Source organism: Phyllobates terribilis, unplaced genomic scaffold, assembly GCF_046119375.1.
Source record: "Phyllobates terribilis strain yellow unplaced genomic scaffold, ASM4611937v1 Scaffold_9__5_contigs__length_417890890, whole genome shotgun sequence".
Lineage (NCBI taxonomy): Eukaryota > Metazoa > Chordata > Amphibia > Anura > Dendrobatidae > Phyllobates > Phyllobates terribilis.
The window spans coordinates 167,628,291-167,916,648 of record NW_027362769.1 but is presented as its reverse complement, the minus strand read 5'-3'; positions in this window follow the sequence as shown (position 1 = coordinate 167,916,648).

Here is a 288,358-nt window from a genome sequence, read left to right as displayed (position 1 = left end):
GAACATTCGTGAATATATTTGGATCCAGTAGGCCGATGATCTTTAATACTACAAGTTCCAGCAGTTGTGGAGCAGCTGGATGGAAGTAGAACGCTAGCGCTCTGTGACCTGAAGAGTTCTTCAGTGTTCAGCAGCCTCCTTGCTGGTCCTGGACTCCATCTTTTATAACCACTTGGATGACTGTACATCCACATGTAGATGTTGAACTGTGTATAGTATGTTCAAATTGTTATGGAGGCTGGAGGACTGACTTCAGTGACATCCCTTGTGAGGTACAATGACCGGATAGAGAAATGGCCATCTTCTGGGAGATGAGGCAGGTGAAGCCCAGAGGGTTGTCTAGGCCAAGGAAGTGTCTGGTGCTGATGGAGATATTTTGTACCACCACGCTTAGATGAGGGAGAGCTCATAAAAAGTAGGATTGCAAGAGGAGGTGTAGGCCAGGACCTGCTCTAATATAAGCAGCCTTCACCCCTCAGGTGGTAGTCAGGAGACTGACGGCAGTGAGGCAGAAGTCAGGAGACCTGATTTGCAGCTCTATGTGGAGCTGCGAAGGAGGTCCCAGCAGAAAGCGGATGAACCCTTACAGGGGAGCAGTAGAGTTGCTCTACTTAGTGAGGGTATCTGATCTGGCAAGTAACCATTATTAGCCTGATATGATCATGTTGTGAATTAGGAAGCCCACTAGTGTCCCATGTGAGCCACCAGAAGTGTATAATCAGCTCTGTGGATTCTACTGGGTTGATAGTAGTCAGCTTGGTATCAGACCAGTGTTGCGTTTGTGCTGAAGCCTTGGGAAAGGCGGTAGTTCGGTCGTGTTTGGGATATAGGAAGATCCTTGTCTTAGTGGACCAGTGAGTTGGCTACAATGAGGGGGAAGTATTGGTGAGCAAGAGGAATGTGGACATTCAAAGCTTTGGTATGGAAGCTGTCCAAGTGAGTACAAGACCTGAACTGTGGCAGATGGTGTTCAAGGCAATCCCTTTAAATATACTTAAAGATGGTGTCACAAGGGGGTATTGGACCATGCATAGCAGCAGGGGAAGTGTATGATAAGTAAAGACACCCTGTGGCAATCACCAGACCTATTATTGCTTCTCAGCCACCCAGGGCCTCCAAGCCATGGCTCCATCTATAAGAGGTCTACTCTGATACCTTGTCCAGTGGCATTCCTGATCTATAATTACCCTTCTGAACTAGCACCATATTTCATACATGCATGGATTAACCATTGAGTTGTGTCTTAAGAGGGATGTCCACTAGTGTACATTTAATTTTTCTTGTGTTTTGGGGGAAAATATTTGGTCACTTGACCATGTACATCCCACCTAGCCATGGAGGTTGGCATCCAGCTTTTGAATGTAATGGCAGCCCCTCTCAATGAAGGCTGACCCTATGCAGTCACAGAAATATGTATAACTGGACATCACACCTAACAGAATATTGTGTCTCTGCAGCTCTTGGTTGTTCCCGGCCTACTATGAGGGGAAACACATTTAGAAAAGTGCCCTGCTACCATGGATAGATGATTGATTTCTGGCCAGTGGGACCACTGATCATTAGAGGGGTTGTCCAGCCATAAGTGATACAGAGTGACTGCAGACACGGTGCGGGGGATTCACCGGTATGAGACCCGGGACCGGAGGCTATGTATGTGGCGCCACAGAGGCACTGCACCTCACCTAGAGGTGTGGCATCTCCTTCTCTCAGGTTAGGATGGAGTACTGCCCAGGACGGCAACACTACTCCAGGCCAGATTGAACCAGAATGAACCGGATTGAACCGGATTGAACCAGATTGAATCAGAATGAACAGGCTTGAACCGGCTTGAACCAGATTGAACAAGATTGAACCGGTTTGAAGCAGATTGTACCGGATTCAACTGGATTGAACCGGTTTCAACCGGTTTGAACCAGATTGAACCGGTTTGAAGCAGATTGAACCGGTTTGAACCAGATTGAACCGGTTTGAACCGGCTTGAACCAGTTTGAACCGGTTTGAACCAGATTGAACCAGCTTGAGCCGGATTGAACCGGCTTGAACCAGATTGAACCGGCTTGAACCGTCTTGAAACAGATTGAACCGGCTTGAACCAGATTGAACCGGATTGAACCGGCTTGAACCGGATTGAACCGGCTTGAACCAGATTGAACCGGATTGAACCGGCTTGAACCAGATTGAACCAGCTTGAACCAGCTTGAACCGGCTTGAACCAGCTTGAACCAGACTGAACAGGCTTGAACCGTCTTGAACCAGATTGATCCAGATTGAACCTGCTTGAACCGGCTTGAACCAGATTGGTAGGTGGTGATGCTGGGGCTTGTAGTGCTGGCGGGATGGCGCAGCAGGAGTAACTGACAGAGACAGGGGATTTGCTTCAATACCTTTACTGGTGCGGATGACAGGTACGGTCCAAGGTACTCATTAGGATGGGTGAACTTCAGGACTTCTCCCCAGTGAGCGGGTATAAAACCTCCTGGTCCGTGTCTGCCTCTCTGTGTGCTCCTGGCCAGCCTGCAACTGGGACTAGCTTATGTGTCGTGCTGTTCCTTCACCTATCGCTCAGTAGTAGGACCTTCTGCTGATAATCACTTTCCCTGGATGCTGGGGCCTTGTGGTTCCTGGTCCTATAGCGGGTCTAGCTTCAGGTTGTCCAGGGACTTGTAGTCTTCCTGGAATGCCGGTGATCCCTACTGGGTATAAAGGGACCCTGTAGGCGCGGACCCGGTGTCCAGTTTATATATTGGGTGAGCCTATGATGCTCTTCTGCCCCATCCACTCCTCTCTCCTTTTTTCTCTTGCCTTCGGCCACACTCGGGGCCCTCAGAACTCAACTCGTGCTGTAGGCCTTGGCTCGCCTAAGCACTGAAGACAGTGTGCTGTGTCTTCACTGGTCTAAGTGCCAGCACACTCATTAACAACTAACTGACTAAACTCAGCTGCCTGGCTCCACCCTCCATATGTATATCCCTAACGGACTCCCTCTGGTGGTGTGAGGTGGAAGGGTGGACGTGTTTGTATGTAATGAGGGCCTTTTGTGGAGAAGTTCGTCCATGCCCCCTGGGTGCTGTGGTACCTGTGAGCAGCAGGGTGCCACACTTCAGTACCTTTACTGGTGTAACAGCAGGTATGGTCCAGGGTACTTGCTAGGAAGGGTGCACTTCAGGACTTCTCCTCAGAGAGCGGGTATAAGGCCTCCTGATCCGTGTCTCCCTCTCTCTAAGCTTCTAGCCAGCCTGAAACTTGGCCTAGCTTCTGTGTTGTGTTGCTCTCTCACCTGACCGCTTGGTAGTAGGACCTTTCTTTGGCAACCACTATCCCTGGACGCCGGGGCCTTCGTGGTTCCTAGTCCTGTTATTGCTGGTAGCTTCAGGATGACCAGGGGTCTGGAAGCCTCCTGGTATGCCGGTAGTCCCTACTGGGTATAGAGGACCCTATAGTTGCGGACCCGGTGTCCACTTTGTGTCTTGGGGTGAGCCTATGATGCTCCTCTGCCCCCTCAATTCCTCTCTCCTCTCCTCTTTGCCTCCGGCCACACTCGGGGCCCTACATACATCAGCTGACGTGCTGCGTCTTCAGTGCTCTCAGTGGCAGCACATTTTCTCACTAAACTGATCTTCCTGGCTCCACCCTCCATATATATATCCCTAAAAAGGCTCCTTCTGGTGGTATGAGGTGGAAGGGTGGATGTGTCTGTTTGTAGTGAGGGCCTCTTGTGGAGAAGTCCATCCATGCACCCTTTTGGGTCCTGTGGTACCTGTTGTAGCAGGGTGCCACAGTATCACCATAAGGCTACATTCTCATGATCAGTGTTTGTTGAGTTTTTGACCTTAGTTTACCTGTATTTTTATTTCATTTTGTTTTTGACGTGTTTTTGATCTCTGTTGGGTGTGTCATGCTTTAAATAAAGCTGCTTTGTTTTTAAACTTTCTGGTATTGACATTCTTAGATGCGAACTACATGCGGTTTTCATGAGTTTACACTACGTAAAAGCACTAAAGACGCATGTGCGTGTTTTTACATTACATCTGGTGTCCAGCCCGTATCACCAACAGACTAATGACCTGTGTGAACGGTTCAATGGCACGTTGAAACAGATGATCTGAATGTTGGTCGAGTGCCAGGGACGCTACTGGGAGCGACACCTCCCACATCTGTTGTTTGCTTACTGGGAAGTGCCTCAAGCCCCTATGGGGTTCTCCCCCTTCGAGCTCCTGTACGGAAGACGGGTACGGGGACCCCTTGCTCTCGTGAGGGAATCCTGGGAGGAAGAAGCAGCCACCCCGGGCATTTCAGTCGTGGAATTTGTCTTGCGATTCCGTGACAGAATGCAGGCTCTGACGCAGCTGGTGCATGACAACATGGTCCAGGCCCAGGCAGAGCAGAAGCGCTGGTATGACCAGAATGCCCGGGAGAGGACATACCAGGAAGGGCAGAAAGTATGGGTCAGAGTCCCTGTGCCCCAGGACAAGCTTCAGGCAAGATGGGAGGGCCCTTATGACGTGCATCAACAGCTCAGCAAGGTCAATTACCTGGTCACAATTGACCCGGTCCGAAACAGGTAGAAGGTCTTCCATGTCAACATGATGAAAGCGCATCATGACAGGGAAGCCTGTGCCTTTCCGGTGTGCAGTCTGCCGGAGGAAGGGGAGTAGGAGGACGTCATGGATCTGCTCGCACATGCCCGTGCGGGAGTGTCCATGGAGGATGCCCCCATGAACATCCTTCTGTCGGAGGACCAACGGTCCCAGCTGAAGGAGGTCATGCGCCCTTTCCCTGGCCTCCTCTCGGGAAAGCCCGGGCAGACAAAGCTGGCAGTCCACCGAGTGGACACGGGGAATCACGCCCCTATCCGGCGAATGGCATATCGCGTCTCCTTGGAGGTACAGGAGCAAATGCGGAAGGAGATTGCCGAGATGCTGGAGCTGGGGGTGATCTGCCCGTCCGCCAGCGCATGGGCCTCACCTGTAGTCCTCGTACCCAAAAAGGACCGGACGACCCGGTTCTGTGTGGATTACAGGGGGCTCAATGCCATTACCGCCGATGACGCGTTCCCCATGCCGCGCATCGACGACCTGCTTGACCGGTTGGGCAAGGCTCAGTACTTGACCATCATGGACTTGAGCCGAGGATACTGGCAGATTCCCCTATCCCCAGAGGCACAGGAGAAATCAGCCTTTATCACTCCTTTTGGACTGTATGAGCCCACTGTCATGCCATTTGGCATGAAGAATGCCCCCGCCACTTTCCAGCGGATGGTCAACACCTTGCTGTCAGGGTGCGAAGGGTTCGCAGCTGCGTACCTGGATGACATTGCCGTCTTCAGCCCCACTTGGGAGGAACACCTTCGGCACCTGTCAGAGGTCCCAGGGCGGATCCACCGGGCAGGCTTGACCATCAGGCCGGGAAAGTGTGAGATGGGCATGACCGAGGTCCAATACCTGGGACACCGGGTAGGTGAGGGGAAACTGAGACCAGAATCCGGCAAGGTGGATGCAATCACGACCTGGCCGACCCTAAGGACCAAGAAACAGGTGATGTCTTTCATGGGTACGGCCGTGTACTATAGGAAGTTCGTACAGGACTATAGTGCCCTGCCCAAACCCCTGACAGACCTCACCAAGAAGAAGCTGCCGCAAGCTGTCAACTGGACAGCGGACTGCGAACGCTCCTTCCAGGCCTTGAAAGCTGCCCGGGCAGGAGCCCCTGTACTCCAGGCGTACGACGACTCCCGGCCGCTTGTAGTACAGACTGACACCAGCACATACGGACTCGGTGCGGTGCTGAGCCAACCTGACTCAGCAGGTCAAGAGCACCCTGTTCAATACCTCAGCCGGAAACTTCTGCCGAGGGAAGTGGCCTACTCTACGTTGGAGAAGGAATGCCTGGCGATCATGTGGGCTCTGCAGCATCTGCAGCCATACGTGTACGGGCGCCATTTCGCCGTGGTGACGGACCACAACCCCCTCACTTGGCTATCTCGAGTAGCCGGTGAGAACGGAAGGTTGTTGCGTTGGAGCCTAGCTCTCCAACACTACAACTTTGATGTTTGGTATAAGTCCGGCCGGGCCCACGGTAACGCAGATGGGTTATCCCGGCAAGGGGAGGCAGCTGAAGTGCTTGCGGATGATGACCGATGAGGTCTTCCTCCGAACGCACTCTAAAAGGGGGAGGTGTGGTGAGGCCAGGGACTGGAAATTCATATTCCCAGTTATGAAAGTCTCAGCAGGAATGCTAGTCTGTCTGACTTCAAAGGACCCCAGGAGCGAATTGAATACAGGTCAGCAAGGATATACACCTTTGTAGTGCAAACACATATTCCTGACAAGAGTATGGGGGAGCTAATTGAATCATGGCAATGAGGAATAACTAAATGAATTACCTCTGAAGTCAGGGGAAAGCTACTGTGTTAGATCAATTACCATGTGCACCTTACAATGAGGATATTGCTGGGAAATGGATTATGAAATGTCTGATAGAAGGGAAGAGGAGATTACATGTAAATCGCCTATTTTCTGCCCTGCCCAAGTTATGTATAAATGTGTCCCTCTGTGAGAGAGGAGGGGTCTTCTGTTGAGGGTCACCTGTCGCTACAGATGGGCAGAAAGACACTAGGAACCGCCCTGGACCCATGACAGCACCCTTCCTGCTGTGTCCAGAGACCTTTGATGAAAGTGTGGTATATTCACTTTTATTCCTTTTAATTTTACTGTATCGTATTACTGCTTCCTTACTGTATTTGTCTGACTACTGTATATATATATATATCTTGTAACCGCTTGTATATATTGTACCTAGCATCGCTCTTTTGAGTAAATAAATATAAGAAATATATAAGCTCGCTTCACATTATCCTAAACCCGGAACTCACGGAAGTTGTGAGGGAGGATCAGGGGCACGTGGCTCCGATCAGTTTGTGACAGGTGCACTTCAGGACTTCTCCCCAGTGAGCGGGTATAAGGCCTCATGATCCGTGTCTTCCTCTCTCTAAGGTTCTAGCCAGTCTGGAACTTGGCCTAGCTTCTGTGTTGTGCTGCTCTCTCACCTGACCGCTTGGTAGTAGGACCTTTCTTTGGCAACCACTATCCCTGGACGCCGGGGCCTACGTGGTTCCTAGTCCTGTTATTGCTGGTAGCTTCAGGATGACCAGGGGTCTGGAAGCCTCCTGGTATGCCGCTAGTCCCTAGTGGGTATAGAGGACTCTATAGGCGTGGACCCGGTGTCTGGTTTGTGTCTCTGGGTGAGACTATGATGCACCTCTGCCCCCTCAATTTCTCTCTCCTTTCCTCTTTGCCTCCGGCCACACTCGGGGCCCTCAATACAGCAGCTGACGTGCTGCGTCTTCACTGCTCTCAGTGGCTGCACATTCTCTCACTAAACTGATCTTCCTGGCTCCACCCTCCATATATATATCCCTAACAGGGCTCCCGCTGGTGGTATGAGGTGGAAGGGTGGAGGTGTCTGTTTGTAGTGAGGGCCTCTTGTGGAGAAGTCCGTCCATGCACCCTTTTGGGTACTGTAGTACCTGTTGTAGCAGGGTGCCACAGTATCACCGTAAGGCTACGTTCTCATGATCAGTGTTTGTTGAGTTTTTGACCTTAGTTTACCTGTATTTTTATTTCATTGTGTTTTTGATGCGTTTTTGGTCTCTGTTTGGTGTGTCAATAAAGCTGCTTTGTTTTTTAAACTTTCTGGTATTGACATTCTTAGATGCGGACTGCATGCGGTTTTGATGAGTTTACACAACGTAAAAGCACTAAAGACGCATGTGCGTGTTTTTACATTAGATGTGGAAATTCCACACAGAAAACTCAGTATACCCACAAGAGAAATTAATATGCTGCAAATTGGAAAAACGCACCTCAGGTCAATTTACACAGAGTAAAAAAGCAGCACAGTGGACATGAGATTTCTGTAAATCCCATACACTTTGCTGGTATTGTAAAACGCTGCTTTTTAGCCGCAGCGACAATACGCGATAAAAGCTCATCATGTGATGTAGTCTAATTGTACTGAACTGAAGAATCATATCGCCAGGTGATGGTTACTGCAAATTGAACGCTGTAAATAAAAAATATATATATATTGTGGAATTGCTCCTTTTTTTTCCATAGTTGGAATTTTTTTTTACCGCTTTCCAGTATATCATGATAAAATAGATGGCGTCATTCAAAAGTACAACTCATCCCACAAAAAAAAACAAGCCCTCACACGGCTATGTCGACCATAAAATAAAAGTTGTGGGTCTTGGAATAAGAGAAAGATAAATTGAAAGCGCACAAAAACAGTTAATAGTCCTCCCTGCTGGTCCTGGACTCCATCTTTTATAACCACTTGGATGTCTGTACACCACATGTAGATGTTGAACTGTGTATAGTATGTTCAAATTGTTATGGAAGCTGGAGGACTGACTTCAGTGCTATCCCTTGTGAGGTACAAAGACCGGATAGAGAAATGGCCGTCTTCTGGGAGATGAGGCAGGTAAAGCCCAGAGGGTTGTCTAGGCCAAGGAAGTGTCTGGTGCTGATGGAGATATTTTGTACCATCACGCTTAGATGAGGGCGAGCTCATAAAAAGGAGGATTGCAAGAGGAGGTGTAGGCCAGGACCTGCTCTAATACAAGCAGCCTTCACCCCTCAGGTGGTAGTCTGGAGACTGATGGCTGTGAGGCAGAAGTCAGGAGACCTGATTTGCAGCTCTATGTGGAGCTGTGAAGGAGGTCCCAGCAGAAAGCGAATGAACCCTTACAGGGGAGCAGTACAGTTGCTCTACTTAGTGAGGGTATCTGATCTGGCAAGGAACCATTATTAGCCTGATATGATCATGTTGTGAATTAGGAAACCCACTAGTGTCCCATGTGAGCCACCAGAAGTGTAAGATCAGCTCTGTGGATTCTACTGCGTTGATAGTCGTCAGCTTGGTATTAGACCAGTGTTGCGTTTGTGCTGAAGCCTTGGGAAAGGCGGTAGTTCGGTCGTGTTTGGGATATAGGAAGATCCTTGTCTTAGTGGACCAGTGAGTTGGCTACAATGAGGGGGAAGTATTGGTGACCAAGAGAAATGTGGACATTCAAAGCTTTGGCATGGAAGCTGTCCAAGTGAGCACAAGACCTGAACTGTGGCAGATGGTGTTCAAGGCAATCCCTTTAAATATACTTAAAGATGGTGTCACAAGGGGGTCTTGGACCATGCATAGCAGCAGGGGAAGTGTATGATAAGTAAAGATACCCTGTGGCAATCACCAGACCTATTATTGTTATGATCTGCTACAGAGACCAAGGAAAGACAGGAGATCTGTCCCTACAATAGAACTAAACTAGATCCCTACGATGTAACGGGGAACCTGATCCTGCGATCAGACCCGCTAAAGTCCTCGGCTAGTCTGTACGAAGACCTATAGATGTGAGGGAGGAATCCCTACAAGAACTAGGGACTGGGAAAAGTTGGACACCTCCTAGCAGAAATCGTAGCAGTCAAAGACAAACACACAACAAAAAGTAAAGAGGTCAGAAGACCTAGCAAAACTAACAGAGAACGGCAACAGAGCACCAAGCTAGCTCAACAGTAGTAAATACAAATGAAGTCCAGCAATGCCAGGAGGGCGGAGCCGGATTAAATAGGCAAAACTGGTCATGTGACCAGCAAACTAAAAAAAACCTAACAGGAGAGTTGTAACAATTATTGCTTCTCAGCCACCCAGGGCCTCCAAGCCATGGCTCAATCTAGAAGTAGTCTACTCTGATACCTTGTCCAGTGGCATTCCTGATCTATAATTACCCTTCTGAACTAGCACCATATTTCATATATGCATGGATTTACCATTGAGTTGTGTCTTAAGAGGGATGTCCACTAGTGTACATTTAATTTTTCTTGTGTTTTGGGGGAAAATATTTGGTCACTTGACCATGTACATTCCACCTAGCCATGGAGGTTGGCATCCAGTTTTTGAATCTAATGGCAGCCCCTCTCAATGAAGGCTGACCCTATGCAGTCACAGAAATATGTATAACTGGACATCACACCTAACAGAATATTGTGTCTCTGCAGCTCTTGGTTGTCCCAGGCCTACTATGAGGGGAAACACATTTAGAAAAGTGCCCTGCTGCTGACTAGCCCAGGGGATGGGGAAGACTCGGTACCCGGGCCTTTGCCTGGCCTTGGGGATGTCACGGTGGTTGGCTCCCGGGCCTGTTCCCTGGGGTCAACTTTTAAAAGGGGATTATTTGTTAACTCTATGAAAGTTCGTGACGCCACCTGTGGTTTCTGGTGAGACTCACCAGTGCTGCGGAAGTCCACTGAGGCCGGTGAAAAGGCAGCTCAATTGTATAGCTCCACACAGGTGGAGCTAGGCCTCAGGGCAGCGTACGGAGAGGGGGATGCAGCACAGGCGAGACCCAGCCGGGTCAGAGCAAGAACGGGGACGGACACGGTAGTCACTTCAGTACCTTTTACTGGTGGTAATTCAGGCACATCCCGGAGCACTGTAGGGTGAAGGGTGCATATCAGGATCCTCCCCAATGAGCGAATGTAGGGCCTCCTGTTTCTTGCCGCTGCGTAGTAAGTTTCTGACCTACCTGAAGCTAGGCCTAACTTTATCTCTGTCCTGCACCGGCTGACGTTGTGGTAGTGCCTTCTCTTGGAGTGCACACTCCCAGCTTACGGGGCCTATGTGTCTCCTGGCTCTGTTACATATCAGCTCTCTGATGAACCTGGGATCTGTAGTTCTCCAGCGATTCCGGTTAAGCCTTACTGGGTCGTAGAGATCCCGGTAAGCTCGGACCCGGTGTCCGGTATATGGTTCGCGGTGAGCTGGGTAAGCTCCTCTGCACCCACTGCTACTCACTTTCTACTCGCCTTCGGCCACAATCGGGCCCTCACTGGGCTACTCACACTAACGGCAGCTTGCCGCTCTTCATCGATCTTTTGGCGCCGGCACACCTTAAGCTCACTATTCTGAGCTACAACTGAGTCTAGACTGGGCTTACCTCTGCAGACAGATTTCTGCAAAAACCGAACTGAGAACTCTGTCCCTCTCTGACTGCGAGCAGGAACTCTGTTCTGGCTAGACTGAACTGCCTAGCTCCACCTTCCCTATTTATATCCCTAACGGGCTCCCTCTGCTGGTCTGAAGTGGAAGGTGGAGATGTGTGAATGTTTATGGGGGACTCTTGTGGAGGATTCCATCAATGCACTCTTTAAGGATCTGTGGCACGAAGCGCAGCTGGGCGCCACATTCCCCCCTAGCAAAGCTCAGCACTCCCGGGCTGAAGTACATTTTAAAACAACAATAGTAAACATTAACAATGCAATAACTCTTCCCTTTATGGGAGGCACATTTCTTAAACGTTGCATAATAACATAAACAGGTACAAAGCGTCCTCAGAATTCAAGTCTCTTGTGGTGAGGTTCCCAGACAGGATGTCCATCTCACAGGGTAGAGTACTTGGTGGTTTGAGGGACCTGTCCCAAACCCTCAACGTAGGCCCTGGGGTGGCTGCAGGGCATGAAGATCCTGCGTTGGACCTCCATTAGAGCCACTCCAGACAGGTTTTACTTCTGAGGTCACCTAAAAGGGGCACTCCAGGGAGTGCAATTATATACAAGAAGCAGTTTTTGGGCTGCACACAGTCTTCAGCCACGAACTTCTTAGATAAAATAAAGGAAGTCATTAAGCAAAGTGTCCATATCACTTGAACTGTTCAATAATAAAGCACAAAATAATGTACATATGCATGAAAACACACAGAAATACAGTACAATAATACACAATTCCCCAGGGGTAACTATCTACACTTTTCAGAGTTTAGCTATCTTACTGATTATATCTGACAGGGGGTTGACATTTAGTACTACACGTGGATCTGCGTGGTACTGGAATGCGTGAGGCACTAATAAGTGCTCTACCTCCCAATGTCTCAGTACTAGGTGTGGAGGGGCTACAAGGCTGTATTGACCTCTCTACTGGACTGACAAGTTCACCATTGGCTGGGCCTTCTTGCTCTTCTCCTACCGGGAATCCTTCGTCCGGGGATTCTTCTTGAGCTGGCTCCTCTTCAGCACTTACAGGCTCTTCTTGCTGTGGGTAGAAGGTGATTACAGGGGATGATTACTGCTCCTCCTAGTTGGGGCCAATCTGCCTGGAAATCTCCTAAATCAGTGTGGATTACTGCTTCTTTAGGCTCCTCCGGGATAACGAGAGGCACTTCCTCTTGGAGTTTTAGCAGATCTGGACACAACTTTAGGTGATCCCTGGATACTGTTGCAGTCGTCCTTCCTCCGTCTCTACTAATTATGCAGGTCTTCTTATTATCAAATCTTGAATTCAACACAGTGTAGGGTTCCCTCTCCCACTGGTCATCAAGTTTGTGGTTCCTTCTTTTCCTTTTTAGTACTACTTCACCAGGTGTGAAGGGTTCTGCTTGGGCACCTCTGTTGTATTGAGCTTCCTGCTTGTCCCTCACCCGAGTGAGACTGTCTTCAACACAGGCTTGTACTCTTCTGTACTGCTCCTGTCTGGCCATGTCCCAGTCCTCAGTGGTCACATCCACTTCTGGTTCTACAACACCAAGCTCCAGGTCCATGGGCAGCTTTACTGGCCTTGCTCGAATGAGATATGCCAGAGTACAGTTGGTGGAACTTACTGGTATGTGATTGTACAGATCTACTAGGTCAGGTAGTAGGTCTGGCCACTGATTTCTCTCCTCAAGTGGTATGGTCTTTAGCAGGTTGATGATGATGTTATTCATCTTCTCACAGAGACCATTGGTTTGTGGGTGGTACGATGTAGTTCTTATCTTCTTACACCCATATAGATGGCAGAACTCCTTGAACAACTCAGCCTCAAAGGCCGAGCCTTGGTCCATCAGCACCTGCTCAGGATAACCATGGGGTCTACAGAAATACGCTTGGAATGTCTTTGCTGCTGTCTCTGCCATCAAGTCTTTGACGGGGGCGACCACAAGGAAACGTGAGTAGTGATCCACCATGGTCAGAGCATAAGAATACCCTGACCTGCTGGGGGACAGCTTGACATGGTCCAGGGCCACGATCTCCAGTTGTCGAGTCATCTTGATGGGTTGCAGGGGTGCCTTCTGGCTGCTGTAGTCTTTTCTTCTGAGACCACATGGTCCACAGTCCCGGCACCACCGCTCAATGGAGCTGCGCATTCCTACCCAGTAGAATCGACACTTCAGCAGGGTCTCTAGCTTTTTCCAGCCAAAGTGCCCCGCCTGATCGTGGTAGGCCTCCAACACCATTTGGATGTCTGTCTTGGGGACCACTATCGGCCATACCATCTCATGGGTTTTTGGATTGACGTACCTCCGGCACAGCTTCTCACGGTAGATAAACAGCCGGCTTCTCTCATTCCACAGCTGCTTTGCTTGCAGAGACGCTTCTTTTTCCAGGGAGGAACCTTCTTGGGTTATCAGCTCCTTAATGCGGCTTACAACCGGGTCACTGTCTTGGGTTTCTTTCCAGCTGTGGTGAAGGAGGGGGTTTAACATCTTTCCACGCTGCCTCCTGGAGGCTCGCTGCTCGTGGATCATCCCATTCGGGTGAAAGGCAGGTAGCTCAATCTCTTCCAGGTCATCCACTTCTTCTTCTGTGTCTGACTGGTGAGGCATCCTAGACAGGGCATGGGCGTTGGCGTTCTTGCGGCCCGCCCGGTATTTAATTGTAAATTGGTAGTTTGACAGCCGAGCCATCCATCGTTGTTCCAGTGCTCCTAGCTTAGCTGTTTCAAGATGGGTCAAGGGGTTGTTATCAGTGAAGGCACTGAACTTACAGGAGGCTAGGTAGTGCTTGAACCTTTCAGTGATGGCCCAGACCAAGGCCAGGAACTCCAACTTAAAGCTGCTATAGTTCTCTGGGTTTCTCTCGGTCGGGCGGAGCTTCCTGCTTGCGTATGCGATCACTTTCTCTTGGCCATTCTGCTTCTGACTTAAGACAGCTCCCAGTCCTTCGTTGCTGGCATCAGTATACAGCAGGAACGGTTGGTTGTAGTCAGGGTAGGCTAGGATCTCATTGCCTGTCAGGATCTCCTTCATCTCCTGAAATGACTCGGCTTGCTCCTTACCCCAGTGGAATGGGGGATTTCTGCCTTTGGGGGCTGCCCTACTAGGAGGTCTTGCAGAGGAGCTGCTTTCTTGGTGTAGTATTTTACAAACCTCCGGTAGTATTCTGCTAGTCCCGAGAACTGACGCACCTCCTTGAGGTTCTTCGGCTCCGGCCACTTCTGGATGGCAGTGACCTTCTCCGGGTCTGGTGCTACCCCTTCCGGACTGACAATGTGTCCCAGGTACTGCACCTTTCTCTTGAGCAGGTGGCACTTTGAGTGCTTCAGTGTCATCCCGTACCGGGACAGTGACTCAAATACCTCTGCCAGGTGCTTCAAGTGGTCCTCATACATTTTGGAGTACACTATCACGTCATCCAGGTATAGTAACACAGTCTCAACGGCATACTGTTGAACTCGCAGAGTCCCATTGAGGTAGTGAAGGCCGTCTTCTCCCGATCCTCCTCAGCCACAGCTACTTGCCAGTACCCACTAGTGAGGTCAAGGGTGGAAAAGTAATTTGCAGACTTTAAGGCAGCCAGGGACTACTCTATGCGTGGTAAAGGGTATGCATCTTTATGTGTAATGCGATTTACTTGTCGGTAATCTACACACATACTCATGCTCCCGTCCTTTTTCCTAACTAGCACTAGGGGAGCTGCCCAGGGACTAATACTATCCCTCACTACCCCCGCCTTTCTCATGTCGTGCAACAGCCGTCTTCTCCCGATCCTCCTCAGCCACAGCTACTTGCCAGTACCCACTAGTGAGGTCAAGGGTGGAAAAGTAATTTGCAGACTTTAAGGCAGCCAGGGACTACTCTATGCGTGGTAAAGGGTATGCATCTTTATGTGTAATGCGATTTACTTGTCGGTAATCTACACACATTCTCATGCTCCCGTCCTTTTTCCTAACTAGCACTAGGGGAACTGCCCAGGGACTAATACTATCCCTTACTACCCCCGCCTTTCTCATGTCGTGCAACATTTCCTTAGCCTCCTGGTAGTGTGCTGGTGGTATAGGCCTGTAACTTTCTTTGATGGGTGGATGGTCACCTGTGGGGATATGGTGTTGAATCCCCTTAATTTTCCCGAAGTCAAGTGGATGTTTACTGAACACCTGCGCGTATTCTTGAACCACCCGGTGTACACCCTGTTTCTGATGGGCAGGAGTGGTGTCTGTCCCAACATGGAGCTGTTGACACCATTCCTCCACCTGGGTTGCAGGGTCATTATCCTCCACTTCGTCTGGTGAAGTTAAGGACTCCACCTTGTGAATGCAGTTGTTATTTACAGCATGTAATTTGGCAACAGTGGCATAACGTGGCAATCTGACCTCATCTTCCCCACAGTTGAGAAGACGGACAGGCACCCTCCCTTAAGAGGGTGGGTCTGTGCTCGGAGCAAGGGGGTTCTACTACCGCCTGGTAGCTCTGTCCTCTAAGACCTATAGCAGCTCTACACCAGATAAGCATTTCACTCACAGGGGGGATCACAATGGGTATGGGGTCCGTCACCCGCACATTACCGATTTCACCATCTGTTAACCTTACTTGCTGTTGGTACAATAGGACTCGGACCTCCTTCTGCAGCGCCCTCCTCTGTCTTGGTCTGGCAGTGTCAGCTATCTGTTGGAGCAAGAACACAACTTCTCCCAAACAGTTACCAACAATGTTAGTGCCTAGTACCATATACGGATTGGTATCATCAGGATTAGTCTCTACTACAATTAGTCCCTGGTCCTTCAGCTCCACTCTCCCCACCTTTACTGTCACATTCTTAACCCCGATTAGGTTAAGGGGGAGTACATTTGAGGCATAAACAGAAAGATTTGGAGCTGGTGGGCTTAGGCCGTCCATGGACCAGAACCTCTTGTAGAGGACGTCAGGCATTATGGTTACCTGAGATCCTGTGTCCAGCAGAGCGTGTGTCGGGATGCTGTCCAGCACAATGGACAGGAAAGGTCTTCCTCCGATGAACCTGTTGTACCAGTCTGAGGGGCCTGGGGAGTTTACACCTGGGTGTCGGCCCTCGGCCCCAGGGTTTTCTCGTTTAAAGGACAATTCTGGGCGGTGTGTCCGGTCTTGCAGCAGCGGTAGCAGGCAGGGTCCTTATGTGGATGGCGCTGGTCACTGATCCTCGTAGAGGGTCGTGTTGTCCTCCTCCTCTTTGCATCCAGGGGACATCCTCAGGGCTATCGGCTAACAGGATTTTCCCTCCTTCCTCGGGCTCCGTCCGCAGCTGCAAAGCACTCAGCACAGTGGTCAGGGTTTTGCTCAACTGGCGCACTTCAGAGAGCAGACTGTCCAGCTCTCTAGGGGATGTTGCTGGAACCTTGGCTTTAGCAGCCACTGGGGAAAAGGTGGGTGTAGCATGCACTGGGGTAGCCCCACCCTGGTAACATTGGATGGCATTTGTTTCCAGGGGCTGCAGTCCTTTTATAGCCATGTCCTTAAGATTGTCAAAGGTGGCATCTGGATGATCCAAGGACCACCAGCGTACAGTCCTGCTCTCCTCTGGAGACCTCAGTCCCCGGACAAACTGTTCCTTCAGCATTTTGTTTTCATTTTCGATGCTGGTTGGACTAACCTGTTTCAGAACCCGCAGGGCCCCTTGTAGACGCCAGGCATTGTCCCGAAAATTGTCCTCCGGCTGTTGGGAACAGTTGTAGAACCTCATCCGGAGGTCCACCTCAGTATGATCCTCAAAAACAGTCTGTAGCTTTTTAAAGATTGCGGACACTGACTCCTGGTCTGCGGCTGACCATGTTTCCACCTCCCGTTCCGCAGCACCAGTCAGTTGTCCTAATACAACAGCGGCCCTCTGCTTGCCTGTCATAGAGTACATGTCCAAGATACCGCACATCTTCCGTTTGAATCCAGACAGGGTATCTGGTTTGCCGTTATACTGGGGGAGCCACTTTGCTCCAGGAATGTACGGTAAAGTTATGGGAATGACAGGGGTTACAGGCGCTGCTGGAGGAGCGGCCGCCTCGGCCTGCTCGGCTTCGGGCGCGGGTTGAACATTAGGGCCGTTAACCGGCGTTGTGCTGTTCCTCGGACATTCTGAAGCCCCCCTAGCGAACCATGGCCTACCTTCTTTTCTTTTCTTCCGGTAGGCCGCAGCTCCGCAGGTGACGGTTGTCTTCAGGACCTTGCGTCACTTGCGTCCTACGTCAGAGCGTTCAGCGACTCTCCTTCCAGGACCTGGTGCTCCCTGGTTTAACGTCGAGGCATGGGGCGTGTCCGGGGCTTCCCGCGCTTTTGCAGGTACGCCCCTCAGTTTCCCGCGGTTACGCCCTTCTTCTCGCTCGGCGGCCTAACAATGGCGGCAATCTTCACCACAGTTTAACATGCACAGTTTTTAATTAAAGGCGCACAGTACCCAGTGGCAACGGGCATAACACTCCGTCGTTGCAGTGGGCACGCGATCCTGTTTGTGATGCCAGGGAAGATGACTAGCCCAGGGGATGGGGATGACTCGGTACCCGGGCCTTTGCCTGGCCTTGGGGATGTCGCGGTGGTCGGCTCCCGGGCCCGTTCCCTGGGGTCAGCTTTTAAAAGGGGATTATTTGTTAACTCTATGAAAGTTCGTGACGCTACCATTGGTTTCTGGTGAGACTCACCAGCGCTGCTGCAGTCCACTGAGGCCGGTGAAAAGGCAGCTCGATGGTATAGCTCCCCACAGGTGGAGCTAGGCCTCAGGGCAGCGTACGGAGAGGGGGATGCAGGACAGGCGAGACCCAGCCGGGTCAGAGCAAGAACGGGGACGGACACGGTAGTCACTTCAGTGCCTTTTACTGGTGGTAATTCAGGCACATCCCGGAGCACTGTAGGGTGAAGGGTGCATATCAGGATCCTCCCCAATGAGTGGATGTAGTGCCTCCTGTTTCTTGCCTCTGCGTAGTAAGTTTCTGACCTGCCTGAAGCTAGGCCTAACTTTATCTCTGTCCTGCACCGGCTGCCGTTGTGGTAGGGCCTTCTCTTGGAGTGCACGCTCCCAGCTTACGGGGTCTATGTGTCTCCTGGCTCTGTAACGTATCAGCTCTCTGGTGAACCTGGGACCTGTAGTTCTCCAGGGATTCCGGTTATGCCTTACTTGGTCGTAGAGATCCCGGTAAGCTCGGACCCGGTGTCCTGTGTATGTTTCGGGATGAGCTGGTTAAGCTCCTCTGCTCCCACTGCTACTCACTTTCCACTCATCTTCGGCCACACTCGGGCCCCCTCACTAGGCTACTCACACTAACGGCAGCTTGCCGCTCTTCACCGATCTTTTGGCGCCGTCACACCTTAAGCTCACTATTCTGAGCTACAACTGAGTCTAGACTGGGCTTACCTCTGCAGACAGACTTCTGCAAAAACCGAACTGAGAACTCTGTCCCTCTCTGACTGTGAGCAGGAACTCTGTTCTGGCTAGACTGAACTGCCTAGCTCCACCTTCCCTATTTATATCCCTAACGGGCTCCCTCTGCTGGTCTGAGGTGGAAGGTGGAGATGTGTGAATGTTTATGGGGGCCTCTTGTGGAGGATTCCATCAATGCACTCTTCAAGGATCTGTGGTACCAAGCGCAGCTGGGCGCCACACTTCCATGGATAGATGATTGATTTCTGGCAAGTGGGACCACTGATCATTAGAGGGGTTGTACAGTCAAAAGTGATACAGAGTAACTGCAGACACGGTGCGGGGGATTCACCGGTATGAGACCCGGGACCGGAGGCTATGTATGTGGCGCCACAGAGGTACTGTACCTCACCTAGAGCTGAGGCATCTCCTTCTCTCAGGTAAGGATGAAGTTCTGCTCAGGACCCCAACACTACTCTAGGCCAGATTGAACCAGATTGAACCAGATAGTACCGGTTTGAGCCAGATTGAACCGGTTTGAACTGGATTGAACCGGCTTGAACCGGCTTGAACCAGATTGAACCAGATTGTACCTGCTTGAACCCGCTTGAACCGGCTTGAACCAGATTGGTAGGTGGTGATGCTGGGGCTTGTAGTGCAGGCGGGATGGCGCAGCAAGAGTAACTGACAGAGACAGGGGATTCGCTTCAATACCTTTACTGGTGCGGATGTCAGGTACGGTCCAGGGTACTCAGTAGGATGGGTGTGACGTGCCCCCTGGGCCGTGTGTGGGGGAATACCCGGAGCCGGGTCTCTGTGTAATGCTGGGGGTTTGTAGTCTCCGTGGCGGCGACCCGGTCCCCTGGCTCAGGGAGATCAAATCAGTGGCAAATCTGTTTATTTGGTTTTTTAATGTTTAAGTGTCCGACTACGCCACCCGTGGATTGCGGTCACTGAGAACCGCCGCTGCGGGGCAGACCGCTGAGGCTGATGTTGTGTGCGCAGCAGAGGGTAGTATAACTCCCCACGGGAGGAGTATAGCCTCAGGGCAGTGAATGCAGATGGTGGGGGTGATGGTGGGCGGGAGCAACAGTAATGACTCAGAGTCCAGTGATGCAGTCCAGGGTCTTTACTCACAGTTTTACACTCCAAGCCACTTCTGCAGGTAATGGCTGCCCACGTCGTGCTGTGCTCACCAGGTGAGGGGCTCGGCCAACTCCCAGGTACCGTTGGAATGCTTTTCAGGACCCCCTTCATGTGTCCTTTCTCTGGCCCGTCGTACCCCACAATTGACCACGTTTCTGTCCAGCAGCCTCGAGCCTTGGCGGGCAAAAGTGTTTCCCTGGGCTCTATATGGTGCCTTCCTAACGGGTGTAGTGAGGGGCCGTAACAGGTGCAATGCCACGGCCTCCGGTTACTAGCTGAGGGTAGTTGCTCTCCTCCACTAGATGAGGGATCCGGTTCGCTTTCTTGGCCTGACCCCCCTACTCTGCTAGCGGCGGGCGTACGGTGGAGCCTGGCCGGTCCGCACCCCTGGGGTCCCTTCACTCCACTCCTGTAGCCTCCTCCGTTCTTCTACTTTCCCTTCTTCTCCTCAGACTTGGGCCTCACTGGCTGAGCCCGCCTCTGGAGCAGAGCTCGTACAGAGCCTCTGCTCCTGTCACTTCTCCTCCTCTGACTAATCTGAACTCTAAGATGGTGCCCACCTTATATACTCCTCCTTACAGTGCACCCTGGATCTACTCTCCCCACCCACACACTACCGGGTTCCCCCTTTCTAGGTGTTCCCTCCCCCCACTCCAGCCAGGGACAGGGGCAGTTGTGCTCACTCCTGGGAGCATTGTCGCCCTGTCCTCCCGGAAATGTGGTGTAGTGCATGTGGGTGTTAGGGTCCTGAGTCACACTCCATCCTTACCTGGAAGTGAGATATCACACCTCTGGGTGAGATGCAATACCTTTGTAGCGACAGAACCCTCGGGGCGCTACAGGTGCACTTCAGGACTTCTCCCCAGTGAGCGGGTATAAGGCCTCCTGGTCCGTGTCTGCCTCTCTGTATGCTCCTGGCAAGCCTGCAACTGGGCCTAGCTTATGTGTCGTGCTGTTCCTTTACCTGTCGCTCGGTAGTAGGACCTTCTGCTGGTAACCACTCTCCCTGGACGCTGGGGCCTTGTGGTTCCTGGTCCTGTAATGGGTCTAGCTTCAGGTCGTCCAGGGTCTTGTAGTCCTCCTGGAATGCCGGTGATCCCTACAGGGTATAAAGGGACCCTGTAGGCGCGGACCCGGTGTCCGGTTTATATATCGGGGTGAGCCTATGATGCTCTTCTGCCCCCTCAACTCCTCTCTCTTCTATCTCCTCTTGCCTTCGGCCATACTCGGGGCCCTAAGAACTCAACTCGTGCTGTAGGCCTTGGCTCGCCTAAGCACTGCAGCCAGCGTGCTGCATCTTCATTGATCTAAGTGCCAGCACACTCACTAGCAACTAACTGACTAAACTCAGCTGCCTGGCTCCACCCTCCATATATATCCCCAACGGGCTCCCTTTGGTGGTGTGAGGTGGAAGGGTGGAGGTGTTTGTGTGGCACCCCAGAGGGTCTGGTTGCCACAGTGGTAGTAATACCATGTCTGGGAGCAAAACGGGAGTTTCCTGGTCAGGAACACACATTACCAGCAACACCTCCTGCTCCAGACCAGAAAGGGGAGGATCCTGCCCTTTATAACTGGGTCTGGAGGCGGGGTTAGTGAGTCTAAGTCGGAGTCTAGTGAGTGTCAGGAGTCTGATAGGACACGAAGGAGCAAGGAGCCAGGGACTGGAGCTGGAGTTAGCTCGTCCTGGCCAGTGTACACAGAGGACCGGACACCGGAATCCGAGGTTGTGGGACCCTTCAGGCCCAGCAGCAGATACTGCAGGTCAGGGGATTGCAGGTCTCCTGGCCCAACAGAAGCCCGGAGGCTCAGCCACACGAAAGGACCAGTAGCGCCACAGAGGAGCGAGGAATACACGGGATCCGAGTCGCCAACCATACGGGTGAGCACAGAACGTCACACTCAGGGACGTGGGCTACAACACGACTATAAGCGGGATAGCCAAAGAGTAGTCAGAACGGCAGGCCTACAACTCCACCTGGCCAGGGGAATTCTAGGACTGCTCCCAGACTGACCAGGCCCTCATCCCTAGCAAGTACTCCCGTTGGGGCCTATATAATTGCCACCAGTAAAGACCCTAGGACTGCACTGCAAAGACTCCGTGTTATCATTACTGATCCAGGCACTATCATCACCTTCATCCATACACGCTGCCCTGAAGCTCCACTCTTCCTGTGGGGAGTCACATCACCTTGCTGCACACACCATCAGCTTCAGTGGACTGCTCCGCAGCGGCAGTTCCCAATAACCGCACCCCACAGGTGGCGTAGTCGGACAATATATAACAAAGACACATAGACTACCCTGGTTTGTCCGCCCTGGGTCACGGACCGGGTCACCGCCACGGTGACTACAACCCCCAGCATCTACAAGGCCCGGCTCCGGGTATCCCCACGGCCCAGGGGGCGCGTCATTTGTATGTAATGAGGGCCTCTTGTGGAGAAGTCCGTCCATGGTCCTGTGGTACCTGTGCGCAGCAGGGTGCCACACATCAGTACCTTTACTGGTGTAACGGCAGGTATGGTCCAGGGTACATTCTAGGAAGGGTGTACTTCAGGACTTCTCCCCAGTGAGCGGCTATAAGGCTTCCTGATCCATGTCTCCCTCTCTCTAAGCTTCTAGCCAGCCTGGAACTTGGCCTAGCTTCTGTATTGTGTTGCTCTCTCACCTGATCACTTGGTAGTAGGACCTTTCTTTGGCAACCACTATCCCTGGACGCCGGGGCCTTCGTGGTTCCTAGTCCTGTTATTGCTGGTAGCTTCAGGATGACCAGGGGTCTGGAAGCCTTCTGGTATGCCGGTAGTCCCTACTGGGTATAGAGGACCGTATAGGCGCGGACCCGGTGTCCGGTTTGTGTCTCGGGGTGAGCCTATGATGCTCCTCTGCCCCCTCAATTCCTCTCTCCTCTCCTCTTTGCCTCCGGCCACACTCGGGGCCCTCAAAACAGCAGCTGACATGCTGCGTCCTCACTGCTCTCAGTGGCAGAACATTCTCTCATTAAACTGATCTTCCTGGCTCCACCCTCCATATATATATCCCTAACAGGGCTCCCTCTAGTGGTATGAGGTGGAAGGGTGGAGGTGTCTGTTTGTAGTGAGGGCCTCTTGTGGAGAAGTCCGTCCATGCACCCTTTTGGGTCCTGTGGTACCTGTTGTAGCAGTGTGCCACAGTATCACCGTAAGGCTATGTTCTCATGACCAGTGTTTGTTGAGTTTTTGACCTTAGTTTACCTGCATTTTTACTTCATTGTGTTTTTGACGCATTTTTGGTCTCTGTTTGGTGTGTTATGCTTTAAATAAAGCTGCTTTGTTTTTTAAACTTTCTGGTATTGACATTCTTAGATGCGGACTGCATGCGGTTTTGATGAGTTTACACTACGTAAAAGCACTAAAGACGCATGTGCGTGTTTTTACATTAGATGTGAAAATTCCGCACAGAAAACTCAGTATACCCACAAGAGAAATTAACATGCTGCAAATTGGAAAATTGCACCTCAGGTCAATTTACACAGAGTAAAAAAGCCGCACAGTGAACATGAGATTTATGTAAATCCTATACACTTTGCTGGTATTGTAAAACGCTGCTTTTTAGCCGCAGTGACAATACGCGATAAAAGCTCATCATGTGATTGTAGCCTAATTGCACTGAACTGAAGAATGATATCACCAGGTGATGGTTACTGCAAATTGAACGCTGTAAATAATAAAAAAAAAAACTATTGTGGAATTGCTCCTTTTTTTTCCACAGTTGGAATTTTTTTTACCGCTTTCTAGTATATCATGATAAAATAGATGGCGTCATTCAAAAGTACAACTCATCCCACAAAAAAAAACAAGCCCTCACACGGCTATGTCGACCGTAAAATAAAAGTTGTGGGTCTTGGAATAAGAGAAAGATAAATTGAAAGCGCACAAAAACAGTAAATAGTCTGTTCAGGAAGGGTTTAGTCACAAATTGGTCTTATTTTTATTCGAGGGATGCGGCTAATTTAGAACATTCGTGAATATATTTGGATCCAGTAGGCCGATGATCTTCAATACTACAAGTCCCAGCAGTTGTGGAGCAGCTGGATGGCAGTAGAACGCTAGCGCTGTGTGACCTGGAGAGTTTTTCAGTGTTCAGCAGCCTCCCTGCTGGTCCTGGACTCCATCTTTTATAACCACTTGGATGTCTGTACATCCACATGTAGATGTTGAACTGTGTATAGTATGTTCAAATTGTTATGGAGGCTGGAGGAGACTTCAGTGCCATCTCTTGTGAGGTACAATGACCGGATAGAGAAATGGCTGTCTTCTGGGAGATGAGGCAGGTGAAGCCCGGAGGGTTGTCTAGGCCAAGTAAGTGTCTGGTGCTGATGAAGATATTTTGAACCACCACGCTTAGATGAGGGCGAGCTCATAAAAAGGAGGATTGCGAGAGGAGGTGTAGGCCAGGACCTGCTCTAATACAAGCAGCCTTCACCCCTCAGGTGGTAGTCTGGAGACTGATGGCTGTGAGGCAGGAGACCTGATTTGCAGCTCTATGTGGAGCTGTGAAGGAGGTCCCAGCAGAAAGCGAATGAACCCTTACAGGGGAGCAGTATGGTTGCTCTACTTAGTGAGGGTATCTGATCTGGCAAGTAACCATTATTAGCCTGATATGATCATGTTGTGAATTAGGAAGCCCACTAGTGTGTCCCATGTGAGTCACCAGAAGTGTAGGATCAGCTCTGTGGATTCTACTGGGTTGATAGTGTAGCACCCTGAGGATTCGGCTGCTACAGGGGTATTGCACCTCACGCCAGAGGTGTGGTATTCCACTCCCGGGTAAGGATGGAGTGTGGAACTGAGCTCAGTAGGCTGCATGCACTACATACATCCTATTTCCGGGGGACAGATCAATGGTACTCCCACTAGGTATATGTGCAGGTACGACAGTGTCTGTCCCTGGCTGGAGTGGGAGGGGGGTGGAACATCCCAGTATTGTAGGGGCAGATAGGGGGAGCAGTCTGGGTAATGCTAGGAGCTCATTGGGTGCTGGTCACCTGAGCTCACACATAGAGGGAGTATATAAGGTGGGAACCATCTTAGATCAGGGTCAGACAGGCAGACAGTTACCAGTCAGTCTGTTGTAGAGGGTCAAGCAGTCCTGAAAGAAGAGAGAGAGGAGAAAAGACGGACCCAGAGAGAAAGAGAGAGGGAACCCCAAGAGCCCAAATACAACCAGAAGGGTGAAGGGTTGGCACAAGGGTACCGGATCCCAAGCTGGTGGAGGGCACTAATCCTCAGCCAGAGACCGGAGGTTGTGGGCAGGATCTGCCACGACCCCCCACTAAATCCACTGCGAAGGCACACCGAGTATAGGGTCAGGGAACCCAGAGACAAGGGTTTTACCAACAAGAGGCCCGAGGGAGCCGGACGTAAGTGGATCCCTGGTGGGGAAGGCCAGAGAAAAGGAACGTCAGAAAGGGAGCTCAGGATCACGCTCCAGAATTACCTGGGGGTTGGCCGAGTCCAGGACCTGGTGGACGCAGCACGGCTCGGGCGGTCACTCAAGGCCGGAGTGACCAGCACAACAGCAGTAAGTAAAAACAGTGAACTGCACAGCCCGACTCTGAGTCTGATTACCATCCTCACTGCACCACCACAACCACCATCCTCTACAACTGACCCCCTGAGGCTATACCCCTCCCGTTGGGGGTTATACTACCAGAAGTTGCACACACACCACCAGCCTCAGCGGACCCTGCTGCAGCGGCGGCCGTATTGACCGCAAATCAACGGGTGGCGTAGTCGACACTAAAGAACATCCAGCAACATCTGTAGGACTGCCACACACTGAGTTTGACACCCTGGGCACGGACCGGGTCACCGCCACTCGGAGACTACAACCCCCATCTGATCCGGCTCCGGGTATCCCCCAAACAACACTGGCCCAGGGGGCGCGTCAATAGTAGTCAGCTTGGTATCAGACCAGTGTTGCGTTTGTGCTGAAGCCTTGGGAAAGGCAGTAGTTAGGTCGTGTTTGGGATATATGAAGATCCTTGTCTTAGTGGACCAGTGAGTTGGCTACAATGAGGGGGAAGTATTGGTGACCAAGAGGAATGTGGACATTCAAAGCTTTGGCATGGAAGCTGTCCAAGTGAGTACAAGACCTGAACTGTGGCAGATGGTGTTCAAGGCAATCCCTTTAAATATACTTAAAGATGGTGTCACAAGGGTGTCTTGGACCATGCATAGCAGCAGGGGAAGTGTATGATAAGTAAAGACACCCTGTGGCAATCACCAGACCTATTATTCCTTCTCAGCCACCCAGGGCCTCCAAGCCATGGCTCAGTCTAGAAGTAGTCTACTCTGATACCTTGTCCAGTGGCATTCCTGATCTATAATTACCCTTCTGAACTAGCACCATATTTCATATATGCATGAATTAACCATTGAGTTGTGTCTTAAGAGGGATGTCCACTAGTGTACATTTAATTTTTCTTGTGTTTTTGGGGAAAATATTTGGTCACTTGACCATGTACATCCCACCTAGCCATGGAGGTTGGCATCCAGTTTTGGAATGTAATGGCAGCCCCTCTCAATGAAGGCTGGCCCTATGCAGTCACAGAAATATGTATAACTGGACATCACACCTAACAGAATATTGTGTCTCTGCAGCTCTTGGTTGTCCGTGGCCTACTATGAGGGGAAAAACATTTAGAAAAGTGCCCTGCTACCATGGATAGATGATTGATTTCTGGCCATTGGACCACTGGTCATTAGAGGGGTTGTCCAGTCAAAAGTGATACAGAGTGACTGCAGACACGTTGTGGGGGATTCACCGGTATGAGACCCGGGACCGGAGGCTATGTATGTGGCGCCACAGAGGTACTGCACCTCACCTAGAGGTGTGGCATCTCCTTCTCTCAGGTAAGGATGGAGTACTGCCCAGGACCCCAACAATACTCCAGGCCAGATTGAACCAGATTGAACTGGCTTGAACCAGATTGAGGATTGAACCGTCTTGAAAAAGATTGAGGATTGTACCGGCTTGAACCAGATTGAACCAGATTGAGGATTCAACCGGCTTGAACCGGCTTGAACCAGATTGAACCAGATTGAACCGGCTTGAACCAGATTGAAGCAGATTGAAGTGGCTTGAACTACCTTGAACCAGATTGAACCAGACTGAACCGGCTTGAACCAGATTGAACCAGATTGAACCACATTGAACCGGCTTGAACTGGCTTGAACCAGGTTGAACCACATTGAACAGACTTGAACCGGATTGAACCAGATTGAACCGGCTTGAACCAGCTTGAACCAGATTGAGGATTGAACCAGATTGAACCGGCTTGAACCAGATTGAACGAGGTTGAGAATTGAACCAGATTGAGGATTGAACCAGATTGAACCGGCATGAACCGGCTTGAACTAGATTGAACCAGATTGAACCAGATTGAACCAGATTGAGGATTGAACCGGCTTGAACCGGCTTGAACCAGATTGAACCGACTTGAATCAGATTGAACCGGGTTGAACCAGATTGAGGATTGAACCGGCTTGAACCAGATTGAACCGGCTTGAACCGGCTTGAACCAGATTGAGGATTGAAGCAGATTGTACCGGATTGAACCGGCTTGAACTGGCTTGAACCAAATTGAACCGGCTTGAACCGGCTTGATCCAGATTGAACCAGATTGAACCACATTGAATCAGATTGAGGATTGAACCGGCTTGAAGCAGATTGAGGATTGAACCAAATTGAACAGGCTTGAACCAGATTGAGGATTGAACCGGCTTGAACCAGCTTGAACCAGCTTGAGGATTGTACCAGATTAAACCAGATTGAGGATTGAACCAGATTGAACTGGCTTGAACCGGCATGAACCGGATTGAACCAGATTGAACCAGATTGAGGATTGTACTAGATTGAACTGGCTTGAATCAGATTGAACCTGATTGAACCAGATTGAGGATTGAACCGGCTTGAACAAGATTGAACCAAATTGGATTGGCTTGAACCAGATTGAGGATTGAACCAGATTGAACCAGCTTGAACCATATTGAACCGGCTAGAACTGACTTGAACCGGCTTGAACCAAATTGAACTGGCTTGAATCAGATTGAACCGGCTTGAACCGACTTGAACCAGATTGAGGATTAAAACGGCTTGAACCAGATTGAACCGGCTTGAACCAGATTGAACCAGATTGAACCAGATCGAGGATTGAACCAGATTGAACCAGACTGAAGATTGAACCACATTGAACCGGCTTGAAACAGATTGAACCAGATTGAGGACTGAACCGGCTTGAACCAGATTAAACCAGATTGAACCGGTTTGAACCAGATTGAATCAGTTTAAACCAGATTGAACCGGCTTGAACCAGATTGAACTGGTTTGAACCAGATTGAAGCGGTTTGAACCAGATTGAACCGGCTTGAACCAGATTGAACAGGCTGGAGCCGTATTGAACCGACTTGAACCAGATTGAACCGGATTGAACCGGTTTGAACCAGATGGAACCGGCTTGAAAAAGAGTGAACCGTCTTGAACTGGCTTGAACCGGCTTGAACCGGTTTGAACCGGATTGAACCGTCTTGAACCAGATTGAACCGGATTGATCCGTCTTCAACCAGATTGAACCGGCTTGAACCGACTTGAACCGGCTTGAACCAGATTGAACCACATTGTAACGGCTTGAACCGGCTTGAACCAGATTGGTAGGTGGTGATGCTGGGGCTTGAAGTGCAGGCGGCATGGCGCAGCAGGAGTAACTGACAGAGACAGGGGATTCGCTTCAATACCTTTACTGGTGGGGATGTCAGGTACGGTCCAGGGTACTCAGTAGGATGGGTGCACTTGAGGACTTCTCCCCAGTGAGCGGGTATAAGGCCTCCTGGTCCATGTCTGCCTCTCTGTATGCTCCAGGCCAGCCTGCAACTGGGCCTAGCTTATGTGTCGTGCTGTTCCTTCACCTGTCACTCGGTAGTAGGACCTTCTGCTGGTAACCACTCTCCCTGAATGCTGGGGCCCTGTGGTTCCTGGTCCTGTAATGGGTCTAGCTACAGGTCATCCAGGGACTTGTAGTCCTCCTGGAATGCCGGTGATCCCTACTGGGTATAAAGGGACCCTGCAGGCACGGACCCGGTGTCAGGTTTATATATCGGGGTGAGCCTATGATGCTCTTCTGCCCCCTTAACTCCTCTCTCCTTTCTCCTCTTGCGTTCAGCCGCACTCGGGGCCCTCAGAACTCAACTCGTGCCGTAGGCCTTGGCTCAGCTTAGCACTGCAGGCAGCGTGCTGCGTCTTCACTGGTCTAAGTGCCAGCACACTCACTAACAACTAACTGACTAAACTCAGCTGTTTTGCTCCACCCTCCATATATATATCCCTAACAGGCTCCCTCTGGTGGTGTGATTTGCAAGGGTGGAGGTGTTTGTATGTAATGAGGGCCTCTTGTGGAGAAGTCCGTCCATGCCCCCTGGGTCCTGTGGTACCTGTGCGCAGCAGGGTGCCACACTTCAGTATCTTTACTGGTGTAATGGCAGGTATGGTCCAGGGTACTTGCTAGGAAGGGTGCACTTCAGGACTTCTCCCCAGTGAGCGGGTATAAGGCCTCCTGATCCGTTCCTCCCTTTCTCTAAGCTTCTAGCCAGCCTGGAACTTGGCCTTGCTTCTGTGTTGTGTTGCTCTCTCACCTGACCGCTTGGTAGTAGGACCTTTCTTTGGCAACCACTATCCCTGGACGCCGGGGCCTTCGTGGTTCCTAGTTCTGTTATTGCTGGAAGCTTCAGGATGACCAGGGGTCTGGAAGCCTCCTAGTATGCCGCTAGTCCCTACTGGGTATAGAGGACATTATAGGCGCGGACCTGGTGTCCGGTTTGTGTCTTGGGGTGAGCCTATGATGCTCCTCTGCCCCCTCAATTTCTCTCTCCTCTCCTCTTTGCCTCCAGCCACACTCGGGGACCTCAATACAGCAGCTGACATGCTGCGTCTTCACTGCTCTCAGCGGCAGCACATTCTCTCACTAAATTGATCTTCCTGGCTCCACCCTCCATATATATATCCCTCTGCTGGTATGAGGTGGAAGTGTCTGTTTGTAGTGAGGGCCTCTTCTGCAGAAGTCCGTCCATGCACCCTTTTGGGTCCTGTGGTACCTGTTGTAGCAGGGTGCCACAGTATCACCGTAAGGCTACGTTCTCATGATCAGTGTTTGTTGAGTTTTTGACCTTAGTTTACCTGCATTTTTATTTCATTGTGTTTTTGACGCTTTTTTAGTCTCTGTTTGGTGTGTCATGCTTTAAATAAAGCTGCTTTGTTTTTTAAACTTTCTGGTATTGACATTCTTAGATGCGGACTGCATGCGGTTTTGATGAGTTTACACTACGTAAAAGCACTAAAGACGCATGTGCGTGTTTTTACATTAGATGTGGAAATTCCGCACAGAAAACTCAGTATACCCACAAGAGAAATTAACATTCTGCAAATTGGAAAAACGCACCTCAGGTCAATTTACACAGAGTAAAAAAGCAGCACAGTGGACATGAGATTTCTGTAAATCCCATACACTTTGCTGGTATTGTAAAACGCTGCTTTTTAGCCGCAACGACAATACGCGATAAAAGCTCATCATGTGAATGTAGCCTAATTGTACTGAACTGAAGAATCATATCGCCAGGTGATGATTACTGCAAATTGAACGCTGTAAATAAAAAAATAAAAAACTATTGTGGAATTGCTCCTTTTTTTTCCACAGTTGGAATTTTTTTTTACCGCTTTCCAGTATATCATGATAAAATAGATGGTGTCATTCAAAAGTACAACTCATCCCACACAAAAAAACAAGCCCTCACACGGCTATGTCGACCTTAAATTAAAAGTTGCGGGTCTTGGAATAAGAGAAAGATAAATTGAAAGCGCACAAAAACAGTAAATAGTCTGTTCAGGAAGGGGTTAAACACAAAATGGTCTTATTTTTATTCGAGGGATGTGACTAATTTAGAACATTCGTGAATATATTTGAATCCAGTAGGCCGATGATCTTCAATACTACAAGTCCCAGCAGTTGTGGAGCAGCTGGATGGCAGTAGAACGCTAGCGCTGTGTGACCTGGAGAGTTCTTCAGTGTTCAGCAGCCTCCCTGCTGGTCCTGGACTCCATCTTTTATAACCACTTGGATGTCTGTACATCCACATGTAGATGTTGAACTGTGTATAGTATGTTCAAATGGTTATGTAGGCTGGAGGACTGACTTCAGTGCCATCCCTTGTGAGGTACAATGACCGGATAGAGAAATGGCCGTCTTCTGGGAGATGAGGCAGGTGAAGCCCAGAGGGTTGTCTAGGCAAAGGAAGTGTCTGGTGCTGATGGAGATATTTTGTACCCCCACGCTTAGATGAGGGCGAGCTCATAAAAAGGAGGATTGCGAGAGGAGGTGTAGGCCAGGACCTTCTCTAATACCAGCAGCCTTCACCCCTCAGGTGGTAGTCTGGAGACTGACGGCTGTGAGGCAGAAGTCAGGAGACCTGATTTGCAGCTCTATGTGGAGCTGTGAAGGAGGTCCCAGCAGAAAGCGAATGAACCCTTACAGGGGAGCAGTACAGTTGCTCTACTTAGTAAGGTTATCTGATCTGGCAAGTAACCATTATTAGCCTGATATGATCATGTTGTGAATTAGGAAGCCCACTAGTGTCCCATGTGAGCCACCAGAAGTGTAGGATCAGCTCTGTGGATTCTACTGGGTTGATAGTAGTCAGCTTGGTATCAGACCAGTGTTGCGTTTGTGCTGAAGCCTTGGGAAAGGCGGTACTTCCGTCGTGTTTGGGATATAGGAAGATCATTGTCTTAGTGGACCAGTGAGTTGGCTACAATGAGGAGGAAGTATTGGTGACCAAGAGGAATGTGGACATTCAAAACTTTGGCATGGAAGCTGTCCAAGTGAGTACAAGACCTGAACTGTGGCAGATGGTGTTCAAGGCAATCCCTTTAAATATACTTAAAGATGGTGTCACAAGGGGGTATTGGACCATGCATAGCAGCAGGGGAAGTGTATGATAATTAAAGACACCCTGGGGCAATCACCAGACCTATTATTCCTTCACAGCCACCCAGGGCCTCCAAGCCATGGCTCCATCTAGAAGTAGTCTAGTCTGATACCTTGTTCAGTGGCATTCCTGATCTATAATTACCCTTCTGAACTAGCACCATATTTCATATATGCATGGATTTACCATTGAGTTGTGCCTTAAGAGGGATGTCCACTAGTGTACATTTAATTTTTCTTGTGTTTTTGGGAAAATTTTTGGTCACTTGACCATGTACATCCCACCTAGCCATGGAGGTTGGCATCCAACTGTTGAATGTAATGGCAGCCCTTCTCAATGAAGGCTGACCCTATGCAGTCACACAAATATGTATAACTGGACATCACACCTAACAGAATATTGTGTCTCTGCAGCTCTTGGTTGTCCCCGGCCTACTATGAGGGGAAACACATTTAGAAAATTGCCCTGCTACCATGGATAGATGATTGATTTCTGGCCAGTGGGACCACTGGTCATTAGAGGGGTTGTCCAGTCATAAGTGATACAGAGTGACTGCAGACACAGTGCGGGGGATTCACCGGTATGAGACCCGGGACCGGAGGCTATGTATGTGGCGCCACAGAGGTACTGCACCTCACCTAGAGGTGTGACATCTCCTTCTCTCAGGTAAGGATGGAGTACTGCTCAGGACCCCAACACTACTCCAGGCCAGATTGAACCAGATTGAACCGGATTGAACCGGTTTGAACCAGATTGAACAAGCTTGAACCGGCTTGAACCGGATTGAACTGGTTTGAGCCGGTTTGAACCATATTGAACTGGTTTGAACCGGCTTGAACCGGATTAAACAAGATTGAAGCGTTTTGAACCAGATTGAACCGGCTTGAACCGGTTTGAACCAGAATGAACCGGTTTGAAACAGATTGAACCGGCTTGAACCGGTTTGAACCGGCTTGAACCAGATTGAACCAGATTGAACTGGTTTGAACCTGTTTGAACCGGCTTGAACTGGTTTGAACCGGCTTGATCCGGCTTGAACCGGCTTGAACCAGATTGAACTGGTTTGAACCAGATTATACCAGATTGAACCAGTTTGAACCAGATTGAACCAGCTTGAACCAGATTGAACCCGCTTGAACCAGATTGATCCAGATTGAACCAGATTGAACTGGATTGAACCGGCTTGAAACGGCTTTAACCAGATTGAACCGGCTTTAACCAGATTGAACAGGTTTGAACCGGCTTGAACCAGATTGAACCTATTTAAACTGGCTTGAACCAGTTTGAACCGGCTTGAACCGGATTGATCCGGCTTGAACCAGATTGAACCGTGTTAAATAATTAATTATGGATATTCATTTTATTCTTAATCCTGAGTTCTATACATTGCACAAGAATTGCATCAGCCATCGTTTCTAGTTGACATGCGTCATTTGTGTGTGTATTTTTAGTTGACTACCATATGTAGAATGACAGGTGCTATAAAAACCCATGTTGGAGGCAGGGGGGTTCTCTTGCCATTCCACAGGACACAGAAGGAGAATCTGCACGCTGAGGAAGCAGCTGATGTAGGCCAACGGACACATGGTGTCATCCTGACACACGTGCTGGACAAAGATGTGATTTACCAGCCAGTATCCAAGGAAAGATGGGTGAATCTCAACAATTAAGCTAATTATGGACAAATGGACAATTACTTTATAACTAATTATTGTATGTACCTGCTGCAATCTGATTCTTTTTAATGGACAATCCAAGAATAAATCAATACTTTTTTTATAAGAATATCGTGATATTGATATTGAGAAGTCCTCAGTAGAGAAAATAATACAGAAAAGAGTATTTATTTTACAATGGCGAGCCTAGCCAGTCCTGATTTTTCGTTTTTTTTAAGTGAATTTCCTTCTTGAACAAAGGTGGGAGAGAAGAGACGAGCTGAACAGCTGTTGTTCACGTGTCAGTAAATTCACTAACTTGTCACAAGAATCAGAAAGAATCTATAGACTGAGGACTAAACTATTCTACAAACTGAGAACTGACAGGAACCAGAGGTACTACAAGGATCAGAATCAGACGAACTGAGGATAGGACATGCTGATAAACAGAAGCTAAGGAAGCTGAAGGTAAGCAAAATATGGATATAATTTCTTCTTTTGCTAAACAAAGTAAGATTAACTTTAGAGTTAATGAAGAAAATTACTTAGACGTTTTGTGGCTTAGGTTATATAGAGAATGTGAATTGCAGAATTTACAGTTAACTAAATTGGTAAATAGAAACAAACACAAATTGCAGAATATTCTACATTTGATAAAAGTATTTCATAATTTTGTGTTAAAGAGGTCTAAGCAGGACAATAGTGTAGAAATAGTGTCAGATGGTGATACTGATTCTGACTGTAAAAATAAAATTGAACAAGATTTGAGACACGTGTCTGTAACTGAAGGTGACCTTGGGTCTGACCAAGAGACGGACATACAAAAACCTGACATGGGAGGAGACATGATTGACATACGAGAAACTGACATATTAGGTGATGTGGGCGGAGACATGAGTGACGTAGGAGGAGCTGACGTACAAGGGCCACTAAAAATAGCAGAAAATTCAGAAGCGGCGCAATTCCAAATTAGAATGAGGAAAAATTTGCTAAAATTATACAAAATCATTCCAAAATATGATGTCAAAATCCATGCCTGTAGAAATTCAGAGACATTTGAGAGCTTCTCTGATAAGTTTGATTTATCCAATGAGGAGAGGAATCAATTATTTAAAATGTGGTTTCCTGTGACATTTTTCAGACGTCTAAATTTAATGCCCTGTGAAAATGAGTCTCCTATTGGATGGGAAAATGATTCGGACAGATTAAAATATTTGATTTATTGTGTCACAAAGGATTTTCCCAACATAGAAGATCTGCAGAAATTAAGAATTGGTAGGAAGGAATGTACATATTGTCGTCACTGCTTTCTGGTTCTTCTATCCTCTAGTATACAGGCCCGGAGAGAATAAGACACAAGACAGGTAGTATGCGTCAAAAGACTCCAACTTTATTACAAAGCATAGGGTTTATATACACCCTGGAGGCAGAAACGGATTTACCATATATGGTCCGATCATACAATTTAGCTGTGCAAACAAAAACTGGTTTCTGTTCTCGTGATGCCTATGCTTGTGTTGAAACATTTAATCAGACACATTCTGATGACTAGCAAGGACACGTTAGTTTCTATTGATAGAAGGAAGGAACATTTAGTTGTTGTTTTTGACCTAAGGTAACCGTCAGACTTATACAGCATAGATGGGGTCTTTGAACGTGAGGGACCTCATCTTCTGCTATAACATTCCGTCCTTTTGTTCCTTAATTTATCAATATGAATATCTATTGTTATTATTTTATTTTTTTTCTTTTCCTTTTAGTACAACGCTGAATACACATTAGAAAAAGCTTAAAAACCAAATAAACCGCAAGACACATTAGCAAAACCTGAAAAATAGAATTATTGGCCAAAGTATCTGAGCAGTTCACCCAAAAGTTTATCTCTTCCCATGAGACTGGGACAGCGAGAAAGGGTATGCTAGTGGATGTCACAGGGGCATGTGTACATATCCAACAATTAGCAATAGTCTGGTTTTGCTCCTTTAGTCCATCGATTAGAGCCAGATGGTGTTTAATGAATCTATTGTCATCTCCATCTGTGGTGCCTAACGTAGTCCATGCAACTGTGGTCGCAAGGATGCAGGTAAGTATACACAATGTATTCATTCTTTGTCCGCTGGGTCTCCTAGTATCTTTTTGCAATGGGACGCGTGGATCCAGGCCTCTTTTCCCTCTAGCTTAACGGCTGTGCTTGTGGTCAGCAGAACTTGAAAGGGTCCGTCAAACCGTGGATCTAGGCTTTTCCTCACGTGTCTTTTTATAACCACCCAGTCTCCTGGTTGCAGCGTATGGCTGCTAGAGTCTTGATCTGGATCTGGAAGAGAACTGAAAACATTATCATGTATTTGCTTAATCTTTTTGTGTAAAGCCCTCACGTAGGAACTTAACACATGGTTGTTCATTTCTAATGCTTGCGGATAGAAACACCCTAGGCTGGGTACATTGCCAAACAATATCTCATATGGAGAGAGTCCAGTCTTTTTATTGGGCGTGCATCTTACTGAAAACAGAGCAAGCGGTAAACAATCCAGCCATGGTTTTCCTGTCTCAGCCATGGCTTTCTGAATTTTTAATTTCAATGTCCCATTCAGTCTTTCCACTTTACCACTACTTTGTGGGTGATATGGGGCATGGAATGCTTGTTGAATTCCTAGAGCTGACATGACTTCATTCATTATTTCACCCGTGAAGTGTGTACCTCTGTCACTCTCAATTACCTCTGGTACCCCATACCTGCAGACCACCTCAGCAAGCAGTTTCTTTGCGGTTGCCGCAGCCATGGCTTTGGCAATCGGGAAAACCTCTGGCCATCCTGAGAACAAATCAATACAGACCAACACATATTCCCATGATCCTGACTTCGGCAGCTGAATGTAATCAATTTGCAGTCTCTGGAATGGATAGAGGGGCCGGGGGGGGGTGTTTGGGTGGTGTTTTAACTACTCTACCCTGATTATGTGTAGCACATATCATGCACCCTTTTATCAGTCGTTCAATACAGGTGGAGAATCCTGGTGCCACCCATTATTTCTGCATCACATTCATCACAGCCGTTTTAGATTGGTGTACTGGTCCATGTAGCATCTGGGCAGCCGCTGGGTACAGTGCCCTTGGAAAGCATCATCGTGTCCCTTTCCCCCATACCCCATTTGCTTCATTCAGGCATGCACCTTCCTTCAACCACTTATCAACCTCCTCCTTCAGAGCCTGAGCCTGCATTTGGGATAAGATGTCCTCCGACACAAAGGGGTTTTTAGGGGCACTTAACTGACGTACTGTTGACCCTTGTAGCAGCTTGCAGGCTGCTGTTTTTGCTACTGCATCTGCCATCGCATTACCTCTGCTTACCTGGTTGGTGCGTCTGGTATGTGCTCTTACCTTTATGACAGCTACTTGTTTGGGTAATTGTAGCGCATCAATTAACTGCTGGACCGCATCAGCATTCTTTATGGGGTGTCCTGCTGCCGTCAGGAAACCTCTTGACTTCCATATTGGACCAAAATCATGCGCTATACCGAATGCGTTCCTAGAATCCGTGTAAATGTTAACAACACTACCTTCTGCTAATTTACAGGCCTTGGTTAGGGTCCTAAGTTCGGCCTCTTGAGCCGATTGGTGTGGGAGCATTGGTTCTGCCTTGATTACTGCATTGAGGGAAACAACTGCATATCCAGTATGGAAAGTACCTGAATCGCCCTGATGACGGGATCCATCTACAAAAAATTCAAAATCTGCATTTTCTAATTCATGTTCAAACACAGTAGGTAAACCTGCCGTTTCTTGTGCCATCATTTGTACACAGTCATGAGAAACATCCTCTCTTGGATCTTCCTTAAAAAGCACAGTACCTGACCCCTCCTTCAGATCCGAGAGATGTAACAAAGTTGTTGGGTTCAAAGTAGTACACCTCTGTAAAGAAACATTGGGAGGCATTAACAGTGCACATTGTAACCTGAGATGACGTGCTGCTGAGAGGTGAGCGGGTTGCACTTGATTCAATATAGTATAGACATCATGAGGTGTTAGCACGGTGAGCGGATGATCTAGAACAATGTCTGCAGATTTGTGGAGTAGCAGTCCAACAGCATGTAGAGCACCTACACAGGATGGTGCACCTCTGGCTACCGCATCCAATCTGCCACTAAAATAGGCAACAGGTCTCTGATTGTCACCATGTGATTGAGTTAAAACTCCTGCTGCATGTCCAGCTTGCTCGTGAAGGTACAGAGTAAATGGGAGCTCATAATTAGGTGTACCCAAAGCTGGAGCGGCCAAAATACGTTTTTTGAGAGAATAAAAACAGTCTATTGCCTCTGGTGTTAGTACAAAAGGTGTTGGGGTAAGACAGTCATAGAGGGGCTGCATTAAAACAGAGACGGCATGAATCCACTGTCTGCAATAGGAAACAAGTCCAAGAAAAGTTCTGAGGACTGCAACATTAATGGGGACGGTGAATGCCAGTACTGCTAGTTTACGTGCATTTGTCAAATGGCGGGCTCCTGGTGTAATGCAATGTCCCAAAAAGGTGACTGAAGATTTACAAAACTGAAGCTTATCCTTCGACGCCTTGCAGCCAGCGCGATAGAGAAACAACATAAGTGATATAGTTGCGTTATGACATTGTTTCCTGGAGGGGGCACAAAAGAACAGGTCATCGACATATTGCAGAACAACAATATGTGGTTAAGACCATCCCTCCAGTATTTCCTGCAGACTTGCAGTGTACATTGTGGGTGAATTCTGGGCACCCTGTGGCAACACTGTCCATGTATATTGACTGCCCTGGAACGTGAAAGCAAACAGGTACTGGCAGTCAGGATGTAATGGTACACTGAAAAATGCATTTGCCAAATCGACCACTGAAAAACAAAGAGAGTTAGAAGGTATCTGTGACAGAAGAGTATGCGGGTTGGGCACAACTGGTGTTAGAAGTTCTGTGGCTTTGTTAACCAACCAGAGGTCATGGACCATTCTATATGCGGCTGGTTGTCCTTGCACGCTCTTTTTCTTTACTAGGAACAGGGGAGTGTTGCAAGGGGACTGGGTTTTGACTAGGACTCCCCTGTGTAGTAATTTTTGGACTTGTTGGGCTATGGCATTCTCCTGAGCCGAGCTAAGGGGATACTGCTTCTGTTGAGGCAAGATGACTCCTGGTTTTAGATTCACCATTACTGGTTGAACTCTTAACCTACCAACATCAGTGTTATCTGAGGCCCAAAAGTCGTAGGGTACAGCCTGCTCCAATATCAGGGGAAAATCGTTTGTCTCTTCTATGCTGGCAATATCTAGTGACATAATTTTGCAAAGGGTGCTTGGTTTTAAACCTGGGGTCATGGTGACAGTGCCATCAGGATGATATTTGATATGTGCTTGTAATTGAGACAATACATCGTTTCCCAAAAGGTTACATTGGCCTCGGGGCGATACCATGAGCTGGCTATGTACAGTAGCTCCTTGAATTTGCAGGGGAATTTTTTTAGTGACAGGGAGCAGGACAGACGGGGAATTGAAAGGGGTGGCAATGACATGATGTGAAAAATCAGTGTCAGTGTATGGCCAATCACCTCGCGTAATTACTGAATTGTCGGCCCCCGTATCTACTTGGAAATCGATTTCATGTCCCCCTGGTAGGTTCACCTGCACTATACAACTGGGAGTTGGGGGTAAGGAGATGAGGGGGTTCATGTTCAAGCTACCCTTATCCTATGGGGGCATTGTTTGGTTGGCTGGAGGACCCGTACTCTGAGCATCTGGATACGGGTTAGTCCTACAGTCCTTTCTAAAATGTCCTGGCTTTCTACATCCATAACATAGTCTCTGTCCCCCTCCTGCAGTCCGTCCTCTGCCTCTGTTGTTTCTGGGGGTCGTCTCTACTATATGTATTCTGGCACCTGTTTTTGCCTGCATTATGTCATGCTGTGCCCCCTGAGCTATCCTGGCCAAGTCCTCTGCCTTCACTGATCTCCACTCTGGTCTACTTGCTTTTACCTTTTCTGCAATCTCTTTCTTTGGTCCGTTCATGAAAGCACTTGCTAATACCCTCTCACTAGTCTTATTTTCAGGAATGAACCCCATTTCCAACCAAGTCTTCCTTAGAGCCCAAAAGTAGACTTTGGGGTCCTCTTCCTTACCCTGAACTCGGTCTTCTAGTGTAACCTGCCTTTCTCCCTGCCTGTCTTTACATGCTTTTACTAATGCTGTTGTGAACAGGACTCCGGCCGCTGCATTATTGGGTTCTGCGTCTTCGGGTCCGGTCCTATTGTTATACTGCTTGTACGTTTCGTCTGTCAACCTATCATAGTGGGCTTCATCTGCCAATTTTCCCTTAATTACCTCTTGTAAATCCAATGTAGTTGCATTATACGTATCCTGTATGGTTCTTATCATCCTGGCAAAACCCATCGGGGACTGGGACGGATCTGGCAACTGGGAAATCAACGCCAATTGTTCTGAGGGACTCCATGGACTATACATTAACATTGTACGGGCTTCTTGACCTGGAACAACTGCGTCCCCTACTGCTGCTGCTGCTGCTGCATCCGGTGCTCCTGGCACAACTACCGTCCTCATTGGGAATAGTCTAGCTGGGTGGGGTCTTGGTCCTCCGCATGCCACACAGATATCTACAGTCAAGGGATTCTGCTGTCCACATCTGGGGAAAACCCAGCAATTGGGTTCCTGGGAATTCTGGTACTGGGGTGGGAGTGACATCGGGGGCAGATAGGGAGGAAAATCTGTCATTCCGGTTTTTGTCAGTCTCTAACATCCGTTTCCTAATTCTTCAATTCTTCCTTCAAAATGAGCGCATGCATTCATCCATACATCCACTGTCTCCAACAGACCCTTATCTTTCAGCCATCCATGATAGGAGTTAAAGAAGGATTTCCATTTCTCTCCGTTTATCTCTCCATTTTCATTAATTCGTGCCTTACACAATATTTTGTCAATTCCAATCAGTGCCTGTTTCCCTTCTCTGCGTACTACTAAGTCTTTGGCTGTAACGCCTTCTTTGCCATTTTGGTTCCCCATTCTTTCAGTTCTCCTCACTCAGAGTAGACTCCTCAATCACTTAGACAATGGGCCACAAAGATTTCTGAACCACGCCACTACTTGCCCTCCAGGACTTATACGCCAACCAGAAAAACAGACCAAAAACACCGATCCCGAGACACACCCACAACACAATCATCGGATCCATGCTGTCATTCTTAAGTTTTTCCAAAGGATAGAAGGCAGGACTGACAATTTATCTGAGGGGATTCTACTGGTTCAAAGGGACCTGAGCCAGACAACAATCTGTGAATTACCTGGGAGCCGACCGCTCGGGGGTGAGGGAGTCTCTTCTATGTAGTGATATAATTTAGGTAGAATATAACAGTTATTCTTACCTCAGCGCTGCATATATCACCAACAGAGAGCTTCGCTCGTCCCACGTCTCGGACCGGTCGAGCACCCCTGGGCAGATTAACTCAGGTCCCTGTTCGGGCACCAGCTTGTCGTCACTGCTTTCTGGTTCTTCTATCCTCTAGTATACAGGCCCAGAGAGAATAAGACACAAGACAGGTAGTATGCGTCAAAAGACTCCAACTTTATTACAAAGCATAGGGTTTATATACACCCTGGAAGCAGAAACGGATTTACCATATATGGTCCGATCATACAATTTAGCTGTGCAAACAAAAACTGGTTTCTGTTCTCGTGATGCCTATGCTTGTGTTGAAACATTTAATCAGACACATTCTGATGACTAGCAAGGACACGTTAGTTTCTATTGATACAAGGAAGGAACATTTAGTTGTTGTTTTTGACCTAAGGTAACCGTCAGACTTATACAGCATAGATGGGGTCTTTGAACGTGAGGGATCTCATCTTCTGCTATAACAATATACATTCATGTCCATATTTGAACGGTTGTACAAAGCTCTCATCAAAAATGGAAAATTACAACAAATGATAAGCACTTTTGTACAAAAATTCAAATTCTTAAATCCAGTATCTCAAGTTATTGCGTCACAAAAAGTTTCTCTATTTAAATGTGCGCAGTTGCTGGATTCTGTTAGAAAACATGAGAATCGTGAAAAGAAAATAAATCAAGCTAAATTTGTAAAACCACAAAAGGTGAAATCTTACCAAAAGCCAATATCAAACTCTCCTAGACTGAGTCATCCCCATAATGAAATCTATCAAATACGCAGAAGATTTCATATATGTTATAAGCCATATAAAATGATTCAAAGGTTCATTTCTTCACAGAAAGAGTTAACACTCAGTCAGAACTGTGACTCTCTAAAAAGGAAAATGGCCGAAATTGACGGACAGAGGCAGGTGAGACGACCAGCTCACAGTGACATCATGGAATGTGGACAGAAGGACAGGCAGTTCTCTGAGGTTTTGAAGGATAGAAAAATAAATTTTCTAAATAGAGCCTTCCTGGAGATATTTGAGAGAGACAGAAGATTTGGTTCAGGGAGTGGCTAAGAAAAAAACTGTAATTATAATGTATCAAAATGTTATACAATGTATCATTATTTATTTATAATCTTATACAGTAAAATTGTAGTTACATAGTTACTAATAGTTCATATATATATATATATATATATATATATATATATATATACACTTGTCTAAGTAGAGATTGTGTATAATTGTATTTATATATATTTATAGTAACAATGAAAAAAATATGAACTAATAAATTAGAACTTCATATATAAATTAAAATAGCAATATTTTGAATTACATTAGAACCAACCAATATATGTATAAGATATTTAAATAATTCTGTTTCTGTATGAATTTGATATTTAATTTTATTTTTTTACATTTCCTTAGAGTTTTCATTCCAAAGCAGGATTTGATCAAACAACTCTAAAATGGATTTATTTCTTTATTCACACAGGAAGTTGAAAAATTGCATGATTTATGTGTATAACATTTTAAAATAATAAAAATATAACTAGTAAACTATATTATGTGTAAAATTAATTAATTAATATTTTTCTGTGCATGAAGTGTTCGTTATAACAAGTAGCTTTACAGCATGATGTGTGACAGCTGCAGCCTTTGAACTTTGAGTAAATAGTAAAGAATCCCATTCATTCTATTTCCAGCTGATGTAACTTAAATCCCTGGCAGCCAGTGAAATAAAAAGAATCTGGGACATTTCTATTTTTGGAAGTCAAGAGTTTTTTTCAAGAGTCTTGAATTTCAGGAAAATCTCATATTATATTATATGTACTCGGGGAATATTCAAAGAAATTTTAAGATATTAAATTTAATTGATATGACAATGCGCATTGATAAATAGGATACAACAATTTTGGGTTAAATAAATATATATATATATATATATATATATATATATATACATATATATATATATATATATATATATAACTTCATATGTGGAATGTTTGAGTTGAATGAATCTGTGACAGTCAGAGTGAAAGATGAATTAATGTGAGCAATTGCTAAGTAACTGAATGTGAGGCCTCATGTGTGCAAGGAAAAAAAGAAAACGTTTCTTTATGTGAAGGTACAAAAATATATTTAATTTTGATAAAATTATGATACATAATTAAGCATTATCTACATATATATATATTTCTAGATTTCTTTAACAATTATTATTTCTTGATTTAAATAATAGTGGATAAGGGCAACCACACATCAAAATGGTTTACAAAGCAAATTTACATTTAGAATAATTTTTCCACATGATAATATCCTTGAATAACTATGATATTATTATTTTTTAATGGTTACCTAGATAGGTACACACCTCTTCAGACAAATCTATGCTACTCATTGATATGAAATTTATGCAAAATATTTATAGAAGAATAATTATTTTTAATTTGGTTCTGATATATACATAAATTATTTTATAAAAAAAAATTTTTTGGTATTAAGGGGGAAAATGTGTTTTTGAACCTGATTACATAATCACTTTTGATCAATACTTATTTTTCACACATTTTAATGAAGAAGGAATATTAATAAGGTGCAATGGTAAAATTAAGAAGGGTATTACATGGAAAGTTGCATCATTTAATCATTTTTGGTAATACAAGGTTATCACAAATATGAAATCATCCAGATAATGGAAATATAAGGGTATTTTTATAAAGAATATAATTACTCTACATTTGTAATCAACATATAAAGGCCTTATTTTTATTTTTATTCTTATTTTTACTCTTAATTTTATTTTTCATATTTTAAATTTTATTCTTACTTATTTTCTTATTTTTTCAATTTTCATTTTTAATTCTCAATTTTTGATTTTAATTCAGTTCAATATCTCAATTGAGGAAACACGTTAATATTTAATGGGGTAATGTCAAGTTTAAGAATATTGCTTCATTAAATATAATGATGATATGAATTAATATAAGAAGAAAGATGTTTCAATTTTCTGAGTAAACACAATTCATTCATTCATTCATTTATATATTTATTCATTTTGGTTCATGAGTATACTTTCTTTGGTATTATTTATTGGTTTAATAAAGTTATAAACACTTGTTGTTTCAAAACACACTGACACCTATGGGTTGGAAAAGGTAATTACACCTATGACATAAAAATATTTTTATCACATGAAGAACTTGATTAATAATGAATTATTATCTATTATTGTTTATTATTCCAAACATAATTTATTTTAATATTTTGATAATAATTAGATGGATATTAGTGATTTCTATGGTACGCTCTGATATTATAGGTTAGGAAAATTGCCAGATTTGGTATCAGATTAGGGAATGAAGACTTCAATCAAGACATCACAATTATGAATTCTATCTTAATAAAGACTTTTTATAAATTAAAGAGATTCTCAAAAGTTACAAGAAGAAGCAACCGTTATCCGGAAGTCTCAGAAGGTAACAGGTGTGAATGCTGAGTGTTATAATAGACTGTGTAAAATACATACAATACAATTCACACCACTGATAACCAGGACTGCAGAGGACGATGATCCTAAATGAACTGTGTTGTGTTCAAGTTTCATCACGTTCCAGTGGTTTCTTATCACCTGCAACGCTTCAATGAAAGCTGGTGAACAGGTAATACCTGACATATGTGTCCTGTACATAAAGGACTGAGTACTGGTTATGGTGCTATATAAAGCAGGGACGTGTCAAGTTAACCCTGTCTTTGCTGACCAAAGATGTCACATCCGTTCCAAAAGTGACACGAGACCAGTGCGGAGACACGAAGGATTCCAGATCTATCCAACGTAAATCCAGGTGACACTGCACAAAGATTAAAGCTACATTTCATCCATGGACTTTGTTTTCTTATCAATTGACACACATGACCTATCTAATAAAGAGTACAGTTTATGGACTGAACAATAATGAATACAATTATGGACTGTACAATATCTACACGCAATAATTTATTTCAAAGGAGTTTTCATCTAAAGACTGTGTTATAAAAGAACCAAGAAGAAGACGAGACGAAGACCCGATGACATCAGATGATGACGATTGGACCCGTGATTACTTTATTTTAGATTTAGGGAAGTATAATGTTAAATGAATATTAGTCACGGCTTACCATAACATGAATTCACATCATTATATAACAATAATCCGATATTGACAAAGACGTGATTTACCAGCCAGGATCCAAGGAAAGATGGGTGAATCTCAACAATTAAGCTAATTATGGACAAATGGACAATTACTTTATAACTAATTATTGTATGTACCTGCTGTATTCTGATTCTTTTTAATGGACAATCCAAGAATAAATCGATACATTTTTTTATAAGAATATCGTGACATTGATACTTTGAAGAGTCCCCAGTAGAGAAAATAATACAGAAAAGAGTGTATATTTTACAATCGGCTGGAACCAGATCAAACCAGTTTGAATCGGCTTGAACTAGATTGAACCGGCTTGAACCGGCTTGAACCAGATTGAACCAGCTTGAACCGGATTGAACCAGATTGAACCAGATTGAACCGGCTTGAACCAGATTGAACCGGTTTGAACCAGATTGAACCCGCTTGAACCGGCTTGAACCAGATTGAACCAGATTGAACCAGTTTGAACCAGATTGAACCGTCTTTAACCGGCTTGAACCAGATTGGTAGGTGGTGATGCTGGGGCTTGTAGTGCAGGCGGGATGGCGCAACAGGAGTAACTGACAGAGACAGGGGATTCACTTCAATACCTTTACTGGTGCGGATGTCAGGTACAGTCCAGGATACTCAGTAGGATGCGTGCACTTCAGGACTTCTCCCCAGTGAGCGGGTATAAGGCCTCTTGGTCCATGTCTGCCTCTCTGTATGCTCCTGGCCAGCCTGCAACTGGGCCTAGCTTATGTGTCGTGCTGTTCCTTCACCTGTCGCTCGGTAGTAGTACCTTCTGCTGGTAACCACTCTCCCTGGACGCTGAGGCCTTGTGGTTACTGGTCCTGTAATGGGTCTAGCTTCAGGTCGTCCAGGGACTTGTAGTCCTCCTGGAATGCCGGTGATCCCTACTGGGTATAAAGGGACCCTGTAGGCGCGGACCCGGTGTCCGGTTTATATATTGGGGTGAGCCTATGATGCTCTTCTGCCCCCTCAACTCCCCTCTCCTTTTTCCTCTTGCCTTCGGCCACACTCGGGGCCCTCAGCACTCAACTCATGCTGTAGGCCTTGGCTCGCCTAAGCACTGCAGCCAGTGTGCTGTGTCTTCACTGGTCTAAGTGCCAGCACACTCACTAACAACTAACTGACTAAACTCAGCTGTCTGGCTCCACCCTCCATATGTATATGCCTAACGGGCTCCCTCTGGTGGTGTGAGGTGGAAGGGTGGAGGTCTTTGTATGTAATGAGGGCCACTTGTGGAGAAGTCCGTCCATGCCCCCTGGGTCCTGTGGTACCTGTGCGCAGCAGGGTGCCACACTTCAGTACCTTTACTGGTATAATGGCAGGTATGGTCCAGGATACTTGCTAGGAAGGGTGCGCTTCAGGACTTCTCCCCAGTGAGCGGGTATAAGGCCTCCTGATCCATGTCTCCCTTCTCTAAGCTTCTAGCCAGCCTGGAACTTGGCCTAGTTTCTGTGTGGTGTTGCTCTCTCACCTGACCGCTTGTTAGTAGGACCTTTCTTTGGCAACCACTATCCCTGGACGCCGGGGCTTTCGTGGTTCCAAGTCCTGTTATTGCTGGTAGCTTCAGGATGACCAGGGGTCTGGAAGCCTCCTGGTATGCCGGTAGTCCCTACTGGGTATAGAGGACAATATAGGCGTGGACTCGGTGTCCGGTTTGTGTCTCGGGGTGAGCCTATGATGCTCCTCTGTCCCCTCAATTCCTCTCTCCTCTTAGCCTCCGGCCACACTCGTGGCCCTCAATACAGCAGCTGACGTGCTGCGTCTTCACTGCTCTCAGTGGCAGCACATTCTCTCACTAAACTGATCTTCCTGGCTCCACCCTCCATATATATATCCCTAACAGGGCTCCCTCTGGTGGTATGAGGTGGAAGGGTGGAGGTGTCTGTTTGTAGTGAGGGCCTCTTGTGGAGAAGTCCGTCCATGCACCCTTTTGGGTCCTGTGGTACCTGTTGTAGCAGGGTGCCACATTATCACCATAAGGCTACATTCTCATGATCAGTGTTTGTTGAGTTTTTGACCTTAGTTTACCTGCATTTTTATTTCATTGTGTTTTTGACGCGTTTTTGGTCTCTGTTTGGTGTGTCATGCTTTAAATAAAGCTGCTTTGTTTTTTTTAAACTTTCTGGTATCGACATTCTTAGATGCGGACTGCATGCGGTTTTGATGAGTTTACACTACGTAAAAGCACTAAAGACGCATGTGCGTGTTTTTACATTAGATGTGGAAATTCCGCACAGAAAACTCAGTATACCCACAAGAGAAATTAACATGCTGCAATTTGGAAAAACGCACCTCAGGTCAATTTACACAGAGTAAAAAAGCAGCACAGTGGACATGAGATTTCTGTAAATCCCATACACTTTGCTGGTATTGTAAAACGCTGCTTTTTAGCCGCAGAGACAATACGCGATAAAAGCTCATCATGTGAATGTAGCCTAATTGTACTGAACTGAAGAATCATATCACCAGGTGATGGTTCATGCAAATCGAACGCTGTAAATAATTTAAAAAAAAACTATTGTGGAATTGCTCCTTTTTTTCCACAATTGGTATTTTTTTTACCGCTTTCCAGTATATCATGATAAAATAGATGGCGTCATTCAAAAGTACAACTTATCCCACAAAAAAAACAAGCCCTCATACGGCTATGTCGACCGTAAAATAAAAGTTGTGGGTCTCGAAATAAGAGAAAGATAAATTGAAAGCGCACAAAAACAGTAAATAGTCTGTTCAGGAAGGGGTTAATCACAAAATGGTCTTATTTTTATTTGAGGGATGTGGCTAATTTAGAACATTGGTGACTATATTTGGATCCAGTAGGCCGATGATCTTCAATACTACAAGTTCCTTCACTTATCGCTCGGTAGTAGTACCTTCTGCTGGTAACCACTCTCCCTGGACGCTGGGGCCTTGTGGTTCCTGGTCCTGTAATGGGTCTAGCTTCAGGTCGTACAGGGACTTGTAGTCCTTCTGGAATGCCGGTGATCCCTACTGGGTATAAAGGGACCCTGTAGGCGCGGACCCGGTGTCCGGTTTATATATTGTGGTGAGCCTATGATGCTCTTCTGCTCTGTCAACTCCTCTCTCTTCTATCTCCTCTTGCCTTCGGCCACACTCGGGGCTCTCAGAACTCAACTCGTGCTGTAGGCCTTGGCTCGCCTAAGCACTGCAGCCAGCGTGCTGCATCTTCATTGGTCTAAGTGCCAGCACACTCACTAACAACTAACAGACTAAACTCAGCTGCCTGGCTCCACCCTCCATATATATATCCCTAACAGGCTGCCTCTGGTGGTGTGAGGTGGAAGGGTGGAGGTGTTTGTGTGGCACCACAGAGGGTCTGGTTGCCACAGTGGTAGTAATACCATGTCTGGGAACAAAACGGGAGTTTCCTGGTCAGGAACACATATTACATGCAACACATCCTGCTCCAGACCAGAAAGGGGAGGATCCTGCCCTTTATTACTGGGTCTGGAGGCGGGCTTAGTGAGTCTAAGTCTGAGTCTAGTAAGTGTCAGGAGTCTGATAGGACATGAAGGAGCAAGTAGCCAGGGACTGGAGCTGGAGTTAGCTTGTCCTGGCCAGTGTACACAGAGGACCGGACACCGGAGTCCGAGGCTGTGGGACCCTTCAGACCGAGCAGCAGATACCGCAGGTCATTGGATTGCAGGTCTCCTGGCCCAAGAGAAGCCCGGAGGCTCAGCCATACGAAAGGACCAGTACCGCCAGAGAGGAGCGAGGAATACACGGGATCCGAGTTGCCAGCCATACGGGTGAGCACAGCACGTCACACTCAGGGACGTGGGCTACAACACGACTATAAGCGGAAAAGCCAAAGAGTACAGTCAGAACGGCAGGCCTACAACTCCACCTGGCCAGGGGAATTCTAGGATTGTTCCCAGACTGACCAGGCCCTCATCCCTAGCAAGTACTCCCGTTGGGGCCTATATAATTGCCACCAGTAAAGACCCTAAGACTGCACTGCAAAGTCTCCGTGTTATCCAGGCACTATCATCACCATCATCCATACACGCTGCCCTGAAGCTCCACTCTTCCTGTGGGGAGTCACATCACCTTGCTGCACACACCATCAGCTTCAGTGGACCGCAGCGGCGGTTCCCAATAACCGCATACCACAGGTGGCGTAGTCGGATTATATCATAGAATCATAGAATCATAGAATGGTAGAGTTGGAAGGGACCTCCTGGGTCATCTGGTCCAACCCCCTGCTCAAAGCAGGATTCACTAGATCATCTCAGACAGATGTCTGTCCAGCCTCTGTTTGAAGACGTCCATTGAAGGGGAACTCACCACCTCTCGTGGCAGCCTGTTCCACTCATTAATCACCCTAACTGTCAAAAAGTTTTTTCTAATATCTAATCTGTGTCTCCTCCCATTTAGTTTCATCCCATTGCTTCTAGTCTTTCCTTGTGCAAACGAGAATAAAGATGATCCTTCTACAATGTCACAGCCCTTGACATATTTGTAGACAGCTATTAAGTCTCCTCTCAGTCTTCTTTTTTGCAAGCTAAACATTCCCAAATCCTGCAACCGTTCTTCATAGGACATGGTTTGCAGACCAGTCACCATTCTGGTCGCTCTTCTCTGAACTTGCTCCAGTTTGTCTATGTCTTTTTTAAAATGTGGTGCCCAAAACTGTACACAGTATTCCAGATGAGGTCTGACCAAAGAGGAGTAAAGACCGATAATGACTTCACGTGATCTAGACTGTATGCTTCTGTTAATACATCCCAGAATTGTATTTGCCTTTTTTGCTGCTGCATCACACTGTTGACTCATGTTCAGTCTATGATCTATTAGTATACCTAAGTCTTTTTCACATGTACTGTTGCTTAGCTCTATTCCTCCCATTCTGTATATGCTTTTTTCATTTTTTATTGCCCAGATGTAGTACTTTGCATTTTTCCCTGTTAAAAACCATTCTGTTGGTTGCTGCCCACTGCTCCAGTTTATTTAGGTCTTTTTGAATCCTCTCTCTCTCTTCTCTAGTATTAGCTATCCCTCCTAGCTTTGTGTCATCAGCAAATTTAATCAGTTTACCCTCAATTCCTTCATCTATATCATTGATAAAGATGTTGAACAATACAGGTCCCAGGACGGAGCCCTGTGGTACCCCACTTGAGACATTCATCCAGCTGGATGTGAAGCCATTTACAACCACCCTTTGAGTCCGATCACTAAGCCAGTTATGAATCCACCTAACAGTTGCCTGGTCCATTGCATACTTGGTCATTTTTTCAATAAGGATGGTGTGAGATACTTTGTCAAATGCTTTGCTGAAGTCAAGATATACTATATCTACAGCATTTCCCTGATCCACCCAGTCAGTGATTCTGTCATAGAAGGAAATTAAGTTAGTCTGACATGACTTGTTAGTTACAAACCCATGCTGACTCTGGTTAATCACTTCATTCTTATCCATGTACTTACATACATGTTGTTTAATAATTTGTTCAAAGATCTTTCCTGGTATAGAAGTCAGACTCACCGGCCTATAGTTCCCTGGGTCCACCTTCTTCCCCTTTTTGAAGATAGGAGCAACATTTGCTCTTCTCCAGTCTTCTGGGACTTCTCCTGTTCTCCAAGAATTTTCAAAGATTATGGAGAGTGGTTCTAAAATTTCTTCTACGATCTCCTTCAGTACTCTGGGGTGTAATTCATCTGGACCTGGAGACTTGAACTCATTTATGTTAGCTAAATATTTCCTCACAATCTTTCTGTTTACAGATAACTAGGATTCCTCTATTCCTTTAAAAGGACAGTGGAGATCAGTTGATGTTACATTTTCTTTCTGAGAGAAAACAGATGCAAAATAAGAATTAAATCGTTCGGCCTTCTCAACATTCTCTCTTACCATTTCTCCATTTTCATCCTGTAAAAATCCTATAGCATCTTTGACTTTTCTTTTACTTTTGACATACCCCCAAAATCCTTTTTTATTGCTTTTGACATCTCTTGCAAGCCTTAATTCATTGTCAGCTTTAGCAAACCTGATACGTGCCCTGCTGGATCTGCAGACTGCATTATAATCTCCTTTAGATATGCCTCCCTCTTTCCATTTAATAAACATTTCTTTCTTTCTTTTTAGCATGTGTATATAACAGAGACACATAGACTACCCTGGTTTGACCGCCCTGGGTCACGGACCGGGTCACCGCCACGGTGACTACAACCCACAGCATCTACAAGGCCCAGCTTCGGGTATCCCCATGGCCCAGGGGGCGCGTCAACTCTGGCGTAGTCGTCAGGATTACTTGCCCGCTACCACCGGGTACTGCGTGCCTTCACAGACTGTGTCGCATACCGTGGTGAAGATTTCCCGCCATCTGCTGCCGTTTTCCCGCCATTGTCCGCCATTTTTCGGGTCGCCGCGCGGGAAGGAAGGTAGGCCACGGTTCACTAGGGGGGAGGAAGACCCCCGATATGGAGGGAACTTCAACCACCGGCGCGGCCGCTGCCGCGGTAATGCCATTCACCATGCCTTATATACCGGGGGCAGCGTGGTTGCCCCAGTACTCAGGAGAGTCGCACACCCTGAGTGACTTCAAGGAGAGACTAAGCAGCTTATTTAAAGTATACCCCCTGTCCGAGGAGCAGCAGGAGGTGCTGAGGGCCATCAAACAGGTAGACCCTGACAGTGTGCGTGATGAAAACAGACTGTTAACTGAGCAATTTATTGAGGGTTTACTGTCCAGCACCCACCAAACCCAGCTGTGCATAATGGCTCTGCAAAACCCTGACTTGGACTTTGCTCAGTTTAAGGACAGGGCCATCCGGGTGCTACGAGAACCAGCACCAGGTGGCGCTAAAGCTCACAGGCGCCCTGCTATCACCTACCATCAGAAGGTGGCACCCTTTCCCCGGAGCCTGTAGGAGCTGATGCACAGACTCTGGACAATGCCGGTCTACAGACCTGCACCATCAGGTCCAAGAGTTAACTAAAAGTGTAGCTGTGCTAACCAAAACTGTGCAGTCCTTGCAGGTGTCTCCCAAAGGAAAGATCCAGCTGGCTTCCAGTCCGGAGGACGTCCTGTGGCGCCGACAGAAGAGGATTCCACCATCCAGAGGGAGGAACAGCGACCGCTACGACCAGGACTGACAACCCATCTGCCACAACTGCAACCAGCCAGGACATTATGCAAGGTACTGTCATTTAAACTAGCAAAATCTGGGGCAGAGGGCCAACCCCCAGGCATAAGACCACCAGGCCCATCAAGCTGGCGAGACAAATATGTGGGAGGACGACTGGTCCTACCTGTCGTGCTGGACGGCTTTCCAATGAGCTTGTTGCTGGACACTGGATCCCAGGTGACCACCATCCCCTACATTCTTTTCAAATGGTACTGGACTGACTCTGACATCACCCGCCGTCCAGATGAACATTTGAGCATTTATGCCAGCAATGGTCAACCCGTACCTCAGGTGGGGTTCAAAGAAGTGACCATAAAGGTTGGCAAAGTCGAACTGCCAGCACAAGGACTGATTATTGTCGACATTGATCGCCGAGAAAGTCATCCCATGATAACCTTAGGCACTAATGTCATTGAAAATTGTCTTGCAGAAATAATTGTCTTGTTACAGCAGGTTGCGGAGACCGCCAGTTCCAGCAAGCAGCGGGTTCTACAAAGAGAGATCAGAGCCATGATGAAAAGACAACAGGTAGTACTGTCTGGTGGTGAGATTGGCAGTGTTAGGATGAGTGACCCATTCCCTATTGCAATGCCCCCAAGAAGTGAAATGCTGATATGGTGCCGGGCAGCCATCGGTCTAAGGGGTATAGATTACCAGGCCCTGGTAGAGCCCGTCTACTCTGACAGTAGGCCCACCATTTTGACAGCCAGGGGGGTGCTTGATGTCCACTATTCACCGTCAATCAAAATTCTATAAAGACAGTGGAACCCTTACCTCCATCCAAACAGGCGGAGGATAATGGCTCCAAGGGACACATGGAGAACTGGTGCCAGAAGCTGCATGTGGGCACTGACTCCACCCCTCCACACCAAAAACAAGGAGTATGCCGGGTGGTCCAGGAGTATGAGAGGGTCTTCAGTAAACACCCACTCGACTTCGAACAGGTAAAGGGGGTTCAACACCATATCCCCACGGGAGACCATCCACCCATTAAAGAAAGGTACTGGCCTGTACCGCCAGCACACTACCAAAATGCCAAAGGGATGTTACGAGAGATGAAGGAGGCTGGGGTAATAAGAGACAGTTGTAGCCCCTGGGCAGCTCCATTAGTTATTTTAAAGAAAAAGGATGGCACAATAAGAATGTGTGTAGACTACAGGCAAATTAACCGCATAACTCATAAAGATGCATACCCGCTACCCAGGATAGAGGAGTCAGTAGCTGCATTAAAATCTGCTAATTATTTCTCTACTTTGGATCTTACTAGTGGGTATTGGCAGGTTCCTGTAGCAGAAGCGGATAAGGAAAAGACCGCATTCACCACCCTGATGGGCCTCAGCGAGTTCAACTGCATGCCATGCGGGCTCTGCAACGCCCCAGGAACCTTCCAGCGGTTGATGGAATGCTGTCTAGGACATAAGAATTTCGAGACAGTCCTCCTGTACCTGGATGACATCATAGTATACTCCAAGACATATGAGGATCATCTGAAGCACCTGGCGGAAGTGTTTGAAGCCCTGGCTGGCTTTGGCCTGAAGGTGAAGCCATCAAAGTGCCACCTGCTGAAGCCCAAAGTACAGTACTTAGGACATGTGGTAAGCGCTGACGGTGTAGCACCAGACCCCGACAAGGTCACCGTAATCAAGGACTGGCCGAGACCTTCCACCATCAAAGAAGTGAGGCAGTTCCTCGGGTTGGTAGGCTACTACCGAAGATTAATACCAGACTTCACCAAGATGGCGGCACCTATGCAGGACCTCCTGATAGGCCAGTCCAGAAAGGCCAAGGACCAGAAACCACCATTCAAATGGGACAAGCTGTAAGATGAGTCCTTCACCCTACATATATATATCCCTAACAGGGCTCCCTCTGGTGGTATGAGGTGGAAGGGTGGAGTTGTCTGTTTGTAGTGAGGGCCTCTTGTGGAGAAGTCCGTCCATGCACCATTTTGGGTCCTGTGGTACCTGTTGTAGCAGGGTGCCACAGTATCACCGTAAGGCTACATTCTCGTGATCAGTGTTTGTTGAGTTTTTGACCTTAGTTTACCTGCATTTTTATTACATTGTGTTTTTGACGCGTTTTTGGTCTCTGGTGTGTCATGCTTTAAATAAAGCTGCTTTGTTTTTTAAACTTTCTGGTATTGACATTCTTAGATGCGGACTGCATGCGGTTTTGATGAGTTTACACTACGTAAAAGCACTAAAGACGCATGTGCGTCTTTTTACATTAGATGTGGAAATTCCACACAGAAAACTCTGTGTACCCACAAGAGAAATTAACATGCTGCAAATTGGAAAACGCACCTCAGGTCAATTTACACAGAGTAAAAAAGCAGCACCGTGGACATGAGATTTCTGTAAATCCCATATACTATGCTGGCATTGTAAAATGCTGCTTTTTAGCCGCAGTGACAATACGCGATAAAAGCTCATCATGTGAATGTAGCCTAATTGTACTGAACTGAAGAATCATATCGCCAGGTGATGGTTACTGCAAACTGAATGCTGTAAATAAAATAAAAAAAACTATTGTGGAATTGCTCCTTTTTTCCCCACAGTTGGATTTTATTTTACCGCTTTCCAGTATATCATGATAAAATAGATGGCGTCATTCAAAAGTACAACTCATCCCACACAAAAAAACAAGCCCTCACACGGCTATGTCGACCGTAAAATAAAAGTTGTGGGTCTTGGAATAAGAGAAAGATAAATTGAAAGCGCACAAAAACAGTAAATAGTCTGTTCAGGAAGGGGTTAATCACAAAATGGTCTTATTTTTATTCGAGGGATGTGGCTAATTTAGAACATTCGTGAATATATTTGGCTCCAGTAGGCCGATGATCTTCAATGCTACAAGTCCCAGCAGCTGTGGAGCAGCTGGATGGCAGTAGAACGCTAGCGCTGTCTGACCTGGAGAGTTCTTCAGTGTTCAGCAGCCTCCCTGCTGGTCCTGGACTCCATCTTTTATAACCACTTGGATGTCTGTACATCCACATGTAGATGTTGAACAGTGCAAAGTAAGTTCAAATTGTTATGGAGGCTGGAGGACTGACTTCAGTGCCATCCCTTGTGAGGTACAATGACCCGATAGAGAAATGGCCGTCTTCTGGGAGATGAAGCAGGTGAAGCCCATAGGGTTGTCTAGGCTAAGGAAGTGTCTGGTGCTGATGGAGATATTTTGTACCACCACGCTTAGATGAGGGCGAACTCATAAAAAGGAGGATTGCGAGAGGAGGTGTAGGCCAGGACCTGCTCTAATACAAGCAGCCTTCACACCTCAGGTGGTAGTCTGGAGACTGACGGCTGTGAGGCAGAAGTCAGGAGACCTGATTTGCAGCTCTATGTGGAGCTGTGAAGGAGGTCCCAGCAGAAAGCGAATGAACCCTTACAGGGGAGCTGTACAGTTGCTCTACTTAGTGAGGGTATCTGATCTGACAAGTAACCTTTATTAGCCTGATATGATCATGTTGTGAATTAGAAAGCCCACTAGTGTCCCATGTGAGCCACCAGAAGTGTAGGATCAGCTCTGTGGATTCTACTGGGTTGATAGTAGTCAGCTTGGTATCAGACCAGTGTTGCGTTTGTGCTGAAGCCTTGGGAAAGGCGGTAGTTCGGTCGTGTTTGGGATATAGGAAGATCCTTGTCTTAGTGGACCAGTGAGTTGGCTACAATGAGGGGGAAGTATTGGTGACCAAGAGGAATGTGGACATTCAAAACTTTGGCATGGAAGCTGTCCAAGTGAGTACAAGACCTGAACTGTGGCAGATGGTGTTCAAGGCAATCCCTTTAAATATACTTAAAGATGGTGTCACAAGGGGGTCTTGGACCATGCATAGCAGCAGGGGGAGTGTATGATAAGTAAAGACACCCTGTGGCAATCACCAGACCTATTATTGCTTCTCAGCCACCCAGGGCCTCCAAGCCATGGCTCCATCTATAAGTGGTCTACTCTGATACCTTGTCCAGTGGCATTCCTGATCTATAATTACCCTTCTGAACTAGCACCATATTTCATATATGCATGGATTTACCATTGAGTTGTGTCTTAAGAGGGATGTCCACTAGTGTACATTTAATTTTTCTTGTGTTTTTAGCAAAATATTTGGTCACTTTACCATGTACATCCCACCTAGCCATGGAGGTTGTCATCCAGTTTTTGAATGCAATGGCAGCCCCTCTCAATAAAGGCTGACCCTATGCAGTCACAGAAATATGTATAACTGGACATCACACCTAACAGAATATTGTGTCTCTGCAGCTCTTGGTTGTCCCCGGCCTACTATGAGGGGAAACACATTTAGAAAAGTGCCCTGCTACCATGGATAGATGATTGATTTCTGGCCAGTGGGACCACTGGTCATTAGAGGGGTTGTCCAGTCATAAGTGATACAGAGTGACTGCAGACACGGTGCGGGGGATTCATCGGTATGATACCCGGGACCGGAGGCTATGTATGTGGCGCCACAGAGGTACTGCACCTCACCTAGAGGTGTGGCATCCCCTTCTCTCAGGTAAGTATGGAGTACTGCCCAGGACCCCAACACTACTCCAGGCCAGACTGAACCAGATTGAAACGGATTGAACCAGATTGAACTGGTTTGAACCAGATTGAACCGGCTTGAACCAGATTGAACCAGTTTCAACCAGATTGAACCGGTTTGTACCGGTTTGAACCATATTGAACCAGATTGAAACGAATTGAACCGACTTGAACAAGATTGAACCGGTTTGAACCGGCTTGAACCAGATTGAACCAGCTTCAACCAGATGGAACCGGATTGAACTGGCTTGAACCGGATTGAACCGGCTTGAACCAGATTGAACCGGCTTGAACCGGATTGAACCGGCTTGAACGGCTTGAACCAGATGGAACCGGCTTGAACCAGTTTGAACCGGTTTGAACCAGATTGAACCGGATTGAACCAGATTGAACCAGCCTGAACCAGATTGAACCGGTTTGAACTAGATTGAACCAGATTGAACCAGATCAAACCAGTTTGAACCAGATTGAACCAGATTGAACCGGTTTGAACCGGCTTGAACCAGATTGAACCGGCTTGAACGAGATTGAACCGGCTTAAACTGGATTGAACCGGCTTGAACCAGATTGAACCGGCTTGAAACGGCTTGAACCGGCTTGAACCAGATTGGTAGGTGGTGATGCTGGGGCTTGTAGTGCAGGCGGGATGGCGCAGCAGGAGCAACTGGCAGAGACAGGGGGATTTGCTTCAATACCTTTACTGGTATGGATGTCAGGTACGGTCCAAGGTACTCAGCAGGATGGGTGCACTTCAGGACTTCTCCCCAGTGAGGGGGTATAAGGCCTCCTGGTCCATGTCTGCCTCTCTGTATTCTCCTGGCCAGCCTGCAACTGGGCCTAGCTTATGTGTCGTGCTGTTCCTTCACCTGTCGCTCGGTATTAGGACCTTCTGCTGGTAACCACTCTCCCTGGACGCTGGGGCCTTGTGGTTCCTGGTCCTGTAATGGGTCTAGCTTCAGGTTTTCCAGGGACTTGTAGCCCTCCTGGAATGCCAGTGATCCCTACTGGGTATAAAGGGACCCTGTAGGCGCGGAACCGGTGTCCGGTTTATAAATCGGGGTGAGCGTATGATGCTCTTCTGCCCCCTCAACTCCTCTCTCCTTTCTCCTCGTGCCTTCAGCCACACTCGGGGCCCTCAGGACTCAACTCGTGCTGTAGGCCTTGGCTCGCCTAAGCACTGCAGGCAGCCTGCTGAGTCTTCACTGGTCTTGAACCAGATTGAACGAGATTGAGGATTGAACCAGATTGAGGATTGAACCAGATTGAAACGGCATGAACCGGCTTGAACCAGATTGAACCAGAGTGCGGGGATGGCACACCGGGCAAAATAGTGTTGGCTGGGGACAGAGTACCGAGGGACGGCCACCGCCATAAGGTTGCGGAAGGATTCCGTCTCCACCAGCCTAAAAGGCAGCATTTCCAACGCAAGCAGTCGTGAAATGTGCGAATTTAGGACTGTGGCCTGTGGGGCGTTAGCTACGAATTTCCGCTTTTGTTCAAAAGTTTGGAATATGGACAATTGAACGCTGCGGTGGGACGTGGACGTGAACGTTGATGCTGTTTCTTGAGAAACTGCCATAACAAGTGAAGACTGAGAGGAGGGGGCATCTTTACATGCAGTATGGACAAGGGATTGCCTTGCACACACAGCAGGGGGTTCTATTGCACGCACAATAGCGGAAGAGGCTATGTATGTAGCGCCACAGAAGTACTGCATCTCACCTAGAGGTGTGGCATCTCCTTCTCTCAGGAAAGGATGGAGTACTGCCCAGGACCCCAACACTACTCCAGGCCAGATTGAACAAGATTTAACTGGATTGAACCAGATTGTACTGGTTTGAACCGGTTTGAACCGGCTTGAACCAGATTGAATCGGTTTGAACCATATTGAACCGGTTTGAACCGGTTTGAAACAGACTGAACCGGTTTAAATCGGATTGAACTGGATTGAAACAGATTGAACCAGATTGAACTGGATTGAAACGGCTTGTACCGGATTGAACCGGTTTGAACCGGTTTGAGCCAGATTGAACAAGATTGAACCGGTTTGTACCAGATTGAACCAGTTTGAAGCGGCTTGAGCCGGCTTGAACCAGATTGAACCAGATTGAGCCAGATTGAACCGGTTTGAACTGGCTTGAACCAGATTGACCCCGCTTGAACCTGCTTGAACTGGATTGAACTGGATTGAACCGGCTTGTACCGGATTGAACCGGCTTGAACCGGCTTGAACCGGCTTGAACCAGATTGAACCAGATTGAACCGGCTTGAACTGGCTTGAACCAGATTGACCCCGCTTGAACCGGTTTGAACCAGATTGAACCAGATTGAACCGGCTTGAACCAGATTGAACTGGCTTGAACCAGATTGAGCCAGATTGAACCGGTTTGAACTGGCTTGAACCAGATTGACCCCGTTTGAACCGGCTTGAACCAGCTTGGACCAGATTGAACCGGATTGAACCAGATTGAACCGGCTTGAATCGGCTTGAAGCAGATTGAACCGGCTTGAACCAGATTGAACCGGTTTGAACCAGACTGAACTGGCTTGAACCAGATTGAACCAGCTTGAACTGGATTGAAGCGGCTTGAACCAGCTTGAACCAGATTGAACCAGATTGAACCGGCTTTAACCAGATTGGTAGGTGGTGATGGTGGGGCTTGTAGGGCAGGCAGGATTGCGCAGCAGGAGTAACTGAAAGAGGCAGGGGATTCACTTCAATACCTTTACTGGTGCGGATGTCAGGTACGGTCCAGGGTACTCAGTAGGATGGGTGCACTTCGGGACTTCTCCCCATTGAGAGGGTATAAGGCCTCCTGGTCCGTGTCTGCCTCTCTGTATGCTCCTGGCAAGCCTGCAACTGGGCCTAGCTTATGTGTCGTGTTGTTCCTTCACCTGTCGCTCGGTAGTAGGACCTTCTGCTGGTAACCACTCTCCCTGGACACTGGGGCCTTGTGGTTCCTGGTCCTGTAATGGGTCTAGCTTCAGGTCATCCAGGGACTTGTAGTCCTCCTGGAATGCCGGTGATCCCTACTGGGTATAAAGGGACCCTGTAGGCGCGGACCCGGTGTCCGGTTTATATATCGGGGTGAGCCTATGATGCTCTTCTGCCCCCTCAACTCCTCTCTCTTCTATCTCCTCTTGCCTTCGGCCACACTCGGGGCTCTCAGAACTCAACTCGTGCTGTAGGCCTTGGCTCGCCTAAGCACTGCAGCCAGCGTGCTGCATCTTCATTGGTCTAAGTGCCAGCACACTCACTAACAACTTACTGACTAAACTCAGCTGCCTGGCTCCACCCTCCATATATATATCCCTAACAGCCTGCCTCTGGTGGTGTGAGGTGGAAGGGTGGAGGTGTTCGTGTGGCACCCCAGAGGGTCCGGTTGCCACAGTGGTAGTAATACTATGTCTGGGAACAAAACGGGAGTTTCCTGGTCAGGAACACATTACATGCAACACATCCTGCTCCAGACCAGAAAGGGGAGTATCCTGCCCTTTATAACTGGGTCTGGAGGCGGGGTTAGTGAGTCTAAGTCGGAGTCTAGTGAGTGTCAGGAGTCTGATAGGACACGAAGGAGCAAGGAGCCAGGGACTGGAGCTGGAGTTAGCTTGTCCTGGCCAGTGTACACAGAGGACCGGACACCGGAGTCCGAGGCTGTGGGACCCTTCAGGCCCAGCAGCAGATACCGCAGGGCAGGGGATTGCAGGACTCCTGGCCCAACAGAAGCACGGAGGCTCAGCCATACGAAAGGACCAGTACCGCCACAGAGGAGCGAGGAATACACGGCATCCGAGTCGCCAGCCATACCGGTGAGCACAGCACGTCACACTCAGGGACGTGGGCTACAACACGACTATAAGCGGAAAAGCCAAAGAGTACAGTCAGAACGGCAGGCCTACAACTCCACCTGGCCAGGGGAATTCTAGGATTGCTCCCAGACTGACCAGGCCCTCATCCCTAGCAAGTACTCCCGTTGGGGCCTGTATAATTGCCACCAGTAAAGACCCTAAGACTGCACTGCAAAGACTCCGTGTTATCATTACTAATCCAGGCACTATCATCACCATCATCCGTACACGCTGCCCTGAAGCTCCACTCTTCCTGTGGGGAGTCACATCACCTTGCTGCACACACCATCAGCTTCAGTGGACTGCTCCGCAGCGGCGGTTCCCAATAACCGCATCCCACAGGTGGCGTAGTCGGACTATATATAACAGAGACACATAGACTACCCTGGTTTGACCGCCCTGGGTCACGGACCGGGTCACCGCCACGGTGACTTCAACCCCCAGCATCTACAAGTCCCAGCTCCGGGTATCCCCATGGCCCAGGGGGCACGTCAACTCTGGCGTAGTCGTCAGGATTACGTGCCCGTTACCACCGGGTGCTGCGCGCCTTCACAAACTGTGTCGCATACCGTGGTGAAGATTTCCCGCCATCTGCTGCCGTTTTCCCGCCATTGTCCGCCATTGTCGGGTCGCCGCGCGTAATGAAAGGTAGGCCACGGTTCACTAGGGGGGAGGAAGACTCCCGATATGGAGGGAACTTCAACCACCGGCGCGGCCGCTTCCGCGGTAATGCCATTTACCATGCCTTATATACCGGGGGCAACGTGGTTGCCCCAGTACACAGGAGAGTCGCACACCCTGAGTGACTTCAAGGAGAGACTAAGCAGCTTATTTAAAGTATACCCCCTGTCCGAGGAGCAGCAGGAGGTGCTGAGGGCCATCAAACAGGTAGACCCTGACAGTGTGCATGATGAAAACAGACTGTTAACTGAGCAATTTATTGAGGGTTTACTGTTCAACACCCACCGAACCCAGCTGTGCATAATGGCTCTGCAAAACCCTGACTTGGACTTTGCTCAGTTTAAGGACAGGGCCATCCGAGTGCTACGAGAACCAGCACCAGGTGGCGCTACAGTTCACAGGCGCCCTGCTATCACCTACCACCAGGAGGTGGCACCCTTTTCCCCGGAGCCTGTAGGAGCTGATGCACAGACTCTGGACAATGCCCCGTCTACAGACCTGCACCATCAGGTCCAAGAGTTAACTAAAAGTGTAGCTGCGCTAACCAAAACTGTGCAGTCCTTGCAGGTGACTCCCAAAGGAAAGATCCAGCTGGCTTCCAGTCCGGAGGACCTCCTGTGGTGCCGACAGAAGAGGATTCCACCATCCAGAGGGAGGAATAGCGACCGCTACGACCAGGACTGACAACCCATCTGCCGCAGCTGCAACCAGCCAGGACATTATGCAAGGTACTGTCATTTAAACTAGCAAAATCTGGGGCAGAGGGCCAACCCCCAGGCATAAGACCACCAGGCCCATCAAGCTGGCGAGACAAATATGTGGGAGGACGACCGGTCCTACCTGTCGTGCTGGACGGCTTTTTAATGAGCGCGTTGCTGGATACTGGATCCCAGGTGACCAACATCCCCTACATTCTTTTCAAATGGTACTGGACTGACTCTGACATCACCCGCCGTCCAGATGAACATTTGAGCATTTATGCCAGCAATGGTCAACCCGTACCTCAGGTGGGGTTCAAAGAAGTGACCATAAAGGTTGGCAAAGTCGAACTGCCAGCACAAGGACTGATTATTGTCGACATTGATCGCCGAGAAAGTCATCCCATGATAACCTTAGGCACTAATGTCATTGAAAATTGTCTTGCAGAAATAATTGTCTTGTTACAGCAGGTTGCGGAGACCGCCAGTTCCAGCAAGCAGCGGGTTCTACAAAGAGAGATCAGAGCCAAGATGAAAAGACAACAGGTAGAACTGTCTGGTGGTGAGATTGGCAGTATTAGGATGAGTGACCCATTCCCTATTGCCATGCCCCCAAGAAGTGAAATGCTGATATGGTGCCGGGCAGCCATCGGTCTAAGGGGTATAGATTACCAGGCCCTGGTAGAGCCCGTCTACTCTGACAGTAGGCCCACCATTTTGACAGACAGGGGGGTGCTTGATGTCCACTATTCACCGTCAATCAAAATTCTATAAAGACAGTGGAACCCTTACCTCCATCCAAACAGGCGGAGGATAATGGCTCCAAGGGACACATGGAGAACTGGTGCCAGAAGCTGCATGTGGGCACTGACTCCACCCCTCCACACCAAAAACAAGGAGTATACCGGGTGGCCCAGGAGTATGAGAGGGTCTTCAGTAAACACCAACTCGACTTCGACCAGGTAAAGGGGGTTCAACACCATATCCCCACGGGAGACCATCCACCCATTAAAGAAAGGTACCGGCCTGTACCGCCAGCACACTACCAAAATGCCAAAGGGATGTTACGAGAGATGAAGGAGGCTGGGGTAATAAGAGACAGTTGTAGCCCCTGGGCAGCTCCATTAGTTATTTTAAAGAAAAAGGATGGCACAATAAGAATGTGTGTAGACTACAGGCAAATTAACCGCATAACTCATAAAGATGCATACCCTCTACCCAGGATAGAGGAGTCACTAGCTGCATTAAAATCTGCTAATTATTTCTCTACTTTGGATCTTACTAGTGGGTATTGGAAGGTTCCTGTAGCAGAGGCGGAAAAGGAAAAGACCGCATTCACCACCCTGATGGGCCTCAGTGAGTTCAACTGCATGCCATTCGGGCTCTGCAACGCCTCAGGAACCTTCCAGCGGTTGATGGAATGCTGTCTAGGACATAAGAATTTCGAGACAGTCCTCCTGTACCTGGATGACGTCATAGTATACTCCAAGACATATGAGGATCATCTGAAGCACCTGGCGGAAGTGTTTGAAGCCCTGGCTGGCTTTGGCCTGAAGGTGAAGCCATCAAAGTGCCACCTGCTGAAGCCCAAAGTACAGTACTTAGGACATGTGGTAAGCGCTGACGGTGTAGCACCAGACCCCGACAACGTCACCATAATCAAGGACTGGCCGAGACTTTCCACCATCAAAGAAGTGCGGCAGTTCCTCGGGTTGGTAGGCTACTACCGAAGATTAATACCAGGCTTCACCAAGATGGCGGCACCTATGCAGGACCTCCTGATAGGCCAGTCCAGAAAGGCCAAGAACCAGAAACCACCATTCAAATGGGACAAGCTGTAAGATGAGTCCTTCACCAGGCTGAAGATGGCTCTCACAGGAGACGAGGTCCTGGCCTACCCTGATTATGGACAGCCCTTCATCCTTCACACGGATACGAGCAACATGGGGCTGGGAGCGGTGCTGTCCCAGATCCAACAAGGCAGAGAAAGGGTAATAGCCTACGCCAGCAGGAAGCTCGGCCCACCGAAAGAAACCCAGAAAACTACAGCTCCTTCAAGTTGGAGTTACTTGCCATCGTCTGGGCCGTGACTGAGCGCTTAAAGCATTATCTTGCCTCCTCCAAATTCACTGTGTACACGGATAATAACCCGCTGACACACATGGACACTGCAAAACTTGGTGCCCTGGAACAACGATGGATGGCCCGACTGTCTAATTACAAATTCACCATCAAGTACGAGCTGGGCACAAGAATGCAGACGCAGATGCGCTGTCCAGAATGCCTAACTTGCCAGACGGGGGAGAAGACCCGGAGGAGCTGGAAGAGATGGAAATCCCTACGTTCCACCGCCATGGGATAAAGCAGTGCTCCCATTGTGTAAAGAACAGGTGCTCTGCCAACAGAGAAGCCACGTTCAATCCATTGCCCCACCATGGATGGGCAGAAACACAAGACAGTGACCCGGCTGTCCGCCTAGTCAAAGAGTTGCTGACACAAGCTGACTCATACCCTGATTCAGATGCTCCAGAAGAGACCAAACAGCTGTGGAAAGAAAATAGCAAGCTGTTCATCTATGAAGGGAAGCTGTGTCGAAGAACTGTCAACTCCCGGACACATGAGCTGGTCTGGCAGGTGGTAGTCCCGAGGCGAGATGCGTCTATGGTCTTGGAAGCGTACCACGATGGAGCAGGACACTTCGGATGGAAGAAGCTGGAAGTCCTGCTACGTGAACGGTTCTATTGGGCTGGCATAAGGAAAGCAATCGAGAGGTGGTGTCGGGAATGCGGACCATGCAACCTGAGAAGAAAAGACCGTGACAGCCAGAGGGCTCCCCTGCAGCCCATCATCACCAAGCAGCCACTCGATCTGGTAGCCCTGGACGATGTGAAGCTATCCCCGAGCAGGTCAGGCTATGTCTACGCTCTCACCATTGTAGACCACTACTCCCGGTTCCTGGTAGTAGTGCCAGTCAAGGACAAAATGGCTCAGACAGCAGCCAGAGCTTTCCAACAGCACTTCTGCCGCCCGCATGGTTACCCAGAATGTGTGCTAACTGACCAAGGTCCGGCCTTCGAAGCAGAAGTATTCCAGGAATTCTGCAACCTGTATGGCTGCAAGAAGATCAGGACAACGCCTTATCACCCCCAAACCAATGGGATGTGTGAAAAGATGAACCAGGTGGTGATAGACCTACTGAAGACATTGCCCCTGGAGGAATGCAGTCTGTGGCCAGAAAAGTTGCCAGACCTGGTGGACCTCTACAATCATATCCCAGTGAATTCCACCAACTGCACACCTGCTTACCTGATGAGAGCAAGACCTGGTAAGCTGCCCATCGACCTGGATATGGGAGTCCTAACACCAGAGACCATCCAACCAGATGCAGATTGGGATACTGAGCGGCAGCAGCAATACCGCAAGGTACAGGAAAGTGTTGAAAGAAGTCTGTCTCAAGCAAGACAAAGGCAGGAGAAGACTTACAATCAACCTGCACCTGCTGTTCCCCTGTCACCTGGAGAGCAAGTCCTAAAGAGGAAGAGGCGAATCCACAAGTTGGATGACTAGTGGGAGGAAGAGCCGTACACCGTTCTACCCTCAAACCATGATAACACCAAGGTGTGCCTCATAAGTAAGGACGGAGGTGAGACAACAGCAACAGTTTCCAGAGACCACCTGAAGAAATGTACCGAGCAGTTGCAACATGCTAAAGAAGACCAAGATATCCCTCAACCCACAGAGGAAGTGGAAGAAATGGTCAGCACGGTACTCGGAGAATTTCCACGGTCGTGGACACAAGTGAATAATGCAATAGTTGTGCCAGTCCTTACATTTCTCCAACCAGCCCCTCAAGAAGCTGTAGAAGTCCCAGTAGAGTTGGAAGAACCATTGGCCCCGGAGACAGAAGATTCCTCATCAGCAGACCAGGAGAGTCTACCCTCTGCTAGTAGCGAACCTATCATGCCCACGGTAAGCCAAAGGATCCGTAGGAAGCTGCCCAACCTACCAGAGACACCTACAAACACCTGTAGTGAGGTGAACATTGAGCCCACAACACCAGGGGTAAATACAGGGGACCAAGGTAGAACACAGACAGACAGTGTGTTACGTAGGTCTACCAGAATCACCAGAGGTCAGATCCCTGCTCGTTGGAGAATTTAAAGTGTAATGTATAACTGTATTATTGCAAATGTTGTATATGTGTGTATTAAATATGTTCTTCCAGTTACCCGACAGGGTCCAAAAAGACTTTCAGATTATGGATAATGGATAACCAAAAACTTTACCTTGTAAATAGTTACACCTGTAAAATGCCCCCCTTTGTGCCAGACCACAGAACAAAAATCCCGTGGAGGTGGCCGAAGACGTGGTCCAACATCCGGATCATCTATGCCCTGTAGCCACCTCAGGGCCCCCGTGGAGGGTTTGGGATGGGTCCCTCAAACTACATCTTCAGTGGAATGGACACCTGGTTACGGATGATACCGTGACCTATAAAGACTGTAATGTTTGTAATATTCTAATGTACCTTGTTTATTGTTACCTTTTATTTTTGCAAAATATGTTCAGTCCCGGAGTACTGAAATTTACTAGGGGGGAATGTGGCACCCCAGAGGGTCAGGTTGCCACAGTGGTAGTAATACCATGTCTGGGAGCAAAACGGGAGTTTCCTGGTCAGGAACACACATTACATGCAACACATCCTGCTCCAGACCAGAAAGGGGAGGATCCTGCCCTTTATAACTGGGTCTGGAGGCGGGGTTAGTGAGTCTAAGTCGGAGTCTAGTGAGTGTCAGGAGTCTGATAGGACACAAAGGAGCAAGGAGCCAGGGACTGGAGCTGGAGTTAGCTCGTCCTGGCCAGTGTAAACAGAGGACCGGACACCGGAGTCCGAGGCTGTGGCACCCTTCAGGCCCAGCAGCAGACACCGCAGGGCAGGGGATTGCAGGTCTCCTGGACAAACAGAAGCCCGGAGGCTCAGCCACACGAAAGGACCAGTACCGCCACAGAGGAGCGAGGAATACACGGGATCCGAGTCGCCAGCCATACGGGTGAGCACAGCACGTCACACTCAGGGACGCGGGCTACAACACAACTATAAGAGGGATAGCCAAAGAGTACAGTCAGAGCGGCAGGCCTACAACTCCACCTGGCCAGGGGAATTCTAAGATTGCTCCCAGACTGACCAGGCCCTCATCCCTACCAAGTACTCCAGTTGGGGCCTATATAATTGCCACCAGTAAAGACCCTAGGACTGCACTGCAAAGACTCCGTGTTATCATTACTGATCCAGGCACTATCATCACCATCATCCATACACGCTGCCCTGAAGCTCCACTCTTCCTGTGGGGAGTTACATCACCTTGCTGCACACACCATCAGCTTCAGTGGACTGTTCCCAATAACCGCATCCCACAGGTGGCGTAGTCGGACTATATATAACAAAGACACATAGACTACCCTGGTTTGACCGCCCTGGGTCACGGACCGGGTCACCGCCACGGTGACTACAACCCCCAGCATCTACAAGGCCCGGCTCCGGGTATCCCCATGGCCCAGGGGGCGCGACATTTGTATGTAATGAGGGCCTCTTGTGGTGAAGTCCGTCCATGGTCCTGTGGTACCTGTGCGCAGCAGGGTGCAACACTTCAGTACCTTTACTGGTGTAACGGCAGGTATGGTCCAGGGTACTTTCTAGGAAGGGTGTACTTCAGGACTTCTCCCCAGTGAGCGGCTATAAGGCCTCCTGATCTGTGTCTCCCTCTCTCTAAGCTTCTAGCCAGCCTGGAGCTTGGCCTAGTTTCTGTATTGTGTTGCTCTCTCACCTGACCGCTTGGTAGTAGGACCTTTCTTTGGCAACCACTATCCCTGGATGCCGGGGCCTTCGTGGTTCCAAGTCCTGTTATTTCTGGTAGTTTCAGGATGACCAGGGGTCTGGAAGCCTCCTGGTATGCCGGTAGTCCCTGCTGGGTTTAGAGGACCCTATAGGCGCGGACCCGGTGTCCGGTTTGTGTCTCGGGGTGAGCCTATGATGCTCCTCTGCCCCCTCAATTCCTCTCTCCTCTCCTCTTTGCCTCCGGCCACACTCTAGGCCCTCAAAACAGCAGCTGACGTGCTGCGTCCTCACTGCTTTCAGTGGCAGCATATTCTCTCACTAAACTGATCTTCCTGGCTCCACCCTCCATGTATATATCCCTAACAGGGCTCCCTCTGGTGGTATGAGGCAGAAGGGTGGAGGTGTCTGTTTGTAGTGAGGGCCTCTTGTGGAGAAGTCCGTCCATGCACCCTTTTGGGTCCTGTGGTACTTGTTATAGCAGGGTGCCACAGTATTACCATAAGGCTACGTTCTCATGATCAGTGTTTGTTGAGTTTTTGACTTTAGTTTACCTGCACTTTTATTTCATTGTGTTTTTGACGCGTTTTTGGTCTGTGTTTGGTGTGTCATGCTTTAAATAAAGCTGCTTTGTTTTTTAAACATTCTGGTATTGACATTCTTAGATGAGGACTGCATGCGGTTTTGATGAGTTTACACTACGTAAAAGCACTAAAGACGCATGTGCGTCTTTTTACATTAGATGTGGAAATTCCGCACAGAAAACTCAGTATACCCACAAGAGAAATTAACATGCTGCAAATTGGAAAAACGCACCACAGGTCAATTTACACAGAGTAAAAAAGCAGCACAGTGGACATGAGATTTCTGTAAATCCCATACACTTTGCTGGTATTGTAAAACGCTGCTTTTTAGCCGCAGCGACAATACGCGATAAAAGCTCATCATGTGAATGTAGGCTAATTGTACTGAACTGAAAAATCATATCACCAGGTGATGGTTACTGCAAATTGAACGCTGTAAATAAAAAAATAAAAAACTATTGTGGAATTGCTCCTTTTTTTTTCACAATTGGAATTTTTTTTTACCGCTTTCCAGTATATCATAATAAAATAGATGGTGTCATTCAAAAGTACAACCCATCCCACAAAAAAAAAAACAAGCCCTCACACGGCTATGTCGACCGTAAAATAAAAGTTGCGGGTCTTGGAATAAGAGAAAGATAAATTGAAAGCGCACAAAAACCGTAATTAGTCTGTTCAGGAAGGGGTTAATCACAAAATGGTCTTATTTTTATTCGAGCGATGTGGCTAATTTAGAACATTCGTGAATATATTTGAATCCAGTAGGCCGATGATCTTCAATACTACAAGTCCCAGCAGTTGTCGAGCAGCTGGATGGCAGTAGAACGCTAGCGCTGTGTGACCTGGAGAGTTCTTCAGTGTTCAGCAGCCTCCCTGCTGGTCCTGGACTCCATATTTTATAACCACTTGGATGTCTGTACATCCACATGTAGATGTTGAACTGTGTATAGTATGTTCAAATGGTTATGGAGGCTGGAGGACTGACTTCAGTGCCATCCCTTGTGAGGTACAATGACCGGATAGAGAAATGGCCGTCTTCTGGGAGATGAGGCAGGTGAAGGAAGCCCAGAGGGTTGTCTAGGCCAAGGAAGTGTCTGGTGCTGATGGAGATATTTTGTACCACCACGCTTAGATGAGGGAGAGCTCATAAAAAGTAGGATTGCAAGAGGAGGTGTAGGCCAGGACCTGCTCTAATACAAGCAGCCTTCACCCCTCAGGTGGTAGTCAGGAGACTGACGGCTGTGAGGCAGAAGTCAGGAGACCTGATTTGCAGCTCTATGTGGAGCTGCGAAGGAGGTCCCAGCAGAAAGCGGATGAACCCTTACAGGGGAGCAGTACAGTTGCTCTACTTAGTGAGGGTATCTGATCTGGCAAGTAACCATTATTAGCCTGATATGATCATGTTGTGAATTAGGAAGCCCACTAGTGCCCCATGTGAGCCAACAGAAGTGTAGGATCAGCTCTGTGGATTCTACTGGGTTGATAGTAGTCAGCTTGGTATCAGACCAGTGTTGCGTTTGTGCTGAAGCTTTGGGAAAGGCGGTAGTTTGGTCGTGTTTGGGATATAGGAAGATCATTGTCTTAGTGGACCAGTGAGTTGGCTACTATGAGGGGGAAGTATTGGTGACCAAGATGAAATGTGGACATTGAAAGCTTTGGCATGGAAGCTGTCCAAGTGAGTACACGACCTGAACTGTGGCAGATGGTGTTCAAGGCAATCCCTTGAAATATATTTAATGATGGTGTCACAAGGGGGTCTTGGACCATGCATAGCAGCAGGGGAAGCGTATGATAAGTAAAGACCCCCTGTGGCAATCACCAGACCTATTATTCCTTCTCAGCCACCCAGGGACTCCAAGCCATGGCTCCATCTAGAAGTAGTCTACTCTGATACCTTGTCCAGTGGCATTCCTGATCTATAATTACCCTTCAGAACTAGCACCATATTTCATATATGCATGGATTTACCATTGAGTTGTGTCTTAAGAGGGATGTCCACTAGTGTACATTTAATTTTTCTTGTGTTTTTGCGGAAAGTATTTGCTCACTAGACCATGTACATCCAACCTAGCCATGGAGGTTGGCATCCAGTTTTTGAATGTAATGGCAGCCCCTCTCAATGAAGGCTGACCCTATGCAGTCACAGAAATATGTATAACTGGACATCACACCTAACAGAATATTGTGTCTCTGCAGCTCTTGGTTGTTCCCGGCCTACTATGAGTGGAAACACATTTAGAAAAGTGCCCTGCTACCATGGATTGATGATTGATTTCTGGCCAGTGGGACCACTGGCCAGTATCCAAGGAAAGATGGGTGAATCTCCACAATTAAGCTAATTATGGACAAATGGACAATTACTTTATAACTAATTATTGTATGTACCTGCTGCAATCTGATTCTTTTTAATGCACAATCCAAGAATAAATCAATACTTTTTTTATAAGAATATTGTGATATTGATACTTTGAGAAGTCCTCAGTAGAGAAAATAATACAGAAAAGAGTATTTATTTTACAATGGCGAGCCTAGCCAGTCCTGATTTTTCTTTTTTTTAAGTGAATTTCCTTCTTGAACAAAGGTGGGAGAGAAGAGATGAGCTGAACAGCTGTTGTTCACGTGTCAGTAAATTCACTAACTTGTCACAAGAATCAGAAAGAATCTATAGACTGAGGACTAATCTATTCTACAAACTGAGAACTGACAGTAACCAGAGGTACTACAAGGATCAGAATCAGACGAACTGAGGATAGGACGTGCTTATAAACAAGCTAAGGAAGCTGAAGGTAAGCAAAATATGGATATAATTTCTTCTTTTGCTAAATAAAGTAAGATTAACTTTAGAGTTAATGAAGAAAATTACTTAGACGTTTTGTGGCTTAGGTTATATAGAGAATGTGAATTTCAGAATTTACAGTTAACTAAATTGTTAAATAGAAATAAACACAAATTGCAGAATATTCTACATTTGATACAAGTATTTCATAATTTTGTGTTAAAGAGGTCTAAACAGGACAATAGTGTAGAAATAGTGTCAGATGGTGATACTGATTCTGACTGTAAAAATAAAATTGAACAAGATTTGAGACTAGAGATGAGCGTTGTTCTACTCGAACTGTTCGCCAATCTCAAATTCGAGCTGTTTTGGGCAGTGTTCGAGCCGTTCGGCGAACACGAACAATTTGAGAAAAATTCGGCTGTTCGAGGTTATGTTCGATAACTGTTCGTGCACCAAAATCATAACTGGATTTTTTCTCAGTAATGATGAAAATTAATGTTAATACGCAGTTTGAGTGTACAGCGGGGTGGGGGGAGGGGCAGGGGATGGATCTCTGCAGGAACAATGAAGATCTCCATTTTTTTTTCTCTTTCCCGCATTTGCAGTGGGAAGGTGCAATCTGTCAGCCTATCAGCAGCGCACACACGGAGCGAAGTGCTTTTTTTCACACAAACAAGGGCATGTGTCATTGGCAGTGTATGTCACATGTCCTTGCCCTATAAGACCAAGCCATTTTCCCCGTCGCCACCATTTTCTCACTGCTGCAGCTGCGTGTTAGACGGCACCGCTGTTGCTGTGTGCGCTATACCTTGTTAATTTCAAGCCAATTTTCGCACAAATATACAGATAGCTTGGGAGTAGGGAATAGTTGTGATTGCAGTCCTTTTACGGACTAGGTTACAGCATTTCCTACGACTTTTATCAGGGAGGTCTGTGCTCTTAAATAGATAGGTTGTGGGAGTAAAGACTAATTGTAATTGGAGTCCTTTTCAGGACTAGGTTACATGAGTTCCTATCAGTTTTTGCCAGGCAGGTCTGTGCCAGTGCTGTGCAAGTTTTTTTCACAGCATTTGGCTGAATCTAGCAAAGCTAATCCTTTTTGGCCTATTGCAGAGTGTGTTAGTCAGTGGAGTAGCCTATCTGTGTTGCAAGATATACCACCTGTGTATAGAATACCAATTTTTTTACTGCACCTAGTGAAGTAAAATCTTTTGGGCATAGCATCATTCTATTAGTCCATCTATACTGACCTCCATCAGGTTGCAAATTAAAACTAATTTTTATCTGCATCTACAGTACCTCTGAAAAAATATTTGGGCTTCTACCTGTGTGTGGGACTTGTTGTATTAGTCCATCTATACTGACCTCCATCAGGTTGCAAACTGAATATATTTTTTTCCTGCATCTACCTCTGAAAAAATATTGGGCTTCTAGCTGTGTGTGGGTCTTGTTCTATTAATCCATCTATACTGACCTCCATCAGGTTGCAAACTGAATATAATTTTTTTCTGCATCTAGCTCTGAAAAAATATTTGGCCTTCTAGTAGTGTGTCGGACTTTCTCTATTAGTCCATCTATACTGACCTCCATCAGGTTGCAAACTGAATATAATTTTTTTCTGCATCTAGCTCTGAAAAAATATTTGGCCTTCTAGTAGTGTGTCGGACTTTCTCTATTAGTCCATCTATACTGACCTCCATCAGGTTGCAAATTAAAACTAATTTTTATCTGCATCTACAGTACCTCTGAAAAAATATTTGGGCTTCTAGCTGTGTGTGGGACTTGTTGTATTAGTCCATCTATACTGACCTCCATCAGGTTGCAAACTGAATATATTTTTTTCTGCATCTACCTCTGAAAAAATATTGGGCTTCTAGCTGTGTGTGGGACTTGTTGTATTAGTCCATCTATACTGACCTCCATCAGGTTGCAAACTGAATATATTTTTTTCTGCATCTACCTCTGAAAAAATATTGGGCTTCTAGCTGTGTGTGGGACTTGTTGTATTAGTCCATCTATACTGACCTCCATCAGGTTGCAAACTGAATATAATTTTTTTCTGCATCTAGCTCTGAAAAAATATTTGGCCTTCTAGTAGTGTGTCGGACTTTCTCTATTAGTCCATCTATACTGACCTCCATCAGGTTGCAAATTAAAACTAATTTTTATCTGCATCTACAGTACCTCTGAAAAAATATTTGGGCTTCTAGCTGTGTGTGGGACTTGTTGTATTAGTCCATCTATACTGACCTCCATCAGGTTGCAAACTGAATATATTTTTTTCTGCATCTACCTCTGAAAAAATATTGGGCTTCTAGCTGTGTGTGGGACTTGTTGTATTAGTCCATCTATACTGACCTCCATCAGGTTGCAAACTGAATATATTTTTTTCTGCATCTACCTCTGAAAAAATATTGGGCTTCTAGCTGTGTGTGGGTCTTGTTCTATTAATCCATCTATACTGACCTCCATCAGGTTGCAAACTGAATATAATTTTTTTCTGCATCTAGCTCTGAAAAAATATTTGGCCTTCTAGTAGTGTGTCGGACTTTCTCTATTAGTCCATCTATACTGACCTCCATCAGGTTGCAAACTGAATATAATTTTTTTCTGCATCTAGCTCTGAAAAAATATTTGGCCTTCTAGTAGTGTGTCGGACTTTCTCTATTAGTCCATCTATACTGACCTCCATCAGGTTGCAAATTAAAACTAATTTTTATCTGCATCTACAGTACCTCTGAAAAAATATTTGGGCTTCTAGCTGTGTGTGGGACTTGTTGTATTAGTCCATCTATACTGACCTCCATCAGGTTGCAAACTGAATATATTTTTTTCTGCATCTACCTCTGAAAAAATATTGGGCTTCTAGCTGTGTGTGGGACTTGTTGTATTAGTCCATCTATACTGACCTCCATCAGGTTGCAAACTGAATATATTTTTTTCTGCATCTACCTCTGAAAAAATATTGGGCTTCTAGCTGTGTGTGGGACTTGTTGTATTAGTCCATCTATACTGACCTCCATCAGGTTGCAAACTGAATATAATTTTTTTCTGCATCTAGCTCTGAAAAAATATTTGGCCTTCTAGTAGTGTGTCGGACTTTCTCTATTAGTCCATCTATACTGACCTCCATCAGGTTGCAAATTAAAACTAATTTTTATCTGCATCTACAGTACCTCTGAAAAAATATTTGGGCTTCTAGCTGTGTGTGGGACTTGTTGTATTAGTCCATCTATACTGACCTCCATCAGGTTGCAAACTGAATATATTTTTTTCTGCATCTACCTCTGAAAAAATATTGGGCTTCTAGCTGTGTGTGGGACTTGTTGTATTAGTCCATCTATACTGACCTCCATCAGGTTGCAAACTGAATATATTTTTTTCTGCATCTACCTCTGAAAAAATATTGGGCTTCTAGCTGTGTGTGGGACTTGTTGTATTAGTCCATCTATACTGACCTCCATCAGGTTGCAAACTGAATATATTTTTTTCTGCATCTACCTCTGAAAAAATATTGGGCTTCTAGCTGTGTGTGGGTCTTGTTCTATTAATCCATCTATACTGACCTCCATCAGGTTGCAAACTGAATATAATTTTTTTCTGCATCTAGCTCTGAAAAAATATTTGGCCTTCTAGTAGTGTGTCGGACTTTCTCTATTAGTCCAACTATACTGACCTCCATCAGGTTGCAAACTGAATATATTTTTTTCTGCATCTACCTCTGAAAAAATATTTGGCCTTCTAGTAGTGTGTCGGACTTTCTCTATTAGTCCATCTATACTGACCTCCATCAGGTTGCAAATTAAAACTAATTTTTATCTGCATCTTCAGTACCTCTGAAAAAATATTTGGGCTTCTAGCTGTGTGTGGGACTTGTTGTATTAGTCCATCTATACTGACCTCCATCAGGTTGCAAACTGAATATATTTTTTTCCTGCATCTAGCTCTGAAAAAATATTGGGCTTCTAGCTGTGTGTGGGTCTTGTTCTATTAATCCATCTATACTGACCTCCATCAGGTTGCAAATTCAAAATAATTTTTTTCTGCATCTAACCTAGCCAATAGTTTTGGCCTAATACCACAGTTTGGCCACTCAGCTCTGCTCGGTTACCATCCATTGTTTTTTTGTGCAAACAACTCCAGAGTTGTGAATTAGTTAACCACCAAAATGAGTGGAAAAAGGCCTGCTGCTGGTGGAAAGGGGAATAGGCGTGTTGGGAAGGGGAAAAAAGGTTGTGTCCGTGGGGTAGGTGTTAAAGCAACAGTAACATCTGCAGAAGAAAGACCATCTTCCAGCCAAACTAAAATGTCTACTTCTTTTAGCGGACAATGTGATAAGATCCCTTTCTTACGGCCACGCCAATCGCTACAAATTCCAGATGAGGCACAAAAACAGCAGGTGCTTCAACGGATATCAAGTGCTCCTTTAAGTGGGCTCTCCTCCACATCAACTTCAACATCACAAATACTCCAGTCCTCAAAGGTGTCACCCAAATCGCACTTGCTTCCTCACAGCTCCCAAATCTCCAGCTGCCCGTCTGAGTATGAGGTAGAACAGATGGTTGAGTCTGCAGAGCTGTTTACTCATACTATAGCCTGGGAATCAGAGGTCGACTCCAGCGCTTCTGTGAATCCAGACGAGGAAATGATCTGCACTGATGCCCAGAATCTTTATGAGTCGGATCCAGGACCAGACGCAGAAGGTTCTGACCATAATGTAGACCCTCATTCCCAAACTGTAACTCCTGTTGGTGGAGACAATGAGGAAGACGATGATAAGACTCAAATACCTGATTGGAGCGACAACTTTAGTTTTTTGTCAGGGCAGGAACAGGTTGGCTCTGAGGACGACGGGTGTGATAACGCACAGGGTGATGATGATGAGGTCGGAGATCCCACTTACTGTCAACCCACAGTCAGCCAAGAGATGAGGTCAGCAGAGGAGGTGGAGGAAGATGCTAGTGACGACGAGGTCAGGTTGCGCCTTCCTGGACAGAGACGTAGTACTGGAAGCACGTCAACAACTGCATCCTCAAACACAACTCTGCCTCTCACCACAAGTCGTGGTGGCTCTTCAGGTCGCATGGGTGCTAAGCCTTGCATAGCCTGGGCATTTTTTCAGATCGATAAAGATGACCCAACTTGTGTTATCTGTAACATTTGTCAGCAAAAGCTAAGTAGAGGCCAAAAAATACATAGTTTGAGTACTTCATGCTTGAACCGGCACATGGACATGAAGCATAAGTTGCAGTGGGAAGCTCAGTGTGCTACAATGCGGCCTAGCCGGCCGGGCCAACCACCGTCTGCCATATCTTGTGCATCCGCGGCCTCTTCATCCTCTGTGACAGGGGGGACAGCAGTCACACCTGTTTTGGGGCGCAGACCTGCCACCTCTTTACCCGCAACAGCCAGCGTGATTGGCAGGTCATCATTTTCTTTGGAGGTGGTAACACCAGCTGGTGTTGAGCGCTGTCCGACATCGATAGCACCACCTTTGGATCAAGGCAACCTAACATGTCCGCCTGCATCTTCCTCACAGACCGGCAGTTTGCCGGGGACACCCTTATCAACCCCGTCTAAGCACAATAGCCAGCCCTCGGTCCCTCAGATGTGGACAAGTAAAAGACCATTTCCTCCTAGCCATGAGAAAGCTAAGAGGTTGAATTTCACCATCTGCAAGCTCTTGGCTACAGAAATGCTGCCTTTCCGCCTGGTGGACACAGAGGATTTTCGAGACCTTATGTCCGTCGCAGTGCCCCAGTACCAGATGCCCAGTCGGCACTACTTCTCAAAGAAAGGTGTGCCTGCGCTCCACCAGCATGTCGCACATAACATCACCGCTTCTTTGAGAAACTCTGTGTGTGACAGGGTGCATTTCACCACAGACACTTGGACGAGTAGGCATGGACAGGGGCGTTACATGTCGCTGACTGGGCACTGGGTAACTATGGTGACAGCAGGACAAGGGGCTGCTGTCCAAGTCTTGCCGTCCCCACGAGTTGTGCGTCAATCCTCTTTATGTCAAAGTTCCTCCACTGCTTCTGCCTCCTCAACCTCCTCTCGGTCTTCCACCTGCACCCAAAGCCTGTCTGGTCATGCCACAAGCTTTCTAACTGCGCAGAAGGGATCCTGCACACCTCCTTACTATGCTGGCAGTAGGGCTCAACGTCATCAGGCGGTTTTTACTTTGAAATGTCTGGGAAATGTGAGTCACACAGCTGAGGAGTTGTGGTCAGCTCTGGAGAACCAATTTCATGAATGGCTGTCTCCACTGGACCTGAAACCAGGGAAGGCCGTGTGCGACAATGCTGCAAACCTGGGTGCAGCCCTTCGCCGGGGCAATGTCACACACGTGCCTTGTATGGCTCACGTGTTGAACCTGGTTGTCCAGCAATTTTTAGCCCACTATCCCAGACTAGATGGCCTTCTGCAGAGGGCACGGTCGCTGTGTGCTCACTTCCGCCGTTCGCATCCCGCAGCTCAGCGACTTACATCTCTACAGAAGTCGTTGGGCCTGCCACTTCACCGGCTAAAATGCGATGTGCCTACCCGGTGGAATTCAACTCTGCACATGTTGCAGCGACTGTGGCAGCACCGACAAGCCCTGGTGCAATACGTTCTGACGTATAGCCTGGGCCAACGAGATTCAGAGGTGGGGCAAATCACGCTGGAGGAGTGGTCTCAGATCAGGGACCTATGCACCCTTCTGCACAGTTTTGAAATGGCGACGAAGATGTTTAGTGCTGACGATGCCATTATCAGCATGACTATTCCGGTGATTTACATGCTGGAGCACATGTTAAACAGAATTCGGAGTCAGGTGGTGGCACAAGAGGAGGTGGAGGAAGTAGAGGAGGAGGAGTTGTATGCGGAAGGGCTAACATCTGCAAGGTCCAGAAGGTCGGCAGCACCAAGGCGGCAGGCATGTGAGGGTGGGGGAGATGGTTTTACCAGGGCGCATGGTAGCAGCCAAACTAGTGAGGAAGGTGCAGGAGCCCAGGAAGAAGTGGAGGACGAACTGATGAAAGACTCATCAGATGAGGGAGACCTTGATCACATTTCTGTTGTGCGAGGTTGGGGGGAGAGGACAGAGGAAGGAAGCATGATTGCTACCTCGCCACCAACACAACAGGGACTTGGTGCTCCTGGATGCGCAACACACATGAGTGCCTACTTGCTGCACTACCTGCAACATGACCCTCGAATTGTGAGAATTAGAAATAATCCTGACTACTGGGTTGCCACACTGTTAGATCCCCGGTACAAAAGTAAATTTGCAGAAATTATTCCTGCCATAGAAAGGGATGCACGCATGCAGGAGTATCAGCAGAGACTGTTGCAGAATCTTACATGTGCTTTTCCACAAAATACCAGTGGTGCACGTAGTGAATCTCACAGTTCCAACTTGCCAACCGTGGGACCGTCAAGTGTTTAGCACTCAAACCGTAACAGAACCACAGTATCTGCTGGTAACATCAATTTTGCGGAATCATTTCACCACTTTTTTAGCCCATCCTTTGCAAGGCCACAGGAGACAAGAAGTCTGACACATAGTCAACGCCTAGAGACGATGGTACAGGAGTATCTCCAAGTAAACATTGAAGCCACGACTGTGTCACTGGACCCTTGCTCTTTTTGGGCTTCCAATCTGGATAAATGGCCGGAGCTAGCCACTTACGCCTTGGAGATCTTGTCATGCCCCGCAGCCAGCGTTCTGTCTGAACGTGTGTTCAGCGCTGCTGGTGGTGTGCTGACAGATAAGCGCACGCGGCTCTCCACTGATAATGTAGACAGACTCACGTTCATAAAGATGAACAAATCATGGATCCGAAACGACTTTTCTACCCCTGTGTCATCCTGGGGAGAGTAAAAGCTTGATGATTGGTTAAAATCACCCTACCAACCGTTTTAAGCTTTCAAATTACTAATCATGTTTATCTGTATCTTGACTGGAAAATAATTTGGGCTTTGTAGCAGTGTGCAGCACTGATCCTATTAGGCCATCTATACTAAAGCTTCACCAGATTTAAAATTAAAAATAATTTTTAGCTGCATCTAGCCCGGAAAATAATTTTGGGGCTCCGAGATGCGCAAGGCACATAAGTGCCTTCTTGCTGCACTACCTGCAGCATGACCCTCATATTGTCAGAATTCGAAGTAATCATGACTACTGGGTTGCCACACTCTTAGATCCCCCAAAGTTTTCGATCAACCTTTTCATTTTAATAAAGACCAAAAAAATGGTCATTTTTGAAATTATAAGCATTAGCAGGTTGTTAGAAACTGAAATCAAACAGTTTTCAACTCAAAACTTTATTCTAGGTGATGTTACATTTTCACATAGGACCCCTTGTTCGAAAGGAGCTTCTGAACTCTCTCGTCCATTGAATTTGTCAGGTTTTGGATGGTTTCTGCTTCAATTGTTTTGCATGAGGACAGAATACCCTCCCAGAGCTGTTGCTTAGATGTGAACTGCCTCCCGCCATCATAGACACTCCTTTTAATGATGCTCCAAAGGTTCTGAATGGGGTAGAGGTCAGGGGAGCATGGGGGTCACACCATAAGTTTGTCCCCTTTTATGCCCATATCAGCCAGAGATGCAGATGTTTTATGTGCAGCATGAGATGGTGCATTATCATGCAGAAAAATGATCTTGCTGTGAAATACACGGTTCTTCTTCTTGAACCATGGCAGGAAGTGCTGTTTGAGAAAATCCACATACATTATGGAGTTCATCTTTAGCACCTTCAGGGATCCTAAAGGGGCCGACAATCTCTCTCCCCATGATTCCAGCCCAAAACATTACTCCACCTCCTCCTTGTTGGCGCTGTAGCCGTGTTTGCGTGGGGTGTCCATCAACCAGCCATCCTCCACTCCATCCATCTGGACCATCGAGCGCTGCACGGCACTCATCTGTGAACAAAACAGTTTTGAAATCAGTCTTCATGTAATGTTTGGCCCACTGGAGCCGTTTCTGCTTGTGTGAAGTGGATAGAGGAGGTCGACAGGATGGCGCATGCACAGCTGCAAACCTCTGAAGGACCCTGCATCTTGTTGTTCGGGGGACGTTGGAGGCACAAGCAGCTTCAAAAACTTGTCTGCTGCTATGACAAGGCTTTTTTGCCGCTGCTCTTTCAACCTAACGTAATTGCCTGTATGAAAGAGTCCTCAATTTGCCCTTATCAGCACGCACACGTGTGTACTGTGAATCAGCTACATACTTCTTGATTGCCAAGACACTTCATCCTGATCATCGCACAATGTTGATTGTAGTCATGCCTTGACCTAAACACTCCACAATTTGTTGCTTCTCAGCAGCCGACACGTCCTTTTTCTTTCCCATTTTGGCAGAAAATGTAGGCTGCTTAATAATGTGAGAGAGCCTTCTTAAATAGTCTTGCCTTTCATTGGACACACCTGCCAAACTAATTAGCACAGGTGTCTGCAATTGCTTACAGTGATATAAAGAGCCCTGACACACATCACCATCAATGAGTTTAACTGACAAACAAACAAATTCTTCCCTTATCACTCCTAAACACTTTTTGCATAATAATTTGGAACGCAGTGTACATGTGCTTTTCCACAAAACACCAGTGGTTCACATAGTGAATCTTACAGTTCTAACTTGCCAACCGTGGTCTGTATGGAGTTGTTCAATAAAGGGCCCAAAATTAAGATAACATAGATGGGAGAGGTCTCTATGAATAGGAATTCCTAGGTATTTGATACCCTGTGAGGGCCAGGCAAAGGGAAAGTTGGACTGGATGGAATCCTATATGGATTTGGGGAGGGAGACATCGAGGGCCTCAGACTTCGCTGCATTGATTTTAAAATTTTACCATGTAACAAAGTGATCTATTTCAGCCATAACAGCATGGATGGATATATGTGATTGAGTGATATATACTAGGACATCATCAGCAAATAGAGAGCACTTGTACTCGGTGCCTCCCACCTCAATCCACCTAATATTGGGGTTATGGCGAATTGATGAGAGCAGGTGCTCCGTCACTAGGATGTATAAGAGAGGGGACAGAGGACATCACTGCCTTGTCCCATTGGTGATTGTGAAAGGTGATGAAAATGTTCTGACGCACCCCCTGGGCCTTGGGACACCCGGAGCCGGACCCTTTTTGGTGGATGCTGGTGGTTGTAGTCTTCGTGGCGGCGACCCGGTTCCGTGGCTCAGGGCGATCAAACCAGTGGCGGAACTATTTATGTGGTTTTGATGTTTAAATGTCCGACTACGCCACCCGTGGATTGCGGTCAGAGTGAACCGACGCTACAGGGCAGACCGCTGAGGCTGGTGTTGTGGGTGCAGCAGAGCGTAGCATAACTCCCCACGGGAGGAGTATAGCCTCAGGGCAGTGTATGCGGAGGATGGGGGTGATGGTGCAGGGCAGCAGCAGTAACGACACGAAGTCAGTGATGCAGTTCAGGGCCTTTACTCACAGTTCTTATTATCCAGACCACGTCTGCAGGTAACGTCTGCCCACGTCGTACTGTGCTCACCAGGTGAGGGGCTCAGACAACTCCCAGATAACTTTGGAGCACTTCACAGGACCCCCTTTGTGTGTCCTTTGTCTGGCCTTTCTTACCAACACTTCTGTCCGGCTGCCTCGGGCCTCCTCTTGGTAAACTTGGCGCCAGTTTCCCTGACCCTATGTGGTGCCTTCCTAGCGGGTGTAGCGAGGGGCTGCGCCACATTAAATGTCAGAGCCTCCGGTTTCTAGCTGAGGGTCGTTTCCTGCCTCCACTAGTTCGGGGACCGGTCTCCCCCTTTGGCCTGACCCCTCCACGCAGGTGGATTCGGGCGTGCGGTGGCGACTCGCCCGTCCGCACCCCTGGGATCCCTTCATTCCTCGTTCCTGGAGCCTTCTCCGCTCCTCTTCCTTCCTTCTCCCTCTTCCAGGCCTGGGCCTCTGTTACTAGGCCCGCCTCCGGAGCAGAGCTCATGCAGAGCCCCTGCTCCCTGCCACTTCTGCTCAGACTTCTCTGCACTGAACTAAGATGGTGCCCACCTTTTATACTCCCTTCTCAATGCACCCAGGAACTGCTTCCTCCCTGCTCCTGCACTACAGGGTTCCCCTTCCTCAGTGTTCCCTCCCCCCACTCCAGCCAGGGACAGGGACTGTCGTGCCCATCTCAGGGGCATATTGGTCGCCCTGCCCCACGGCAATGTGGTGTAATGCATGCAGGTGTCGGGTCCTGATCCACACTCCATCCTTACCTGAGAGTGAGATATCACACCTCTGGGTGAGGTGCAATACGTCTGTAGCAACCGAGCCCTCAGGGTGCTACAGTTCCATTTATCTTCAGCCTAGGTGACGTATTGTGATACAGGGCCGTGATTTTGGCTATAAAAGGGTCCCCTAGACCCCTACCCCAAGCTTTTTAAGAGAATCATATATGGCGTGCCAGGAGACTCTATGGAATGCTTTCTCAGCATCCAACGAGAGTATCTAATTACAAATTTTTAACTGCATCTAGCCCAGGAAATACTTTGTGCCTAGTAGCAGTGTCTGCTAGTCAGCGGATTATCCCGGCTGTTAAGCAAGCTGCACCACCTGTAGTTTAGACACTTAATTTTTTCAAAAGAAATGCTTCGGGACCATGGGATACTTAGTGAAGAGCATCAGGAGGCACCCCAAGGCATAGGGGCTGGGACTGGCAGTAGGATGCCTTGCGGTGGACAGCCGAGCTCGATCCTTATAAAAGCTTTTTAACTGCAGCAGCTTTAGTGGACGCTACTGGAGCTGGAATTACCGCGGCTGCTGGCATGAGACTTGCCCTCCAATAGATCCTTGTAAATGGATTTAAAGTGTATTCATTCAAATTAGAGAGACAATTTAAATTAAAAAGCTTAGAGCTGCCTCCACCACAGGGGGGCTCGCTCGACCCACCAGCGGACAGGCACCAATATTGGGAGAGGGGGGCTGGCCGTCAGGGTTCACCGCGGCTCTGGCACAAACCCGGCGACACGGAGGTGGCACGGGCAGGAGCGGACTGGCCATGTCGGCTTCTCACTTTTTGGATTTTAGAAGGGCATGACATGCCTATATCTGTGTCTGCCCCTCCTTTTACTCCTCCACCTCTTTTATTTTCGCATGACTATATGTACTTGTCACTTTTCCATGTGTTAGTTATGTCTTCTGAGCAGTTTGTCACCTTTTGGACACCTTTGAAGGTGTTTTCTATGTGTTTCTATGTGTTTTTGTTTGCCTGCCATTGGTTTTAACGGTGTTCGAAGGTGTTCGACGAACAGTTCGACGAACAGTTCGACGAACAGTTCGGCGAACACATGGGTGTTCGACGAACCGAACCGAACTCGAACACTACGGGGGTGGCTCAACACTATTTGAGACACGTGTCTGTAACTGAAGGTGACCTTGGGTCTGACCAAGAGACGGACATACAAAAACCTGACATGGGAGGAGACATGATTGACATACGAGAAACTGACATATTAGGTGATGTGGGCGGAGACATGAGTGACGTAGGAGGAGCTAACGTACAAGGGCCACTAAAAATAGCAGAAAATTCAGAAGCGGCGCAACTCCAAATTAGAATGAGGAAAAATTTGCTAAAATTATACAAAATCATTCCAAAATATGATGTCAAAATCCATGCCTGTAGAAATTCAGAGACATTTGAGAGCTTCTCTGATAAGTTTGATTTATCCAATGAGGAGAGGAATCAATTATTTAAAATGTGGTTTCCTGTGACATTTTTCAGACGTCTAAATTAAATGCCCTGTGAAAATGACTCTCCTATTGGATGGGAAAATGATTCGGACACAATAAAATATTTGATATATTGTGTCACAAAGGATTTTCCCAACATAGAAGATCTGCAGAAATTAAGAATTGGTAGGAAGGAATGTACATATTGTCGTCACTGCTTTCTGGTTCTTCTATCCTCTAGTATACAGGCCCGGAGAGAATAAGACACAAGACAGGTAGTATGCGTCAAAAGACTCCAACTTTATTACAAAGCATAGGGTTTATATACACCCTGGAGGCAGAAACGGATTTACCATATATGGTCCGATCATACAATTTAGCTGTGCAAACAAAAACTGGTTTCTGTTCTCGTGATGCCTATGCTTGTGTTGAAACATTTAATCAGACACATTCTGATGACTAGCAAGGACACGTTAGTTTCTATTGATGCAAGGAAGGAACATTTAGCTGTTGTTTTTGACCTAAGGTAACCGTCAGACTTATACAGCATAGATGGGGTCTTTGAACGTGAGGGACCTCATCTTCTGCTATAACATTCCGTCCTTTTGTTCCTTCATTTATCAATATGAATCTCTATTATTATTATTTTATTTTTTTTCTTTTCCTTTTAGTACAACGCTGAATACACATTAGAAAAAGCTTAAAAACCAAATAAACCGCAAGACACATTAGCAAAACCTGAAAAATAGAATTATTGGCCAAAGTATCTGAGCAGTTCACCCAAAAGTTTATCTCTTCCCATGATACTGGGACAGCGAGAAAGGGTATGCTAGTGGACGTCACAGGGGCATGTGTACATATCCAACAATTAGCAATAATCTGGTTTTGCTCCTTTAGTCCATCGATTAGAGCAAGATGGTGTTTAATGAATCTATTGTCATCTCCATCTGTGGTGCCTAACGTAGTCCATGCACCTGTGGTCGCAAGGATGCAGGTAAGTATAAACAATGTATTCATTCTTTGGCCGCTGGGTCTCCTAGTATCTTTTTGCAATGGGACGCGTGGATCCAGGCCTCTTTTCCCTCTAGCTTAACGGCTGTGCTTGTGGTCAGCAGAACTTGACAGGGTCCGTCAAACCGTGTATCTAGGCTTTTCCTCACGTGTCTTTTTATAACCACCCAGTCTCCTGGTTGCAGTGTATGGCTGCTAGAGTCTTGATCTGGATCTGGAAGAGAACTGAAAACATTATCATGTATTTGCTTAATCTTTTTGTGTAAAGCCCTCACGCAGGAACTTAACACATGGTTGTTCATTTCTAATGCTTGCGGCTAGAAACACCCTAGGCTGGGTACATTGCCAAACAATATCTCATATGGAGAGAGTCCAGTCTTTTCATTGGGCGTGTATCTTACTGAAAACAGAGCAAGCGGTAAACAATCCGGCCATGGTTTTCCTGTCTCAGCCATGACTTTCTGAATTTTTAATTTCAATGTCCCATTAAGTCTTTCCACTTTACCACTACTTTGTGGGTGATATGGGGTATGGAATGCTTGTTGAATTCCTAGAGCTGACTTGACTTCATTCATTATTTCACCCGTGAAGTGTGAACATCTGTCACTCTCAATTACCTCTGGTACCCCATACCTACAGACCACCTCCGCAAGCAGTTTCTTTGCGGTTGCCGCAGCCGTGGCTTTGGCAATCGGGAAAGCCTCTGGCCATCCTGAGAACAAATCAATACAGACCAACACATATTCCCATGATCCTGACTTCGGCAGCTGAATATAATCAATTTGCAGTCTCTGGAATGGATAGAGGGGCCGGGGGGTGTGTTTGGGTGGTGTTTTAACTACTCTACCCTGATTATGTGTAGCACATATCATGCACCCTTTTATCAGTCGTTCAATACAGGTGGAGAATCCTGGTGCCACCCAATATTTCTGCATCACATTCATCACAGCCATTTTAGATTGGTGTACTGGTCCATGTAGCATTTGGGCAGCCGCTGGGTATAGTCCCTTTCCCCCATACCCCATTTGCTTCATTCAGGCATGCACCTTCCTTCAACCACTTATCAACCTCCTCCTTCAGAGCCTGAGCCTGCATTTGGGATAAGATGTCCTCTGACACAAAGGGGTTTTTAGGGGCACTTAACTGACGTACTGTTGACCCTTGTAGCAGCTTGCAGGCTGCTGTTTATGCTGCTGCATCTGCCATCGCATTACCTCTGCTTACCTGGTGGGTGCATCTGGTATGTGCTCTTACCTTTATGACAGCTACTTGTTTGGGTAATTGTAGCGTATCAATTAACTGCTGGACTGCATCAGCATTCTTTATTGAGTGTCCTGCTGCCGTCAGGAAACCTCTTGACTTCCATATTGGACCAAAATCATGCGCTATACCGAATGCGTACCTAGATTCCATGTAGATGTTAACAACACTACCTTCTGCTAATTTACAGGCCTCGGTTAGGGCCCTAAGTTCGGCATCTTGAGCCGATTGGTGTGGGAGCATTGGTTCTGCCTTGATTACTGAATTGAGGGAGACAACTGCATATTCAGTATGGAAAGTACCTGAATCGTCCTGATGACGGGATCCATCTACAAAAATCTGCATTTTCTAATTCATGTTCAAACACAGTAGGTAAACCTGCCGTTTCTTGTGCCATCATTTGTACACAGTCATGAGGAACATCCTCTCTTGGATCTTCCTTAAAAAGCACAGTACCTGACTCCTCCTTCAGATCCGAGAGAGGTAACAAAGTTGTTGGGTTCAAAGTAGTACACCTCTGTAAAGAAACATTGGGAGGCATTAACAGTGCACATTGTAACCTGAGATGACGTGCTGCTGAGAGGTGAGCGGGTTGCACTTGATTCAATATAGTATAGACATCATGAGGTGTTAGCACGGTGAGCGGATGATCTAGAACAATGTCTGCAGATTTATGGAGTAGCAGTCCAACAGCATGCAGAGCACGTACGCAGGATGGTGCACCTCTGGCTACCGCATCCAATCTGCCACTAAAATAGGCAACAGGTCTCTGATTGTCACCATGTGATTGAGTTAAAACTCCTGCTGCATGTCCACCTTGCTCGTGAATGTACAGAGTAAATGGGAGCTCATAATTAGGTGTACCCAAAGCTGGAGCGGCCAAAATACGTTTTTTGAGAGAATAAAAACAGTCTATTGCCTCTGGTGTTAGTACAAAAGGTGTTGGGGTAAGACAGTCATAGAGGGGCTGCATTAAAACAGAGACGGCATGAATCCACTGTCTGCAATAGGAAACAAGTCCAAGAAAAGTTCTGAGGGCTGCAACATTAATGGGGACGGTGAATGCTTGTACTGCTAGTTTACGTGCATTTGTCAAATGGCGGGCTCCTGGTGTAATGCAATGTCCCAAAAAGGTGACTGAAGATTTACAAAACTGAAGCTTATCCTTCGACGCCTTGCAGCCAGCGCGATAGAGAAACAACATAAGTGATATAGTTGCGTTATGACATTGTTTCCTGGAGGGGGCACAAATGAGCAGGTCATCGACATATTGCAGAACAACGATATGTGGTTCAGACCATCCCTCCAGTATTTCCTGCAGACTTGCAGTGTACATTGTGGGTGAATTCTGGGCACCCTGTGGCAACACTGTCCATGTATATTGAGTGCCCTGGAACGTAAAAGCAAACAGGTACTGGCAGTCAGGATGTAATGGTACACTGAAAAATGCATTTGCCAAATCGACCACTGAAAAACAAAGAGAGTTAGAAGGTATCTGTGACAGAAGAGTATGCGGGTTGGGCACAACTGGTGTTAGAAGTTCTGTGGCTTTGTTAACCAACCGGAGGTCATGGACCATTCTATATGCGGCTGGTTGTCCTGGCACGCTCTTTTTCTTTACTGGGAACAGGGGAGTGTTGCAAGGGGACTGGGTTTTGACTAGGACTCCCCTGTGTAGTAATTTTTGGACCTGCTGGGCTATGGCATTCTCCTGAGCCGAGCTAAGGGGATACTGCTTCTGCTGAGGCAAGATGGCTCCTGGTTTTAGATTCACCATTACTGGTTGAACTCTTAACCTACCAACATCAGTGTAATCTGAGGCCCAAAAGTAGTAAGGTACAGCCTGCTCAAATATCAGGGGAAAATCGTTTGTCTCTTCTATGCTGGCAATATCTAGTGACATAATTTTGCAAAGGGTGCTTGGTTTTAAACCTGGGGTCATGGTGACAGTGCCATCAGGATGATATTCGATATGTGCTTGTAATTGAGACAATACATCGTTTCCCAAAAGGTTACATTGGCCTCGGGGCGATACCATGAGCTGGCTATGTACAGTAGCTCCTTGAATTTGCAGGGGAATTTTTTTAGTGACAGGGAGCAGGACAGATGGGGAATTGAAAGGGGTGGCAATGACATGATGTGAAAAATCAGTGTCAGTGTATGGCCAATCACCTCGCGTAATTACTGAATTGTCGGCCCCCGTATCTACTTGGAAATCGATTTCATGTCCCCCTGGTAGGTTCACCTGCACTATACAACCTGGAGTTGGGGGTAAGGAGATGAGGGGGTTCATGTGCAAGCTACCCTCATCCTATGGGGGCGTTGTTTGGTTGGCTGGAGGACCCGTACTCTGAGCATCTGGATACGGGTTAGTCCTACAGTCCTTTCTAAAATGTCCTGGCTTTCTACATCCGTAACATAGTCTCTGTCCCCCTCCTGCAGTCCGTCCTCTGCCTCTGTTGTTTCTGGGGGTCGTCTCTACTATATGTATTCTGGCAGCTCTTTTTGCCTGCATTATGTCATGCTGTGCCCCCTGAGCTATCCTGGCCAAGTCCTCTGCCTTCACTGATCTCCACTCTGGTCTACTTGCTTTTACCTTTTCTGCAATCTCTTTCTTTAGCCCGTTCATGAAAGCACTTGCTAATACCCTCTCACTAGTCTTATTTTCAGGAATGAACCCCATTTCCAACCAAGTCTTCCTTAGAGCCCAAAAGTAGTCTTTGGGGTCCTCTTCCTTACCCTGAACTCGGTCTTCTAGTGTAACCTGCCTTTCTCCCTGCCTGTCTTTACATGCTTTTACTAATGCTGTTGTGAACAGGACTCCGGCCGCTGCATTATTGGGTTCTGCGTCTTCGGGTCCGGTCCTATTGCTATACTGCTTGTACTTTTCATCTGTCAACCTATCATAGCGGGCTTCATCTGCCAATTTTCCCTTAATTACCCCTTGTAAATCCAACCTAGTTGCATTATACGTATCTTGTATGGTTCTTATCATTCTGGCAAAACCCATCGGGGACTGGGACGGATCTGGCAACTGGGAAATCAACGCCAATTGTTCTGAGGGACTCCATGGTCTATACATTAACATTGTACGGGCTTCTTGACCTGGAACAACTGCGTCCCCTACTGCTGCTGCTGCTGCTGCACCCGGTGCTCCTGGCACAACTACCGTCCTCATTGGAAATAGTCTAGCTGGGTGGGGTCTTGGTCCTCCGCATGCCACACAGATATCTACAGTCAATGGATTCTGCTGTCCACATCTGGGGAAAACCCAGCAATTGGGTTCCTGGGAATTCTGGTACTGGGGTGGGAGTGACATCGGGGGCAGATAGGGAGGAAAATCTGTCATTCCGGTTTTTGTCAGTCTTTAACATCCGTTTCCTAATTCTTCAATTCTTCCTTCAAAATGAGCGCATGCATTCATCCATACATCCACTGTCTCCAACAGACCCTTATCTTTCAGCCATCCATGATAGGAGTTAAAGAAGGATTTCCATTTCTCTCCGTTTATCTCTCCATTTTCATTCATTCCCGCCTTACACAATATTTTGTCAATTCCAATCAGTGCCTGTTTCCCTTCTCTGCGTACTACTAAGTCTTTGGCTGTAACGCCTTCTTTGCCATTTTGGTTCCCCATTCTTTCGGTTCTCCTCACTCAGAGTAGACTCCTCAATCACTTAGACAATGGGCCACAAAGATTTCTGAACCACGCCACTACTTGCCCTCCAGGACTTATACGCCAACCAGAAAAACAGACCAAAAACACCGATCCCGAGACACACCCACAACACAATCATCGGGTCCATGCTGTCATTCTTAAGTTTTTCCAAAGGATAGAAGGCAGGACTGGCAATTTATCTGAGGGGATTCTACTGGTTCAAAGGGAACTGAGCCAGACAACAATCTGTGAATTACCTGGGAGCCGACCGCTCGGGGGTGAGGGAGTCTCTTCTATGTAGTGATATAATTTAGGTAGAATATAACAGTTATTCTTACCTCAGCGCTGTATATATCACCAACAGAGAGCTTCGCTCGTCCCACGTCTCGGACCGGTCGAGCACCCCTGGGCAGATTAACTCAGGTCCCTGTTCGGGCACCAGCTTGTAGTCACTGCTTTCTGGTTCTTCTATCCTCTAGTATACAGGCCCAGAGAGAATAAGACACAAGACAGGTAGTATGCGTCAAAAGACTCCAACTTTATTGCAAAGCATAGGGTTTATATACACCCTGGAGGCAGAAACGGATTTACCATATATGGTCCGATCATACAATTTAGCTGTGCAAACAAAAACTGGTTTCTGTTCTCGTGATGCCTATGCTTGTGTTGAAACATTTAATCAGACACATTCTGATGACTAGCAAGGACACGTTAGTTTCTATTGATACAAGGAAGGAATATTTAGTTGTTGTTTTTGACCTAAGGTAACCGTCAGACTTATACAGCATAGATGGGGTCTTTGAACGTGAGGGACCTCATCTTCTGCTATAACAATATACATTCATGTCCATATTTGAACGGTTGTACAAAGCTCTCATCAAAAATGGAAAATTACAACAAATGATAAGCACTTTTGTACAAAAATTCAAGTTCTTAAATCCAGTATCTCAAGTTATTGTGTTACAAAAAGTTTCTCTATTTAAATGTGCACAGTTGCTGGATTCTGTTAGAAAACATGAGAATCGTGAAAAGAAAATAAATCAAGCTAAATTTGTAAAACCAGAAAAGGTGAAATCTTACCAAAAGCCAATAACAAACTCTCCTAGACTGAGTCATCCCCATAATGAAATCTATCAAATACGCAGAAGATTTCATATATGTTATAAGCCATATAAAATGATTCAAAGGTTCATTTCTTCACAGAAAGAGTTAACACTCAGTCAGAACTGTGACTCTCTTAAAAGGAAAATGGCCGAAATTGACGGACAGAGGCAGGTGAGACGACCAGTTCACAGTGACATCATGGAATGTGGACAGAAGGACAGGCAGTTCTCTGAGGTTTTGAAGGATAAAAAAATGAATTTTCTGAATAGACCCTTCCTGGAGATATTTGAGAGAGACAGAAGATTTGGTTTAGGGAGTGGCTAAGAAAAAAACTGTAATTATAATGTATCAAAATGTTATACAATGTATCATTATTTATTTATAATCTTATACAGTAAAATTGTAGTTACATAGTTACTAATAGTTCATATATATATATATATATATATATATATATATATATATATATATATACTTGTCTAAGTAGAGATTGTGTATAATTGTATTTATATATATTTATAGTAACAATTAAAAAAATATTAATTAATAAATTATAACTTCATATATAAATTAAAATAGCAATATTTTGAATTACATTAGAACCAACCAATATATGTATAAGATATTTAAATAATTCTGTTTCTGTATGAATTTGATATTTAATTTTATTTTTTTATATTTCCTTAGAGTTTTCATTCCAAAGCAGGATTTGATCAAACAACTCTAAAATGGATTTATTTCTTTATTCACACAGGAAGTTGAAAAATTGCATGATTTATGTGTATAACATTTTAAAATAATAACAATATAACTAGTAAACTATACTATGTGTAACATTAATTAATTAATATTTTTCTGTGCATGAAGTGTTCGTTATAACAAGTAGCTTTACAGCATGACGTGTGACAGCTGCAGCCTTTGAACTTTGAGTAAATAGTATAGAATCCCATTCATTCTATTTCCAGCTGATGTAACTTAAACCCTGGCAGCCAGTGAACAAAAAAGAATCTAGGACATTTCTATTTTTGCAAGTCAAGAGTTTTTTTCAAGTGTCTTGAATTTCAGGAAAATCTCATATTATATTATATGTACTTGGGGAATATTCAAAGAAATATTAGGATATTAAATTTAATTGATATGACAATGCGCATTGATAAATAGGATACAACAATTTTCGGTTAAATAAATGAATAAATAAATATATATATATATATATATATATATAACTTCATATGTGGAATGTTTGAGTTGAATGAATCTGTGACAGTCAGAGTGAAAGATGAATTAATGTGAGCAATTGCTAAGTAACTGAATGTGAGGCCTCATGTGTGCAAGGAAAAAAAGAAAACGTTTCTTTATGTGAAGGTACAAAAATATATTTAATTCTGATAAAATGATGATACATAATTAAGTATTATCCACATATATATATATATATTTCTATATTTCTTTAGTAATTATTATTTCTTGATTTAAATAATAGTGGATAAGGGCAACCACACATCAAAATGGTTTACAAAGCAAATTTACATTTAGAATAATTTTTCCACATGATAATATCCTTGAATAACTATGATATTATTATTTTTTAAAGGTTACCTAAATAGGTACACACCTCTTCAGACAAATCTATGCTACTCATTGATATGAAATTTATGCAAAATATTTATAGAAGAATAATTATTTTTAATTTGGTTCTGATATATACATAAATTATTTTATAAAATAATATTTTTTGGTATTAAGGGGGAAAATGTGTTTTTGATCCTGATTACATAATCACTTTTGATCAATACTTATTTTTCGCATATTTTAATGAAGAAGGAATATTAATAAGGTGCAATGGTAAAATTAAGAAGGGTATTACATGCAAAGTTGCATCATTTAATCATTTTTGGTAATACAAGGTTATCACAAATATGAAATCATCCAGATAATGGAAATATAAGGGTATTTTTATGAAGAATATAATTACTCTACATTTGTCATCAACATATAAAGGCCTTATTTTTATTTTTATTCTTATTTTTACTCTTAATTTTATTTTTCATTTTTAAAATTTTATTCTTACTTATTTTCTTATTTTTTCATTTTTAATTCTCAATTTTTGATTTTCATTCAGTTCAATATCTCAATTGAGGAAACACGTTAATATTTAATGGGGTAATGTCAAGTACAAGAATATTGGTTCATTAAATATAATGATGATATGAATTAATATAAGAAGAAAGATGTTTCAATTTTCTGAGTAAACACAATTCATTCATTCATTCATTCATATATTTATTCATTTTGGTTCATGAGTATACTTTCTTTGGTATCATTGGTTTAATAAAGTTATAAACACTTGTTGTTTCAAAACACACTGACACCTATGGGTTGGAAAAGGTAATTACACCTATGACATAAAAATATTTTTATCACATGAAGAACTTGATTAATAATGAATTATTATATATTATTGTTTATTATTCCAAACATAATTTATTTTAATATTTTGATAATAATTAGATGGATATTAGTGATTGCTATGGTACGCTGTGATATTATAGGTTAGGAAAATTGCCAGATTTGGTATCAGATTAGGGAATGAAGACTTCAATCAAGACATCACAATTATGAATTCTATCTTAATAAAGACTTTTTATAAATTAAAGAGATTCTCAAAAGTTACAAGAAGAAGCAACCGTTATCCGGAAGTCTCAGAAGGTAACAGGTGTGAATGCTGAGTGTTATAATAGACTGTGTAAAATACATACAATACAATTCACACCACCTATAACCAGGACTGCAGAGGACGATGATCCTAAATGAACTGTGTTGTGTTCAAGTTTCATCACGTTCCAGTGGTTTCTTATCACCTGCAACGCTTCAATGAAAGCTGGTGAACAGGTAATACCTGACATATGTGTCCTGTACATAAAGGACTGAGTACTGGTTATGGTGCTATATAAAGCAGGGAAGTGTCAAGTTAACCCTGTCTTTGCTGACCAAAGATGTCACATCCGTTCTAAAAGTGACACGAGACCAGTGTGGACGACACGGAGGATTCCAGAACTATCCAAAGACGATCCAACGTAAATCCAGGTGACACTACACAGATATTAAAGCTACATTTCATCCATGGACTTTGTTTTCTTATCAATTGACACACATGACCTTTCTAATAAAGAGTACAGTTTATGGACTGAACAATAATGAATACAGTTATGGACTGTACAATATCTACACGCTATAATTTATTTCAAAGGAGTTTTCATCTAAAGACTGTGTTATAAAAGAACCAAGAAAAAGACGAGACGAAGACCCGATGACATCAGATGATGACGATTGGACCCGTGATTACTTTATTTTAGATTTAGGGAAGTATAATGTTAAATGAATATTAGTCACGGCTTACCATAACATGAATTCACACCATTATATAACAATAATCCGATATTGAGATTATTATTATTATTATTATTATTATTATGGAAATTAAATGAAATTGCCAATGAAGAAGGAAAGAAAAAATGATTGTTATCCTAATGATGCACCTATCTTCTTTTGAGGTTTTTCAGTTGAAGTCTGTCATCCTCAAAAAAGGGGGAAATGTTAAATAATTAATTATGGATATTCATTTTATTCTTAATCCTGAGTTCTATACATTGCACAAGAATTGCATCAGCCATCGTTTCTAGTTGACATGCGTCATTTGTGTGTGTATTTTTAGTTGACTACCATATGTAGAATGACAGGTGCTATAAAAACCCATGTTGGAGGCAGGGGGGTTCTCTTGCCATTCCACAGGACACAGAAGGAGAATCTGCACGCTGAGGAAGCAGCTGACGTAGGCCAACGGACACATGGTGTCATCCTGACAGACGTGCTGGACAAAGACGTGATTTACCAGCCAGGATCCAAGGAAAGATGGGTGAATCTCAACAATTAAGCTAATTATGGACAAATGAACAATTACTTTATAACTAGTGTTGAGCATTCCGATACTGTAATATCGGGTATCGGCCGATATTCGCGGTATCGGAATTCCGATACTTAATTCCGATACTTTTACAATATCGGATACCGGAATCGGAAGTTCCCATAATGCCTGCGCTCTGTAGTGTCTGTGAAGGATGACAAGTTGGATGGCAGCGCGATCCAGCCTGTCATCAGAATGCCATCCCAGCGGGGGAGAATTCTCCTGATTGTTTAAAAGCCGGCGGGCGGTATAAAGCCGCCGGCTTTTAAACAATCACACAGCCCCATACTGCTTCCCCGCAGCCTCCCACCCCGATCCTCCGCTCCCCTCGCCACCTCCCATCCCGATCGTAAGTTAGGACCGGGCGGGGAGCGCAGCTCCAAGGAGCGGGGAGTGAAGGACCCGGGCGGGGAAGCCGGCAGTGAAAAGACTTCACCGCCGGCTTTCCCGTTCTGTGCTGCGCTTTCCCGCCGGTTATTTCAAATGAACAGCTGAGGTATCAGGTGATGCCGATCAGCTGTTCATTTGAAGTCGCCGCGTTGCCCTCAGAGGGTTCATGTGAGTTCATGCTTGACTGCATGAACTCACATGAACTTTCCCACGGCCGCACAGGTCAGCCTCACCTCCCAGACCCGTCATGATTAGTGTGTGTGCGGGGTGTGTGTGCGGGGTGTGTGCGCGATGTTTGTGCGGGTGTGCGCGGTGTCTGTGCGATGTGTGCGGGGTGTGTGTGCGGGGTGTGTGCGCGATGTTTGTGCGGGTGTGCGCGGTGTCTGTGCGATGTGTGCGGGGTGTGTGTGCGGGGTGTGTGTGCGGGGTGTCTGTGCGATGTGTGCGGGTGTGTGCGGTGTGTGTGCGTGCAGGCAGACATAGGCCGATGTGACACTACTACTCCCATCGGCCTATGTCTGTCCCCCGTCCACTCCTGCCAGCAGGATCAGCTCGATGGGAGCAGTAGTTCCCATCAGACTGATCCTGCTATTTAAATTGCCCTACTGTGTCCCCAATAAATGTTAAATACATGTCATTGGTGGCCAGTGGTTACCTACAATAAATTAGTTTATACATTACCTGTCCCCGCCGATCGCCACCTAAAATAAAGTAAAAAATAAAAAACTACACCTATACTCACCAAGACACCTAATTCCCCGAAGCCATCGATCTCCTGTAATAAAATATAAAATAATAAACCACAACCTTATCCTTACCCCTCCGTAGTAGTCCACGAGTGTCCCACGAAGATCTCCAGTTCAGAGCAGCCACATAGAATGTGACCGCTCTGAACCGCTGCCGCCGCTAGAATGACAGCATAAGCGGGTTCACCGGAGTTCAGGCAGCGCTGCTCCGGTTAGCTGCTTTACGGCCCTGCTGTATAGTGAGAAATTCCCACGGTACAGCAGTGCCGTAAAGGAGGTCTCCGGAGCTGCGCTGACTGAATGCACTCCGGTGACCTCAGTCAGTGGCTCCCGCTGCCGAGAGCGGACGTGTTCCCGGCAGCGTGAGCTTACAGCAGCCATGCACAGCTGTCACCATCTCCAGATGTGACAGCTGTGCATGGGAGATCAGCGCAGGAACGTGGACAGGTAACTATTATTTTTAGTAAACTAAGAATTAAATAAAATTGTGTGTTTTATTTCAAATAAATTATTTTTTTCTGGGTGTAGTGTGTGTTTTTTCTTTTTAACACTTTGTAGGTTAGTAATGGGGGTGTCTTATAGACGCCCATCATTACTAACCTGGGCTTCATGGCAGCTGGCGCTGACATGAACCCCACCACTATTACCCCCTGCCACCGCACCAGGGCAGCGTGGAAGAGCGAGGCTAAGTGCCAGAGTTGGCGCATCCTATGGATGCGCCATTTCTGGGGCGGCTGACGACTGGTGTTTCTAGCCTGGGAGGGGGCCAATATTCATGGCACCCTTCCTGGGCTATTAATATCAGCCCCCAGCTGTCTGCCTAGCCTTTGCTAGCTATTAAAATAGGGGGGACCCCACGTCATTTTTTTTGGGGGGGTCCCCCATTTTAATAGCTAGTAAAGGCTAGGTATTCAGCTGGGGGCTGATATTAGTAGCCTGGGAAGCTCCGTGGGTTTTACCCCCTTCCCAGGCTTCAAACATCTGCCCCAGCCGTCTGCTTAACCTCCGCTAGAGACTAAAATTATGGGGGATCCCACGCCATTTTTTTTTTAAATAAATCCATTATTTTAACACTAAATGACATTTGAGGAGTTAATAAAGATGCAGTCCCTAAATTATTATTTATTTTTTAATTCATTTTTCCCAAAACTTTTGACGTGGGCTTCGCCATATTTTTGTATGCCAGCCAGGTACAGCATCCAGCTTCTATGAACGCGCCATTTTCCGGGGCGGCTGCGGACTGCAATTTTCAGCGGGGGGCAGAAAGCTTGGGCCTCCCTGCGCTGCAGATTCCATCCCCCAGCTGCCTAGTTGTACCTGGCTGGACACAAAAATAGGGAGAAGCTCCACGTTTTTTTTTTTTTAATTATTTCATGAAATTCATGGAATAATTAAGAAAAAAAGGGCTTCCCTATATTGTTGTGTCGAACCAGGTACAAATAGGCAGCTGGTGGTTGGGGGCAGCCCGTTCCTGCCTGCTGTACCTGGCTGGAACCAAATATAGTGCAAAGCCCCACGTCAATTTTTTTTTAATTATTTCAGGAAATTCATGAAATAATTAAAAAAAAATTATGTGGGGCTTCGCCCTATATTTGTGTCCAGTCAGGTACAGCAGGCAGGAACGGGCTGCCTCCAACCACCAGCTGCCTATTTTTACCTAGCCGGACACAACAATATAGGGAAGCCCTTTTTTTCTTAATTATTCCATGAATTTCATGAAATAATTAAAAAAAAAAATACGTGGGGCTTCGCCCTATTTTTGTGTCCAGCCAGGTACAACAAGGCAGCTGGGGGCTGGAATCCGCAGCGCAGGGAGGCCCAAGCTTTCTGGGCCCCACCCGCTGCAAATTGCAGTCCGCAGCCGCCCCGGAAAATGGCGCGTTCATAGAAGCGCCATCTTCTGGCGCTGTACCCAACTCATCCAGGGCCCTGGTGCGGTGGCTCACTGGGTAATAAAGGGGTTAAGGCCAGCTTGGCATTATCAGCTGGCCCTAAGCCCGAAATTCATGGGGTCACGCCAATATTAGACATGACCAACATGAATTTCTAGTAAAGTCTTTAAAAAAAACACAAACACCCAGAAAAAAGTCCTTTAATTGAAATAAAGACACAATTCTTTATTGTTCTAAATTAAACCATACTTACAGTCACGCCCATTCCAGCTGAAGCCAACGATCTCCTGCAATAAAAGTAAAATAATAAAGCAACCTCATCCTTACCTTTCCATGGTTCCCAGGACAGCTTCAGCTCTGCTACATCGAGATGACAGGCTGGACCGCAGCAGAACGCTGCCATCCAGCCTGTCATCCCGCAGACACTGAGAAGCGCAGGCATGCTTGCGCTCCTCAGTGTCTCGCTGTGACGGCATCCAGATGAGCGGAGGTCATGTCCAATGAACTCAGCTCACCTCATGCACGTCACTGACAGCGTGGGAAAATTCTCCTGCACTCAGCGCTTCAGCGTGAGAATTTTCCCACGCTGTCAGTGACGTGCATGAGGTGCGCCGAGTTCATTGGACATGACCTCACCTCATGCACGTCACTGACAGCGTGGGAAAATTCTCACGCTGAAGCGCTGAGTGCAGGAGAATTCTCCCACGCTGTCAGTGACGTACATGAGGTGAGCCGAGTTCATTGTCGGCTCATCTGGATGCCGTCACAGCCAGACACTGAGGAGTGGAAGTATGCCTGCGCTTCTCAGTGTCTGCGGGATGACAGGCTGGATGGCAGCGTTCTGCTGCGGTCCAGCCTGTCATCTCGATGTAGCAGAGCTGGAGCCGTCGTGGGAGCCATGGAAAGGTAAGGATGAGGTTGGTTTATTATTTTTCTTTTATTGCAGGAGATCGTTGGCTTCAGCTGGAATGGGCGTGATGGTAAGTATGGTTTAATTTAGAACAATAAAGAATTGTGTGTTTATTTCAATTAAAGGACTTTTTTCTGGGTGTTTGTGTTTTTTTTAAATACTTTACTAGAAATTCATGGTGGTCATGTCTAATATTGGTGTGACCCCATGAATTTCGGGCTTAGGGCCAGCTGATAATGCCAAGCTGGCCTTAACCCCTTTATTACCCAGTGAGCCACCGCACCAGGGCCCTGGATGAGTTGGGTACAGCGCCAGAAGATGGCGCTTCTATGAACGCGCCATTTTCCGGGGCGGCTGCGGACTGCAATTTGCAGCGGGTGGGGCCCAGAAAGCTTGGGCCTCCCTGCGCTGCAGATTCCAGCCCCCAGCTGCCTAGTTGTACCTGGCTGGACACAAAAATAGGGCGAAGCTCCACGTTTTTTTTTTTAAATTCATGAAATTCATGGAATAATTAAGAAAAAAAGGGCTTCCCTATATTGTTGTGTCCGGCTAGATACAAATAGGCAGCTGGTGGTTGGGGGCAGCCCGTTCCTGCCTGCTGTACCTGACTGGACACAAATATAGGGCGAAGCCCCACATCAATTTTTTTTAATTATTTCATGAATTTCCTGAAATGATTTAAAAAAAATTGACGTGGGGCTTCGCACTATATTTGTGTCCAGCCAGGTACAGCAGGCAGGAACGGGCTGCCCCCAACCACCAGCTGCCTATTTGTACCTGGTTGGACACAACAATATAGGGAAGCCCTTTTTTTCTTAATTATTTCATGAATTTCATGAAATAATTAAAAAAAAAAAATACTTGAAGCTTCTCCCTATTTTTGTGTCCAGCCAGGTACAACTAGGCAGCTGGGGGATGGAATCTGCAGCGCAGGGAGGCCCAAGCTTTCTGCCCCCCCCGCTGAAAATTGCAGTCCGCAGCCACCCCGGAAAATGGCGCGTTCATAGAAGCTGGATGCTGTACCTGGCTGGCATACAAAAATATGGCGAAGCCCACGTCAAAAGTTTTGGGAAAAATTAATTAAAAAATAAATAATAATTTAGGGACTGCATCTTTATTAACTCCTCAAATGTCATTTAGTGTTAAAATAAAGGATTTATTTTAAAAAAAATTGACGTGGGGCTACGCCCTATATTTGTGTCCAGCCAGGTACAGCAGGCAGGAACAGGCTGCCCCCAACCACCAGCTGCCTATTTGTACCTGGCCGGACACAACAATATAGGGAAGCCCTTTTTAAAAAAAATTATTTCATGAAATAATTAAAAAAAAATTGACGTGGGGCTTCGCACTATATTTGTGTCCAGCCAGGTACAGCAGGCAGGAATGGGCTGCCCCCAACCACCAGCTGCCTATTTGTACCTGGTTGGACACAACAATATAGGGAAGCCCTTTTTTTCTTAATTATTCCATGAATTTCATGAAATAATTTAAAAAAAAAATGCGTGGGGCTTCGCCCTATTTTTGTGCCCAGCCAGGTACAACTAGGCAGCTGGGGGCTGGAATCCGCAGCGCAGGGAGGCCCAAGCTTTCTGGGCCACCCCCGCTGCAAATTGCAGTCCGCAGCCGCCCCAGAAAATGGCGCGTTCATAGAAGCGCCATCTTCTGGCGCTGTACCCAACTCATCCAGGGCCCTGGTGCGGTGGCTCACTGGGTAATAAAGGGGTTAAGGCCAGCTTGGCATTATCAGCTGGCCCTAAGCCCGAAATTCATGGGGTCACGCCAATATTAGACATGACCACCATGAATTTCTAGTAAAGTATTTAAAAAAACACAACACCAAGAAAAAAGTCCTTTAATTGAAATAAACACACAATTCTTTATTGTTCTAAATTAAACCATACTTACCATCACGCCCATTCCAGCTGAAGCCAACGATCTCCTGCAATAAAAGTAAAATAATAAAGCAACATCATCCTTACCTTTCCATGGCTCCCACGACAGCTTCAGCTCTGCTACATCGAGATGACAGGCTGGACCGCAGCAGAACGCTGCCATCCATCCTGTCATCCCGCAGACACTGAGAAGCGCAGGCATACTTCCACTCCTCAGTGTCTGGCTGTGACGGCATCCAGATGAGCCGAGGTCATGTCCAATGAACTCAGCTCACCTCATGTACGTCACTGACAGCGTGGGAAAATTCTCCTGCACTCAGCACTTCAGCGTGAGAATTTTCCCACGCTGTCAGTGACGTGCATGAGGTGAGCTGAGTTCATTGGACATGAACTCGGCTCGTCTGGATGACGTCACAGAGAGACACTGAGGAGCGCAAGCATGCCTGCGCTTCTCAGTGTCTGCGGGATGACAGGCTGGATGGCAGCGTTCTGCTGCGGTCCAGCCTGTCATCTCGATGTAGCAGAGCTGAAGCTGTCCTGGGAACCATGGAAAGGTAAGGATGAGGTTGCTTTATTATTTTACTTTTATTGCAGGAGATCGTTGGCTTCAGCTGGAATGGGCGTGATGGTAAGTATGGTTTAATTTAGAACAATAAAGGATTGTGTCTTTATTTCAATTAAAGGACTTTATTCTGGGTGTTTGTGTTTTTCTTTAACTTTGACTATGGGGTTAGTAATGGGGGTGTCTTATAGACGCCTCTCCATTACTAACCTGGGCTTGATGTCAGCTGGCATTATAAGCTGACATCAACCCCAACCCTATTACCCCCTGCCACCGTACCAGGGCAGCGTGGAAGAGCGAGGCTAAGTGCCAGAATTGGCGCATCCTATGGATGCGCCATTTCTGGGGCGGCTGACGGCTGGTGTTTCTAGCCTGGGAGTGGGCCAATATTCATGGCACCCTTCCTGGGCTATTAATATCAGCCCCCAGCTGTCTGCCTAGCCTGTGCTAGCTATTAAATTAGGGGGGACCCCACGTTATTTTTTTTGGGGGGTTCCCCCATTTTAATAGCTAGTAAAGGCTAGGTATTCAGCTGGGGGCTGATATTAGTAGCCTGGGAAGCTCCGTGGGTATTACCCCCTTCCCAGGCTTCAAACATTTGCCCCAGCCGTCTGCTTAACCTCCGCTAGAGCCTAAAATTAAGGAGAACCCCACGCCAATTTTTTTTTAAATAAATCCTTTATTTTAACACTAAATGACAAGTACAGTAATCAACACTATCACTGTACTTCATATATATGTGACTGACATGTTTCTATCTATCTAATCTATGTGTGAAGCTCTATTCTGTCTGTTATAAATTGTCGGGTACAGATGCTGAATTGCCGGCCGGCTTTCTTAAAGAGACGGTGCATGAAAACACTATTATTTTTTTAAATAAATCCTTTACACTAAATGACAAGTACAGTAAGCAACACTGTCACTGTACTTCTTATATATGTGGCTGACATGTTTCTATCTATCTAATCTATGTGTGAAGCTCTATTCTGTCTGTTATAAATTGTCGGGTACCGCTGCTGAATTGCCGGCCGGCTTTTTTAAAGAGACGGTGCACGAAAACACTAATATTTTTTTTAATAAATCCTTTACACTAAATGACAAGTACAGTAAGCAACACTGTCACTGTACTTCATATATATGTGACTGACATGTTTCTATCTATCTAATCTATGTGTGATGCTCTATTCTTTCTGTTGTAAATTGTCGGGTACCGGTGAATGCCGCTGCTGAATTGCCGGCTTTTCATGTCATTCTACATTATTCTTAGTTGTTTTACTTCATGTAGAATTAACCTACAAGGAAAGAAAGGGTTTATTTTCATTCCGATATTTGTGTCCCATTGACTTGCATTGGTTTCCGGTATCGGAATCGGCGATATCCGATACTTTTTGGGTATCGGCCCGATCCAATCCGATACGATATTTCCTGATATCGGAAGGTATCGCTCAACACTATTTATAACTAATTATTGTATGTACCTGCTGTATTCTGATTCTTTTTAATGGACAATCCAAGAATAAATCGATACATTTTTTTATAAGAATATTGTGACATTGATACTTTGAAAAGTCCTCAGTAGAGAAAATAATACAGAAAAGAGTGTTTATTTTACAACCGGCTTGACCCAGATCAAGCCGGTTTGAATTGGCTTGAACCAGATTGAACTGGCTTGAACCGGCTTGAACCAGATTGAACCAGCTTGAACCGGATTGAACCAGATTGAACCGGCTTGAACCAGATTGAACTGGTTTGAACCAGATTGAACCCGCTTGAACCGGCTTGAACCAGATTGAACCGGCATTAACCGGCTTGAACCAGATTGGTAGGTGGTGATGCTGGGGCTTGTAGTGCAGGCGGGATGGCGCAGCAGGAGTAACTGACAGAGACAGGGGATTCACTTCAATACCTTTACTGGTGCGGATGTCAGGTACAGTCCAGGGTACTCAGTAGGATGGGTGCACTTCAGGACTTCTCCCCAGTGAGCGGGTATAAGGCCGCCTGGTCCATGTCTGCCTTTCTGTATGCTCCTGGCCAGCCTGCAACTGGACCTAGCTTATGTGTCGTGCTGTTTCTTCACCTGTCTCTTGGTAGTAGTATGTTCTGCTGGTAACCACTCTCCCTGGACGCTGAGGCCTTGTGGTTCCTGGTCCTGTAATGGGTCTAGCTTCAGGTCGTCCAGGGACTTGTAGTCCTCCTGGAATGCCGGTGATCCCTACTGGGTATAAAGGGACCCTGTAGGTGCGGACCCGGTGTCCGGTTTATATATTGGGGTGAGCCTATGATGCTCTTCTGCCCCCTCAACTCCTCTCTCCTTTCTCCTCTTGCCTTCGGCCACACTCGGGGCCCTCAGCACTAAACTCATGCTGTAGGCTTTGGCTCGCCTAAGCACTGCAGCCAGTGTGGTGTGTCTTCACTGGTCTAAGTGCCAGCACACTCACTAACAACTAACTGACTAAACTCAGCTGTCTGGCTCCACTCTCCATATGTATATGCCTAACGGGCTCCCTCTGGTGGTGTGAGGTGGAAGGGTGGAGGTGTTTTTATGTAATGAGGGCCACTTGTGGAGAAGTCCGTCCATGCCCCCTGGGTCCTGTGGTACCTGTGCGCAGCAGGGTGCCACACTTCAGTACCTTTACTGGAGTAATGGCAGGTATGGTCCAGGGTACTTGCTAGGAAGGGTGCTCTTCAGGACTTCTCCCCAGTGAGCGGGTATAAGGCCTCCTGATCCATGTCTCCCTCTCTCTAAGCTTCTAGCCAGCCTAGAACTTGGCCTAGCTTCTGTGTTGTGTTGCTCTCTCACCTGACCGCTTGGTAGTAGGACCTTTCTTTGGCAACCACTATCCCTGGACCCCGGGGCCTTCGTGGTTCCTAGTCCTGTTATTGCTGGTAGCTTCAGGATGACCAGGGGTCTGGAAGCCTCCTGGTATGCCGGTAGTCCCTATTGGGTATAGAGAACAATATAGGCGCGGACCCGGTGTCAGGTTTGTGTCTCGGGTTGAGCCTATGATGCTCCTCTACCCCCTCAATTCCTCTCTCCTCTCCTCTTTGCCTCCGGCCACACTCGGGGCCCTCAATACAGCAGCTGACGTGCTGCGTCTTCACAGCTCTCAGTGGCAGCACATTCTTTCACTAAACTGATCTTCCTGGCTCCACCCTCCATATATATATATATCCCTAACAGGGCTCCCTCTGGTATGAGGTGGAAGGGTGGAGGTCTCTGTTTGTAGTGAGGGCCTCATGTGGAGAAGTCCGTCCATGCACCCTTTTGGGTCCTGTGGTACCTGTTGTAGCAGGGTGCCACAGTATCACCGTAAGGCTACGTTCTCATGATCAGTGTTTGTTGAGTTTTTGACCTTAGTTTACCTGCATTTTATTACATTGTGTTTTTGACGCGTTTTTGGTCTCTGTTTGGTGTGTCATGCTTTAAATAAAGCTGCTTTGTTTTTTAAACTTTCTGGTATCGACATTCTTAGATGCGGACTGCATGCGGTTTTGATGAGTTTACACTACGTAAAAGCACTAAAGACGCATGTGCGTGTTTTTACATTAGATGTGGAAATTCCGCACAGAAAACTCAGTATACCCACAAGAGAAATTAACATGCTGCAAATTGGAAAAACGCACCTCAGGTCAATTTACACAGAGTTAAAAAGCAGCACAGTGGACATGAGATTTCTGTAAATCCCATACACTTTGCTGGTATTGTAAAACGCTGTTTTTTAGCCGCAGCGACAATACGCGATAAAAGCTCATCATGTGAATGTAGCCTAATTGTACTGAACTGAAGAATCATATCGCCAGGTGATGGTTGCTGCAAATCGAACGCTGTAAATAATAAAAAAAAAACTATTGTGGAATTGCTCCTTTTTTTCCACAGTTGGTATTTTTTTTACCGCTTTCCAGTATATCATGATAAAATAGATGGCGTCATTCAAAAGTACAACTTATCCCACAAAAAAAACAAGCCCTCACACGGCTATGTCGACCGTAAAATAAAAGTTGTGGGTCTTGGAATAAGAGAAAGATAAATTGAAAGCGCACAAAAACAGTAAATAGTCTGTTCAGGAAGGGGTTAATCACAAAATAGTCTTATTTTTATTCGAGGGATGTGGCTAATTTAAAACATTCGTGAATATGTTTGGATCCAGTAGGCTGATGATCTTCAATACTACAAGTCCCAGCAGTTGTTGAGCAGCTGGATGGCAGTAGAACGCTAGCGCTGTGTGACCTGGAGAGTTCTTCAGTGTTCAGCAGCCTCCCTGCTGGTCCTGGACTCCATCTTTTATAACCACTTGGATGTCTGTACATCCACATGTAGATCTTGAACTGTGTATAGTATGTTCAAATTGTTATGGAGGCTGGAGGACTGACTTCAGTGCCATCCCTTGTGAGGTACAATGACCGGATAGAGAAATGGCCGTCTTCTGGGAGATGAGGCAGGTGAAGCCCAGAGGGTTGTCTAGGCCAAGGAAGTGTCTGGTGCTGATGGAAATATTTTGTACCCCCACTCTTAGATGAGGGCGAGCTCATAAAAAGGAGGATTGCGAGAGGAGGTGTAGGCCAGGACCTGCTCTAATACAAGCAGCCTTCACCCCTCAGGTGGTAGTCTGGAGACTGACGGCTGTGAGGCAGGAGTCAGGAGACCTGATTTGCAGCTCTATGTGGAGCTGTGAAGGAGGTCCCAGCAGAAAGCGATTGAACCCTTACAGGGGAGCAGTACAGTTGCTCTACTTAGTGAGGGTATCTGATCTGGCAAGTAACCATTATTAGCCTGATATGATCATGTTGTGAATTAGGAAGCCCACTAGTGTCCCATGTGTGCCACCAGAAGTGTAGGATCAGCTCTGTGGATTCTACTGGGTTGATAGTAGTCAGCTTGGTATCAAACCAGTGTTGCGTTTGTGCTGAAGCCTTGGGAAAGGCGGTAGTTCCGTCGTGTTTGGGATATAGGAAGATCCTTGTCTTAGTGGACCAGTGAGTTGGCTACAATGAGAGGGAAGTATTGGTGACCAAGAGAAATGTGGACATTCAAAGCTTTGGCATGGAAGCTGTCCAAGTGAGTACAAGACCTGAACTGTGGCAGATGGTGTTCAAGGCAATCCCTTTAAATATACTTAAAAATGGTGTCACAAGGGGGTCTTGGACCATGCATAGCAGCAGGGGAAGTGTATTATAAGTAAAGACACCCTGTGGCAATCACCAGGCCTATTATTCCTTCTCAGCCACACACGGCCTCCAAGCCATGGCTCCATCTAGAAGTAGTCTACTCTGATACCTTGTCCAGTGTCATTCTTGATCTATAATTACCCTTCTGAACAAGCACCATATTTCATATATGCATGGATTTACCATTGAGTTGTGTCTTAAGAGGGACGTCCACTAGTGTACATTTAATTTTTCTTGTGTTTTGGGGGAAAATATTTGGTCACTTGACCATGTACATCCCACCTAGCCATGGAGGTTGGCATCCAGTTTTTGAATGTAATGGCAGCCCCTCTCAATGAAGGCTGACCCTATGCAGTCACAGAAATATGTATAACTGGACATCACACCTAACAGAATATTGTGTCTCTGCAGCTTTTGATTTTCCCCGGCCTACTATGAGGGGAAACACATTTAGAAAAGTGCCCTGCTACCATGGATAGATGATTGATTTCTGGCCAGTGGGGCCACTGGTCATTAGAGGGGTTGTCCAGTCATAAGTGGTACAGAGTGACTGCAGACACAGTGCGGGGGATTCACCGGTATGAGACCCGGGACCGGAGGCTATGTGTGTGGAGCCACAGAGGTACTGCACCTCACCTAGAGGTGTGGCATCTCCTTCTCTCAGGTAAGGATGGAGCACTGCCCAGGACCCCAACACTACTCCAGGCCAGATTGAACCAGATTGAACTGGCTTGAACCAGATTGAGGAGTGAACCGGCTTGAAACAGATTGAGGATTGAACCGGCTTGAACCAGATTGAACCAGATTGGGGATTCAACCGGCTTGAACCGGCTTGAACCAGATTGAACAAGATTGAACCGGCTTGAACCAGATTGAACCAGATTGAAACGGCTTGAACCACCTTGAACAAGATTGAACCGGCTTGAACCAGAATGAACCAGATTGAACCAGTTTGAACCACATTGAACCGGCTTGAACCGGCTTGAACCAGATTGAACCACATTGAACCGGCTTGAACCGGATTGAACCAGATTGAACCAGCTTGAAACAGCTTGAACCAGATTGAGGATTGAACCAGATTGAACCGGCTTGAACCAGATTGAATGAGATTGAGAATTGAACCAGATTGAGGATTGAACCAGATTGAACCGGCATGAACCGGCTTGAACCGGCTTGAACCAGATTGAACCAGATTGAACCAGATTGAGGATTGAACCGTCTTGAACCGGCTTGAACCAGATTGAACCGACTTGAATCAGATTGAACCGGCTTGAACCAGATTGAGGATTGAACCGGCTCGAACCAGATTGAACTGGCTTGAACCAGATTGAGGATTGAACCAGATTGTACCGGATTGAACCGGCTTGAACCGGCTTGAACCAGATTGAACCGTCTTGAACCGGCTTGATCCAGATTGAACCAGATTGAACCAGACTGAGAATTGAACCGGCTTGAACGAGATTGAGGATTGAACCAAATTGAACCGGCTTGAACCAGATTGAGGATTGAACCGGCTTGAACCAGCTTGAACCAGCTTGAGGATTGTACCAGATTAAACCAGATTGAGGATTGAACCAGATTGAACCGGCTTGAACCGGCATGAACCGGCTTGAACCAGATTGAACCAGATTGAGGATTGAACTAGATTGAACTGGCTTGAACCAGATTGAACCTGATTGAACCAGATTGAGGATTGAACCGGCTTGAACCAGATTGAGCCAGATTGGATTGGCTTGAACCAGATTGAGGATTGAACCAGATTGAACCAGCTTGAACCATATTGAACCGGCTTGAACTGGCTTGAACCGGCTTGAACCAAATTGAACTGGCTTGAACCAGATTGAACCAGCTTGAACCAAATTGAACCAGATTGAGGATTAAACCGGCTTGAACCAGATTGAACCGGCTTGAACCAGATTGAACAGCCTTGAACCAGATTGAACCGACTTGAACCAGATTGAACCAGATTGAACCAGATCGAGGATTGAACCAGACTGAACCAGACTGAGGATTGAACCACATTGAACCGGCTTGAAACAGATTGAACCAGATTGAGGACTGAACCTGCTTGAACCAGATTAAACCAGATTGAACCGGTTTGAACCAGATAGAACCAGTTTAAACCAGATTGAACCGGCTTGAACCAGATTGAACTGGTTTGAACCAGATTGAACCGGTTTGAACCAGATTGTACCGGCTTGAACCAGATTGAACCGGCTTGAACCGTCTTGAACCGACTTGAACCGGCGTGAACCAGATTGAACCGGATTGAACCGGTTTGAACCAGATTGAACCGGCTTGAACCAGATTGAACCGGCTTGAACCGGCTTGGACCGGTTTGAACCGGATTGAACCGTCTTGAACCGGATTGAACCGGTTTCAACCAGATTGAACCGGCTTGAACCGGCTTGAACCGGCTTGAACCAGATTGAACTGGCTTGAACCGGCTTCAACCGGCTTGAACCAGATTGAACCAGATTGAACCGGCTTGAATCGACTTCAACCAGATTGGTAGGTGGTGATGCTGGAGCTTGTAGTGCAGGCGGGATGGCGCAGCAGGAGTAACTGACAGAGACAGGGTATTCGCTTCAATACCTTTACTGGTGGGGATGTCAGGTACGGTCCAGGGTACTCAGTAGGATGGGTGCACTTCAGGACTTCTCCCCAGTGAGCGGGTATAAGGCCTCCTGGTCCATGTCTGCCTCTCTGTATGCTCCTGGCCAGCCTGCAACTGGGCCTAGCTTATGTGTCGTGCTGTTCCTTCACCTGTCGCTCGGTAGTAGGACCTTCTGCTGGTAACCACTCTCCCTGGACGCTGGGGCCTTGTGGTTCCTGGTCCTGTAATGGGTCTAGCTACAGGTCATCCAGGGACTTGTAGTCCTCCTGGAATGCCGGTGATCCCTACTGGGTATAAAGGGACCCTGCAGGCGCGGACCCGGTGTCCGGTTTATATATCGGGGTGAGCCTATGATGCTCTTCCGCCCCCTCAACTCCTCTCTCCTTTCTCCTCTTGCCTTCAGCCGCACTCGGGGCCCTCAGAACTCAACTCGTGCCGTAGGCCTTGACTCACCTAAGCACTGCAGGCAGAGTGCTGCGTCTTCACTGGTCTAAGTGCCAGCACACTCACTAACAACTAACTGACTAAACTCAGCTGTCTGGCTCCACCCTCCATATATATATCCCTAATAGGCTCCCTCTGGTGGTGTGAGTTGGAAGGGTCGAGGTGTTTGTATTTAATGAGGGCCTCTTGTTTAGAAGTCCGTCCATGACCCCTGGGTCCTGTGGTACCTGTGCGCAGCAGGGTGCCACACTTCAGTACCTTTACTGGTGTAACGGCAGGTATGGTCCAGGGTACTTGCTAGGAAGGGTGCACTTCAGGACTTCTCCCCAGTGAGCGGGTATAAGGCCTCCTGATCCGTTCCTCCCTCTCTCTAAGCTTCTAGCAAGCCTGGAACTTGGCCTAGCTTCTGTGTTGTGTTGCTCTCTCACCTGACCATTTGGTAGTAGGACCTTTCTTTGGCAACCACTATCCCTGGACGCCGGGGCCTTCGTAGTTCCTAGTTCTGTTATTGCTGGTAGCTTCAGGATGACCAGGGGTCTGGAAGCCTCCTAGTATGCCGCTAGTCCCTACTGGTTATAGAGGACCCTATAGACGCGGACTCGGTGTCCGGTTTGTGTCTTGGGGTGAGCCTATGATGCTCCTCTGCACCCTCAATTCCTCTCTCCTCTCCTCTTTGCCTCCAGCCACACTCAGGGCCCTCAATACAGCAGCTGACATGCTGCGTCTTCACTGCTCTCAGTGGCAGCACATTCTCTCACTAAATTGATCTTCCTGGCTCCACCCTCCATATATATATCCCTAACAGGGCTCCCTCTGATGGTATGAGGTGGAAGTGTCTGTTTGTAGTGAGGGCCTCTTCTGGAGAAGTCCATCCATGCACCCTTTTGGGTCCTGTGGTACCTGTTGTAGCAGGGTGCCACAGTATCACTGTAAGGCTACGTTCTCATGATCAGTGTTTGTTGAGTTTTTGACCTTAGTTTACCAGCATTTTTATTTCATTGTGTTTTTGACGCGTTTTTGGTCTCTGTTTGGCGTGTCATGCTTTAAATAAAGCTGCTTTGTTTTTTAAACTTTCTGGTATTGACATTCTTAGACGATGACTGCATGCGGTTTTGATGAGTTTACACTACGTAAAAGCACTAAAGACGCATGTGCGTCTTTTTACATTAGATGTGGAAATTCCGCACAGAAAACTCAGTATACCCACAAGAGAAATTAACATGCTGCAAATTGGAAAAACGCACCTCAGGTCAATTTACACAGAGTAAAAAAGCAGCACAGTGGACATGAGATTTCTGTAAATCCCATACACTTTGCAGGTATTGTAAAACGCTGCTTTTTAGCCGCAGCGACAATACGCGATAAAAGCTCATCATGTGAATGTAGGCTAATTGTACTGAACTGAAGAATCATATCAGCAGGTGATGGTTACTGCAAATTGAACGCTGTGAATAAAAAAATAAAAAACTATTGTGGAATTGCTCCTTTTTTTTCCACAGTTGGAATTTTTTTTTACCGCTTTGGTGTCATTCAAAAGTACAACTCATCCCACAAAAAAAAAAAACAAGCCCTCACACGGCTATGTCGACCGTAAAATAAAAGTTGCGGGTCTTGGAATAAGAGAAAGATAAATTGAAAGCGCACAAAAACCGTAAATAGTCTGTTCAGGAAGGGGTTAATCACAAAATGGTCTTATTTTTATTCGAGGGATGTGGCTAATTTAGAACATTCGTGAATATATTTGAATCGAGTAGGCCGATGATCTTCAATACTACAAGTCCCAGCAGTTGTGGAGCAGCTGGATGGCAGTAGAACGCTAGCGCTGTGTGACCTGGAGAGTTTTTCAGTGTTCAGCAGCCTCCCTGCTGGTCCTGGACTCCATCTTTTATAACCACTTGGATGTCTGTACATCCACATGTAGATGTTGAACTGTGTATAGTATGCTCAAATTGTTATGGAGGCTGGAGGACTGACTTCAGTGCCATCCCTTGTGAGGTACAATGACCGGATAGAGAAATGGTCGTCTTCTGGGAGATGAGGCAGGTGAAGCCCAGAGGGTTGTCTAGGCCAAGGAAGTGTCTGGTGCTGATGGAGATATTTTGTACCCCCACGCTTAGATAAGGGCGAGCTCATAAAAAGGAGGATTACGAGAGGAGGTGTAGGCCAGGACCTGCTCTAATACAAGCAGCCTTCACCCCTCAGGTGGTAGTCTGGAGACTGACGGCTGTGAGGCAGAAGTCAGGAGACCTGATTTGCAGCTCTATGTGGAGCTGTGAAGGAGGTCCCAGCAGAAAGTGAATGAACCCTTACAGGGGAGCAGTACAGTTGCTCTACTTAGTGAGGGTATCTGATCTGGCAAGTAACCATTATTAGCCTGATATGATCATGTTGTGAATTAGGAAGCCCACTAGTGTCCCATGTGAGCCACCAGAAGTGTAGGATCAGCTCTGTGGATTCTACTGGGTTGATAGTAGTCAGCTTGGTATCAGACCAGTGTTGCGTTTGTGCTGAAGCCTTGGGAAAGGCGGTAGTTCCGTCGTGTTTGGGATATAGGAAGATCCTTGTCTTAGTGGACCAGTGAGTTGGCTACAATGAGGGGGAAGTATTGGTGACCAAGAGGAATATGGGCATTCAAAACTTTGGCATGGAAGCTGTCCAAGTGAGTACAAGACCTGAACTGTGGCAGATGGTGTTCAAGGCAATCCCTTGAAATATATTTAAAGATGGTGTCACAAGGGGGTCTTGGACCATGCATAGCAGCAGGGGAAGCGTATGATAAGTAAAGACACCCTGTGGCAATCACCAGACCTATTATTCCTTCTCAGCCACCCAGGGCCTCCAAGTCATGGCTCCATCTAGAAGTAGTCTACTCTGATACCTTGTCCAGTGGCATTCCTGATCTATAATTACCCTTCTGAACTAGCACCATATTTCATATATGCATGGATTTACCATTGAGTTGTGTCTTAAGAGGGATGTCCACTAGTGTACATTTAATTTTTCTTGTGTTTTTGGGGAAAGTATTTGCTCACTTGACCATGTACATCCAACCTAGCCATGGAGGTTGGCATCCAGTTTTTGAATGTAATGGCAGCCCCTCTCAATGAAGGCTGACCCTATGCAGTCACAGAAATATGTATAACTGGACATCACACCTAACAGAATATTGTGTCTCTGCTGCTCTTGGTTGTTCCCGGCCTACTATGAGGGGAAACACATTTAGAAAAGTGCCCTGCTGCCATGGATAGATGATTGATTTCTGGCCAGTGGGGCCACTGGTCATTAGAGGGGTTGTCCAGTCATAAGTGATACAGATTGACTGCAGACACGGTGCGAGGGATTCACCGGTATGAGACCCGGGACCGGAGGCTATTTATGTGGCGCCACAGAGGTACTGCACCTCACCTAGAGGTGTGACTTCTCCTTCTGTCAGGTAAGGATGGAGTACTGCCCAGGACCCCAACACTACTCCAGGCCAAATTGAACCAGATTGAACCGGATTGTACCAGTTTGAACCAGATTGAACCGGATTGAACTGGCTTGAACCAGTTTGAACCGGTTCGAACCATATTGAACCGTTTTGAACCAGCTTGGACCGGCTTGAACCGGTTTGAACCAGATTGAACCAGCTTGTACCGGTTTGAACCGGTTTGAACCAGTTTGAACCAGATTGAACTGGTTTGAACCTGTTTGAACCGGCTTGAACTGGCTTGAACCGGTTTGAACCAGCTTGAACCAGTTTGAACCGGCTTGATCCGGCTTGCACCAGATTTAGCTGGTTTGAACCAGATTATACCAGATTGAACCAGTTTGAACCAGATTGAACCAGCTTGAACCTGTTTGAACCAGATTGATCCAGATTGAAACAGATTGAACTGGATTGAACCGGCTTGAAATGGCTTTATCCAGATTGAAACGGCTTGAACCAGATTGAACAGGTTTGAACCGGCTTGAACCAGATGGAACCTGTTTGAACCGGCTTGAGCCAGTTTGAACCGGCTTGAACCGGATTGAACCGGCTTGAACCAGATTGAACCGGCGTTAAATAATTAATTATGGATATTCATTTTATTCTTAATCCTGAGTTCTATACATTGCACAAGAGTTGCATCAGGCATCGTTTCTAGTTGACATGCGTCATTTGTGTGTGTATTTTTAGTTGACTACCATATGTAGAATGACAGGTGCTATAAAAACCCATGTTGGAGGCAGGGGGGTTCTCTTGCCATTCCACAAGACACAGAAGGAGAATCTGCGCGCTGAGGAAGCAGCTGATGTAGGCCAACGGACACATGGTGTCATCCTGACACACGTGCTGGACAAAGACGTGATTTACCAGCCAGTATCCAAGGAAAAATGGGTGAATCTCCACAATTAAGCTAATTATGGACAAATGGACAATTACTTTATAACTAATTAAGTATGTAACTGCTGCAATCTGATTCTTTTTAATGGATAATCCAAGAATAAATCAATACTTTTTTATAAAAATATTGTGATATTGATACTTTGAGAAGTCCTCAGTAGAGAAAATAATACAGAAAAGAGTATTTATTTTACAATGGCAAGCCTAGCCAGCACTGATTTTTCATTTTTTTAAGTGAATTTCCTTCTTGAACAAAGGTGGGACAGAAGAGACGAGCTGAACAGCTGTTGTTCACGTGTCAGTAAATTCACTAACTTGTTACAACAGTCAGAAAGAATCTATAGACTGAGGACTAATCTATTCTACAAACTGAGAACTGACAGGAACCAGAGGTACTACAAGGATCAGAATCAGACGAACTGAGGATAGGACGTGCTGATAAACAGAAGCTAAGGAAGCTGAAGGTAAGCAAAATATGGATATAATTTCTTCTTTTGCTAAACAAAGTAAGATTAACTTTAGAGTTAATGAAGAAAATTACTTAGACGTTTTGTGGCTTAGGTTATATAGAGAATGTGAATTGCAGAATTTACAGTTAACTAAATTGGTAAATAGAAATAAACACAAATTGCAGAATATTCTACATTTGATACAAGTATTTCATAATTTTGTGTTAAAGAGGTCTAAGCAGGACAATAGTGTAGAAATAGTGTCAGATGGTGATACTGATTCTGACTGTAAAAATAAAATTGAACAAGATTTGAGACACGTGTTTGTAACTGAAGGTGACCTTGGGTCTGACCAAGAGACGGACATACAAAAACCTGACATGGGAGGAGACATGATTGACAAACGAGAAACTGACATATTAGGTGATGTGGGCGGAGACATGAGTGACGTAGGAGGAGCTGACGTACAAGGGCCACTAAAAATAGCAGAAAATTCCGAAGCGGCGCAACTCCAAATTAGAATGAGGAAAAATTTGCTAAAATTGTACAAAATCATTCCAAAATATGATGTCAAAATCCATGCCTGTAGAAATTCAGAGACATTTGAGAGCTTCTCTGATAAGTTTGATTTATCCAATGAGGAGAGGAATCAATTATTTAAAATGTGGTTTCCTGTGACATTTTCCAGACATTTAAATTTAATGCCCTGTGAAAATGACTCTCCTATTGGATGGGAAAATGATTTGGACAGAATAAAATATTTGATATATTGTGTCACAAACGATTTTCCCAACATAGAAGATCTGCAGAAATTAAGAATTGGTAGGAAGGAATGTACATATTGTCGTCACTGCTTTCTGGTTCTTCTATCCTCTAGTATACAGGCCCGGAGAGAATAAGACACAAGACAGGTAGTATGCGTCAAAAGACTCCAACTTTATTACAAAGCATAGGGTTTATATACACCCTGGAGGCAGAAACGGATTTACCATATATGGTCCGATCATACAATTTAGCTGTGCAAACAAAAACTGGTTTCTGTTCTCGTGATGCCTATGCTTGTGTTGAAACATTTAATCAGACACATTCTGATGACTAGCAAGGACACGTTAGTTTCTATTGATGCAAGGAAGGAACATTTAGCTGTTGTTTTTGACCTAAGGTAACTGTCAGACTTATACAGCATAGATGGGGTCTTTGAACGTGAGGGACCTCATCTTCTGCTATAACATTCCGTCCTTTTGTTCCTTCATTTATCAATATGAATCTCTATTATTATTATTTTTTTTTTTCCTTTTAGTACAACACTGAATACACATTAGAAAAAGCTTAAAAACCAAATAAACCGCAAGACACATTAGCAAAACCTGAAAAATAGAATTATTGGCCAAAGTATCTGAGCAGTTCACCCAAAAGTTTATCTCTTCCCATGAGACTGGGACAGCGAGAAAGGGTATGCTAGTGGACGTCACAGGGGCATGTGTACATATCCAACAATTAGCAATAGTCTGGTTTTGCTCCTTTAGTCCATCGATTAGAGCAAGATGGTGTTTAATGAATCTATTGTCATCTCCATCTGTGGTGCCTAACGTAGTCCATGCACCTGTGGTCGCAAGGATGCAGGTAAGTATAAACAATGTATTCATTCTTTGTCCGCTGGGTCTCCTAGTATCTTTTTGCAATGGGACGCATGGATCCAGGCCTCTTTTCCATCTAGCTTAACGGCTGTGCTTGTGGTCAGCAGAACTTGAAAGGGTCCGTCAAACCGTGGATCTAGGCTTTTCCTCACGTGTCTTTTTATAACCACCCAGTCTCCTGGTTGCAGCGTATGGCTGCTAGAGTCTTGATCTGGATCTGGAAGAGAACTGAAAACATTATCATGTACAGTGTTGGCCAAAAGTATTGGCACCCCTGCAATTCTGTCAGATAATACTCAGTTTCTTCCTGAAAATGATTGCAATCACAAATTCTTTGGTCTTATTCTCTTCATATAATTTGTCTTCAATGAAAAAAACACAAAAAGAATTGTCCTAAAGCCAAATTGGATATAATTCCACACCAAACCTAAAAAAGGGGGTGGACAAAAGTATTGGCACCCTTTGAAAAATCATGTGATGCTTCTGTAATTGGTGTAATTAACAGCACCTGTAACTTACCTGTGGCACCTAACAGGTGTTGGCAATAACTAAATCACACTTGCAGCCAGTTAACATGGATTAAAGTTGACTCAACCTCTATCCTGTGTCCTTGTGTGTACCACATTGAGCATGGAGAAAAGAAAGAAGACGAAAGAACTGTCTGAGGACTTGAGAAACCAAATTGTGAGGAAGCATGAGCAGTCTCAAGGCTACAAGTTCATCTCCAAAGACCTGAATGTTCCTGTGTCTTCCGTGCGCAGTGTCATCAAGAAGTGTAAAGCCCATGGCACTGTGGCTAACCTCCCTAGATGTGGACGGAAAAGAAAGATTAACGAGAGATTTCAACGCAAGATTGTGCGGATGGTGGATAAAGAACCTCGACTAACATCCAAACAAGTTCAAGCTGCCCTGCAGTCCGAGGGTACAACAGTGTCAACCCGTACTATCTGTCGGCGTCTGAATGAAAAGGGACTGTATGGTAGGATACCCAGGAAGACCCCACTTCTTACCCCGAGACATAAAAAAGCCAGGCTGTAGTTTGCCAGATCTTACCTGAGAAAGCCTAAAACGTTTTGGAAGAATGTTCTCTGGTCAGATGACACAAAAGTAGAGCTTTTTGGGAAAAAGCATCAACATAGAGTGTACAGGGAAAAAAAAGAGGCATTCAAAGAAAAGAACACGGTCCCTACAGTCAAACATGGCGGAGGTTCCCTGATGTTTTGGGGTTGCTTTGCTGCCTCTGGCACTGGACTGCTTGACCGTGTGCATGGCATTATGAAGTCTGAAGACTACCAACAAATTTTGCAGCATAATGTAGGGCCCAGTGTGAGAAAGCTGGGTCTCCCTCAGAGGTCATGGGTCTTCCAGCAGGACAATGATCCAAAACACTCTTCCAAAAGCATTATAAAATGGTTTGAGAGAAAGCACTGGAGACTTCTAAGGTGGCCAGCAATGAGTCCAGACCTGAACCTCATAGAACACCTGTGGAGAGATCTCAAAATGGCAGTTTGGAGAAGGCACCCTTCAAATATCAGGGACCTGGAGCAGTTTGCCAAAGAAGAATGGTCTACAATTCCAGCAGAGCATTGTAAGAAACTCATTGATGGTTACCGGAAGCGGTTGTTCGCAGTTATTTTGGCTAAAGGTTGTGCAACCAAGTATTAGGCTGAGGGTGCCAATACTTTTGTCTGGCCCATTTTTGGAGTTTTGTGTGAAATGATCAATGATTTAATTTTTGCTTCATTCTCTTTTGTGTTTTTTCCTTGCAAGCAAATTAAGTGAAGATAATAATACCAAAGAATTTGTGATTGCAATCATTTTCAGGAAGAAACTGAGTATTATCTGACAGAATTGCAGGGGTGCCAATACTTTTGGCCACCACTGTATTTGCTTAATCTTTTTGTGTAAAGCCCTCACGCAGGAACTTAACACATGGTTGTTCATTTCTAATGCTTGCGGATAGAAACACCCTAGGCTGGGTACATTGCCAAACAATATCTCATATGGAGATAGTCCAGTCTTTTCATTGGGCGTGTATCTTACTGAAAACAGAGCAAGCGGTAAACAATCCGGCCATGGTTTTCCTGTCTCAGCCATGGCTTTCTGAATTTTTAATTTCAATGTCCCATTCAGTCTTTCCACTTTACCACTACTTTGTGGGTGATATGGGGTATGGAATGCTTGTTGAATTCCTAGAGCTGACATGACTTCATTCATTATTTCACCCGTGAAGTGTGTAACTCTGTCACTCTCAATTACCTCTGGTACCCCATACCTGCAGACCACCTCCGCAAGCAGTTTCTTTGCGGTTGCCGCAGCCGTGGCTTTGGCAATCAGAAAAGCCTCTGGCCATCCTGAGAACAAATCAATACAGACCAACACATATTCCCATGATCCTGACTTCGGCAGCTGAATATAATCAATTTTCAGTCTCTGGAATGGATAGAGGGGCCGGGGGGGGGGTGTTTGGGTGGTGTTTTAACTACTCTACCCTGATTATGTGTAGCACATATCATGCACCCTGTCATCAGTCGTTCAATACAGGTGGAGAATCCTGGTGCCACCCAATATTTCTGCATCACATTCATCACAGCCGTTTTAGATTGGTGTACTGGTCCATGTAGCATCTGGGCAGCCGCTGGGTACAGTGCCCTTGGAAGGCATCATCGTGTCCCTTTCCCCCATACCCCATTTGCTTCATTCAGGCATGCACCTTCCTTCAACCACTTATCAACCTCCTCCTTCAGAGCCTGAGCCTGCATTTGGGATAAGATGTCCTCTGACACAAAGGGGTTTTTAGGGGCACTTAACTGACGTACTGTTGACCCTTGTAGCAGCTTGCAGGCTGCTGTTTTTGCTGCTGCATCTGCCATCGCATAACCTCTGCTTACCTGGTGGGTGCGTCTGGTATGTGCTCTTACCTTTATGACAGCTACTTGTTTGGGTAATTGTAGCGTATCAATTAACTGCTGGACCGCATCAGCATTCTTTATGGAGTGTCCTGCTGCCGTCAGGAAACCTCTTGACTTCCATATTGGACCAAAATCATGCGCTATACCGAATGCGTACCTAGAATCCATGTAAATGTTAACAACACTACCTTCTGCTAATTTACAGGCCTCGGTTAGGGCCCTAAGTTCGGCCTCTTGAGCCGATTGGTGTGGGAGCATTGGTTCTGCCTTGATTACTGAATTGAGGGAGACAACTGCATATCCAGTATGGAAAGTACCTGAATCGTCCTGATGACGGGATCCATCTACAAAAAATTCAAAATCGGCATTTTCTAATTCATGTTCAAACACAGTAGGTAAACCTGCCATTTCTTGTGCCATCATTTGTACACAGTCATGAGGAACATCCTCTCTTGGATCTTCCTTAAAAAGCACAGTACCTGACTCCTCCTTTAGATCCGAGAGAGGTAACAAAGTTGTTGGGTTCAAAGTAGTACACCTCTGTAAAGAAACATTGGGAGGCATTAACAGTGCACGTTGTAAACAGAGATGACGTGCTGCTGAGAGGTGAGCGGGTTGCACTTGATTCAATATAGTATAGACATCATGAGGTGTTAGCACGGTGAGCGGATGATCTAGAACAATGTCTGCAGATTTGTGGAGTAGCAGTCCAACAGCATGCAGAGCACGTACACAGGATGGTGCACCTCTGGCTGCCGCATCCAATCTGCCACTAAAATAGGCAACAGGTCTCTGATTGTCACCATGTGATTGAGTTAAAACTCCTGCTGCATGTCCAGCTTGCTCGTGAAGGTACAGACTAAATGGGAGCTCATAATTAGGTGTACCCAAAGCTGGAGCGGCCAAATACGTTTTTTGAGAGAATAAAAACAGTCTATTGCCTCTGGTGTTAGTACAAAAGGTGTTGGGGTAAGACAGTCATAGAGGGGCTGCATTAAAACAGAGACGGCATGAATCCACTGTCTGCAATCGGAAACAAGTCCAAGAAAAGTTCTGAGGGCTGCAACATTAATGGGGACGATGAATGCCTGTACTGCTAGTTTACGTGCATTTGTCAAATGGCGGGCTCCTGGTGTAATGCAATGTCCCAAAAAGGTGACTGAAGATTTACAAAACTGAAGCTTATCCTTCGACGCCTTGCAGCCAGCGCAATAGAGAAACAACATAAGTGATATAGTTGCGTTATAACATTGTTTCCTGGAGGTGGCACAAATGAGCAGGTCATCGACATATTGCAGAACAACGATATGTGGTTCAGACCATCCCTCCAGTATTTCCTGCAGACTTGCAGTGTACATTGTGGGTGAATTCTGGGCACCCTGTGGCAACACTGTCCATGAATATTGACTGCCCTGGAACGTAAAAGCAAACAGGTACTGGCAGTCAGGATGTAATGGTACACTGAAAAATGCATTTGCCAAATCGACCACTGAAAAACAAAGAGAGTTAGAAGGTATCTGTGACAGAAGAGTATGCGGGTTGGGCACAACTGGTGTTAGAAGTTCTGTGGCTTTGTTAACCAACCGGAGGTCATGGACCATTCTATATGCGGCTGGTTGTCCTGGCACGCTTTTTTTCTTTACTGGGAACAGGGGAGTGTTGCAAGGGGACTGGGTTTTGACTAGGACTCCCCTGTGTAGTAATTTTTGGACTTGCTGGGCTATGGCATTCTCCTGAGCCGAGCTAAGGGGATACTGCTTCTGCTGAGGCAAGATGGCTCCTCGTTTTAGATTCACCATTACTGGTTGAACTCTTAACCTACCAACATCAGTGTAATCTGAGGCCCAAAAGTCGTAGGGTACAGCCTGCTCCAATATCAGGGGAAAATCGTTTGTCTCTTCTATGATGGCAATATCTAGTGACATAATTTTGCAAAGGGTGCTTGGTTTTAAACCTGGGGTCATGGTGACAGTGCCATCAGGATGATATTCGATATGTGCTTGTAATTGAGACAATACATCGTTTCCCAAAAGGTTACATTGGCCTCGGGGCGATACCATGAGCTGGCTATGTACAGTAGCTCCTTGAATTTGCAGGGGAATTTTTTTAGTGACAGGGAGCAGGACAGATGGGGAATTGAAAGGGGTGGCAATGACATGATGTGAAAAATCAGTGTCAGTGTATGGCCAATCACCTCGCGTAATTACTGAATTGTCGGCCCCCGTATCTACTTGGAAATCGATTTCATGTCCCCCTGGTAGGTTCACCTGCACTATACAACTGGGAGTTGGGGGTAAGGAGATGAGGGGGTTCATGTGCAAGCCACCCTCATCCTATGGGGGCGTTGTTTGGTTGGCTGGAGTACCCGTACTCTGAGCATCTGGATACGGGTTGGTCCTACAGTCCTTTCTAAAATGTCCTGGCTTTCTACATCCGTAACATAGTCTCTGTCCCCCTCCTGCAGTCCGTCCTCTACCTCTGTTGTTTCTGGGAGTCGTCTCTACTATATGTATTCTGGCAGCTCTTTTTGCCTGCATTATGTCATGCTGTGCCCCCCTGAGCTATCCTGGCCAAGTCTTCTGCCTTCACTGATCTCTACTCTGGTCTACTTGCTTTTACCTTTTCTGCAATCTCTTTCTTTAGTCAATTCATGAAAGCACTTGCTAACACCCTCTCACTAGTCTTATTTTCAGGAATGAACCCCATTTCCAACCAAGTCTTCCTTAGAGCCCAAAAGTAGTCTTTGGGGTCCTCTTCCTTACCCTGAACTCGGTCTTCTAGTGTAACCTGCCTTTCTCCCTGCCTGTCTTTACATGCTTTTACTAATGCTGTTGTGAACAGGACTCCGGCCGCTGCATTATTGGGTTCTGCGTCTTCGGGTCCGGTCCTATTGCTATACTGCTTGTACGTTTCGTCTGTCAACCTATCATAGCGGGCTTCATCTGCCAATTTTCCCTTAATTACCCCTTGTAAATCCAACCTAGTTGCATTATAGGTATCCTGTATGGTTCTTATCATTCTGGCAAAACCCATCGGGGACTGGGACGGATCTGGCAACTGGGAAATCAACGCCAATTGTTCTGAGGGACTCCATGGTCTATACATTAACATTGTACGGGCTTCTTGACCTGGAACAACTGCGTCCCCTACTGCTGCTGCTGCTGCTGCACCCGGTGCTCCTGGCACAACTTCCGTCCTCATTGGGAATAGTCTAGCTGGGTGGGGTCTTGGTCGTCCGCATGCCACACAGATATCTACAGTCAATGTATTCTGCTGTCCACATCTGGGGAAAACCCAGCAATTGGGTTCCTGGGAATTCTGGTACTGGGGTGGGAGTGACATCGGGGGCAGATAGGGAGGAAAATCTGTCATTCCGGTTTTTGTCAGTCTTTAACATCCGTTTCCTAATTCTTCAATTCTTCCTTCAAAATGAGCGCATGCATTCATGCATACATCCACTGTCTCCAACAGACCCTTATCTTTCAGCCATCCATGATAGGAGTTAAAGAAGGATTTCCATTTCTCTCCGTTTATCTCTCCATTTTCATTCATTCCCGCCTTACACAATATTTTGTCAATTCCAATCAGTGCCTGTTTCCCTTCTCTGCGTACTACTAAGTCTTTGGCTGTAACGCCTTCTTTGCCATTTTGGTTCCCCATTCTTTCGGTTCTCCTCACTCAGAGTAGACTCCTCAATCACTTAGACAATGGGCCACAAAGATTTCTGAACCACGCCACTACTTGCCCTCCAGGACTTATACGCCAACCAGAAAAAAAGACCAAAAACACCGATCCCGAGACACACCCACAACACAATCATCGGATCCATGCTGTCATTCTTAAGTTTTTCCAAAGGATAGAAGGCAGGACTGGCAATTTATCTGAGGGGATTCTACTGGTTCAAAGGGACCTGAGCCAGACAACAATCTGTGAATTACCTGGGAGCCGACCGCTCGGGGGTGAGGGAGTCTCTTCTATGTAGTGATACAATTTAGGTAGAATATAACAGTTATTCTTACCTCAGCGCTGTATATATCACCAACAGAGAGCTTCGCTCGTCCCACGTCTCGGACCGGTCGAGCACCCCTGGGCAGATTAACTCAGGTCCCTGTTCGGGCACCAGCTTGTCGTCACTGCTTTCTGGTTCTTCTATCCTCTAGTATACAGGCCCAGAGAGAATAAGACACAAGACAGGTAGTATGCGTCAAAAGACTCCAACTTTATTACAAAGCATAGGGTTTATATACACCCTGGAGGCAGAAACGGATTTACCATATATGGTCCGATCATACAATTTAGCTGTGCAAACAAAAACTGGTTTCTGTTCTCGTGATGCCTATGCTTGTGTTGAAACATTTAAGCAGACACATTCTGATGACTAGCAAGGACACGTTAGTTTCTATTGATACAAGGAAGGAACATTTAGTTGTTGTTTTTGACCTAAGGTAACCGTCAGACTTATGCAGCATAGATGGGGTCTTTGAACGTGAGGGACCTCATCTTCTGCTATAACAATATACATTCATGTACAAAGCTCTCATCAAAAATAGAAAATTACAACAAATGATAAGCACTTTTGTACAAAAATTCAAATTCTTAAATCCAGTATCTCAAGTTATTGTGTTACAAAAGTTTCTCTATTTAAATGTGCACAGTTGCTGGATTCTGTTAGAAAACATGAGAATCGTGAAAAGAAAATAAATCAAGCTAAATTTGTAAAACCACAAAAGGTGAAATCTTACCAAAAGCCAATATCAAACTCTCCTAGACTGAGTCATCCCCATAATGAAATCTATCAAATACGCAGAAGATTTCATATATGTTATAAGCCATATAAAATGATTCAAAGGTTCATTTCTTCACAGAAAGAGTTAACACTCAGTCAGAACTGTGACTCTCTTAAAAGGAAAATGGCCGAAATTGACGGACAGAGGCAGGTGAGACGACCAGCTCACAGTGACATCATGGAATGTGGACAGAAGGACAGGCAGTTCTCTGATGTTTTGAAGGATAGAAAAATTAATTTTCTAAATAGAGCCTTCCTGGAGATATTTGAGAGAGACAGAAGATTTGGTTTAGGGAGTGGCTAAGAAAAAAACTGTAATTATAATGTATCAAAATGTTATACAATGTATCATTATTTATTTATAATCTTATACAGTAAAATTCTAGTTACATAGTTTCTAATAGTTCATATATATATATATATATATATATATATATATATATATATACTTGTCTAAGTAGAGATTGTGTATAATTGTATTTATATATATTTATAGTAACAATTAAAAAAATATTAATTAATAAATTATAATTTCATATATACATTAAAATAGCAATATTTTGAATTACATTAGAACCAACCAATATATGTATAAGATATTTAAATAATTCTGTTTCTGTATGAATTTGATATTTAATTTTATTTTTTTATATTTCCTTAGAGTTTTCAATCCAAAGCAGGATTTGATCAAGCAACTCTAAAATGGATTTATTTCTTTATTCACACAGGAAGTTGAAAAATTGCATGATTTATGTGTATAACATTTTAAAATAATAACAATATGACTAGTAAACTATACTATGTGTAACATTAATTAATTAATATTTTTCTATGCATGAAGTGTTCGTTATAACAAGTAGCTTTACAGCATGACGTGTGACAGCTGCAGCCTTTGAACTTTGAGTAAATAGTATAGAATCCCATTCATTCTATTTCCAGCTGATGTTACTTAAACCCTGGCAGCCAGTGAAAAAAAAAGAATCTAGGACATTTCTATTTTTGCAAGTCAAGAGTTTTTTTCAAGTGTCTTGAATTTCAGGAAAATCTCATATTATATTATATGTACTTGGGAAATATTCAAAGAAATATTAAGATATTAAATTTAATTGATATGACAATGCGCATTGATAAATAGGATACAACAATTTTCGGTTAATATATATATATATATATATATATATATATATATATATATATATATATAACTTCATATGTGGAATGTTTGAGTTGAATGAATCTGTGACAGTCAGAGTGAAAGATGAATTAATGTGAGCAATTGCTATTTATACCTCTCCTCTGAGTGTGAGCTCAGGTGACCAGCACCCAATGAGCTCCTACCTATGCTCAGAAACCGTCCCCTTCTGCTCCTACATCACTGGGTTTTCCTCCCCACTCCAGCCAGGGACATGGTCTGTCGTGCCTGCATTACTGTATAAATGGGAGCACCGTTGAGCTGTCCCCCGGAAATGGGGTGTGTGTGATGCATGCAGCTAACTGAGCCCTGGTCCATACTCCATCCTTACCCGGGAGTGGAATATCACACCTCTGGCAGAGGTGCAATACCCCTGTAGCGGCCGAACCCTCGGGGCGCTACATTCCCCCCCGGTAAACCACAGCACGTCCTCAGGCTGGAAAAGAGTAAAGACATTTGATTACAAGACATGCACAACTTTTTCAAAACTTTTCACATTAGAAAACGGACGACATTGTTCAATTCCCTTTATGGGAAACACTTTTCTTTGTCATTGTTAATATTACCGGAACTCTTTTGTCACATAAAACATTCTCATTATCATATAGCAGCATATAAAACCCTTCATATAAAACATTTTTAAGTAAAACATATTCTTGGGTACTGGCCACGGTGCAACTTGCGACCAGGTGTTCATTCTTCTTAAAGGTGCAACACTCTAGCAAACTTGTCTTGAGGTAGACGTTGCAGTTCTTTTATAAAACCAATAGGGGGCGCTTTAGGAAGCGCAACTATTTACAGAGACAGCCGTTCTCAGTCCTCGGCCAGTTTAGGAAGGGGATGGCTGCTCTCAGTCCTCAGCCAGGTTAAGAAAAAGGGGCGGCTGTTCTCAGTCCTCAGCCAGGTAACTTGGGGAAGGGGACAACTTTAGCAGGTAACAGTCCCATAACGGGGACCACACTCAAATCTGAAACAGTCCCACGTACTCTGTCGGGTAGCTATATACAATGGTATGCCACTGTTCACTGGTAGCGATACCCTACCGCGCCTTGCTCCTCATCGTGACGATCTTCAGACCCGTCCGGGTCCTCTTGGTACTCTGGATCTGAGTAGTGCTGTTCCTCCTCTTCTACTACTCTATGGACGTGGAGGGCGTACCACCCCTTCACGCCTTGGTGTCGGGTGTAGGACACCACGTCTCCCGGATACAAATCCCGTCCACGATGACCCTCCGGCAGGTGGCTTTCCACGTCCCTTCGGGTCACGAACACATCACTGATCGTGTCCGGGTCCCTGAAGAATCCCCAGCCGTGCTCCATTTGAAATTTTACGGCAGTCTCGGTGGCTCAGGGACCGCGGGCAGCTCGGGGGTCTCGCCAGGTTCGCATCTTTTGTTCTGCACTTCGGGCCTGTAACTGCTCTTGCCGGACACGCCATTCCCGCTGCTCCCTCTCGAATATCGCCAACTGTGGGCGACAGGACTCCCGTCGGCGGGCTGCGTCCCCCCGTGTCTCCTGGGTGAACCCCATTCGATTTTCTCCGGTCGGGTCCCACTCAAACTGGGCGTCTTCAAGCGGGGGCTGGGAGACTTCCATGGGCTCCGGAGCAGGCATCAGGGGTTCAGGTGGGACTCCGGCCTCCGAAGACAGGCCTCTCCGTAGGCGGGGTTTAACATGTCCGGGGGGCCAGATGAAAGGGAGCCCATCCGGACCGGTGTGCAGGGCGAACAGATCCGCGCCCAGGGGTGGTACGGCAGAGGCAGAGGGCGCTGACGGGGCAGCGGCGCCCGGGGGCACTAGACCTTGCGACCAGGCCTGCGGCACAAAGACAGCGTGTTGCAGTCCAGGGTCTTTTACTCACAGTTCGTAAACTCCAAGCCACTTCTGTACAGGTAGTGAAGTTGTGTCTTAAGAGGGATGTCCACTAGTGTACATTTAATTTTTCTTGTGTTTTTGGGGAAAATATTTGGTCATTTGACCATGTACATCCCACCTAGCCATGGAGGTTGGCATCCAGTTTTTGAATGTAATGGCAGCCCCTCTCAATGAAGGCTGACCCTATGCAGTCACAGAAATATGTATAACTGGACATCACACCTAACAGAATATTGTGTCTCTGCAGCTCTTGGTTGTCCCCGGCCTACTATGAGGGGAAACACATTTAGAAAAGTGCCCTCCTACCATGGATAGATGATTGATTTCTGGCCAGTGGGACCACTGGTCATTAGAGGGGTTGTCCATTCATAAGTGATACAGAGTGACTGCAGACACGGTGCGGGGGCTTCACCGGTATGAGACCCGGGACCGGAGGCTATTTATGTGGCGCCACAGAGGTACTCTACCTCACCTAGAGGTGTGGCATCTCCTTCTCTCAGCCCAGGACCCCAACACTACTCCAGGCCAGATTGAACCAGATTGACCCGGTTTGAACCAGATTGTACCGGTTTGAACCAGTTTGAACCAGATTGAACCGGATTGAACCAGATTGAACCAGCTTGAACCGGATTGAACCGGCTTGAACCAGATTGAACCGGATTGAAACAGATTGAACCGGTTTGAACCAGATTGAACCGGCTTTAACCGGATTGAACCGGTTTGAACTAGATTGAACCGGCTTGAACCGGTTTGAACCAGATTGAACCAGATTGAACCAGTTTGAACCAGATTGAACCGGCTTGAACCAGATTGAACTGACTTGAACCAGATTGAACCGGCCTGAACCGGTTTGAGCCAGCTTGAACGGGCTTTGAACCAAATTGAACCGGTTTGAACCAGATTGAACCGGCTTGAACCAGATTGAACCGACTTGAACCAGATTGAACCGACCTGAACCGGTTTGAGCCAGCTTGAAATGGCTTGAACCAGATTGAACTGGTTTGAACCAGATTGAACCGGTTTGAACCAGCTTGAACCAGATTGAACCGGATTGAACAGGCTTGAACCAGATTGAACTGGTTTGAACCGGCTTGAACCAGATTTAACCGGTTTGAACAGGCTTGAACCAGATTGAACCGGCTTGAAACTTCTTGAACCAGATTGAACCAGTTTGAACCGGCTTCAACCAGATTGAACCGGATTGAACCGGCTTGAACAGATTGAACCGGTGTTAAATAATTAATTATGGATATTCTTTTTATTCTTAATCCTGAGTTCTATACATTGCACAAGAATTGCATCAGCCATCGTTTCTAGTTGACATGCGTCATTTGTGTGTGTATTTTTAGTTGACTACCATATGTAGAATGACAGGTGCTATAAAAACCCATGTTGGAGGCAGGGGGGTTCTTTTGCCATTCCACAGGACACAGAAGGAGAATCTGCACGCTGAGGAAGCAGCTGACGTAGGACAATGGACACATGGTGTCATCCTGACACACATGCTGGACAAAGACGTGATTTACCAGCCAGGATCCAAGGAAAGATGGGTGAATCTCAACAATTAAGCTAATTATGGACAAATGGACAATTACTTTATAACTAATTATTGTATGTACCTGCTGCAATCTGATTCTTGTTAATGGACAATCCAAGAATAAATCGATACATTTTTTTATAAGAATATCGTGATATTGATACTTTGAGAAGTCCTCAGTAGAAAAAAGAATACAGAAAGGAGTATTTATTTTACAATGGCGAGCCTAGCAAGTACTGATTTTTCATTTTTTTAAGTGAATTTCCTTCTTCAACAAAGGTGGGAGAGAAGAGACGAGCTGAACAGCTGTTGTTCTCGTGTCAGTAAATTCACTAACTTGTCACAAGAATCAGAAAGAATCTATAGACTGAGGACTAGTGTTGAGCATTCCGATACTGAAATATCGGGTATCGGCCGATATTCGCGGTATCGGAATTCCGATACTTAATTCCGATACTATTGCAATATCGTATACCGGAATCGGAAGTTCCCATAATGCAATGAGACATTTTCATTTTATTCAGCCAATGAGGATCCTAAGAAGTGTGGGCACATCCTGTTAGGCATGTAGGCATCTTAACTAATGGCATGGCTGTGATTGGCTGCTGAAATGATGTCATGATGCACTATAAAAGCCACCGCCGCCATTTTGAGCTCACTCTGCTGTGAATTCAGTTAGGGATAGGACGCTGTTGTTCTGAGGGACAGTTTTAGCTACCTATTTGCTCTATACTGCTTTACCCAAGCTACTTTCTAAATCACTGTGCCTTGCAGTGCTAGTGCACAGTTCCCTGTGCTGTTCACCGCTATCTGCAAGGTCTGTGTGTGTGAGTGCAGCTCACCCTGTAGTGTGTGCTTCAGCCAAGTCTGGTTGTAGTGCACTCAGTGTGTGTCACTGCCTCATACATTGTCCTTTTTTGCCAATTCATAATTTTTCCTGATATCTCCTATTAGTGTGGTGGTTCCATCTGTATTCAGCTAAATTGGTTCCAAACACACTATATAGGAGTAGATAGAGAAATTTTTTTCCGTCTTGCAGCACTAGTGCACAGTGCTCTGCATCTGTACTGTTCACCGCTGTCTGCAAGGTCTGTGTGTGTGAGTGCAGCTCACCCTGTAGTGTGTGCTTCAACCCCGTCTGGTTGTAGTGCACTCAGTGTGTGTCACTGCCTCATACATTGTCCTTTATTGCCAATTCATAATTTTTCCTGATATCTCCTATTAGTGTGGTGGTTCCATCTGTATTCAGCTAAATTGGTTCCAAACACACTATATAGGAGTAGATAGAGAAATTTTTTTCCGTCTTGCAGCACTAGTGCACAGTGCTCTGCATCTGTACTGTTCACCGCTGTCTGCAAGGTCTGGTGTGTGAGTGCAGCTCACCCTGTAGTGTGTGCTTCAACCCCGTCTGGTTGTAGTGCACTCAGTGTGTGTCACTGCCTCATACATTGTCCTTTATTGCCAATTCATAATTTTTCCTGATATCTCCTATTAGTGTGGTGGTTCCATCTGTATTCAGCTAAATTGGTTCCAAACACACTATATAGGAGTAGATAGAGAATTTTTTTTCCGTCTTGCAGCACTAGTGCACAGTGCTCTGCATCTGTACTGTTCACCGCTGTCTGCAAGGTCTGGTGTGTGAGTGCAGCTCACCCTGTAGTGTGTGCTTCAACCCCGTCTGGTTGTAGTGCACTCAGTGTGTGTCACTGCCTCATACATTGTCCTTTATTGCCAATTCATAATTTTTCCTGATATCTCCTATTAGTGTGGTGGTTCCATCCATATTCAGCTAAATTGATTCCAAACACACTATATAGGAGTAGATAGAGGAGCCTTTCTGCAGCATTGGGCCCTGCAGCCCCAGCCAGATTAGTATTAGCCTATTTTTTGCAGCCTCATCTATTGCATTGTAGGTTACCTTCCTACATTGTAATAGCTACAAAAAGTTTGTGATACTATCGTTATTACATCTTTAGGCACATCCAGTGTCTTTTTGTGACAAAAAAAACCTAAATAAAGTTCACCAAACACTCCACTTTACAGTTGTGTAGGCCACATTAGCTCATATTAAAGTCTAGTCCACACTTTATAAAATTAGTGTTTCTTATACCTGTTAGCAGCTGTTCAGGAATAAGCACACTAAGCCCTTAGTACTTTTCTGCCTATCTTTATCAGTCTACCAAGATGAAGAAGGCAGGGAGTAAGGCATGTGGTCGTGGTCGTGGGCGTGGGCGTGGAGTTTCTGCAGGGAGAGGACGTGAGGATTCTGTGCCTGCAGGGAGAGGACGTGGGGATTCTGTGCCTGCTGCGGGCACCAGTGACTCAGCATCCCCCAGTTTTACCAGGGAACAGTCCTTTATGCGCAGCTTTGTAGGAGCTAGCCGTACCCCACTGCTGCGCGAGGACCAAATTGAAGCCGTTGTCGGATGGATGGCAGCTAACGCATCGACTTCAATTAGTTCCAGATCCTCTCAGGTCCTGAGCACTGAAGAGCACCCATCTGTCTCTTCACCACCTGCCAAATTGCCCAGGCAGTCAGAGAGCCCTGGACAGGAGCCATCTCTACTTCTGTTCTCTGAATCTCTTGGCTTGGAAAGAGGGGGCCAGCCAAGCAGAATTCGAGAATTTGAAGAAGAGGTAGTATGCAGTGATGCGCAACCGTTTTGTCTCTCTGAATCTGAAGAGGCGGGTGGGCCAGTGCCTATGGTCAGCAGCACACCTCAGTACGCATCTGATGATGAGACTCAGGTGCCACTTTCTGGTGCGTACTGTGCTGTCGAGACTACCCAGGAGAAGCAGTTGTTTGAAGAGGGTGGTGTAGATGATGAGGTCCTTGACCCATCATGGCGTGAGGGACAGGAAGGTGGTGGGAGCAGCTCTGAGGAAGAGATTCCCCGAACGGCCCAAAAAGGAGGGAGAGGGAGGGGGCAGACTTGGTTGCCTGTAGCCTCCACTTCGGCACCCATTAGGAGCATGGCTCTTCCAAAATCCAAAGCGGGCGCTCCCAAGACTTGCAGTGCCTGGTCCTTTTTTGACACAGTTGCAGATGACATTTGCTTTGTCAAATGCAAGCTGTGTAATCAGAAGGTGAAAAGAGGGAAAAGTGTCAGCAACCTCAATACCACAAATATGTGGAAACATGTGCGGACCAAGCACGTGGTGGAGTTACACAAACACACTGAAGACCTAGGCCAACCTACAGCGCCACCTACCACCTCTTCAGCTCGTGTTGTAGCCTCTTCCTCCAGCTCACACACAGCTGGTTCGGCTTCCTCACAGGATCGCCATGGAAGAATCTCTGGCACTGTTGTACAGAGACACAGTGTAATTCCACCCACAGCACCACTTTCCCAGTCATCCTCACACTCCCAGGCCAGTCTACAGCCATCGTTAGCACAGGCATGGGAGAAAAGGCGCCCATACTCGGCAAACCACCCCCGAGCACAGGCTCTGAATGCTGGCATTGCTAAACTACTGGCCCTTGAAATGCTATCATTCAGGCTGGTGGAGACTGACACATTCCGTAACTTTATGGCATTGGCAGTCCCACAATACAACGTGCCCAGCCGCTTTTATTTCAGCAGGCAAGCCGTCCCTGCCCTGCAACATCATGTGGAGGGAAAAATTAAACATGCGCTACAAAACGCCGTCAGTAGCAAGGTCCACCTGACCACTGATGCGTGGACCAGTAAGCATGGACAGGGACGATACCTTTCCCTCACTGCCCATTGGGTAAATGTTGTGGAGCCGGGTACAGATCTTGAGAGTGGCGCTGTACGTGTTCTGCCAACTCCAAGGATTGCAGGAATCCAGTCTGTACACATTGACTCCTCCTCATACTCCAGTTCCTCTGAATCAGCGCTGCAGGAGCCGTCACGGTCTACCTCCACATCGACCCGTGAACGGTTACCTGTTATGATGACCGATATGAGCACAGCCGTGGCCAAACGTCAACAGGCCGTATTAAAATTAATTTCTTTGGGGAATCGAAGCCACACAGCGCAGGAGCTCTGGAATGCCATCAAGCAGCAGAGTGACGTGTGGTTTGTGCCAGCGAATCTCCAGCCAGGCATGGTAGTGTGTGACAATGGCCGAAATCTGGTGGCAGCTCTGGGCCTAGGCAACCTCACTCACATCCCATGTCTGGCACATGTGCTCAACTTGGTCGTGCAGAGTTTTTTGAGGGACTATCCGGATCTTGATGCACTGCTTCACAAGGTCCGCATAGAGTGCGCTCACTTGCGGCGTTCCAGCAATGCAAGATCACGCATTGCAGCTCTGCAGCGCCGATTATGTCTTCCGGAACATCGCATCATATGTGACCTACCCACCAGGTGGAATTCAACGTTACATATGTTGGAGAGGTTGTGTGAGCAGCAGGCAGCAGTAATGGAGTACCAGCTGCAGCAGGCGCAAACAAGTCGCAGTGCGCGCCGTTCACGCTTCACCACCACTGAGTGGGCCTCTATGAAGGACATTTGCCACGTTTTGCGTGCCTTCGATTATTCCACGCGGATGGCGAGTGCAGATGATGCACTAGTCAGCATGACTATCCCCCTTATCTGCCTGCTTGAAAAAACACTGCAAGCACTAAGGGACGAGGTTTTGGAAGAGGTGGAGGATGAGGAGTCACAAATGCCATCTGCTTCTCTACAGTCTGCGCAACGTGGTTCCTCACAAAGGCCTAGGCAGGGGACACTTTGTGAGGAGGATGAGGAGGAGTCAATGGATGAGGAAGACATCTGTCCAGAGGAGGGAGGTACACAATGCTCTAGTAGTCAGTATCTAGAGCGAGGGTGGGGTGATGCAGAGCAGGCAGAGATCACGCCTCAAGCAGGGGACAGCGTTTCTTGGCCAGTTGGCAGTCTGCAGCACATGGTTGATTTCATGCTGCAGTGCCTCAGAAACGACCGCCGCATCGCCCACATTCTCAACACGGCTGATTATTGGGTGTCCACCCTCCTAGATCCTCGCTACCGGGACAACTTACAAAGCCTCATAACACCATTGAACCGGGAGCGTAAAATGCGGGAGTACCAAGACGCACTGGTGCATTCCATCATGTTCTCCATTCCAACCGAGAGCAGTGCTGCTAGTGCTTTACAAAGCAGCTCAGTGCGTCGAGGCAGTGGAGGAAGCTCTGCACAAAGAGGGAGCAGAAGCAGCGCCTCAGCACAAGGCAAGACCAGTATGGCCGAAATGTGGCAAAGTTTTGTGTCCCCGCCGCCACAAATGTCTACACCATCACAGACAGCTCCAGTCAGCAGGAGGCAACGTTTCCGTCAGATGGTGACAGACTACATGTCTTGCCCTCTTAGTGTACTCCCAGACGGCTCTTCTCCCTTCAAGTTTTGGGTCTGTAAGCTGGATACATGGCCAGAGCTTAGTCAGTATGCACTGGAGGTGCTAGCTTGCCCTGCTGCTAGTGTATTATCGGAACGCGTCTTTAGTGCCGCAGGTGGTGTACTAACAGACCATCGCATGCGACTATCCTCCGATAACGTTGACCGGCTTACTTTTCTCAAAATGAACAAGGCCTGGATCTCTCATGAATTTGCCAGTCCTCTTCCAGAATAAATAATTGGTTGGCAACAGTATCCAGGTCTCCTGTTCTGTTCATGTTTCTACCACCTGAACTGTAATCCCTGAGCTCCAACACCGCCAGTTGGCGCTCGGAAGTGCCGTCTGCACAGTCAACACTTGCTGCCGTGTTATTGGGGTTCAGTAACGTCAGCTGTTCTCCTGCTGTGCGGACGGCAATTTCTCCTGATTTGTCCACATCCACTGTACTACACATTTTAAAGTTGCTCCAATTACTCCTCTGGCTCCTCTGTTTTCATTCTTATCCCTGGGCTCCAGCACCGCCAGTTGGCGCTCGGAAGTGCTGTCTGCACAGTCAACACTTGCTACCATGTTATTGGGGTTCAGTAACGTCAGCTGTTCCCCTGCTGTGCGGACGGCAATTTCTCCTGCTCTGTCCACATTCTCACTACTACAGATTTTAAAGTTGCTCCAATTACACCTCTGGCTCCTCTGTTTTCAGTATTATCCCTGAGCTCCAACACCGCCAGTTGGCGCACGGAAGTGCCGTCTGCACAGTCAACACTTGCTGCCGTGTTATTGGGGTTCAGTAACGTCAGCTGTTCTCCTGCTGTGCGGACGGCAATTTCTCCTGCTTTGTCCAAATCCACTGTACTACACATTTTAAAGTTGCTCGAATTACACCTCTGGCTCCTCTGTTTTCATTCTTATCCCTGGGCTCCAGCACCGCCAGTTGGCGCTCGGAAGTGCCGTCTGCACAGTCAACACTTGCTGCCGTGTTATTGGGGTTCAGTAACGTCAGCTGTTCTCCTGCTGTGCGGACGGCAATTTCTCCTGCTTTGTCCACATCCACTGTACTACACATTTTAAAGTTGCTCGAATTACACCTCTGGCTCCTCTGTTTTCATTCTTATCCCTGGGCTCCAGCACCGCCAGTTGGCGCTCGGAAGTGCCGTCTGCACAGTCAACACTTGCTACCATGTTATTGGGGTTCAGTAACGTCAGCTGTTCCCCTGCTGTGTTCACGGCAATTTCTCCTGCTCTGTCCATATTCACTGTGCTACTTATTTAAAACTTGCTCCAATTACACCTCTGGCTCCTCCGTTTTTAGTATTTACCCTGGGCTCCAACACCGCCAGTTGGCGCTCGGAAGTGCTGTCTGCACAGTCAACACTTGCTGCCGTGTTATTGGGGTTCAGTAACGTCAGCTGTTCCCCTGCTGTGCGGACGGCAATTTCTCCTGCTCTGTCCACATTCTCACTACTACAGATTTTAAAGTTGCTCCAATTACACCTCTGGCTCCTCTGTTTTCATTCTTATCCCTGGGCTCCAGCACCGCCAGTTGGCGCTCGGAAGTGCTGTCTGCACAGTCAACACTTGCTACCATGTTATTGGGGTTCAGTAACGTCAGCTGTTCCCCTGCTGTGCGGACGGCAATTTCTCCTGCTCTGTCCACATTCTCACTACTACAGATTTTAAAGTTGCTCCAATTACACCTCTGGCTCCTCTGTTTTCATTCTTATCCCTGGGCTCCAGCACCGCCAGTTGGCGCTCGGAAGTGCCGTCTGCACAGTCAACACTTGCTGCGGTGTTATTGGGGTTCGGTAACGTCAGCTGTTCCCCTGCTGTGTTCACGGCAATTTCTCCTGCTCTGTCCATATTCACTGTGCTACTTATTTAAAACTTGCTCCAATTACACCTCTGGCTCCTCCGTTTTTAGTATTTACCCTGGGCTCCAATACCGCTAGTTGCTGCTCAGAAGTGCCGTCTGCACAGTCAACGCTTGCTCCAGTGTTATTGGGATTCAGTAACGTCAGCTGATCCCCAGCTGTGTGTCCGGCAAATTCTCCTGCTTTGTCCACATCCACTGTAGTACGGATTTAAAACCTCCTCCAAATACACCTCTGGCTCTTCTGTTTTTAGTATTTACCCTGGGCTCCAGCACCGCCAGCTGGTTCTCGGCAGTTCCATTGGCTCTTGTACCTTCTGCTACCCATCCGGGTTCCAGTACCGTCAGCTGGTTCTCGGCAGTGTCTTTGGCACGGGTACTCCCTCCTGCCCAGCCTGGTTCCAGCACGCCAGCTGTTTCCGGGTAGTGTCAACGTCACTTTGCCTCCAATGCGTTGTCCTGTCGTGTTGCGGTCGGGTTAGCCGACTCTATGGTGCCTGCAGTTTAGGTGACTCCTATGTGGGCTGCGGGATCTGGCAATGAAGGCTGGTTCCATAGTGCCAATAGGACAAGCACCCTCTGTAGGACTGTGGGTTTTGGTAACTGCGGCCGGCTCGCGGCCTTGAACTTTTTTTTTACATGGGTACCTTCTGCTACCCATCCGGGTTCCAGTACCGTCAGCTGGTTCTCGGCAGTGCCTTTGGATTAGGTGCCTCCTTCTCGGTATCCAAGTTCCACCAACGTCTGCTGGTCCTTGGTAGTGCTTTCTGGCACAGGTACCTCCTGCTTAGTAACCGAGTTCCAGTAACATCAGCTGGTCCTCGGTAGTTCCATTGGCTCTTGTACCTTCTGCTACCCATCCGGGTTCCAGTACCGTCAGCTGGTCCTCGGTAGTTCCATTTGCTCTTGTATCTTCTGCTACCCATCCGGGTTCCAGTACCGTCAGCTGGTTCTCGGCAGTGTCTGTGGCACGGGTACTCCCTCCTGCCCAGCCTGGTTCCAGCACGCCAGCTGTTTCCGGGTAGTGTCAACGTCACTTTGCCTCCAATGCGTTGTCCTGTCGTGTTGCGGTCGGGTTAGCCGACTCTATGGTGCCTGCAGTTTAGGTGACTCCTATGTGGGCTGCGGGATCTGGCAATGAAGGCTGGTTCCATAGTGCCAATAGGACAAGCACCCTCTGTAGGACTGTGGGTTTTGGTAACTGCGGCCGGCTCGCGGCCTTGAACTTTTTTTTTACATGGGTACCTTCTGCTACCCATCCGGGTTCCAGTACCGTCAGCTGGTTCTCGGCAGTGCCTTTGGATTAGGTGCCTCCTTCTCGGTATCCAAGTTCCACCAACGTCTGCTGGTCCTTGGTAGTGCTTTCTGGCACAGGTACCTCCTGCTTAGTAACCGAGTTCCAGTAACATCAGCTGGTCCTCGGTAGTTCCATTGGCTCTTGTACCTTCTGCTACCCATCCGGGTTCCAGTAACATCAGCTGGTCCTCGGTAGTTCCATTGGCTCTTGTACCTTCTGCTACCCATCCGGGTTCCAGTACCGTCAGCTGGTTCTCGGCAGTGCCTTTGGATTAGGTGCCTCCTTCTCGGTATCCAAGTTCCACCAACGTCTGCTGGTCCTTGGTAGTGCTTTCTGGCACAGGTACCTCCTGCTTAGTAACCGAGTTCCAGTAACATCAGCTGGTCCTCGGTAGTTCCATTGGCTCTTGTACCTTCTGCTATCCATCCGGGTTCCAGTACCGTCAGCTGGTCCTCGGTAGTTCCTCAGCTTTCTTGTACCTTCTGCTACATTTCCAAGTTCAAGCTTTTTGAAATGGTTCTTGGTAATCACTCTGGATCTCCCTGACGAGGACCCTGAAGACGAGGACCCTGAAGACCAACCCTAAGAAGACGAGGACCCCGAAGACAATGACCCTGAAGACGAGGACCCTGAAGACCACCCCGAAGAAGACGAGGACCCTGAAGACCACCCCGAAGAAGACGAGGACCCTGAAGACCACCCCGAAGAAGACGAGGACCCCGAAGACGAGGACCCAGAAGACCAACCCGAAGAAGACGAGGACCCCGAAGACGAGGACCCCCGAAGACGACGACCCTGAAGACCACCCCGAAGAAGACCAAGAAGATGACCCTGAAGAAGTTGACCAAGAAGACAAAGAAGAGAAGACAAGCACCAAGATACAGAAAAACAAGAGACAGAAAACCAAGAAGCAGAAATACAAGAAGCTGCAGAACAAAAAGCGGAAGAACATTAAGCATAAGACTAAAAATCAGAGCAAAAGATAATATCTAAATTATAAGCAGAAGATGACTAAGCAGTGTATGGGGGTGAGTCCGTTCCTCCTCGTGGTGCCCCTGGAAAAGACCTGCTGCTGCAGGCCAAACTGAACGCGGACAAATCCTGTTGTAAATCTTTTGTGACGGGCAGAACGAAAGGTGTAATGTCCAACCTTTTATAGATAACAACTACAGGAATGCCTGTCACAAATAAGAATATGATGAAGAAGAAGAATATGAAGAAGATGAAGAAGTAGAATATGAAGAATGTAAAAAAAAGAATAATACGAAGAAGGTGAAGAAGAAGAAGGTGAAGAAGAAGTGGATGAAAAAGATGCTGAGGATGATGAAGGAGAAAGTGTGGGAGAAGTAAAAAAGAAGGTGAAGAGCATGGAAGTAGTGAAACATAAATATCTGACAAAATATAAAAATACTTAACATAGTTAATATTTCCGTAACTCAGAACATAATAAAAAAATATTAATTCCTGCTATTCCATTTGACTGGGCTAAACCTCTATGCCTTTATTGTCTCCCCCACCTCCCCCAATACATTCTACATTATTCTTAGTTGTTTTCCTTCATGTAGAAATAACCTACAAGGAAAGAAAGGGTTTATTTTAATTCCGATATTTATGTCCCATTGACTTGCATTGGTTTCCGGTATCGGAATCGGCGATATCCGATACTTTTTCGGTATCGGTCCGATCCAATCCGATCCGATATTTCCCGATATCGGAAGGTATCGCTCAACACTACTGAGGACTAGTGTTGAGCATTCCGATACTGAAATATCGGGTATCGGCCGATATTCGCGGTATCGGAATTCCGATACTTAATTCCGATACTATTGCAATATCGTATACCGGAATCGGAAGTTCCCATAATGCAATGAGACATTTTCATTTTATTCAGCCAATGAGGATCCTAAGAAGTGTGGGCACATCCTGTTAGGCATGTAGGCATCTTAACTAATGGCATGGCTGTGATTGGCTGCTGAAATGATGTCATGATGCACTATAAAAGCCACCGCCGCCATTTTGAGCTCACTCTGCTGTGAATTCAGTTAGGGATAGGACGCTGTTGTTCTGAGGGACAGTTTTAGCTACCTATTTGCTCTATACTGCTTTACCCAAGCTACTTTCTAAATCACTGTGCCTTGCAGTGCTAGTGCACAGTTCCCTGTGCTGTTCACCGCTATCTGCAAGGTCTGTGTGTGTGAGTGCAGCTCACCCTGTAGTGTGTGCTTCAGCCAAGTCTGGTTGTAGTGCACTCAGTGTGTGTCACTGCCTCATACATTGTCCTTTTTTGCCAATTCATAATTTTTCCTGATATCTCCTATTAGTGTGGTGGTTCCATCTGTATTCAGCTAAATTGGTTCCAAACACACTATATAGGAGTAGATAGAGAAATTTTTTTCCGTCTTGCAGCACTAGTGCACAGTGCTCTGCATCTGTACTGTTCACCGCTGTCTGCAAGGTCTGGTGTGTGAGTGCAGCTCACCCTGTAGTGTGTGCTTCAACCCCGTCTGGTTGTAGTGCACTCAGTGTGTGTCACTGCCTCATACATTGTCCTTTATTGCCAATTCATAATTTTTCCTGATATCTCCTATTAGTGTGGTGGTTCCATCTGTATTCAGCTAAATTGGTTCCAAACACACTATATAGGAGTAGATAGAGAAATTTTTTTCCGTCTTGCAGCACTAGTGCACAGTGCTCTGCATCTGTACTGTTCACCGCTGTCTGCAAGGTCTGGTGTGTGAGTGCAGCTCACCCTGTAGTGTGTGCTTCAACCCCGTCTGGTTGTAGTGCACTCAGTGTGTGTCACTGCCTCATACATTGTCCTTTATTGCCAATTCATAATTTTTCCTGATATCTCCTATTAGTGTGGTGGTTCCATCTGTATTCAGCTAAATTGGTTCCAAACACACTATATAGGAGTAGATAGAGAATTTTTTTTCCGTCTTGCAGCACTAGTGCACAGTGCTCTGCATCTGTACTGTTCACCGCTGTCTGCAAGGTCTGGTGTGTGAGTGCAGCTCACCCTGTAGTGTGTGCTTCAACCCCGTCTGGTTGTAGTGCACTCAGTGTGTGTCACTGCCTCATACATTGTCCTTTATTGCCAATTCATAATTTTTCCTGATATCTCCTATTAGTGTGGTGGTTCCATCCATATTCAGCTAAATTGATTCCAAACACACTATATAGGAGTAGATAGAGGAGCCTTTCTGCAGCATTGGGCCCTGCAGCCCCAGCCAGATTAGTATTAGCCTATTTTTTGCAGCCTCATCTATTGCATTGTAGGTTACCTTCCTACATTGTAATAGCTACAAAAAGTTTGTGATACTATCGTTATTACATCTTTAGGCACATCCAGTGTCTTTTTGTGACAAAAAAAACCTAAATAAAGTTCACCAAACACTCCACTTTACAGTTGTGTAGGCCACATTAGCTCATATTAAAGTCTAGTCCACACTTTATAAAATTAGTGTTTCTTATACCTGTTAGCAGCTGTTCAGGAATAAGCACACTAAGCCCTTAGTACTTTTCTGCCTATCTTTATCAGTCTACCAAGATGAAGAAGGCAGGGAGTAAGGCATGTGGTCGTGGTCGTGGGCGTGGAGTTTCTGCAGGGAGAGGACGTGAGGATTCTGTGCCTGCAGGGAGAGGACGTGGGGATTCTGTGCCTGCTGCGGGCACCAGTGACTCAGCATCCCCCAGTTTTACCAGGGAACAGTCCTTTATGCGCAGCTTTGTAGGAGCTAGCCGTACCCCACTGCTGCGCGAGGACCAAATTGAAGCCGTTGTCGGATGGATGGCAGCTAACGCATCGACTTCAATTAGTTCCAGATCCTCTCAGGTCCTGAGCACTGAAGAGCACCCATCTGTCTCTTCACCACCTGCCAAATTGCCCAGGCAGTCAGAGAGCCCTGGACAGGAGCCATCTCTACTTCTGTTCTCTGAATCTCTTGGCTTGGAAAGAGGGGGCCAGCCAAGCAGAATTCGAGAATTTGAAGAAGAGGTAGTATGCAGTGATGCGCAACCGTTTTGTCTCTCTGAATCTGAAGAGGCGGGTGGGCCAGTGCCTATGGTCAGCAGCACACCTCAGTACGCATCTGATGATGAGACTCAGGTGCCACTTTCTGGTGCGTACTGTGCTGTCGAGACTACCCAGGAGAAGCAGTTGTTTGAAGAGGGTGGTGTAGATGATGAGGTCCTTGACCCATCATGGCGTGAGGGACAGGAAGGTGGTGGGAGCAGCTCTGAGGAAGAGATTCCCCGAACGGCCCAAAAAGGAGGGAGAGGGAGGGGGCAGACTTGGTTGCCTGTAGCCTCCACTTCGGCACCCATTAGGAGCATGGCTCTTCCAAAATCCAAAGCGGGCGCTCCCAAGACTTGCAGTGCCTGGTCCTTTTTTGACACAGTTGCAGATGACATTTGCTTTGTCAAATGCAAGCTGTGTAATCAGAAGGTGAAAAGAGGGAAAAGTGTCAGCAACCTCAATACCACAAATATGTGGAAACATGTGCGGACCAAGCACGTGGTGGAGTTACACAAACACACTGAAGACCTAGGCCAACCTACAGCGCCACCTACCACCTCTTCAGCTCGTGTTGTAGCCTCTTCCTCCAGCTCACACACAGCTGGTTCGGCTTCCTCACAGGATCGCCATGGAAGAATCTCTGGCACTGTTGTACAGAGACACAGTGTAATTCCACCCACAGCACCACTTTCCCAGTCATCCTCACACTCCCAGGCCAGTCTACAGCCATCGTTAGCACAGGCATGGGAGAAAAGGCGCCCATACTCGGCAAACCACCCCCGAGCACAGGCTCTGAATGCTGGCATTGCTAAACTACTGGCCCTTGAAATGCTATCATTCAGGCTGGTGGAGACTGACACATTCCGTAACTTTATGGCATTGGCAGTCCCACAATACAACGTGCCCAGCCGCTTTTATTTCAGCAGGCAAGCCGTCCCTGCCCTGCAACATCATGTGGAGGGAAAAATTAAACATGCGCTACAAAACGCCGTCAGTAGCAAGGTCCACCTGACCACTGATGCGTGGACCAGTAAGCATGGACAGGGACGATACCTTTCCCTCACTGCCCATTGGGTAAATGTTGTGGAGCCGGGTACAGATCTTGAGAGTGGCGCTGTACGTGTTCTGCCAACTCCAAGGATTGCAGGAATCCAGTCTGTACACATTGACTCCTCCTCATACTCCAGTTCCTCTGAATCAGCGCTGCAGGAGCCGTCACGGTCTACCTCCACATCGACCCGTGAACGGTTACCTGTTATGATGACCGATATGAGCACAGCCGTGGCCAAACGTCAACAGGCCGTATTAAAATTAATTTCTTTGGGGAATCGAAGCCACACAGCGCAGGAGCTCTGGAATGCCATCAAGCAGCAGAGTGACGTGTGGTTTGTGCCAGCGAATCTCCAGCCAGGCATGGTAGTGTGTGACAATGGCCGAAATCTGGTGGCAGCTCTGGGCCTAGGCAACCTCACTCACATCCCATGTCTGGCACATGTGCTCAACTTGGTCGTGCAGAGTTTTTTGAGGGACTATCCGGATCTTGATGCACTGCTTCACAAGGTCCGCATAGAGTGCGCTCACTTGCGGCGTTCCAGCAATGCAAGATCACGCATTGCAGCTCTGCAGCGCCGATTATGTCTTCCGGAACATCGCATCATATGTGACCTACCCACCAGGTGGAATTCAACGTTACATATGTTGGAGAGGTTGTGTGAGCAGCAGGCAGCAGTAATGGAGTACCAGCTGCAGCAGGCGCAAACAAGTCGCAGTGCGCGCCGTTCACGCTTCACCACCACTGAGTGGGCCTCTATGAAGGACATTTGCCACGTTTTGCGTGCCTTCGATTATTCCACGCGGATGGCGAGTGCAGATGATGCACTAGTCAGCATGACTATCCCCCTTATCTGCCTGCTTGAAAAAACACTGCAAGCACTAAGGGACGAGGTTTTGGAAGAGGTGGAGGATGAGGAGTCACAAATGCCATCTGCTTCTCTACAGTCTGCGCAACGTGGTTCCTCACAAAGGCCTAGGCAGGGGACACTTTGTGAGGAGGATGAGGAGGAGTCAATGGATGAGGAAGACATCTGTCCAGAGGAGGGAGGTACACAATGCTCTAGTAGTCAGTATCTAGAGCGAGGGTGGGGTGATGCAGAGCAGGCAGAGATCACGCCTCAAGCAGGGGACAGCGTTTCTTGGCCAGTTGGCAGTCTGCAGCACATGGTTGATTTCATGCTGCAGTGCCTCAGAAACGACCGCCGCATCGCCCACATTCTCAACACGGCTGATTATTGGGTGTCCACCCTCCTAGATCCTCGCTACCGGGACAACTTACAAAGCCTCATAACACCATTGAACCGGGAGCGTAAAATGCGGGAGTACCAAGACGCACTGGTGCATTCCATCATGTTCTCCATTCCAACCGAGAGCAGTGCTGCTAGTGCTTTACAAAGCAGCTCAGTGCGTCGAGGCAGTGGAGGAAGCTCTGCACAAAGAGGGAGCAGAAGCAGCGCCTCAGCACAAGGCAAGACCAGTATGGCCGAAATGTGGCAAAGTTTTGTGTCCCCGCCGCCACAAATGTCTACACCATCACAGACAGCTCCAGTCAGCAGGAGGCAGCGTTTCCGTCAGATGGTGACAGACTACATGTCTTGCCCTCTTAGTGTACTCCCAGACGGCTCTTCTCCCTTCAAGTTTTGGGTCTGTAAGCTGGATACATGGCCAGAGCTTAGTCAGTATGCACTGGAGGTGCTAGCTTGCCCTGCTGCTAGTGTATTATCGGAACGCGTCTTTAGTGCCGCAGGTGGTGTACTAACAGACCGTCGCATGCGACTATCCTCCGATAACGTTGACCGGCTTACTTTTCTCAAAATGAACAAGGCCTGGATCTCTCATGAATTTGCCAGTCCTCTTCCAGAATAAATAATTGGTTGGCAACAGTATCCAGGTCTCCTGTTCTGTTCATGTTTCTACCACCTGAACTGTAATCCCTGAGCTCCAACACCGCCAGTTGGCGCTCGGAAGTGCCGTCTGCACAGTCAACACTTGCTGCCGTGTTATTGGGGTTCAGTAACGTCAGCTGTTCTCCTGCTGTGCGGACGGCAATTTCTCCTGCTTTGTCCACATCCACTGTACTACACATTTTAAAGTTGCTCGAATTACACCTCTGGCTCCTCTGTTTTCATTCTTATCCCTGGGCTCCAGCACCGCCAGTTGGCGCTCGGAAGTGCCGTCTGCACAGTCAACACTTGCTGCCGTGTTATTGGGGTTCAGTAACGTCAGCTGTTCCCCTGCTGTGCGGACGGCAATTTCTCCTGCTCTGTCCACATTCTCACTACTACAGATTTTAAAGTTGCTCCAATTACACCTCTGGCTCCTCTGTTTTCATTCTTATCCCTGGGCTCCAGCACCGCCAGTTGGCGCTCGGAAGTGCCGTCTGCACAGTCAACACTTGCTGCCGTGTTATTGGGGTTCAGTAACGTCAGCTGTTCTCCTGCTGTGCGGACGGCAATTTCTCCTGATTTGTCCACATCCACTGTACTACACATTTTAAAGTTGCTCCAATTACTCCTCTGGCTCCTCTGTTTTCATTCTTATCCCTGGGCTCCAGCACCGCCAGTTGGCGCTCGGAAGTGCTGTCTGCACAGTCAACACTTGCTACCATGTTATTGGGGTTCAGTAACGTCAGCTGTTCCCCTGCTGTGCGGACGGCAATTTCTCCTGCTCTGTCCACATTCTCACTACTACAGATTTTAAAGTTGCTCCAATTACACCTCTGGCTCCTCTGTTTTCAGTATTATCCCTGAGCTCCAACACCGCCAGTTGGCGCACGGAAGTGCCGTCTGCACAGTCAACACTTGCTGCCGTGTTATTGGGGTTCAGTAACGTCAGCTGTTCTCCTGCTGTGCGGACGGCAATTTCTCCTGCTTTGTCCAAATCCACTGTACTACACATTTTAAAGTTGCTCGAATTACACCTCTGGCTCCTCTGTTTTCATTCTTATCCCTGGGCTCCAGCACCGCCAGTTGGCGCTCGGAAGTGCCGTCTGCACAGTCAACACTTGCTGCCGTGTTATTGGGGTTCAGTAACGTCAGCTGTTCTCCTGCTGTGCGGACGGCAATTTCTCCTGCTTTGTCCACATCCACTGTACTACACATTTTAAAGTTGCTCGAATTACACCTCTGGCTCCTCTGTTTTCATTCTTATCCCTGGGCTCCAGCACCGCCAGTTGGCGCTCGGAAGTGCCGTCTGCACAGTCAACACTTGCTACCATGTTATTGGGGTTCAGTAACGTCAGCTGTTCCCCTGCTGTGTTCACGGCAATTTCTCCTGCTCTGTCCATATTCACTGTGCTACTTATTTAAAACTTGCTCCAATTACACCTCTGGCTCCTCCGTTTTTAGTATTTACCCTGGGCTCCAACACCGCCAGTTGGCGCTCGGAAGTGCTGTCTGCACAGTCAACACTTGCTGCCGTGTTATTGGGGTTCAGTAACGTCAGCTGTTCCCCTGCTGTGCGGACGGCAATTTCTCCTGCTCTGTCCACATTCTCACTACTACAGATTTTAAAGTTGCTCCAATTACACCTCTGGCTCCTCTGTTTTCAGTATTATCCCTGAGCTCCAACACCGCCAGTTGGCGCACGGAAGTGCCGTCTGCACAGTCAACACTTGCTGCCGTGTTATTGGGGTTCAGTAACGTCAGCTGTTCTCCTGCTGTGCGGACGGCAATTTCTCCTGCTTTGTCCACATCCACTGTACTACACATTTTAAAGTTGCTCGAATTACACCTCTGGCTCCTCTGTTTTCATTCTTATCCCTGGGCTCCAGCACCGCCAGTTGGCGCTCGGAAGTGCCGTCTGCACAGTCAACACTTGCTGCCGTGTTATTGGGGTTCAGTAACGTCAGCTGTTCCCCTGCTGTGCGGACGGCAATTTCTCCTGCTCTGTCCACATTCTCACTACTACAGATTTTAAAGTTGCTCCAATTACACCTCTGGCTCCTCTGTTTTCATTCTTATCCCTGGGCTCCAGCACCGCCAGTTGGTGCTCGGAAGTGCTGTCTGCACAGTCAACACTTGCTACCATGTTATTGGGGTTCAGTAACGTCAGCTGTTCCCCTGCTGTGCGGACGGCAATTTCTCCTGCTCTGTCCACATTCTCACTACTACAGATTTTAAAGTTGCTCCAATTACACCTCTGGCTCCTCTGTTTTCATTCTTATCCCTGGTCTCCAGCACCGCCAGTTGGCGCTCGGAAGTGCCGTCTGCACAGTCAACACTTGCTGCCGTGTTATTGGGGTTCAGTAACGTCAGCTGTTCTCCTGCTGTGCGGACGGCAATTTCTCCTGATTTGTCCACATCCACTGTACTACACATTTTAAAGTTGCTCCAATTACTCCTCTGGCTCCTCTGTTTTCATTCTTATCCCTGGGCTCCAGCACCGCCAGTTGGCGCTCGGAAGTGCTGTCTGCACAGTCAACACTTGCTACCATGTTATTGGGGTTCAGTAACGTCAGCTGTTCCCCTGCTGTGCGGACGGCAATTTCTCCTGCTCTGTCCACATTCTCACTACTACAGATTTTAAAGTTGCTCCAATTACACCTCTGGCTCCTCTGTTTTCAGTATTATCCCTGAGCTCCAACACCGCCAGTTGGCGCACGGAAGTGCCGTCTGCACAGTCAACACTTGCTGCCGTGTTATTGGGGTTCAGTAACGTCAGCTGTTCTCCTGCTGTGCGGACGGCAATTTCTCCTGCTTTGTCCAAATCCACTGTACTACACATTTTAAAGTTGCTCGAATTACACCTCTGGCTCCTCTGTTTTCATTCTTATCCCTGGGCTCCAGCACCGCCAGTTGGCGCTCGGAAGTGCCGTCTGCACAGTCAACACTTGCTGCCGTGTTATTGGGGTTCAGTAACGTCAGCTGTTCTCCTGCTGTGCGGACGGCAATTTCTCCTGCTTTGTCCACATCCACTGTACTACACATTTTAAAGTTGCTCGAATTACACCTCTGGCTCCTCTGTTTTCATTCTTATCCCTGGGCTCCAGCACCGCCAGTTGGCGCTCGGAAGTGCCGTCTGCACAGTCAACACTTGCTACCATGTTATTGGGGTTCAGTAACGTCAGCTGTTCCCCTGCTGTGTTCACGGCAATTTCTCCTGCTCTGTCCATATTCACTGTGCTACTTATTTAAAACTTGCTCCAATTACACCTCTGGCTCCTCCGTTTTTAGTATTTACCCTGGGCTCCAACACCGCCAGTTGGCGCTCGGAAGTGCTGTCTGCACAGTCAACACTTGCTGCCGTGTTATTGGGGTTCAGTAACGTCAGCTGTTCCCCTGCTGTGCGGACGGCAATTTCTCCTGCTCTGTCCACATTCTCACTACTACAGATTTTAAAGTTGCTCGAATTACACCTCTGGCTCCTCTGTTTTCATTCTTATCCCTGGGCTCCAGCACCTCCAGTTGGCGCTCGGAAGTGCTGTCTGCACAGTCAACACTTGCTACCATGTTATTGGGGTTCAGTAACGTCAGCTGTTCCCCTGCTGTGCGGACGGCAATTTCTCCTGCTCTGTCCACATTCTCACTACTACAGATTTTAAAGTTGCTCCAATTACACCTCTGGCTCCTCTGTTTTCATTCTTATCCCTGGGCTCCAGCACCGCCAGTTGGCGCTCGGAAGTGCCGTCTGCACAGTCAACACTTGCTGCGGTGTTATTGGGGTTCGGTAACGTCAGCTGTTCCCCTGCTGTGTTCACGGAAATTTCTCCTGCTCTGTCCATATTCACTGTGCTACTTATTTAAAACTTGCTCCAATTACACCTCTGGCTCCTCCGTTTTTAGTATTTACCCTGGGCTCCAACACCGCCAGTTGGCGCTCGGAAGTGCTGTCTGCACAGTCAACACTTGCTGCCGTGTTATTGGGGTTCAGTAACGTCAGCTGTTCTCCTGCTGTGCGGACGGCAATTTCTCCTGCTTTGTCCACATCCACTGTACTACACATTTTAAAGTTGCTCGAATTACACCTCTGGCTCCTCTGTTTTCATTCTTATCCCTGGGCTCCAGCACCGCCAGTTGGCGCTCGGAAGTGCCGTCTGCACAGTCAACACTTGCTGCGGTGTTATTGGGGTTCGGTAACGTCAGCTGTTCCCCTGCTGTGTTCACGGCAATTTCTCCTGCTCTGTCCATATTCACTGTGCTACTTATTTAAAACTTGCTCCAATTACACCTCTGGCTCCTCCGTTTTTAGTATTTACCCTGGGCTCCAACACCGCCAGTTGGCGCTCGTAAGTGCTGTCTGCACAGTCAACACTTGCTGCCGTGTTATTGGGGTTCAGTAACGTCAGCTGTTCTCCTGCTGTGCGGACGGCAATTTCTCCTGCTTTGTCCACATCCACTGTACTACACATTTTAAAGTTGCTCGAATTACACCTCTGGCTCCTCTGTTTTCATTCTTATCCCTGGGCTCCAGCACCGCCAGTTGGCGCTCGGAAGTGCCGTCTGCACAGTCAACACTTGCTGCGGTGTTATTGGGGTTCGGTAACGTCAGCTGTTCCCCTGCTGTGTTCACGGCAATTTCTCCTGCTCTGTCCATATTCACTGTGCTACTTATTTAAAACTTGCTCCAATTACACCTCTGGCTCCTCCGTTTTTAGTATTTACCCTGGGCTCCAATACCGCTAGTTGCTGCTCAGAAGTGCCGTCTGCACAGTCAACGCTTGCTCCAGTGTTATTGGGATTCAGTAACGTCAGCTGATCCCCAGCTGTGTGTCCGGCAAATTCTCCTGCTTTGTCCACATCCACTGTAGTACGGATTTAAAACCTCCTCCAAATACACCTCTGGCTCTTCTGTTTTTAGTATTTACCCTGGGCTCCAGCACCGCCAGCTGGTTCTCGGCAGTTCCATTGGCTCTTGTACCTTCTGCTACCCATCCGGGTTCCAGTACCGTCAGCTGGTTCTCGGCAGTGTCTTTGGCACGGGTACTCCCTCCTGCCCAGCCTGGTTCCAGCACGCCAGCTGTTTCCGGGTAGTGTCAACGTCACTTTGCCTCCAATGCGTTGTCCTGTCGTGTTGCGGTCGGGTTAGCCGACTCTATGGTGCCTGCAGTTTAGGTGACTCCTATGTGGGCTGCGGGATCTGGCAATGAAGGCTGGTTCCATAGTGCCAATAGGACAAGCACCCTCTGTAGGACTGTGGGTTTTGGTAACTGCGGCCGGCTCGCGGCCTTGAACTTTTTTTTTACATGGGTACCTTCTGCTACCCATCCGGGTTCCAGTACCGTCAGCTGGTTCTCGGCAGTGCCTTTGGATTAGGTGCCTCCTTCTCGGTATCCAAGTTCCACCAACGTCTGCTGGTCCTTGGTAGTGCTTTCTGGCACAGGTACCTCCTGCTTAGTAACCGAGTTCCAGTAACATCAGCTGGTCCTCGGTAGTTCCATTGGCTCTTGTACCTTCTGCTACCCATCCGGGTTCCAGTACCGTCAGCTGGTCCTCGGTAGTTCCATTTGCTCTTGTATCTTCTGCTACCCATCCGGGTTCCAGTACCGTCAGCTGGTCCTCGGTAGTTCCATTTGCTCTTGTATCTTCTGCTACCCATCCGGGTTCCAGTACCGTCAGCTGGTTCTCGGCAGTGCCTTTGGATTAGGTGCCTCCTTCTCGGTATCCAAGTTCCACCAACGTCTGCTGGTCCTTGGTAGTGCTTTCTGGCACAGGTACCTCCTGCTTAGTAACCGAGTTCCAGTAACATCAGCTGGTCCTCGGTAGTTCCATTGGCTCTTGTACCTTCTGCTACCCATCCGGGTTCCAGTACCGTCAGCTGGTCCTCGGTAGTTCCATTTGCTCTTGTATCTTCTGCTACCCATCCGGGTTCCAGTACCGTCAGCTGGTTCTCGGCAGTGCCTTTGGATTAGGTGCCTCCTTCTCGGTATCCAAGTTCCACCAACGTCTGCTGGTCCTTGGTAGTGCTTTCTGGCACAGGTACCTCCTGCTTAGTAACCGAGTTCCAGTAACATCAGCTGGTCCTCGGTAGTTCCATTGGCTCTTGTACCTTCTGCTACCCATCCGGGTTCCAGTACCGTCAGCTGGTCCTCGGTAGTTCCATTTGCTCTTGTATCTTCTGCTACCCATCCGGGTTCCAGTACCGTCAGCTGGTTCTCGGCAGTGTCTTTGGCACGGGTACTCCCTCCTGCCCAGCCTGGTTCCAGCACGCCAGCTGTTTCCGGGTAGTGTCAACGTCACTTTGCCTCCAATGCGTTGTCCTGTCGTGTTGCGGTCGGGTTAGCCGACTCTATGGTGCCTGCAGTTTAGGTGACTCCTATGTGGGCTGCGGGATCTGGCAATGAAGGCTGGTTCCATAGTGCCAATAGGACAAGCACCCTCTGTAGGACTGTGGGTTTTGGTAACTGCGGCCGGCTCGCGGCCTTGAACTTTTTTTTTACATGGGTACCTTCTGCTACCCATCCGGGTTCCAGTACCGTCAGCTGGTTCTCGGCAGTGCCTTTGGATTAGGTGCCTCCTTCTCGGTATCCAAGTTCCACCAACGTCTGCTGGTCCTTGGTAGTGCTTTCTGGCACAGGTACCTCCTGCTTAGTAACCGAGTTCCAGTAACATCAGCTGGTCCTCGGTAGTTCCATTGGCTCTTGTACCTTCTGCTACCCATCCGGGTTCCAGTACCGTCAGCTGGTCCTCGGTAGTTCCATTTGCTCTTGTATCTTCTGCTACCCATCCGGGTTCCAGTACCGTCAGCTGGTTCTCGGCAGTGTCTTTGGCACGGGTACTCCCTCCTGCCCAGCCTGGTTCCAGCACGCCAGCTGTTTCCGGGTAGTGTCAACGTCACTTTGCCTCCAATGCGTTGTCCTGTCGTGTTGCGGTCGGGTTAGCCGACTCTATGGTGCCTGCAGTTTAGGTGACTCCTATGTGGGCTGCGGGATCTGGCAATGAAGGCTGGTTCCATAGTGCCAATAGGACAAGCACCCTCTGTAGGACTGTGGGTTTTGGTAACTGCGGCCGGCTCGCGGCCTTGAACTTTTTTTTTACATGGGTACCTTCTGCTACCCATCCGGGTTCCAGTACCGTCAGCTGGTTCTCGGCAGTGCCTTTGGATTAGGTGCCTCCTTCTCGGTATCCAAGTTCCACCAACGTCTGCTGGTCCTTGGTAGTGCTTTCTGGCACAGGTACCTCCTGCTTAGTAACCGAGTTCCAGTAACATCAGCTGGTCCTCGGTAGTTCCATTGGCTCTTGTACCTTCTGCTACCCATCCGGGTTCCAGTAACATCAGCTGGTCCTCGGTAGTTCCATTGGCTCTTGTACCTTCTGCTACCCATCCGGGTTCCAGTACCGTCAGCTGGTTCTCGGCAGTGCCTTTGGATTAGGTGCCTCCTTCTCGGTATCCAAGTTCCACCAACGTCTGCTGGTCCTTGGTAGTGCTTTCTGGCACAGGTACCTCCTGCTTAGTAACCGAGTTCCAGTAACATCAGCTGGTCCTCGGTAGTTCCATTGGCTCTTGTACCTTCTGCTATCCATCCGGGTTCCAGTACCGTCAGCTGGTCCTCGGTAGTTCCTCAGCTTTCTTGTACCTTCTGCTACATTTCCAAGTTCAAGCTTTTTGAAATGGTTCTTGGTAATCACTCTGGATCTCCCTGACGAGGACCCTGAAGACGAGGACCCTGAAGACCAACCCTAAGAAGACGAGGACCCCGAAGACAATGACCCTGAAGACGAGGACCCTGAAGACCACCCCGAAGAAGACGAGGACCCTGAAGACCACCCCGAAGAAGACGAGGACCCTGAAGACCACCCCGAAGAAGACGAGAACCCCGAAGACGAGGACCCAGAAGACCAACCCGAAGAAGACGAGGACCCCGAAGACGAGGACCCCCGAAGACGACGACCCTGAAGACCACCCCGAAGAAGACCAAGAAGATGACCCTGAAGAAGTTGACCAAGAAGACAAAGAAGAGAAGACAAGCACCAAGATACAGAAAAACAAGAGACAGAAAACCAAGAAGCAGAAATACAAGAAGCTGCAGAACAAAAAGCGGAAGAACATTAAGCATAAGACTAAAAATCAGAGCAAAAGATAATATCTAAATTATAAGCAGAAGATGACTAAGCAGTGTATGGGGGTGAGTCCGTTCCTCCTCGTGGTGCCCCTGGAAAAGACCTGCTGCTGCAGGCCAAACTGAACGCGGACAAATCCTGTTGTAAATCTTTTGTGACGGGCAGAACGAAAGGTGTAATGTCCAACCTTTTATAGATAACAACTACAGGAATGCCTGTCACAAATAAGAATATGATGAAGAAGAAGAATATGAAGAAGATGAAGAAGTAGAATATGAAGAATGTAAAAAAAAGAATAATACGAAGAAGGTGAAGAAGAAGAAGGTGAAGAAGAAGTGGATGAAAAAGATGCTGAGGATGATGAAGGAGAAAGTGTGGGAGAAGTAAAAAAGAAGGTGAAGAGCATGGAAGTAGTGAAACATAAATATCTGACAAAATATAAAAATACTTAACATAGTTAATATTTCCGTAACTCAGAACATAATAAAAAAATATTAATTCCTGCTATTCCATTTGACTGGGCTAAACCTCTATGCCTTTATTGTCTCCCCCACCTCCCCCAATACATTCTACATTATTCTTAGTTGTTTTCCTTCATGTAGAAATAACCTACAAGGAAAGAAAGGGTTTATTTTAATTCCGATATTTATGTCCCATTGACTTGCATTGGTTTCCGGTATCGGAATCGGCGATATCCGATACTTTTTCGGTATCGGTCCGATCCAATCCGATCCGATATTTCCCGATATCGGAAGGTATCGCTCAACACTACTGAGGACTAATCTATTCTACAGACTGAGAACTGACAGGAACCAGAGGTACTACAAGGATCAGAATCAGACGAACTGAGGATAGGACGTGCTTATAAACAGAAGCTAAGGAATCTGAAGGTAAGCAAAATATGGATATAATTTCTTCTTTTGCTAAACAAAGTAAGATTAACTTTAGAGTTAATGAAGAAAATTACTTAGACGTTTTGTGGCTTAGGTTATATAGAGAATGTGAATTGCAGAATTTACAGTTAACTAAATTGGTAAATAGAAATAAACACAAATTGCAGAATATTCTACATTTGATACAAGTATTTCATAATTTTGTGTTAAAGAGGTCTAAGCAGGACAATAGTGTAGAAATAGTGTCAGATGGTGACAATGATTCTGACTGTAAAGATAAAATTGAACAAGATTTGAGACACGTGTGTGTAACTGAAGGTGACCTTGGGTCTGACCATGAGACGGACATACAAAAACCTGACATGGGAGGAGACATGATTGACATAAGAGAAACTGACATATTAGGTGATGTGGGTGGAGACATGAGTGACGTAGGAGGAGCTGACGTACAAGGCCACTAAAAATAGCAGAAAATTCCGAAGCGGCGCAACTCCAAATTAGAATGAGGAAAAATTTGCTAAAATTATTCAAAATCATGCCAAAATATAATGTCAAAATCCATGCCTGTAGAAATTCAGAGACATTTGAGAGCTTCTCTGATAAGTTTGATTTATCCAATGAGGAGAAGAATCAATTATTTAAAATGTGGATTCCTGTGACATATTCCAGACGTCTAAACTTAATGCCCTGTGAAAATGACTCTCCTAATGGATGGGAAAATGATTCGGACAGATTAAAATATTTGATTTATTGTGTCACAAAGGATTTTCTCAACATAGAAGATCTGCAGAAATTAAGAATTGGTAGGAAGGAATGTACATATACATTCATGTCCATATTTGAACGGTTGTACAAAGCTCTCATCAAAAATGGAAAATTACAACAAATGATAAGCACTTTTGTACAAAAATTAAAATTCTTAAATCCAGTATCTCAAGTTTTTGTGTGACAAAAGGTTTCTCTATTTAAATGTGCGCAGTTGTGGATTCTGTTAGAAAACATGAGAATCATGAAAAGAAAATAAATCAAGCTAAATTTGTAAAACCAGAAAAGGTGAAATCTTACCAAAAGCCAATATCAAACTCTCCTAGACTGAGTCATCCCCATAATGAAATCTATCAAATACGCAGAAGATTTCATATATGTTATAAGCCATATTAAATGATTCAAATGTCCATTTTTTCACAGAAAGAGTTAACACTCAGTCAGAACTGTGACTCTCTAAAAAGGAAAATGGCCGAAATTGACGGACAGAGGCAGGTGAGACGACCAGCTCACAGTGACATCATGGAATGTGGACAGAAGGACAGGCAGTTCTCTGAGGTTTTGAAGGATAGAAAAATTAATTTTCTAAATAGAGCCTTCCTGGAGATATTTGAGAGAGACAGAAGATTTGGTTTAGGGAGTGGCTAAGAAAAAAACTGTAATTATAATGTATCAAAATGTTATACAATGTATCATTATTTATTTATAATCTTATACAGTAAAATTGTAGTTACATAGTTTCTAACAGTTCATATATATATAAATATACACTTGTCTAAGTAGAGATTGTGTATAATTGTATTTACATATATTTATAGTAACAATTAACAAAAATATTAATTAATAAATTAGAATTTCATATATAAATTAAAATAGCAATATTTTGAATTACATTATAACCAACCAATATATGTATAAGATATTTAAATAATTCTGTTTCTGTATGAATTTGATATTTAATTTTATTTTTTTACATTTCCTTAGAGTTTTCATTCCAAAGCAGGATTTGATCAAACAACTCTAAAATGGATTTATTTCTTTATTCACACAGGAAGTTGAAAAATTGCATGATTTATGTGTATAACATTTTAAAATAATAACAATATAACTAGTAAACTATATTATGTGTAACATTAATTAATTAATATTTTTCTGTGCATGAAGTGTTCGTTATAAGAAGTAGCTTTACAGCATGACGTGTGACAGCTGCAGCCTTTGAACTTTGAGTAAATAGTATAGAATCCCATTCATTCTATTTCCAGCTGATGTAACTTAAACCCTGGCAGCCAGTGAAAAAAAAAGAATCTAGGACATTTCTATTTTTGCAAGTCAAGAGTTTTTTTCAAGTTTCTTGAATTTCAGGAATATCTCATATTATATTATATGTACTTGGGGAATATTCAAAGAAATATTAAGATATTAAATTTAATTGATATGACAATGCGCATTGATAAATAGGATACAACAATTTTGGGTTAAATATATATATATATATATATATATATATATATATATATAACTTCATATGTGGAATGTTTGAGTTGAATGAATCTGTGACAGTCAGAGTGAAAGATGAATTAATGTGAGCAATTGCTAAGTAACTGAATGTGAGGCCTCATGTGTGCAAGGAAAAAAAGAAAACATTTCTTTATGTGAAGGTACAAAAATATATTTAATTCTGAGAAAATTATGATAAATAATTAAGTATTATCTACATATATATATATATATATATATATTTCTATATTTCTTTAGTAATTATAATTTCTTGATTTAACTAATAGTGGATAAGGGCAACCACACATCAAAATGGTTTACAAAGCAAATTTACATTTAGAATAATTTTTCCACATGATAATATCCTTGAATAACTATGATATTATTATTTTTTAATGGTTACCTAGATAGGTACACACCTCTTCAGACAAATCTATGCTACTCATTGATATGAAATTTATGCAAAATATTTATAGAAGAATAATTATTTTTAATTTGGTTCTGATATATACATAAATTATTTTATAAAATAATATTTTTTGGCATTAAGGGGGAAAATGTGTTTTTGATCCTGATTACATAATCACTTTTGATCAATACTTATTTTTCACACATTTTAATGAAGAAGGAATATTAATAAGGTGCAATGGTAAAATTAAGAAGGGTATTACATGCAAAGTTGCATCATTTAATCATTTTTGGTAATACAAGGTTATCACAAATATGAAATCATCCAGATAATGGAAATATAAGGGTATTTTTATAAAGAATATAATTACTCTACATTTCTCATCAAACATATAAAGGCCTTATTTTTATTTTTATTCTTATTTTTACTCTTAATTTTATTTTTAATTTTTAAAATTTTATTCTTATCTATTTTCTTATTTTTTCATTTTTCATTTTTAATTCTCAATTTTTGATTTTAATTCAGTTCAATATCTCAATTGAGGAAACACGTTAATATTTAATGTGGCAATGTCAAGTACAAGAATATTGCTTCATTAAATATAATGATGATATGAATTAATATAAGAAGAAAGATGTTTCAATTTTCTGAGTAAACACAATTCATTCATTCATTCATATATTTATTCATTTTGGTTCATGAGTATACTTTCTTTGGTATCATTGGTTTAATAAAGATATAAACACTTGTTGTTTCAAAACACACTGACACCTATGGGTTGGAAAAGGTAATTACACCTATGACATAAAAATATTTTTATCACATGAAGAACTTGATTAATAATGAATTATTATCTATTATTGTTTATTATTCCAAACATAATTTATTTTAATATTTTGATAATAATTAGATGGATATTATTGATTGCTATGGTACGCTGTGATATTATAGGTTAGGAAAATTGCCAGATTTGGTATCAGATTAGGGAATGAAGACTTCAATCAAGACATCACAATTATGAATTCTATCTTAATAAAGACTTTTTATAAATTAAACAGATTCTCAAAAGTTACAAGAAGAAGCAACCGTTATCAGGAAGTCTCAGAAGGTAACAGGTGTGAATGCTGAGTGTTATAATAGACTGTGTAAAATACATACAATACAATTCACACCACTGATAACCAGGACTGCAGAGGACGATGATCCTAAATGAACTGTGTGGTGTTCAAGTTTCATCACGTTCCAGTGTTTTCTTATCACCTGCAACGCTTCAATGAAAGCTGGTGAACAGGTAATACCTGACATATGTGTCCTGTACATAAAGGACTGAGTACTGGTTATGGTGCTATATAAAGCAGGGAAGTGTCAAGTTAACCCTTGCTTTGCTGCAGGGGCGGACACAGACTGTAGAGGGCCCCTGTGCAAGAAAGTTTTGGGCCCCCCCCCTCCCTTCATAAGGCAACAAAGTTATGTAAACATAACCCCCCATGTGCATCTCTCACCCCCCCATGTGCAGATCTCATCCCCCCCATGTGCAGCTCTCATCCCCCCCATGTGCAGATCTCATCCCCCCTTGTGCATCTCTCATGCCCCCCCGTGCATCTCTCATGCCCCCATGTGCATCTCTCATGCCCCCATGTGCACCTCTCATCCCCCCATGTGCATCTCTCATCCCCCCCATGTGCATCTCTCATCCCCCCCATGTGCATCTCTCATCCCCCCATGTGCATCTCTCATCCCCCCCATGTGCATCTCTCATGCCCCCATGTGCATCTCTCATCCCCCCATGTGCATCTCTCATGCCCCCATGTGCATCTCTCATCCCCCCATGTGCATCTCTCATCCCCCCCATGTGCATCTCTCATCCCCCCCATGTGCATCTCACCCCCCCGTGCATCTCTCACCCCTCGTGCATCTCTCATCCCCCGTGCATCTCTCATCCCACGTGCATCTCTGATTCCCCCCCGTGCATCTCTGATTCCCCCCACTCCTAGTTAATTAATTGTATTTAAAAAAAATAAAACTTGTTATACTTACCCCAATGCGATCCCTGCAGAATCCTGGCGCTAGTCCACGTCGCTGCCACCAGGTTCTCCTGACGTTCGGCCATGTGACGGCGCCACATGCATAGCCAGCAGCTTTTGTTTTGGCCAAAAGATTTTTAAAGCCGCCACCACGATAAGGTAGACTCTTCTGGCCGGGCCCTACTCTAACCTATTAAAATTTTCTTAAAATATCCAATACTCTTTTTAGATATATTTTTATTTAGTTTTCTTTAAGGGAATGTGTCATATACATTTTTTTTTTAAATGATCAATAATACCACATACAGGGAATACCGCCACATCATGACCAGACCACATATTACCACAACATAGTGATCGAATAATACCACACAGAAGGGAGAAAAACTGCCACACCATGACCAGACCACATATTACCACCACATTACTAATATTACCACCACATTACTAATATTACCATAAGTGTCATTATACACGGGAGCTCTATACATGGTATGTATAATGTAAGTGTCCAGGTAATCTAGTGATCACCAGTGACATTATACACAGGAGCTCTGTATATAGTGTCAGTGTACAGGTAATACAGTGATCACCAGTGACATTATACACAGGAGCTCTGTATATAGTGTACAGGTAATACAGTGATCACCAGTGACATTATACACAGGAGCTCAGTACATAGTATATAGTGTAAGTGTACATGTAATACACTGACTCACTGGTGATGTCTCTAGGTGAAGTCCTTCAGCTACGCTTTTCTCCTTCATCCAGCACAGACCGCCATCACGTCTTCCAGCCAGGACTCTTCTCTGCATAAAATAACACAGTTATCTAGAGCACATTCTCCAACTTCTACATTACGCAGCTGAATACAGACGTGCATCCACCATCAATATATGGTTAGTTATTATGCAACCTACCATTCCAAATATAAATTGTAATCCACCACGGTGCCCCCATTAACTGTAAATAGGCACTTAATATATAATTTAATTAGAACCTCTACTCTTTCCGCCAATTTGTTACCAGTTACACTCCTGCATAAGCAACGCCCCCTACTCTATACTTCCTGCTCCCCGCATTCATTATTTACATGCAACCCCCTGCCCCAATTCATTATATCATGTCCGTGCTCTCCCCACCCCATCATCATTTACTCTCCCCCACCCCACATTCATTATGTGCAGCTTATTATCCCCCTACTCCCAATTCCCCCATGTGCAGCTCTTATCCCCCCATGTGCAGCTCTCACCCCCCCATGTGCAGCTCTCAACCCCCCCATGGCAAGCTCTCAAACCCCCCCCATGTGCAGCTCTCAAACCCCCCCATGTGCATCTCTCATCTCCCCCCCACATGTGCATCTCTCATCTCCCCTCCCCCACATGTGCATCTCTCATCTCCCCCCCCACATGTGCATCTCTCATCTCCCCCCCCACGTGTGCATCTCTCATCTCCCCCCCCCACGTGTGCATCTCTCATCTCCCCCCCCCACATATGCATCTCTCATCTCCCATTCCTCCGACTCCAAGTTAATTGTATTTAAAAAAAAATAACATTTGTTATACTTACCCCCATGCGATCCCTGCAAAATCCTGGCGCTCGTCCAAATCGCTGACACCAGGTTCTCCTGACTTCCGGCCATGTGACGGCGCCGTCACATGACCGGAAGTCAGGGGAATCATGAAGGCGCTGTCGCAGCAGCGCAGCGCTGAGATGTCCCGGACCCGGCGCTTAGCATGGAGCCGGAGGCCCCATGAGGAGAGAGACGCACAAGAGGGGGGTCCCCAACGGGGCTCCGAGGGGGCCCCTACCGGCCGGGCCCCATACTGGAGTTAGGACAGTCATACCCTGATGGCGGCCCTGCTGGAGGCTGGAGGGGCCCCCTCTCCCTCGGGGCCCCCGTTCAATGAACGGGCTGCATGGGCGGTAGTTCCGCCCCTGCTTTGCTGACCAAAGATGTCACATCCGTTCCAAAAGTGACAAGAGACCAGTGCGGACGACTCGGAGGATTCCAGAACTATCCAAAGACAATCCAACGTAAATCCAGGTGACACTGCACAGATATTAAAGCTACATTTCATCTATGGACTTTGTTTTCTTATCAATTGACACACATGACCTTTCTAATAAAGAGTACAGTTTATGGACTGAACAATAATGAATACAATTATGGACTGTACAATATCTACACGCTATAATTTATTTCAAAGGAGTTTTCATCTAAAGACTGTGTTATAAAAGAACCAAGAAGAAGACGAGACGAAGACCCGATTACATCAGATGATGACGATTGGACCCGTGATTACTTCGTTTTAGATTTAGGGAAGTATAATTATACATGTTAAATGAATAATAGTCACTGCTTACCATAACATGAATTCACATCATTATATAACAATAATCCGATATTGAGAATATTATTATTATTATGGAAATTAAATGATATTGCCAAGGAAGAAGGAAAGAAAAAATGATTGTTATCCTAATGATGAACCTATCTTCTTTTGAGGATTTTCAGTTGAAGTCTGTCATCCTCAAAAAAGGGGGAAATCTTAAATAATTAATTATGGATATTCATTTTATTCTTAATCCTAAATTCTATACATTGCACAAGAATTGCATCAGCCATCGTTTCTAGTTGACATGCGTCATTTGTGTGTGTATTTTTAGTTGACTACCATATGTAGAATGACAGGTGCTATAAAAACCCATGTTGGAGGCAGGGGGGTTCTCTTGCCATTCCACAGGACACAGAAGGAGAATCTGCACGCTGAGGAAGCAGCTGACGTAGGCCAACGGACACATGGTGTCATCCTAACACACATGCTGGACAAAGACGTGATTTACCAGCCAGGATCCAAGGAAAGATGGGTGAATCTCACAATTCAGCTAATTATGGACAAATGGACAATTACTTTATAACTAATTATTGTACAGTGCTGGCCAAAAGTATTGGCACCCCTGCAATTCTGTCAGATAATACTCAGTTTCTTCCTGAAAATGATTGCAATCACAAATTCTTTGGTATTATTCTCTTCATTTAATTTGTCTTCAATGAAAAAAAACACAAAAAGAATTGTCCTAAAGCCAAATTGGATATAATTCCACACCAAATCTAAAAATGGGGGTGGACAAAAGTATTGGCACCCTTTGAAAAATCATGTGATGCTTCTCTAATTCGCGTAATTAACAGCACCTGAAACTTACCTGTGGCACCTAACAGGTGTTGGCAATAACTAAATCACACTTTCAGCCAGTTAACATGGATTAAAGTTGACTCAACCTCTGTCCTGTGTCCTTGTGTGTACCACATTGAGCATGGAGAAAAGAAAGAAGACCAAAGAACTGTCTGAGGACTTGAGAAACCAAATTGTGAGGAAGCATGAGCAATCTCAAGGCTACAAGTCCATCTCCAAAGACCTGAATGTTCCTGTGACTTCCGTGCGCAGTGTCATCAAGAAGTTTAAAGCCCATGGCACTGTGGCTAACCTCCCTAGATGTGGACGGAAAAGAAAAATTGACGAGAGATTTTGTAGCACCCTGAGGACTCGGCTGCTACAGGGGTATTACACCTCAAGCCAGAGGTGTGGTATTCCACTCCCGGGTAAGGATGGAGTGTGGAACTGAGCTCAGTAGGCTGCATGCACTACATACATCCCATTTCCGGGGGACAGATCAACGGTACTCCCACCAGTATATGTGCAGGTACGACAGCGTCTGTCCCTGGCTGGAGTGGGAGGGGGGTGGAACATCCCAGTAGTGTAGGGGCAGATAGGGGGAGTAGTCTGGGTAAAGATAGGAGCTCATTGGGTGCTGGTCACCTGAGCTCACACATAGAGGGAGTATATAAGGTGGGCACCATCTTAGAACAGGGTCAGTCAGTGAGAGTTCAGTCCAGCAAGAGGAGCAGAGCAGAGGAGCTCAGCCAGAAGGGCTGACAGGGAGCTGTGGCTCCGGCTGGGCCCAGCTCCAGAGCAGAGCCTGCTGAGAGAGATAGAGAGGAGTCAGAAGGACCCAGAGAGGAAAGAAGAAAGAACCCCAAGACCCCAGAATACAGACAGAAGGGTGAAGGGTTGGCGGACTAGGGTACCGGAACCCAAGCTGGCAGAGGCCAAAGCACACCTTAGCCAGGAACCGGAGGTCGTGGTCAGGATCTGCCACGACCCTCACCAAATCCACTAGAAAGGCACACCGAGTATAGGGTCAGGGAGCCCAGAGGAGGCTTGACCACCAAGAGACCCGAGGGAGCCGGACATAAGTGGATCCCTGGTGGGAACGGCCAGTAGAAAGGGAAAGTCAGAAAGGAGCTCAGGACCACGCTCTAGAATTGCCTGGGGGTTGGCCGAGTCCAGGACGTGGTGGACGCAGCACGGCTCGGGTGGTCACTCAAGGCCAGAGTGACCAAAAGAACATCAGTAAGTAAAAACCCTGAACTGCACCTCCCGTCTCAGAGTCTCCTTTCTACACCACAACAACCACCATCCTCCACGTCTGACCCCCTGAGGCTATACCCCTCCCGTTGGGGGTTATACTACCACAGCTGCACACACACCACCAGCCTCAGCGGACCATCCTGCAGCGGCGGCCTTTTGACCGCAAATCAACGGGTGGCGTAGTCGACACTAAGAACATCTGCAAGGACTGCCGCACACTGAGTTTGACACCCTGGGCACGGACCGGGTCACAGACACTCGGAGACTACAACCCCCATCTGATCCGGCTCCGGGTATCCCTAACAACATGGCCCAGGGGGCGCGTCAACATTGGCGTAGTCGGCAGGATCACGTGCCCGCAACAACCGGGTACTGCGTGCCTGAAGAAAAGCTCACATTTACCTCAAAAAGAAGTCTCCCGCCAATTCCAGAGGGTCCCCGCCATCGGACGCCATCTCGGATCAGTTCCCGCCATTTGCCCGTCATCTGCAGTCTTTTCCCGCCATCCACAGAGTTTCCCGCCACTGGGAGAAGATTCCCGCCATTTCAGAAGATTTCCCGCCTTGGCAGAGCGGACGCCATTATGGGCGTGCCAGAGGATGGCAAGAGGCCACCTCCCATCGTGGGCCAGGATCGGAAATGGCGCCAAAAGTGGAAACCGCCCCCACCAGCAGAGACTGTGATGATTGATATGTCCATCAGCGTGAAGGAACTGCCCCTGGAACTGGCAATCACAAAGTTGCCCCAGGACCACCCCCAATGTGGGCGGAGACGGAACAAAAGAGCGAAGATGGGAGCAGCCTGGAGGAGTCTGGAGAGAGCGCACCCGGAGATGAGGAGTCTGGAGAGGAGTCCAGAGAGAACGCACCCGGAGATGGAGGGAGAGTCAGGCAGCACCGACCCTGTGGTCAGGAGCCTGTTGCAAGCCGCCACTCCGGAGGGCCTGCTGGAGATCCTGGCACAGCTTCCCCGAGACCGGGAGCGTGCACAGACCGCGCTGGAGGGCCTCGCACGAAGGATGGCCCGGGTGCAGCAGGAAACGCTGGCGGAGTGGACCCGAGAGATGGCCCTGCAGGCTGGAGCCTGCCAGCGAAGCATGCCACCCGCAGCGAGGAGCAAGTCCACCTCTGAGGACGGCGAAGGAGGGACGACGGCCGGAGACGACCCCGCGGAGGGTGCCGAAGAGATGAAGGCAGGTAATGGGGACGACAATATCCCGTGCCCAGAAGCCGTAAACCTGCCTCAGCTCCCCGTCGCAGAGCCCGAAGCCCCACTCACCGTTCCTGTAGCCACTGCGTCATCGCTCCAAGCTAGGCCTCAAGCGGCCGGAGCCGCGGCCACGCCCCCTGTGACGTCACGCGCCTCGATCCAGAGCACGGCCAAGCAGGAGACGCCACCGGCCTGGTCGCAAGGCCGAGTGCCCCCGGGCGCCACAGTACCAACAGCGCCCTCTACCTCCACTGAGCCACCGGCCTGGTCACTGGGCCAAGTAACCCCGGGCGCCGCCGTCTTCACGGTGCCCTTTGCATTCAGGGTGCCCCAGGCCTGGTCGCAAGGCCTGGTGAACCCGGGCGCCGCCACCAAAACAGCGCCCTCAACGTCCACAGCGCCACACCTGGGTGAAGATCTATTTGCCCAGCACACATGCCCGGATGGGCAGCCCTTTATATGGCCACCGGAGTATTACCAACTTGAGCTCCAAAAGGAAAGGCCCCTGTGCGAGCCCCTGATTCTGGCTCCGAAGCCCGTCAAGAGGACCCCGCTCTCGTTGGAGGAGACACAGTTTGAGTGGGACCCCACTGGAGGAGATCTCATGGGGTTCACCTAAGAAACTCGGGCGGCCGCAGCTGAGCGTGCGGAGTGCTGCCGGCAGCAGTTAGAGGTCTTCGACCGGGAACGGAGAGAGAGGCGGGTCCGTGAGCAGCGGCTGCAGATACAGAGCGCAGAGCAGAAGAGCCGGACCAGGAGGAACCCCCGTGCAGCCCACGGTCCCCGTGCCACCGGGACTGTAATAAAATTCCAGTTGGAGCATGGGTGGGGTTTCATCCGGGACCACAAGACCCCCGGCGACGTCTTTGTCACCCGCAGAGACGTTGAAAGTCATCTGCCGGAGGGACACAGAGGTCGTGACCTATACCTGGGTGATGAGGTCACCTTCACCCGGCATCAGTGCGCCAAGGGCCCGTATGCCCTGCACGTGCATAGACTTACTGAGAAGGAGCTACGGGGTGAGGAGGATCAGGAGGACCCGGACGGGTCTGAAGATTACCCTCAGCCAAGAGCACACCGCCACTGATGAACTGTAAATAGAACATGTAAATAATTACCCGTGTGGGTACAGAGACTGTTGCTACAAAAGTGTAGTCCCCGTTGGGACCAGTGAACTGTTACAGTGTGTCCCATCTCCCCACAGGCTGAGGACTGTGAACAGCCATTCCTTTTCCCCACTGGCCGAGGACTGAGAGCGGCCATATTCCCCTTGTATATAGTTGCGCTTCTTAAAGTGCCCCCTACCGGTTTTATAGGAAACTGTTGTTATTACTACAAGAGACTGTTGCACTTTACCCGGTCACAAGTTGCACCGTGGCCGGAGGAACAAGAATGTTTTATATGAAAAGTTTTATGATATATATATAATGTTTTATATGTTTATGATGTTTTGAAAAAAAAAAAAAAATTTTGTATGTTTTTGGATATTTTATTCTTTTACAGCCCGAGGACGTGCTGTGATTTACCAGGGGGGAATGTAGCACCCTGAGGACTCGGCTGCTACAGGGGTATTACACCTCAAGCCAGAGGTGTGGTATTCCACTCCCGGGTAAGGATGGAGTGTGGAACTGAGCTCAGTAGGCTGCATGCACTACATACATCCCATTTCCGGGGGACAGATCAACGGTACTCCCACCAGTATATGTGCAGGTACGACAGCGTCTGTCCCTGGCTGGAGTGGGAGGGGGGTGGAACATCCCAGTAGTGTAGGGGCAGATAGGGGGAGTAGTCTGGGTAAAGATAGGAGCTCATTGGGTGCTGGTCACCTGAGCTCACACATAGAGGGAGTATATAAGGTGGGCACCATCTTAGAACAGGGTCAGTCAGTGAGAGTTCAGTCCGGCAAGAGGAGCAGAGCAGAGGAGCTCAGCCAGAAGGGCTGACAGGGAGCTGTGGATATTCATTTTATTCTTAATCCTAAATTCTATACATTGCACAAGAATTGCATCAGCCATCGTTTCTAGTTGACATGCGTCATTTGTGTGTGTATTTTTAGTTGACTACCATATGTAGAATGACAGGTGCTATAAAAACCCATGTTGGAGGCAGGGGGGTTCTCTTGCCATTCCACAGGACACAGAAGGAGAATCTGCACGCTGAGGAAGCAGCTGACGTAGGCCAACGGACACATGGTGTCATCCTAACACACATGCTGGACAAAGACGTGATTTACCAGCCAGGATCCAAGGAAAGATGGGTGAATCTCACAATTAAGCTAATTATGGACAAATGGACAATTACTTTATAACTAATTATTGTACAGTGCTGGCCAAAAGTATTGGCACCCCTGCAATTCTGTCAGATAATACTCAGTTTCTTCCTGAAAATGATTGCAATCACAAATTCTTTGGTATTATTCTCTTCATTTAATTTGTCTTCAATGAAAAAAAACACAAAAAGAATTGTCCTAAAGCCAAATTGGATATAATTCCACACCAAACCTAAAAATGGGGGTGGACAAAAGTATTGGCACCCTTTGAAAAATCATGTGATGCTTCTCTAATTCGTGTAATTAACAGCACCTGAAACTTACCTGTGGCACCTAACAGGTGTTGGCAATAACTAAATCACACTTTCAGCCAGTTAACATGGATTAAAGTTGACTCAACCTCTGTCCTGTGTCCTTGTGTGTACCACATTGAGCATGGAGAAAAGAAAGAAGACCAAAGAACTGTCTGAGGACTTGAGAAACCAAATTGTGAGGAAGCATGAGCAATCTCAAGGCTACAAGTCCATCTCCAAAGACCTGAATGTTCCTGTGACTTCCGTGCGCAGTGTCATCAAGAAGTTTAAAGCCCATGGCACTGTGGCTAACCTCCCTAGATGTGGACGGAAAAGAAAAATTGACGAGAGAAAATTGGCGTAGTCGACACTAAGAACATCTGCAAGGACTGCCGCACACTGAGTTTGACACCCTGGGCACGGACCGGGTCACAGACACTCGGAGACTACAACCCCCATCTGATCCGGCTCCGGGTATCCCTAACAACATGGCCCTTAATCCACCATCCGCAAGATTGTGCGGATGGTGGATAAAGAACCTCGACTAACATCCAAACAAGTTCAAGCTGCCCTGCAGTCCGAGGGTACAACAGTGTCAACCCGTACTATCCGTTGACGTCTGAATGAAAAGGGACTGTATGGTAGGAGTTTGCCAAAACTTACCTGAGAAAGCCTAAAACGTTTTGGAAGAATGTTCTCTGGTCAGATGAGACAAAAGTAGAGCTTTTTGGGAAAAAACATCAACATAGAGTGTACAAGAAAAAAAAAGAGGCATTCAAAGAAAAGAACACGGTCCCTACAGTCAAACATGGCGGAGGTTCCCTGATGTTTTGGGGTTGCTTTGCTGCCTCTGGCACTGGACTGCTTGACCGTGTGCATGGGATTATGAAGTCTGAAGACTACCAACAAATTTTGCAGCATAATGTAGGGCCCAGTGTGAGAAAGCTGGGTCTCCCTCAGAGGTCATGGGTCTTCCAGCAGGACAATGACCCAAAACGCACTTCCAAAAGCACTATAAAATGGTTTTAGAGAAAGCACTGGAGACTTCTAAGGTGGCCAGCAATGAGTCCAGATCTGAATCCCATAGAACACCTGTGGAGAGATCTCAAATGGCAGTTTGGAGAAGGCACCCTTCAAATATCAAGGACCTGGAGCAGTTTGCCAAAGAAGAATGGTCTACAATTCCAGCAGAGCATTGTACGAAACTCACTGATGGTTACCGGAAGCGGTTGTTCGCAGTTATTTTGGCTAAAGGTTGTGCAACCAAGTATTAGGCTGAGGGTGCCAATACTTTTGTCCGGCCCTTTTTTGGAGTTTTGTGTGAAATGATCAATGATTTGATTTTTGCTTCATTCTCTTTTGTGTTTTTTCCTTGCAAGCAAATGAAATGAAGAGAATAAGACCAAACAATTTGTGATTGCAATCATTTTCAGGAAGAAACTGAGTATTATCTGACAGAATTGCAGGGGTGCCAATACTTTTGGCCAGCACTGTATGTACCTGCTGCAATCTGATTCTTTTTAATGGACAATCCAAGAATAAAGCGATACATTTTTTATAAGAATATCGTGATATTAATACTTTGAGAAGTCCTTAGTAGAGAAAATAATACAGAAAGGAGTGTTTATTTTACAACCGGCTTGAACCAGATTGAACCGGTTTGTACCGGCTTGAACCAGATTGAACCGGCTTGAACCGGTTTGAACCAGATTGAACCGGATTGAACCAGATTGAACCGGCTTGAACCGGCTTGAACCGGCTTGAACCGGCTTGAACCAGATTGAACCGGCTTGAACCGGCTTTAACCGGCTTGAACCAGATTGGTAGGTGGTGATGCTGGGACTTGTAGTGCAGGCGGGATGGAGCAGCAGGAGTAACTGACAGAGAGAGGGAATTAGCATCAATACCTTTACTGGTGCGGATGTCAGGTACAGCCCAGTGTACTCAGTAGGATGGGTGCACTTCAGGACTTCTCCCCAGTGAGCGGGTATAAGGCCTCCTGGTCCGTGTCTGCCTCTCTGTATGCTCCTGGCCAGCCTGCAACTGGGCCTAGCTTATGTGTCATGCTGTTCCTTCACCTGTCGCTCGGTAGTAGGACCTTCTGCTGGTAACCACTCATCCTGGACGCTGGGGCCTTGTGGTTCCTGGTCCTGTAATGGGTCTATCTTCAGGTCATCCAGGGACTTGTAGTCCTTCTGGAATGCCGGTGATCCCTACTGGGTATAAAGGGACCCTGTAGGCGCGGACCCGGTGTCCGGTTTATATGTTGGGGTGAGCCTATGATGCTCTTCTGCCCCCTCAACTCCTCGCTCCTTTCTCCTCTTGCCTTCGGCCACACTCGGGGCCCTCAGAACTAAACTCGTGCTGTAGGCCTTGGCTCGCCTAAGCACTGCAGCCAGCGTGCTGCGTCTTCACTGGTCTAAGTGCCAGCACACTCACTAACAACTAACTGACTAAACTCAGCGGCCTGGCTGCCTCTCCATATGTATATCCCTAACGGGCTCCCTCTGGTGGTGTGAGGTGGAAGGGTGGAGGTGTTTGTATGTAATGAGGGTCTCTTGTGGAGAAGTCCGTCCATGCCCCCTGGGTCCTGTGGTACCTGTGCGCAGCAGGGTGCCACACTTCAGTACCTTTACTGGTGTAACGGCAGGTATGGTTCAGGGTACTTGCTAGGAAGGGTGCACTTCAGGACTTCTCCCCAGTGAGCGGGTATAAGGCCTCCTGATCGGTGTCTTCCTCTCTCTAAGCTTCTAGCCAGCCTGGAACTTGGTCTAGCTTCTGTGTTGTGTTGCTCTCTCACCTGACCACTTGGTAGTAGGATGTTTCTTTGGCAACCACTATCCCTGGACGGCGGGGCCTTCTTGGTTCCTAGTCCTGTTATTGCTGGTAGCTTCAGGATGACCAGAGGTCTGAAAGGCTCCCTGGTATGCCGGTAGTCCCTACTGGGTACAGAGAACCCTATAGGAGCAGACCCGGTGTCCGGTTTGTGTCTCGGGGTGAGCCTATGATGCTCCTCTGCCCCCTCAATTCCTCTCCCCTCTCCTCTTTGCCTCCGGCCACACTCGGGGCCCTCAATACAGCAGCTGACGTGCTGCATCTTCACTGCTCTCAGTGGCAGCACATTCTCTCACTAAACTGATCTTCCTGGCTCCACCCTCCATATATATATATCCCTAACAGGGCTCTCTCTGGTGGTATGAGGTGGAAGGGTGGAGGTGTCTGTTTGCAGTGAGGGCCTCTTGTGGAGAAGTCCGTCCATGCACCCTTTTGGGTCCTGTGGTACCTGTTGTAGCAGGGTGCCACAGTATCACCGTAAGGCTACGTGCTCATGATCAGTGTTTGTTGAGTTTTTGACCTTAGTTTACCTGCATTTTTATTTCATTGTGTTTTTGATGCGTTTTTGGTCTCTGTTTGGTGTGTCATGCTTTAAATAAAGCTGCTTTGTTTTTTAAACTTTTTGGTATTGACATTCTTAGATGTGGACTGCATGCGGTTTTGATGAGTTTACACAACGTAAAAGCACTAAAGACGCATGTGCGTGTTTTTACATTAGATGTGGAAATTCCGCACAGAAAACTCAGTATAACCACAAGAGAAATTAACATGCTGTAAATTGGAAAAACGCACCTCAGGTCAATTTACACAGAGTAAAAAGCAGTACAGTGGACATGAGATTTCTGTAAATCCCATACACTTTGCTGGTATTGTAAAACGCTGCTTTTTAGCCGCAGCGACAATACGCGATAAAAGCTCATCATGTGAATGTAGCCTAATTGTACTGAGCTGAAGAATCATTTCGCCATGTGATGGTTACTGTAAATTGAACGCTGTAAATAATAAAAAAAAAAAAAATATTGTGGAATTGCTCCTTTTTTTTCCACAGTTGGAATTTTTTTTTACCGCTTTCCAGTATATCATGATAAAATAGATGGCGTCATTCAAAAGCCCTCACACGGCTATGTCGACCGTAAAATAAAAGTTGTGGGTCTTGGAATAAGAGAAAGATAAATTGAAAGCTCACAAAAACAGTAAATAGTTTGTTCAGGAAGGGGTTAATCACAAAATGATCTTATTTTTATTCGAGGGATGTGGCTAATTTAGAACATTCGTGAATATATTTGGATCCAGTAGGCCGATGATCTTCAATACTACAAGTCCCAGCAGTTGTGGAGCAGCTGGATGGCAGTAGAACGCTAGCGCTGTGTGACCTGGAGAGTTCTTCAGTGTTCAGCAGCCTCCCTGCTGGTCCTGGACTCCATCTTTTATAACCACTTGGATGTCTGTACATCCACATGTAGATGTTGAACTGTGTGTAGTATGTTCAAATTGTTATGGAGGCTGGAGGACTGACTTCAGTGCCATCCCTTGTGAGGTACAATGACCGGATAAAGAAATGGCCGTCTTCTGGGAGATGAGGCAGGTGAAGCCCAGAGGGTTATCTAGGCCAAGGAAGTGTCTGGTGCTGATGGAGATATTTTGTACCACCACGCTTAGATGAGGGCGAGCTCATAAAAAGGACGATTGTGAGAGGAGGTGTAGGCCAGGACCTGCTCTAATACAAGCAGCCTTCACCCCTCAGGTGGTAGTATGGAAACTGACGGCTGTGAGGCAGAAGTCAGGAGACCTGATTTGCAGCTCTATGTGGAGCTGTGAAGGAGGTACCAGCAGAAAGCAAATGAACCCTTACAGGGGAGCAGTACTGTTGCTCTACTTAGTGAGGGTATCTGATCTGGCAAGTAACCATTATTAGCCTGATATGATCATGTTGTGAATTAGGAAGCCCACTAGTGTCCCATGTGAGCTACCAGAAGTGTAGGATCAGCTCTGTGGATTCTACTGGGTTGATAGTAGTCAGCTTGGTATTAGACCAGTGTTGCGTTTGTGCTGAAGCCTTGGGAAAGGCGGTAGTTCGGTCGTATTTGGGATATAGGAAGATCCTTGTCTTAGTGAACCAGTGAGTTGGCTACAATGAGTTGGAAGTATTGGTGACCAAGAGGAATGTGGACATTCAAAGCTTTGGCATGGAAGCTGTCCAAGTGAGTACAAGACCTGAACTGTGGCAGATGGTGTTCAAGGCAATCTCTTTAACTATACTTAAAGATTGTGTCACAAGGGGGTCTTGGACCATGCATAGGAGCAGGGGAAGTGAATGATAAGTAAAGACACCCTGTGGCAATCACCAGACTTATTATTCCATCTCAGCCACCCAGGGCCTCCAAGCCATGGCTCCATCTAGAAGTAGTCTACTCTGATACCTTGTCCAGTAGCATTCCTGGACCCGAGCAACGAGCCCAATGTTAGTCTATGGGAGACCCGAGCATTTTTGCGGCGGCACCCCCAGCAGTCTTTTAAAAGCCTAACAAGTGCCCAAAACGATAGTGACAGTGCTCAAATGACATGGGGACAGCATGGGGATCGCCCCAGGAAGCATTTCTGACCCATAGGTCACTGCTGTCAACAACGTGGTCAGAGGTATTAAGCCACTTTTAAGGGCTCACAATAAAACGTTCAAAAACGAAACTGAAACTGCTTTCCTGTGAAATATGTTAAGGAAGTTCCTTTCCAGGGTAAAGACTTGTGTATTAGGTAAAATAAATAACCCCCCCAAAAAATACTTCTCCACACTTTGGGCCATGTTCACAAGTAGCATTTTTTATGCGTTTTTGTACTTTTGTATTGCTTTCAACTGTGACAAATGCATTCACCTGGAAATGTCATTTTAACATTTTACAACCTTATCTGGCCATGTGATGTGTGACACATGCATACAGTGCTGAAAAGACATGGGAACAGCATGGGGAAGAACCCTGGAAGCATCTCTGACACCCAGGTCACTGCCTAAAAGTGTGCCCATCAGAAGTCATCCTTGCCGCATCAGAAGATGCAGACTTGCAACTATCCCCGTGCAAGTTCTTGTCCCAGGGCACTGTTCAATTGTACCTCCCCCATTCCTTGCAATGCAAGTGCAAATATGCAGCCAACCACCCACCCACCCCCAGGCTGCAATACCATACTGCTAGCTTGCTTGCACTTGAAATTGGGCCTTTTAGGCATGTGGAGGCGGAATCTGGCCACCACGTCATGGCTGCGTTGGCAGCCTGGAATCCATACTCAGTCCCCAGCTGTCCGGCGGCCGGGTGTCCTCAATCGGTCCCCAGCCTCCAGGGGGCGGCCAAGTGTCCATACTCGGTCCCCAGCCGTCCTGCGGCCGGGTGTCCACACACGGTCCCCAGCCGCCTGGGGGCAGCCGGGTGTCCATAAACGGTCCCCAGCCGCCCCTATTTCTCCTTGGAACTTCCTCCCACACACTTTTCTTAGCCCGGCCTGCTTTAGGGCAGCATTGGACGAGCCCACCAGAGAACCAGACTCCTCCGGTGGGCCCTGGCTTCTCCATCAGTGGAGTTGAGAGTGCCAAGGTGAGGACCATCATAATGATGATACAAGTTAGCATCTGCTTTGTTTTCTTGGAATGCTTATGGCGGCCTCTTGTGGAGGATTCCATCAATGCACTCTTCAAGGATCTGTGGTACCAAGCGCAGCTGGGTGCCACACTACCATGGATAGATGATTGATTTCTGGCCAGTGGGACCTCTGATCATTAGAGGGGTTGTCCAGTCATAAGTGATGCAGAGTGACTGCAGACACGGTGCGGGGGATTCACCGGCATGAGACCCGGGACCGGAGGCTATGTATGTGGTGCCACAGAGGTACTGCACCTCACCTAGAGGTGTGGCATCTCCTTCTCTCAGGTAAGGATGAAGTACTGCCCAGGACCCCAACAATACTCCAGGCCAGATTGAACCAGATTGAGCCAGATTGAACAAGATTGAACCGGTTTGAACCAGATTGAACCGTTTTGAACCAGATTGAACCGGTTTGAACCAGATTGAACCAGCTTGAACCGGATTGAACCATATTGAACCGGCTTGAACCAGATTGAACCGGCTTGAACTGGCTTGAACCAGTTTGAACCGGCTTGAACCAGATTGAACCGGTTTGAACCAGCTTGAACCAGATTGAACCCGATTGAACCGGCTTGAATCAGATTGTACCGGTTTGAACCGGCTTGAACCGGATTGAACTGGCTTGAACGGGTTTGAACTGGCTTCAACCGGCTTCAACCGGATTGAAACGGTTTGAACCTGCTTGAACCAGATTGAACCAGCTTGAACTGGCTTGAACCGGATTGAACCGGCTTGTACCAGATTGAACCGGTTTGAACCAGATTGAATCGGCTTGAAGCGGATTGAACCGGCTTGAACCGGATTGAATCGGCTTGAACCGGCTTGAACCGGCTTGAACCAGATTGAACCAGATTGAACCGGCTTGAACCGGATAGAACCACATTGAACTGGCTTATACCAGATTGAACCGGATTGACACGGCTTGAACCAAATTGAACCAGCTTGAACCGGCTTGAACCAGATTGAACCGGTTTGAACCGGCTTGAACGAGATTGAACCAGATTGAACCTGTTTGAACCGGCTTGAACCAGATGGAATCGGTTTGAACCGGCTTGAACCAGATTGAACCGGCTTGAACCAGATTGAAACGGCTTGAACCGGATTGAACCGGCTTGAACCAGATTGAACTAGATTGAACTGACTTGAACCGGCTTGAACCGGCTTGAACCAGATTGGTAGGTGGTGATGCTGGGGCTTGTAGTGCAGGCGGGATGGTGCAGCAGGAGTAACTGACAGAAACATAGGATTCGCTTCAATACCTTTACTGGTGCTGATGTCAGGTACAGTCCAGGATACTCAGTAGGATGGGTGCACTTCAGGACTTCTCCCCAGTGAGCGGGTATAAGGCCTCCTGGTCCGTGTCTGCCTCTCTGCATGCTCCTGGCCAGCCTGCAACTGGGCCTAGCTTATGTGTCGTGCTGTTCCTTCACCTGTCGCTCGGTAGTAGGACCTTTTGCTGGTAACCACTCTCCCTGGACGCTGGGGCCTTGTGGTTCCTGGTCCTGTAATGGGTCTAGCTTCAGGTCGTCCAGAGACTTGAAGTCCTCCTGGAATGCCGGTGATCCCTACTGGGTATAAAGGGACCCTGTAGGCGCGGACCCGGTGTCCGGTTTATATATCGGGTTGAGCCTATGATGCTCTTCTGCCCCCTCAACTCCTCTCTCTTCTATCTCCCATTGCCTTCGGCCACACTCGGGGCCCTCAGAACTCAACTCGTGCTGTAGGCCTTGGCTCGCCTAAGCACTGCAGCCAGCGTGCTGCATCTTCATTGGTGTAAGTGCCAGCACACTCACTAACAACTAACTGACTAAACTCAGCTGCCTGGCTCCACCCTCCATGTATATATCCCTAACGGGCTCCCTCTGGTGGTGTGAGGTGGAAGGGTGGAGGTGTTTGTGTGGCATCCCAGAGGGTCTGGTTGCCACAGTGGTAGTAATACCATGTCTGGGAGCAAAACGGGAGTTTCCTGGTCAGGAATACACATTACATGCAACACCTCCTGCTCCAGAACAGAAAGGGGAGGATCCTGCCCTTTATAACTGGGTCTGGAGGTGGGGTTGGTGAGTCTAAGTCGGAGTCTAGTGAGTGTCAGGAGTCTGATAGGACACGAAGGAGCAAGGAGCCAGGGACTGGAGCTGGAGTTAGCTCATTCTGGCCAGTGTACACAGAGGACCGGACACCGGAGTCCGAGGCTGTGCGACCCTTCAGGCCCAGCAGCAGATACCGCAGGACAGGGGATTGCAGGTCTCCTGGCCCAACAGAAGCCCGGAGGCTCAACCACACGAAAGGACCAGTACCGCCACAGAGGAGCGAGGAATACACGAGATCCGAGTTGCCAGCCATACTGATGAGCACAGCACGTCACACCTAGGGACGTGGGCCTCAACACGACTACAAGCGGGATAGCCAAAGAGTACAGTCAGAACGGCAGGCCTACAACTCCACCTGGCCAGGGGAATTTTAGGATTGCTCCCAGACTGACCAGGCCCTCAGCCCTAGCAAGTACTCCCGTTGGGGCCTATATAATTGCCACCAGTAAAGACCCTAGGACTGCACTGCAAAGACTCCGTGTTATCATTACTGATCCAGGCACTATCATCACCATCATCCATACACGCTGCCCTGAAGCTCCACTCTTCCTGTGGGGAGTCACATCACCTTGCTGAACACACCATCAGCTTCAGTGGACTGCTCCGCAGCGGCGGTTCCCAATAACTGCATCCCACAGGTGGCGTAGTCGGACTATATATAACAGAGACACATAGACTACCCTGGTTTGACCGCCCTGGGTCACGGACCGGGTCACCGCCACAGTGACTACAACCCCCAGCATCTACAAGGCCCGGCTCCGGGTATCCCCACGGCCCAGGGGGCGCGTCAACTCTGGCGTAGTCGTCAGGATACGTGCCCGCTACCACCGGGTACTGCGCGCATTCACAGACTGTGTCGCATACCGTGGTGAAGATTTCCCGTCATCTGCTGCCGTTTTCCCGCCATTGTTCGCCATTTTCGGGTCGCCGCGCGTGAAGGAAGGTAGGCCACGGTTCACTAGGGGGGAGGAAGACCCCCGATATGGAGGGAACTTCAACCACTGGCGCGGTAATACCATTCACCATGCCTTATATACCGGGGGCAACGTGGTTGCCCCAGTACTCAGGAGAGTTGCACACCCTGATTGACTTCAAGGAGAGACTAAGCAGTTTATTTAAAGTATACCCCCTGTCCGAGGAGCAGAAAGTGAGCATCCTTACAGGCCAGTTGATTGGTGCAGCCCAGAGAGAAGTAAAGTCCTGGTCAGCCAGAGAAAAAGGGACTATAAAAGAGATACTGGCCCGCCTAAAGGACACTTTTGACACCCGTACAACAGCAGAGATAAAGATGAAGTTTTATGGGTGCAAACAACGGGCACAGGACAGTGTACGGGACTATGCTTTAAACCTGCAGGAGGCGCTGAGGGCCATCAAACAGGTAGACCCTGACAGTGTGTGTGATGAAAACAGACTGTTAACTGAGCAATTTATTGAGGGTTTACTGTCCAGCGCCCACCGAACCCAGCTGCGCATAATGGCTCTGCAAAACCCTGACTTGGACTTTGGTCAGTTTAAGGACAGGGCCATCCGGGTGCTACAAGAACCAGCACCAGGTGGCACTACAGCTCACCGGCGCCTAGCTATCACCTACCACCAGGAGGTGGCGCCCTTTTCCCCGGAGCCTGTAGTAGCTGATGCACAGATTCTGAACAATGCCCCGTCTACAGACCTGCACCATCAGGTCAAAGAGTTAACTAAAAGTGTAGCTGTGCTAACCAAAACTGTGCAGTCCTTGCAGGTGTCTCCCAAAGGAAAGATCCAGCTGGCTTCCAGTTCGGAGGACGTCCCGTGGCGCCGACAGAAGAGGATTCCACCATCCAGAGGGAGGAACAGCGACCGCTACGACCAGGACGGACAACCCATCTGCCGCAGCTGCAACCAGCCAGGACATTATGCAAGGTACTGTCATTTAAACAAGCAAAATCTGGGGCAGAGGGCCAACCCCCAGGCATAAGACCACCAGGCCCATCAAGCTGGCGAGACAAATATGTGGGAGGACGACCGGTCCTACTTGTCGTGCTGGACGGCTTTCCAATGAGAGCGTTGCTGGACACTGGATCCCAGGTGACCACCATCCCTTACATTCTTTTCAAATGGTACTGGACTGACTCTGACATCACCCGCTCTCCAGATGAACATTTGAGCATTTATGCCAGCAATGGTCAACCCGTACCTCAGGTGGGGTTCAAAGAAGTGACCATAAAGGTTGGCTAAGTCGAACTGCCAGCACAAGGACTGATTATTGTCAACATTGATCGCCGAGAAAGTCATCCCATGATAACCTTAGGCACTAATGTCATTGAAAATTGTCTTGCAGAAATAATTGTCTTGTTACAGCAGGTTGCGGAGACCGCCAGTTCCAGCCAGCAGCGGGTTCTACAAAGAGAGATCAGAGCCCTGATGAAAAGACAACAGGTAGAACTGTCTGGTGGTGAGATTGGCAGTGTTAGGATGAGTGACCCATTCCCTATTGCCATGCCCCCAAGAAGTGAAATGCTGATATGGTGCCGGGCAGCCATCGGTCTAAGGGGTAGAGATTACCAGGCCCTTGTAGAGCCTGTCTACTCTGACAGTAGGCCCACCATTTTGACAGCCAGGGGGGTGGTTGATGTCCGCTATTCACCGTCAATCAAAATTCTATAAAGACAGTGGAACCCTTACCTCCATCCAAACAGGCGGAGGATAATGGCTCCAAGGGACAGATGGAGGACTGGTGCCAGAAGCTGCATGTGGGCACTGACTCCACCCCTCCACACCAAAAACAAGGAGTATGGTCCAGTGGTATGAGAGGGTCTTCAGTAACCACCCACTCGACTTCGGGCAGGTAAAGGGGGTTCAACACCATATCCCCACGGGAGACCATCCACCCATTAAAGAAAGGTACCGGACTGTACCACCAGCACACTACCAAAATGCCAAAGGGATGTTATGAGAGATGAAGGAGGCTGGGGTAATAAGAGACAGTTGTAGCCCCTGGGCAGCTCCATTAGTTCTTGTAAAGAAAAAGGATGGCACAATGAGAATGTGTGTAGACTACAGGCAAATTAACTGCATAACTCATAAAGATGCAAACCCGCTACCCAGGATAGAGGAGTCACTAGCTGCATTAAAATCTGCTAATTATTTCTCTACTTTGGATCTTACTAGTGGGTATTGACAGGTTCCTGTACCAGAGGCGGATAAGGAAAAGACCGCATTCACCACCCCGATGGGCAGGGCCGGCGTCAGCATCCGGCGCACCCGGGCAAATGCCGGGGCCCTGAGCAGGCAGAGGGGCCCACTGGCGGTCTCGCACCCCGCTGGGCTATGGGCGGAGGAGAGCGGTGTCAGCGCCCGCCCTTCTCCTCCGCTTGCTCAGGGCCCCGGCAGCCGGATACTTACCTCTCCCCGTGCCTCCGCAGATCAGCTGTCTTCCTGCTCTGCGCTCCCTGTGACGTCTCAGGTCAGAGGGCGCGGTGACGTCTTTACACCGCGCCCTCCCATGAGCCGTCACAGGGAGCGCAGAGCTGGAAGACGCCGACAACGCTGGAGTTCGGACCCGAGCAACGGGCAGCGGGCAGCGGGCAGCAGGTAGCAGGTGAGGAGAAGGGAGGTGAGTATTTGATTATTTTTTTTTAATGTATGGAGGCATGGGGCAGTATAAAGAGAAGGGGGGACATCCTGCATGGGGCATTATAAGGTGGGGAACAGCCTGCATGGGGCATTATAAAGGGGGGGGGGGCTGTATGGGGCATTATGTGGAGGGTAACAGCCTGCATGGAGCATTATAAGGGGGGGGGACAGCCTGTATGGGGCATTATGTGGGGGGTAACAGCCTGCATGGAGCATTATAAGGGGGGGACAGCCTGTATGGGGCATTATGTGGGGGGTAACAGCCTGCATGCAGCATTATATGGGGGCCAGTATCCTGTATGGAGCGTTATAAGGGGACCGGTATCCTGTTTGGAGCGTTATAAGGGGACCGGTATCCTGTATGGAGCGTTATATGGGGGCCAGTATCCTATATGGAGTTTTATAAGGGGACCAGTATCCTGTATGGAGCGTTATATGGGGGCCAGTATCCTGTATGGAGCTTTATAAGGGGACCAGTATCCTGTATGGAGCGTTATATGAGGGCCAGTATTCTGTATGGAGCCTTATATGGGGGCCAGTATTCCGTATGGAGCCTTATATGTAGGCCAGTATTCCGTATGGAGCCTTATATGGGGGCCAGTATTCCGTATGGGGCCTTATATGGGGGCCAGTATTCCGTATGGAGCCTTATATGGGGGCCAGTATTCCGTATGGGGCCTTATATGGGGGCCAGTATTCTGTATGGAGCCTTATATGGGGGCCAGTATTCCGTATGGAGCCTTATATGGGGGCCAGTATTCCGTATGGAGCCTTATATGGGGGCCAGTATTCCGTATGGAGCCTTATATGGGGGCCAGTATTCCGTATGGAGCCTTAAATGGGGGCCAGTATTCCGTATGGAGCCTTATATGGGGGCCAGTATTAAGCATGGAGCCTTATATGGGGGTCAGTGTTCCGCATGGAGCCTTATATGGGGGCCAGTGTTCCGTATGGGGCCTTATATGGGGGCCAGTATTCCGTATGGGGCCTTATATGGGGGCCAGTATTCCGTATGGAGCCTTATATGGGGGCCAGTATTCCGTATGGGGCCTTATATGGGGGCCAGTATTCCGTATGAAGCGTTATATGGGGGCCAGTATTCCGTATGGAGCCTTATATGGGGGCCAGTATTCTGTGTGGAGCGATTCACCGGTTTCTGAGCTATTGTGGAATTTACAATAGATATCACTCATGTAATGTAAGAAGTGAAATCTTTGCATTGTACTATATATATATATTTCTCTGCGGTATCTGTGCATCATGAATCGTGGTATGTGTTAAAGGGGCCCACTCAGACTCTTTCGCCCGGAGCCTAGAAAAACCTGGAGCCGGCCCTGCCGATGGGCCTCAGCGAGTTCAACTGCATGCCATTCGGGCTCTGCAATGCCCCAGGAACCTTCCAGCGGTTGATGGAGTGCTGTCTAGGACATAAGAATTTTGAGACAGTCCTCCTGTACCTGGATGACGTCATAGTATACTCCAAGACATATGAGGATCATCTGAAGCACCTGGCGGAAGTGTTCGAAGCCCTGGCTGGCTTTGGCCTGAAGGTAAAGCTATCAATGTGCCACCTGCTGAAGCCCAAATTACAGTACTTAGGACATGTGGTAAGCGCTGACGGTGTAGCACCAGACCCCGACAAGGTCACCGTAATCAAGGACTGGCCGAGACCTTCCACCATCAAAGAAGTGCGGCAGTTCCTCGGGTTGTTAGGCTACTACCGAAGGTTTATACCAGGCTTCACCAAGATGGCGGCACCTATGCAGGACCTCCTGATAGGCCAGTCCAGAAAGGCCAAGAACCAGAAACCACCATTCAAATGGGACAAGCTGGAAAATGAGTCCTTCACCAGGCTAAAGATGCTAAAGATGGCTCTCACAGGAGACGAGGTCCTGGCCTACCCTGATTATGGACAGCCCTTCATCCTTCACACAGACGCGAGCAACGTGGGACTGGGCGCGGTGCTGTCCCAGATCCAACAAGGCAGAGAAAGGGTAATAGCCTACGCCAGCAGGAAGCTCCGGTCCACCGAAAGAAACCCAGAAAACTACAGCTCCTTCAAGTTGGAGTTCCTTGCCATCGTCTGGGCCGTGACTGAACGCTTCAAGCATTATCTCGCCTCCTCCAAATTCACTGTGTACACGGATAATAACGCGCTGACACACCTGGACACTGCAAAACTTGGTGCCCTGGAACAAAGATGATGGCCCAACTGTCTAATTATGAATTCACCATCAAGTACGGGCTGGGCACAAGAATGCAAACGCAGATGCGCTGTCCAGAATGCCTAACTTGCCAGACGGGGGAGAAGACCCGGAGGAGCTGGAAGAGATAGAAATCCTCGCGTTCCACCGCCATGGGATAAAGCAGTGCTCCCATTGTGTGAAGAACAGGTGCTCTGCCAACAGAGAAGCCACGTTCAATCCATTGCCCCACCATGGATGGGCAGAAACACAAGACAGTGACCCGACTGTCCGCCTAGTCAAAGAGTTGCTGACACAAGCTGACTCATACCCTGATTCAGATGCTCCAGAAGAGACCAAACAGCTGTGGAAAGAAAAGAGCAAGCTGTTCATCTATGAAGGGAAGCTGTGTCGAAGAACTATCAACTCCCGGACACATGAGCTTGTCTGGCAGGTGGTAGTCCCGAGGAGGAATGCGTCTATGGTCTTGGAAGCGTACCACGATGGAGCAGGACACTTCGGATGGAAGAAGCTGGAAGTCCTGCTACGTGAACGGTTCTATTGGGCTGGCATGAGGAAAGCAATCGAGAGGTAGTGTCGAGAATGCGGACCATGTAACCTGAGAAGAAAAGACTGTGACAGCCAGAGGGCTCCCCTGCAGCCCATCATCACCAAGCAGCCACTCGAACTGGTAGCCCTGGACTATGTGAAGCTATCCCTGAGCAGGTCAGGCTATGTCTGCGCTCTCACCATTGTAGACCACTACTCCCGGTTCCTGGTAGTAGTGCCAGTCAAGGACCAAACAGCTCAGACAGCAGCCAGAGCTTTCCAACAGCACTTCTGCCGCCCGCATGGTTACCCAGAACGTGTGCTAACTGACCAAGGTCCGGCCTTCGAAGCAGAAGTATTCCAGGAATTCTGCAACCTGTACGGCTGCAAGATGATCAGGACAATGCCTTATCACCCCCAAACCAACGGGATGTGTGAAAAGATGAACCAAGTGGTGATAGACCTACTGAAGACATTGCCCTTGGAGGAACGCAGTCTGTGGCCAGAAAAGTTGCCAGACCTGGTGGACCTCTACAATCATATCCCAGTGAATTCCACCAACTGCACACCTGCTTACCTGATGAGAGCAAGACCTGGTAAGCTGCCCATCGACCTGGATATGGTAGTCCTAACACCAGAGACCGTCCAACCTGGTGCAGATTGGGATACTGAGCGGCAGCAACAATACCGCAAGGTACAAGAAAGTGTTGAAAGAAGTCTGTCTCAAGCAAGACAAAGGCAGGAGAAGACTTACAATCAACATGCACCTGCTGTTCCCCTGTCATCTGGAGAGCAAGTCCTAAAGAGGAAGAGGCGACTCCACAAGTTGGATGACTAGTGGGAGGAAGAGCCGTACACCGTTCTACCCTCAAACCATGATAACACCAAGGTGTGCCTCATAAGTAAGTGCGGAGGTGAGACAACAGCAACAGTTTCCAGAGACCACGTGAAGAAATGTCCCGAACAGTGTTGCAACACGCTAAAGAAGACCAATATATCCCTCAACCCGCAGAGGAAATGGAAGAAATGGTCAGCACGGTACTCAGAGAATTTCCACGGTCGTGGACACAAGTGAATAATGCAATAGTTGTGCCAGTCCTTACATTTCTCCAACCAGCCCCTCAAGAAGCTGTAGAAGTCCCAGTAGAGTTGGAAGAACCATTGGCCCCGGAGACAGAAGATTCCTCATCAGCAGACCAGGAGAGTCTACCCTCTGCTAGTAGCGAACCTGTCGTGCCCACGGTAAGCCAAAGGATCCGTAGGAAGCTGCCCAACCTACCAGAGACACCTACAAACACCTGTAGTGAGGTGAACATTGAGCCCACCACACCAGGGGTAAATACAGGGGACCAAGGTAGAACACAGACAGACAGTGTGTTACGTAGGTCTACCAGAATCACCAGAGGTCAGAACCCTGCTCATTGGAGAATTTAAAGTGTAATGTATAACTGTATTATTGCAAATGTTGTATATGTGTGTATTAAATATGTTCTTCCATTTACCCGACAGGGTCCAAAAAGACTTTCAGGTTATGGACAATGGATAAACAAAAACTTTACCTTGTAAATAGTTGCACCTGTAAAGTGCCCCCCTTTGTGCCAGACCACAGAACAAAAACCCGTGGAGGTGGCCGAAGACGTGGTCCAACATCCGGATCATCTATACTCTGTAGCCACCCCAGGGCCCCCGTGGAGGGTTTGGGACGGGTCCCTCAAACTACATCTTCAGTGGAATGGACACCTGGTTACGGATGATACCGTGACCTATAAAGACTGTAATGTTTGTAATATTCTAATGTACCTTGTTTATTGTTACCTGTTATTTTTGCAAAATATGTTCAGTCCTGGAGTACTGAAATTTACTAGGGGGGAATGTGGCACCCCAGAGGGTCTGGTTGCCACAGTGGTAGTAATACCATGTTTGGGAGCAAAACGGGCGTTTCCTGGTCAGGAACACACATTACATGCAACAACTCCTGCTCCAGACCAGAAAGGGGAGAATCCTGCCCTTTATAACTGGGTCTGGAGGCGGGGTTAGTGAGTCTAAGTCGGAGTCTAGTGAGTGTCAGGAGTCTGATAGGACACGAAGGAGCAAGGAGCCAGGGACTGGAACTGGAGTTAGCTCGTCCTGGTCAGTGTACACAGAGGACCGGACACCGGAGTCCGAGGCTGTGGGACCCTCCAGGCCCAGCAGCAGATACAGCAGGGCAGGGGATTGCAGGTCTCCTGGCCCAACAGAAGCCCGGAGGCTCAACCACACGAAAGGACCAGTACCGCCACAGAGGAGCGAGGAATACACGGGATCCGAGTCGCCAGCCATAAGTTTGAGCACAGCATGTCACACTAAGGGACGTGGGCTACAACACGACTATAAGCAGGATAGCCAAAGAGTACAGTCAGAACGGCAGGCCTACAACTCCACCTGGCCAGGAGAATTCTAGGATTGCTCCCACTCTGACCAGGCCCTCATCCCTAGCAAGTACTCCCGTTGGGGCCTATATAATTGCCATCAGTAAAGACCCTAGGACTGCACTGCAAAGACTCCGTGTTATCATTACTGATCCAGGCACTATCATCACCATCATCCATACACGCTGCCCTGAAGCTCCACTCTTCCTGTGGGGAGTCACATCACCTTGCTGCACCCACCATCAGCTTCAGTAGACTGCTCCGCAGCGGCGGTACCCAATAACCTCATCCCACAGGTGGCGTAGTCGGACTATATATAACAAAGACACAGAGACTACTCTGGTTTGACTGCCCTGGGTCACGGAACGGGTCACCACCACGGTGACTACAACCCCCAGCATCTACAAGGCCCGGCTCCGGGTATCCCCACGGCCCAGAGGGCGTGTCATTTGTATGTAATGCGGGCCTCTTGTGGAGAAGTCCGTCCATGCCCCCTGGGTCCTGTGGTACCTGTGCGCAGCAGGGTGCCGCACTTCAGTACCTTTACTGGTGTAACGGCAGGTATGGTCCAGGGTACTTGCTAGGAAGGGTGTACTTGAGGACTTCTCCCCAGTGAGCGGCTATAAGGCCTCCTGATCCATGTCTCCCTCTCTCTAAGCTTCTAGCCAGCCTGGAACTTGGCCTAGCTTCTGTGTTGTGTTGCTCTCTCACCTGACCGCTTGGTAGTAGGACCTTTCCTTGGCAACCACTATCCCTGGACGCCGGGGCCTTCGTGGTTCCTAGTCCTGTTATTGCTGGTAGCTTCAGGATGACCAGGGGTCTGAAAGCCTCCTGGTATGCCGGTTGTCCCTACTGGGTATAGAGGACCCTATAGGCGCGGACCCGGTGTCCCGTTTGTGTCTCGGGGTAAGCCTATGATGCTCCTCTGCCCCCTCAATTCCTCTCTCCTCTCCTCTTTGTCTTCACTGCTCTCAGTGGCAGCACATTCTCTCACTAAACTGATCTTCCTGGCTCCACCCTCCATATATATATCCCTAACAGGGCCCCATCTGGTGGTATGAGGTGGAAGGGTGGAGGAGTCTGTTTGTAGTGAGGGCCTCTTGTGGAGAAGTCCGTCCATGCACCCTTTTGGGTCCTGTGGTACCTGTTGTAGAAGGATGCCACAGTATCACCGTAAGGCTACGTTCTCATGATCAGTGTTTGTTGAGTTTTTGACCTTAGTTTACCTGCATTTTTATTTCATTGTGTTTTTGACGCGTTTTTGGTCTCTGTTTGGTGTGTCATGCTTTAAATAAAGCTGCTTTGTTTTTTAAACTTTCTGGTATTGACATTCTTAGATCCGGACTGCATGCGGTTTTGATGAGTTTACACTACGTAAAAGCACTAAAGACGCATGTGCGTGTTTTTACATTAGATGTGGAAATTCCGCACAGAAAACTCAGTTTACCCACAAGAGAAATGAACATGCTGCAAATTGGAAAAACGCACCTCAGGTCAATTTACACAGAGTAAAAAAGCAGCACAGTGGACATGAGATTTCTGTAAATCCCATACACTTTGCTGGTATTGTAAAACGCTGGTTTTTAGTCGCGGCGACAATACGCGATAAAAGCTCATCATGTGAATGTAGCCTAATTGTACTGAACTGAAGAATCATATCGCCAGGTGATGGTTACTGCAAATTGAACGCTGTAAATAATAAAAAAAAAAATATTGTGGAATTGCTCCTTTTTTTTCCACAGTTGGATTTTTTTTTTACCGCTTTCCAGTATATCATGATAAAATAGATGGCGTCATTCAAAAGTACAACTCATCCCACAAAAAAAAACAAGCCCTCACACGGCTATGTCGACCGTAAAATAAAAGTTGTGGGTCTTGGAATAAGAGAATGATAAATTGAAAGCACACAAAAACAGTAAATAGTCTGTTCAGGAAGGGGTTAATGACAAAATGGTCTTATTTTATTCGAGGGATGTGGCTAATTTAGAACATTTGTGAATATATTTGGATCCAGTAGGCCGATGATCTTCAATACTACAAGTCCCAACAGTTGCGAAGCAGCTGGATGGCAGTAGAACGCTAGCACTGTGTGACCTGAAGAGTTCTTCAGTGTTCAGCAGCCTCCCTGCTGGTCCTGGACTCCATATTTTATACTGTACATCCACATGTAGATGTTGAACTGTGTATAGTATGTTCAAATTGTTATGGAGGCTGGAGGACTGACTTCAGTGCCATCCCTTGTGAGGTACAATGACCGGATAAAGAAATGGCAGTCTTCTGGGAGATGAGGCAGGTGAAGCCCAGAGGGTTGTCTAGGCCAAGCAAGTGTCTGGTGCTGATGGAGATATTTTGTACCACCACGCTTAGATGAGGGCGAGCTCATAAAAAGGAGGATTGCGAGAGGAGGTGTAGGCCAGGACCTGCTCTAATACAAGCAGCCTTCACCCCTCAGGTGGTAGTCTGGAGACTGACGGTTGTGAGGCAGAAGTCAGGAGACCTGATTTGCAGCTCTATGTGGAGCTGTGAAGGAGGTCCCAGCAGAAAGCGAATGAACCCTTACAGGGGAGCAGTACAGTTGCTCTACTTAGTGAGGGTATCTGATCTGGCAAGTAACCATTATTAGCCTGATATGATCATGTTGTGAATTAGGAAGCCCACTAGTGTCCCATGTGAGCCACCAGAAGTGTAGGATCAGCTCTGTGGATTCTACTGGGTTGATAGTAGTCAGCTTGGTATCAGACCAGTGTTGCGTTTGTGCTGAAGCCTTGGGAAAGGCGGTAGTTCAGTCGTGTTTGGGATATAGGAAGATCCTTGTCTTAGTGGACCAGTGAGTTGGCTACAATGAGGGGGAAGTATTGGTGACCAAGAGGAATGTGGACATTCAAAGCTTTGGCATGGAAGCTGTCCAAGTGAGTACAAGACCTGAACTGTGGCAGATGGTGTACAAAGCAATCCCTTTAAATATACTTAAAGATGGTGTCACAAAGGGGTCTTGAACCATGCATAGCAGCAGGGGAAGTGTATGATAAGTAAAGACACCCTGTGGCAATCACCAGACCTATTATTCCTTCTCAGCCACCCAGGGCCTCCAAACTATGGCTCCATCTAGAAGTAGTCTACTCTGATACCTTGTCCAGTGGCATTCCTGATCTATAATTACCCTTCTGAACTAGCACCATAATTCATATATGCATGGATTTACCATTGAGTTGTGTCTTAAGAGGGATGTCCACTAGTGTACATTTAATTTTTCTTATATTTTTGGGGAAAATATTTGGTCATTTGACCATGTACATCCCACCTAGCCATGGAGGTTGGCATCCAGTTTTTGAATGTAATGGCAGCCCCTCTCAATGAAGGCTGACCCTATGCAGTCACAGAAATATGTATAACTGGACATCACACCTAACAGAACATTGTGTCTCTGCAGCTCTTGGTTGTCCCCGGCCTACTATGAGGGGAAACACATTTAGAACAGAGCGCAGCTATCATGGATAGATGATTGATTTCTGGTCAGTAGGACGACTGATCATTAGAGGGGTTGTCCAGTCATAAGTGATACAGAGTGACTGCAGACACGGTGCGGGGGATTCACCGGTATGAGACTCGGGACCAGAGGCTATGTATGTGGCGCCACAGAGGTACTCTACCTCACCTAGAGGTGTGGCATCTCTTTCTCTCAGGTAAGGATGGAGTACTGCCCAGGACCCCAACACTACTCCAGGCCAGATTGAACCAGATTGAACCGGTTTGAACCAGATTGAACCGGTTTGAACCAGATTGAACTGGTTTGAACCAGATTGAACCGGATTGAACCGGCTTGAACCAGATTGAACTGGAGTGAAACTGATTGAACCGGTTTGAACCAGATTGATCCGGCTTTAACCGGATTGAACCAGTTTGAACTGGCTTGAACCAGATTGAACCAGCTTGAACCTTCTTGAACCAGATTGAACCAGTTTGAACCGGCTTCAACCAGATTGAACCGGATTGATCCGGCTTGAACCAGATTGAACCGGTGTTAAATAATTAATTATGGATATTCATTTTATTCTTAATCCTGAGTTCTATACATTGCACAAGAATTGCATCAGCCATCATTTCTAGTTGACATGCGTCATTTGTGTGTATTTTTAGTTGACTACCATATGTAGAGTGACAGGTGCTATAAAAACCCATGTTGGAGGCACGGGGGTTCTCTTGCCATTCCACAGGACACAGAAGGAGAATCTGCACTCTGAGGAAGCAGCTGACGTAGGCCAACGGACACATGGTGTCATCCTGACACACATGCTGGACGAAGACGTGATTTACCAGCCAGGATCCAAGGAAAGATGGGTGAATCTCAACAATTAAGCTAATTATGGACAAATGGACAATTACTTTATAACTAATTATTGTATGTACAGTACAGATCAAAAGTTTGGAGACACCTTCTCATTTAAAGATTTTTCTGCATTTTCATGACTTTGAAAATTGCACTTTCACACTGAAGGCATCAAAACTATGAATTAACACATGTGGAATTATATACTTAATAAAAAAGTGTAAAACAACTGAAAGTATGTCTTATATTCTTGGTTCTTCAAAGTAGCCACCTTTTGCTTTGATGACTGCTTTGCACACTCTTGGCATTCTCTTGATGAGCTTCAAGAGGTAGTCACCGGAAATGGTTTTCACTTCACAGGTGTGCCCTGTCAGGTTTAATAAGTGGGACTTCTTGCCTTATAAATGGGGTTGGGACCATCAGTTGTGTTGTGCAGAAGTCAGTTGGATACACAGCTGATAGTCCTACTGAATAGACTGTTAGAATTTGTATTATGGCAAGAAAAAAGCAGCTAAGTAAAGAAAAACGAGTGCCCACCATTACTTTAAGAAATGAAGGTCAGTCAGTCCGAAAAATTGGGCAAACTTTGAAAGTGTCCCCAAGTGCATTTGCAAAAACCATGAAGCGCTACAAAGAAACTGGCTCACATGAGGTCCGCCCCAGGAAAGGAAGACCAAGAGTCACCTCTGCTTCTGAGGATAAGTTTATCCGAGTCACCAGCCTCAGAAATCACAGGTTAACAGCAGCTCAGATTAGAGACCAGGTCAATGCCACACACAGATTTAGCAGCAGACACATCTCTTCAACAACTGTTAAGAGGAAACTTTGTGCAGCAGGCCTTCATGGTAAAATAGCTTCTAGGAAACCACTGCTAAGGACAGGCAACAAGCAGAGGAGACTTGTTTGGGCTAAAGAACACAAGGAATAGACATTAGACCAGTGGAAATCTGTGCTTTTGTCTGATGAGTCCAAATTTGAGATCTTTGGTTCCAACCACCGTGTCTTTGTGCGACGCAGAAAAGGTGAATGGATGGACTCTACATGCCTGGTTCCCACCGTGAAGCATGGAGGAGGAGGTGTGGTGGTGTGGGGTGCTTTGCTGGTGACACTGTTTGGGATTTATTCAAAATTGAAGGCATACTGAACCAGCATGGCTATCACAGTATCTTGCAGCGGCATGCTATTCCATCCGGTTTGCGTTTAGTTGGACCATCATTTATTTTTCAATAGGACAATGACCCCAAACACACCTCCAGGCTCTGTAAGGGCTATTTGACCAAGAAGGAGAGTGATGGGGTGCTACGCCAGATGACCTGGCCTCCACAGTCACCAGACCTGAACCCAATCGAGATGGTTTGGGGTGAGCTGGACCGCAGAGTGAAGGCAAAAGGGCCAACAAGTGCTAAGCATCTCTGGGAACTCCTTCAAGATTGTTGGAAGACCATTTCTGGTGACTACCTCTTGAAGCTCATCAAGAGAATGCCAAGAGTGTGCAAAGCAGTCATCAAAGCAAAAGGTGGCTACTTTGAAGAACCTAGAATATAAGACATATTTTCAGTTGTTTCACACTTTTTTGTTAAGTATATAATTCCACATGTGTTAATTCATAGTTTTGATGCCTTCAGTGTGAATGTACAATTTTCATAGTCATGAAAATACAGAAAAATCTTTAAATGAGAAGGTGTGTCCAAACTTTTGGTCTGTACTGTACCTGCTGCAATCTGATTCTTGTTAATGGACAATCCAAGAATAAATCGATACATTTTTTTATAAGAATGTCGTGATATTGATACTTTGAGAAGTCCTCAGTAGAGAAAATAATACAGAAAGGAGTATTTATTTTACAATGGCGAGCCTAGCCAGTACTGATTTTTCATTTTTTTTAGTGAATTTCCTTCTTGAACAAAGGGGGGGATAGAAGAGACGAGCTGAACAGCTGTTGTTCACGTGTCAGTAAATTCACTAACTTGTCACCAGAATCAGAAAGAATCTATAGACTGATGACTAATCTATTCTACAGACTGAGAACTGACAGGAACCAGAGGTACTACAAGGATCAGAATCAGACGAACTGAGGATAGGACGTGCTTATAAACAGAAGCTAAGGAAGCTGAAGGTAAGCAAAATATGGATATAATTTCTTCTTTTGCTAAACAAAGTAAGATTAACTTTAGAGTTAATGCAGAAAATGACTTAGACGTTTTGTGGCTTAGGTTATATAGAGAATGTGAATTGCAGAATTTACAGTTAACTAAATTGGCAAATAGAAATAAACACAAATTGCAGAATATTCTACATTTGATACAAGTATTTCATAATTTTGTGTTAAAGAGGTCTAAGCAGGACAATAGTGTAGAAATAGTGTCAGATGGTGACAATGATTCTGACTGTAAAGATAAAATTGAACAAGATTTGAGACACGTGTGTGTAACTGAAGGTGACCTTGGGTCTGACCATGAGACGGACATACAAAAACCTGACATGGGAGGAGACATGATTGACATATGAGAAACTGACATATTAGGTGATGTGGGTGGAGACATGAGTGACGTAGGAGGAGCTGACATACAAGGACACTAAAAATAGCAGAAAATTCAGAAGCGGCCCAACTCCAAATTAGAATGAGGAAAAATTTGCTAAAATTATACAAAATCATGCCAAAATATAATGTCAAAATCCATGCCTGTAGAAATTCAGAGACATTTGAGAGCTTCTCTGATAAGTTTGATTTATCCAATGAGGAGAGGAATCAATTATTTAAAATGTGGGTTCCTGTGACATATTCCAGACGTCTAAATTTAATGCCCTGTGAAAATGACTCTCCTATTGGATGGGAAAATGATTCGGACAGATTAAAATATTTGATTTATTGTGTCACAAAGGATTTTCTCAACATAGAAGATCTGCAGAAATTAAGAATTGGTAGGAAGGAATGTACATATACATTCATGTCCATATTTGAACGGTTGTACAAAGCTCTCATCAAAAATGGAAAATTACAACAAATGATAAGCACTTTTGTACAAAAATTCAAATTCTTAAATCCAGTATCTCAAGTTTTTGTGTGACAAAAGGTTTCTCTATTTAAATGTGCGCAGTTGTGGATTCTGTTAGAAAACATGAGAATCGTGAAAAGAAAATAAATCAAGCTAAATTTGTAAAACCAGAAAAGGTGAAATCTTACCAAAAGCCAATATCAAACTCTCCTAGACTGAGTCATCCCCATAATGAAATCTATCAAATACGCAGAAGATTTCATATATGTTATAAGCCATATTAAATGATTCAAATGTCCATTTTTTCACAGAAAGAGTTAACACTCAGTCAGAACTGTGACTCTCTAAAAAGGAAAATGGCCGAAATTGACGGACAGAGGCAGGTGAGACGACCAGTTCACAGTGACATCATGGAATGTGGACAGAAGGACAGGCAGTTCTCTGAGGTTTTGAAGGATAAAAAAATGAATTTTCTAAATAGACCCTTCCTGGAGATATTTGAGAGAGACAGAAGATTTGGTTTAGGGAGTGGCTAAGAAAAAAAACTGTAATTATAATGTATCAAAATGTTATACAATGTATCATTATTTATTTATAATCTTATACAGTAAAATTGTAGTTACATAGTTTCTAACAGTTCATATATATATAAATATACACTTGTCTAAGTAGAGATTGTGTATAATTGTATTTATATATATTTATAGTAACAATTAACAAAAATATTAATTAATAAATTAGAATTTCATATATAAATTAAAATAGCAATATTTTGAATTACATTATAACCAACCAATATATGTATAAGATATTTAAATAATTCTGTTTCTGTATGAATTTGATATTTAATTTTATTTTTTTACATTTCCTTAGAGTTTTCATTCCAAAGCAGGATTTGATCAAACAACTCTAAAATGGATTTATTTCTTTATTCACACAGGAAGTTGAAAAATTGCATGATTTATGTGTATAACATTTTAAAATAATAACAATATAACTAGTAAACTATATTATGTGTAACATTAATTAATTAATATTTTTCTGTGCATGAAGTGTTCGTTATAACAAGTAGCTTTACAGCATGATGTGTGACAGCTGCAGCCTTTGAACTTTGAGTAAATAGTATAGAATCCCATTCATTCTATTTCCAGCTGATGTAACTTAAACCCTGGCAGCCAGTGGAAAAAAAAAATCTAGGACATTTCTATTTTTGCAAATCAAGAGTTTTTTTCAAGTGTCTTGAATTTCAGGAAAATCTCATATTATATTATATGTACTTGGGGAATATTCAAAGAAATATTAAGATATTAAATTTAATTGATATGACAATGCGCATTGATAAATAGGATACAACAATTTTGGCTTAAATATATATATATATATATATATATATATATATAACTTCATATGTGGAATGTTTGAGTTGAATGAATCTGTGACAGTCAGAGTGAAAGATGAATTAATGTGAGCAATTGCTAAGTAACTGAATGTGAGGCCTCATGTGTGCAAGGAAAAAAAGAAAACGTTTCTTTATGTGAAGGTACAAAAATATATTTAATTCTGAGAAAATTATGATACATAATTAAGTATTATCTACATATATATATATATATATATATATATATATATATATATATATATATATATATTTCTATATTTCTTTAGTAATTATAATTTCTTGATTTAACTAATAGTGGATAAGGGCAACCACACATCAAAATGGTTTACAAAGCAAATTTACATTTAGAATAATTTTTCCACATGATAATATCCTTGAATAACTATGATATTATTATTTTTTAATGGTTACCTAAATAGGTACACACCTCTTCAGATAAATCTATGCTACTCATTGATATGAAATTTATGCAAAATATTTATAGAAGAATAATTATTTTTAATTTGGTTCTGATATATACATAAATTATTTTATAAAATAATATTTTTTGGCATTAAGGGGGAAAATGTGTTTTTGATCCTGATTACATAATCACTTTTGATCAATACTTATTTTTCACACATTTTAATGAAGAAGGAATATTAATAAGGTGCAATGGTAAAATTAAGAAGGGTATTACATGCAAAGTTGCATCATTTAATCATTTTTGGTAATACAAGGTTATCACAAATATGAAATCATCTAGATAATGGAAATATAAGGGTATTTTTATAAAGAATATAATTACTCTACATTTGTCATCAAACATATAAAGGCCTTATTTTTATTTTTATTCTTATTTTTACTCTTAATTTTATTTTTAATTTTTAAAATTTTATTCTTATCTATTTTCTTATTTTTTCATTTTTCATTTTTAATTCTCAATTTTTGATTTTAATTCAGTTCAATATCTCAATTGAGGAAACACGTTAATATTTAATGGGGTAATGTCAAGTACAAGAATATTGCTTCATTAAATATAATGATGATATGAATTAATATAAGAAGAAAGATGTTTCAATTTTCTGAGTAAACACAATTCATTCATTCATTCATATATTTATTCATTTTGGTTCATGAGTAGTGTTGAGCATTCCGATACTGAAATATCGGGTATCGGCCGATATTCACTGTATCGGAATTCCGATACTTAATTCCGATACTTTTATAATATCGAATACCGGAATCGGAAGTTCCCATAATGCCTGCGCTCTGCAGTGTCTGTGAAGGATGACAAGCTGGGTGGCAGCGCTCAGCTGAGATCCAGCCTGTCATCAGAATGCCATCCCAGCGTGGGAGAATTCTCCTGATTGTTTAAAAGCCGGCGGGCGGTAAAAAGCCGCCGGCTTTTAAACAATCACACAGCCCCATACTGCTTCCCCGCAGCCTCCCACCCCGATCCTCCGCTCCCCTCACCACCTCCAATCCCAATCGTAAATTAGGACCGGGCGGGGAGCGCAGCACCAAGGAGTGAAGGACCCGGGCGGGGAAGCCGGCAGTGAAAAGACTTCACCGCCGGCTTTCCCGTTCTGTGCTGCGCTTTCCCGCCGGTTATTTCAAATGAACAGCTGAGGTATCAGGTGATGCCGATCAGCTGTTCATTTGAAGTCGCCGCGGTGCCCTCAGAGGGTTCATGTGAGTTCATGCTTGACTGCATTGCATGAACTCACATGAACTTTCCCACGGCCGCACAGGTCAGCCTCACCTCCCGGACCCGTCATGATTAGTGTGTGTGCGGGGTGTGTGTGCGCGGGGTGTGTGTGCGGGGTGTGTGTGTGCGGGGTGTGTGTGTGCGGGGTGTGTGTGCGGGGTGTGTGTGCGGGGTGTCTGTGCGATGTGTCTGTGCGTGCAGGCAGACATAGGCCGATGTGACACTACTACTCCCATCGGCCTATGTCTGTCCCCCGTCCACTCGTGCCAGCAGGATCAGCTTGATGGGAGCAGTAGTTCCCATCAGCCTGATCCTGCTATTTAAATTGCCCTACTGTGTCCCCAATAAATGTTAGATACATGTCATTGGTGGCCAGTGGTTACCTAAAAGAAATTAGTTCATACATTACCTGTCCCCGCCGATCGCCACCTAAAATAAAGTAAAAAATAAAAAACTACACCTATACTCACCTAGACACCTAATTCCCCGAAGCCATCGATCTCCTGTAATAAAATATAAAATAATAAACCACAACCTTATCCTTACCCCTCCGTAGTAGTCCACGAGTGTCCCACGAAGATCTCCAGTTTAGAGCAGCCACATAGAATGTGACCGCTCTGTACCGCTGCCGCCGCTAGAATGACGGGGCCGTAAGGGTTCACCGGAGTTCAGGCAGCGCTGCTCCGGTTAGCTCCTTTACGGCACTGCTGTATCGTGAGAAATTCCCACGGTACAGCAGTGCCGTAAAGGAGGTCTCCGGAGCTGCGCTGCCTGAATGCACTCCGGTGACCTCAGTCAGTGGCTCCTGCTGCCGGGAGCGGACGTGTTCCCGGCAGCCTGAGCTTACAGCAGCCATGCACAGCTGTCACCTTCTCCAGATGTGACAGCTGTGCATGGGAGATCAGCGCAGGAACGTGGACAGGTAACTATTTTTTTTTAGTAAACTAAGAATTAAATAAAATGGTGTGTTTTATTTCAAATAAATTATTTTTTTCTGGGTGTAGTGTGTTTTTTCTTTTTAACACTTTGTAGGTTAGTAATGGGGGTGTCATATAGACGGCCATCATTACTAACCTGGGCTTCATGGCAGCTGGCGCTGACATGAACCCCACCACTATTACCCCCTGCCACCGCACCGGGGCAGCGTGGAAGAGCGAGGCTAAGTGCCAGAATTGGCGCATCCTATGGATGCGCCATTTCTGGGGCGGCTGACGGCTGGTGTTTCTAGCCTGGGAGGGGGCCAATATTCATGGCACCCTTCCTGAGCTATTAATATCAGCCCCCAGCTGTCTGCCTAGCCTTTGCTAGCTATTAAAATAGGGGGGACCCCACGTAATTTTTTTGGGGGGGGTCCCCCATTTTAATAGCTAGTAAAGGCTAGGTATTCAGCTGGGGGCTGATATTAGTAGCCTGGGAAGCTCCGTGGGTTTTACCCCCTTCCCAGGCTTCAAACATCTGCCCCAGCCGTCTGCTTAACCTCCGCTAGAGATTAAAATTATGGGGGATCCCACGCCATTTTTTTTTAAAATAAATCCTTTATTTTAACACTAAATGACATTTGAGGAGTTAATAAAGATGCAGTCCCTAAATTATTATTTATTTTTTAATTAATTTTTCCCAAAACTTTTGACGTGGGCTTCGCCATATTTTTGTATGCCAGCCAGGTACAGCATCCAGCTTCTATGAACGCGCCATTTTCCGGGGCGGCCGCGGACTGCAATTTTCAGTGGGGGGGGGGGGGGGGCAGAAAGCTTGGGCCTCCCTACGCTGCAGATTCCAGCCCCCAGCTGCCTAGTTGTACCTGGCTGGACACAAAAATAGGGAGAAGCTCCACGTTTTTTTTTTTTTAATTATTTCATGAAATTCATGGAATAATTAAGAAAAAAAGGGCTTCCCTATATTGTTGTGTCTGGCCAGGTACAAATAGGCAGCTGGTGGTTGGGGGCAGCCCGTTCCTGCCTGCTGTACCTGGCTGGACACAAATATAGTGTGAAGCCCCACGTCAATTTTTTTTTAATTATTTCAGGAAATTCATGAAATAATTAAAAAAAAATTATGTGGGGCTTCGCCCTATATTTGTGTCCAGTCAGGTACAGCAGGCAGGAACGGGCTGCCCCCAACCACCAGCTGCCTATTTGTACCTGGCCGGACACAACAATATAGGGAAGCCCTTTTTTTTTTAATTATTTCATGAAATAATTAAAAAAAAATTGACGTGGGGCTTCGCACTATATTTGTGTCCAGCCAGGTACAGCAGGCAGGAACGGGCTGCCCCCAACCACCAGCTGCCTATTTGTACCTAGCCGGACACAACAATATAGGGAAGCCCTTTTTTTCTTAATTATTCCATGAATTTCATGAAATAATTAAAAAAAAAAATGTGTGGCGCTTCGCCCTATTTTTGTGTCCAGCCAGGTACAACTAGGCAGCTGGGGGCTGGAATCTGCAGCGCAGGGAGGCCCAAGCTTTCTGGGCCCCACCCGCTGCAAATTGCAGTCCGCAGCCGCCCCGGAAAATGGCGCGTTCATAGAAGCGCCATCTTCTGGCGCTGTACCCAACTCATCCAGGGCCCTGGTGCGGTGGCTCACTGGGTAATAAAGGGGTTAAGGCCAGCTTGGCATTATCAGCTGGCCCTAAGCCCGAAATTCATGGGGTCACGCCAATATTAGACATGACCGCCATGAATTTCTAGTAAAGTATTTAAAAAAAACACAAACACCCAGAAAAAAGTCCTTTAATTGAAATAAACACACAATTCTTTATTGTTCTAAATTAAACCATACTTACAGTCACGCCCATTCCAGCTGAAGCCAACGATCTCCTGCAATAAAAGTAAAATAATAAAGCAACCTCATCCTTACCTTTCCATGGCTCCCACGACAGCTTCAGCTCTGCTACATCGAGATGACAGGCTGGACCGCAGGAGAACGCTGCCATCCAGCCTGTCATCCCGCAGACACTGAGAAGCGCAGGCATGCTTGTGCTCCTCAGTGTCTCACTGTGACGGCATCCAGATGAGCCGAGGTCATGTCCAATGAACTCAGCTCACCTCATGCACGTCACTGACAGCGTGGGAAAATTCTCCTGCACTCAGCACTTCAGCGTGAGAATTTTCCCACGTTGTCAGTGACGTGCATGAGGTGAGCTGAGTTCATTGGACATGAACTCGGCTCATCTGGATGACGTCACAGAGAGACACTGAGGAGCGCAAGCATGCCTGCGCTTCTCAGTGTCTGCGGGATGACAGGCTGGATGGCAGCGTTCTGCTGCGGTCCAGCCTGTCATCTCGATGTAGCAGAGCTGAAGCTGTCGTGGGAACCATGGAAAGGTAAGGATGAGGTTGCTTTATTATTTTTCTTTTATTGCAGGAGATCGTTGGCTTCAGCTGGAATGGGCGTGATGGTAAGTATGGTTTAATTTAGAACAATAAAGAATTGTGTCTTTATTTCAATTAAAGGACTTTATTCTGGGTGTTTGTGGTTTTTTTTTTAACTTTGACTATGGGGTTAGTAATGGGGGTGTCTTATAGACGCCTCTCCATTACTAACCTGGGCTTGATGTCAGCTGGCATTATAAGCTGACATCAACCCCAACCCTATTACCCCACTGCCACCGCTACAGGGCAGTGGGAAGAGCGAGGCTAAGTGCCAGAATTGGCGCATCCTATGGATGCGCCATTTCTGGGGCGGCTGACGGCTGGTGTTTCTAGCCTGGGAGGGGGCCAATATTCATGGCACCCTTCCTGGGCTATTAAAATCAGCCCCCAGCTGTCTGCCTAGCCTTTGCTAGCTATTAAATTAGGGGCGACCCCACGTTATTTTTTTGGGGGGGTTCCCCCATTTTAATAGCTAGTAAAGGCTAGGTATTCAGCTGGGGGCTGATATTAGTAGCCTGGGAAGCTCCGTGGGTATTACCCCCTTCCCAGGCTTCAAACATTTGCCCCAGCTGTCTGCTTAACCTCCGCTAGAGCCTAAAATTAAGGGGAACCCCACGCCAATTTTTTTTTAAATAAATCCTTTATTTTAACACTAAATGACAAGTACAGTAATCAACACTGTCACTGTACTTCATATATATGTGACTGACATGTTTCTATCTATCTAATCTATGTATGATTCTCTATTCTTTCTATTCTAAATTGTCGGGTACAGATGCTGAATTGCCGGCCGGCTTTTTTAAAGAGACGGTGCACGAAAACACTAATATTTTTTTAAATAAATCCTTTACACTAAATGACAAGTACAGTAAGCAACACTGTCACTGTACTTCATATATATGTGACTGACATGTTTCTATCTATCTAATCTATGTATGATTCTCTCTTCTTTCTATTCTAAATTGTCGGGTACAGATGCTGAATTGCCGGCCGGCTTTTTTAAAGAGACGGTGCACGAAAACACTAATATTTTTTTAAATAATTCCTTTACACTAAAGGACAAGTACAGTAAGCAACACTGTCACTGTACTTCATATATATGTGACTGACATGTTTCTATCTATCTAATCTATGTGTGAAGCTCTATTCTTTCTGTTGTAAATTGTCGGGTACCGGTGTATGCGCTGATGAATTGCCGGCTTTTCATGTCATTCTACATTATTCTTAGTTGTTTTACTTCATGTAGAATTAACCTACAAGGAAAGAAAGGGTTTATTTTCATTCCGATATTTGTGTCCCATTGACTTGCATTGGTTTCCGGTATCGGAATCGGCGATATCCGATACTTTTTGGGTATCGGCCCGATCCAATCCGATACGATATTTCCTGATATCGGAAGGTATCGCTCAACACTATTCATGAGTATACTTTCTTTGGTATCATTGGTTTAATAAAGATATAAACACTTGTTGTTTCAAAACACACTGACACCTATGGGTTGGAAAAGGTAATTACACCTATGACATAAAAATATTTTTATCACATGAAGAACTTGATTAATAATGAATTATTATCTATTATTGTTTATTATTCCAAACATAATTTATTTTAATATTTTGATAATAATTAGATGGATATTATTGATTGCTATGGTACGCTGTGATATTATAGGTTAGGAAAATTGCCAGATTTGGTATCAGATTAGGGAATGAAGACTTCAATCAAGACATCACAATTATGAATTCTATCTTAATAAAGACTTTTTATAAATTAAACAGATTCTCAAAAGTTACAAGAAGAAGCAACCGTTATCCGGAAGTCTCAGAAGGTAACAGGTGTGAATGCTGAGTGTTATAATAGACTGTGTAAAATACATACAATACAATTCACACCACTGATAACCAGGACTGCAGAGGACGATGATCCTAAATGAACTGTGTGGTGTTCAAGTTTCATCACGTTCCAGTGTTTTCTTATCACCTGCAACGCTTCAATGAAAGCTGGTGAACAGGTAATACCTGACATATGTGTCCTGTACATAAAGGACTGAGTACTGGTTATGGTGCTATATAAAGCAGGGAAGTGTCAAGTTAACCCTTGCTTTGCTGCAGGGGCGGACACAGACTGTAGTGGGCCCCTGTGCAAGAAAGTTTTGGGCCCCCCCCCCTCCCTTCATAAGGCAACAAAGTTATGTAAACATAACCCCCCCATGTGCATCTCTCACCCCCCCATGTGCAGCTCTCATCCCCCCCATGTGCAGATCTCATCCCCCCCATGTGCAGCTCTCATCCCCCCATGTGCAGATCTCATCCCCCCATGTGCATCTCTCATGCCCCCCCGTGCATCTCTCATGCCCCCATGTGCATCTCTCATGCCCCCATGTGCATCTCTCATCCCCCCATGTACATCTCTCATCCCCCCCATGTGCATCTCTCATCCCCCATGTGCATCTCTCATCCCCCCCATGTGCATCTCACCCCCCCGTGCATCTCTCACCCCCCCCGTGCATCTCTCACCCCTCGTGCATCTCTCATCCCCCGTGCATCTCTCATCCCCCGTGCATCTCTGATTCCCCCCCGTGCATCTCTGATTCCCCCCACTCCTAGTTAATTAATTGTATTTAAAAAAATAAAACTTGTTATACTTACCCCAATGCGATCCCTGCAGAATCCTGGCGCTAGTCCACGTCGCTGCCACCAGGTTCTCCTGACGTTCGGCCATGTGACGGCACCACATGCATAGCCAGCAGCTTTTGTTTTGGCCAAAAGATTTTTAAAGCCGCCACCACGATAAGGTAGACTCTTCTGGCCGGGCCCTACTCTAACCTATTAAAATTTTCTTAAAATATCCAATACTCTTTTTAGATATATTTTTATTTAGTTTTCTTTAAGGGAATGTGTCATATACATTTTTTTTTAAAATGATCAATAATACCACATACAGGGAATACCGCCACATCATGACCAGACCACATATTACCACAACATAGTGACCGAATAATACCACACAGAAGGGAGAAAAACTGCCACACCATGACCAGACCACATATTACCACCACATTACTAATATTACCACCACATTACTAATATACATGGTATGTATAATGTAAGTGTCCAGGTAATCTAGTGATCACCAGTGACATTATACACAGGAGCTCTGTATATAGTGTCAGTGTACAGGTAATACAGTGATCACCAGTGACATTATACACAGGAGCTCTGAATATAGTGTACAGGTAATACAGTGATCACCAGTGACATTATACACAGGAGCTCAGTACATAGTATATAGTGTAAGTGTACATGTAATACACTGACTCACTGGTGATGTCTCTAGGTGAAGTCCTTCAGCTACGCTTTTCTCCTTCATCCAGCACAGACCGCCATCACGTCTTCCAGCCAGGACTCTTCTCTGCATAAAATAACACAGTTATCTAGAGCATATTCTCCAACTTCTACATTACGCAGCTGAATACAGACGTGCATCCACCATCAATATATGGTTAGTTATTATGCAACCTACCATTCCAAATATAAATTGTAATCCACCACGGTGCCCCCATTAACTGTAAATAGGCACTTAATATATAATTTAATTAGAACCTCTACTCTTTCCGCCAATTTGTTACCAGTTACACTCCTGCATAAGCAACGCCCCCTACTCTTTACTTCCTGCTCCCCGCATTCATTATTTACATGCAACCCCCTGCCCCAATTCATTATATCATGTCCGTGCTCTCCCCACCCCATCATCATTTATCATTTACTCTCCCCCACCCCACATTCATTATGTGCAGCTCATTATCCCCCTACTCCCAATTCCCCCATGTGCAGCTCTTATCCCCCCCATGTGCAGCTCTCACCCCCCCATGTGCAGCTCTCAACCCCCCCCATGGCAAGCTCTCAACCCCCCCCATGTGCAGCTCTCAAACCCCCCCCATGTGCATCTCTCATCTCCCCCCCACATGTGCATCTCTCATCTCCCCTCCCCCACATGTGCATCTCTCATCTCCCCCCCACATGTGCATCTCTCATCTCCCCCCCACGTGTGCATCTCTCATCTCCCCCCCCCACGTGTGCATCTCTCATCTCCCCCCCCACATATGCATCTCTCATCTCCCATTCCTCCGACTCCAAGTTAATTGTATTTAAAAAAAAATAACACTTGTTATACTTACCCCCATGCGATCCCTGCAGAATCCTGGCGCTCGTCCAAATCGCTGAAACCAGGTTCTCCTGACTTCCGGCCATGTGACGGCGCCGTCACATGACCGGAAGTCAGGGGAATCATGAAGGCGCTGTCGCAGCAGCGCAGCGCTGAGATGTCCCGGACCCGGCGCTTAGCATGAGGCCGGAGGCCCCATGAGGAGGGAGACGCACAAGAGGGGGGTCCCCAACGGGGCTCCGAGGGGGCCCCTACCGGCCGGGCCCCATACTGGAGTCAGGACAGTCATGCCCTGATGGCGGCCCTGCTGGAGGCTGGAGGGGCCCCCTCTCCCTCGGGGCCCCCGTTCAATGAACGGGCTGCACGGGCGGTAGTTCCGCCCCTGCTTTGCTGACCAAAGATGTCACATCCGTTCCAAAAGTGACAAGAGACCAGTGCGGACGACACGGAGGATTCCAGAACTATCCAAAGACAATCCAACGTAAATCCAGGTGACACTGCACAGATATTAAAGCTACATTTCATCTATGGACTTTGTTTTCTTATCAATTGACACACATGACCTTTCTAATAAAGAGCACAGTTTATGGACTGATCAATAATGAATACAATTATGGACTGTACAATATCTACACGCTATAATTTATTTCAAAGGAGTTTTCATCTAAAGACTGTGTTATAAAAGAACCAAGAAGAAGACGAGACGAAGACCCGATTACATCAGATGATGACGATTGGACCCGTGATTACTTTGTTTTAGATTTAGGGAAGTATAATTATACATGTTAAATGAATAATAGTCACTGCTTACCATAACATGAATTCACATCATTATATAACAATAATCCGATATTGAGAATATTATTATTATTATGGAAATTAAATGATATTGCCAAGGAAGAAGGAAAGAAAAAATGATTGTTATCCTAATGATGAACCTATCTTCTTTTGAGGATTTTCAGTTGAAGTCTGTCATCCTGAAAAAAGGGGGAAATCTTAAATAATTAATTATGGATATTCATTTTATTCTTAATCCTAAATTCTATACATTGCACAAGAATTGCATCAGCCATCGTTTCTAGTTGACATGCGTCATTTGTGTGTGTATTTTTAGTTGACTACCATATGTAGAATGACAGGTGCTATAAAAACCCATGTTGGAGGCAGGGGGGTTCTCTTGCCATTCCACAGGACACAGAAGGAGAATCTGCACGCTGAGGAAGCAGCTGACGTAGGCCAACGGACACATGGTGTCATCCTAACACACATGCTGGACAAAGACGTGATTTACCAGCCAGGATCCAAGGAAAGATGGGTGAATCTCACAATTAAGCTAATTATGGACAAATGGACAATTACTTTATAACTAATTATTGTACAGTGCTGGCCAAAAGTATTGGCACCCCTGCAATTCTGTCAGATAATACTCAGTTTCTTCCTGAAAATGATTGCAATCACAAATTCTTTGGTATTATTCTCTTCATTTAATTTGTCTTCAATGAAAAAAAACACAAAAAGAATTGTCCTAAAGCCAAATTGGATATAATTCCACACCAAACCTAAAAATGGGGGTGGACAAAAGTATTGGCACCCTTTGAAAAATCATGTGATGCTTCTCTAATTCGTGTAATTAACAGCACCTGAAACTTACCTGTGGCACCTAACAGGTGTTGGCAATAACTAAATCACACTTTCAGCCAGTTAACATGGATTAAAGTTGACTCAACCTCTGTCCTGTGTCCTTGTGTGTACCACATTGAGCATGGAGAAAAGAAAGAAGACCAAAGAACTGTCTGAGGACTTGAGAAACCAAATTGTGAGGAAGCATGAGCAATCTCAAGGCTACAAGTCCATCTCCAAAGACCTGAATGTTCCTGTGTCTTCCGTGCGCAGTGTCATCAAGAAGTTTAAAGCCCATGGCACTGTGGCTAACCTCCCTAGAAGTGGACGGAAAAGAAAAATTGACGAGAGATTTCAATGCAAGATTGTGCGGATGGTGGATAAAGAACCTCGACTAACATCCAAACAAGTTCAAGCTGCCCTGCAGTCCGAGGGTACAACAGTGTCAACCCGTACTATCCGTTGACGTCTGAATGAAAAGGGACTGTATGGTAGGAGTTTGCCAAAACTTACCTGAGAAAGCCTAAAACGTTTTGGAAGAATGTTCTCTGGTCAGATGAGACAAAAGTAGAGCTTTTTGGGAAAAAGCATCAACATAGAGTGTACAAGAAAAAAAAAGAGGCATTCAAAGAAAAGAACACGGTCCCTACAGTCAAACATGGCGGAGGTTCCCTGATGTTTTGGGGTTGCTTTGCTGCCTCTGGCACTGGACTGCTTGACCGTGTGCATGGGATTATGAAGTCTGAAGACTACCAACAAATTTTGCAGCATAATGTTGGGCCCAGTGTGAGAAAGCTGGGTCTCCCTCAGAGGTCATGGGTCTTCCAGCAGGACAATGACCCAAAACGCACTTCCAAAAGCACTATAAAATGGTTTTAGAGAAAGCACTGGAGACTTCTAAGGTGGCCAGCAATGAGTCCAGATCTGAATCCCATAGAACACCTGTGGAGAGATCTCAAATGGCAGTTTGGAGAAGGCACCCTTCAAATATCAAGGACCTGGAGCAGTTTGCCAAAGAAGAATGGTCTACAATTCCAGCAGAGCATTGTAAGAAACTCATTGATGGTTACCGGAAGCGGTTGTTCGCAGTTATTTTGGCTAAAGGTTGTGCAACCAAGTATTAGGCTGAGGGTGCCAATACTTTTGTCCGGCCCTTTTTTGGAGTTTTGTGTGAAATGATCAATGATTTGATTTTTGCTTCATTCTCTTTTGTGTTTTTTCCTTGCAAGCAAATGAAATGAAGAGAATAAGACCAAACAATTTGTGATTGCAATCATTTTCAGGAAGAAACTGAGTATTATCCGACAGAATTGCAGGGGTGCCAATACTTTTGGCCAGCACTGTATGTACCTGCTGCAATCTGATTCTTTTTAATGCACAATCCAAGAATAAAGCGATACATTTTTTTATAAGAATATCGTGATATTAATACTTTGAGAAGTCCTTAGTAGAGAAAATAATACAGAAAGGAGTGTTTATTTTACAACTGGCTTGAACCAGATTGAACCGGTTTGTACCGGCTTGAACCAGATTGAACCGGATTGAACCGGCTTGAACCGGCTTGAACCATATTGAACTGGATTGAACCAGATTGAACCGGCTTGAACCAGATTGAACCGGCTTGAACCGGCTTGAACCAGATTGAACCGGCTTGAACCGGCTTTAACCGGCTTGAACCAGATTGGTAGGTGGTGATGCTGGGGCTTGTAGTGCAGGCGGGATGGAGCAGCAGGAGTAACTGACAGAGACAGGGAATTCGCATCAATACCTTTACTGGTGCGGATGTCAGGTACAGCCCAGTGTACTCAGTAGGATGGGTGCACTTCAGGACTTCTCCCCAGTGAGCGGGTATAAGGCCTCCTGGTCCGTGTCTGCCTCTCTGTATGCTCCTGGTCAGCCTGCAACTGGGCCTAGCTTATGTGTCATACTGTTCCTTCACCTGTCGCTCGGTAGTAGGACCTTCTTGCTGGTAACCACTCATCCTGGACGCTGGGGCCTTGTGGTTCCTGGTCCTGTAATGGGTCTATCTTCAGGTCATCCAGGGACTTGTAGTCCTTCTGGAATGCCGGTGATCCCTACTGGGTATAAAGGGACCCTGTAGGCGCGGACCCGGTGTCCGGTTTATATGTTGGGGTGAGCCTATGATGCGCTTCTGCCCCCTCAACTCCTCGCTCCTTTCTCCTCTTGCCTTCGGCCACACTCGGGGCCCTCAGAACTAAACTCGTGCTGTAGGCCTTTGCTCGCCTAAGCACTGCAGCCAGCGTGCTGCGTCTTCACTGGTCTAAGTGCCAGCACACTCACTAACAACTAACTGACTAAACTCAGCGGCCTGGCTGCCTCTCCATATGTATATCCCTAACGGGCTCCCTCTGGTGGTGTGAGGTGGAAGGGTGGAGGTGTTTGTATGTAATGAGGGTCTCTTGTGGAGAAGTCCGTCCATGCCTCCTGGGTCCTATGGTACCTGTGCGCAGCAGGGTGCCACACTTCAGTACCTTTACTGGTGTAACGGCAGGTATGGTTCAGGGTACTTGCTAGGAAGGGTGCACTTCAGGACTTCTCCCCAGTGAGCGGGTATAAGGCCTCCTGATCGGTGTCTTCCTCTCTCTAAGCTTCTAGCCAGCCTGGAACTTGGTCTAGCTTCTGTGTTGTGTTGCTCTCTCACCTGACCGCTTGGTAGTAGGACCTTTCTTTGGCAACCACTATCCCTGGACGCCGGGGCCTTCGTGGTTCCTAGTCCTGTTATTGCTGGTAGCTTCAGGATGACCAGGGGTCTGGAAGCCTCCTGGTATGCCGGTAGTCCCTAGTGGGTATAGAGGACCCTATAGGCGCAGACCCAGTATCCGGTTTGTATCTCGGGGTGAGCCTATGATGCTCCTCTGCTCCCTCAATTCCTCTCTCCTCTCCTCTTTGCCTCCGGCCACACTCGGGGCCCTCAATACAGCAGCTGACGTGCTGCGTCTTCACTGCTCTCAGTGGCAGCACATTCTCTCACTAAACTGATCTTCCTGGCTCCACCCTCCGTATATATATCCCTAACAGGGCTCCCTCTGGTGGTATGAGGTGGAAGGGTGGAGATTTCTGTTTGTAGTGAGGGCCTCTTGTGGAGAAGTACGTCCATGCACCCTTTTGGGTCCTGTGGTACCTGTTGTAGCAGGGTGCCACACTATCACTATAAGGCTACGTTCTCATGATCAGTGTTTGTTGAGTTTTTGACCTTAGTTTACCTGCATTTTTATTTCATTGTGTTTTTGATGCGTTTTTGGTCTCTGTTTGGTGTGTCATGCTTTAAATAAAGCTGCTTTGTTTTTTAAGCTTTCTGGTATTGACATTCTTAGATGCGGACTGCATGCGGTTTTGACGAGTTTACACTACGTAAAAGCACTAAAGACGCATGTGTGTGTTTTTACATTAGATGTGGAAATTCCGCACAGAAAACTCAGTATACCCACAAGAGAAATTAACATGCTGCAAATTGGAAAAACGCACCTCAGGTCAATTTACACAGAGTAAAAAAGCAGTACAGTGGACATGAGATTTCTTTAAATCCCATACACTTTGCTGGTATTGTAAAACGCTGCTTTTTAGCCGCAGCGACAATACGCGATAAAAGCTCATCATGTGAATGTAGCCTAATTGTACTGAACTGAAGAATCATATCGCCAGGTGATGGTTACTGCAAATTGAATGCTGTAAATAAAAAATAAAAAAACTATTGTGGAATTGCTCCTTTTTTTTCCACAGTTGAAATTTGTTTTACCGCTTTCCAGTATATCATGATAAAATAGATGGCGTCATTCAAAAGTACAACTCATCCCACAAAAAAAAACAAGCCCTCACACGGCTATGTCGACCGTAAAATAAAAGTTGTGGGTCTTGGAATAAGAGAAAGATAAATTGAAAGCGCACAAAAACAGAAATAGTCTGTTCAGGAAGGGGTTAATGACAAAATGGTCTTATTTTTATTCGAGGGATGTGGCTAATTTAGAACATTCGTGAATATATTTGGATCCAGTAGGCCGATGATCTTCAATACTACAAGTTCCAGCAGTTGTGGAGCAGCTGGATGGAAGTAGAACGCTAGCGCTCTGTGACCTGAAGAGTTCTTCAGTGTTCAGCAGCCTCCTTGCTGGTCCTGGACTCCATCTTTTATAACCACTTGGATGTCTGTACATCCACATGTAGATGTTGAACTGTGTATAGTATGTTCAAATTGTTATGGAGGCTGGAGTACTGACTTCAGTGCCATCCCTTGTGAGGTACAATGACCGGATAGAGAAATGGCCATCTTCTGGGAGATGAGGCAGGTGAAGCCCAGAGGGTTGTCTAGGCCAAGGAAGTGTCTGGTGCTGATGGAGATATTTTGTACCACCACGCTTAGATGAGGGAGAGCTCATAAAAAGTAGGATTGCAAGAGGAGGTGTAGGCCAGGACCTGCTCTAATACAAGCAGCCTTCACCCCTCAGGTGGTAGTCAGGAGACTGACGGCAGTGAGGCAGAAGTCAGGAGACCTGATTTGCAGCTCTATGTGGAGCTGCGAAGGAGGTCCCAGCAGAAAGCGGATGAACCCTTACAGGGGAGCAGTAGAGTTGCTCTACTTAGTGAGGGTATCTGATCTGGCAAGTAACCATTATTAGCCTGATATGATCATGTTGTGAATTAGGAAGCCCACTAGTGTCCCATGTGAGCCACCAGAAGTGTAGGATCAGCTCTGTGGATTCTACTGGGTTGATAGTAGTCAGCTTGGTATCAGACCAGTGTTGCGTTTGTGCTGAAGCCTTGGGAAAGGCGGTAGTTCGGTCGTGTTTGGGATATAGGAAGATCCTTGTCTTAGTGGACCAGTGAGTTGGCTACAATGAGGGGGAAGTATTGGTGAGCAAGAGGAATGTGGACATTCAAAGCTTTGGTATGGAAGCTGTCCAAGTGAGTGCAAGACCTGAACTGTGGCAGATGGTGTTCAAGGCAATCCCTTTAAATATACTTAAAGATGGTGTCACAAGGGGGTATTGGACCATGCATAGCAGCAGGGGATGTGTATGATAAGTAAAGACACCCTGTGGCAATCACCAGACCTATTATTGCTTCTCAGCCACCCAGGGCCTCCAAGCCATGGCTCCATTTATAAGTGGTCTACTCTGATACCTTGTCCAGTGGCATTCCTGATCTATAATTACCCTTCTGAACTAGCACCATATTTCATACATGCATGGATTAACCATTGAATTGTGTCTTAAGAGGGATGTCCACTAGTGTACATTTAATTTTTCTTGTGTTTTTGGGGAAAATATTTGGTCACTTGACCATGTACATCCCACCTAGCCATGGAGGTTGGCATCCAGCTTTTGAATGTAATGGCAGCCCCTCTCAATGAAGGCTGACCCTATGCAGTCACAGAAATATGTATAACTGGACATCACACCTAACAGAATATTGTGTCTCTGCAGCTCTTGGTTGTCCCTGGCCTACTATGAGGGGAAACACATTTAGAAAAGTGCCCTGCTACCATGGATAAATGATTGATTTCTGGCCAGTGGGACCACTGGTCATTAGAGGGATTGTCCAGACATAAGTGATACAGAGTGACTGCAGACACGGTGCAGGAGATTCACCGGTATGAGACCCGGGACCGGAGGCTATGTATGTGGCACCACAGAGGTACTGCACCTCACCTAGAAGTGTGGCATCTACTTCTCTCAGTTAAGGATGGAGTACTGCCCAGGACCCCAACACTACTCCAGGCCAGATTGAACCAGATTGAACCGGATTGAACCAGACTGAACCGGATTGAGCCGGTTTGAACCAGATTGAACTGGCTTGAACCGGCTTGTACTGGCTTGAACCAGATTGCTCTGGCTTGAACCAGCTTGAATCGGCTTGAACCAGATTGAACCAGATTGAATCGGCTTGAACCAGATTGAACCGGATTGAACCGGCTTTAACCAGATTGAACCGGTTTGAACCGGCTTGAACCAGATTGAACCGGCTTGAATCAGCTTGAACCGGCTTGAACCAGCTTGAACCGGCTTGAACCAGATTGAACTGGATTGAACCAGATTGAACCAGATTGAACCGGTTTGAACTGGCTTGAACCAGATTGCTCTGGCTTGAATCAACTTGAACCGGCTTGAACCAGATTGAATCGGCTTGAACCAGATTGAACCGGCTTGAACCGGCTTGAACCAAATTGCTCTGGCTTGAACCAGATTGAACCTGCTTGAACCGGCTTGAACCAGATTGAACCAGATTGAACCGGCTTGAACCGGACTGAACCAGATTGAACCGGCTTGAACCAGATTGAACCGGCATGAACCAGATTGAACCAGATTGGTAGGTGGTGATGCTGGGGCTTGTAGTGCAGGCGGGATGGCGCAGCAGGAGTAACTGAAAGAGACAGGGGATTCGCTTCAATACCTTTACTGGTGAGGATGTCAGGTACGGTCCAGGGTACTCAGTAGGATGGGTGCACTTCAGAACTTCTCCCCAGTGAGTGGATATAAGGCCTCCTGGTCCATGTCTGCCTCTCTGTATGCTCCTGGCCAGCCTGCAACTCGGCCTAGCTTATGTGTCGTCCTGTTCCTTCACCTGTCGCTCTGTAGTAGGACCTTCTGCTGGTAACCACTCTCCCTGGACGTTGGGGCCTTGTGGTACCTGGTCCTGTAATGGGTCTAGCTTCAGGCCGTCCCGGAACTTGTAGTCCTCCTGGAATGCCGGTGATCCCTACTGGGTATAAAAGGACCCTGTAGGCGCGGACCCGGTGTCCAGTTTATATATCGGGGTGAGCCTATGATGCTCTTCTGCCCCCTCAACTCCTCTCTCCTTTCTCCTCTTGCCTTCGGCCACACTCGGGGCCCTGAGAACTCAACTCGTGCTGTAGGCCTTCGCTCGCCTAAGCACTGCAGTCAGCGTGCTACGTCTTCACTGGTCTAAGTGCCAGCACACTCACTAACAACTAACTGACTAAACTCAGCTGTCTGGCTCCACCCTCCATATATATATCCGTAACGGGCTCCCTCTGGTGGTGTGAGGTGGAAGGGAGGAGGTTTTAGTATTTAATGAGGGCCTCTTGTGGAGAAGTTCGTCCATGCCCCCTGGGTCCTGTGGTACCTGTGCATAGCAGCAGGGGAAGTGTATGATAAGTAAAGACACCCTATGGCAATCACCAGACCTATTATTCCTTCTCAGCCACCCAGGGCCTCCAAGCCATCTAGATTTAGTCTACCCTGATACCGTGTCCAGTGGCATTCCTGATCTATCATTACCCTTGTGAACTAGCACCATATTTCATATATGCATGGATTTACCATTGAGTTGTGTCTTAAGAGGGATGTCCACTAGTGTGCATTTAATTTTTCTTGTGTTTTTGAGGAAAATATTTGGTCACTTGACCATGTACATCCCACCTAGCCATGGAGGTTGGCATCCAGTTTTTGAATGTAATGGCAGCCCCTCTCAATGAAGGCTGACCCTATGCAGTCACAGAAATATGTATAACTGGACATCACACCTAACAGAATATTGTGTCTCTGCAGCTCTTGGTTGTCCCCGGCCTACTATGAGGGGAAACACATTTAGAAAAAAGCGCTGCTACAATGGATAGATGATTGATTTCTGGCCAGTGGGACCACTGGTCATTAGAGGGGTTGTCCAGTCATAAGTGATACAGAGTGACTGCAGACACAGTGCGGGGGATTCACCGGTATGAGTCCCGGGACCGGAGTCTATGTATGTGACGCCACAGAGGTACTGCACCTCACCTAGAGGTGTGGCATCTCCTTCTCTCAGGTAAGGATGGAGTACTGCCCAGGACCCCAACACTACTCCAGGCCAGATTGAACCAGATTGAAACGGATTGAACCGGATAGAACCGGTTTGAACAGGTTTGAACCGGTTTGAACCGGTTTGAACCAGATTGAACCGGTTTGAACCAGATTGAGCTAGATTGAACTGGCTAGAACCGGTTTGAACCAGATTGAGCTGGTTTGAACCAGATTGAACTGGTTTGAACCAGATTGAACCGGTTTGAGCCAGATTGAACCGGTTTGAATCAGATTGAACCGGCTTGAAGCAGATTGAACCGGTTTGAACCAGATTGACCAGGTTTGAACCGGTTTGAACCGTCTTGAACCAGATTGAACTGGCTTGTACCGGATTGAACCGGTTTGAATCAGATTGAACCGGCTTGAACCAGATTGAACCGGTTTGAACCAGATTGACCAGGTTTGAACCGTTTTGAACCGGCTTGAACCAGATTGAACTGGCTTGTACCGGATTGAACCGGCTTGAACCAGATTGTACCGGTTTGAACCGGCTTGAACCGGATTGAACCGGCTTGAACCAGATTGAACCGGCTTGAACCGGCTTGAATCAGATTGAACCGGCTTGAACCGGCTTAAACCAGATTGAACCAGATTGAACCGGCTTGAACCAGATTGAACCAGATTGGTAGGTGGTGATGCTGGGGCTTGTAGTGCAGACGGGATGGCGCAGCAGGAATAACTGACAGAGACAGGGGATTCACTTCAATACCTTTACTGGTGCGGATGTCAGGTACGGTCCAGGGTACTCAGTAGGATGGGTGCACTTCAGGACTTCTCCCCAGTGAGCGGGTGTAAGGCCTCCTGGTCGTGTCTGCCTCTCTGTATGCTCCTGGCCAGCCTGCAACTGGGCCTAGCTTATGTGTCGTGCTGTTCCTTCACCTGTCGCTCTGTAGTAGGACCTTCTGCTGGTAACCACTCTCTCTGGACGCTGGGGCCTTCTGGTTCCTGGTCCTGTAATGGGTCTAGCTTCAGGTCATCCAGGGACTTTTAGTCCTCCTGGAATGCTGGTGATCCCTACTGGATATAAAGGGACCCTGTAGGCGCGGACCCGGTATCCGGTTTATTTATTGGGGTACACCTATGATGCTCTTCTGCCCCCTCAACTCCTCTCTCCTTTCTCCTCTTACCTTCGGCCACACTCGGGGCCCTCAGTACTCAACTCTTGCTGTAGGCCTTTGCTCGCCTAAGCACTGCAGCCAGCATGCTGGGTCTTCACTGGTCTAAGTGCCAGCACACTCACTAACAACTAACTGACTAAACTCAGCTGCCTGGCTCCACCCTCCATATGTATATCCCTAACGGGCTCCCTCTGGTGGTGTGAGGTGGAAGGGTGGAGGTGTTTGTATGTAATGAGGGCCTCTTGTGGATGAGTCCGTCCATGTCCCCTAGGTCCTGTGGTACCTGTGCGCAGCAGGGTGCCACACTTCAGTACCTTTAGTGGTGTAACGGCAGGTATGGTCCAGGGTACTTGCTAGGAAGGGTGCACTTCAGGACTTCTCCCCAGTGAGCGGGTATAAGGCCTCCTGATCCATGTCTCCCTCTCTCTAAGCTGCTAGCCAGCCTGGAACGTGGCTTAGCTTCTGTGTTGTGTTGCTCTCTCACCTGACCGCTTGGTAGTAGGACCTTTCTTTGGCAACCACTATCCCTGGACGCCGGGGCCTTCGTGGTTCCTAGTCCTGTTATTGCTGGTAGCTTCAGGATGACCAGGGGTCTGGAAGCCTCCTGGTATGCCGGTAGTCCCTACTGGGTATAGAGGACCCTATAGTTGCGGACCTGGTGTCCACTTTGTGTCTTGGGGTGAGCCTATGATGCTCCTCTGCCCCCTCAATTCCTCTCTCCTCTCCTCTTTGCCTCCGGCCACACTCGGGGCCCTACATACATCAGCTGATGTGCTGCGTCTTCAGTGCTCTCAGTGGCAGCACATTTTCTCACTAAACTGATCTTCCTGGCTCCACCCTCCATATATATATCCCTAAAAAGGCTCCTTCTGGTGCTATGAGGTGGAAGGGTGGATGTGTCTGTTTGTAGTGAGGGCCTCTTGTGGAGAAGTCCATCCATGCACCCTTTTGGGTCCTGTGGTACCTGTTGTAGCAGGGTGCCACAGTATCACCATAAGGCTACGTTCTCATGATCAGTGTTTGTTGAGTTTTTGACCTTAGTTTACCTGCATTTTTATTTCATTTTGTTTTTGACGTGTTTTTGATCTCTGTTGGGTGTGTCATGCTTTAAATAAAGCTGCTTTGTTTTTAAACTTTCTGGTATTGACATTCTTAGATGCGAACTACATGCGGTTTTCATGAGTTTACACTACGTAAAAGCACTAAAGACGCATGTGCGTGTTTTTACATTACATCTGGTGTCCAGCCCGTATCACCAACAGACTAATGACCTGTGTGAACGGTTCAATGGCACGTTGAAACAGATGATCTGAATGTTGGTCGAGTGCCAGGGACGCTACTGGGAGCGACACCTCCCACATCTGTTGTTTGCTTACTGGGAAGTGCCTCAAGCCTCTATGGGGTTCTCCCCCTTCGAGCTCCTGTACGGAAGACGGGTACGGGGACCCCTTGCTCTCGTGAGAGAATCCTGGGAGGAAGAAGCAGCCACCCCGGGCATTTCAGTCGTGGAATTTGTCTTGCGATTCCGTGACAGAATGCAGGCTCTGACGCAGCTGGTGCATGACAACATGGTCCAGGCCCAGGCAGAGCAGAAGAGCTGGTATGACCAGAATGCTCGGGAGAGGACATACCAGGAAGGGCAGAAAGTATGGGTCAGAGTCCCTGTGCCCCAGGACAAGCTTCAGGCAAGATGGGAGGGCCCTTATGACGTGCATCAACAGCTCAGCAAGGTCAATTACCTGGTCACAATTGACCCGGTCCGAAACAGGTAGAAGGTCTTCCATGTCAACATGATGAAAGCGCATCATGACAGGGAAGCCTGTGCCTTTCCGGTGTGCAGTCTGCCGGAGGAAGGGGAGTAGGAGGACCTCATGGATCTGCTCTCACATGTCCGTGCGGGAGTGTCCATGGAGGATGCCCCCATGAACATCCTTCTGTCGGAGGACCAACGGTCCCAGCTGAAGGAGGTCATGCGCCCTTTCCCTGGCCTCCTCTCGGGAAAGTCCGGGCAGACAAAGCTGGCAGTCCACCGAGTGGACACGGGGAATCACGCCCCTATCCGGCGAATGGCATATCGCGTCTCCTTGGAGGTACAGGAGCAAATGCGGAAGGAGATTGCCGAGATGCTGGAGCTGGGGGTGATCCGCCCGTCCGCCAGCGCATGGGCCTCACCTGTAGTCCTCGTACCCAAAAAGGACCGGACGACCCGGTTCTGTGTGGATTACAGGGGGCTCAATGCCATTACCGCCGATGACGCGTTCCCCATGCCGCGCATCGACGACCTGCTTGACCGGTTGGGCAAGGCTCAGTACTTGACCATCATGGACTTGAGCCGAGGATACTGGCAGATTCCCCTATCCCCAGAGGCACAGGAGAAATCAGCCTTTATCACTCCTTTTGGACTGTATGAGCCCACTGTCATGCCATTTGTCATGAAGAATGCCCCCGCCACTTTCCAGCGGATGGTCAACACCTTGCTGTCAGGGTGCGAAGGGTTCGCAGCTGCGTACCTGGATGACATTGCCGTCTTCAGCCCCACTTGGGAGGAACACCTTCGGCACCTGTCAGAGGTCCCAGGGCGGATCCACCGGGCAGGCTTGACCATCAGGCCGGGAAAGTGTGAGATGGGCATGACCGAGGTCCAATACCTGGGACACCGGGTAGGTGAGGGGAAACTGAGACCAGAATCCGGCAAGGTGGATGCAATCACGACCTGGCCAACCCTAAGGACCAAGAAACAGGTGATGTCTTTCATGGGTACGGCCGTGTACTATAGGAAGTTCGTACAGGACTATAGTGCCCTGCCCAAACCCCTGACAGACCTCACCAAGAAGAAGCTGCCGTAAGCTGTCAACTGGACAGCGGACTGCGAACGCTCCTTCCAGGCCTTGAAAGCTGCCCGGGCAGGAGCCCCTGTACTCCAGGCGTACGACGACTCCCGGCCGCTTGTAGTACAGACTGACACCAGCACTTACGGACTCGGTGCGGTGCTGAGCCAACCTGACGTAGCAGGTCAAGAGCACCCTGTTCAATACCTCAGCCGGAAACTTCTGCCGAGGGAAGTGGCCTACTCTACGTTGGAGAAGGAATGCCTGGCGATCATGTGGGCTCTGCAGCATCTGCAGCCATACGTGTACGGGCGCCATTTCGCCGTGGTGACGGACCACAACCCCCTCACTTGGCTATCTCGAGTAGCCGGTGAGAACGGAAGGTTGTTGCGTTGGAGCCTAGCTCTCCAACACTACAACTTTGATGTTTGGTATAAGTCCGGCCGGGCCCACGGTAACGCAGATGGGTTATCCCGGCAAGGGGAGGCAGCTGAAGTGCTTGCGGATGATGACCGATGAGATCTTCCTCCGAACGCACTCTAAAAGGGGGAGGTGTGGTGAGGCCAGGGACTGGAAATTCATATTCCCAGTTATGAAAGTCTCAGCCGGAATGCTAGTCTGTCTGACTTCAAAGGACCCCAGGAGCGAATTGAATACAGGTCAGCAAGGATATACACCTTTGTAGTGCAAACATATATTCCTGACAAGAGTATGGGGGAGCTAATTGAATCATGGCAATGAGGAATAACTAATTGAATTACCTCTGAAGTCAAGGGAAAGCTACTGTGTTAGATCAATTACCATGTGCACCTTACAATGAGGATATTGCTGGGAAATGGATTATGAAATGTCTGATAGAAGGGAAGAGGAGATTACATGTAAATCGCCTATTTTCTGCCCTGCCCAAGTTATGTATAAATGTGTCCCTCTGTGAGAGAGGAGGGGTCTTCTGTTGAGGGTCACCTGTCGCTACAGATGGGCAGAAAGACACTAGGAACCGCCCTGGACCCATGACAGCACCCTTCCTGCCGTGTCCAGAGACCTTTGATGAAAGTGTGGTATATTCACTTTTATTCCTTTTAATTTTACTGTATCGTATTACTACTTCCTTACTGTATTTGTCTGACTACTGTATATATATATATATCTTGTAACCGCTTGTATATATTGTACCTAGCATCGCTCTTTTGAGTAAATAAATATAAGAAATATATAAGCTCGCTTCACATTATCCTAAACCCGGAACTCACGGAAGTTGTGAGGGAGGATCAGGGGCACGTGGCTCCGATCAGTTTGTGACAGGTGCACTTCAGGACTTCTCCCCAGTGAGCGGGTATAAGGCCTCATGATCCGTGTCTTCCTCTCTCTAAGGTTCTAGCCAGCCTGGAACTTGGCCTAGCTTCTGTGTTGTGCTGCTCTCTCACCTGACCGCTTGGTAGTAGGACCTTTCTTTGGCAACCACTATCCCTGGACGCCGGGGCCTACGTGGTTCCTAGTCCTGTTATTGCTGGTAGCTTCAGGATGACCAGGGGTCTGGAAGCCTCCTGGTATGCCGCTAGTCCCTAGTGGGTATAGAGGACTCTATAGGCGTGGACCCGGTGTCTGGTTTGTGTCTCTGGGTGAGCCTATGATGCTCCTCTGCCCCCTCAATTTCTCTCTCCTTTCCTCTTTGCCTCCGGCCACACTCGGGGCCCTCAATACAGCAGCTGACGTGCTGCGTCTTCACTGCTCTCAGTGGCTGCACATTCTCTCACTAAACTGATCTTCCTGGCTCCACCCTCCATATATATATCCCTAACAGGGCTCCCGCTGGTGATATGAGGTGGAAGGGTGGAGGTGTCTGTTTGTAGTGAGGGCCTCTTGTGGAGAAGTCCGTCCATGCACCCTTTTGGGTCCTGTGGTACCTGTTGTAGCAGGGTGCCACAGTATCACCGTAAGGCTACCTTCTCATGATCAGTGTTTGTTGAGTTTTTGACCTTAGTTTACCTGTATTTTTATTTCATTGTGTTTTTGATGCGTTTTTGGTCTCTGTTTGGTGTGTCAATAAAGCTGCTTTGTTTTTTAAACTTTCTGGTATTGACATTCTTAGATGCGGACTGCATGCGGTTTTGATGAGTTTACACAACGTAAAAGCACTAAAGACGCATGTGCGTGTTTTTACATTAGATGTGGAAATTCCACACAGAAAACTCAGTATACCCACAAGAGAAATTAATATGCTGCAAATTGGAAAAACGCACCTCAGGTCAATTTACACAGAGTAAAAAAGCAGCACAGTGGACATGAGATTTCTGTAAATCCTATACACTTTGCTGGTATTGTAAAACGCTGCTTTTTAGCCGCAGCGACAATACGCGATAAAAGCTCATCATGTGATGTAGTCTAATTGTACTGAACTGAAGAATCATATCGCCAGGTGATGGTTACTGCAAATTGAACGCTGTAAATAAAAAATATATATATATTGTGGAATTGCTCCTTTTTTTTCCATAGTTGGAATTTTTTTTTACCGCTTTCCAGTATATCATGATAAAATAGATGGCGTCATTCAAAAGTACAACTCATCCCACAAAAAAAAACAAGCCCTCACACGGCTATGTCGACCGTAAAATAAAAGTTGTGGGTCTTGGAATAAGAGAAAGATAAATTGAAAGCGCACAAAAACAGTTAATAGTCCTCCCTGCTGGTCCTGGACTCCATCTTTTATAACCACTTGGATGTCTGTACACCACATGTAGATGTTGAACTGTGTATAGTATGTTCAAATTGTTATGGAAGCTGGAGGACTGACTTCAGTGCTATCCCTTGTGAGGTACAAAGACCGGATAGAGAAATGGCCGTCTTCTGGGAGATGAGGCAGGTAAAGCCCAGAGGGTTGTCTAGGCCAAGGAAGTGTCTGGTGCTGATGGAGATATTTTGTACCATCACGCTTAGATGAGGGCGAGCTCATAAAAAGGAGGATTGCAAGAGGAGGTGTAGGCCAGGACCTGCTCTAATACAAGCAGCCTTCACCCCTCAGGTGGTAGTCTGGAGACTGATGGCTGTGAGGCAGAAGTCAGGAGACCTGATTTGCAGCTCTATGTGGAGCTGTGAAGGAGGTCCCAGCAGAAAGCGAATGAACCCTTATAGGGGAGCAGTACAGTTGCTCTACTTAGTGAGGGTATCTGATCTGGCAAGTAACCATTATTAGCCTGATATGATCATGTTGTGAATTAGGAAGCCCACTAGTGTCCCATGTGAGCCACCAGAAGTGTAGGATCAGGTCTGTGGATTCTACTGGGTTGATAGTAGTCAGCTTGGTATCAGACCAGTGTTGCGTTTGTGCTGAAGCCCTGGGAAAGGCGGTAGTTCGGTCGTGTTTGGGATATAGGAAGATCCTTGTCTTAGTGGTCCAGTGAGTTGGCTACAATGAGGGGGAAGTATTGGTGACCAAGAGGAATGTGGACATTCAAAGCTTTGGCATGGAAGCTGTCCAAGTGAGTACAAGACCTGAACTGTGGCAGATGGTGTTCAAGGCAATCCCTTTAAATATACTTAAAGATGGTGTCACAAGGGGGTCTTGGACCATGCATAGCAGCAGGGGAAGTGTATGATAAGTAAAGACACCCTGTGGCAATCACCAGACCTATTATTCCTTCTCAGCCACCCAGGGCCTCCAAGCCATGGCTCCATCTAGAAGTAGTCTACTCTGATACCTTGTCCAGTGGCATTCCTGATCTATAATTACCCTTCTGAACTAGCACCATATTTCATATATGCATGGATGTACCATTGAGTTGTGTCTTAAGAGGGATGTCCACTAGTGTACATTTAATTTTTCTTGTGTTTTTGGGGAAAATATTTGGTCACTTGACCATGTACATCCCACCTAGCCATGGAGGTTGGCATCCAGTTTTTGAATGTAATGGCAGCCCCTCTCAATGAAGGCTGACCCTATGCAGTCACAGAAATATGTATAACTGGACATCACACCTAAGAGAATATTGTGTCTCGGCAGCTCTTGGTTGTCCCCGGCCTACTATGAGGGGAAACACATTTAGAAAAGTGCCCTGCTACCATGGATAGATGATTGATTTCTGGCCAGTGGGACCACTGGTCGTTAGAGGGGTTGTCCAGTCATAAGTGATACAGAGTGACTGCAGACACGGTGCGGGGGATTCACCGGTATGAGACCCGGGACCGGAGGCTATGTATGTAGCGTCACAGAGGCATAGGCGGATTATAATGAGGGCAATCCGGGCGACCGCCCGGGGCCCCGAGCCTGCAGAGGGCCCGCGGCTCCGGGCGAGGTGTCTAATGCCGGATTGCCCTCATTATGTGTGCGGGCCGCCGCGGCACAAACCGGTAGCAGTGGCGGGAAGGGGGGCCCGGGAGGGGGGGCCCCGTACCGCTCCCCCAGCAGCAGCCGCCGCTACTTCTTCATCGGCCGGGCCAGCACTGCAGCAGTTAACTTCCCTGTGCTGGCCCGGCCGCGTCACTGCTAGGAGACACGGCCCTGTGCGCGGCCGTGCCTCCTAGCTGTGACGTCAAGCAGTGCGCACCCGGCCTGCACTGCTACTTACCACGGGAGAGGAGCAGGAGCCAGGAGGACTGGAGCCGAGCCGGGGGATGGTGAGTGAGTGTGTGTGTGTGTGTATGTGTATGTGTGTGTGTATGTGTATGTGTATGTGTGTGTGTGTGTGTGTGTTTGTGTATGTGTGTGTGTGGGCAGATGTCATTGTGTGATGTCTGTTTGTGTGTGTATGTCTGTGTGTGTGTGTGTGTGTGTGGGCAGATGTCATTGTGTGATGTGTATGTGTGTGTTTGTGTGTGTGTGTGTGTAGGCAGATGTCATTGTGTGATGTCTGTTTGTGTGATGTGTGTGTGTGTGGGCAGATGTCATTGTGTGATGTCTGTTTGTGTGTGTGGGGGGGTAGATGTCATTGTGTGATGTCTGTTTGTGTGTGTGTGGGCAGATGTCATTGTGTGATGTGTGTGTGTGTGTGGGCAGATGTCATTGTGTGATGTCTGTTTGTGTGATGTCTGTGTGTGTGGGCAGATGTCATTGTGTGTGTGTGTGTAGGCAGATGTCATTGTGTGATGTCTGTGTGTGGGGGGGGGTAGATGTCATTGTGTGATGTTTGTGTGTGTGTGGGCATATGTCATTGTGTGATGTGTGCGTGTGTGTGGGCAGATGTCATTGTGTGATGTCTGTTTGTGTGATGTCTGTGTGTGTGTGTGTGGGCAGATGTCATTGTGTGATGTCTGTGTGGGGGGGGTAGATGTCATTGTGTGATGTTTGTGTGTGTGTGGGCATATGTCATTGTGTGATGTGTGCGTGTGTGTGGGCAGATGTCATTGTGTGATGTCTGTTTGTGTGATTTCTGTGTGTGTGTGTGTGTGGGCAGATGTCATTGTGTGATGTCTGTTTGTATGTGTGTGTGGGGGGGGTAGATGTCATTGTGTGATGTCTGTTTGTGTGTGTGTGTGGGCAGATGTCATTGTGTGATGTCTGTTTGTGTGTGTGTGTGTGTGGGCAGATGTCATTGTGTGATGTCTGTTTGTGTTTGTGTGGGCAGATGTCATTGTGTGATGTCTGTTTGTGTGTGTGTGTGTGTGTGTAGGCAGATGTCATTGTGTGATGTCTGTTTGTGTGTGTGTGTGGGCAGATGTCATTGTGTGATGTCTGTTTGTGTGTGTGTGGGCAGATGTCATTGTGTGATGTCTGTTTGTGTGTGTGGGGGGGGCAGATGTCATTGTGTGATGTCTGTGTGTGTGTGTGTGTGGGCAGATGTCATTGTGTGATGTCTGTTTGTGTGATGTCTGTGTGTGTGTGTGTGGGCAGATGTCATTGTGTGATGTCTGTTTGTGTGTGTGTGTGGGCAGATGTCATTGTGTGATGTCTGTTTGCGTGTGTGTGTGTGTGTGTGTGTGGGCAGATGTCATTGTGTGATGTTTGTTTATGTGTGTGTGTGTGTGTGTGAGGGCAGATGTCATTTTGTGATGTCTGTGTGTGTGTGTGGGCAGATGTCATTGTGTGATGTCTGTTTGTGTGATGTTTGTGTGTGTGTGTGGGCAGATGTCATTGTGTGATGTCTGTTTGTGTGATGTGTGTGTGTGTGGGCAGATGTCATTGTGTGATGTCTGTTTGTGTGTGTGGGGGGGTAGATGTCATTGTGTGATGTCTGTTTGTGTGTGTGTGGGCAGATGTCATTGTGTGATGTGTGTGTGTGTGTGGGCAGATGTCATTGTGTGATGTCTGTTTGTGTGATGTCTGTGTGTGTGGGCAGATGTCATTGTGTGTGTGTGTGTAGGCAGATGTCATTGTGTGATGTCTGTGTGTGGGGGGGGTAGATGTCATTGTGTGATGTTTGTGTGTGTGTGGGCATATGTCATTGTGTGATGTGTGCGTGTGTGTGGGCAGATGTCATTGTGTGATGTCTGTTTGTGTGATGTCTGTGTGTGTGTGTGTGGGCAGATGTCATTGTGTGATGTCTGTGTGGGGGGGGTAGATGTCATTGTGTGATGTTTGTGTGTGTGTGGGCATATGTCATTGTGTAATGTGTGCGTGTGTGTGGGCAGATGTCATTGTGTGATGTCTGTTTGTGTGATTTCTGTGTGTGTGTGTGTGTGGGCAGATGTCATTGTGTGATGTCTGTTTGTATGTGTGTGTGGGGGGGGTAGATGTCATTGTGTGATGTCTGTTTGTGTGTGTGTGTGGGCAGATGTCATTGTGTGATGTCTGTTTGTGTGTGTGTGTGTGTGGGCAGATGTCATTGTGTGATGTCTGTTTGTGTTTGTGTGGGCAGATGTCATTGTGTGATGTCTGTTTGTGTGTGTGTGTGTGTGTGTAGGCAGATGTCATTGTGTGATGTCTGTTTGTGTGTGTGTGGGGGCATATGTCATTGTGTGATGTCTGTGTGTGTGTGTGTGTGTGTGTGTGTGGGCAGATGTCATTGTGTGATGTCTGTTTGTGTGTGTGTGTGGGCAGATGTCATTGTGTGATGTCTGTTTGTGTGTGTGTGGGCAGATGTCATTGTGTGATGTCTGTTTGTGTGTGTGGGGGGGGCAGATGTCATTGTGTGATGTCTGTGTGTGTGTGTGTGTGGGCAGATGTCATTGTGTGATGTCTGTTTGTGTGATGTCTGTGTGTGTGTGTGTGGGCAGATGTCATTGTGTGATGTCTGTTTGTGTGTGTGTGTGGGCAGATGTCATTGTGTGATGTCTGTTTGCGTGTGTGTGTGTGTGTGTGTGTGGGCAGATGTCATTGTGTGATGTTTGTTTATGTGTGTGTGTGTGTGTGTGAGGGCAGATGTCATTTTGTGATGTCTGTGTGTGTGTGTGGGCAGATGTCATTGTGTGATGTCTGTTTGTGTGATGTTTGTGTGTGTGTGTGGGCAGATGTCATTGTGTGATGTCTGTTTGTATGTGTGTGTGTGGGTAGATGTCATTGTGTGATGTCTGTTTGTGTGTGTGTGTGTGGGCAGATGTCATTGTGTGAAGTCTGTTTGTGTATGTGTGTGTGTTGGCAGATGTCATTGTGTGATGTCTGTTTGTGTGTGTGATGTCTGTGTGTGTGTGTGGGCAGATGTCATTGTGTGATGTCTGTTTGTGTGTGTGTGTGTGGGCAGATGTCATTGTGTGATGTCTGTTTGTGTGTGTAGGCAGATGTCATTGTGTGATGTGTGTGTGTGTGTGTGTGTGGGCAGATGTCATTGTGTGATGTCTGTTTGTGTGTGTGTGTGTGGGCAGATGTCATTGTGTGATGTCTGTTTGTGTGTGTGTGTGTGTGGGCAGATGTCATTCTGTGATGTCTGTTTGTGTGTGTGTGTAGGCAGATGTCATTGTGTGATGTCTGTTTGTGTGTGTATGTGTGTGTGTGTAGGCAGATGTCATTGTGTGATGTCTGTTTGTGTGTGTAGGCAGGTGTCATTGTGTGATATCTGTTTGTATGTGTGTGTGTGTGTGGGCAGATATCATTGTGTCATGTCTGTTTATATGTATTTTTGTGTTTCAAATGTGTTTATGCGTGTATATATATGTCTGTATATGTTTGTGTGTGTGCGTGACTGCGTGCGGCCTCCTGCTGAGTATAGTTGGCGCCGTGCGGCCTCCTGCTGTATCTGGGGGGGCGCCGTGCGGCCCCCCGCTGTGTACAGATGGCTACGTGCGGCCTCCCGCTGTGTATAGATGGCTACCTGCGGCCTCCCGCTGAGTATAGATTGCGCTGTGCGGCCTCCTGCTGTCTCTGGGGGGGGCGCCGTGCGGCCTCCCGCTGTGTATAGATGGCTACGTGCGGCCTCCCGCTGAGTATAGATTGCGCTGTGCGGCCTCCTGCTGTCTCTGGGGGGGGCGCCGTGCGGCCTCCCGCTGTGTATAGATGGCTACGTGCGGCCTCCCGCTGAGTATAGATGTTGCTGTGCGGGCTCCTGCTGTCTCTGGGGGGGCGCCGTGCGGCCTCCCGCTGTGTATAGATGGCTACGTGCGGCCTCCCGCTGAGTATAGGTGGCGCTGTGCGGCCTCCTGCTGTCTCTGGGGGGCGCTGTGCGGCCTCCCGCTGTGTATAGATGGCTACGTGCGGCCTCCCGCTGAGTATAGATGGCGCTGTGCGGCCTCCTGCTGTCTCTGGGGGGGGGGCGCCGTGCGGCCTCCCGCTGTGTATAGATGGCTACGTGCGGCCTCCCGCTGAGTATAAATGGCTCTGTGCGGCCTCCTGCTGTCTCTGGGGGGGGGACCCATGCGGCCTCCTGCTGTGTATAGATGGCTACGTGCGGTCTCACGCTGAGTATAGATGGTGCTGTGCGGCCTCCTGCTGTCTCTGGGGGGAGTGCCGTGCGGCATCTATACTCAGCAGGAGGCCGCACATAGCCATCTATACACGTTTACTCAGCAGGAGGCCGCAGTAGCCATCTATACGGCGCTCTCTATACACAGTGGGAGGCCGCACGGCGCCATCTATACACAGCGGGAGACCGCACGGCCCCATCTATACACAGCGGGAGGCCGCACGGCGCCATCTATACACAGCGGGAGGCCGCAAGGCGCCATCTATACACAGCGGGAGTCTCAGTGCTTTGCAAGAGGAGTCAATAAATTCTGCTTGACTAATTCTGAGCACCATAAAGTCTGGTTCGCTTCTAACCTGCTGTCTTCATTTTCAGCTTGCTGAATTCTATCTCAATTACTGTCATTTGAGACGATTCCTTTGCTGGTCTCTTTCACCTTGAATACCTGTAAGTGCTCCACTTAATGTCATATTTTTGATTCTGTTCTTCTTCATCTTTTGGCATGTGAAATTGTATGAGCAAGTTGGTGTCAACAGCTCCATGTTGGGACAGACACCACTCCTGCCCATCAGAAACAGGGTGTACACCGGGTGATTCAAGAATACGCGCAGGTGTTCAGTAAACATCCACTTGACTTCGGGAGGATTAAGGGGGTTCAACACCATATCCCCACAGGTGACCATCCACCCATCAAAGAAAGTTACAGGCCTATACCACCAGCACACTACCAGAAGGCTAAGGAAATGTTGCACGACATGAGAAAGGCGGGGGTAGTAAGGGATAGTTGTAGTCCCTGGGCAGCTCCCCAAGTGCTAGTTAGGAAAAAGGACGGGAGCATGAGAATGTGTGTAAATTACCGACAAGTAAATCGCATTACACATAAAGATGCATACCCTTTACCACGCATAGAGGAGTCCCTGGCTGCCTTAAAGTCTGCAAATTACTTTTCCACCCTTGACCTCACTAGTGGGTACTGGCAAGTAGCTGTGGCTGAGGAGGATCAGGAGAAGACAGCCTTCACTACCCTGATGGAACTCTGCGAGTTCAACAGTATGCCGTTTGGACTCTGCAATGCCCCCGGGACGTTCCAGAGATTGATGGAGTGCTGCCTGGGACACCGCAACTTCGAGACTGTGTTACTATACCTGGATGACGTGATAGTGTACTCCAAAACGTATGAGGACCACTTGAAGTACCTGGCAGAGGTATTTGAGTCACTGTCCCGGTACGGGATGAGGCTGAAGCCCTCAAAGTGCCACCTGCTCAAGAGAAAGGTACAGTACCTGGGACACATTGTCAGTCCGGAAGGGGTAGCACCAGACCCGGAGAAGGTCACTGCCATCCAGAAGTGGCCGGAGCCGAAGAACCTCAAGGAGGTGCGTCAGTTCTTGGGACTAGTAGGATACTACCGGAGGTTTGTAAAAGACTACACCAAGAAAGCAGCTCCTCTGCAAGACCTCCTGGTAGGGCAGTCCCCCAAAGGCAGAAATCCCCCATTCCACTGGGGTAAGGAGCAAGCCGAGTCGTTTCAGGAGATGAAGGAGATCCTGACAGGCGATGAGATCCTAGCCTACCCTCACTACAGCCAACCGTTCCTGCTGTATACTGATGCCTGCAACGAAGGACTGGGAGCTGTCTTAAGTCAGAAGCAGAATGGCCAAGAGAAAGTGATTGCATACGCAAGCAGGAAGCTCTGCCTGACCGAGAGAAACCCAGAGAACTATAGCAGCTTTAAGTTGGAGTTCCTGTCCTTGGTCTGGGCCATCACTGAAAGGTTCAAGCACTACCTAGCCTCCAGTAAGTTCAGTGCCTTCACTGATAACAACCCCTTGACCCATCTTGAAACAGCTAAGCTAGGAGCACTGGAACAACGATGGATGGCTCGGCTGTCAAACTACCAATTTACAATTAAATACCGGGTGGGCCGCAAGAACGCCAACGCCCATGCCCTGTCTAGGATGCCTCACCAGTCAGACACAGAAGAAGAAGTGGATGACTGGAAGAGATTGAGCTACCTGCCTTTCACTGGAATGGGATGATCCACGAGCAACGAGCCTCCAGGAGGCAGCGTGGAAAGACGTTAAACCCCCTGCTTCACCACAGCTGGAAGGAGACCCAGGACAGTGACCCGGTTGTAAGCCGCATTAAGGAGCTGATAACCCAAGAAGGTTCCTCCCTGGAAAAAGAAGCGTATCTGCAAGCAAAGCAGCTGTGGAATGAGAGAAGCCGGCTGTTTATCTACTGTGAGAAGCTGTGCCGGAGGTACAGTACAGACCAAAAGTTTGGACACACCTTCTCATTTAAAGATTTTTCTGTATTTTCATGACTTTGAAAATTGTACATTCACACTGAAGGCATCAAAACTATGAATTAACACATGTGGAATTATATACTTAACAAAAAAGTGTGAAACAACTGAAAATATGTCTTATATTCTAGGTTCTTCAAAGTAGCCACCTTTTGCTTTGATGAGTGCTTTGCACACTCTTGGCATTCTCTTGATGAGCTTCAAGAGGTAGTCACCGGAAATGGCTTTCACTTCACAGGTGTGCCCTGTCAGGTTTAATAAGTGGGATTTCTTACCTTATAAATGGGGTTGGGACCATCAGTTGTGTTGTGCAGAAGTCTAGTGGATACACAGCTGATAGTCCTACTGAATAGACTGTTAGAATTTGTATTATGGCAAGAAAAAAGCAGCTAAGTAAAGAAAAACGAGTGGCCATCATTACTTTAAGAAATGAAGGTCAGTCAGAAAAATTGGGAAAACTTTGAAAGTGTCCCCAAGTGCAGTTGCAAAATCCATCAAGCGCTACAAAGAAACTGGCTCACATGAGGACCGCCCCAGGAAAGAAGACCAAGAGTCACCTCTGCTTCAAATAAGTTTATCCGAGTCACCAGCCTCAGAAATCGCAGGTTAACAGCAGCTCAGATTAGAGACCAGGTCAATGCCACACAGAGTTCTAGCAGCAGACACATCTCTACAACAACTGTTAAGAGGAGACTTTGTGCTGCAGGCCTTCATGGTAAAATAGCTGCTAGGAAACCACTGCTAAGGACAGGCAACAAGCAGAAGATACTTGTTTGGGCTAAAGAACACAAGGAATGGACATTAGACCAGTGGAAATCTGTGCTTTGGGCTGATGAGTCCAAATTTGAGATCTTTGGTTCCAACCACTGTGTCTTTGTGCGACGCAGAAAAGGTGAACGGATGGACTCTACGTGCCTGGTTCCCACCGTGACGCATGGAAGAGAAGGTGTGATGGTGTGGGGGTGCTTTGCTGGTGACACTGTTGGGGATTTATTCAAAATTGAAGGCATACTGAACCAGCATGGCCACCACAGCATCTTGCAGAGGCATGCTATTCCATCCGATTTGCGTTTAGTTGGACCATCATTTATTTTTCAACAGGACAATGACCCCAAACACACCTCCAGGCTGTGTAAGGGCTATTTGACCAAGAAGGAGAGTGATGGGGTGCTACGCCAGATGACCTGGCCTCCACAGTCACCAGACCTGAAGCCAATCGAGATGGTTTGGGGTGAGCTGGACCGCAGAGTGAAGGCAAAAGGGCCAACAAGTGCTAAGCATCTCTGGGAACTCCTTCATGATTGTTGGAAGACCATTTCCGGTGACTAGCTCTTGAAGCTCATCAAGAGAATGCCAAGAGTGTGCAAAGCAGTCATCAAAGCAAAAGGTGGCTACTTTGAAGAACCTAGAATATAAGACATATTTTCAGTTGTTTCACACTTTTTTGTTAAGTATATAATTCCACATGTGTTAATTCATAGTTTTGATGCCTTCAGTGTGAATGTACAATTTTCATAGCCATGAAAATACAGAAAAATCTTTAAATGAGAAGGCGCGTCCAAACTTTTGGTCTGTACTGTACGTCAAACCAAAAACCCATGAAATGGTATGGCAGATAGTGGTCCCCAAGACAGACATCCAAATGGTGTTGGAGGCCTACCACGATCAGTCGGGGCACTTTGGCTGGAAAAAGCTAGAGACCCTGCTGAAGTGTCAATTCTACTGGGTAGGGATGCGCAGCTCCATTGAGCCGTGGTGTCTGGACTGTGGACCCTGTGACCTCAGAAGAAAAGACTACAGCAGCCAGAAGGCACCCCTGCAACCCATCAAGACGACTCGACCCCTGGAGATCGTGGCCTTGGACCATGTCAAGCTGTCCCCAAGCTGGTCAGGGTATTCTTATGCTCTGACCATGGTGGATCACTACTCACGTTTCGTGGTGGTCGCCCCCATCAAAGACTTGACGGCAGAGACAGCAGCAAAGACATTCCAAGCGTATTTCTGTAGACCCCATGGTTATCCTGAGCAGGTGCTGACGGACCAAGGTTCGGCCTTTGAGGCTGAGTTGTTCAAGGAGTTCTGCCATCTATACGGGTGTAAGAAGATAAGAACTACACCGTACCACCCACAAACAAATGGTCTCTGTGAGAAGATGAATAACATCATCATCGACCTGCTAAAGACCATACCACTTGAGGAGAGAAATCAGTGGCCAGACCTACTACATGACCTAGTAGATCTGTACAATCACATACCAGTAAGTTCCACCAACTGAACTCCGGCATATATCATTCGAGGAAGGCCAGGAAAGCTGCCCATGGACCTGGAGCTTGGTGTTGTAGAACCAGAAGCGGATGTGACCACTGAGGACTGGGACACGGCCAGACAGGAAGCAGTACAGAAGAGTACAAGCCTGTGTTGAAGACAGTCTCACTCGGGTGAGGGACAACCAGGAAGCTCATAACAACAGAGGTGCCCAAGCAGAACCCTTCACACCTGGTGAAGTAGTACTAAAAAGGAAAAGAAGGAACCACAAACTTGATGACCAGTGGGAGAGGGAACCCTACACTGTGTTGAATTCAAGATTTGATAATAAGAAGACCTGCATAATTAGTAGAGACGGAGGAAGGACGACTGCAACAGTATCCAGGGATCACCTAAAGTTGTGTCCAGATCTGCTAAAACCCCAAGAGGAAGTGCCTCTCGTTATCCCAGAGGAGCCTAAAGAAGCAGTAATCCACACTGACTTAGGAGAATTCCCGGCCGATTGGCCCCAACTAGGAGGAGCAGTAATCATCCCTGTAATCACCTTCAACCCACAGCAAGAAGAGCCTGTAAGTGCTGAAGAGGAGCCAGCTCAAGAAGAATCCCCGGACGAAGGATCCCCGATAGGAGAAGAGCAAGAAGGCCCAGCCAATGGTGAACTTGTCAGTCCAGTAGAGAGGTCAATGCAGCCTTGTAGCCCCTCCACACCTAGTACTGACACATTGGGAGGTAGAACACCTATTAGTGCCTCATGCATTCCAGTACTATGCAGATCCACGTGTAGTACTAAAGGTCAACCCCCTGTCAGATATAATCAGTAAGATAGCTAAACTCTGAAAAGTGTAGATAGTTACCCCTGGGGTATTGTGTATTATTGTACTGTATTTCTGTGTGTTTTCATGCATATGTATATTATTTTGTGCTTTATTATTGAACAGTTCAAGTGATATGGACACTTTGCTTAATGACTTCCTTTATTTTATCTAAGAACTTCGTGGCTGAGGACTATGTGCAGCCCAAAAACTGCTTCTTGTATATAATTGCACTCCCTGGAGTGCCCCTTTTAGGTGACCTCAGAAGTAAAACCTGTCTGGAGTGGCTCTAATGGAGGTCCAACGCAGGATCTTCATGCCCTGCAGCCACCCCAGGGCCTACGTTGAGGGTTTGGGACAGGTCCCTCAAACCACCAAGTACTCTACCCTGTGAGATGGACATCCTGTCTGGGAACCTCACCACAAGAGACTTGAATTCTGAGGACGCTTTGTACCTGTTTATGTTATTATGCAACGTTTAAGAAATGTGCCTCCCATAAAGGGAAGAGTTATTGCATTGTTAATGTTTACTATTGTTGTTTTAAAATGTACTTCGGCCCGGCAGTGCTGAGCTTTGCTAGGGGGGAATGTGGCGCCCAGCTGCGCTTGGTACCACAGATCCTTGAAGAGTGCATTGATGGAATCCTCCACAAGAGGCCCCCATAAACATTCACAGATCTCCACCTTCCACCTCAGACCAGCAGAGGGAGGCCGCTAGGGATATAAATAGGGAAGTTGGAGCAAGGCAGTTCAGTCTAGCCAGAACAGAGTTCCTGCTCACAGTCAGAGAGGGACAGAGTTCTCAGTTCGGTTTTTGCAGAAGTCTGTCTGCAGAGGTAAGCCCAGTCTAGACTCAGTTGTAGCTCAGAATAGTGAGCTTAAGGTGTGCCGGCGCCAAAAGATCGATGAAGAGCGGCAAGCTGCCGTTAGTGTGAGTAGCCTAGTGAGGACCCGAGTGTGGCCGAAGGTGAGTGGAAAGTGAGTAGCAGTGGGGGCAGAGGAGCTTACCCAGCTCACAACGAAACATTTACCGGACAACGGGTCCGAGCTTACTGGGATCTCTACGACCCAGTAATGCATAACCGGAATCCCTGGAGAACTACAGATCCCAGGTTCACCAGAGAGCTGATACTTAACAGAGCCAGGAGACACATAGGCCCCGTAAGCTGGGAGCGTGCACTCCAAGAGAAGGCCCTACCACAACGTCAGCCATTGCAGGACAGAGATAAAGTTAGGCCTAGATTCAGGCAGGTCAGAAACTTACTACGCAGAGGCAAGAAACAGGAGGCCCTACACCCGCTCATTGGGGAGGATCCTGATATGCACCCTTCACCCTACAGTGCTCCGAGATGTGGCTGAATTACCACCAGTAAAAGGTACTGAAGTGACTACCGTGTCCATCCCCGTTCTTGCTCTGAACCGGCTGGGTCTCGCCTGTCCTGCATCCCCCTCTCTGTACGCTGCACTGAGGCCTAGCTCCACCTGTGGGGAGCTATACCATCGAGCTGCCTTTTCACCGGCCTCAGTGGACTGCCGCAGTGCTGGTGAGTCTCACCAGAAACCACAGGTGGCGTCACGAACTTTCATAGAGTAAACAAATAATCCCCTTTTAAAAGCTGACTCCAGGTTACAGGCCCGGGAGCCGACCACCGCGACATCCCCAAGGCTAGGCAAAGGCCCGACTACCGAGTCATCCCCATCCCCTGGGCTGGTCAGTAGCAGGGCACTTTTCTAAATGTGTTTCCCCTCATAGTAGGCCGGGGACAACCAAGAGCTGCAGAGACACAATATTCTGTTAGGTGTGATGTCCAGTTATACATATTTCTGTGACTGCATAGGGTCAGCCTTCATTGAGAGGGGCTGCCATTACATTCAAAAACTGGATGCCAACCTCCATGGCTAGGTGGGATGTACATGGTCAAGTGACCAAATATTTTCCCCAAAAACACAAGAAAAATTAAATGTACACTAGTGGACATCCCTCTTAAGACACAACTCAATGGTAAATCCATGCATATATGAAATATGGTGCTAGTTCAGAAGGGTAATTATAGATCAGGAATGCCACTGGACAAGGTATCAGAGTAGACTACTTCTAGATGGAGCCATGGCTTGGAGGCCCTGGGCGGCTGAGAAGGAATAATAGGTCTGGTGATTGCCACAGGGTGTCTTTACTTATCATACACTTCCCCTGCTGCTATGCATGGTCCAAGACCCCCTTGTGACACCATCTTTAAGTATATTTAAAGGGATTACCTGGAACACCATCTGCCACAGTTCAGGTCTTGTACTCACTTGAACAGCTTCCATGCCAAAGCTTTGAATGTCCACATTCCTCTTGGTCACCAATACTTCCCCCTCATTGTAGCCAACTCACTGGTCCACTAAGACAAGGATCTTCCTATATCCCAAACACGACCGAACTACCGCCTTTCCCAAGGCTTCAGCACAAACGCAACACTGGTCTGATACCAAGCTGACTACTATCAACCCAGTAGAATCCACAGAGCTGATATTACACTTCTGGTGGCTCACATGGGACACTAGTGGGCTTCCTAATTCACAACATGATCATATCAGGCTAATAATGGTTAGTTGCCAGATCAGATACCCTCACTAAGTAGAGCAACTGCACTGCTCCCCTGTAAGGGTTCATTCGCTTTCTGCTGGGACCTCCTTCACAGCTCCACATAGAGCTGCAAATCAGGTCTCCTGACTTCTACCTCACAGCTGTCAGTCTCCAGACTACCACCTGAGGGGTGAAGGCTGCTTGTATTTGAGCAGGTTCTGGCCTACACCTCCTCTTGCAATCCTCCTTTTTATGAGCTCGCCCTCAACTAGGCGTGGTGGTACAAAAATATCTCCATCAGCACCAGACACTTCCTTGGCCTAGACAACCCTCTGGGCTTCACCTGCCTCATCTCCCAGAAGACGGCCATTTCTCTATCCCGTCATTGTACCTCACAAGGGATGGCACTGAAGTCAGTCCTCCAGCCTCCATAACAATTTGAACATACTATACACAGTTCAACATCTACATGTGGATGTACAGACATCCAACTGGTTATAAAAGATGGAGTCCAGGACCAGCAGGGAGGCTGCTGAACACTGAAGAACTCTCCAGGTCACACAGCGCTAGCGTTCTAATGCCATCCAGCTGCTTCGCAACTGCTGGGACTTGTAGCATTGAAGATCATCGGCCTACTGGATCCAAATATATTCACGAATGTTCTAAATTAGCCACATCCCTGGAATAAAAATAAGACCATTTTGTGATTAACCCCTTCCTGAACAGACTATTTACTGTTTTTGTGCGCTTTCAATTTATCTTTCTCTTATTCCAAGACCCACAACTTTTATTTTACGGTCGACATAGCCGTGTGAGGGCTTGTTGTTTTTTTTGTGGGATGAGTTGTACTTTTGAATGACGCCATCTATTTTATCATGATATACTGGAAAGCGGTAAAAAAAAATTCCAACTATGGAAAAAAAAGGAGCAATTCCACAATATTTTTTTTATTTTTATTTACAGCGTTCAATTTGCAGTAACCATCACCTGGCGATATGATTCTTCAGTTCAGTACAAATAGGCTACATTCACATGATGAGCTTTTATCGCGTATTGTCGCTGGGGCTAAAAAGCAGCGTTTTACAATACCAGAAAAGTGTATGGGATTTACAGAAATCTCATGTCCACTGTGCTGCTTTTTTACTCTGTGTAAATTGACCTGAGGTGCGTTTTTCCAATTTGCAGCATGTTAATTTCTCTTGTGGGTATACTGAGTTTTCTGTGTGGAATTTCCACATCTAATGTAAAAACAAGCACATGCGTCTTTAGTGCTTTTACGTAGTGTAAACTCATCAAAACCGCATGCAGTCCGCATCTAAGAATGTCAATACCAGAAAGTTTAAAAAACAAAGCAGCTTTATTTAAAGCATGACACACCAAACAGAGACCAAAAACGCGTCAAAAACACAATGAAATAAAAATGCAGGTAAACTAAGGTCAAAAACTCAACAAACACTGATCATGAGAACGTAGCCTTACGGTGATACTGTGGCACCCTGCTACAACAGGTACCACAGGACCCAAAAGGGTGCATGGACGGACTTCTCCACAAGAGGCCCTCACTACAAACAGACACCTCCACCCTTCCACCTCATACCACCAGAGGGAGCCCTGTTAGGGATATATATATGGAGGGTGGAGCCAGGAAGATCAGTTTAGTGAGAGAATGTGCTGCCACTGAGAGCAGTGAAGACGCAGCACGTCAGCTGCTGTATTGAGGGCTCCGAGTGTGGCCGGAGGCAATGAGGAGAGGAGAGAGGAATTGAGGGGGCAGAGGAGAATCATAAGCTCACCCCGAGACACAAACCGGACACCGGGTCCGCGCCTATAGGGTCCTCTATACCCAGTAGGGACTACCGGCATACCAGAAGGCTTCCAGACCCCTGATCATCCTGAAACTACCAGCAATAACAGGACTAGGAACCACGAAGGCCCCGGCGTCCAGGGATAGTGGTTGCCAAAGAAAGGTCCTACTACCAAGCGGTCAGGTGAGAGAGCAACACAAAACAGAAGCTAGGCCAAGTTCCAGGCTGGCTAGAAGCTTAGAGAGAGGGAGACACGAATCAGGAGGCCTTATACACGCTCACTGGGGAGAAGTCCTGAAGTGCACCCTTCCTAGCAAGTACCCTGGACCATACTTGACATCCGCAGCAGTAAAGGTATGTAACGGGTCTGGGAGGCGGAACCTCTGGGCTACAATACAAGGGGGCGGTCCTTGTAAAGGAGCGGGTGGCGACCAGGCAGGTAGTCACAGGAGGTGACCAGGACAGTCTCTGGGTGTACGGGCAGGAGGACACGGCAAGTGATCGGGGCAGTCTCTGGATAAAGGGTAGGTACGACCTGTGATGGCTGAACCTCCAGGTAGGCTAGCAAGGCAGATGAAGAATGTGTGCCCCAGGTGAGCAAGCGAGAGTCTCTGGAATAGCAGGTGGTCACAGCACGTGACGGCGGAGCCTCCAGGTAGGCAAGCAGGCAGGTAACGGAGAAGCGCTCCCAGGTGAGCGGGCAAGAGTCTCAGGAATAGCTGGTGGTCACAGCACGTGACAGCGGAGCCTTCGGGCAGGCAAGCAGGCAGGTAGCGGAGAAGCGCTCCCAGGTGAGCGGGCAAGAGTCTGGAGTAGCTGGTGGTCACAGCACGTGACAGCGGAGCCTCCGGGCAGGCAAGCAGGCAGGTAGCGGAGAAGCGCTCCCAGGTGAGCGGGCAAGAGTCTGGAGTAGCTGGTGGTCACAGCACGTGACAGCGGAGCCTCCGGGCAGGCAAGCAGGCAGGTAGCGGAGAAGCGCTCCCAGGTGAGCGGGCAAGCTGGTCCATAGACAGACTGACCGGAGTTGTAAGGCAGACCGTCGGACCTCAGGCAAGCAGGCAGGTAGCTGAGGTGCGCTCCCAGGTGAGCGGGCAGGCTGGTCCTTAGACAGACTGACAGGAGTAGTAAGGCAGACCGTCGGACCTCAGGCTAGCAGACAGGTAGCAAGTAATCAGGCAGGAATCTGACAGGTAACTGGCAGGTAACTGGCAACGGGACCTGAGGGCTGAAGCACAGGTGAGACACAGGTGCAAACAACATTGCTCGGGCACCTCCATTTTGGAGGAGGTGCCTTATATATGATGAAGTCCTCCGGCCATTGGCCGGGGACTCCTTAGGACGGCGCGCGCGGCCCCTTTAAGAGGAGGGGAGCGCGCGCGCGCGCCCTAAGCACCGGGGCCGGGAAGGAGCGCGCGCTGAGAGCAGAGCGGGAGGAGGACGCCGGGAAGGAGCGCGCGCTGACAGCAGAGCGGGAGAGGGACGCCGGACACGGGGCAGAGCGGTGAGGGGAGCAGCGTCCCTGCCTAACAGAGGGCAGGGACGCCGGCACTACAAGGTATTGAAGCGAATCCCATGTCTCTGTCAGTTACTCCTGCTGCGCCATCCCGCCTGCACTACAAGCCCCAGCATCACCACCTACCAATCTGGTTCAAGCCGGTTCAAGCTGGTTCAAGCCGGTTCAAGCCGGTTCCAGACGGTTCAATCTGGTTCAAGCCGGTTCAATCCGGTTTAATCTGGTTCAAGCCAGTTCAACCGTTTCAATCTGGTTCAAGCCAGTTCAATCTGGTTCAAGCCGGTACAAGCCGGTTCAAGACGATTCAATCCGGTTCAAGCCGATTCAATCCAGTTCAAGCCAGTTCAATCTGGCTCAAGCCGGTTCAAGCCTGTTCAATCTGGTTCAAGCCGGTTCAATCTGGTTCAATCTGGTTCAAGCCGGTTCAATCTAATTCAAGCCGGTTCAAGCCGGTTCAATCCGGTTCAATATGGTTCAATCTGGTTCAAGCCGGTTCAATCTGGTTCAAGCCGGTTCAATTTGGTTCAAACCAGTTCAATCCGGTTCAATTTGGTTCAATCTGGTTCAATTCTTATAAACAGGGAGGAAATGGTTGAGGAGGTAAAGGTGGCTGGGACCCTAGGAGGCAGCGATCATGCTATTATAGAATTTTGGATAACTAGAGGAGGAAGACATGTGAAGACTCAAACTTCAAGGTTAGATTTTAGAAAGGCAGATTTTAAGAGACTCAGAAAGAGAATAGGAGGGATCCAATGGCTGGATGTCCTTAAGGACAAAAATGTCCAGGAAGGATGGGAAATTTTTAAAAATGAGATTCTCAAAGCACAATCGTTAACAATCCCGAAAAGTAGGAAGAATGGGAAGCATTTAAGGAAACCAGGATGGATGAACACAGAACTTAAACACATGCTAAAAAGAAAGAAAGAAATGTTTATTAAATGGAAAGAGGGAGGCATATCTAAAGAAGATTATAATGCAGTCTGCAGATCCTGTAGGGCACGTATCAGGTTAGCTAAAGCTGACAATGAATTAAGGCTTGCAAGAGATGTCAAAAGCAATAAAAAAGGATTTTGGGGGTATGTCAAAAGTAAAAGAAAAGTCAAAGATGCTATAGGATTTTTACAGGATGAAAATGGAGAAATGGTAAGAGAGGATGTTGAGAAGGCCGAACTTTTTAATTCCTATTTTGCATCTGTTTTCTCTCAGAAAGAAAATGTAACATCAACTGATCTTCACTGTCCTTTTAAAGGAATAGAGGAATCCAAGTTATCAGTAAACAGAAAGATTGTGAGGGAATATTTAGCTAACATAAATGAGTTCAAGTCTCCAGGTCCAGATGAATTACACCCCAGAGTACTGAAGGAGATTGTAGAAGAAATTTTAGAACCACTCTCCATAATCTTTGAAAATTCTTGGAGAACAGGAGAAGTCCCAGAAGACTGGAGAAGAGCAAATGTTGTTCCTATCTTCAAAAAGGGGAAGAAGGTGGACCCAGGGAACTATAGGCCGGTGAGTCTGACTTCTATACCAGGAAAGATCTTTGAACAAATTATTAAACAACATGTATGTAAGTACATGGATAAGAATGAAGTGATTAACCAGAGTCAGCATGGGTTTGTAACTAACAAGTCATGTCAGACTAACTTAATTTCCTTCTATGACAGAATCACTGACTGGGTGGATCAGGGAAATGCTGTAGATATAGTATATCTTGACTTCAGCAAAGCATTTGACAAAGTATCTCACATCATCCTTATTGAAAAAATGACCAAGTATGCAATGGACCAGGCAACTGTTAGGTGGATTCATAACTGGCTTAGTGATCGGACTCAAAGGGTGGTTGTAAATGGCTTCACATCCAGCTGGATGAATGTCTCAAGTGGGGTACCACAGGGCTCCGTCCTGGGACCTGTATTGTTCAACATCTTTATCAATGATTTAGATGAAGGAATTGAGGGTAAACTGATTAAATTTGCTGATGACACAAAGCTAGGAGGGATAGCTAATACTAGAGAAGAGAGAGAGAGGATTCAAAAAGACCTAAATAAACTGGAGCAGTGGGCAGCAACCAACAGAATGGTTTTTAACAGGGAAAAATGCAAAGTACTACATCTGGGCAATAAAAATGAAAAAAGCATATACAGAATGGGAGGAATAGAGCTAAGCAACAGTACATGTGAAAAAGACTTAGGTATACTAATAGATCATAGACTGAACATGAGTCAACAGTGTGATGCAGCAGCAAAAAAGGAAAATACAATTCTGGGATGTATTAACAGAAGCATACAGTCTAGATCACGTGAAGTCATTATCGGTCTTTACTCCTCTTTGGTCAGACCTCATCTGGAATACTGTGTACAGTTTTGGGCACCACATTTTAAAAAAGACATAGACAAACTGGAGCAAGTTCAGAGAAGAGCGACCAGAATGGTGACTGGTCTGCAAACCATGTCCTATGAGGAACGGTTGCAGGATTTGGGAATGTTTAGCTTGCAAAAAAGAAGACTGAGAGGAGACTTAATAGCTGTCTACAAATATGTCAAGGGCTGTCACATTGTAGAAGGATCATCTTTATTCTCATTTGCACAAGGAAAGACTAGAAGCAATGGGATGAAACTAAATGGGAGGAGACACAGATTAGATATTAGAAAAAACTTTTTGACAGTTAGGGTGATTAATGAGTGGAACAGGCTGCCACGAGAGGTGGTGAGTTCCCCTTCAATGGACGTCTTCAAACAGAGGCTGGACAGACATCTGTCTGAGATGATCTAGTGAATCCTGCTTTGAGCAGGGGGTTGGACCAGATGACCCAGGAGGTCCCTTCCAACTCTACCATTCTATGATTCTATGATTCTATGAATCTGGTTCAAGCCGGTTCAAACCGGTTCAAACCGGTTCAATCTGGTTCAATCTGGTTCAAGCCGGTTCAATCCTGTTTAAACCGGTTCAATCTGGTTCAAACCGTTTCAATCCGGTTCAGTACGGCTCAATCCGGTTCAGTCCAGTTCAATCTGGTTCAATCGCGGTGGGGGGGAGTAACATCTGCAGAAGAAAGACCATCTTCCAGCCAAACTAAGATGTCTACTTCTTTTTTGGACAATGTGATACGATCCCTTTCTTACGGACACGCCCATCGCTACAAATTCCAGATGAGGCACAAAAACAGCAGATGCTTCAACGTATATCAAGTGCTCCTTCAAGTGGGCTCTCCTCCACCTCAACTTCAACATCACAAATACTCCAGTCGTCAGAGGTGTCACCCCAATCGCACTTGCTTCCTTACAGCTCCCAAGTTTCCAGCTGCCCGTCTGAGTATGGGGTAACACAGATGGTTAAGTCTGCACAACTGTTTACTCATACTATAGCCTGGGAAATGGAGGTCTGCTCCAGAGCTTCTGTTAATCCAAACGAGGAAATGATCTGCACTGATGCCCAGAATCTTTATGAGTCGGATCCAGGACCAGATGAAGAAGGTTCTGAGCATAATGTAGACCCTCGTTCCCAAACTGTAACTCCTGTTGGTGGAGACAATGATGAAGGCGATGATGAGACTCAAATACCTGATTGGAGGGACAACTTGACTTTTCGGTCAGGGCAGGAAGAGGTTGGCTCTGAGGACGACGGGTGTGAGAACACACAGGGTGATGATGACGAGGTTGGAGATCCCACTTACTGTCAACCCACAGTCAGCCAGTCGATGAGGTCAGCAGAGGAGGTGGAGGAGGATGTGACTAGCCCAGGGGATGAGGATGACTCAGTACCCGCGCCTTTGCCTGGCCTTTGGGTTGTCGAGGTGGTAGGCTCCCGGGCCCGTACCCTGGGGTCAGTCTTTAAAAGGGTGGATAATTGTTAATTTTATAAGAGTTCGTGACGCCACCTGTGGTATCTTGTGAGAAGCACCAGCACTGCAGTAGTCCACTGAGGCCGGTGATAAGGCAGCTCGATGGTATAGCTCCACACAGGTGAAGCTAGGCCTCAGAAATGCGTATGCAGGGGGAATGCAGGACAGGCGAGACCCAGCTGGGTCAGAGCAAGAACGGGAACGGACACGGTAGTCACTTCAGTACCTTTTACTGGTGGAAATTCAGGCACATCCCGGAGCACTGTAGGGTGAAGGGTGCATATCAGGATCCTCCCCAATGAGCGGGTGTAGGGCCTCCTGTTTCTTGCCTCTGCGTAGTAAGTTTCTGACCTGCCTGGAGCTAGGCCTAACTTTGTCTCTGTCCTGCAACGGCTGACATTGTGGTAGGGCCTTCTCTTGGAGTTCACGCTCCCAGTATGCGGGGCCTAAGCGTCTCCTGGCTCTGTTACGTATCAGCACCTTAGCGATCCTGGGACTTGTAGTTCTCCAGGGATTCCAGTTATGCCTTACTGGGTCATAGAGATCCCGGTAAGCTCGGATCCGGTGTCCGGTAAATTCTTCGAGGTGAGCTGGTTAAGCTCCTCTGCCCCCTATGTACTAACTCTCCACTCACCTTCGGCCTACTCGGGCCCTCACTAGGCTATACACACTAACGGCAACTTGCCGCGCTTCACCGATCTTATGGTGCCGGCACACCTTAAGCTCTAATTGGGCTCCCTGAATCTAGCTAACAGGAGCCTCGTGCTCCACTGCTGAACTATTAACTGAGTTCTCCAGACTAGACTGAGCTCCACTGCAGACTGACCTCTCTTAGGCCTCTCTTAGGCTTCTCTACTGCAGGAACTCTTCAGAGGAACTGAGCCACCTTCCCTATTTATATCCCTAACGGGCTCCCTCTGCTGGTCTGAGGTGGAAGGTGGAGATGTGTGAATGTTTATGGGGGCCTCTTGTGGAGGATTCCATCAATGCACTCTTCTAGGATCTGTGATACCAAGCGCAGCTGGGCGTCACAGATGCTATTGACGACGAGGTTAGGCTGCGCCTTCCTGGACAGAGACGGAGTACTGGAAGCACGTCAACAACTGCATCCTCAACCACAACTCTGCCTCTGACCACAAGTCGTAGTGGCTCTTCAGGTCGCATGGGCTCTAAGCCTTGCATAGCCTGGGTATTTTTTCAGATCGATAAGGATGACCCAACTCGTGTTATCTGTAATATTTGTCACCAAAAGCTAAGTAGAGGCCAAAAAATCCATAGTTTGAGTACTTCTTGCATGAACATGGATATGAAGCATAAGTTGCAGTGGGAAGCTCACTGTGCTACAATGCGGCCTAGCGGGCTGTGCCAACCACCGTCTGCCCCATCTTGTGCATCCGCGGCCTCTTCATCCTCTGTGACTGGGGGGACAGCAGTCACACATGTTTTTGGACGCAGACCTGCCACCTCTTTACCCGCAACAGCCAGTGTGATTGGCAGGTCATCATTTCATTTGGAAGTGGAAACACCAGCTGGTGTTGAGCGCTCTCCGACATCGAGAGCACCACCTTTGGATCAAGGCAACCTAACTTTTCTGCCTGCATCTTCCTCACAGACCGGCAAGTTTGCCGGGGACACCTTACTCAACCCCGTCTAAGCACAACAGCCAGCCCTCGGTCCCTCAGATGTGGAAAAGTAAAAGACCATTTCCTCCTAGCCATGACAAAGCTAAGAGGTTGAATTTCATCATCTGCAAGCTGTTGGCTACAGAAATGCTGCCTTTCCGCCTGGTGGACGCAGAGGATTTTCGAGACCTTATGTCCGTCGCAGTGCCCCAGTACCAGATGCCCAGTCAGCACTACTTCTCAAAGAAAGGTGTGCCTGCGCTCCACCAGCATGTCGCACACAACATCACCGCTTCTTTGAGAAACTCTGTGTGTGACAGGGTGCATTTCACCACAGACACTTGGACAAGTAGGCATGGACAGGGGCGCTACATGTCGCTGACTGGGCACTGGGTAACTATGGTGACAGCAGGACAAGGGGCTGCTGTCCAAGTCTTGCCGTCCCCACGAGTTGTACGTCAATCCTCTTTATCTAGAAGTTCCTCCACTGCTTCTGCCTCCTCAACCTCCTCTCGGTCCTCCACCTGCACCCAAAGCCTGTCTGGTAATGCCACCCGCTTCCTAACTGCGCAGAAGGAATCCTGCACACATCCTTACTATGCTGGCAGTAGGGCTCAACGGCATCAGGCGGTGTTTACTTTGAAATGTCTGGGAAATGTGAGTCACACAGCTGAGAAGTTGTGGTCAGCTCTGGAGACCCAGTTTCATGAATGGTTGTCTCCACTGGACCTGCAACCAGGGAAGGCCGTGTGCGACAATGCTGCAAACCTGGGTGCGGCCCTTCGCCGGGGCAATGTCACACACGTGCCTTGTATGGCTCACGTGTTGAACCTGGTTGTCCAGCAATTTTTAGCCCACTATCCCAGACTAGATGGCCTTCTGCAGAGGGCCGTTTGCATCCCGCAGCTCAACGACTTACATATCTACAGAAGTCGTTGGGCCTGCCATGCGATGTGCCGACACGGTGGAATTCAACTCTGCACATGTTGCAGCGACTGTGGCAGCACCAACAAGCCCTGGTGCAATACGTTCTGATGTATAGCCTGGGCCAACGAGATCCAGAGGTGGGGCAAATCACGCTGCAGGAGTGGTCTCAGATCAGGGAAATATGAAGTTGACGCGCCCCCTGGGCCGTGGGGTACCCGGAGCCGGGCCTGTAGACGCTGGGGGTTGTAGTCACTTTGGCGGCGACCCCGTCCGTGACCCAGGGCGGTCAATCCAAGGGTAATTTGTATATATGGGTTTTATAATGTCCGACTACGCCACCTGTGGAGTGCGGCCAAAGGGGCCGCCGCTGCGGAACAGTCCTCTGAAGCTGGTGGTTTTGCAGCAATGGTATTATTACTCTCCACAGGAAGAGTGTAGCTTCAGGGCAGTTTGGGTGGATGATGGTGGTTGTAGTGCAGGGAGTCAGTAATGAACACAGAGTCCGTGTGATGCAGTCCCAAGATCTTTACTCACAGTTGTTGCAGTCCAGATTACAGGTACCAGAGCAATCTCCACCGTCGTGCTGTGCGTACTCAGTGAGGGGCTCAGTCCACCCCCAGATAGCTCCGGAGTACTTAGCAGGACCCCCTTCTGTGTGTCCTTTCTCTGGCTTTCTCCCTGCACCTCACACCCAGTGACACTTCTATCCGGTATCCTCGGGCCTTGGGGGGCGACATGTGTTCCGTCCCCTGGGTCCTATGTGGCTAACTTCTTAGTGAGACTGGTGTGGACTTTGACCTGCAGTACATGAAATGCTGCAGCCTCCGGTTTCTAGTTGAGCCTTGCTGTTTCTCCGCTAGTTGAGGGACCGGTTCCCCTTATCTGGCCTGACCCCTCTACCTCCTGGTAGCAGCGGGCGTACGGTCCTCCTGGTCCTCCTGGATGCGCAAGACACATGAGTGCCTTCTTGCTGCACTACCTGCAACATGACCCTCGGATTGTCAGAATTCGAAGTAATCCCGACTACTGGGTTGCCACACTCTTAGATCCCCGGTACAAAAGTAAATTTGCCGAATTAATTCCTGCCATAGAAAGGGATTCACGCATGCAGGAGTATCAGCAGAGGCTGTTGCAGAATCTTACATGTGCTTTTCCACAAAACACCAGTGGTGCACGTGGTGAATCTCACAGTTCTAACTTGCAAACCGTGGGACTGTCGAGTCTTCATCACTCAAACCGTAACAGTAACACAGTATCTGCTGATAACAGCAATTTGGTGAAATCGTTTCACCACTTTTTTAGACCATCCTTTGCAAGGCCACAGGAGACAAGAAGTCTGACACATAGTCAACGCCTAGAGAGGATGGTACAGGAGTATCTCCAAGTGAACATTGAAGCTATGACTGTGTCACTGGACCCTTGCTCATTTTGGGCTTCCAATCTGGAAAAATGGCCTGAGCTCGCCACTCACGCCTTGTCTTGCCCTTCAGCCAGCGTTCTCTCTGAACGTGTGTTCAGCGCTGCTGGTGGTGTGCTGAAAGATAAGCGCACGCGGCTATCCACTGAGAATGTAGACAGACTCACGTTCATAAAGATGAACAAATCATGGATCTGCAAGGACTTTTCTACCCCTGTGTCATCCTGGGGAGACTAAAAGCTTGAGTATTTGGTAAAATCACCTCACCAACCGTTTTAAGCAACTCTGGGGCAATTGATGCCACTTAAGTGGTGTCTGTGCCACAATTTTTGGAAAAAATGGAGACTCTTTTTAGAGTCCCCTTGATGTGTTTTACGTGACATTGGCATCATCAATTCCAGGTGGGTTGGGTCGCCCCCCCCCCCTTTTTAACTGTAAAAAACGACATACACTATGGCTTGGGGTAATACAGATGGTTGAGTCTGAAGAGCTGTTTACTCAGAGGTCTGCTCCAAAGCTTCAGTGTCTGCTAGTCAGCGTAGAATTTTTAAATGCATCTAGCCTAGGCAATACTTTGGGCGTAGTAGCCCAGCTGCGAAGCAAGCTGCACCGCCTGTGTATCTAATAAGAAGTTTTAAATGCATCTAGCCTAGGCAGACTGTGGGGACCCCCAACCAAACCCAGACGCTCAGCCCCCTACCGCCCCCCTTTCCTTGACAATACAATAATGTAACTCTTACAACTGGATGGGTGAGGATCGGTCACAGCTTTATTAACTCTTTATACTCATTCCATTAGAAAGGCATTTTATTTCTAAAATAATTCAGCTAGTTGCGGCATGCCCTGGGTCTCCACACCTGCAAGTTGGCCAACAAGTGTAACTCTCCAACATGTCCTTTCTATTTCCAGGCCACGGAGGATCCTGCGTACTCGTATGCAGGACTCTGACCCCCATCCATCACTCTTAACGCTTGTTCCACTCCGTCCTGGAGTCCTGACAGGAATATGTCCAGTCCAATATCCATTAAGTGAACACCGTCGGGCCGTAAGAGGCCTGCTTTATCTCCTTCCAGTTGTCGGTGTTGTATCACTACACTGCCTCTGTCTCTTCTAAATTTTGCCATCCGAATATTTATTACCCGCCTTGTCCGTTCGATGGCCGTGATGTCTCGCGCACCTTGCCATACCGTTATCGGCACAATCTCTGACCATACTATAGCTAGCTTTGTGAAAAATTCTCTGAAGCGCTCAGTGTCTAGTTTCATTATTGCCATTAGCTATGCGCTCTTGTGATGACCTAGGTCGTTTCCCCGGGCCTGTATAACTAAGATGACCGGACCTCTTGCCTCTCTCCCTTCCTTGATTACCTCCATTAGTACCTGTGGCCATAGCTGGCCTCTAATACCTCTCCAGTTGAAATATGTGTTATGAAACTCTAATTTCCTCCCACCTGGGTGGACTTTCGCCCTTTTTTCTGCCCAATATATATACGAGTGGCCTATCACCCACACTGTTGGCTTAGCGTCACCTGTAAAAGAAACAAACCATGTTAGGATAACAAGTACGGTCTTATGTATCTCGCCAAACACGTGGATCGCCATCTCCCTATCCTCTGAACTTACGTTTCTGACAGTCCTGCTCTTGCTGCTTCCGTGGCCGTGCCTATGCGGAATGAGTGTGTCCCGTAATCTTTGGGGTGGTTCCCTGACGATGTTATGCATTTATTAAATATAGCTTGGAACTGGTATCTTGATAATGGCGTTCCATCAATGTGTGATAGGAAGAAATTACTTTGTGATCTGACGGATATATATGTTTTTACTATTGTTACCCGACTCAGTGTACCGTTCGTGGGTTGTAGAAGTACCCAAGTGCCCCTGCCCACTGGAACCGTTTTCGATTGGCGTATGCGTAGACGTATTGCATTATTGGCTATGACTACGTCCTGGTGTAATAAGCCTCCACTGGTGGTAATTTTGGATTGAGGGACTAATATGCATAGCGCCCCGAAGAAGGCGATCGCAAATGCAGTAGACAGTAGTGTTGCTTCAAATTGTGAGTGTCATGTTAATGGTGTTAGGGATATGATGTGAGAAATCAGTTTTAGTGACACGGGACGGGACATCTACACTCCTGACTTGGCTGACCCCTTTTCCACCCTTTTATGGATTGTCTGATGATGAATCTCTTTGTCACATCTCCCCAAATCAGTAGTTGGAAGTGAAATGCTACTCCGGTCAGACACAGCTGCGCTGACGCCCCAGATATGCCCCTCATCATTAGCTGGTGGAGAAATTCTATGGTGACTTGTAATCTGGCTTGTTCACATTGGTCAACCCGTCTGCCTGCTACTAGTCGTGTCCACTGTTCCCATGCCTTACCGTATGCTTGCCTCGTCGACGGGGCAACTGACGCTCTAATTAATGGCATCAACTATTCGCCACTAGATCCCATAGGGAGGGTGGGCAACTGTTGCCCGATGGGTGGGCGTTGGGGAGGAGCTCTGTGAAAATCTGCCAATTGAATTGTGATAAAGCGTTAGCAGCAGCTTTAGACCCCTCAGCATCGTGGCTAGCGCGGACCCATGCATTGTGTTTTAGGCACAGGAATGCTAGCCTGCGTAGACGGGAGAGACAATGATGCCATCTTATTAATGCAGTGCGCTAGGCTGGTGTTTTTTGTTATGAAGCGTATATTTTTGTTAGCCAGGAGCGCGCCCCATATTTCTATTGCTACCACTATTGGGAAGAAAAAAATTTTTCCGGGCTAGATGCAGCTAAAAATTATCATTAATTTCAAAGCTTGTGGAGCTTGGTATAGATGGCCTAATACAATGAGTACCACACACTGCTACAATGCCCAAAATAATTTTCCAGGCAAGATGCAGCTAAAAATTATTAGTAATTTGAAAGCTGGTGGAGCTTAGTATAGATGGCCTAATAGAATGAGTACCACACACTGCTAATATGCCCAAAATTAGTTTACAGGCAAGATGCAGCTAAAAATTATTATTAATTTGCAACCTGGTGGAGGTTAGTATAGATGGACTAATAGAACAAGTCCCACACACTGCTACAAGCCGAAGCCCAAATATTTTTTCAGAGCTAGATGTAGATAAAAATTATTTTGAATTTGCAACCTGGTGGAGGTTAGTATAGATGGACTAATAGAACAAGTCCCACACACTGCTACAAGCCGAAGCCCAAATATTTTTTCAGAGCTAGATGCAGATAAAAATTATTTTTAATTTGCAAACTGGTGGAGGTTAGTATAGATGGACTAATAGAACAAGTCCCACACACTGCTACAAGCCGAAGCCCAAATATTTTTTCAGAGCTAGATGCAGATAAAAATTATTTTGAATTTGCAACCTGGTGGAGGTTAGTATAGATGGACTAATAGAACATGTCCCACACACTGCTACAAGCCGAAGCCCAAATATTTTTTCAGAGCTAGATGCAGATAAAAATTATTTTGAATTTGCAACCTGGTGGAGGTTAGTATAGATGGACTAATAGAACAAGTCCCACACACTGCTACAAGCCGAAGCCCAAATATTTTTTCAGAGCTAGATGCAGATAAAAATTATTTTGAATTTGCAACCTGGTGGAGGTTAGTATAGATGGACTAATAGAACAAGTCCCACACACTGCTACAAGCCGAAGCCCAAATATTTTTTCAGAGCTAGATGCAGATAAAAATTATTTTGAATTTGCAACCTGGTGGAGGTTAGTATAGATGGACTAATAGAACAAGTCCCACACACTGCTACAAGCTGAAGCCCAAATATTTTTTTCAGAGCTAGATGCAGATAAAAATTATTTTGAATTTCCAACCTGGTGGAGGTTAGTATAGATGGACTACGGTCAGGTGAGAGAGCAACACAACACAGAAGCTAGGCCAAGTTCCAGGCTGGCTAGAAGCTTAGAGAGAGGGAGACAAGGATCAGGAGGACTTATACCCGCTCACTGGGGACAAGTCCTGAAGTGCACCTGTCACAAACCGATCGGAGCCACGTGCCCCTGATCCTTCCTCACAACTTCCGTGAGTTCCGGGTTTAGGATAATGTGAAGCGAGCTTACATATTTCTTATATTTATTTACTCAAAAGAGCGATGCTGGGTACAATATATACAAGCGGTTACAAGATATATATATACAGTAGTCAGACAAATACAGTAAGGAAGCAGTAATACGATACAGTAAAATTAAAAGGAATAAAAGTGAATATACCACACTTTCATCAAAGGTCTCTGGACACGGCAGGAAGGGTGCTGTCATGGGTCCAGGGCGGTTCCTAGTGTCTTTCTGCCCATCTGTAGCGACAGGTGACCCTCAACAGAAGACCCCTCCTCTCTCACAGAGGGACACATTTATACGTAACTTGGGCAGGGCAGAAAATAGGCGATTTACATGTAATTTCCTCTTCCCTTCTATCAGACATTTCATAATCCATTTCCCAGCAATATCCTTATTGTAAGGTGCACATGGTAATTGATCTAATACAGGAGCTTTCCCCTAATTTCAGAGGTAATTCAATTAGCTATTCCTCATTGCCATGATTCAATTAGCTCTCCCATACTCTTGTCAGGAATAGGCGTTTCCACTACAAAGGTATATATCCTAGCTGACCAATATTCAATTCTCTCCTGGAGCCCTTTGAAGTCAGACAGACTAGCATTTCTGCTGAGACCTTCATAACTGTGAATATGAATTTCCAGTCCCTGGCCTCACCACAGCACCCTTCCTAGCAAATACCCTGGACCATATCTGCTGTTACACCAGTAAAGGTACTGAAGTGTGGCACCCTGCTGCGCAAAGGTACCACAGGACCCAGGGTGCATGGACGGACCTCTCCACAAGAGGCCCTCATTACATACAAACACCTCCACCCTTCCACCTCACACCACCTGAGGGAGCCTGTTAGAGATATATATATGGAGAGTGGAGCCAGGCAGCTGAGTTTAGTCAGTTAGTTGTTAGTGAGTGTGCTGGCACTTAGACCAGTGAAGAAGCAGCACGCTGGCCGCAGTGCTTAGGCGAGCCAAGGCCTACAGCACGAGTTGAGTTCTGAGGGCCCCGAGTGTGGCTGAAGGCAAGAGGAGAAAGGAGAGAGCAGTTGAGGGGGCAGAAGAGCATCATAGGCTCACCCCGATATATAAACCGGATACCGGGTCCGCGCCTACAGGTCCCTTTATACCCAGTAGGGATCACCGGCATTCCAGGAGGACTACACGTCCCTGGACGACCTGAAGCTAGACCCATTACAGTACCAGAAACCACAAGGCCCCAGCGTCCAGGGAGAGTGGTTACCAGCAGAAGATCCTACTACCGAGCGACAGGTGAAGGAACAGCACGACCCATAAGCTAGGCCCAGTTGCAGGCTGGCCAAGAGCATACAGAGAGGCAGACACGGACCAGGAGGCCTTAAACCCGCTCACTGGGGAGAAGTCCTGAAGTGCACCCATCCTACTGAGTACCCTGGACCGTACCTGATATCCGCACCAGTAAAGGTATTGAAGCGAATCCGCTGTCTCTGTCAGTTACTCCTGCTGCGCCATCCCGCCTGCACCACCTACCAATCTGGTTCAAGCCAGTTCATGCCGGTTCAAGCTGGTTCAATCTGGTTCAATCTGGTTCAAGCTGGTTCAAACCGGTTCAAGCCGGTTCAATCTGGTTCAAGCCGGTTCAAACCGGTTCAAGCCGGTTCAAGCCGGTTCAAGCCGGTTCAGGCCGGTTCAAGCCGGTTCAAACCGGTTCAATCCGGTTCAAGCCGGTTCAATCCGGTTCAAGCCGGTTCAAGCCAGTTCAATCTAATTCAAGCCGGTTCAATCTGGTTCAAACCGGTTCAAACCGGTTCAAGCCGGTTCAAACTGGTTCAAGCCGGTTCAAACTGTTTCAATCTGGTTCAAGCCGGTTCAAACCCGTTCAATATGGTTCAAGCCGGTTCAATCTGGTTCAAGCCGGTTCAAGCCGGTTCAATCTGGTTCAAGACAGTTCAAGCCGGTTCAATCTAATTCAAGCCGGTTCAATCCGGTTCAAACCGGTTCAAACAGGTTCAAGCCGGTTCAAGCGGGTTCAAACTGGTTCAATCTGGTTCAAGCCGGTTCAAACCGGTTCAATCTGGTTCAAGCCGGTTCAATCTGGTTCAAGCCGGTTCAATCTGGTTCAATCTGGTTCAAACTGGTTCAAACCGGTTCAATCTGGTTCAGTCTGGTTCAAACCGGTTCAACCTGGTTCAAACCTGTTCAATCTGGTTCAAACCGGTTCAATCTGCTTCAAGCCAGATCAATCTGGTTCAAATCGTTTCAATCTGGTTCAAACCAGTTCAATCTGGTTCAAACCGGTTCAAACCGGTTCAATCTGGTTCAATCCGGTTAAATCCGGTTCAAGCCGGTTCAATCTGGTTCAATCCGGTTCAATCTGGTTCAATCTCGCCTGGAGTAGTGTTGGGGTCCTGGGCAGTACTCCATCCTTACCTGAGAGAAGGAGATGCCACACCTCTAGGTGAGGTGCAGTACCTCTGTGCAGGGGTGGATTAAGAGTAGCAAGGGCCCCGGGCAGTCTAGAAGCCCCGGGCCCCCCCCCTCCACCTGATTTATCACGTGACATGTCACATGATCCCCTGTGATAGATCATGTGATAGTTCACGGGAAATTAATTTGCCACAATATTAATTGTGCTGCCTCATCTGAGAGCAGCACAATATTGGGGCAGATACCCTGATTCCAGCGATGTGTCACTTTTTCAGCTGCTTGTTGTCATTTTGAGAAAATCACCATTTTATCTGCTGCAGATCTAGCAGCTCTCTGAATGCTGCGCTCTGTATAGCCCCACCCACACCACTGATTGGCAGCTTTCTGCCCATGCTCAGTGTACACAGAAATCTACTGATCAGTGATGGGGGTGGGGTCCTACAGAACTTACTAGTCATCTAGTGATAATTACCTTCTGACAAATCAATGATTTTATCAAAACAACACTAAGCAGCCCAGTAAGTGACACATTACTGGAATCAGTGCCTCTAACCCTACATTATGCTGCTCTCAGATTAGGTGGCAAAAACCTGATGACAGATTCCCTTTAAAGGAGCTGTAAGCACAAAAAGGTTTGTATTAAAAAAAATACAAGCCATTTGTGAAAGTAACTTTTTTTCATTGTTAATTCACATTAGACTGTATCTTCAACACTTTTGTCAGCAGGTCTTATTACAGACTCTGAATAGGGCAGCTCTCTCCCTCTCCCTCAGCAGAAAGTCACAGCATGGTTAAAAAACTGGATCTTTTATGATTTTCTCATAATAAATAAAAAAGGACATGCAAGTCCTCCAAACTATTTTCCGTTTCTCTATAGGGGAGGTACTAAATCTTTCTTGTTCTTTAGTTGATCACATGTCAAAAAGGCAAAGCATTTACTATGAACTCGCCTAAAAAAATATGCACTTGGAGAGTAATATCATCATCTGCATGTAAATATTCCTTGACTCTAAGGGCTCGCTCACACTGTCGTATAACACGGCCGAATGCTATGTGATGTTTTATCGGATAGGACTCGGCCCTATGTTATACTATGGGACAGTGCGATTATTGGCATGAGAAAATAATCTCATTCAATATTCGGACCATGTGCACCCATACAAGTCTATGGGTGCACGTAAAACATTAGACTGCACTCGGATGTCATCCAAGTGCAGTCCGATGAACACTCACAGAGACTATGGAGAAGATGGAGAAAGTAAGTTCTCCATCTTCTCCATATCTGTGCTGCGAGAGAATCGGATCACACTCAGTTGAGCCGAGTGTCATTGGCATAATTGGCCCTATTCTCTTGCATGAGAGAATATATGGCTTAGTGAGTGGACCCTAAAACTGAATAGTAGTGACGGACAGGCACCTCACAAGCGGGATCCATGTAGCTCTCAGATGTCATGTAGGTAGGGCTTCATTCCATGGGGTAGGGCTTAATTTCAAGGTATATAAAGAAAAATGGACTTCAAATAAAAATTAAATGAACACAAAAAGCACTAATTGAATTATTTTTTTTCGTATTTATGTTTGCAGCCCCTTTAAAAACCCTTTTGAGGACCAAGGCACATATATGTCCCTTAGGGGTGTGGCATCCCCTTGTTGAGCTGGTTAGTATATATGTAGCTTACAACGGGCTTGGGTGGTCTGATATTGGGACCCGGTTCTATTTGTCTACCCTTTTATATGCATTACTTCAACTTTGATATACTGTAAGGTTTTTAATATAGACAGTGTAGGACCGTCCCAATTTAGGGTCACCTTGTTGCTGGTGGGACGGCTTGTATACTTTTCTTGATCAAAAATAGTTCACTAAGTACCCTATATTTCATTTGCAACTTTGCTTTACATTTATATATAATGATGGCAGGGTATGAGATATTTTTTGTCTTTTGTAGGTTTTGCATCTTTTTGCTAGTGTGAACATGCTCCTATTTCTTGCATGTGTACCATCTTAGACCTCAGTTCACATTGCTTGTTTTTTTGTCTTGTTTGCATTCTGTGCAAATTAGGGGTGTGGTATCCCCCTTGTTGAGCTGGTTAGTATATATGTAGCTTACCACGGGCTTGGGTGGTCTGATATTGGGACCCGGTTCTATTTGTCTACCCTTTTATATGCATTACTTCAACTTTGATATACAGTAAGGTTTTTAATATAGACAGGGTAGGACCGTCCCAATTTAGGGTCACCTTGTCGCTGGTGGGACGGCTTGTATACTTTTTTTGATCAAAAATAGTTCACTAAGTACCCTATATTTCATTTGCAACTTTGCTTTACATTTATATATAATGATGGCAGGGTATGAGATATTTTTTGTCTTTTGTAGGTTTTGCATCTTTTTGCTAGTGTGAACATGCTACTATTTCTTGCATGTGTACCATCTTAGACCTCAGTTCACATTGCTTGGTTTTATGTCCTTAAGAATGTCAAAAGTGGCATCTGGATGATCCAAGGACCACCAGCGTACAGTCCTGCTCTCCTCTGGAGACCTCAGTCCCCGGACAAATTGTTCCTTCAGCATTTTGTTTTCATTTTCGATGCTGGTTGGACTAACCTGTTTCAGAGCCCGCAGGGCCCCTTGTAGACGCCAGGCATAGTACCGAACATTGTCCTCCGGCTGTTGGGAAATAGATGTAGAACCTCATCCGGAGGTCCGCCTCAGTATGATCCTCAAAAACAGTCTGTAGCTTTTTAAAGATTGCGGACACTGACTCCTGGTCTGCAGCTGACCATGTTTCCACCTCCCGTTCCGCAGCACCAGTCAGTTGTCCTAATACAACAGCGGCCCTCTGCTTGCCTGTCATAGAGTACATGTCCAAGATACCGCATATCTTCCGTTTGAATCCAGACAGGGTATCTGGTTTGGCGTTATACTGGGGGAGCCACTTTGCTCCAGGAATGTACGGTAAAGTTCTGGGAATGACAGGGGTTACAGGCACTGCTAGTGGAGGGGCCGCTTCGGCCTGCTCGGCGTCGGGCGCGGGTTGAACATCAGGGCCGTTAACCGGTATTCCGGCGTTGTGCTGTACCTCGGACATTATGACGCCCCCTAGCGAACCGTGGCCTACCTTCTTTTCTTTTCTTCCGGTAGGCCGCAGCATCGCAGGTGACGGTCGTCTTCAGGACCTTGCGTCGCTTGCGTCCTGCGTCAGAGCGTTCAACGACGCTCCTTCCAGGACCTGGCGCTTCCTGGTTTGACGTTAAGGCGTGGGGCGTGTCCGGGGCTTCGCGCGCTTTTGCAGGTACGCCCCTCAGTTTCCCGCGGTTACGCCCTTCTTCTCGCTCGGCGGCCTAACAATGGCGGCAATCTTCACCACAGTTTAACATACACAATTTTTAATTAAAGGCGCACAGTACCCGGTGGCAACGGGCAAAACACTCCGTCGTTGCAGCGGGCACGCAATCCAGTTTGTGACGTCAGGGAAGATGACTAGCCCAGGGGATGGGGATGACTCGGTACCCGGGCCTTTGCCTGACCTTGGGGATGTCGCGGTGGTCGGCTCCCGGGCCCGTACCCTGGGGTCAGCTTTTAAAAGGGGATTATTTGTTAACTCTATGAAAGTTCGTGATGCTACCTGTGGTTTGTAGTGACACGCACCAGCGCTGGGGAAGTCCACTGAGGCCGGTAAAAAAGCAGCTCGATGGTATAGCTCCCCACAGGTGGAGCTGGGCCTCAGGGCAGCGTACGGAGAGGGGGATGCAGGACAGGCGAAACCCAGCCAGGTCAGAGTAAGAACGGGGATGGACACGGTAGTCACTTCAGTACCTTTTACTTGTAGTAATTCAGGCACATCCCGGAGCACTGTAGGGTGAAGGGTGCATATCAGGATCCTCCCCAATGAGTGGGTGTAGGGCCTCCTGTTTCTTGCCTCTGTGTAGTAAGTTTCTGACCTGCCTGAAGCTAGGCCTAACTGTATCTCTGCCCTGCACCGGCTGACGTTGTAGTAGGGCCTTCTCTTGGAGTGCACGCTCCCAGCTTACGGGGCCTATGTGTCTCCTGGCTCTGTTACGTATCATCTCTCTGGTGAACCTGGGACCTGTAGTTCTCCAGGGATTCCGGTTATGCCTTACTGGGTCGTAGAGATCCCGGTAAGCTCGGACCCGGTGTCCGGTAAATGTTTCGGGGTGAGCTCGGTAAGCTCCTCTGCCCCCACTGCTACTCACTTTCCACTCGCCTTTGGGCACACTCGGGCCCTCACTAGGCTACTCACACTAACGGCAGCTTGCCGCTCTTCACCGATATTTTGGCGCCGGCATACCTTAAGCTCACTATTCTGAGCTACAACTGAGTCTAGACTGGGCTTACCTCTGCAGACAGACTTCTGCAAAAACCGAACAGAGAACTCTGTCCCTCTCTGACTGTGAGCAGGAACTCTGTTCTGGCTAGACTGAGCTGCCTAGCTCCACCTTCCCTATTTATATCCCTAACGGGCTCCCTCTGCTGGTCTGAGGTGGAAGGTGGAGATGTGTGAATGTTTATGGCGGCCTCTTGTAGAGGATTCCATCAATGCACTCTTCAAGGATCTGTGGTACCAAGCGCAGCTGGGTGCCACACTACCATGGATAGATGATTGATTTCTGGCCAGTGGGACCTCTGATCATTAGAGGGGTTGTCCAGTCATAAGTGATACAGAGTGACTGCAGACACGGTGCGGGGGATTCACCGGCATGAGACCCGGGACCGGAGGCTATGTATGTGGCGCCACAGAGGTACTGCACCTCACCTAGAGGTGTGGCATCTCCTTCTCTCAGGTAAGGATGAAGTACTGCCCAGGACCCCAACAATACTCCAGGCCAGATTGAACCAGATTGAGCCAGATTGAACAAGATTGAACCGGTTTAAACCAGATTGAACCGTTTTGAACCAGATTGAACCGGTTTGAACCAGATTGAACCGGCTTGAACCGGATTGAACCATATTGAACCGGCTTGAACCAGATTGAACCGGCTTGAACTGGCTTGAACCAGTTTGAACCGGCTTGAACCAGATTGAACCGGTTTGAACCAGCTTGAACCAGATTGAACCCGATTGAATCGGCTTGAATCAGATTGTACCGGTTTGAACCGGCTTGAACCGGATTGAACTGGCTTGAACGGGTTTGAACTGGCTTCAACCGGCTTGAACCGGATTGAAACGGTTTGAACCTGCTTGAACCAGATTGAACCAGCTTGAACTGGCTTGAACCGGATTGAACCGGCTTGTACCAGATTGAACCGGTTTGAACCAGATTGAATCAGCTTGAAGCGGATTGAACCGGCTTGAACCGGATTGAATCGGCTTGAACCGGCTTAAACCAGATTGAACCAGATTGAACCGGCTTGAACCGGATAGAACCACATTGAACTGGCTTAAACCAGATTGAACCGGATTGACACGGCTTGAACCGGATTGAACCGGCTTGAACCGGCTTGAACCAGATTGAACCGGTTTGAACCGGCTTGAACGAGATTGAACCAGATTGAACCTGTTTGAACCGGCTTGAACCAGATGGAATCGGTTTGAACCGGCTTGAACCAGATTGAACCGGCTTGAACCGGATTGAACCGGCTTGAACAAGATTGAACTAGATTGAACTGGCTTGAACCGGCTTGAACCGGCTTGAACCAGATTGGTAGGTGGTGATGCTGGGGCTTGTAGTGCAGGTGGGATGGTGCAGCAGGAGTAACTGACAGAAACATAGGATTCGCTTCAATACCTTTACTGGTGCTGATGTCAGGTACAGTCCAGGATACTCAGTAGGATGGGTGCACTTCAGGACTTCTCCCCAGTGAGCGGGTATAAGGCCTCCTGGTCCGTGTCTGCCTCTGTGCATGCTCCTGGCCAGCCTGCAACTGGGCCTAGCTTATGTGTCGTGCTGTTCCTTCACCTGTCGCTCGGTAGTAGGACCTTTTGCTGGTAACCACTCTCCCTGGACGCTGGGGCCTTGTGGTTCCTGGTCCTGTAATGGGTCTAGCTTCAGGTCGTCCAGGGACTTGAAGTCCTCCTGGAATGCCGGTGATCCCTACTGGGTATAAAGGGACCCTGTAGGCGCGGACCCGGTGTCCGGTTTATATATCGGGTTGAGCCTATGATGCTCTTCTGCCCCCTCAACTCCTCTCTCTTCTATCTCCCCTTGCCTTCGGCCACACTCGGGGCCCTCAGAACTCAACTCGTGCTGTAGGCCTTGACTCGCCTAAGCACTGCAGCCAGAGTGCTGCATCTTCATTGGTCTAAGTGCCAGCACACTCACTAACAACTAACTGACTAAACTCAGCTGCCTGGCTCCACCCTCCATATATATATCCCTAACGGGCTCCCTCTGGTGGTGTGAGGTGGAAGGGTGGAGGTGTTTGTGTGGCATCCCAGAGGGTCTGGTTGCCACAGTGGTAGTAATACCATGTCTGGGAGCAAAACACGAGTTTCCTGGTCAGGAACACACATTACATGCAACACCCCCTGCTCCAGAACAGAAAGGGGAGGATCCTGCCCTTTATAACTGGGTCTGGAGGTGGGGTTGGTGAGTCTAAGTCGGAGTCTAGTGAGTGTCAGGAGTCTGATAGGACACGAAGGAGCAAGGAGCCAGGGACTGGAGCTGGAGTTAGCTCATTCTGGCCAGTGTACACAGAGGACCGGACACCGGAGTCCGAGTCTGTGCGACCCTTCAGGCCCAGCAGCAGATACCGCAGGGCAGGGGATTGCAGGTCTCCTGGCCCAACAGAAGCCCGGAGGCTCAACCACACGAAAGGACCAGTACCGCCACAGAGGAGCGAGGCATACATGAGATCCGAGTTGCCAGCCATACTGATGAGCACAGCACGTCACACTCAGGGACGTGGTCCTCAACACGACTACAAGCGGGATAGCCAAAGAGTACAGTCAGAACGGCAGGCCTACAACTCCACCTGGCCAGGGGAATTTTAGGATTGCTCCCAGACTGACCAGGCCCTCATCCCTAGCAAGTACTCCCGTTGGGGCCTATATAATTGCCACCAGTAAAGACCCTAGGACTGCACTGCAAAGACTCCGTGTTATCATTACTGATCCAGGCACTATCATCACCATCATCCATACACGCTGCCCTGAAGCTCCACTCTTCCTGTGGGGATTCACATCACCTTGCTGAACACACCATCAGCTTCAGTGGACTGCTCCGCAGTGGCGGTTCCCAATAACTGCATCCCACAGGTGGCGTAGTCGGACTATATATAACAGAGACACATAGACTACCCTGGTTTGACCGCCCTGGGTCACGGACCGGGTCACCGCCACGGTGACTACAACCCCCAGCATCTACAAGGCCCGGCTCCGGGTATCCCCACGGCCCAGGGGGCGCGTCAACTCTGGCGTAGTCGTCAGGATTACGTGCCCGCTACCACCGGGTACTGCGCGCATTCACAGACTGTGTCGCATACCGTGGTGAAGATTTCCCGTCATCTGCTGCCGTTTTCCCGCCATTGTTCGCCATTTTCGGGTCGCCGCGCGTGAAGAAAGGTAGGCCACGGTTCACTAGGGGGGAGGAAGACCCCCGACATGGAGGGAACTTCAACCACTGGCGCGGTAATACCATTCACCATGCCTTATATACCGGGGGCTATGTGGTTGCCCCAGTGCTCAGGAGAGTTGCACACCCTGATTGACTTCAAGGAGAGACTAAGCAGTTTATTTAAAGTATACCCCCTGTCCGAGGAGCAGAAAGTGAGCATCCTTACAGGCCAGTTGATTGGTGCAGCCCAGAGAGAAGTAAAGTCCTGGTCAGCCAGAGAAAAAGGGACTATAAAAGAGATACTGGCCCGCCTAAAGGACACTTTTGACACCCGTACAACAGCAGAGATAAAGATGAAGTTTTATGGGTGCAAACAACGGGCACAGGACAGTGTACGGGACTATGCTTTAAACCTGCAGGAGGCGCTGAGGGCCATCAAAGAGGTAGACCCTGACAGTGTGTGTGATGAAAACAGACTGTTAACTGAGCAATTTATTGAGGGTTTACTGTCCAGCGCCCACCGAACCCAGCTGCGCATAATGGCTCTGCAAAACCCTGACTTGGACTTTGGTCAGTTTAAGGACAGGGCCATCCGGGTGCTACAAGAACCAGCACCAGGTGGCACTACAGCTCACCGGCGCCTAGCTATCACCTACCACCAGGAGGTGGCGCCCTTTTCCCCGGAGCCTGTAGTAGCTGATGCACAGATTCTGAACAATGCCCCGTCTACAGACCTGCACCATCAGGTCAAAGAGTTAACTAAAAGTGTAGCTGTGCTAACCAAAACTGTGCAGTCCTTGCAGGTGTCTCCCAAAGGAAAGATCCAGCTGGCTTCCAGTCCGGAGGACGTCCCGTGGCGCCGACAGAAGAGGATTCCACCATCCAGAGGGAGGAACAGCGACCGCTACGACCAGGACGGACAACCCATCTGCCGCAGCTGCAACCAGCCAGGACATTATGCAAGGTACTGTCATTTAAACAAGTAAAATCTGGGGCAGAGGGCCAACCCCCAGGCATAAGACCACCAGGCCCATCAAGCTGGCGAGACAAATATGTGGGAGGACGACCGGTCCTACTTGTCGTGCTGGACGGCTTTCCAATGAGAGCGTTGCTGGACACTGGATCCCAGGTGACCACCATCCACTACATTCTTTTCAAATGGTACTGGACTGACTCTGACATCACCCGCTCTCCAGATGAACATTTGAGCATTTATGCCAGCAATGGTCAACCCGTACCTCAGGTGGGGTTCAAAGAAGTGACCATAAAGGTTGGCTAAGTCGAACTGCCAGCACAAGGACTGATTATTGTCAACATTGATCGCCGAGAAAGTCATCCCATGATAACCTTAGGCACTAATGTCATTGAAAATTGTCTTGCAGAAATAATTGTCTTGTTACAGCAGGTCGCGGAGACCGCCAGTTCCAGCCAGCAGCGGGTTCTACAAAGAGAGATCAGAGCCCTGATGAAAAGACAACAGGTAGAACTGTCTGGTGGTGAGATTGGCAGTGTTAGGATGAGTGACCCATTCCCTATTGCCATGCCCCCAAGAAGTGAAATGCTGATATGGTGCCGGGCAGCCATCGGTCTAAGGGGTAGAGATTACCAGGCCCTTGTAGAGCCCGTCTACTCTGACAGTAGGCCCACCATTTTGACAGCCAGGGGGGTGGTTGATGTCCGCTATTCACCGTCAATCAAAATTCTATAAAGACAGTGGAACCCTTACCTCCATCCAAACAGGCGGAGGATAATGGCTCCAAGGGACAGATGGAGGACTGGTGCCAGAAGCTGCATGTGGGCACTGACTCCACCCCTCCACACCAAAAACAAGGAGTATGGTCCAGTGGTATGAGAGGGTCTTCAGTAACCACCCACTCGACTTCGGGCAGGTAAAGGGGGTTCAACACCATATCCCCACGGGAGACCATCCACCCATTAAAGAAAGGTACCGGCCTGTACCACCAGCACACTACCAAAATGCCAAAGGGATGTTATGAGAGATGAAGGAGGCTGGGGTAATAAGAGACAGTTGTAGCCCCTGGGCAGCTCCATTAGTTCTTGTAAAGAAAAAGGATGGCACAATGAGAATGTGTGTAGACTACAGGCAAATTAACTGCATAACTCATAAAGATGCAAACCCGCTACCCAGGATAGAGGAGTCACTAGCTGCATTAAAATCTGCTAATTATTTCTCTACTTTGGATCTTACTAGTGGGTATTGGCAGGTTCCTGTACCAGAGGCGGATAAGACCGCATTCACCACCCCAATGGGCAGGGCCGGCGTCAGCATCCGGCGCACCTGGGCAAATGCCGGGGCCCTGAGCAGGCAGAGGGGCCCACTGGCGGTCTCGCACCCCGCTGGGCTAGGGGCGGAGGAGAGCGGTGTCAGCGCCCGCCCTTCTCCGCCGCTTGCTCAGGGCCCCGGCAGCCGGATACTTACCTCTCCCCGTGCCTCCGCAGATCAGCTGTCTTCCTGCTCTGCGCTCCCTGTGACGTCTCAGGTCAGAGGGCGCGGTGACGTCTTTACACCGCGCCCTCCCCTGAGCCGTCACAGGGAGCGCAGAGCGGGAAGACGCCGACAACGCTGGAGTTCGGACCCGAGCAACGGGCAGCGGGCAGCAGGTAGCAGGTGAGGAGAAGGGAGGTGAGTATTTTTTTTTTTTTTTTAATGTATGGAGGTATGGGGCAGTATAAAGAGAAGGGGGGACATCCTGCATGGGGCATTATAAGGTGGGGAACAGCCTGCATGGGGCATTATAAAGGGGGGGGCTGTATGGGGCATTATGTGGAGGGTAACAGCCTGCATGGAGCATTATAAGGGGGGGGACAGCCTGTATGGGGCATTATGTGGGGGGTAACAGCCTGCATGGAGCATTATAAGGGGGGGGACAGCCTGTATGGGGCATTATGTGGGGGGTAACAGCCTGCATGCAGCATTATATGGGGGCCAGTATCCTGTATGGAGCGTTATAAGGGGTCCGGTATCCTGTTTGGAGCGTTATAAGGGGACCGGTATCCTGTATGGAGCGTTATATGGGGGCCAGTATCCTGTATGGAGTTTTATAAGGGGACCAGTATCCTGTATGGAGCGTTATATGGGGGCTAGTATCCTGTATGGAGCTTTATAAGGGGACCAGTATCCTGTATGGAGCATTATATGGGGGCCAGTATTCTGTATGGAGCCTTATATGGGGGCCAGTATTCCGTATGGAGCCTTATATGTAGGCCAGTATTCCATATGGAGCCTTATATGGGGGCCAGTATTCCGTATGGGGCCTTATATGGGGGCCAGTATTCCGTATGGAGCCTTATATGGGGGCCAGTATTCCGTATGGGGCCTTATATGGGGGCCAGTATTCTGTATGGAGCCTTATATGGGGGCCAGTATTCCGTATGGAGCCTTATATGGGGGCCAGTATTCCGTATGGAGCCTTATATGTAGGCCAGTATTCCGTATGGAGCCTTATATGTAGGCCAGTATTCCATATGGAGCCTTATATGGGGGCCAGTATTCCGTATGGGGCCTTATATGGGGGCCAGTATTCCGTATGGAGCCTTATATGGGGGCCAGTATTCCGTATGGGGCCTTATATGGGGGCCAGTATTCTGTATGGAGCCTTATATGGGGGCCAGTATTCCGTATGGAGCCTTATATGGGGGCCAGTATTCCGTATGGAGCCTTATATGGGGGCCAGTATTCCGTATGGAGCCTTATATGGGGGCCAGTATTCCGTATGGAGCCTTATATGGGGGCCAGTATTCCGTATGGAGCCTTATATGGGGCCAGTATTAAGCATGGAGCCTTATATGGGGGTCAGTGTTTCGCATGGAGCCTTATATGGGGGCCAGTGTTCCGTATGGGGCCTTATATGGGGGCCAGTATTCCGTATGGGGCCTTATATGGGGGCCAGTATTCCGTATGGAGCCTTATATGGGGGCCAGTATTCCGTATGGGGCCTTATATGGGGGCCAGTATTCCGTATGAAGCGTTATATGGGGGCCAGTATTCCGTATGGAGCCTTATATGGGGGCCAGTATTCTGTGTGGAGCGATTCACCGGTTTCTGAGCTATTGTGGAATTTACAATAGATATCACTCATGTAATGTAAGAAGTGAAATCTTTGCATTGTACTATATATATATATTTCTCTGCGGTATCTGTGCATCATGAATCGTGGTATGTGTTAAAGGGGCCCACTGAGACTCTTTCGCCCGGGGCCCAGAAAAACCTGGAGCCGGCCCTGCCGATGGGCCTCAGCGAGTTCAACTGCATGCCATTCGGGCTCTGCAACGCCCCAGGAACCTTACAGCGGTTGATGGAGTGCTGTCTAGGACATAAGAATTTTGAGACAGTCCTCCTGTACCTGGATGACGTCATAGTATACTCCAAGACATATGAGGATCATCTGAAGCACCTGGCGGAAGTGTTCGAAGCCCTGGCTGGCTTTGGCCTGAAGGTAAAGCTTTCAAAGTGCCACCTGCTGAAGCCCAAATTACAGTACTTAGGACATGTGGTAAGCGCTGACGGTGTAGCACCAGACCCCGACAAGGTCACCGTAATCAAGGACTGGCCGAGACCTTCCACCATCAAAGAAGTGCGGCAGTTCCTCGGGTTGTTAGGCTACTACCGAAGGTTTATACCAGGCTTCACCAAGATGGCGGCACCTATGCAGGACCTCCTGATAGGCCAGTCCAGAAAGGCCAAGAACCAGAAACCACCATTCAAATGGGACAAGCTGGAAAATGAGTCCTTCACCAGGCTAAAGATGCTAAAGATGGCTCTCACAGGAGACGAGGTTCTGGCCTACCCTGATTATGGACAGCCCTTCATCCTTCACACAGACGCGAGCAACGTGGGACTGGGCGCGGTGCTGTCCCAGATCCAACGAGGCAGAGAAAGGGTAATAGCCTACGCCAGCAGGAAGCTCCGGTCCACCGAAAGAAACCCAGAAAACTACAGCTCCTTCAAGTTGGAGTTCCTTGCCATCGTCTGGGCTGTGACTGAACGCTTCAAGCATTATCTCGCCTCCTCCAAATTCACTGTGTACACGGATAATAACCCGCTGACACACCTGGACACTGCAAAACTTGGTGCCCTGGAACAAAGATGATGGCCCAACTGTCTAATTATGAATTCACCATCAAGTACGGGCTGGGCACAAGAATGCAAACGCAGATGCGCTGTCCAGAATGCCTAACTTGCCAGACGGGGGAGGAGACCCGGAGGAGCTGGAAGAGATAGAAATCCTCGCGTTCCACCGCCATGGGATAAAGCAGTGCTCCCATTGTGTGAAGAACAGGTGCTCTGCCAACAGAGAAGCCACGTTCAATCCATTGCCCCACCATGGATGGGCAGAAACACAAGACAGTGACCCGACTGTCCGCCTAGTCAAAGAGTTGCTGACACAAGCTGACTCATACCCTGATTCAGATGCTCCAGAAGAGACCAAACAGCTGTGGAAAGAAAAGAGCAAGCTGTTCATCTATGAAGGGAAGCTGTGTCGAAGAACTATCAACTCCCGGACACATGAGCTTGTCTGGCAGGTGGTAGTCCCGAGGAGGAATGTGTCTATGGTCTTGGAAGCGTACCACGATGGAGCAGGACACTTCGGATGGAAGAAGCTGGAAGTCCTGCTACGTGAACGGTTCTATTGGGCTGGCATGAGGAAAGCAATCGAGAGGTAGTGTCGAGAATGCGGACCATGTAACCTGAGAAGAAAAGACTGTGACAGCCAGAGGGCTCCCCTGCAGCCCATCATCACCAAGCAGCCACTCGAACTGGTAGCCCTGGACTATGTGAAGCTATCCCTGAGCAGGTCAGGCTATGTCTGCGCTCTCACCATTGTAGACCACTACTCCCAGTTCCTGGTAGTAGTGCCAGTCAAGGACCAAACAGCTCAGACAGCAGCCAGAGCTTTCCAACAGCACTTCTGCCGCCCGCATGGTTACCCAGAACGTGTGCTAACTGACCAAGGTCCGGCCTTCGAAGCAGAAGTATTCCAGGAATTCTGCAACCTGTACGGCTGCAAGAAGATCAGGACAATGCCTTATCACCCCCAAACCAACGGGATGTGTGAAAAGATGAACCAAGTGGTGATAGACCTACTGAAGACATTGCCCTTGGAGGAACGCAGTCTGTGGCCAGAAAAGTTGCCAGACCTGGTGGACCTCTACAATCATATCCCAGTGAATTCCACCAACTGCACACCTGCTTACCTGATGAGAGCAAGACCTGGTAAGCTGCCCATCGACCTGGATATGGTAGTCCTAACACCAGAGACCGTCCAACCTGGTGCAGATTGGGATACTGAGCGGCAGCAACAATACCGCAAGGTACAAGAAAGTGTTGAAAGAAGTCTGTCTCAAGCAAGACAAAGGCAGGAGAAGACTTACAATCAACATGCACCTGCTGTTCCCCTGTCACCTGGAGAGCAAGTCCTAAAGAGGAAGAGGCGACTCCACAAGTTGGATGACAAGTGGGAGGAAGAGCCATACACCGTTCTACCCTCAAACCATGATAACACCAAGGTGTGCCTCATAAGTAAGTGCGGAGGTGAGACAACAGCAACAGTTTCCAGAGACCACGTGAAGAAATGTCCCGAACAGTGTTGCAACACGCTAAAGAAGACCAATATATCCCTCAACCCGCAGAGGAAATGGAAGAAATGGTCAGCACGGTACTCGGAGAATTTCCACGGTCGTGGACACAAGTGAATAATGCAATAGTTGTGCCAGTCCTTACATTTCTCCAACCAGCCCCTCAAGAAGCTGTAGAAGTCCCAGTAGAGTTGGAAGAACCATTGGCCCCGGAGACAGAAGATTCCTCATCAGCAGACCAGGAGAGTCTACCCTCTGCTAGTAGCGAACCTGTCGTGCCCACGGTAAGCCAAAGGATCCGTAGGAAGCTGCCCAACCTACCAGAGACACCTACAAACACCTGTAGTGAGGTGAACATTGAGCCCACCACACCAGGGGTAAATACAGGGGACCAAGGTAGAACACAGACAGACAGTGTGTTACGTAGGTCTACCAGAATCACCAGAGGTCAGAACCCTGCTCGTTGGAGAATTTAAAGTGTAATGTATAACTGTATTATTGCAAATGTTGTATATGTGTGTATTAAATATGTTCTTCCAGTTACCCGACAGGGTCCAAAAAGACTTTCAGGTTATGGACAATGGATAAACAAAAACTTTACCTTGTAAATAGTTGCACCTGTAAAGTGCCCCCCTTTGTGCCAGACCACAGAACAAAAACCCGTGGAGGTGGCCGAAGACGTGGTCCAACATCCGGATCATCTATACCCTGTAGCCACCCCAGGGCCCCCATGGAGGGTTTGGGACGGGTCCCTCAAACTACATCTTCAGTGGAATGGACACCTGGTTACGGATGATACCGTGACCTATAAAGACTGTAATGTTTGTAATATTCTAATGTACCTTGTTTATTGTTACCTGTTATTTTTGCAAAATATGTTCAGTCCTGGAGTACTGAAATTTACTAGGGGGGAATGTGGCACCCCAGAGGGTCTGGTTGCCACAGTGGTAGTAATACCATGTTTGGGAGCAAAACGGGAGTTTCCTGGTCAGGAACACACATTACATGCAACAACTCCTGCTCCAGACCAGAAAGGGGATAATCCTGCCCTTTATAACTGGGTCTGGAGGCGGGGTTAGTGAGTCTAAGTCGGAGTCTAGTGAGTGTCAGGAGTCTGATAGGACACGAAGGAGCAAGGAGCCAGGGACTGGAACTGGAGTTAGCTCGTCCTGGTCAGTGTACACAGAGGACCGGACAACAGAGTCCGAGGCTGTGGGACCCTTCAGGCCCAGCAGCAGATACAGCAGGGCAGGGGATTGCAGGTCTCCTGGCCCAACAGAAGCCCGGAGGCTCAACCACACGAAAGGACCAGTACCGCCACAGAGGAGCGAGGAATACACGGGATCCGAGTCGCCAGCCATAAGTTTGAGCACAGCACGTCACACTAAGGGACGTGGGCTACAACACGACTATAAGCGGGATAGCCAAAGAGTACAGTCAGAACGGCAGGCCTACAACTCCACCTGGCCAGGAGAATTCTAGGATTGCTCCCACTCTGACCAGGCCCTCATCCCTAGCAAGTACTCCCGTTGGGGCCTATATAATTGCCACCAGTAAAGACCCTAGGACAGCACTGCAAAGACTCCGTGTTATCATTACTGATCCAGGCACTATCATCACCATCATCCATACACGCTGCCCTGAAGCTCCACTCTTCCTGTGGGGAGTCACATCACCTTGATGCACACACCATCAGCTTCAGTAGACTGCTCCGCAGCGGCGGTTCCCAATAACCGCATCCCACAGGTGGCGTAGTCGGACTATATATAACAAAGACACAGAGACTACTCTGGTTTGACTGCCCTGGGTCACGGACCGGGTCACCGCCACGGTGACTACAACCCCCAGCATCTACAAGGCCCGGCTCCGGGTATCCCCACGGCATAGAGGGCATGTCATTTGTATGTAATGCGGGCCTCTTGTGGAGAAGTCCGTCCATGCCCCCTGGGTCCTGTGGTACCTGTGCGCAGCAGGGTGCCGCACTTCAGTACCTTTACTGGTGTAACGGCAGGTATGGTCCAGGGTACTTGCTAGGAAGGGTGTACTTCAGGACTTCTCCCCAGTGAGCGGCTATAAGGCCTCCTGATCCATGTCTCCCTCTCTTTAAGCTTCTAGCCAGCCTGGAACTTGGCCTAGCTTCTGTGTTGTGTTGCTCTCTCACCTGACCGCTTGGTAGTAGGACCTTTCCTTGGCAACCACTACCCCTGGACGCCGGGGCCTTCGTGGTTCCTAGTCCTGTTATTGCTGGTAGCTTCAGGATGACCAGGGGTCTGGAAGCCTCCTGGTATGCCGGTTGTCCCTACTGGGTATAGAGGACCCTATAGGCGCGGACCCGGTGTCCCGTTTGTGTCTCGGGGTAAGCCTATGATGCTCCTCTGCCCCCTCAATTCCTCTCTCCTCTCCTCTTTGTCTTCACTGCTCTCAGTGGCAGCACATTCTCTCACTAAACTGATCTTCCTGGCTCCACCCTCCATATATATATCCCTAACAGGGCCCCATCTGGTGGTATGAGGTGGAAGGGTGGAGGAGTCTGTTTGTAGTGAGGGCCTCTTGTGGAGAAGTCCGTCCATGCACCCTTTTGGGTCCTGTGGTACCTGTTGTAGAAGGATGCCACAGTATCACCGTAAGGCTACGTTCTCATGATCAGTGTTTGTTGAGTTTTTGACCTTAGTTTACCTGCATTTTTATTTCATTGTGTTTTTGACGCGTTTTTGGTCTCTGTTTGGTGTGTCATGCTTTAAATAAAGCTGCTTTGTTTTTTAAACTTTCTGGTATTGACATTCTTAGATGCGGACTGCATGCGGTTTTGATGAGTTTACACTACGTAAAAGCACTAAAGACGCATGTGCGTGTTTTTACATTAGATGTGGAAATTCCGCACAGAAAACTCAGTATACCCACAAGAGAAATGAACATGCTGCAAATTGGAAAAACGCACCTCAGGTCAATTTACACAGAGTAAAAAAGCAGCACAGTGGACATGAGATTTCTGTAAATCCCATACACTTTGCTGGTATTGTAAAACGCTGCTTTTTAGTCGCGGCGACAATACGCGATAAAAGCTCATCATGTGAATGTAGCCTAATTGTACTGAACTGAAGAATCATATCGCCAGGTGATGGTTACTGCAAATTGAACGCTGTAAATAAAAATAAAAAACTATTGTGGAATTGCTCCTTTTTTTTCCACAGTTGGATTTTTTTTTTACCGCTTTCCAGTATATCATGATAAAATAGATGGCGTCATTCAAAAGTACAACTCATCCCACAAAAAAAAACAAGCCCTCACACGGCTATGTCGACCGTAAAATAAAAGTTGTGGGTCTTGGAATAAGAGAATGATAAATTGAAAGCACACAAAAACAGTAAATAGTCTGTTCAGGAAGGGGTTAATGACAAAATGGTCTTATTTTATTCGAGGGATGTGGCTAATTTAGAACATTTGTGAATATATTTGGATCCAGTAGGCCGATGATCTTCAATACTACAAGTCCCAACAGTTGCGAAGCAGCTGGATGGCAGTAGAACGCTAGCACTGTGTGACCTGAAGAGTTCTTCAGTGTTCAGCAGCCTCCCTGCTGGTCCTGGACTCCATATTTTATACTGTACATCCACATGTAGATGTTGAACTGTGTATAGTGTGTTCAAATTGTTATGGAGGCTGGAGGACTGACTTCAGTGCCATCCCTTGTAAGGTACAATGACCGGATAGAGAAATGGCAGTCTTCTGGGAGATGAGGCAGGTGAAGCCCAGAGGGTTGTCTAGGCCAAGCAAGTGTCTGGTGCTGATGGAGATATTTTGTACCACCACGCTTAGATGAGGGCGAGCTCATAAAAAGGAGGATTGCGAGAGGAGGTGTAGGCCAGGACCTGCTCTAATACAAGCAGCCTTCACCCCTCAGGTGGTAGTCTGGAGACTGACGGCTGTGAGGCAGAAGTCAGGAGACCTGATTTGCAGCTCTATGTGGAGCTGTGAAGGAGGTCCCAGCAGAAAGCGAATGAACCCTTACAGGGGAGCAGTACAGTTGCTCTACTTAGTGAGGGTATCTGATCTGGCAAGTAACCATTATTAGCCTGATATGATCATGTTGTGAATTAGGAAGCCCACTAGTGTCCCATGTGAGCCACCAGAAGTGTAGGATCAGCTCTGTGGATTCTACTGGGTTGATAGTAGTCAGCTTGGTATCAGACCAGTGTTGCGTTTGTGCTGAAGCCTTGGGAAAGGCGGTAGTTCAGTCGTGTTTGGGATGTAGGAAGATCCTTGTCTTAGTGGACCAGTGAGTTGGCTACAATGAGGGGGAAGTATTGGTGACCAAGAGGAATGTGGACATTCAAAGCTTTGGCATGGAAGCTGTCCAAGTGAGTACAAGACCTGAGCTGTGGCAGATGGTGTACAAGGCAATCCCTTTAAATATACTTAAAGATGGTGTCACAAAGGGGTCTTGAACCATGCATAGCAGCAGGGGAAGTGTATGATAAGTAAAGACACCCTGTGGCAATCACCAGACCTATTATTCCTTCTCAGCCACCCAGGGCCTCCAAGCTATGGCTCCATCTAGTAGTAGTCTACTCTGATACCTTGTCCAGTGGCATTCCTGATCTATAATTACCCTTCTGAACTAGCACCATATTTCATATATGCATGGATTTACCATTGAGTTGTGTCTTAAGAGGGATGTCCACTAGTGTACATTTAATTTTTCTTATATTTTTGGGGAAAATATTTGGTCATTTGACCATGTACATCCCACCTAGCCTTGGAGGTTGGCATCCAGTTCTTGAATGTAGTGGTAGCCCCTCTCAATGAAGGCTGACCCTATGCAGTCACAGAAATATGTATAACTGGACATCACACCTAACAGAATATTGTGTCTCTGCAGCTCTTGGTTGTTCCCGGCCTACTATGAGGGGAAACACATTTAGAACAGAGCGCAGCTATCATGGATAGATGATTGATTTCTGGTCAGTAGGACGACTGATCATTAGAGGGGTTGTCCAGTCATAAGTGATACAGAGTGACTGCAGACACGGTGCGGGGGATTCACCGGTATGAGACTCGGGACCAGAGGCTATGTATGTGGCGCCACAGAGGTACTCTACCTCACCTGGAGGTGTGGCATCTCTTTCTCTCAGGTAAGGATGGAGTACTGCCCAGGACCCCAACACTACTCCAGGCCAGATTGAACCAGATTGAACCGGTTTGAACCAGTTTGAACCAGATTGAACTGGTTTGAACCAGATTGAACCGGATTGAACCGGCTTGAACCAGATTGAACCGGAGTGAAACTGATTGAACCGGTTTGAACCAGATTGAACCGGTTTGAACCAGATTGAACCGGCTTTAACCGGATTGAACCAGTTTGAACTGGCTTGAACCGGCTTGAACCAGATTGAACTGGATTGAACCGGCTTGAACCAGATTTAACCGGTTTGAACCGGCTTGAACCAGATTGAACCAGCTTGAACCTTCTTGAACCAGATTGAACCAGTTTGAACCGGCTTGAACCAGATTGAACCGGATTGATCCGGCTTGAACCAGATTGAACCGGTGTTAAATAATTAATTATGGATATTCATTTTATTCTTAATCCTGAGTTCTATACATTGCACAAGAATTGCATCAGCCATCATTTCTAGTTGACATGCGTCATTTGTGTGTGTATTTTTAGTTGACTACCATATGTAGAATGACACGTGCTATAAAAACCCATGTTGGAGGCAGGGGGGTTCTCTTGCCATTCCACAGGACACAGAAGGAGAATCTGCACGCTGAGGAAGCAGCTGACGTAGGCCAACGGACACATGGTGTCATCCTGACACACATGCTGGACGAAGACGTGATTTACCAGCCAGGATCCAAGGAAAGATGGGTGAATCTCAACAATTAAGCTAATTATGGACAAATGGACAATTACTTTATAACTAATTATTGTATGTACCTGCTGCAATCTGATTCTTGTTAATGGACAATCCAAGAATAAATCGATACATTTTTTTATAAGAATGTCGTGATATTGATACTTTGAGAAGTCCTCAGTAGAGAAAATAATACAGAAAGGAGTATTTATTTTACAATGGCGAGCCTAGCCAGTACTGATTTTTCATTTTTTTTAGTGAATTTCCTTCTTGAACAAAGGGGGGGATAGAAGAGACGAGCTGAACAGCTGTTGTTCACGTGTCAGTAAATTCACTAACTTGTCACCAGAATCAGAAAGAATCTATAGACTGATGACTAATCTATTCTACAGACTGAGAACTGACAGGAACCAGAGGTACTACAAGGATCAGAATCAGACGAACTGAGGATAGGACGTGCTTATAAACAGAAGCTAAGGAAGCTGAAGGTAAGCAAAATATGGATATAATTTCTTCTTTTGCTAAACAAAGTAAGATTAACTTTAGAGTTAATGAAGAAAATGACTTAGACGTTTTGTGGCTTAGGTTATATAGAGAATGTGAATTGCAGAATTTACAGTTAACTAAATTGGCAAATAGAAATAAACACAAATTGCAGAATATTCTACATTTGATACAAGTATTTCATAATTTTGTGTTAAAGAGGTCTAAGCAGGACAATAGTGTAGAAATAGTGTCAGATGGTGACAATGATTCTGACTGTAAAGATAAAATTGAACAAGATTTGAGACACGTGTGTGTAACTGAAGGTGACCTTGGGTCTGACCATGAGACGGATGTTATGTTCTGCTACCAAAGCTAAGGAAAGAGAGGAGATCTGTCCCTACTATAGGACTCAGCTGAATCCCTACGATGTAACAGGGAACCTGATCCTGCGATCAGACCTGCTAAAGTCCTAATCTAGTCTGTACGGAGACCTATAGATGTGGGGAGGGAATCCCTACAAGTACTAAGGACTGGGAGGAATATGGGACACCTCCTAACAGAAATAGTAGCAGACAGACGAACAAACAAAATAGATAGAACATAGAGGTCCGTAGACCAAGCAAACTAACAGAGTTAGATACAAAGCACAGGCTAGCTAGAAAGTAGATATACAATGAAGTCCAGCAAAGCCAGAAGGGCGGAGCAGGATAAAATAGGCCAACAAGGTCATGTGACCAGCAAAGAAAAAAAAACCTAACAGCAAGGTTCTAACAGTACCCCCCCTTCTAAGAGGATCCTCCGGATCCCCTAGGACCAGGCTTATCAGGAAATCTGTGAAACGCTCTGATAAGTCTGGACGCGGAAACATCATCTGACCTCACCCAAGAGTTATCCTCGGGTCCGAAACCTTTCCAGGCCACAAGATACTGCAAACTACCTCTATACCGTCTAGAGTCAAGGATGCGAGAAATTTCATATTCCCCATCCTCCACCACCGGAGGAACAGAGGCAGAGGCGTCACCATCCGACACAACAGCTTTTTTTAACAGAGAGACATGAAAGACCGGATTAATTCTCCAGGAGGTAGGAACCTCCAACCTAACAGCAGATTGGTTGACAACCTGAAGCACCTTAAAGGGCCCTACAAACTTGGGACCCAATTTCTTAGAAGGAATCCTCAACCGCAGATTCCTAGAGGACAACCAAACCATGTCACCAACAGCGAACAAAACCTCCTGTCGTTTCCTATCAAAGTAGTCTTTAGATTTTCTGTTGGCCTCCTGAAGATTACCACGCACATCCGTCCAAACTCTTTCCAAATCACCGGAAAAATTCTCCTCCTCAGGCACGGCAGATCCCAACTTGGAGAACGACCCAAACGACGGATGTCTCCCAGAACAACAAAAAAAAGGCGAACAACCAGCAGAAGAAGATGTATGATTGTTCAGAGCAAATTCGGCAAGTGGCAGAAACTCAGACCACCCCTCTTGATTGTCTGCCACAAAACAACGCAAGAACTGCTCAACATCCTGGTTTTTCCTTTCTGTCTGGCCATTAGATTCAGGATGATATCCGGACGAAAACGACAAATGAATTCCCAACCTGTCACAAAAGGCACGCCAAAAACGAGCCACAAACTGAGGACCCCTATCAGAAACAATGTCAGTAGGAACGCCATGAAGTCTGACAATTTCCTTGACAAAGGCCTTAGCGAGAGTTTTAGCGCAGGGCAGTTTGACGAAGGGAACCAAGTGACACATCTTGCTAAAACGGTCCACGACCACCCAGATGACAGTAAAACCCTCAGAGGGGGGAAGGTCAGTTATAAAGTCCATAGCCAAATGTGTCCAAGGAGCACTGGGGACCTCCAAAGGACAAAGCAACCCCGCAGCAGGAGTATGTGAGGACTTAGATCTAGCACATATAGTACATTGGCGCACCCACTTAATGACTTCCTTCTGCCATCCAGGCCACCAAAAACTGCGACCCACCAGTCTCTTGGTCTCAGAGATTCCGGGATGACCTGCCAACCGAGATTCGTGACACTCAACAAACAAATCTCTCCTAAAGGTCCCAGGCACAAACAACCTCCCATGAGGAGTGTTAGATGGGGCATTCTCCTGAGCTTTAAGAATCTCATCTTCCAAAACGGAGTCTAAAGCAGCTATCACAACACCTTCTTGTAAAATGTTTTCCTCTTTCTCAGCACCGACTATGGGAGAAAAACTGCGAGACAAGGCATCCGCCTTAACATTCTTAGTACCAGGGATGTAAGTAACGGAGAAATTAAACCGCGAGAAAAACAGTGCCCACCTAGCCTGACGGGCATTCAGGCGCTTGGCAGCATCAAGATATATCAGATTTTTATGATCCGTAAGAACCTGAACGGGAAATTCCGCACCTTCCAAGAAGTGGCGCCAGTGTTCAAATGCGAGTTTAATAGCCAATAATTCCCGATTACCAATATCGTAATTCAGTTCAGTCTCCGAAAATTTTTTTGAAAAAAAGGCACAGGGATGTAATCCATCCCCGTTATCCTGAGACAATACTGCGCCAACCCCCACAGAGGAAGCATCAACCTCAACCAAAAACGGCCTAGTAACATCAGGCTGCATAAGGATGGGAGCAGAGGTGAACCTCTCCTTGAGATACACAAAAGCTTCAATGGCCTCAGAAGACCACTGAACCGCATCAGCACCTTTCCTGGTGAGATCAGTCAGAGGTTTGACAATACTAGAAAAATTTTTTATGAATTTTCTGTAGTAATTGGCGAAACCCAAAAACCTCTGTATCGATTTCAAACCAATAGGCCTAGGCCATTCCTGCACAGCCTGAACCTTAACCGGATCCATCTCAAAACCTTTGCTGGAGATAATGTAGCCCAAAAAACTAATTCTCTGTACAGCGAACTCACATTTCTCCAGCTTAGCAAAAAGCGAATTGTCCATTAATAACTGTAATACCTCACGCACGCTCCGCCAATGAGACTCCAGATCTGGCGAATAAATCAAAATGTCATCCAAATACACAACCACATTTTTACCGATCAAAGGTCTAAGGATGTCATTAATCAGATTCTGAAAAAATGCAGGAGCATTAGTAAGACCAAAAGGCATAACCAGATTCTCAAAATGACCCACAGGAGTGTTAAAAGCAGTCTTCCATTCATCACCCTCCTTCATGCGCAACAGATTGTATGCCCCCTTAAGGTCAATTTTAGAGAACCACTTGGCCCCCAATAACTGGTTAAACAGATCAGGAATCAATGGCAGTGGGTAAGGATTGCGTACCATAATTTTGTTAATCTCACGAAAATCCAGACAAGGACGTAAACCGCCGTCCTTTTTTTTTACAAAAAAAAATCCAACCGCCACAGGAGACTTAGAGGGCCTAATGTGACCGGCGGCCATACTTGTCTGTATGTATTCCTCCAAAGCCTTCCTCTCAGGAATAGTAAGGTTAAATAAACGACTTTTAGGAAGAGTCGCTCCAGGGACAAATTCAATAGAACAATCATAGTCTCTATGGGGAGGCAAAACCTGCGATTCCTTCTCAGAAAAAACTCTCCAAAAATCCTGAATAGGAACAGGCAATTCTCCCCTATCCAAAGCTGCAATACGCCCGTTACAACACTTGTCATAACATTTATGGCTCCAGGATTTAATTTCACTGGTAGACCAATCCAGTACAGGATTGTGAAATTTTAACCAGGGTAAACCCAATATTACTGGAGAAGGCAAGTTATTCAACACTACCAAATCCAATTTCTCATGGTGAACACCATTAATAGTGAGAGGAAATTCACTGACCTTGAGAGTAATATTCTTCAAAGGGGAGCCATCCACAGAAACCACAGCAATGGGGGATGATAAAGGTTCAGGTTTTAAATTGAGTTTTTCCACGAATCCCCCATCAATTACATTCAGTGTAGACCCGCAATCAACAAACACCCGAAATTCCATTAATTTTTCCTGAGCAATCGTGGAAGCAGCTAAAAATATACCCTTGGAATTTAAACAGGCAATACGGGCGTGACTGACCATTTTTTTTTCTTTCTTCATACGAAGCTCACAGCCTTTAATCAAATGACCAGATTTTCCGCAATAGAAACACAAGCCTTCCAAAAAACGACGGTCTTTTTCTTGAGAGCGAGGTGCCACCGATCCAATCTCCATCGGTTCACCACTGTTAGTACACACATTATCATAACCAGAAACTGACATAGCAGAGGATTTGCTCTCATTAACCCTAGCACGCAGTCTTCTATCCACCCGTATAGCTAATTGCATAGCCTGTTGCAAATCCTCAGGTGTAGGATAAGCAATTAGCAGGTCTTTAACCGTTTCACTGAGCCCAGCAAGAAATAGACTTTTCAGAGCAGAATCGTTCCACCCTGTTTGAGTGGACCAACGACGAAAATGAGTACAATATTTTTCGACATTACCTGATCCTTGTTTTAAACGTCTCAACTCAGTCTCAGCTGATGCCACACGGTCAGGATCATCATATAATAGTCCTAAAGCAGAAAAAAAACTATCCACTGATCTGAAGCATGTATCACTAGGTTGCAAAGAAAAGGCCCACTCCTGAGGCTCTTTGCGCAAAAGTGACATTATGAACCCTACGCGCTGGGATTCATCCCCAGAGGACTTGGGTCTCAAACGAAAATACAATAAGCAAGCATTTTTAAATGAAAAAAATTCTCGATGTTCACCAAAAAATAAATCCGGCAAACATACCTTAGGCTCCAAGAAATATGCTCCAGGACAGTTACTCACGTGCTGACGGAGCTCGGCCACTTCCAGAGAGAGTCCCTGCAGGTATTTAGCCAAATCCTGAACCGACACCATGATGGAACAAAAATAAAAAAATCTTTCCTTAGAGAATTTGCAGGCTGGACTTACTGTTATGTTCTGCTACCAAAGCTAAGGAAAGAGAGGAGATCTGTCCCTACTATAGGACTCAGCTGAATCCCTACGATGTAACAGGGAACCTGATCCTGCGATCAGACCTGCTAAAGTCCTAATCTAGTCTGTACGGAGACCTATAGATGTGGGGAGGGAATCCCTACAAGTACTAAGGACTGGGAGGAATATGGGACACCTCCTAACAGAAATAGTAGCAGACAGACGAACAAACAAAATAGATAGAACATAGAGGTCCGTAGACCAAGCAAACTAACAGAGTTAGATACAGAGCACAGGCTAGCTAGAAAGTAGATATACAATAAAGTCCAGCAAAGCCAGAAGGGCGGAGCAGGATAAAATAGGCCAACAAGGTCATGTGACCAGCAAAGGAAAAAAAACCTAACAGCAAGGTTCTAACAACGGACATACAAAAACCTGACATGGGAGGAGACATGATTGACATATGAGAAACTGACATATTAGGTGATGTGGGTGGAGACATGAGTGACGTAGGAGGAGCTGACGTACAAGGCCACTAAAAATAGCAGAAAATTCAGAAGTGGCCCAACTCCAAATTAGAATGAGGAAAAATTTGCTAAAATTATACAAAATCATGCCAAAATATAATGTCAAAATCCATGCCTGTAGAAATTCAGAGACATTTGAGAGCTTCTCTGATAAGTTTGATTTATCCAATGAGGAGAGGAATCAATTATTTAAAATGTGGGTTCCTGTGACATATTCCAGACGTCTAAATTTAATGCCCTGTGAAAATGACTCTCCTATTGGATGGGAAAATGATTCGGACAGATTAAAATATTTGATTTATTGTGTCACAAAGGATTTTCTCAACATAGAAGATCTGCAGAAATTAAGAATTGGTAGGAAGGAATGTACATATACATTCATGTCCATATTTGAACGGTTGTACAAAGCTCTCATCAAAAATGGAAAATTACAACAAATGATAAGCACTTTTGTACAAAAATTCAAATTCTTAAATCCAGTATCTCAAGTTTTTGTGTGACAAAAGGTTTCTCTATTTAAATGTGCGCAGTTGTGGATTCTGTTAGAAAACATGAGAATCGTGAAAAGAAAATAAATCAAGCTAAATTTGTAAAACCAGAAAAGGTGAAATCTTACCAAAAGCCAATATCAAACTCTCCTAGACTGAGTCATCCCCATAATGAAATCTATCAAATATGCAGAAGATTTCATATATGTTATAAGCCATATTAAATGATTCAAAGGTCCATTTTTTCACAGAAAGAGTAAACACTCAGTCAGAACTGTGACTCTCTAAAAAGGAAAATGGCCGAAATTGACGGACAGAGGCAGGTGAGACGACCAGCTCACAGTGACACCATGGAATGTGGACAGAAGGACAGGCAGTTCTCTGAGGTTTTGAAGGATAGAAAAATTAATTTTCTAAATAGAGCCTTCCTGGAGATATTTGAGAGAGACAGAAGATTTGGTTTAGGGAGTGGCTAAGAAAAAAACTGTAATTATAATGTATCAAAATGTTATACAATGTATCATTATTTATTTATAATCTTATACAGTAAAATTGTAGTTACATAGTTTCTAACAGTTCATATATATATAAATATACACTTGTCTAAGTAGAGATTGTGTATAATTGTATTTATATATATTTATAGTAACAATTAACAAAAATATTAATTAATAAATTAGAATTTCATATATAAATTAAAATAGCAATATTTTGAATTACATTATAACCAACCAATATATGAATAAGATATTTAAATAATTCTGTTTCTGTATGAATTTGATATTTAATTTTATTTTTTTACATTTCCTTAGAGTTTTCATTCCAAAGCAGGATTTGATCAAACAACTCTAAAATGGATTTATTTCTTTATTCACACAGGAAGTTGAAAAATTGCATGATTTATGTGTATAACATTTTAAAATAATAACAATATAACTAGTAAACTATATTATGTGTAACATTAATTAATTAATATTTTTCTGTGCATGAAGTGTTCGTTATAACAAGTAGCTTTACAGCATGACGTGTGACAGCTGCAGCCTTTGAACTTTGAGTAAATAGTATAGAATCCCATTCATTCTATTTCCAGCTGATGTAACTTAAACCCTGGCAGCCAGTGAAAAAAAAAATCTAGGACATTTCTATTTTTGCAAATCAAGAGTTTTTTTCAAGTGTCTTGAATTTCAGGAAAATCTCATATTATATTATATGTACTTGGGGAATATTCAAAGAAATATTAAGATATTAAATTTAATTGATATGACAATGCGCATTGATAAATAGGATACAACAATTTTGGGTTAAATATATATATATATATATAACTTCATATGTGGAATGTTTGAGTTGAATGAATCTGTGACAGTCAGAGTGAAAGATGAATTAATGTGAGCAATTGCTAAGTAACTGAATGTGAGGCCTCGTGTGCAAGGAAAAAAAGAAAACATTTCTTTATGTGAAGGTACAAAAATATATTTAATTCTGAGAAAATTATGATACATAATTAAGTATTATCTACATATATACAGTACAGACCAAAAGTTTGGACACACCTTCTCATTTAAAGATTTTTCTGTATTTTCATAACTTTGAAAATTGTACATTCACACTGAAGGCATCAAAACTATGAATTAACACATGTGGAATTATATACTTAACAAAAAAGTGTGAAACAACTGAAAATATGTCTTATATTCTAGGTTCTTCAAAGTAGCCACCTTTTGCTTTGATGACTGCTTTGCACACTCTTGGCATTCTCTTGATGAGCTTCAAGAGGTAGTCACCGGAAATGGTCTTCCAACAATCTTGAAGGAGTACCCAGGGATGCTTAGCACTTGTTGGCCCTTTTGCCTTCACTCTGCGGTCCAGCTCACCCCAAACCATCTCGATTGGGTTCAGGTCTTGTGACTGTGGAGGCCAGGTCATCTGGCGTAGCACCCCATCACTCTCCTGCTTGGTCAAATAGCCCTTACACAGCCTCGAGGTGTGTTTGGGGTTATTGTCCTTTTGAAAAATAAATGATGGTCCAACTAAACGCAAACCGAATGGAATAGCATGCCGCTGCAAGATGCTATGCTGTGGTAGCCATGCTGGTTCAGTATGCCTTCAATTTTGAATAAATCCCCAACAGTGTCACCAGCAAAGGACCCCCACACCATCACACCTCCTCCTCCATGCTTCACGGTGGGAACCAGGCATGTAGGGTCCATCCGTTCACCTTTTCTGCGTTGCACAAAGACACGGTGGTTGGAACCAAAGATCTCAAATTTGGACTCATCAGACAAAAGCACAGATTTCCACTGGTCTAATGTCCATTCCTTGTTTTATTTAGCCCAAACAAGTCTCTTCTGCTTGTTGCCTCTCCTTAGCAGTGGTTTCCTAGTAGATATTTTACCATGAAGGCCTGCTGCACAAAGTCTCCTCTTAACAGTTGTTGTAGAGATGTGTCAGCTGCTAGAACTCTGTGTGGCATTGACCTGGTCTCTAATCTGAGTTGCTGTTAACCTGCGATTCCTGAGGCTGGTGACTCAGATAAACTTATCCTCAGAAGCAGAGGTGACTCTTGGTCTTCCTTTCCTGGGGCGGTCCTCATGTGAGCCAGTTTCTTTGTAGCACTTGATGGTTTTTGCAACTGCACTTGGGGACACATTCAAAGTTTGCCCAATTTTTCAGACTAAATGACCTTCATTTCTTAAAGTAATGATGGCCACTCGTTTTTCTTTACTTAGCTGCTTTTTTCTTGCCATAATACAAATTCTAACAGTCTATTCAGTAGGACTATCAGCTGTGTTTCCACCAGACTTCTGCACAACACAACTGATGGTCCCAACCCCATTTATAAGGCAAGAAATCCCACTTATTAAACCTGACAAGGCACACCTGTGAAGTGAAAACCATTTCCGGTGACTACTTCTTGAAGCTCATCAAGAGAATGCCAAGAGTGTGCAAAGCAGTCATCAAAGCAAAAGGTGGCTACTTTGAAGAACCTAGAATATAAGACATATTTTCCGTTGTTTCACAATTTTTTGTTAAGTATATAATTCCACATGTGTTAATTCATAGTTTTGATGCCTTCAGTGTGAATGTACAATTTTCAAAGTCATGAAAATGCAGAAAATCTTTAAATGGGAAGGTGTGTCCAAACTTTTGGTCTGTACTGTATATATATATATATATATATATATATTTCTATATTTCTTTAGTAATTATAATTTCTTGATTTAACTAATAGTGGATAAGGGCAACCACACATCAAAATGGTTTACAAAGCAAATTTACATTTAGAATAATTTTTCCACATGATAATATCCTTGAATAACTATGATATTATTATTTTTTAATGGTTACCTAAATAGGTACACACCTCTTCAGACAAATCTATGCTACTCATTGATATGATATGAAATTTATGCAAAATATTTATAGAAGAATAATTATTTTTAATTTGGTTCTGATATATACATAAATTATTTTATAAAACAATATTTTTTGGCATTAAGGGGGAAAATGTGTTTTTGATCCTGATTACATAATCACTTTTGATCAATACTTATTTTTCACACAGTTTAATGAAGAAGGAATATTAATAAGGTGCAATGGTAAAATTAAGAAGGGTATTACATGCAAAGTTGCATCATTTAATCATTTTTGGTAATACAAGGTTATCACAAATATGAAATCATCTAGATAATGGAAATATAAGGGTATTTTTATAAAGAATATAATTACTCTACATTTGTCATCAAACATATAAAGGCCTTATTTTTATTCTTATTTTTACTCTTAATTTTATTTTTAATTTTTAAAATTTTATTCTTATCTATTTTCTTATTTTTTCATTTTTCATTTTTATTTCTCAATTTTTGATTTTAATTCAGTTCAATATCTCAATTGAGGAAACACGTTAATATTTAATGGGGTAATGTCAAGTACAAGAATATTGCTTCATTAAATATAATGATGATATGAATTAATATAAGAAGAAAGATGTTTCAATTTTCTGAGTAAACACAATTCATTCATTCATTCATATATTTATTCATTTTGGTTCATGAGTATACTTTCTTTGGTATCATTGGTTTAATAAAGATATAAACACTTGTTGTTTCAAAACACACTGACACCTATGGGTTGGAAAAGGTAATTACACCTATGACATAAAAATATTTTTATCACATGAAGAACTTGATTAATAATGAATTATTATCTATTATTGTTTATTATTCCAAACATAATTTATTTTAATATTTTGATAATAATTAGATGGATATTAGTGATTGCTATGGTACGCTGTGATATTATAGGTTAGGAAAATTGCCAGATTTGGTATCAGATTAGGGAATGAAGACTTCAATCAAGACATCACAATTATGAATTCTATCTTAATAAAGACTTTTTATAAATTAAAGAGATTCTCAAAAGTTACAAGAAGAAGCAACCGTTATCCGGAAGTCTCAGAAGGTAACAGGTGTGAATGCTGAGTGTTATAATAGACTGTGTAAAATACATACAATACAATTCACACCACTGATAACCAGGACTGCAGAGGACGATGATCCTAAATGAACTGTGTGGTGTTCAAGTTTCATCACGTTCCAGTGTTTTCTTATCACCTGCAACGCTTCAATGAAAGCTGGTGAACAGGTAATACCTGACATATGTGTCCTGTACATAAAGGACTGAGTACTGGTTATGGTGCTATATAAAGCAGGGAAGTGTCAAGTTAACCCTTGCTTTGCTGCAGGGGCGGACACAGACTGTAGTGGGCCCCTGTGCAAGAAAGTTTTGGGCCCCCCCCCTCCCTTCATAAGGCAACAAAGTTATGTAAACATAACCCCCCCCATGTGCATCTCTCACCCCCCCATGTGCAGCTCTCATCCCCCCCATGTGCAGATCTCATCCCCCCATGTGCATCTCTCATGCCCCCCCATGCATCTCTCATGCCCCCCCGTGCATCTCTCATGCCCCCATGTGCATCTCTCATGCCCCCATGTGCATCTCTCATCCCCCCATGTGCATCTCTCATCCCCCCCATGTGCATCTCTCATCCCCCCCATGTGCATCTCTCATCCCCCCATGTGCATCTCACCCCCCCGTGCATCTCTCACCCCCCCTCGTGCATCTCTCACCCCTCGTGCATCTCTCATCCCCGTGCATCTCTCATCCCCCGTGCATCTCTGATTCCCCCCCCCGTGCATCTCTGATTCCCCCCACTCCTAGTTAATTAATTGTATTTAAAAAAAATAAAACTTGTTATACTTACCCCAATGCGATCCCTGCAGAATCCTGGCGCTAGTCCACGTCGCTGCCACCAGGTTCTCCTGACGTTCGGCCATGTGACGGCGCCACATGCATAGCCAGCAGCTTTTGTTTTGGCCAAAAGATTTTTAAAGCCGCCACCACGATAAGGTAGACTCTTCTGGCCGGGCCCTACTCTAACCTATTAAAATTTTCTTAAAATATCCAATACTCTTTTTAGATATATTTTTATTTAGTTTTCTTTAAGGGAATGTGTCATATACATTTTTTTTTAAAATGATCAATAATACCACATACAGGGAATACCGCCACATCATGACCAGACCACATATTACCACAACATAGTGACCGAATAATACCACACAGAAGGGAGAAAAACTGCCACACCATGACCAGACCACATATTACCACCACATTACTAATATTACCACCACATTACTAATATACATGGTATGTATAATGTAAGTGTCCAGGTAATCTAGTGATCACCAGTGACATTATACACAGGAGCTCTGTATATAGTGTCAGTGTACAGGTAATACAGTGATCACCAGTGACATTATACACAGGAGCTCTGAATATAGTGTACAGGTAATACAGTGATCCCCAGTGACATTATACACAGGAGCTCAGTACATAGTATATAGTGTAAGTGTACATGTAATACACTGACTCACTGGTGATGTCTCTAGGTGAAGTCCTTCAGCTACGCTTTTCTCCTTCATCCAGCACAGACCGCCATCACGTCTTCCAGCCAGGACTCTTCTCTGCATAAAATAACACAGTTATCTAGAGCACATTCTCCAACTTCTACATTACGCAGCTGAATACAGACGTGCATCCACCATCAATATATGGTTAGTTATTATGCAACCTACCATTCCAAATATAAATTGTAATCCACCACGGTGCCCCCATTAACTGTAAATAGGCACTTAATATATAATTTAATTAGAACCTCTACTCTTTCCGCCAATTTGTTACCAGTTACACTCCTGCATAAGCAACGCCCCCTACTCTATACTTCCTGCTCCCCGCATTCATTATTTACATGCAACCCCCTGCCCCAATTCATTATATCATGTCTCTCCCCACCCCATCATCATTTATCATTTACTCTCCCCCACCCCACATTCATTATGTGCAGCTCATTATCCCCCTACTCCCAATTCCCCCATGTGCAGCTCTTATCCCCCCCATGTGCAGCTCTCACCCCACCATGTGCAGCTCTCAACCCCCCCCATGGCAAGCTCTCAAACCCCCCCATGTGCAGCTCTCAAACCCCCCCCATGTGCATCTCTCATCTCTCCCCCACATGTGCATCTCTCATCTCCCCTCCCCCACATGTGCATCTCTCATCTCCCCTCCCCCACATGTGCATCTCTCATCTCCCCCCCACATGTGCATCTCTCATCTCCCCCCCCACGTGTGCATCTCTCATCTCCCCCCCCCACGTGTGCATCTCTCATCTCCCCCCCCACATATGCATCTCTCATCTCCCATTCCTCCGACTCCAAGTTAATTGTATTTTAAAAAAAATAACACTTGTTATACTTACCCCCATGCGATCCCTGCAGAATCCTGGCGCTCGTCCAAATCGCTGACACCAGGTTCTCCTGACTTCCGGCCATGTGACGGCGCCGTCACATGACCGGAAGTCAGGGGAATCATGAAGGCGCTGTCGCAGCAGCGCAGCGCTGAGATGTCCCGGACCCAGCGCTTAGCATGGGGCCGGAGGCCCCATGAGGAGAGAGACGCACAAGAGGGGGGTCCCCAACGGGGCTCCGAGGGGGCCCCTACCGGCCGGGCCCCATACTGGAGTCAGGACAGTCATGCCCTGATGGCGGCCCTGCTGGAGGCTGGTGGGGCCCCCTCTCCCTCGGGGCCCCCGTTCAATGAACGGGCTGCACGGGCGGTAGTTCCGCCCCTGCTTTGCTGACCAAAGATGTCACATCCGTTCCAAAAGTGACAAGAGACCAGTGCGGACGACACGGAGGATTCCAGAACTATCCAAAGACAATCCAACGTAAATCCAGGTGACACTGCACAGATATTAAAGCTACATTTCATCTATGGACTTTGTTTTCTTATCAATTGACACACATGACCTTTCTAATAAAGAGTACAGTTTATGGACTGAACAATAATGAATACAATTATGGACTGTACAATATCTACACGCTATAATTTATTTCAAAGGAGTTTTCATCTAAAGACTGTGTTATAAAAGAACCAAGAAGAAGACGAGACGAAGACCCGATGACATCAGATGATGACAATTGGACCCGTGATTACTTTGTTTTAGATTTAGGGAAGTATAATTATACATGTTAAATGAATAATAGTCACTGCTTACCATAACATGAATTCACATCATTATATAACAATAATCCGATATTGAGATTATTATTATTATTATTATGGAAATTAAATGATATTGCCAAGGAAGAAGGAAAGAAAAAATGATTGTTATCCTAATGATGAACCTATCTTCTTTTGAGGATTTTCAGTTGAAGTCTGTCATCCTCAAAAAAGGGGGAAATCTTAAATAATTAATTATGGATATTCATTTTATTCTTAATCCTAAATTCTATACATTGCACAAGAATTGCATCAGCCATCGTTTCTAGTTGACATGCGTCATTTGTGTGTGTATTTTTAGTTGACTACCATATGTAGAATGACAGGTGCTATAAAAACCCATGTTGGAGGCAGGGGGGTTCTCTTGCCATTCCACAGGACACAGAAGGAGAATCTGCACGCTGAGGAAGCAGCTGACGTAGGCCAACGGACACATGGTGTCATCCTAACACACATGCTGGACAAAGGCGTGATTTACCAGCCAGGATCCAAGGAAAGATGGGTGAATCTCACAATTAAGCTAATTATGGACAAATGGACAATTACTTTATAACTAATTATTGTACAGTGCTGGCCAAAAGTATTGGCACCCCTGCAATTCTGTCAGATAATACTCAGTTTCTTCCTGAAAATGATTGCAATCACAAATTCTTTGGTATTATTCTCTTCATTTAATTTGTCTTCAATGAAAAAAAACACAAAAAGAATTGTCCTAAAGCCAAATTGGATATAATTCCACACCAAACCTAAAAATGGGGGTGGACAAAAGTATTGGCACCCTTTGAAAAATCATGTGATGCTTCTCTAATTCGTGTAATTAACAGCACCTGAAACTTACCTGTGGCACCTAACAGGTGTTGGCAATAACTAAATCACACTTTCAGCCAGTTAACATGGATTAAAGTTGACTCAACCTCTGTCCTGTGTCCTTGTGTGTACCACATTGAGCATGGAGAAAAGAAAGAAGACCAAAGAACTGTCTGAGGACTTGAGAAACCAAATTGTGAGGAAGCATGAGCAATCTCAAGGCTACAAGTCCATCTCCAAAGACCTGAATGTTCCTGTGACTTCCGTGCGCAGTGTCATCAAGAAGTTTAAAGCCCATGGCACTGTGGCTAACCTCCCTAGATGTGGACGGAAAAGAAAAATTGACGAGAGATTTCAACGCAAGATTGTGCGGATGGTGGATAAAGAACCTCGACTAACATCCAAACAAGTTCAAGCTGCCCTGCAGTCCGAGGGTACAACAGTGTCAACCCGTACTATCCGTTGACGTCTGAATGAAAAGGGACTGTATGGTAGGAGTTTGCCAAAACTTAGCTGAGAAAGCCTAAAACGTTTTGGAAGAATGTTCTCTGGTCAGATGAGACAAAAGTAGAGCTTTTTGGGAAAAAGCATCAACATAGAGTGTACAAGAAAAAAAAAGAGGCATTCAAAGAAAACAACACGGTCCCTACAGTCAAACATGGCGGAGGTTCCCTGATGTTTTGGGGTTGCTTTGCTGCCTCTGGCACTGGACTGCTTGACCGTGTGCATGGGATTATGAAGTCTGAAGACTACCAACAAATTTTGCAGCATAATGTAGGGCCCAGTGTGAGAAAGCTGGGTCTCCCTCAGAGGTCATGGGTCTTCCAGCAGGACAATGACCCAAAACGCACTTCCAAAAGCACTATAAAATGGTTTTAGAGAAAGCACTGGAGACTTCTAAGGTGGCCAGCAATGAGTCCAGATCTGAATCCCATAGAACACCTGTGGAGAGATCTCAAATGGCAGTTTGGAGAAGGCACCCTTCAAATATCAAGGACCTGGAGCAGTTTGCCAAAGAAGAATGGTCTACAATTCCAGCAGAGCATTGTACGAAACTCACTGATGGTTACCGGAAGCGGTTGTTCGCAGTTATTTTGGCTAAAGGTTGTGCAACCAAGTATTAGGCTGAGTGTGCCAATACTTTTGTCCGGCCCTTTTTTGGAGTTTTGTGTGAAATGATCAATGATTTGATTTTTGCTTCATTCTCTTTTGTGTTTTTTCCTTGCAAGCAAATGAAATGAAGAGAATAAGACCAAACAATTTGTGATTGCAATCATTTTCAGGAAGAAACTGAGTATTATCTGACAGAATTGCAGGGGTGCCAATACTTTTGGCCAGCACTGTATGTACCTGCTGCAATCTGATTCTTTTTAATGGACAATCCAAGAATAAAGCGATACATTTTTTTATAAGAATATCGTGATATTAATACTTTGAGAAGTCCTTAGTAGAGAAAATAATACAGAAAGGAGTGTTTATTTTACAACCGGCTTGAACCAGATTGAACCGGTTTGTACCGGCTTGAACCAGATTGAACCGGCTTGAACCGGTTTGAACCAGATTGAACCGGATTGAACCAAATTGAACCGGCTTGAACCAGATTGAACCAGCTTGAACCGGCTTGAACCAGATTGAACCGGCTTGAACCGGCTTTAACCGGCTTGAATCAGATTGGTAGGTGGTGATGCTGGGGCTTGTAGTGCAGGCGGGATGGAGCAGCAGGAGTAACTGACAGAGAGAGGGAATTCGCATCAATACCTTTACTGGTGCGGATGTCAGGTACAGCCCAGTGTACTCAGTAGGATGGGTGCACTTCAGGACTTCTCCCCAGTGAGCGTGTATAAGGCCTCCTGGTCCGTGTCTGCCTCTCTGTATGCTCCTGGCCAGCCTGCTACTGGGCCTAGCTTATGTGTCATGCTGTTCCTTCACCTGTCGCTCGGTAGTAGGACCTTCTGCTGGTAACCACTCATCCTGGACGCTGGGGCCTTGTGGTTCCTGGTCCTGTAATGGGTCTATCTTCAGGTCATCCAGGGACTTGTAGTCCTTCTGGAATGCCGGTGATCCCTACTGGGTATAAAGGGACCCTGTAGGCGCGGACCCGGTGTCCGGTTTATATGTTGGGGTGAGCCTATGATGCTCTTCTGCCCCCTCAACTCCTCGCTCCTTTCTCCTTTTGCCTTCGGCCACACTCGGGGCCCTCAGAACTAAACTCGTGCTGTAGGCCTTGGCTCGCCTAAGCACTGCAGCCAGCGTGCTGCGTCTTCACTGGTCTAAGTGCCAGCACACTCACTAACAACTAACTGACTAAACTCAGCGGCCTGGCTGCCTCTCCATATGTATATCCCTAACGGGCTCCCTCTGGTGGTGTGAGGTGGAAGGGTGGAGGTGTTTGTATGTAATGAGGGTCTCTTGTGGAGAAGTCCGTCCATGCCCCCTGGGTCCTGTGGTACCTGTGCGCAGCAGGGTGCCACACTTCAGTACCTTTACTGGTGTAACGGCAGGTATGGTTCAGGGTACTTGCTAGGAAGGGTGCACTTCAGGACTTCTCCCTAGTGAGCGGGTATAAGGCCTCCTGATCGGTGTCTTCCTCTCTCTAAGCTTCTAGCCAGCCTGGAACTTGGTCTAGCTTCTGTGTTGTGTTGCTCTCTCACCTGACCACTTGGTAGTAGGACGTTTCTTTGGCAACCACTATCCCTGGACGCCGGGGCCTTCTTGGTTCCTAGTCCTGTTATTGCTGGTAGCTTCAGGATGACCAGGGGTTTGAAAGGCTCCCTGGTATGCCGGTAGTCCCTACTGGGTACAGAGGACCCTATAGGAGCAGACCCCGTGTCCGGTTTGTGTCTCGGGGTGAGCCTATGGTGCTCCTCTGCCCCCTCAATTCCTCTCCCCTCTCCTCTTTGCCTCCGGCCACACTCGGGGCCCTCAATACAGCAGCTGACGTGCTGCGTCTTCACTGCTCTCAGTGGCAGCACATTCTCTCACTAAACTGATCTTCCTGGCTCCACCCTCCATATATATATATCCCTAACAGGGCTCTCTCTGGTGGTATGAGGTGGAAGGGTGGAGGTGTCTGTTTGCAGTGAGGGCCTCTTGTGGAGAAGTCCGTCCATGCACCCTTTTGGGTCCTGTGGTACCTGTTGTAGCAGGGTGCCACAGTATCACCGTAAGGCTACGTGCTCATGATCAGTGTTTGTTGAGTTTTTGACCTTAGTTTACCTGCATTTTTATTTCATTGTGTTTTTGATGCATTTTTGGTCTCTGTTTAGTGTGTCATGCTTTAAATAAAGCTGCTTTGTTTTTTAAACTTTTTGGTATTGACATTCTTAGATGCGGACTGCATGCGGTTTTGATGAGTTTACACAACGTAAAAGCACTAAAGACGCATGTGCAGGTTTTTACATTAGATGTGGAAATTCCGCACAGAAAACTCAGTATAACCACAAGAGAAATTAACATGCTGCAAATTGGAAAAACGCACCTCAGGTCAATTTACACAGAGTAAAAAGCAGTACAGTGGACATGAGATTTCTGTAAATCCCATACACTTTGCTGGTATTGTAAAACGCTGCTTTTTAGCCGCAGCGACAATACGCGATAAAAGCTTATCATGTGAATGTAGCCTAATTGTACTGAGCTGAAGAATCATGTCGCCAGGTGATGGCTACTGTAAATTGAACGCTGTAAATAATAAAAAAAAAAACTATTGTGGAATTGCTCCTTTTTTTTCCACAGTTGGAATTTTTTTTTACCGCTTTCCAGTATATCATGATAAAATAGATGGCGTCATTCAAAAGCCCTCACACGGCTATGTCGACCGTAAAATAAAAGTTGTGGGTCTTGGAATAAGAGAAAGATAAATTGAAAGCTCACAAAAACAGTAAATAGTTTGTTCAGGAAGGGGTTAATCACAAAATGATCTTATTTTTATTCGAGGGATGTGGCTAATTTAGAACATTCGTGAATATATTTGGATCCAGTAGGCCGATGATCTTCAATACTACAAGTCCCAGCAGTTGTGGAGCAGCTGGATGGCAGTAGAACGCTAGCGCTGTGTGACCTGGAGAGTTCTTCAGTGTTCAGCAGCCTCCCTGCTGGTCCTGGACTCCATCTTTTATAACCACTTGGATGTCTGTACATCCACATGTAGATGTTGAAATGTGTGTAGTATGTTCAAATTGTTATGGAGGCTGGAGGACTGACTTCAGTGCCATCCCTTGTGAGGTACAATGACCGGATAAAGAAATGGCCGTCTTCTGGGAGATGAGGCAGGTGAAGCCCAGAGGGTTATCTAGGCCAAGGAAGTGTCTGGTGCTGATGGAGATATTTTGTACCACCACGCTTAGATGAGGGCGAGCTCATAAAAAGGACGATTGTGAGAGGAGGTGTAGGCCAGGACCTGCTCTAATACAAACAGCATTCACCCCTCAGGTGGTAGTATGGAAACTGACGGCTGTGAGGCAGAAGTCAGGAGACCTGATTTGCAGCTCTATGTGGAGCTGTGAAGGAGGTCCCAGCAGAAAGCAAATGAACCCTTACAGGGGAGCAGTACTGTTGCTCTACTTAGTGAGGGTATCTGATCTGGCAAGTAACCATTATTAGCCTGATATGATCATGTTGTGAATTAGGAAGCCCACTAGTGTCCCATGTGAGCCACCAGAAGTGTAGGATCAGCTCTGTGGATTCTACTGGGTTGATAGTAGTCAGCTTGGTATCAGACCAGTGTTGCGTTTGTGCTGAAGCCTTGGGAAAGGCGGTAGTTCGGTCGTATTTGGGATATAGGAAGATCCTTGTCTTAGTGAACCAGTGAGTTGGCTACAATGAGTTGGAAGTATTGGTGACCAAGGGGAATGTGGACATTCAAAGCTTTGGCATGGAAGCTGTCCAAGTGAGTACAAGACCTGAACTGTGGCAGATGGTGTTCAAGGCAATCTCTTTAACTATACTTAAAGATTGTGTCACAAGGGGGTCTTGGACCATGCATAGGAGCAGGGGAAGTGAATGATAAGTAAAGACACCCTGTGGCAATCACCAGACCTATTATTCCTTCTCAGCCACCCAGGGCCTCCAAGCCATGGCTCCATCTAGAAGTAGTCTACTCTGATGCCTTGTCCAGTAGCATTCCTGGACCCGAGCAACGAGCCCAATGTTAGTCTATGGGAGACCCGAGCATTTTTGCGGCGGCACCCCCAGCAGTCTTTTAAAAGCCTAACAAGTGCCCAAAACGATAGTGACAGTGCTCAAATGACAT